Raw genomic sequence first — 288,358 nt, 5'->3', positions numbered from 1 at the left:
AACGAAGCCGACAGGAGCTTTGCCGAAATCAAGCGTAGATTATCCACGACCCCGGTTCTTGTACTTCTCAAATTCGACAAACTGTTTGAAGTCAAATGTGATACCTCATATGTCGGAATTGGGGAAGTTTTATCTCAAGAAGGTAGGCCGGTAGCCTTCTATAGTGAGAAACTTAGCGATGCATGCAAGAAGTGGTCTACATATGAGCTTGAGTTATACGCGGTGGTCCAGGCACTACGACACTGACGACATTATTTGATTCAAAGAGAATTCATACTTTACACGGACCATCAAGCTCTCAAATTCATTAATAGTCAAGCTAACATTAACCGTGTGCATGTTAGATGGATATCATTTTTGCAGGAATTCACGTTCATACTAAAACATAAGTCAGGGCAACAGAACAAAGTAATTAATGCACTGAGTCGCCGTGCAACTTTGTTAGTCACTATGAGCAATGAGGTTGTCGGGTTCAAACACCTTAAAGTCATATATGCCGATGACGACGACTTTAAAGACGCATGGGTTAAATGCCAAGAAGATCACCCCGGTGACTTACATATACAAGATGGGTTCCTTTTCAAGGAAAATCGACTGTGCATCCCAAACAGTTCGCTAAGAGAACAGATAATCTAAGAGCTACATGGAGGTGACCTCAGTGGACACCTTGGGCGAGACAAGACGCGAGCTCTTGTGGAAGAACGGTATTACTGGCCGCAATTGGTACATGATGTGGGAAAGACAGTCCAACGTTATTATATTTGTCAGACCTCCAATGGACAATCTTATAATATGGGCCTCTACACCCCGTTACCCGTGTCTGACGGCCCTTGGGAGGATTTATTTATGGACTTCGTGCTTGGTCTCCCACAAACACAACTCGGCATGAATTCGGTGTTCGTGGTAGTAGATCGTTTTTCAAAGATGGTGCACTTTATTTCATGCAAGAAGACTCTCGATGCATTACACGTGGCGAATCTATTCTTCAGAGAAATTGTGCGACTACACGGGGTTCCCAAGACTATTACTTCTGACTGTGACACGAAGTTCATAAGCCACTTTTGGCAGACTTTGTGGACTTGATTCGATACACAACTTCAGTTCAGCAATGCCTACCACCCACAGACTGACGGTCAAACTGAGGTTGTGAATCACACGTTGGGAAACCTCCTTCGATGTGTTTCAGGAGAAAAACCGAAGCAGTGTGATTTGGCTTTGTCTCAAGTGGAGTTTGCATTCAACAACATGGTAAAGCGTTCGACAGGAAAATCCCCGTTCCAGATTATTTATAGACGAGTAGCTCACCACACACTAGACTTGGTCCCTCTGCCCAAGCTCCCAGGCATGAGCATTGCAGTAGAACATATGGCTGACAAGATCATGAGCATTCATACGGAAGTACAAACCAAGCTACATGCCTCGAACGAAAAGTACAAGGAGCAAGTGGACAAGCATCGGCGACAAAAAGTGTTCGAGGTGGCGAACAAGTAATAGTCCATCTGCGCAAAGAACGATTTTCGACCCGAACATACAACAAGTTAAAGAATAAAAAGATTGGACCGGTACCAATCATCCAAAAGATCAATGACAACGCTTATGTTGTTGATCTTCCAGATGACATGGCGATCTCAAGGACTTTCAACGTCGCGAACCTGACCGAGTATCATGAACTAGCGCAGGATGAGAACTCGAGGACGAGTTCTTTTGAAGTGGAGGGGACAATTTCATGGCCAAGATGGATCAGAAAAGGCCCGCTCGACGACAGAAGTGATCCGGACCATTGGACCTTAGATCGGGCGTATTTCGCAATCCAAAAATAAGTTATCTGATGTAAAATATATGATTTTGGGGTAGAACGAGCTACTTTAGCCAACCAACCTCGCTACGCCGGGTTACGCAGCCCGGAATTACGAAAAACCCCTAGATCGACGGTCGTTTCCCTGTTTTAATTTCGTTTTTACTATAAATAGTAAGTTTTAGTTTGATTATAACTCTTCATCCATCGGGCTTCAGGAGTTGCGCCCAACGTGAAAAGAGCTTAGAATAATTAGGAGAACGGTTTAGTGAAGCCAAATAGGACACTTACTATTTTTGGCCGAAAGCCTTGCACACTAGCAGACATCACGACCATCTATAAATAGTTAATTTACTATTTATAGTAAGTCGCAAATTCTAGGAGTTTTAGTTGTAGTTTGATTCTGATTTCTTTCCCATTATTTGGTTCCCCTATTTAAAGGGTTGCAAACTTGTTTTTATTCATTCATTAATCAATTTCGAATTTATTAGAATTTATTTCTATTTTCTGCTTTATTTCCTCATGGATTTGAGAAGTCTCTATGAGGAGTCCAGGGAAGTTCCGTGGATTCGGAATAGTTATCCTCTTGAGGAAGACGGTGCTCGACCTCACATCCTCCCCTGCGTCAAATAAGGTTTTCTCACTGTAAAAATGTGGATGTCTCAAAAATCAGATGGATCCTACCGTGAAGATGAGATGCACCAATGGATGTGGTGTTCTTAAGGAGGTGGTTTATGATTTTCTATGATATGCCTTATGCGATAGTTGGATTGACCTGATTTTTGAGGTATTTCATTTTCATGATGGACAACCTTACTAAATTGGCGATATACCATTCAAACACCATGGTGGGCCCCAGACACCAATTAGTTGGCAGCATACCTAGTTGTGTGTGACCACTTTTCTTTAAATTGCACTTTATTGCATTGTTGGTAGAGATGACTCGACTTGCATAACTTGACTCAATCCGAATTGAATGGGTGAGTTGGTCTGAACCGATTATGCTTCGCCCAATCCAAACTCAAATTGAGTTGAGTTTGAATTACCTAGTAACTTGACATGAAACTCGATTCGGTCATCCTTGACTCAATCCAAAACCTACTCAACTGGCATTGGGGTATATATATAATTAAAAAAACCTTAAATTTTTAAGTATCTCTAACGGTATATGTTGTACCTGACTCCACCCTGATCCCAAACTATCTCTTCCTCCCTCATCCTCCTCTTCTAGACCTGGCAACCACCTACCACACACACACTCTCTCTCTCTCTCTCTCTCTCTCTCTCTCTCTCTCTCTCTCTCTCTCTATATATATATATATATATATATATATATATTAGAATTAGTGCCAACTTGAACTGACTCGGTACTTTTTACTAGGTCAGACTTGGTCGGATTAGTCCAAACCAAACCCAGATTCAATTTGATTCAGGCATGCTGGACTTGGTACCGAGACGAGTCGAGTTTGGGTCAAGCCTATTTCAAAACCGAATCAAGTCAGGTTAGCCCTAACTCGGTCGGACTCGACTCGCGATGCCCACCTCTAATTGTTGGTTGTAGTCATATGAGTAGCATTGAGACACATATGCCTAGACTGCATTGTTTAAACAGTTTTGACCATGTAATAATTTGAACGGTTCAGATTGTCGACAGAGAATTAATTTGATACTGTCCATTAGAAAAGCTCTAGATTGAATTTCTTGCCTTTAAAGTTCAACTTCCAGGAAAGGATCCTATCCATCCCATCTATAACCAGCTATAAGAAATCAGGGCCCACACTTTGACTGTTAGCACTGAATGCGACACAGGATCCTACATGATCTAGGGCTATCTCTCCATCTAAGATGGCCCCCACCATTTTGGAGGTTTGGAATTAGGTGCCTTTATGGCACGTGTAAAAGGTCATGGTGCATGTGGACGCACGCCTCTTGTACTCTGGCAACGTACCAAACGACGCGTCACAACACACACAGGGGATTAAGAAGAGAACAACGTGTCATTTCTCTTTCAACCCTAGCCGTGCTAGTGTACGTCGCGTAGTACTCGCGTGGCTCATCCTCGCCTACAGTTCGTCATGTACTTGGAATTTTAATCAGATCTAATCCGTCCATAATACACGATGACTAATTTAAACCCTAGAAATTAAATTTTGTAATGATCTAAGACTCAAGAGGGCACGAATTAACCCACTGTTATATTTATGTAGGGCTCACCGTAGTGCTTATCTTAGATCCAATCCATTCATCTGATGTTCCTCATTAGGATGAATGAATTACCTTATAAGAAAACCTTTCCAAGGCTCAAGTTGTCCATGCCACGAGAATTTAAATGGGTGGCCCACATAAGTCTTGAATCAATCTAATTTTAAGATCAACGTCAAGAAAAGAAATGATGTACCTAATGAACGGTTTAGATTTCATTTTTGTTTGATTATTTCCCCCCAAGATGGAGAAAAAGACCCCTATAGGTACATACGCGATGTACCCAAGCGTATTCCGTTCAAAGTAGCCCTCGTTCAAAGAGAAGGGTAGTTTGGTAATTTCGGTGGAGATTTTCGTCAACGTCGTCAACCTATTTTTATCATGCAAGTTGCTCGTTGATTCCACTCGTTTTGTAGCGGGGCAATTCCGTAATAATAACGAAAACTACTCTGTGCGTTTGCAAGCATTTATTAACCGGTGGTAACTCTTCGGCATGGCCCAGACGTGCACCAATATCTGCCCATCGAAATCTTGGATCCCATTTTGGATGAAGTACAACACCTTAGATCACATTGTCTGAGTGATCCTGATCGTTTATTTGGCGTTTAATAAATGGATGGATGAGAAGAAAATAGTCGGTGATCTGAATTCAATGGGAAAATTTTAGATAGAAGTGTCTGATTGATCTGATTTTTGGGCTGTGATCCTTTGGCAGTGTGGCCCACGTTTTGTGTGGTCTTGATTGGGTTTCACTTATGGAAGATGTACAGTGAAAGTTTTACAACCATTTAGTAAGCAGAAGAGAGCGAACAGCGTGTGGCTTCCCATCTTAAAAAGGGAAGCGTACGATACTCGGCAGAGATACTTGTGGTATCCTTGTGTTTTGAGTTCGTACAAAAGTTTACCTTTTTTCACTGATCCAGACCATTCATTTGGCTGGCCTAGCAGTGGATAGGCTATAAACCCAAAATCTCCTTCATCGAGTGATCCTAACCGTTTGATTTTCTGCCTACAAATAGATGGTTAAAAATAAGACAATGTTTCATCATTTCACGTCAAGCCTAACAAGCCAGAGAATGGAATATCCAATTCAATAGGATTGGATTTAGAAAAAAAAACAAGGAAAAAAGGACCAGAGATGGGAAGAATGGGATCTTCAATGCTAGAGGTTTCAAGGAAATAGCTTGTAGATAGTGGATTGCACATTATATCAAGGGCTTGGATCATTGACAAATGGTCCTTGGGGGTACTAAGGTACCACTTCTACAAGTGGGGTCACATGGTTTAATTTGTTTTGTGATCTAATCATAGGTTTGCGCCAGAGAGAACGGCTTAAATACTAGTGGTCCCAAAGCTTTTAAATGACATGTAAGATGCTCAACTATCAATTAGGATAGTTTATTTAATAGTATCATTAAAAGCAAGCCATGATGCAAATAGGTGATCCTAACTCTACGAATAGGGCTAATTTATTGCAAGCATCATATATTTATAAGTAGGGATGTACACGAACCGAGCTAGCTCGGTTAGCTTGCTCGACTCGACTCGACTAGCTCAAATCCAGCTCGAATTGAACTCAAATCGAGCCAGTTCAGTGACTTGGTTACTTTGCCATTGACGTTGCTTACAAAGTGTTTGATAAAATGACTCAATGAAGTACGGCCAGTGGCAAGGAAGGTATGTACATGAAACAAATACAATTTTTTTTTTAGTTTTTCTTGGTTTTTATGTTGCTTAGAAGGTGTTTGATAAAATACCTACAAAACTATTGCGTCTGTTTCACATACAAATGGATTTTGAAGGTGCAGTCTAGGTGTTTGTGGAAATGCCTCGATGACGAACTCGGCTCGATCTTGGCTCGAACTCGACCTGAGCTGGCTTGAGTTGCGGACCGAACCGAGTCGAGCTGGCCAGTCAGGCTCGAGGACTGAGCCAAGTCGAGTTTCAGCTGAGGTCAACCAGTAGCTGAGTTGAGTCGAGCTAAGGCCAGCTTGACTCGGTTCGATTCGATGTACACCCCTATTTATAAATTATAAATCGCATGGTTAGAATCATCAAACGAAAGTGTTATTTAAAGTCAAAAGCTGTTAATATATATATATATATATATATATATATATATATATATATATATATATATATATATATATATATATATATATATATATATATATATTCACAATGGCCCACTGAAATGTTTATTTGCTTACCATCCACACTATTCACGGGTCGTGAGGACCAGAGGGATGTTTAGGATTATTCAATTGATATAAAATTTACACCATGGTTATCTCATGGATGTTTAAGAGTGTTGGAAAAGTTATTAAAATGATTTCAAAGTTCTTGAAGAGGCTTGAAATTTAAAAAGAAGGCATAATAATTTTATCAAATAAGGCAGTTTTAATGGTTGGATTTTAGTTTAAAGTTAAACTTTTCTAATTTAATGACAATAAGTCTTCTAATGCTTTAATAGCAATATAACTTATAGTTCTTCTAGCTGGATTTAGCTCATTTGAATATTTTCGTTGATTAATGTAAATGATCTATTAGGCTTAGCACACATTTCTTATTCTCTCCCAAAATTTTATTGATTGAATGATCTAATTAATAATAGATATGGGACTATCTTATATAGCCATTCAATTCCCAAGTTATGGATGAAATGACTATGATCACATGGCAAAAGTGATTCTTTATGATCATATGTTAGCTGTGATAGATAGATCAATGTGAACAGTGCTAGATTTAGCACACATTTCTTAGTCTCTATAAAAATATCATTAATTTAATTATCTAATTAATTATTGATCTGCGACTATCTTACATAGCCATTCTATTCCTAAGTTATGGATGAAATGACTATGATCCCATGACAAAAGTGATTCTTTATAATCATAAGTCATTTGCGATAGCCGCGATAGCCCTAACAAATATATGGATTATAATGGTTACTAAACCTAATTTTTTATAAACAATCTTGACCATCCATATTAAAAACTATTGGTTAATGGTTAGGATTTAAAAATCAATATTGATTGATGAATTGGATTGAATTAGATTGTCCAAAGTAGACTAATACAACTGGGAATATTAGCAGCACCAAGGCATTTCTAAGCAATTATTTTCAAATTTATTGAGAACTTGTTTGTTCTACAAATTTATTTTGGCACCGTAAAGGAAATTTACCAAAATAAATGTCTACCAAGATATGTTGGAATTGTCGGTCAAATGTAAATATATTAAAGAGATAATTATTTTGTAATTATTGTACTTTTTATGTATTTATTGTTGGAATTTTGAATTCAAATACTAACGGCAATGTATTTTTGATAGCTACGTGACATAAAGTAATATAAAACACTCATCTTTATGAATTTAGGGCCTGCTTGGTTTTCTAGCCCAAGTGTAATTATGCTGTAAATGAGTAATCATTATTTATCAATGTATTTACCTTCATCTACCTTCATCTTTCCCAATGCTGACTTGACTGGTTACTTTTTAAGCACTCAAATCGAGGAATTTGTAAAATAAATATGGGGCTCACCATGATGTGTGTTCCTTATCCACACTGCCCATTCATTATGCCAAATGAATTTAAGGCATGAGCCCAAAAATTAGGCAAATCTAAAGGTCAAGTAGACCACACCACACGAAATTATGAGAATTAAATGTCTACCATTAAAAACATGTTGAGGCCCTTAGAAATTTTAGATCAAGCTTATATTTATATTTTTCACTTATTCATATCCATGTGACCCTATGAATGGGTTAGATGGTGAATAAACCTCAACGTGGGCCCAATAAAAGAATCAACTTTCAACGGTGGACAAATTAAGTCCATTATTTCCTTTCATGTGCCTTAAAATATTCCAATAAAAATATACATTATGGTGGGGCCCACGAATTTAAGTCAACATTTTTGGATCGATTTCTCAAGTGAAATTACTCACTCATTTTCAAACAGGTGAAAGAATGTAATAATTACTTTTATACAGTGATTTACAGTAATTTACATATATTAGGGAAAACCAAACAGGCCCTTACCATAAATGTGAGAATGTAGAGTTGATAAAAAGACAAGTAATTTACAATCATCAAACATTTTCTTTATATAATGCCAATAAAAAATCTTTTTATTTCTATTTTGAATTTGCTATTATTCAATCTCTTCAGGCTTTGAAGATTCTATGCTTATCTTAATACCTTCAATGAGTTAGATGGATTAGACGTGTTGTTTTTTTTATTAAGATTGCTATTTTTAGCAAGTATAGAACTATAAGCTTGTATAACTTTCTCTAACGGGGAACAACACTTAGGTGGGCTACACCAAAGAGGACTCTTGGGATGCTGCTGTTTTGTTTTTCATTTCATCATATGGAGACTCATCTCATGAACGGATTGGACTAACCTTATAAACTTCAAAGTGGGCCAGAAAGGTCGGCATGGTGGGCTGTCCCATGCCCACTGTTCTAAATGGTGTTGCCCAAATGAGTTTCGGATCAGCTAGATTTCTAAATGTGTAATCTAACATGAGCTGGCCTAACAAATGGACGGATCTGATGCCAGAAACACATTACAGTGGGCCCCACAGAGCTTTTCTGGCACGGGCTCTCTACAACACAGTTGTAGGTAAATCGCGTCCTTCCGAGTGATAACCCAAGGTAAAACAGTAAAGGGGTAACCCGCAGAAGCACCCCAAATTATACTTCGTTTCCTAACCCGAACCAGCACGACTCCCAAGAATCCAAAAATCAACGCTTGCAGTTCATTCCTCACCACTATGGCAAGTTGATGGTAGATAGCGTGATACCATCACTGTAATTCTTGCAACGGGGGGCCATCAATATCCATACTCCCGCGGACTACTAAACCATCACCAAAGAGTAAAAATGCCCAGCATGAAGGCATTGCAGGAAGTGAGATTGAAAATGCGATTTGCAGCTCCACTCATCAGGTGGGCCATATTTCTAGGTTGATCCCGCATCGAATATGCGACTACACAGAAAATCAGACTGCTCCACTCAACAGGTGGGCCTTATTTCTACGTTGATTTTAAACCGATGGTGATTTTTTGTAACAATTCATTGTTATGTAATCCACCCAAACTTATGAAAATGATCTCTATTCGTCAGATTATTATCATGAACGGTTTGGATGTCTTACACGTGAGTAGGTTCCCACACGCGCCGAGAATCGCGATTGGAATCTCTCTTCGTGCGAATCACCCATCCATTAATCCACCAAACCAACGCAACCGACACAAGTCAAATGCCATTAACTCCCCATAAACAAGAAACACTAAGTCATTTCCTAGATTTCCCAGGGGCAAATCCGTCATTCCATCTTCAAATAAGTATCCCCTGTTTCGCTTTCCAACACTACTAAGACCAGCGAACGCAGCTTCCAACACCTCTCCGCTCCGTTTCTCTCTTCCTTTCTCTATTCTCCATTTCTCCTCCCCATTTCATCGAACAGTTCGTCTGCGTCTGGTTTCCCGCCCCCTAAACACTCCGTCTTCCGCCATTTCCTTTTGATCTGATAGGAGAGGAGGAGGTAGGGAGGGTGGAAAATCTCTTTTTCTTGCTTTGATGGCTTGACTGGAAGGGTAAAGAAATGGTGGGGAAGGTGGCTTTTGGGCTCTCGGTGAGCTGCGCAGTCTTGTCTTGCACGATCGCTGCGATTCTGGTTAGCCGGCGGGCGAAGAGTCGGCGCAAGTGGAACCGCGTGGTGGACGTTTTGAGGGAATTCGAGGACGGGTGCTCGACATCGATAGGGAGGTTGAGGCAGGTGGTTGATGCGATGGCGGTGGAGATGCATGCTGGGCTGGCGTCGGAAGGCGGGAGCAAGCTCAAGATGCTGCTCACCTTTGTCGATAAACTCCCAAATGGGTATATAATGAAAATTTTCTTGCTTTTGTGATTTGTGATGTTCTCTTTTTGTTGTTTTTTTGTATTGTCTCTGATGATTGTTTAGTTTTGTATTGATTTCTGGGCTTTTGTTGTTTCTTCTCTGTGATTTTTGTGTTTCTTGAGAGAAAGTATTGCTGGGTTTTTGGGATTATTTTCTTTTGCTTGATGGATTGGATGACTGATATACGTATGTGTATGCACTTTCCTTTTGATTTTTCTTTTTTTCAAAATTTTAGATTTTGACTTTTCTGTTTGGTTTTATTGGATGCGGCGTTGTTGGTTTTTCTTTTTTATTTATTTTTATTTTATTTTTATAATCTTAAAGATGTGCTATTATGATCATTTTTAAGTCTTGTATTTGGTTTTGGTATGAAAAAGATGATGCAGAAACTGGGTTGGATGAACACATGAGGGATTTGGTTTCTTTAGTGTTGATGGTTAGGTCTGGTAGGTCTTACTTTATTTAATTTATATTTTTGGGATGGTGTGTTTGTTTCTTAATTTTATTTATTGATTTTGAAAATCTTATTTTGTGGTTTTTATTTCTTTTCAGAAAGCTTTGCACATTATTATTGTTATTGTTATTATTATTATTATGATTATTTTGTTGCTGTTTGTTTTTAAATGTACGGATTAAAATGATAAAGAAGCTATAGGGGGATGGTGGGTCTGTTGTGAGGTGAGTGGAGTTACTCACGAATTTATGTAGATTGGTCAGATTTGGAGATACATTCCTTTTCCTTTTTACCATCCTTTTCTTTTGGGTGCTTGACAGCTTATCTTGTGAGGTATAAAAGAGATTCCTTTGGGCCATTAATGAGGAGACATACAAATGAATGATTGAACATTTGCTTGGTCCAATTATCTTTACGTGTGACGACCACTTCTGGTGATCCAGTTTGTTCATTTGATGAGACCCATAGTGGATGGGAGTGGGTGTCGCAACAAAAATCTCCCTCGTTGGATGATCCTAACCTTTTGTCTGGGGCACTGTTAAATTTGAGCCATTGGTTGCAATTGACTGTTTTCTTTGGATGGCTAGGATCACCTAATAGGGGAGATATTAGGGCATGGCCCATTCCTTGATGGGGTCATTGGTTGTTGGTCAGCTTAGGTTACTAACCCAGGAACAACTGTATCAATGCCAGTCAATCACATATCATTTTGTTTGATTGAACCTCCCACAAGACCTCATTAGAGAAATTTACTGCACCTTGTGTTGGGTGATATCATGATAGTGATCTGTTGGTTTTTTGGGGTCAATTTTAGCTGTATCAATGCCAGTCAATCACGTGTCATTTTGTTTGATTGAATCTCCCATAAGACCTCGTTGGAGAAATGTACTGCACCTTGTGTTGGGTGATATCATGATAGTGATCAGTTGAAATTTTTTTTTTGGTCAATTTTAGTTGTATCAATGCCAGTCAATCACATATCCTGTTTGACCGAACCTCCCACAAGACCTCATTAGAGGAATTTACTGCACCTTGTGTTGGATGATATCATGATAGCAATCAGTTGGTTTTTTGGGTCAATTTTATGCAAATGCAATGTTTGACCTGCTTTTTTTTTTTTTTTTAAAAATAAAAATAAATTATTGTTTCTTGATATGGAAAAGACTAAAGAGAAGCTAAATATTTATGAATCCAAAACTTGCTTGTCCTGAAGGTTAATTGTAATTTGGGGTTGAGTATTATGCTGGTTTGTATTTGTTTTCGTTAAGGAGAGCTGGGTTTTGGATTTTGCTAGATGTGGGTGGCTACTTTTCTTGCCTCTCTTGGGTGTTAGAGTGGTGGTTGTGGCCAACTGTATTATTTTTGCATGATGGTAATGATCTGGAATGCTTGTCTATTTATTTTGGTGTTTCTGATGTGCTCTTAGGAATGAAAAGGGAATTTTTTATGCGCTCGATCTGGGAGGCACTAACTTCAGAGTCTTGCGTGTTCAACTTGGAGGTCAAAGTTCAACCATCTTGGGACACCAAGTTGAACACCAACCCATTCCCCAACATTTGATGACCAGCACAAGTGAGGTATCTGACCTGTTCTCTTTCTAGCTTTTGTTCTGCTTGGTTGACCTTATTTGATTAGGTCTTTCTTTTGGCGTCAGTAGCATATGCCACTTGGCGTTTGTGCTTACTTAGACTATTGCATTCTTTGCAATAGTTGATTTTTTTTTTCTATGATCTGTTTTCGTGCCTTTCAGATTTCGGAACAATTGCTGTTGACTTTCTTCTTCTTCTTCTTCTTCTTTTGTAGGAACTATTCGATTTCATTGCCTCGAAGTTAGAACAATTTGTGGAAGGAGAAGGCAATGGTTTTGAGCTCACACAAGACAAGAGGGAGCTTGGATTTACATTCTCTTTTCCTGTGAGACAAACATCTGTTTCATCAGGTAATCTTATCAAGTGGACGAAGGGATTTGCAATTGAAGACATGGTAAGTCATGAGTTAGGTTCTATTCATGAACAATCCATTAAAGTTGTACTTTTTCAAACGTCTTTTAAGCTCTTTAAAGGGCTCCCACAAAGTTTTTGGTGCTTATGCTTTTTGGTAATTTTGTCCATTGTTTGCTATATCACTAATAATAATATTTTGTATTTTATGGTGTAGAGTCTATTGTTTTTGAGAGGCTAATGGATATATTCCATTTCTAGAACTTAGTTACGGCCAATACTTATGTCATTATTTCTTTTCAATTTTTAAGTTACTTTGCAGAATTGTTTACTTCATGGTTTATCCAAAAGTTACCTCGGAGGCGGGTAGCTCTAGTATGTAGTACACTGGAGTTTGGCTTATTTGGGTCACTCCAATACAACTACTTAGTATGTATGAATCCTCTTACATACTTATTAAAACACATAAAATATTGTATCGAGCATGTTGTTTTTGTTATTTTTATCATTGCATGCACAATTATTTTATATGATTACTAGTGCATAATTCGAAGTATAAATGTGTAGATCATCATCATATGGTCTTGGCCTTCTCCAAGCTATTTGGATTTGGTTTTAAATATCTATATACTAATATGAGTATACGACCATAGTTTTGGTTCGCAAAAAATAGTTATAGGCATCATGAATGACCTATGAACTTGGTCAAAAGATTGGTATTGAAAAACATAGGTGTAGTAGTGATATGGGTGATATTTCGACAAGTGCTGGGAGGAGTGATATCAGAAATCCAATGAGCTTTTGTGGCAGGAAGGCAAATTCTAGACAGTGCCCTCATAGCACATGAGTGCATAGATTATAGATTTAAATAGATGGTTCTAGTGGTTGTTTGCAAGTTGGACGTTGAGAAGGCTTATAACCATGTGGAGCGGGAATTCCATGACTACATGCTGGGAAGACTAGGATGTGCTCTCAAGTGGAGAAGGTGGATCCAGTTACGTGTTAGGTCGCTTTCATTTTAAGTGCTTGTGAGCGGATCCCCGAAAGGGTTCTTTGGGCTGTCTAAAGGGCTTCGTCAAGGGGAACCGCTCTCTCCCTATCTTTTATTGGTGATAGTGAAAGCCTTCAGTTGAATGTTATCCAAAGGTCAAGAGGCTAATCGCGTCAGGGTATTCAGGGTTTATAACTTGTCTTTCTCGACATTGCATCTCCAGTTTGCTGACGACACGATAATATTATGCGATGCTAATCCCTTGGCAGTTTCTAATCTTCGCAAAATTGCACCGTGTTTCGAGGTGGTCTATAGGTTGAAGGTAAATGTGGGAAAGAGCGAGATGCCGGGGATTCATCTCACTGCTGAGGAGATTGGGAATCTTGCTTCTACATTTGGATGCAGGATTGAATCCTTTTTGATTGCTTATTTGGGGCTTCATTTATGCATCGGGAAGCCTCCTAACCATCCATCGGATAGGGTAATTGAACGTGTTGAAGGAAAGTTGTCCAAGTGGAAAAGTCGGAACCTCTCATTGGGCGGTCATTTGACACTTATAAAACTGCCTTCTCTAATATGCCAACGTATTTTGTCCTTATTCAAATGCCCTCAATCTATCTAGGAAAGATTAGACAAAGCTTAGAAGAAACTTTCTTTGGAAGGGTTTGGATGATAGAAACAAGTTTCATCGTTTGAGATGGGAGGAGGTTTGCAAGCCCCAATCTCAAGGTGGTGCAGGAATTCATAATTTGTCCATCATGAACTTGGCCCTTATCGACAAATTGTTATAGAGATGTGGGATGGAAGATGATCACTTATGGCGTAAGATCATAGCTAGTCAGTATGGTTTGAAAGAAGGGGGATGGGAGGTGAAGGCGTCTTTGTTGTATTGGGCCTCTCATATATGGAAATTAATTTCATCCTTGAAAATCAACTTTAAGGATGGTATTTCCTTTGCTATTGGGAATGGTACGCAAATCTGATTTTGGAAGGACTCTTGGTGCGGTGGACACCCTTTGGAACGAGATTTCCCTTGCCTGGCTAGCCTTGCAATTTTAGAGGATATGAAGATGGTTGATTGCTTTTCTTACATTGGATATACTACGATTTGGATGCCCCCTTGCAGGATTAATTTCTCAAATAGCAAAACTGAACATCTCCTCTCCTTCCTTGTGCGCATTGGTTTTGTGGTTCCTGTGGAAGAGTCTGACTCGATGGTGTGGTCTAATAATCACAACTCAGGTCGGTTTACAGTTTTCCCCTTTTACGAGATGCTCTGCCCTGCAACACCATCTATATTGGGGACTTATTGCTTTTCACTTTTGGTCATATGGAGCTCCTGCCAGGGTGACAACCTTTACTTGGTGGGGAGAATGAGTGTTGACGATTGATAATTTGCAAAAGCGAGGGATGCCCATTTCGAACATATGCTGCCTGTGTAATCGGGATGTTAAATCCATTGACCACCTCTTCATTTTTTGTCCTTTTAACCTATTATGTTTGGCAACACTTCTTGGCCTGATTTAGTATTTCTTGGGTTATGCTGGGATCAATGTGCGCTCTCTTATGGGCTTCGCATGGGGGAGATATGGTTAGGAAGGCTAGGTTTGTTTGACAGCTTTCCTTGCCAGCAATTTGGTGGGCTATTTGGGGAAAAGGACTAGACGTCGCTTTCGTAATACTTCCACCTCTTGTGAAGCAGTGATAGCCTTTGATGCATTTTCTATTTTCGAATGGGCATCAACCCTAAATGTTGAGCAGTATTTGATCAAATTAGTCCTAGGAATGTAATTCCTAGGGTTTCCCTTGTATTCTTTTCCCGTCTTGGTTCCAAGCGGGCCTTTAATAAAATCCCATTAATCTTCCAAAAAATACAAAAACCTCATTTAACTTGGTCTTTCATAAACAATTGAATTTGAGGACTTAAAGATGATTAGATTTAAATGCGGTGATGTCTTCGAAAGGTGAAGATTTACCTTGTTTACTTTTGAGTGGTCAACAAAATGAAGATGCTAGATGATGCGATGATATAGGTGAGGTTGAATATTTAGCAAATCATGGCTTTGAGCCGCCACATGATTCCCCAAGCCGTTCATCATCATCATCCAAGCCTCATCCCAATTCATTGTGGTTGGCTACATGAATCCAGTTTTGCCATTTCACTTTATTAAGGGCCATACCTTCAATTAGACCATAGGTCATCAAATATTTTCATACTACCTCCATACATGTCCTTTTAAGCCTTCTCTTATGGTCTTAGAGCCTTCAACTTGTACCATCTTACTCCTAACCGGCGTAATTCTTGGTCTTTGTTTCACATGACCACATCATCTAAGTCGAATTTTTATGAATGCATTCATTTCTAATTCTATCCTTCCTCGTTTGGCTGAATGCATTCATTTCTAATTCTATCCTTCCTCGTCTGGCTTAATGCATTCATTTCTAATTCCATCCTCATCTGACTGCTCATCCATCTCAACGTCCCCATTTCAGCGACACTCATCTTATGGGCATGCTGTTGCGTAGTTATCTTATGAAATTTCCCTTTCGGTTTGAGTGGTACACAATAATCACATAACACTCCAGAGGCACAACTCCAATTTATTCCACCCAGCTTGAATTTTATGGGAAACATTTTTGTTAATCTCTCCATTCTCATGAATTATTGACCAAGGTATCGAAAGTTGGCCATTTTGGTAAAAAAATTCAGTCTCCATTCTCCTCAAGCTTTCCTTTCGAAAAGGGGGAAAAAAGACTACTCAAGCCTCACTAGCTGTTTCGTAGGCAAATTTCACACGTAAGAACCTAGCTAATGGGATTTCTCTATCTATTAACATTTAGTTTTATCATCAAACAATTATAGTATTGGCTCAAAGCTAGTAAGGTTAGGGTTTACGAAGAAGAAGAAGAATAGACGAATAGTGGAGATGGATCATACCTCTGATGCAGGACAATTAACGACTTTCTCTAAAAGCTCGAATTGATAGAGCATGGCAAATTAATCCCTGTATCTCATAGCCCAGGCCACGAATCCATCGGTTAGGTCATCGGACGAATCCTCCTCGTGGGCCCCAAATCCATGGGCTCCGCCTCACATGAGCTACTCGCCTCACATGGGCTCCAAATCCATGGGTTCTGCGAGCCACCCACCTCGAGTGTGCCCCTACGCCCAATAGGCCACCCCACTCGAGCCCGGTGTGAAAATGCCCCTGCATTAATCACCCTCAGTGAGGAGTCTTGAACACGAGACCTCCTGCTCTGATACCAATTCGATGCAGGACAATTAACCACTTTCTTTAAAAGCTCGAACTGATAGAGCATGTCGAATTAATCCCTATATCTCATTGCGCAGGCCCCAAATTCATGGGTTAGGTCAGGTTATTGGCCGAACCCTCCTCGTGGGCCCCAAATCCATGGGCTTCACCTCACACCAGCCACCCGCCTCACACGGCCCCCAAATCCATGGGTTCTGCGGGCTGCCCACCTCAAGTGTGCCCTTGCATCCCACGGGCCACCTCACTCGAGCCCAGTGTGAAAATGCCCCCACATTAACCTCATAATGCCAGATAGTGTTAAAGGAGACCTCGTTGGCAAGATCCTCAACAAATTAAAAAAGAATGGGTTCTTCTCAAAGGTTTCCAGCATGAGGATGAAGCGATTTTTTTAATTTATAAAGTAAGTATTGTAAAGATTTGTCCTCAAAGATTGTTGAATTGGTTGATTACATTATATTAGGTCTCGTGGTCGCTATGTTATGGGAATGTAAGAATGTTGTTGGGATGGGTTGCAAGATCATCAGAACCAACAATTTGTTGGGTTTTGTGCTTGAAGCTGTTTGTGGAGGTTTTGCAGTTGAGATTTGGAGGAGTGTCATTCGCAGGAGCAATTTTAATGCAACTATAAGAGCAGAGAAACCAATTACAATAATATGAATGCACGTACTAATATTTGAAGCTCCAAAAGTCTCAAGAAAATCACATGTTGCAATTTATTTTATTTTTATTTACAGTGGACAACCCCCTTAACCCACTTATCACTTAATGAGGTTACAATTAGGAAAACCACACCATTGATGTGGCTTACTAGCTTAGAATCATTCTTTTTGAGTGCACCTTTTTATAATGTGAGTCTTTATTTGTTCCTCTTCCTTGACCTCGGAGTTTATACAATTAGTAATAACAAAGGTGTTCCATAACGGTAATCGTGGTCGTAATGGCCACTGCCGTTACCATTATGATACGGATCGTTATGGCCATTTTTATTTTTTGAAAAACCTGTTTTGAGATCGTTACGGGGCCATTACAGTCCTTTATGGGTCCGTTACGAGGCCGTTAAATGCAGGTTTTTCTATAACAACTGTTATGGCCGTTTACGCCCCGTAACGCGTAATGGTTATGACCGTTATGTAATTGTTTTTGTTTATGGTAATAACCTTTGATAGTTTACGCCTTCGTGTTATAAGATCACAAGCTTAGAATCACACCATTGTGACACAAAGCTTTTTGGAATTGAACTAACCGTTGACTGCTCTTCCTTGACCTCAAATTCATCATCGTTGATCACAATCACATTTAACATGCTGAACGAAGCCAACAAATCTTCCACTTTGTCTTTCAAATTCTCTCTAAGGATAATGTTCAGAGATAGGTTGCCCTTGGTGTAACTTGTATACTCCACCATAATGTGTCTTTCTTTCACCAACCTTTATTGTCTTACGAAATCTGACTGTGAGGGGATAGTTATCAAGCTATACATCTTCCCCCAAAAGGGTGGATTGTCTTCAGAGAAAACTCGAAGCCTTCTATTAGAATATTCCCCCATGGTTTTAAGCAATCTCCTATCCCTACTACATCCTCCCATATCTTGGACGCTTGAGTTCTTTACAAAATACATGGGTCCCACCACCCCCTATTTGCTATACCATATTTCTCAAAAATAACTTTATGCCACAAGGCATCTCTTTCCTTACCAGAGTGCCATCACCACTTACTCTGCAAACTTTTGTTCTCTACCTTGATTATGCCACTGCCTAAAGCCCTTGCTTCCTTAGTTTTTGAATTTCCTCTCATTTCACCAAATGGAGGATCTTCTCCTTCATCTTGCTCAGTGTTCGAAATATCGGTATTGCACTATGTATCGCACCCTTGGGATACAGATACGTATCGGTTATCGCATGGGATATATCGTTTGTATCGCATAATTTATCGCACTTTTTGGGAAAAATGGGGAAACATTGGGAAAATGGTTGAATTTTTTAATGAAACTTTGGGGATTGTTAAAAAAGCCCTTAATACACACTTTTAAATCATAACATCGCAAAAAAAAAAATGCATATAATAAGTTTCCTTTGTATAGGGTCCCAAGCTATGCGATGTATAACTGAACTAATGCAACTAAAATAATATTTTATCTATCCGTCGAGATTGGATGGAGCCAAAATCAGATAGATCCACCACTCAGATGGGCCACACCACATGGAACAATGGGAATTGATGCCAACAATAGGTTTGTAATTAGGGGCCACCATGATGTGGACCTTCAATCAAAGCCGTTAATTAGGTGTAACTCACTAAAATAAAGAGAATGTACAAAATTCATCCCGATAAAAAGAAACTCTGGTGGGCCTCACAGTGTGAATTTATCAATTTGAAGCAGTTTTACATTCCTCCCATTGGTGTGGCCTACAAAAGTTTTTTAATCAGGCAGCTTTTGTATGTACGGATCACCGGATGAACGGTGGATTTTACATTTACAGCATGTCGGATGGAAAATAAATGACAAGGTGGACCTTGAAGTGATGTCACCAAGTTCTGTAGGGCCCACCATGATGTGTGTTGTATCCACACCGTCCATCCATTTGGAGATATCATTTTAGGCCATGAGAAAAAGAATGCGTCAGATCCAAAGCTCTAGTGGACCCCACCACAGAAAATAGTGGAGAGAGTGACGCCCACCATTAAAAAATTCTAAGGGCTACAAAAGTTTTCGATCAAGCTGAAATTTGTTTTTTTTCCCTTCTTTCATGTCTGTCTTAACTTATAAACAAGTTGGATCTCAGATAAACATCATAGTGGACCTTAGGAAGGTTTCAATGGTGGGCGTCCCTCTCCCCACTGTTTTCTGTGGTGGTGTGCATTCTAGATTTGAATTTGACTCATTCTTTGTCTCATGCCTTAAAATGATATAGCCAAATGTATGGACAGTGTAGATACAACACATACATCATAGTGGGCTCCACAGAACTTGGTGCGTCACTTCAGTAGCTAGTTTGGCTATGCAACCTGTCTATATCTTCCGCGTCCTATGGCGCAGGGAGACGGATTGGCTACTCCCCCTGACACCGGCCCCATGACTGGTGGTCGGTGCTCTATGGGCCCCACCATAATGTATTTGTTTCATCCATTCCGTTCATCCATTTTTAGGGATCATTTTAGGATTGATACAAAAAATTATAGGGATATAAATCGCAGGTGGACCACACCACAGGAAAACAATAATGATTGGATATCCACCATTAAAATCCTCCTAAGGCCCACTGTACTGTTTATTTGACATCCAATCTGTTGATTTGGTCCTAAAGACTCAAATGAAGGGAAAAAATAAATATCAGGTTGATCCAAAGCCTTTATGGCTCCCAAAACGTTTTTAATGGTCAACGTTCATTCAACACTGTTTCGTGTAATGTGGTCCACTTGAGTTGTGGATGTGGTTCAATTTTGGGCTCAACACCTAAAATGATCAGTAAAAACGGATGGACGACGTGGATAAACCACGTGCAATCACAGTGGGCCCAACAGAGTTTACTCAGTATGATAAGAGCATAGTGAGTAACTCAGTACGCAATCCCATACAGAACGCCCGTCATTGACGGGGCACAAGCGACGTCACCAAGTCATGTGGGTCCCACCATGATGTATTTTTTGTATCCACACCGTCCATACATTTGAAGAGATCATTTTATGGCATGAGCCTAAAATGGGTTAGATCGAGAGCTCGAGTGGGGACCCCACCACAGAAAACAGTGGAGAGAGTGACGCCCACCGTGATTTATGTATTTTATTCGATCCGTCCATCTATGATTTATGTATGGTGGTTGACTCTCAGGAGTTTCAACACCGGGTCAAGGGTTCGAGTACCCATAGGTGGTGAAATTCCACTACGGTGTGAGTGTGTGCGTGCGTGCGTAAAAAATAAAAAAAAATGATTTATGTAGGGTCCACCATGATTTATGTATTTTATCCGATCTGTCGATCCATTTGACCAGATAATTTTAGGGCTTTAGCCAAAAAATAAAGCATATACAATGTTCAAATGGGCCACATCGTAGAAAACAGTTTAATTGAACATCTACCGTTGAAAATTTCTTGAGGGCCACGGAAGTCTTAGATGAATGGATCAAGCTTATATTTGTATTTTCCCTTCATCCACGTCTGTATGATCTTATTAACGGTTTGGATGACCAATAAACATCACTGCAGGGCTGAGAAAGGTTTCAACGGTGGAAATCAGTATCACCACTGTTTCCTGTGGTATGATAATAGATTTTTCTAAAATTTGGGATCAACCCCGTAAATTAGATGGGAAAATGGATGGACGGCGTGGATAGACCACATACATTAAAGGTGGGCCCAAGTGAGTTTACTAAGTATGATAAGAGCATACTGAGTAACGCACTATGCAACCGATCCGTTTTTTACCCCCATCCGTGCCCTCTCTTTCACTTTTCCTCTCCTTCACGCACGCAAGGGTTACGTCCCCTTAAATCTCGTTCCGGAAGGAAGGGTTCCTCGATCCGGCTTGATTCCTCGTCGGAATCTCTGAGAAATCCCCACAGACACGCTCCAATCAGCGAAGAAAGAGGGAAGTTGAAGAAAATGGCGAGAAAAATCATCTAAGAAAGAGGGAAAATTGTACTTACCTGTCGAATGGCCCACCTCCGATCACCGCTATAGCCAGGTACTCTATGATTTCTGTTCTTTTTTTGTTCTAATTCATTTTTTTTTTTTGATTCTCCACAACCCGGATCTTATTTTGAGTGCGTTTGTCAATGTCCGACAATAATCGAGGAGGAAATCGCGCGATATCGACGATATATTGTGTGATATCGACGATATATCGGCCGATATCTAGATTTTGGGTTTTTTTTTTTTTTTTTTTTTGGTGTATCTTCTGGGAGTTATCGCGAGGTTTCGTCTCGCAGGGGTGCGATAACGATAATATCGGCCGATAGGATCGATATTTCGAACACTGATCTTGCTCGCGTTTTTTGGCCGTTTATACTTGATTAAATTTTGAGAGATGCTTCCCGCGCCCACACTCGAATATGTTACCTCTTTGCTTCATATTTCATGCAACTATACCCTTTTTCTATTAGGTCTTTTTAGAAAGGGATCTTTTGGATGCCTGCAAAATCACTAGTTTAAAGGGTCTATAGGTAAACGCTTTACTGGTAGGTGTGTGAGTGACAATATTTGTCTGTAAAGTGTTTAGAAGTTCTAAACACTTTATAGTTAAACTCCCTCTTTCCTCAGTTGTTTTTCTTTCTTTCTTTCATTTTATTTATTTATTTATTTATTTTTTATATATAAAAAAAGGGAAAAAAAATCTATGTTTTAGATTGTAAGAAGTCTTTACACCCAAGAAGACATTCTACATATTGAAGCACAATAATAGCTGATACACAAGCATGGTGTGTGGGGCCCATTTTGTTTATCCATTGATACTCTCCTATGAGCCAAAAAAATAGGCCAATTGATCATTGGGTGGGCCACATGATGGGTAATAGTTGGGATGGGACGCCTTCCATTAAAAACCTTTCAAATTTTATGTGGTGCCCATTGTGATAGGCGAAGGGCATACAGTGTTCAGAGTATCTGCATTGTTACATGTAGAGCTGGGCGCATCTGACCCGATCCGGTGGATTCGACCCAATCAGACCCGATCCGATCCGTTCCGATCCGAACCGACGGCCTGGATCGGTGCGAATCGAGTAGGGGCCCTTTAGATCCGACCGTTTTCAGATCAAGATCGGGTCGTGGTTAATCCGGACCGACCTGATCCAAAAATCCGATCTGAATGGAACCGGACCGATTCGATCCGGCTCGATCCGGAGTGGTTCATATCGATATTTCTACTTTTTCCTATGGTATGGTCCACTTGAGCTTTGGATATTCATCAATTTTGGGTTCAACCACTAAAATAATATGGAAAAACGAATGGACGGCGTGGATAAACCACATGCATTCAAGGTGGGCCCCAACAGAGTTTACTCACTACGGTAAGAGGATTTGCCCGTGTAGTACCACACAAAACTAGCAGTAGCTAGCTGTAGGCACGTGTCGTGCGAAGACGAGCAATGACACTCCTCGAGCTCCGAGTTGTACGAATGGTGAGATCAAAGTTATATGGCTCCACGGTGATGTATTTATCATATCTACACTATTCATATATTTTTAGAGATTATAATAGAGCATATCTAAAAAATGAATCATATCCAAAGATCATCTGGACCACACCGCAAATAACAGTTGAGAATGATTTTCACCGTTAAACAATTCGTAGGGCCCACTATAACGTTTATTTTCCATCCAATCTGTTCATAAGGTAACAGAGGCCTGTATTAAGAGGAAAAACAAATTTCAAATTAATCCAAAAAGGGTTTCAATGGTAGACGTTCAATCACCACAGCTTTTTTAAGTGTGGTTCACTTGATAGTTAGATCTGTCTTATTTTTCATCTCAAGCCTTAAAACGAGCTCGTCAAATGGATGGGCGGTTTGGATATAACCCATACCCCATTATGAGACCCACAGAACTTGCTAACATTACACCATGCACGAGACTTTCGTGCACAACACGTAACAACTGCTAGCGTGCTGTGCACGTCAACACAGCTGTACTCCTCGAGCTCCGAGTTGTATGAACGGCTCAAATCAGATCGACATTACGTGGGCCCCACAATGATGTATTTATTATATCCATACCGTTTATCAAATTTTTCGTGATCATTTTAAAGCATTTGGAAAAAAAATGAATCATATCTAAAGCTCAAATGGACCACACCGAAAATAGACCGTTAAAAAAATCGATTCATACCCAATCTGATCTGACTCGGTTTCCCTGATCGAGTCGGACTTGGTTTGGGTCAGGCCAATCATGCAACAGATTGGTTCAGGTCAGATGTCTCGAACTCGGTGCCGGATCGGGTTCGGATCCGGCCACGTAGGTTTTGGACCGAATCGGGTTGGATCGAATCTGGTCCGACTCGGTCCGATGCCCAGCTCTAGTTACATGAAAGGTTAAGCATCTTTATTAGGGCCAAATAACAAAACAAAAGAAAAACAAAACCCAAAGAAAACAAAATAGAACAACAAATAGGAAAACCAAAAAAAAGAAAGAAAGAAAAATAGAACCAAAACCAACTCAGGAAAAAAACCCAAAAACACTAAAAAAGGTGCTCAACCGCCCCCCCAAAATATGCAAAAAGGACTTGATTTAGATCTCTACCCTCTGAACCCCTCTAGTTATGAGAACACTGATTGTTTCTTTTTAGCCAGATTGATTGTAACAAAGCAAGCAAGGCTAGCCTTTTTACCTCCTTAAAAAAAACCGTCAATCGAACTCAACATCACCCAAAAAACACTTGAAGATTGGAAGATTCCGGACCACACCACCTCGGAGAAGGAGCAATGAATGAAGGGATGGCCCATGGATTCAACACACACACATTAGACAAACATTTGGAAGAATTAAGCTTCTAAAGATTATCTGTGGTAAGAATCCTATTTCTCCCTGCAAGCCTAGTAAATGTAGAAATTTTAGGCGGGGCCCCATACGACTAAATGAATGAAGTATGGTGACAATCTTCCCCTTGTCCAGAATGGGATGAACATTGATATATCGAACAGATTGAGAATCTATTGGAGCTCCCAAAGCGCAAAACTAGCAAATCTTCAACTCCTGGAGATGTCGAGATCCCTTGCAAATGAAAGAGAAGGCACAACTAGTTAACGAATTCATAGTTCTTAAGATCCCTCCTACAAATGGGGATCTAGATACCTTTAGAATCCAAAGAAGAAAAGCAACTTGTACTGAAATGTTTGCCACAGGGCATAGACTAGCCAAAGCAGGGAAGGATGATCTAAGAGTGGAATTGCTATACCAAATATCATTTCGGATCCTCACCCTAAAGCCCTCCCCGACAACAAAACTATAGCCAAGAAACACCTTTGGGGCTACCTGCGCAACCTTCTAAATGAAGAAGGCATGGTAAGGGGAGGATTCTCTAATCCTCCTATCAAAGGGAGACGAACCATACTTAGCCTCAACAATTTGCTTCCACAAACCAAAAGTTTCCACCCTAAAATGCCAGACTCACTTACCCAACAGAGTTGAATTAACAACCTCCAAACACCTAATGCTATTGTCAATGCTTAGAAAAATATCTTTGTTTGAGGGAAATATTGGGGAAACGTTGGGAAAAATGTGGAATTTTTCAGTGAACCTTTAGGAGACGTTAAAAGACACTTGTTTACACATGTGGGAATTGAAATATTGCAAAAAACAACTATACATAATAAGTCTCCATTCTCTAGGGGTTTAATGTGTGTTGTCAAAAAATAAAAAATAAAAATAAAGGGTTGTTTACCGCAAAATGCCTCTTGGATTAGGATTTTACCAGTGCTGTCATGTGCGATAGCACAAGTCATTATGAGGATGCATGATCGCATACATTGGCTTAGATAGCATATGCCATGGTGTACTAAAAGTATGTGATGGTCATGTGATGGCATAATGACCAACGGTCAAATTTATTGTATATTTGTAATAAGTTGTAAGTTGTAATTTGTATTGTATGCATCAACTCATCAAGATTCAAGTTATCAATACAATTTCTATGTTTGTAGATTTCAATAATTAATTATTTCTTGGTGTAACTTGTGGATTGTTTAAATTTGTTTTGTTATATATAGTATAATATAACTCAACTCATAGATATTCTAATAGTCAAACTACAACGAAATAGGTAAATAAACCCAATCCAATCACTTGTAGTAATTAGACAGCTTTTCTTAAAATTTTTTAAAGATTTTTTTAGAATTTTCCATTTAAAAAAAAATAATTTTACAAAAGGAAAAAAAGAAGCCATGAGCCTGATTGATCGCCTATGCGATTGCATTGGCATAAGCGATTAGCCTAGGCTGATGGCTTATGCGATTATATGTGATTTGTCAACATTGGATTTTACCAAATAGTGCGTCCAGGAACTGGATACTCATGGAGAGTGTTTTTTCAGATGGAAAATTATGATGCTACCCTCGTTTGTTTTTAATTTTTTTCTTTATAAAGTGGAGAATCTAGAATTTTCGGGCCCACTCAGTATGTGCCTGACAGCTAACCCGTCCAATAGATGCACACCAACACAATTATTGATAATCTCACCAAGTATTGCTGATATTATTGAAAGTATCAGCAATATTTGGAATTTTTTACACTTGCAGTAGTTTCAGAATTGTTGGCCTGGTGATACCTGATAATATCGGTGATATTTTCGATAGAGAAATGTTGGTGGAATATTGATAGATAAATGGGAGACAAAAGGCAGATCATGGTTTCCTAGGCTTTCAGTAGAATTGGTTTGCAAGTGGTGTGGTCATCAACAATGTGACCTAAATTGCCAAACCTTCAATGTTTGTTGTTCCAAATCGCGTGATTTTGATAATGGGTCATTTTAATGTTGATCAAGTTGCGACGCAAATTTATATGTACAATGTTGAGATTTATGCTTTGTTTATTTCAGTACCATTCATATAGTATAATACATGCAACTATAATAATAATGTTCAACATGCAATATATATTGACCTGCTTGGTCCTACCCGTGTATGTTGGAGGAAGTAGCTACTATGTACCCAAACCTTGTACTGAAGCGATCCGTCATCAAGGTAACCCTGGCCGCGGGCTTTCAAACGCTTCTTAATAAAGCGGAGTTTGAGGATTTTGTCCGCTCTATGCAATTCCTATATAATTGCAACCCAAAAACTGGGGAAAAAAAATCAAATGTCAGTTGAACATCAAGAGAAGGGAGAAGTTTTCTATTCAGTTGTTCTATTCATAATTCATTAAATGTCAGGGGATAAGGGGAGACGATTGAGCTTTGCCAGTGCACATTTGGACTTATTTGGGTCCTGAGGGTGATTGCTTTTAGTTGGTTTGTGGGAAGGGATAAGGTCCATGCTGTTACACATTTCAGTAGAAGATTTATGGTTATTTCCAATGTTTTTAATTCTTTGCCTTTGAAATGAGGAGTCTGTAGATAACTTTCTTCATTGCGATTTTATTAGGGATATTTGGTGAAGGTTATTAGTGCTCTTCACGATTGATTGGGTTATGCCAAAGTTGATTCAGGTCTTTTTCCAAATATGTCAATGGGAAGGGTTTGGTAAAAGCAAAAGGACGCCACGTCACCTTTCTCTTTGAGGGGGATTATTGTTGATATGAAAGGAATGAAGCAATAGACTCTTTTGCTATTTAGCAGAATTGAAAGTGGTTAAATTCCTGATCGTCTTTTTTTTTTGGTTCTATTGGCTTCTTTAATCCCCTTTGTTTCGCTTCTTTTTTTAATAAAATCTGCTTCCATTCCAAATGAACAATTAATATTTATTGAAACTGATACAAAATTTAATATTTTACTAAATAATTTTTAGGATTAGAATTAATGAATTGTCAGGGTTAGATTTGGTTGTGAATGGTTTTGGATTAGATTAGGGTTTCGTTTTCCTTGGGAAATCATATATACATGTAAAGACTCTTTTATGGTGAATGGTGAATGAGAAGAAAAAGTTCTTTTTGTTTTTCTTAATCTCTTTTTAAAATGATTTTATAGGCATGATGCTTTTATTGGTGGAGTGATTCAACTGGAAGTTACATACTTTTAGATTTGACGTGACTTCAACTCACCTGTAAAGACTCTATTATAATGAATTGTGAATGAGAAGAAAAAGTTTTCTTTGTGTGGTGAATGAGAAGAAAAAGTCCTTTTTGTTTTTCTTAATCTCTTTTTAAAATGATTTTATAGGCATGATGCTTTTATTGGAGTGATTCAACTTGAAGTTACATACTTTTAGGTTTGACGTGACTTCAACTCACCTGTAAAGACTCTATTATAATGAATTGTGAATGAGAAGAAAAAGTTTTCTTTGTTTTTTCTTGATCTCTGGTTAAATTAATTTTGTGTGCATGATGCTTTTATGCGTGGACTGATTCAACTGGAGGTTAGAGACTTCTAGGTTTGATGCGACTTCAACTCGAAAGTTTGGATTAGGTATTAAGATGTGTTGCTTTCTTTCATTTGTCCTACACTCCTACATCAACTTCTCTCAACTATTCTGGCCTCGTCTTCAACTATGTCTTGCTGGGCATTTGTGATCTTTTGGAGGATGTTCAAATGGGAGCTTTCTTCAGTTGCCATTTGTGGAATCCTTTGCACATGTTTTGTCAACCGGTATATTGTTTAGGATCTCTGAAAATCTTGTTATCCTTCTTTGGATCAATAGCGTTCGATGTTGGATCCCCTGAATCACCGTCTTCTGATCATTCCATCTTCAAAATATGAAGACTGTCTGTAGAGTTCTTCTCGTGAACAATGCTCAATAAAATGTCCTTTTCAAGCACCCGACATCTCTTACAGAACCTTCTGTATTTCATCTTCTGCAAATTATCCTTAATATTAATGGCCAAAAGATCGGTTAATAAAGATTCAGAAGTCTTACATTCGTTTGTGTAACCTGTTGTACTCAGATATTGTTAGAAGAATATAAGTTAATCAAATTGAAATATCCACAGATTTCCCATGATCAAATTGTATAAAAGAAAGTCTTATATTTTTTTTATCGTATAATTGTAATTAAATGAATATAATTACAGTTCTTTGACTGTTATTTTCCCAAAATAGACAGCAGCTGGTTGTTCTCTGTGTTGAAAGGTTTGCGCTTGGTCAGATTGTATTATTTTTATGTCATCCACGTGTAAATTTGCACAGGCACCACCTAATATTTATTTTGCTCTTCAGATTGGAGTAGATGTGGCTGAGTGTTTACAACAGGCAATGACCAGAAGAGGACTGGATATGCGGGTAGCAGCATTGGTATGATTAGAGTTCCACCACTTCGTTTTCAAACTTTAAAGTAATTATTCACTCATGACACCATTCATTGCTTATGTAATACCATCAGCTTGCATGGCAACACATGCACCAGCATGCACTTGATCAAAGCACATGCTAATTAATAAAGATGGTCAGCATGCACTTGATCGAAGCACATGTTAATTAATAAAGATGGTCAGCATGCACTTGATCAAAGCACATGTTAACTAATAGAGCCTTCATCCTGGGGTGAGCGGGGAGAGAGAGAGAGAGCCTTCATCCTGGGGTGAGCGGAATAGGCAGTGGTTCTGGGATTCCGCGGGATCTATGGTTGCTGACCATTAAAGTTTTCATCTTGGAATGGTCAGCCTCTTTGGATGTAGATCCTGATCTTGTAAAGATGGTCCTTAGGATGTGAATCTTTTTCTCCTTTATATTCTTTTCTTGCTCAGCTTTGCTAGCAGGCCTTTAGTAAAGCTTCCATTAACCCTAAAAAAATTACTAAGAATTCATCGACATAAAAAGTGTCCTCGCTTGCATTGGTGAGTCAAGGGTTTCTTACTAAGAAATGATTTGCAAAAGATGGTTGAGCACAAATCAAATATGGACAAATATGCGAGCATACGTTTCATGCTTGTTTGAGTAATAGCAAAGAGATTTCCCAAAATCATGCTAAGAATAGGATTTCTAGAAGTAGATTCCATTTCTGTATCCATCAGATACGTCAACCAATTGTCATTGGGGTTCATCATGTATATAAAATGGGTTGGATTGATTTTAGTTGGGATACGGAAAATCATTCTATAGATCTGATGTAATTATTGGATCTAGTATGTACCTTGTGTCATAATTGAGAAATTCTCAATTCTCAAAAAAAGAAAAAAAGAAAAAAAAAAGAAAGAAAGAAAAAAGAATTGAGAAATTCTATGGCTTGAATCTTTATGCAGAGTGAATCCAAAATCCAAAGGAGTTACGTCCAAGGTTAAATATATTAGAGGAATAGTTATTTTGTAATGTACCAGTTATGTCTGAAACCAAGAGAAACCATGAACCAGAATAGAAGAGCTTGCCCCACCCATGATTAAATATTTTATAGTAGCTCATTAGACTGATTGTACTTCTCTCTTGGTATATCTAGATAATAGGTAAGAGCATAACCTGAATCATTTTGGACTTACAGAGACAATTATTAAATCGTTAGCACGGCAAATAAAATAAGAGATCATTTAGTTTGTAAGACCTAATCACTATTTTGATGAGCTGGGGCACCATGAGACGAGTGACTTGGAAAAGATAATCGAGAAAGGAAATCAAAGAGGTGGATATTTTGCATGCCCAAGGCCGAACGAGGTTTCGATGGGTGTGCTTGAAAGCATTTAAGTGGATAATTCTTATCTTTGAATTTCTTACATGTAGTACATGGATAATATTGTTATCTTTGGCAATGGTGAAGTTAGGGAAGCATGATAGTCATAACAGACATACTTTCTTGCTATGAGGTGATGTCAGGACTAAAGTGAAAAGGGGAAAAGTACACCGTGGTCATTGATCGAGGAAGATAAGATTTAAGTTATTGTGGATGTGTTCAAATGCAAGACAGGCTTGCTTCCCGTTTCCTTGATCCTTCACATTGCTTGAGGAAGCTAGCTAGTATCTATGGGGCATGGTGGTGGAAAGAATGGAAAGAAAGCTTCAATTGTGGAATATTCTAATTTGTGATGTTTTGTTCAAATGCCCATGTAATGCGGGCATGCTGGTGGAAAGAATGGAAAGAAAGCTTCAATTGTGGAATATTCTAATTTGTGATGTTTTGTTCAAATGCCCATGTAATGTTATAAGCAGCACCAAACATCTGCAACACAAATTTCATTGGATTGGAGGAGGTGGTCATAAGAATGATCTGATTAGATGGAAAAAGCTTTGCATACTAAAAGTAGAGGGAGGTTTGGCTTGAGGCATAGAGCGTTGAACAAGGTCCCTTGGGCAAATGGTGGTGGAGAATTCGATAAGGTCTGTCTACATCATTGCATGAAATATGGTGGCAAGTCAGTGAGTTGAAGATTTGCAGAGTGAATAGAAGAAAGTTCAGGTCTGTGGAGAGCTGTCAAACATGTTGTGGTTTCTTTCAACCGGGTATAAGAATGAGTCAGGAAAGGTGACAACTTGAAAAGGACATCCGTTGCGAGGAATGGCCTCTCAGTAATGGTTTTAGTGGCCTATTCAAGATGGCTTCTAATGAAGATGCTATGGTTGCAAGTTGAAACTGAATACATAATATGTTAATTATTGACCTTGCACTAAGAAGGGATGCAAGATTCTTTTTTATCCTCTCCATCAATCCCAATGTCCACTAGCGGAATAATTCACTTCCTTTGTTCATACAAGCATCACTTGCTTCCCTGAATAGCTGATCTCCACTCTCTGTCTAGCCCTACCTTTGAGCTCGCTTACGTGTGTTCTAGAAAACCCAGTCAATGCCGGGCATGTGATTCTTTTGAAGACAACACTACCTGGTAAGGATTTGGAAAACAAAACTCGGCAAGAACTAATGTGTTTGAGTCCTGGTACACAGTGCTTCATCTAGTCAATTGATATTCTTGAATATTGTCAGAAAATATGTTATGAAAATTTTTTAATATTGAAAGGGTATGAAGTGGGTCAAAGCACAAGGGACTTAGTTGCCTGATTCTTCTAACTAGGTGCCATGCTCCTGCTTTGCATTGCGCTTCAGATCTGTGCTCTTGATGCTGTATCCTACCTGTTTATACTCAAAAACATTTTGAGATAGATGCTTTCCTGCTCCTGCACCTAAATCAATTGCAGCTTCGATTCATGCTTCGTGCAACTATAACAAGGGGTCTTTATAATAAGATGTCAATGATGTGCCTGACTTCTTCTGAGATTACAACAAAGGTCATTGGCTGTATTAATAGTTAGGACAAATACAAGGATATTTGCGTCTTCTAAGAACATCTTCAAATTTATTAATATTCATGTTGATAAGATCATTTAGGGCCTTTTTGGATTGTAAGTTACTTAAGATAAGCTACTTATGTCTCTAAGTAACTTATCTTGGTTTGTACTTATTTAGTAGAGAAGTATGTTTGGTAAACAACATACTTATCTGCCAAAAAGTAGAAAAGCATGTTTGGTTCCCAACATCACACAAGTACTAATCCATAAGTTTGTTTGGTCCATTCTAAACTTCAACCACCATTTATCACATGGGGCTAACCTTTAATGTGGACTGTTTATTATGCTGGGCCCGCCTTGGCCTGTCTTCACTGTAAACTATATATCATGTGAGGCCTACCTTCAACGTGGACTATCCACCTTGTGAGGCTCACCTTCGATGTGGGCTATACATTGCACAGGCCCACCTTGGATGTGGGCCGTCCATCATGCAGGGCCCCCTTGGATGTGCATCATTCATCTTTAGGAGCTTAACTTACCTTCATGTGTGCCCACTGTTGCCCATGAGGACATGTTGCCGGACTCAATTCAACGGCTGGCGACGGCTGCTGGTATGGACATCGATGCCAGATTAACGGCTAGATTTGAAAATGATGTTGGTGCATCAAATGTGTTTAGTATGCTTCAGGTAAATGGAGAGGATACTGCCATGTGGTCAACACAACACAGCTTCAGATGTTGGCGGGCCCATCACAGCTAAACCAATGGCTGGATCTGCAGAAGTACCAGAAAGTATGGGGAACAATCCCCTAAATCTGATTGCTTGAACAATCCTAACTGTTGGAGGATCATTGGATGATTTTCAATTTTAACCGTCCAATAAAATGTCTACCAATTTGATAGTTTTTGGTTCATGATACATCTGTACCGAGATCCATAATTTGGACAGTTCAATATGAGTTATCTGAATGCCATGTATGCAATTCCCAAGTAATTTCTAAGCTGTGTGTCTATCATCATGCTCTGCCGGATTATTAAAGTTTCTCTTGTTCAATAATGTCTGGTTCATTTTAGAATTGGGATCTGGTCCTTCCAAAATGTGGGCCCCAAATTTGAACTGTACACACTTGCACCATCTTCCACCATTTGATCTGATGGGTCCACCAGAGATGGAGAATAGGCCTAACATCTTCCATACTGTAAGATTAGCTGTCCAATATGCATAACCAGACCACCGATGAAAGGGTTTGGGTCTCCCAGCCTGGTAGATCATGGGGCCCCCAAAACTAAGCATAATAAGGTCCATGGTTCAGATCACTAAGCCATGGGCTAATAAGGTCAATGGTCCAGGTCACTGTGGGCCCTAAATGCATAGACGAGGAGCACCTAGCACTGCACACATATCATGGCACATTATGACAATATAGGATGCTCTGGCTATGCTCCGCCTAACCAGGGTCAGTTGCCTAATGCCTCTCGTCAGTATCTTTTTCATCAGTATATATATAAAAAAACTGATTGGAATAAGTTACTTTTCGGAAATAAGTTAAATAATGGTATTAACAAACTAAATTTAAAAAAAGTAACTTATCTACTGATATAAGTTAAAACCCTACTTTTTGTTACATCCAAAGATGCCCTTATTGAGGTAAAAGACATGAATAATCGTCATTGTTAAAAAAATTGTTCTTCAGATCCTGTTTCACTCTTGACTAGAAATGCTGGACCATATTTCAGATATTTTTTTGGTGAAATGTATTAAGTCATACTTAGTCATATCTGCTGTGCCATTCCCTAGTAATTAAAGCCTTTATATTCATTATGATCAGGAACAACAATGACAAATGCTGATGAAGTAATTAGGTTTTGCATGCTTAATTTCTGGTCTATGTAAGCAGGTCAATGATACTGTGGGAACATTAGCTCTTGGACATTATCATGATGAGGACACTGTGGCTGCAGTTATTATTGGAACTGGCACAAATGCGTGCTATTTGGAGCGCACGGATGCCATAATCAAATGTCAAGGCCTTCTTACAAATTCGGGAGAGATGGTATCGTTTTTTTTTTCTTTTTTTCATCTCAGTCATCATATATTCTCATGTCTTACATGAAGTACACATATGCGCACACAGCAGAATCTTTACCTGTGCTGTTTTGATTTTTGTATTGCCTGCATGCACTTGTGGCATGTGGAACATCCAGACCATGCACTTGGTGGACTCCATTATGTAGGTGACTGACCAATAATTGGGCAGATACTGATCAGGTGGGCCACATGTATATGTTGAATATGGACTGTCCATTATTCTCATAGATTTGGGTCACACATCATAAGTTGACCAGCCTGATCCTTAGGCGGAAATGCATGGCCGGTCATCACAATCTGGGCTGTCATGCATGGCCTGCTTCTCTTGCATTCATGACATGTTGGCATGTCTGGCCACATATAGAAGTGTACATGGGATTTGCAGAACTCCTGTTGTTTTTACGTCTGATTAAACCCTGTTGTTATTTAGGCTGTTAACATGGAATGGGGAAATTTTTGGTCGTCTCATCTGCCAAGAACTCCTTATGATATTGATCTAGATGCTGAGAGCCTTAACCCAAATGATCAGGCAAGTCTTAGTTGTTGTGGTGAATTCTCATTAATTTTGGCTTTTGTCCTTGGATAAACTATGGATAAGTATAACCTTGTGACTCTTGCTTCAGGGTTTTGAGAAGATGATTTCTGGGATGTATCTAGGTGATATTGTAAGAAGAGTAATTTTTCGGATGGCACAGGACTCGGATCTTTTTGGTGATGTTGCTCCTAGCCTGTCTGTGCCCTTTATCTTGAGGTCGGTCCATGTTTGGTATTAATTTTTTATTTTCCTTCTTTCATTTCTTTTAGAAATTTTATGGAAGGACAACCCCCCGCAATCCTCATTAGCATTGATTCTTGTCTTTGTTTAATTTCGAGTCACCTATTTTACAATAACAGCACAAACATAATCATGTAGTATTCATGGGTTCAAAATGTTAATGTGTTACCCAAGTATGAGTATGGGAAGCGAGTATCACAATGATTGGCTGCAACAGGATCCCTCAAATCTTAATTCTCAAGATATGAGCCTGACTAGGATTGTTTGCGAATCATCGGCATAGCCATGTTAAATCTTTTTCTCAACAGTATTGGCAGTTGGGTTTGTAACACATTTGGTATGATTCATCATAAAATCTAAATAACTAATAGGTCTGGCTCTTGAAATCCCCATAGACCGTAGGTTCAATCAATGGGGAAGAGGGATCCCATATCCTCACATTCATCTGACAATGTGACCATTCATCTTGCATACTTCAGTTTTTCTAATGACCGAGTGTCATTCTATGTCAGTGATTAGTGTAATCTTTGTACTCGAAGTTGTTTGGTGAAAGTTGAGCCCAGATGATCTTTCAAAAAAAAAAAAAAGTTGAGCCCAGATGATCTTTTGCATGTTTGGAGTTGATTTGTTCTTTTATGCTTCAATTCTTCTCACCTGAATAAAGTTTTCTCCAGCTGTAAACTTCCATTATTAAATTACACTACTTCTGCTAAGGTTGATTGTTTTGTCACTATTCTTTTGCATTTGCTGTTTCTTGTCTTGGTTTCTGCATTCTCCTCAAAGCTTCTTTTTCTTTCTGGTTGTTGCCATTCAAAATATTCTGCTACATTTGATGCCTGTGCTTTACAGTGCTTGTTTTTTTTTCTTTTTCTTTTTCTTTAGTAGGGTTCTAGTTAACTAGATGGCCAACTGCATTCTTCTTATGCTCTTGACAGATCACAGAGGGCCCATGGTGAGTGAACTGCTTCACCTCTTAGGGGAAAGGGTTGTGTGGAGCCCCACTTTCTGGTGGAAAATTAGAGACTGAAATCTTGAGCCTTGTTCAGTTGATGGATTTTTGGATGCTGGGTACACCCCTTTATCTGGCAAGGATAGGAGGATTATGGCTTTGGAGCCAGATGGTAGATTGTTGGTGAAGTTGTTGGCCCTTTTGCTTTGGGTGGTGCTGGTGGCATCATGTTGGTTTTTTTTTGCAAGATTTGCTCTGCTTAGGTGCCTATGAAGATCTGACCCTTCGTCTGGTCAGCGAGTCGCGACAAAATTCTGACAATTGACCACTTTAAGAATCATGAGATTGTGATGCCTAATAGGTGCTTGCTTTGTTGTGATAACAAGTCAGCCTTCCTTCTAAAGATGGATGGGGCAGGTCTTCTCTGGACAATCTGGAGTTCGATCAGATTTCTTCTGGGGAGGCTGAGGTAAAACAAGCTGTTATGCATCTTGGAAGAGACAAGGCCTTGGGACTGGATGGTTTCCACGTTGCTTTCTTCCAAGTTTTTTGGGAAATTATTAAGGGTGATGTTCTCAGTTTCTTATCAGAGTTTCTAGAGTCTGGGAGGTTGCTTTGGAAAATGAGCAACTTCTTCATTGTGCCTTTCCCTAAATTAAGGGTGTCTCCACTTTTAAATACTTCCACTCTATCAACCTAATTAACAGCTCTTGTAAAATTGTTGCTAAAGTCCTTGCTCATAGATTCAAGCCTGTCCTTCACAAGGTCATCTCCTCCTCTCAAGGTGTGTTCATTGCAAATAGGCAAATCTTAGATAGTTGTTGTGTTCATTGCAAATAGGCAAATCTTAGATAGTTGTTTACTTGCTCATGAATGTATCCATTTGTGTGTCAAGGCGGGTTCGAAAGACGTAGTTTTTAAGCATGATCTTGAAAAAGCTTGTGATTGTGTGGATTGGGAGTTTCTTGATTACATGTTGGGGCGTCTTGAGTTTGGGGATAAATGGAGAGGGTGGATGTGGGCCCTTGTGTCTTCTGGTCATTTTTCTGTGTTGATTAATGGGAGCATTGCTAACGGCTTAAAGTCCATGATAGTTGGTAATGGAGCATAGTTCATTATATCTCATGTCGGCGTTGGAGGTGACTGTAACTGAGCATGTTGATGGGAGGTTTGATCTGTCCAACAAGCATTGCTATAGGAATTGGTCCGATAACCCAAGGGTGAGCATGGACTTTGGTATGTTGGAGGAATCACATGGGCAAGTTGGATCTTTGTATTGCCGGAGGGGATGAATGGTTGGGGTGCTTAAGAGGGGAGACTCTATGGGTTCATACTGAGGCATTCAAGCTAAGGGTGGTAATGGGCTAGGTATCCCACTTGACCAGACGAGCCCAACCCACCTGATGCCCGGGTTGAACATACTTGCTTGGCCTGTGGGTTGGGCATGGGCCTTATTAATTTTCGGGTTAGGCTTGGGCTCAAGTCAAAGAAACCCGACCAGGCCCAGCCTGGACGGACCTGATTTTACATGTACATGTTTTATATCCCAAATATGGCATTCTAATCCCTACTGTTGGTTTTGTTTTTCCAGAATGTCTATTACTTTGTGCAAATGTGGCCCACTTGATCAATGTATAGGAACATTCAAGTGGGAAATAGAGATTTTATCAATTTTCTGATTAGGCTTAGGCCCGGCCAATCCTTTTCAGGCTCAGGCTTGGGTCTGGTATGCTGGCCCCATGTCGGGGTTTGGGTTCGGGTCTTAAGTGTTGGGCTGTGTGGGGAGTATAGTGGAAGCACTTAAAGGCACGAATTGTGACCCAAATTATTGAGACTTGTAGTGATAGGAAAGGAGATTGAGGAGCCATGTAACATAGTTTCCATCTTAGAGAAGGTTGTCGCAAACAATGGGTCTACTCCAACCAGTGTTTGAAGTTTTGGTATCGCTACAAGTATCACTGGCCGAGGATGCGGAAATAATATAGATATCGTTGATGATATTGCCAACGATTAGAAATGTGGGGAAACATGGGGAAATGGTGGAAATTTTCAATGAAACTTTAGGTACACATTTGCGTATTTAAGATTCAAAAATTTTCAATAAGAACGCATACACACTAAGTTCCCATTTAATGGGGGTCTAAAACCATGTGTTGTTGTGAGAAATCAAACCATGTGTTGTTGTGAGAAATCAATCCAACCATCCGATCCATCCTATCTATCCATTCAACCATCTCTCCAACCATCCGATCCATCCTATCTATCCATTCAACCATCTATCCAACCATCCAAACACCCATCGATATTTCAAAATGTTGTCAACACATGATAGTTCTCCTAGAAATCATCGACAACTGGAAAGGAAACGAGAGATCGTGGTGACGATACCACCTATGATGTGATAATGATAGTGCTATGATATTATTGTCGACAAATTGAACACTGCATACAACCATGTTTCCACAAAATATGTTGAAATGGAATTTTTTTCGATAAACAAATTTTTGGTGATATCAATACGTTGGAGATATTATCAAAATATTGCTGATACATAGCGATACATCGCCGATGCCTGGAATTTCTGATACTACCAGTTTTATTGCTATCGTTACCAGTGTTAACGTTATCGCCAAGCTGGAGATACAGATAATACCGGGGATACTTCAATGAGGCTAGGGACGCCAAGGAGCTGGAGAATTTTCTTTGGCAAATGGAGTAGTGCTATCGGGATTCTAAGTTGGAAGTTGAAGAGGTCAAAGTACGTATGCCAATCATGTACGTCAACGATGCGGCGATGCTTTGGTGGCACAAGAGACATGATGACATTGAGAAGGGCCTCTGCGCCTTCCACACATGGGAAGTGGTCAAGGAGTTGAAGCTGCAATTCCTTCCTGAGAATGTAGAATGCTTGGCAAGGAAGAGTTTCAAGTGACTCTGACACACTGGATCGATTAGGGAATATGTTAGGCAATTCATTATGTTGTTGTTGGGCATCACAGACATGACAAAGAAAGTCAATTTCTTCTTCTTCATGGATGGTCTATGGCCATGGGCAGAGCAAGTGTTGCAACGACAAGGCTTTCATGACCTTGCATCAACAATGACAGTGGCTGAGTGACTCCAGAGTTCACCAAAAATGGTGAAGGTGCTTCAAATTTCAGGCAGTCCGATCACTCCACTAAGGGAAAAGATGGGGAAGAAAAGAGTCCAATGATGCGATGGGCTTCAGGAAGCCACAAGACAAAAGGAAGTCCCAAACCCCCTTGAAGAGTTCTGGATGTGCTTCATCTGTGATGAGGACCACCGGGCAAGAGAGTGCCCACAATGGAAGGTGATGCTGTCCAAACTGATAATGGTGGTAGGAACAAAGGATGGTGGCAATCCAATTGTTGAATGCCTTAAAAGTCAAGTGGTGAAGGAAGACGAGCCACTTAGATGTGTATGAAAGCATGCATCATTTGTCATAACACGTGGCAATTGTGTGTGTTGTATTTATATGTTGTCAAAATATTGGTAAAAAAAATTCTATATAAACTTTTATTGTAAAACCACCAGGAATGGATAGTTTCAATAATTTAGCGAGCCCAATCGACTGAAAATTATACTAAAAGTCTAAAACTAAAATTAAGAGCATTTGTAAAAATTTCCAAAGTACAAGAAAATAAAAAACCAAAGTATGTTCAGCCTCTTATGAATGCCATACTATGTTGTGGGCAGCTATATCATAATTCTCTGCAGTTGTGTCTGGAACTTAATGGTAGTATCTTACTAACTAGGTGCTATTCCTGCTTGGGATCCCCTCTTCGGACTCCCTCTCTTGCTCCTGCTACCTGCCTATTTATACTTGTTTCCATTTTGAAAGAGATGTTTCTCTGCTCCTGCGTCCAATTTTTTTGCTGCTTTGCTTCACGCTTCATGCAACTAAAGTCTGAAGTACCAGCATCTGTATCTGGGCATCATACCTGACTACTTGTGAGCCAAACAGGTGGCTGGTTTCACCATGGGATCATTTGAATTGCCATGCAAGAGCCCTTCCGGGGTTTTCTTCATCTTAAGATGATTCAAATGAATCAGTACAAGTGGGTTGATATATCGTAGCATTTCCTGCAATTTTCATGTGTTAAGGTGCCCTTTAGCCCTTCATTTAGCTGCATTGAGGATTCCTTGTGTCCATGGAGAACTTGTTGGGGGTCCCATTTAGGCCATTGGGTAGCAATTTTCTGAGGCATGCAATGTTCTTCATTTTGTAGGAGGATCCATTTTGTAGGTGCCGGCAACTCCTGAGGCCCGCAATGTCCTTCATTGTATTCTTAGTTTCTTACTTCTCACTCTGTAGATACTGGAATATAATCCGAGGCAGAACTGCGTTACTAATGCATCACAATGTCTCTAGCTCTGATTAGTTAGAAACTTTCACTGGGTTCATTATTTAATGTAGAATATTTAAATAATTTCTGTTTAAATGATTAGGAACAATGCATGCATGCAACATCCTTTTTGTTGGATCTCCATCACACCATAAACTCTTACTCTGAATGCTTCATTTGATTAGGCTGGCATTACTGATGTATAATACTCATAAGAATTTCAAGTGTTGTGACGTGTTTTACACCTTTCTAACAAAATCCAGGACGCCATTGATGTCTGCCATGCATGAAGATGATTCCCCCAACTTGAGAGAAGTTGCAAAGATCTTGCAAGAGGTTCTGCAGGTATATGCTCCTTTTACATTCTTTGTCAAGTGGGTGCTGCATTTGTGTGTTGCCCTTGCTAAAAGACATGCGAAATCGATGGGGTTCTTCGTGTCAATTTTGCTGAGTTGGGGGCTGTTAATCAGGTGAGGCCCACTGTGAACATGTGCTGGTTTTGGACTAGGCTGGTTCACACTTCTCATGGGCTACATGTGTATGAGAAAATGAATGTTTAGAAAAGATGACTAGGCTTCCGTACTCTGCCTGGGAGTGGTGGACCAGCCCGATTTGGGCCGGGGCACCACAGTCACCCTCACCTGATAGATATCCTGGATCTCAATAGCACATGCTCTGGTAAGAAACCCTCCATCTCAAGGGTGCATTGTGTTTGTCGAGCTGACTATCATTTCCTTTCAGATACCGGAGGTCCCTCTCAAGGTCCGAAGACTCGTTGTCAGAGTATGCGATGTGGTTACACGGAGGGCTGCACGGCTAGCAGCAGCTGGCATTGTGGGTATCTTGAAGAAAATAGGAAGAGATGGGAGTGGTGGCATTGCAAGCGGAAGAACAAAGGGCGAGTCGTCCAGCAGGCCAAGGAGAACGGTTGTGGCGATTGAAGGGGGTCTATATTCTAGTTATACCATGTTCAGGGAATACTTGAATGAAGCGGTGGCCGAAATCTTAGGCGAAGAGATGGCCAGATATGTTGTTCTCAGGGTATCAGAAGATGGGTCTGGCACTGGAGCTGCTCTTCTTGCGGCTTCTTATCATCAGCCACCGTCGATTGAGTAAGGTCATCATAATAAATACAGTCCCTTTGTAAATGTAGAAATTGTCATTATATTCATATAGATAAAAGCTGGTGTTGTGCAGTAGTCTTGTTGTTCTCTGCATTCTCTCCCCACCCCCCCTTATTTTCTGCATTTCTGTTGTAAATCATGGACCTAAACTACCCATTTTTTCCCGTGGATTCACGCTTTCTAACTGTGCTGCCTCTCTTTCTAGAAGATGGGAATGACGAGCATACGATATGCACTCTTATGGTGGGCCACTGTCCAAAATTTGCATCTGTTGGGCAATCTGATCAGTAGACTGCCAGTCGAATGTGCAATGGTAGCACTGTTCTTTCTTACCTGTTAGGTGCTAGAATCATCTCATATTCTTTTACCTCAGACTTTAGGGCTGTCAACAGGTTGGCTTCTTAAGATCTCAAGACATGGGTTGATCGGGCTCGTTTTATTTTTTGGTCGGGTATGGGACCCTTTTTTAAGGACCCAGACCCAGACTCGGATCTGATTGGTTCAAGTGCCAGGTGTTTGGAACTTGGGTTCAAGAGAGGTTTGGGTCCACATTAAGGGCATTTACATGGTTGGGCCTATTTGAATGGATGGATTAGATCACACACGTTTGCCACTTTGACAGGTTGTGTGGTATAAGTTGGCTTTCTTACATGCATTGACAGAATAGTTAATATAATATCCAATACATGATGTGGGCTTGGCTATGCCCTCATGCATGTAGAAGACATCTCATGTAATATTGTTATTAAAGATTAATTTTTCTTAACCTGGACCAAACCTAACTGATTTTAACTGGTCTGAGGGGGTGTAACTGATCCGAACCCAACTGGACAGGTTTCTTAACTGGGTCCAAATTTATGAACTCGAACCCGGCTTGATTTGTACATGGGTCTTGGAAATTGGGTGGAAACCGTTCAAAATCGAGTGGGCCTTGCTGTGCTAAGTGTTTATAGGGGATGGAACACCATTTGTTTCTGATTTATATTATATCACAGCACCTCTGTAGAGGGTGAGATCCTGCCCACTCATCACTTGGGAATAAGATTTCGTGAGGAATAGATGCTGCAAAACGTGGGAATAAGATTTTGTGAGGAAAAGATGGGGCATTCATTGCACGTGTTTACACCCACTTTTCGGCAGCCGGATCAATGAAAGGCTACCATGTGCTGACACTACGGGGTTAATACCAACAGAAATCCTATTCTTGCCCAAGAGTTTTTCTGTTTGATCTTCCGTCGATGTCACACATTCTGTTATTAATGCAAAGGCACCGATTCGATGTCACACATTTTGTTATTAATGCAAAGGCACCTATTCTTATAACTGCTGTATGCCTAATGGTCATGATTATCATGCCAATTAATGAGGCAGTATGCCTATCACAAACTATAAAAGGCAGGTATCCTTATAACCATGGAGAATGAATTTTATCACATATCTAGCAATAACACCCTTATTGAAGACATATCCCAAAATCCTCCTAAAATGAAAGATCTTCTTAAAGATGTTCGAAGACTCTTATAATATTTCAGTTTGGGCCTAAATCAGGAGAGACAGACACATGAGTCAGATAATTGATTCAACCAAGGATCATGACCGATTGTATCTACATACGATGGGCCACACAGTTCTCCAACTCCGCATACTTGGTTATTTCTCCCAAAACAGCATCTGAGAATTTCGGAAAAGGTAGACCATCATCCAGTAAAATGAGGCACTTTTGTAAAAATCCTTTTAAATATGGGACAGAGGAGCACTAGAAGTAATTGTGCCCCTAGTTGGAACTGTCGATAAATCTGAACCGTCCATTAAGTACAGAACTCTTTTCATGGGCTACTAAGAAAAAATAGCATTGATTGAATGATCCAATCAATCCTTGATTTCATCTCATTTTCTTTATCCATCCTTTTTTCCAAGGCATGGATTGAATGGTTATGATTGACTAACAAAAGTGATTCTTTAGTATCATAAGCAATCGATGATGCTCCCTAACAAATATATATTAGAATCAGGCCTATTTTAATGAAGATGATATTGATCGTCCATATTAAAGACGATTGCTCCAATGGTTATTATTCGTCAAATCGTGTAATGCTTGCTCTTTAGCCCATAAGGAGTGGGTTGGACCTGATGAACCGTCTCGATTAATGAATCGGACTCTGTAAGTGTCCCACTATAACTAGAGCACTAGCACTTATAGTGCTCCGAGAGCACTGGAGCACATCCTCTTGTGGAAGTTGTAAAACTCGGGGAGGGGATTCGGTCCGTTTATTTGGATTTTTTGAATACCATACGTGTACGGTTTACCTGTGCCTGAGTATCATCCATCACACTCCACCCGAGTGTGAAGTTTTCCTCCTTGAATACAAAATCCCTCATATTTACATGACTGCCATTCCTCCCTCCAACCACAAATATTACCGAATTGCCATCCCTTCTCAATATAAGACATCTTCAGCTCTCTCTCTCTCTCTCCGAGAAGCCAAAACCATGGGTGCTGAAAACAAATCCAACTCCAACTCTAACAACAGGAATAACAAGAAGAGGAAGCAGAGATACCTTCCTCACAACGTAAGTTTCTCAATCCCAACACTATTTAAATGCTATTTTATTTTCTTCCTTTGCCTTTTTCTACTAAAGTGGAAGCGAATATATTAGATGGTAGCGAGCTATTGTGGGGCCCACGTGGTGAGTGTGTGGAATCCAACCCATCGAACGGGTTTGCCCCACCATGATGTGCACCCAATGTAAAAACCAGGCAAGTCCAGTCATTGGGTGTGCCACACCAATGGGAACAGTTAAAAACCGCCCAGAAATCTCCAAATTCAAGTGATGGGGTCCCCGTGGTGTGTCTATGGTGTCCAACTTGTCGAAACCACCATTATCATCAGGACAATTCAATCATCAGATGGGTCCCACAACTTGAATTGGGACGTTTTTCTTTTGGGTGATTTTGCATTGTTACCTGATGGTTAGATTGGACTGATTTTTGGGGTGTCTGATTCTGAGTGGGGTGCACCTGTTGGACAGCCTGGATGTCGTATATGCACCACATAGGCCCCTCAATAGCTAAGATTTGTGAACACCCCTAAGATTAACAAAAAAAAATCCTTTATTCTTTGGTTTAAAGAGAGTAGAATCCTACACTGATTGGTCTTCATTCTGAAATGGGTTTTTTAAATTTATAACTTCAGAGATCGGTGAAGAAAGGTTCGTACCCTTTACGGCCCGGGGTTGAAGGCTTCTTCATCACTTGTGATGGAGGAAGGGAAAGGCAAGCAACCCATGAAGCAATTAATCTGCTCGATACTGTATGTTCTTTCTTTTCTTTTCTTGATATATGTATGTGTGTACATAGGCTGATTTTTGGAAATCGGTAACCTTGCAAGAAAACCCCAATTTATGCTAAAAGAGAAGCAATAGAAAAGGAAACACTATGAGAAAAGGAGTAATTTACCTCGATAATTTGATAATTACACAAATAAAGAATCACCTGCATAAAAATAGGGTGTTGGGTTAAACCTTTGTTCTCACAGTCTTATCCCAACCAACTGGGTATATTGCACAAATTCTATTATGCCTTTACATTCTATTATGGACCATATCCTAAGTTAAACCATAATAATCAATTACTACCTCCACCCATGTCCTTTTGGGTATTTCCTTTTCCCTTTTATGGCCTTAAACTTAAACCATCTCCTCCTAGCTATCGCAGTTCTTGTTCTCCGGTATGCATGACCAAACCATCAAAGTCTACTTTCCCTCGTCTTATTACCGATTGGGATTACTCTTAAATTCCCTCGAATTTGTTTATTTATAATTCCATCCTTCCTTGCTGCTCTCTCTACTCATCCATCTCAAAATCCTCATTTAAGCTATAGTCATTCTATGAGCATATTGTTCCTTGATTGCCCAACATTCTATTCCATAAAGCGAGATTGGTCTTATAGCTGTCCTATTAAATCTCCCACTCAATTTGATAGGTCTACGGAAATCACATAAAACTTTAGAGGCACATCTTCACGTCATCAACCTAGCTCTAATTCTATGAGCAACATCCTTTTTATGGTGGTTTGTTGGACTTTGTGGGGAGCCTGAAATGGGCGATACTTTTGGAATGAAACAGGGGGTATAGAAGAGGTCATTTGTAAAGTTAAGAATCTTGTGTTGAGACTCTTTTTTCTGAGTCTTGCGGCTAGGGTTGTATTCTTTGTTTGCTTTGCGGCTTTTTAATAAAGGTTGTTGAATCTCAAAAAAAGAAGAAAAAGAATTATCGATCAAAGTCATTTTGGGGTACTTTTTTTTTTTGAAAGTTGATGCAATATTTTATAAGAAGGCCGAGGCAGCAAAGAAAGCAAACAAAAGACAAATGAAAAAGAAAACAAACAAAAGACAAATGAAAAGGAAAACAAAACAAAGAAACAACAAAAAACAAAAGCTAAAAAAAAAAAAAAAACAGAAGGAAAAAGGAAAAACAAAGGAAAACAAAAATACAATAGGGGCTAAGCCCCACCAACCCAAACCATAAGAACAACTCAGGGAGCTCACTCCCTTATATACAAATCAATCTGATTGCGAACCCCAACTGCAGAACCTTTGAGATTGCAGAAGCATCAATTGTTTTTTCAGTCCAAATAGACCATATAAGGGTGAGCAAAGCTATTCTCCATCTAGAGGAACCAAGTGAGCTCCCACCTCCACCATGATGCCAAGGTCGAAATAATCCTTCAATCGAACTTGGCATAACTTGGCTCACATTCGCAAATCTGAGGATGCTTGACCAAACCACCTGGGAGGAGTGATGGATGAAGAGGTGGTCAATTGTCTCCTTAGAACCCTGACAAGGGGGGCAAGCATTGGGGAGCACCATTGATCTTTTCCGCAAGTTATCAATTGTGAGGATCCTTTTTCTCCCTGTTAGCCAAGGAAAAGTTGCCACTTTTGGAGGCGCTTTATAGGACCAAAGGAACGCCACATGGGTCTTGACACCTATGAGCTCAGGCTGGTACAACACTAGATAAAAGGAGTGCACCGAGAAAACTCTAGCTTTGTGAAGCGCCACACGAGGGAATCCTTCATTCCTGAAGTAGGAAAAATCCCTTCAAAGCAAGATAAGAGACACAGCAGATCAACGAATTTAGAATTGCTCAGATCCCGACAGTAAGGAGGGAGCCAGATACCTCTGGAGACTTGAGCAGAAAAGCAACTAATAATAGTAACATTGGCTACAGGACAAAGGTTAGCCAAGGCAGGGAAGGACAATCAAAGAGGAGAATCACTATACTTCACATCCTCTCAAAGCCTTACCTTAGACCTTTCCCCAATAGCAAAACTAAGACCCCCTCGAAAGTAGAGGGGCAACCTGAGCCACCAGCTTCCACAAAAAGGAAGATCTATACAGGGACAAGTCATTAATCCACCAACTTCTACATGAGGTGCCATACTTGGTAGGAATAATTTGCCTCCACAGGCTGGACTCCTCAACTCCAAAGTGCCACACCCATTTGCCCAAAAGGGTTGAATTAACCACATCAAGGTGCTTGATTCAACACACCTATTTCTAATTAAGCAAATGGAATTTTCTGGTGGTAGCATGCCATTGTCAAAGGAAATTCATTCCGAGTTTGTCAATATGAGCTAACACGAACTTAGGGCACTGGAATAGATATAAGAAACAAATAGGAAGATTGGAGAGGGAAGCCTTGATGAGGGTACTCGTACCACCAAGGGATAGAAACTTGCTTTTCCCATAAGATAGTTTCCTCTCCATTCTCTTTACCACTCTGTCCCATAGATGTAGAGTCGGCTTACCCAAATACAAAGGAAGACCCAGATAGGTATATGGAAAGCATCCATCCTGACAACCAAAGACCTTGGCTAACTTATAAACCTCATCCTAAGAAATGTTGATACCCAAGAGCTCACTCTTAACAAGATTAATTTTAAGTCCTGAAACCACCTCGGGAGATAAGCCATCATGATGATTAATAGCTAGAGGGAAGTTATCGTTCAAAAACAAAAAACTTGAGGGAAGTTAGCAACACAGAAATCATAAAAAAAGATCCACAGTTTGAGCCTTAGATAACATTTTATTGAGGGCTTCAACCACCACAACAAATAGGAAGGGAGAGAGAGGGGGCCTCTGGCTTTAAAAAAACTGAAGGGGAAACCATTTATCAGCCATCAATCTTAACTAATTCCTTGTTTTCACTCATATTGTTACTAAAATTGAATTTCATGTACTCTGTTTTTATCTAGCTAATTTTAAAACCTTTTGATTCTATAGCATCCCTCCACAGTTCTAGCTTTGCATTTACCACATCCCTTGTCTCATCAATCAAAATTATGGTATTAATAAACAACATACCCACGGGAGCTCTTCCTACAAATGTAGTTAACTTGTCCATAACTGGAGTGTAAATTCCATTTTAATTAGGTAGTTTTTTGTTCCCCCCCTTTTTAAAATGCCATTAGTTGATACTTGATAGGTGATGGGATTTATGGGTGAGAAACCAAATGGAAAAATGTAAAAAAGAAAAAGAAAAAGAAAAGATACAATTGTGCACATGAGCATTTATGTGTTTTTCCTTTAGGCTGTGTTTGGATGCACAAGGGAATTAAACTGTAAAAAATTAGTTCAAACAAGAGGAAAAGACAAGCCTGTTATGATGTGTCTGAATATTCGTAAAACGTAGATACATTTAACGTAAATATGATGTGGGCTCTGCTGTTCAATATAATGCTAACAAAGGTGGTTACAATTTGGTATTCCTCCATGTATCAGACTAGGGTGTGTTTGGTTGCACCAAATATCATGAAATTCATGATATTTTGCATCAAATTAGATTGATTAATCATGAAATTTTGTGATTTTTGGTGCAACCAAATGCACCCTTAACAATTGTAATTCAATTGAATAGTGCATCCAAATGCAGAATTCCATCATGAATCTTCTCACTACCTGAATTTGACAAGCAAACAATTAGTTGACATGAGGTGCATATTCATACTCCAATCTGCGCCACCCTTTTATTTGATGTGCAGTTTTATGAAGAGCTGCATGGAAAAGATTCAGGTCCGAAGCATGTGACGGCATCCAGCAAACCCTTGAACAAAATAACGAAATTCACTGATTCTGATTCTGATTCTTCTGGCAGTGATGATGAGTCGTATCCTAATAAAGAAGATACAGACCATGAAAATAAGGCAGATGAATTTGAGGACACTCCAGCAAAGAAACAAAGTCCAGAGAAGGAGGAAGAAAATCAAGCAGATGAAAATGAGTTTGCTCCAGTAAAGGAACAAAGACTGGAGACAGACCATGAAAATCAAGCCGTTGAAACTGAGGACATACCAGCAAAGAAGCAAGGTCTAGAAACTGACCATGAAAATCAATCAGAAGAAACTGTGGACCCTCCAGCAAAGAAACAAAGACTGGAGACAGACGGTGAAAATGAAGCAGATGAAACGGAGGGCAAGGCATTGAAGAAGCAACATCTGGAGAGCGGTACAGTGAAATGTGAAAATGCAGGCTCTGAAAAAACCGAAGAGAAGTCCATTGATCAGCTAATCGAAGCTGAACTCGAAGAGTTGGGAGATCGGAACAAGGTGAGTTTAATAAAGTAGTGGGCATTTAGTGGCCCATCTAATGGCCGAGTAGTTTTGGTTCTTCATGTATTTTGAATGATGCAGACTTGATGTAGGTACTCACTGTTATCTAGCATATGCTGCCCGTCTCTTTTACCTAATTTTTTGTCTGGAGTGGGAGTGCACTGCAGTGGTACCAGTACTGCAGTGGTGCCCAGCAGATATGGCACCGACATGATGCATGCATACAATCCAACCCATCCATCATATGAGTTAATCCATGTTACCTCCAGGGCCCTAAAATTAGGCTGATTTGTGAATCTGGTGGGCCACACCACATGGAGCAAATTTGGAGGGAATGTCCACCTTTGATTCGTGTGGAGGCCTTGCTGTGTTGTACAGATGAAATCTGGGCCATTCCAACCCTTCATCTTCTCTAGATGAAGGGTCAAGCAAAAAATCAGGCAGGTTTGAAGTTCAGGTGGGTTTGTGTAAAACAAGGGCACCCCTCCCCCCCCCCCCCCTTCTCACATTGTTCTCAATGTTGTGGCCCACCTGAGTGTTGGGTCAGGCTGATTTTTTGCACTTGGAGGTAATAGAATGTGGAACATATGATGGACAGTTGGATGGCCTTCATACATCACGTTGGCCCTCTGCCCAGTACCACTATAAGCTTACAGTGGTATCACCTCGGTACCACTTGACTGTGCCCCTTTTGTACATCAAATTGGTAACTTATCGCTGTCGCACCCATGTCCTGAGTCTCAATATCAGGCAAGTTCATAGATTTGCATTTCCGTGATGAAATGAATGACACCCTTTTGTGTTAATCTCTCAATTCGTCCTTTTAAGCTTTGTGATGTGCATTTTGCCAAGAAAGTGTTTGCTGTTTATGAGTTTTTTGAAGCACAATTTGCTGAGCAGTCATTATTTAAGTCTCTTATTTTCTGTTTTATTCAGAAGAGTCACTCATTGAACCCAATACTCTCATTGAACCCAATATTCGGAAGAGTCACTCATTGAACCCAATACTCCCATTCTGCTGCTACACTGAGTATATCCATGTCAGTTAGTTTCTATTTATTTATTTATTTGAAGTGGAGATGTTTTATTGAAGCCAAAGAGAAAAAAACCAAGAGACCGTATATCGAAAACTTAAAACAAGGACGAACCACATTTTAAAAGGGCAGAGGCGTCCAACAAGTACAATGTTTCCTGACTAGAAACCGATACAGGCCCCAAAAGTGACTTTCCACCATCTGATGTCCAAAATGTGCTCTAAGCAGTTACCTCCTTTGGCTAACGCATCTTCCCTGTCATTTTCTGACTGATCCACAAGAACACAGCTCCAGTTCGACTGCATTGAATTTTGAAAAAACACAGCTTCAATTATATTTATCTGGAGTTCAAATCTGCTTGGAATTTTGAAAAGTCAAACTTGATGTTGTATTCTATTTTTTTTTCCTTTTCTTTTATGTTTATATCATTATAAAGATGAGGAAGCATTAAGGGATACAAACAGGTCAAAACTAGCTTTAAGCATGAAAAAATCTATTGAAATTGCCACAATGGGTGGCAGCGATGTCCTGATTCCAATCCATCATCTTGGTCAGTCAATGTATTGAACATGCTCTTGATGTTCTCTTGCACATGTCCAAGCTTGATGAATGGAGGAATCTTTATGCAGCCCAATTGTAGCACCGCCTTTGCTTCAGAATGGCCTCATCACCTGCTTCTGAGCAGCCTGCTTGGTGAAGAATATGGATATCAAATCATTAAAAAAAATCCTACACTGTCCAATAAGATTGCAGTAGACCCTTTGAGTGTAGGTTTAACTCGTGCAACATGCAGAATGCCAGTATCCAATTTTTAGAAAACATGTATGGAACCCTTGCTCATTTTTGTCTGTGGGTCAGTCCAAACTGGTCCAACCAAGAATCTTTATATATAGCATAGTTTGCAAGCCAGGACTCAGCCCAGACTCAGTCAGTTACCGGGTCGAGTTGACCAGGTGAGTCTCAAGTTGACGAGGGGAGTTATTATTATTATTTTTTTAAATATTTTTGAACACATTTTTATATATATTTAGATCATTTGGATCTCATAATGTTCTGCTTCTCAAATCAAGAGTTTATTCATCTCAAATCTAGATTTTCGAGCACCATCTTCGGCATGGGTTTGCTGTTGTTGTTGTTTTTTATAGGATTTTGGGGTGTTTTTCTCGGTGTTTGTTGTCATCGTTATCATCACGACCACCTTCCTCTTATTCTTCTTATTCTCCACCGTCGCCATTATCAGCATCTTTTTTTTTTTTTTTGAAGATTATTAAGCGTCACTTTATTGAGAAACTCTTAAGACGAATGTCATAACAGCAAAAGAATACAACCCAAGAGTACAACCCGATTTACAATCCAAGCTTACAACCCAAGTAGAAATGAAATTTCATCAATGTTAACATCCTTAACCCCATATGCCCATTCTAAGACATCTCTCTTGGATTGCCACATTACTTCTTCCCAGGATTCCTGTTTGTTGAGGAAGCATCGACGATTTCGGCCTCCCCAAGTGTTCCAAAAGATGGCCAACAGAACGTACGTCATGCCACACCGATACCAAGATTTTCTTCTCTCTCTTCTTCTAAAATTATAAAAAATGCTCCCTTTCCAACTCAGCTGACTGTGAAACTAGGTTGAGTGACTTGAGTCGACCCATAAAAAACTGGTTCTGAGGCAATAACTGCCTGGTTTTCCCAACCCACTGACCAGGCCTATGACCTGGCCGGGTTGACTCGGATGACTTCCAGGTTGACCCACCCGGTTTGTAAACTAACACCTTCAAACATCCAAAACTTTTATCCATCATGTAAGAAATAAAAAAGGCTGACAGGTTCACATGTCTGATTGGGGATTAAAAAAGGTCTGACCCAGATGGTTGGACCGATAAAATCTGACTTGTTTTGCTAGCCGGTTTCATTCCAACTAAACCAGTCTGAACATTCAATCCATTCCGGGTTTTAAAATGGAGATTAATAGTCTGCAGGTGCAAACTAGAGATAACAAGAAATAAAGAATGGTCTGCAGGTGCGAAGCTGGTTATCATACTTGATGGATAGGGTTATTCTCTCTCTTTTGCGCCATTCTTATGCTGCATGTATCTTCAATATTTCATCTTCGTTTTCAGTTCATAGCATAGAGACTAGTTCTTGGCCTTTGCTACTTGACTTGGTTGGATTTTGAGCTGACAAGCCTTTTTAGTTGGGCACTTTTCTTATTTTTTAAAATCTATTTCAATTGAATAAAAAGGTCACCTCTTTTTTTTTTTCCTATTCAAAATGTAGGTGCACCTTTTATTTATTACTTTTGTAGTGTGCTATTTGATTGTGCACAAAAGCCTTTTTCCTAGTTTTGCCACATTCATATTTTAATTCATGAATTATATATTTTTGATATTTAATATTATTTTCATAACTAGATGAGCCTTTGAGATGACCAGACCAATCTTGACACGGTTGAATTAGGTTTTCGAGTTTGCAAACTGTGGTTCATAGTCTATAAAATCTTCAGTTCTTATTTTTTTTTTTAGTACAGATAAAAGGGTTTCCTTGTGATTTTTCAAAATAAAAAAAGGCTTTCCTTGCTGTTGAAAGTTTTTTATTTTTTATTTGCAAAGCAATGATATATAGGTTCAAAAAGCTAGGTGGGAAGGGAATTCCCAGTACAAAGATAAGGGCAGTTTGTTCACGATCTTGCTAGCTCAATCACCATAGAATTAGGATGACCGGTGGGACGTGTAAATAAAATGTTTAATCCTCCTTCCAGAAATCTAATCTCTTTAAAAATACGATCCATTTCTCCACAATATTTCTTAGCCCCTAACTAGAGCTGTACACGAGTCGAGTCGAGTCGAGTCGAGTATCGCCCTACTCGTACTCGGCTCTTAACGCCCGAGTGCTGCTCGTACTCGGCTCTACTCGGCCAACGAGCATGGACTCCCTGCTTGTACTCTACTCGCCCGAGTACGAGCCGAGTACGAGTAGTAAACGAGTCGAGTCGAGTCCGAGTTTTCGAGGCGAGTTCGAGTACGAGCAGAAATTGAGTTAAGTCGAGTGCGAGTTTTCAAGGCAAGTCCGAGTCTGAATTTGAGCCCAATTCGAGCAGGGTTTTTGAGTAACGAGTTCGAGCTTTGAGCCGAGTTCGAGTTATAAATTGCGATTAATTTGAATTTCAATTCGATTGTCAATTGGAATTTGAAGTTAAACGAAACAATAAAATATATAAAATGCACATAATTTATGATTAAAAAACTTCGATAATTACATTAACATATTTACATAATTACATTACATTGTTCAAAATGACAATTTATAACTAATAACCTCCATAAGAGGAGTGTCTTCCTGTATTGTCATCTGATCCATCGGAACTGCTATCTATTTTTTCATATACAAATTGGTTTACTTCCTCAGAAGGCGAAGAGATATTTCCTTCATGCTTTTTTACACTTTGAACCAGATTTTTCAAACTTGTTTTATGTGAAGAATTGTATGTAGTACCCAATGCCTTATAAAATTCACCGAGACGAGTCAGGAATTTGAATTTGTTACTCTTTTTCTTCTTCTTGTTTGTCGTACTCAAGTAACTCGACCCTGCTTCAACATCGTGTTGTCTTTGACTCGAATATCGCTGAAGTCTAGAAACATCTTCCATACTGCGTTTTAAGGCGAGTTGGAATTGTTCTTCCTCCAAAGCTTTTAATCTGGCTTCCTCCTCTGCATCTTTTGTGGATGTCATCCGTGTACTAGATCCAGAAGCAGCAGAAGTTTTGGATGGAGTGGAAGGTTTTCTATTCGAATCTAACAGGGCTTGAAAAAGAATTTGGACATCCTTAGGGGCATTGGGGCATGGTTTTGCATTACCACCTCGACATGACAAGTATAAGCGAAAGCGATTAGTCTTGTTCACAAACTTTGCGCCACACAAACCACACTTAATCTTTGTTTTTCCAGACTTTGGTGGTGATTCAACTAGGGAAGCATAGTCCCAAATATTTGTCGATGGGTCCGATGGCGATGACGACATATCTATACTCAATTTTTAATAAAAAAATCAGAATATTGATAAATAATTTGAACTTGATATAGGAACAAAAGAAAGCAATATAAATGTATCAAAATTCAAAAATAAAAGCAAATGAACAGGCATATCGCATATGTAAATAAATATCAAAGATTCAAAGTCTTCCAAACCACATTCCAAAAGGACCAACACTTTCATGTTTGCAGACTGCAGTTGCAGTGAAATAATATTACAGATCATTCAACATTCAACCAAAAAGAATTGAAAAACCGAAAATAATTACTGATCTGCAGGTAGAGACTCGTCACGAATCTCAATCTCCTCTTCTTCATCATCATCATTTATATCTCCTCCCCATATCGGGCGCAACCAATCTTGCGTACAAATCAATGCTTCAACTGCGTTTGACGAAAGTGAGCTTCGATACTTGCTCACATCCATGCTCCCTGTGCTGAATGCGGATTCTGATGCCACTGTTGAAATTGGTATTGATAATGTCCCATGCCATCATAGATAATGTAGGGTATTTTGATTCACTAACCCTCATCTTCCACCATTCCAACACATCAAATTCAGATCGCACTACGATTGGCTCCTTGAGGTACATTTCTAACTCTGATTCCTTAGTATCAACTCCCATTCGTGCTTGTGCCAAGTATGATATGTATTCATTTAGCACATCCGGATTACCAGGTACAGAAATATCCGCATCTCTACTTTCTTCAACACCCGCTGCAGGTAAAGTATTAACATACGATTTGTACAAATCTTCAAGGGCTTGACGAACCTTAGACGTCTCTGCTGCCGCTCTTTCAGTAGGATAAAGCTTCATGAAAATAAAGCTAACCAATCCCATATTACAACGGGGATCAAGAACAACTGCCAAGGACATCAACAGATGACATTCGTCCCAGTATTTATCGAACTTCGTCTTCATACCAACTGTCATCTGGCGTATGAAATCTGGACCCGCACTGACATTTTTCTGTAGAGCATCCTTAATCTTCCAAAGAGACGGAAGAAACAGATTCGCGGTTGGATACTGATTCCCAGAAAAAATCTTCGTGCAATCGTAGAAAACTTTGAGAAATGTGTGAACTTGTTGTGCTTTGGCCCAATCATCTGTGCTCGGCAACCAAGAATACGTTCTGTCACGCGCCGCGTATTCAGGAAATGCAAGCTGTAATTCCATTGCCGCATCTAACATTTCATAGGTCGAGTTCCAACGTGTACAGACATCCAACTTCAACGTTTTTTTAGATGGCACATTCAAACGTTGGATGATGTCATTCCATACACTCAGTCTCGATGGCGACCCCCTTATATATTTCACACTTTCTCTTATGTTCTCTATAGTGTCGTCGATTGCTTTCAGCCCTTCTTGTACAATCAAATTTACAATATGGGCACAACATCTGACCTGGAATATTTTTCCTTCAAAAAATAAATTTCCTGTAGCCCTGAACTGGTTACGTAAGCATGAAATGACACTGTCATTTGCTGAAACATTGTCTAAAGTTATTGCTGAAATTTTCTTCTCAATGCCCCAGCCTTCTAGACAACTGTAGATGCAATCTGAAATAAGTAAACCAGTATGTGGAGGAGGAAGGTTGCGGAAGTTCAAAATTCTCTTGCATAGTTTCCAATCTTTATCGACATAGTGAGCGGTTAATGAAATGTATCCTTTTCTTTGATTGGACGCCGTCCATAAATCAGAAGTCAAAGCTATTCTGGTCACTGAAGCCAAAACTTCTTTCAGTTTCATCTTCTCCTTAGCGTACATCTTCATGCACTCTCTCTGCACTGTGACGCGGGAGACATTCAGGAATTGACAGAAAGCCTTAAACCCTTTACTTTCTATCATTCTGAAAGGTTTTTCTTCCAGAATCACTAATCTAACATACCACTCATTCAACTTTTCCTTGTCAAACTTATGAGTGAACACTATGCTTTGGGAGTCGTTCCCTTCTGACTTCGTAAATGACAACATCTGTTGGCTGGGAGGAGGGAGCCTTGCTTTCTTAGGACACGTCTTCAAATGTCTAATTAGATGTGTCGTAGATCCTCCTGGAATCTTGCTGAATAACCCTTTGCAGTGATTACACTTTATCTTCTGTACACCGTTAACTGTCACATCTTCGAAATCACCCCACACTTCTGATCTCTCCTTCTTCCCTTTGTATACAGTTGACGTGTCTGTGTCCTTTACGGTTAGAGGAGATGTGGCCGATGCACCCATTCCAGGGGTATTTGGGCTTTCGTCTTGACTAGCCATCTATAAAATAAAGTTCTCGATATGTTATACGGCTATACCTAGGGTCCTAGATAGCTAGACCATTAGACGGGCATAATTACTTAACTGTCTAAATCAGTCACCCATTCAAAGTTAGATGGATTGTAATGCTTCATTTTTCAATTTAAATGCTACGCCGAAATTCCGGCAGTATCTCCCCTTATCTCTCCAGAATATATTAATCTTGTATTTGATTCCCATGTCAATCATCAACACAAAGTGTGGATATTTGACGACGGAAATAAATACATGAAATATATCTAGAGAGAAAAAGGAGAGACGAAACCAGAACAGGCATATGCATTTAAATTGGAATAAATGAAGACATTACAATCTATCTAACCCTGAACTGTCCAAAAAAGGGACAATTTGAACAATTTCTATGCATCCAAGAACACATTGAATCTATGTCTGGCAACATAGAAATCCTCAAATGGGCAACTGATTATCTTATACTACAAGTCTACAACTAGAACAATACAAATAATTCATATCTATATAAACAAAGGAGTATGCTGAAATTGACATTCATCATCTAGCTAACTAATAACAAAATGTCAAATGAAAAACCAAAGGCATCTTAAAGTGGTAGCATTCAACACTAACAAAGTAACAAGTAAACTGTCATTTATAAAGTAAATTAAGAAACATGGAAAACATAACTATTAGGGCATGAGACTTGAATAGTAGAGGACAATAATTAACATATTAATAATTTCTATATTAACATATTTCTATAGTAACATATTTCTATATTAACAATTTGTATTTAGGTTAATCTCAAAACTATATTAAACAATTTCTATATTTTAAAATCAGAAAGAAACTCGAGGATAATCAAAATCAGAAAGAAACTCGAGGAACTTTGTATTTCAATAACTTCTATACCTACCTGACTCTCATCCCAAAACTATATGCACACTAATTTGAGATATTAAAGTTGATTTGGTATTCAAATTCAAATTTCTGTAATTATAGGTGACATAAAATGACTAAAAAATGTGTTACTGATAAAGCTTTGAACCGTTAAATCTGACAGCACCATGCTTCTAAAAATCACTTTCTGATTTTTAATTTGAGATATTAAAGTTGATTTGTTATTCAAATTCAATTTTCTATAATTATGGGTGACATAAAATGACTAAAAAATGTGTTATTGATGAAGCTTTGAACCATTAAATCTGACAGCACCATGCTTCTAAAAATCACTTTCTGATTTTGAAATATTTAGGGAAATATTTAGGAAAAACATAAATATCAGGTTAATCCCAAGTCGTTCCTGCCCAGCTCGCCCGTCCTCGAGTTTCTTTCTGATTTTGAAATATTTAGGGAAAACACAAATATTAGGTTAATCCCAATTCCAAATATCAGGTTAATCCCAAGTCGTTCCTGCCCTGCTCGCCCGTCCTCGAGTTGCTTTCTGATTTTGAAATATTTAGGGAAAACACAAATATCAGGTTAATCCCTATTCCAAATATCAGGTTAATCCCCAGTCGTTCCTGCCCAGCTCTCCCGTCCTCGAGTTTCTTTCTGATTTTGACATATTTAGGGAAAACACAAATATCAGGTTAATCCCAAATCTATATTAAACAATTTCTATATTAACATATATTAAACAATTTCTGAAAATAAAAAATCAAAAATCAAAAATCAAAAATCAAACCCATACATTACCGGGCGAGCTGGGCAGGAACGACCGGCAGCTGCGTGCAGGGCAGGGCGATGACGGACGACTGGACGAGTGGCAGCCTGGCAGGGACGAGTGCGGCACTGGATGAGTGGCAGGGAGGAGCTCCGTCACCGGACAGGGGCACCGAACAGGCCGCAGGGACGAGTGTCAGGGTCTAGGCGTCTAGCACCGCCGGACAGGGGACAGGGGCGAGTGAGACAGAGAGAGATGGAAGAAGACGGACGGCCGAACGGCGTTGGGAGAGAGAGAGAGAGTGAGAGTGAGAGAGGGTTTTTTTTTTCAAACGATCGCTGGAGGGAAGAAGGGTTTCGAGCGGGTGCTGAAAATGACGGGCGACTGGGTGAGTGACTGAGTAGGGTTTTTTTTTTTTTGCTTATATATACGGGTACGAGTCGAGTACGAGTCGAGTACACGAGTCGAGTACCTCTAGACTCGTACTCTACTCGTAATCTAAACGAGTAGATGAAACCCGCTCGTACTCGGCTCTAACTCAGACGAGTCGAGTAGCGAGTCGAGTCGATCGAGTACTCGAGTTTAGCCTGCTCGTGTACAGCTCTACCCCTAACACCCAAGAGCACACTTCTATGTGCAGGATTTCTTTCGCCATAGGCAACTGGCAGAAATGGCGGTGGATAAAATGAGCTGCCTTCCTCACTGCTAAACAGAGGGCCATAATTCTAGAATTTGCTGTTATCGGGGCTGAAAATGCCAACAATGTGGACCCAACCTCATCTAAGAGTAACCAGCCGATCCCACAGGATTGATATACATTCACTAAAAATCTTCGCCCTTTGCCAATAAGAAGCACTCTTTTAGGGGAACTGGTGTTACTTTTGTACTCCACCAGCCATTTCGTTCAATTGCCCTGAAAATTTGAAAAGTTGACATTGACTAACAGCAGATGAACAGCTTCCCAAGATATGAGATTGCCCATAATTCACTGATGATTTTTCTTGATCGATGCTTGTAGACCTTTGGAATTTTGAGCATTCGCCCAAATCTCCCAGCATACTGAGAAAGGAGTCATCGACCACGGAATTTAACCCTTGTCTTTAAACTGCCAACCTTTCCAGCTGGATATCTCATCAAGCAACTTATCTTTCAAGCAGTGTTTTGTAGTGTCTGTAGCATAGCTATGACTCTGTGTAGCATTAGCAGCTATGACTCTGTGTAGCATTAGCAAAATAGCGTAAATCCCATGTAGCGTATGCGATAGGGGCGTATGTAGTGTATGCTATATATATTTATAAATGATAATTGTATTTTGTATTTTGTACTTAATACTCTCAACGTGTGGGGTTTTGATTTCTTTAATACTTATGACTTGTGGTTTCAATTAGACATTATTAGTTAAAGTGGTTTTCTTAGAAAGTTGTTGATGCGACAATGATTTGATTTGGTTTATATACGTGGATTGCTTTTTGATAAATGATAATTAATAACTTGTTTGAACATGCTTGAAAAAATGAATAATCTTTTAGGCATTTATATATGTTTTTTTTTCCTTATTATTTATCATATTTTTCTATTTTTAAATTAAAAAACAGAAGTATCGTGTAGCTACCTCTATTTAAAACACTGCTTTGATGACCCATGAAACTCCAAAGGATGATAGAATCATAAGACCAAACTGATATTGCAGAGGGACATTATAGGGAAAGATGAGATGCCGATTCTTCTTTCCACTTAGCATGCATTTTTCTTGGATTGCTGTCCACATGAATGCTGAAATTCTAAGCGGAAATGCTACCTTCCAAATAATGACCGGAAAGGAATTTGAGGGGATTTTTGAAACTTCTTAGAAGTAGGATTTAGCAGAAAATGATCCGGAGGCTGATCCCTTCCAGATTTTTGTGTCTTTGCATCATTTCAGTAAATTGGGCTATTTCACCATCCTTCAAATTTCTTCTTAATCTGATGCCCTAGACCACCTTTCTGTTATGAACCACTGCAAACTCTTTCATCACAGTCTGCCTCTGCGTTGATATTCTGTCAAGGTTGGGGAATTATATGGCGAGAGATTTGTCTCCAATCTATTCATCTTCCCATGGGCAAACATTGTCACCTTTATTCACCTGAAAACGAAGGCCTGCTTTGAGTGTTGCACCCCAAATCTTGCTACTGTCCCCCATACTGCAGACCCCCCTCTATACTTCAGAAGATGCTGCTGGATGATTCCATTTAGGCTCCCAGCCGATGTTTTCTGTCCCATATTTCTCCAACATTGTACCTCTCCAAAGAGGTTGCTTTTCAGTAGCGAATGTCCACCACCATTTGCAAAGGAGACTCCAGTTTCTTTCACTCGACACCTAGGTCTCCATACTTTTTACATCTTTGAACATTCTTCCAATTTATGAGATAAATTTTCATATTTTCCTGAAAATCATTCTGAAGGAAATTGCACTGGATTTTTTCTAGAGTTTTTGCCACCCCAATAGGGATTTTGAAGAGGGAAAGGTAGTAGATGGGCAGATTTACTAAGAAAACTTCATGTACTGATGTCTGCTTATCCTGTCTAACAGAGGCATTTTGTTAGCCTTGATTTGGGTTGCAATGGTGTCATCTTCATTCAAATGCATAAAAGAGCCGGGGAACCTGGACCTACTGAAATTGCACTGCACATGATGAAGTCAGCTGCTGCCACGAGGAAACACATGTCTAGGTCCTACTGTCATCTTCTCTCTCTCTAAATTATGTGAAAGCTTTCATTTCACTACACTTTATTTGTTCTCGAAAACAGATTTCTGTATTTTGTGCTAAAGTAAACATGGCTTCCATATTTAGATTCATCCTGAGGCTGTTACCAGTCGAAGTGACATGCTATGCATCAGAAGAGGAAATTTCAAAAGCAATCAAACCTCTTATTGATCGAAATTTTCCAACTGAAGCTCAGACACCTCAAAAGGTGCGTTCCTGTTGAATATTGTTTCTGTTATTGCAGTTCATATGTATGTATGTATGTATAGCATCATCATCATCATCATTTAAGCCTTAGCCCAACTAATTTGGGTCAGCTACACGTATCCTGTTTTGCCATTCCACTCTATTGAGGACCATGTCCTTGGTTAAACTATTGGTCATCAGATCTTTTCTTACCACCTCACCCACGTCCTCTTGGTTTTTTTCCTTGCCCTTATATCGGACACTGAATCTGTATAGCCACAGTAGCCCATATGGGCAGATTGTACAAACACCACAAAAGGAATTTATGGTTGATAAAATCATAAAGGTCACTTAGAAAATTACAGTTGGACTAGTGGGCCCCACAATCTAACTGGTCATCGATCAAGGCCATCTGATTGGTTATGTGGGTCCGATAAACCAATCAGACACATTGATCTGGTCCAAAATAGCTGTCAGAACCTTTAATCTGGTCCATATTGGTGATCAGGTCAATCTGGACCATTGTTGTGGTCAGATTGTCAATATGTCTGGTTCGATGGCCCAGATCTTCAATCTGGGTCCTTGGATGTTCCTGATCTGGGCCAATCTACAAAATATGCCTCCGAATCTGGATGTTTGGATAGGCTTAATCTATAGTTTGACCCTTGGATGAGCCTGATCGTGGTGTCATCCAAAATCATATGGGCCCAATCTTCAACCAACCGAGACCACAGCGTGGTTTCCCATTGGATGATCATACTGTCCTGCATCATAAAATGCGTTGGTAGTTAGTTCCCAAATTATTCAACAAAGTGATGAAATGATGTGAGAACAGTTTTCTGTGGAAGAGATCTCTTTTCTACAAGAGCAAGGGATGTTTCCATGTGTGAATAGCTTAGTCATTCCTTGGATCATATAGTCGTACCCTTTTTAAATGATTGCACCCCAAAATAAGAACCCTACTTCTCGCGGTAGGATTACTCTATGGTATCAGTTTGCTGTACCATTAGGAAGCAAAAAGCTCATAAGGAAGAATCTGATATCATCATCCAAAAGGCTACCGATTGATGTTTCTCTTTGGGTGGTGATGTTCCTTTTCTTTGGTGGTATAACTAAATTACTAGATATATTTGTTTCAGTGTATGTGCACTAAATGAAGGTTTTAAATCAGTCTATCGGGTATTGTATCATACTATCATTCACCACCGATACAGTCCTGTATCACCCCATATCGCCCCTGTTTTGAGCTGATACGGGCATATTGTTCATGGGTGATACTGGTCATACTGGTCTGATGGTACTTTTAAACCTTGCTCTAAATGGCTATTTAGTTACTTTTCAAGTTGAGATTGAAAGAAATATAAATGCAATTTTAGGGCTGATTTCTTAGTACAAAATTATGAATACTAGGAAACATCATTAGTTTTTGTCGTTCGCTCTTGATTAAACTAAATATTCACAATTCATTTCACCATCGCATCCAGACACAGGCTTATTTAGTTCCAATCACTTTTTGTTTCACTTGGAGAAGTTCAGTGACTTAGCTTGTGAAGGAACAATATCTAAATTCAGTTGCACATGCAGTTTGCAGTGTTATTTGAAGCCCGAGCAAACACTGGTATTGAAAGGATGAAAATCATAAATTCAGTTGCAAAATCTGTTCCCCCGCCACATAAAGTGGATCTTAGCAACCCAGATAAGACAATTATTGTTCAAGTTGCCAAGGTATGTATGGTTTTGAGTATTTGGTTGGCCTTTAAATATTTTTCTTATTTCTTGATAAAAAGAAGTTTGCAATATTATTTTCCGTATATATGTTTCAGGGATTGTGAGAATAAAAAGAGGCAACCATGGACACAAGTTTTGCAAAAATTTCAATTATCAAAATAGTCTTCCTTTAACTAATCTCCCATGCCAATTCCCTTTTATTCTTGAGCCACTAGCAAATAATTAGCAGGCCTTCTCTACTTCAAAAATCACAATATATTGTCATCAATCAACTCTTAGGCTATGTTTGGATATAAGGGATTCCATGCGAAACAATGGAAAAGGGAAAGGGTTTTCCTTCGATGTGACAATTTTTATTGTTTGGATAGCAAAGAAAAGGATGGACTCACCAAACAATGATTACACTTTTCCATAATTTGAATTCCTGGCATAAGAAACTAGGTGATGGTTGTGGGAGGAATATGGTATTTCCGGCTCTCCGCTCGCTCATCCAAACAAAGAAACTCTAAAATTGGAACCCATGTTCCAATAGTGCTCATGGAAGTCATCATTAGATAAATATCATTATTTTTTCCTTTCTTTCCTTGATGCCACGTATCCAAACATGCCCTTAGGAAATTAATAGTTTGGTTGAACATAAGGACGAAGGCATGCATTTGTTTGCTTCCTAGTGATGGATTTAGATCTCTAGATTTTAAAGCGATTCCCTTTTTAAAATCCAAAAGTGTGATGGCTAAAATATTTGGAAAAGCTCCAATGCAACTTTCTTTCTGAAGGGGAAGGCTGAAAGAAGAAACATCACTAAATCTAATGTAACAAGGTGCAAAGGCTAAGATGGTTAGGCATTGAGAATCTTACAGTAAGGAATCAGTCTGATTAAATGGGGGTGAAGGTTCAGAGAAGAGCCGATACATTATGGAGGGAGCTGTTTGCAAGTAATATTGATGTTGTAATGGAGTTTGATATCCGGGAAAAGTCACTTGGAGAAAGGATTCTTGTTGAAATCTGTTTGTTAGGTGGATGAGTTGAAGTGTGTGGGTGAGTGCTTTAACAGAGGTTTGGTGTAAGGTGGGTTCTGGACTTACTAAATTTGCATATGTGCCATATTGCTTCTTGTAAAATGTGTTGTTGTTATGTGTTTTTTGGGTGCGAGTTGCTCTTGAATATAAGCTTAGGCGAGATCTTAATGATCGGGAGATTGAGCCTTTTACTGAGTTGCTTTATGTCCTCAGGGAAGTTACTGTGGTCTGTGGATGTTTAGCGGGATTGCCGTATATGGTCTTCGAACTCTAATGGCTTCTCTTCAAGATTGTTTTCTATTGGCTTTATTGATTATTGTGCTGATGTCTCATTAAATTGATTCAGTTTGTGGTAAAGGTCTCTCTTTTTAGAGTGGAAGGTTTATGTTGGACAACAATGGCTAACAAGATCCTCATTGTCGATAATTCAAAGAGGATGAATGAAATGCCGTTTTTTGCTTTTTGTGTAAGAAGGGAGTTGTTGATCTCAGTTTCAACTCTTGATGATGGGAGATCCCTTACCGTTATCTAAGAATCTGGGTATATTTGACTTTGGTGCTCGATTTTGTTGAACGATTGGGGTATGGTAGCTGAAGCTTTAACTGTCATAGGTCCATAGATTTTAATCAAACACATCACATCTTGGAACTCTTGACCATAGATCTTAATATTCTCACTTGAGTTGCGTTCCAAATACTTCGTCTTGGTTTTGCTAATTTTAAGGACACACACCAAAGGACCTCATCTTGGATGCGTGTGGTTGATTCATCTATAACAATAAATGATAGAAAATGAAATTTTGAGCGAAAATATGAATGAAGGTCCCATCAACATCAATTCATCAAAAATCACGCCCCAAAGATCGTGCTGATAATATTTAGAATAGAAGTCCTCTTCAAGAAAGAACTAGTGTTTAGCATTTGGAATGGTACTTGGATTCGCACTTCTGGGAGGATGTTTGGTGCACTGATCAGCCTCTTTGCTTGGTCTTCCTTAGGCTAGCTTGTATTGGTCTTGTAGAGGTCCACCCATGGTCACTGATTTTGGGTGGCTGGTGGGTAAGAACAAAATGCTAACAGTTAATAACCTTCAGAAAAAAAGGCATATGATTGTCACTATTGTGTATATCATGTGTCGTAGGGAGTCGGTGGACCATTTATTTCTGCACTGTGACCTATATAGCATGATGTCAGATCACTTCTTTTGAAGTGTTGAACATGCAATATTTTTTTAAGTGTTTTGGAGTGTCGTGTGAGGCCATGGAGTGTCCCAAGTGTCAACATGGCCAAATCACGGAAAGCGGATGTGCCCCAGTAACACCTCTGACATCACTTTGCAAAACAACAGGTCATGCTCCCCATAATCAATATTCTGTGGCCAAAACACTCGGTTTCATTAGTTTTTTTTCTTTTTTTTTGCAAAATCCATGAAGAGTGATTCTCCACTTATAAACATTAAAGTTATAGTGGTCCTAGTTGCATTGTAACAGTTAAACAGTCCAACTGTTGATCTAGACTGTTCATTAGGTCCAGAGCACATTTCATGGGCCGCCATGAAAACATCACACCAATACGGCAAATATTAACCATTTGATCAATGGTATTTAATATGGACAGGCAAGAGCAAGATCATTTACACAAAAATAGGCCTATCAACAATTTGATCCATCTAATTGTTAGGGACCATCATGGATAGCTTATTATTCTAAAGAATAACTATTTTTAGGCAATTATAACCATCCCATCCATGGGTTGGGAACGGATGGCTGTAGAAAATAGTACCACATCAAGGATGGATTGAACCATCCAATCAGTACTATTTTTTCACGGTAGCCTATGAGTTCTAGAATTAATGGACAGTTCAGATTGATCGATTGGACTGTCCAAGTGAGCTAATGCACTTGAAGCACCGGTGCATTTCTTTTCTCTGAATTACAGTTTTTATTTACATGTCGTGATTATATATGTTCATTCTGTTATTTTGCAGACCATGTGCTTGGTGGGGGTGGTTGAAAAATACAAGGAGTTGTCGAAATTCAACCTGAGGCAGCTGACATCTCCAAAACCGTAGTCTGAACCCTCGAGAGCAAACACGGAGTTTTTCCGGAGGTATCCTTCACAGGCTTCTATATTTATGCTTGTAACAGTACATCTTTGAAGTACTTGACGTTGTTGCTGAAGACGAAAAGTCGTGGAAATAGACTTGAACTTGAGAGATGACCGCGCAACGACTTGATAAGAAAATTTTGTTAATTTTTCCATTAATAACTGATACTGTTTGATTAAATCAGAAATTTCTAGGGTTAACATATTCCCTCATGAGAAATAATTTGATGTTATCAGTGTTTTTGATGTTTTAATGGAATGGAAAATCGGAAAGAAATATTCTCATTGACAACTGATTGTTCTCAAGGAAAAATGCTCCTAGTTGCATTGGGACAGAGAGAATCCTATCCATTGATCTAGACTATTCATTGGGTCCAATGCATGCTTATAGGCTACCATGTAAACATTCTACAAAGCTGCAAATATTAACCAATTGAGCACTAGCCTTTAATATGAATGGTCAAGATTGTTTACTAAAAAACAGGTTCAATCAACAATTTGATTGCCTTTAATATGAATGGTCAAGATTGTTTACTAAAAAGCAGGCTCAATCAACAATTTGATCCATCTATTCGTTAGGGCCCATCACGGATTGGTTATTATTCTAAACAATCACTTTTGTTGGGAAATCGTAGCTATTCCATCCCATCCAAGGCTTGAAAAAAGGATGACTTAGACAATAAGGCCAAATCAAGGATGGATTTGATCATTTGATTAGCGCGATTTTTGCATGGTAGTCCATGAAATGTGTTTTGAACTTAATAGACAGTTCAGGTTAATTGATTGGACTGTCCAAGTGAACTGATGCAACTTGGAACACTATGCTCTGCAAGAACTGGAGCATCTCTTCTTAAATTTGCAAGAGTTACTTAATGGAAGACAATATTTTCATTGAAAGAGATTGATGAAGATGTGGGTCCCAAAGGTCCAAGTTAAGCAGCCTTTGGGCCAACTTGTGCGTCATGTGTATTCCAAGCAAGGTATTCCCTAATGATAACAATGGTCATAACAGCCACCACCATTTCCTTTACGATATGGGTCGTAACGGCTGTTATGGCTACCGTAACGGCCATTACGGTTTTCTTTATTTAAGGAAAAAATCTGAAAACTCTGTAATTGTTCGGTAATGTTGAAAAAAAATCCGTAAAACTTGTATGTCCCATAACAAACTATTGCGAAGCTGTTATGGCCTTTACAAAGGGTGTCATGGGCCGTTAATGGTGGTTAGAGGTTATTTTTTTCATAATAGCTGTTACGGCCATTACAACTTGGTAACATGTAACGCTTACCACCATTACCTTCACATAATGGCCTTTACGGCACACCATGATTACACGTATGTTTTTTTCCTGGTCAGTGATTGGATGGTTCGCAGAGCCAATGGCATGTCCACATGATGGCCCACCAAATCAATGCATTTAATCACTGTATACACAAGAGCCACATGTGCGCCATGTTGGCATATGTTCGGCACAGTGCCTCTTCGGCAGTGACCACAGAAGAGGGTCAAAGCGGGTCAGGTTGCTTTCTTGTTTTGCAGTGACAGGAGTCTTATATTGACAAAGTGCGCGAAAGTGCCAAAAAACATTGCTTTTTCTATGGACCACATTTTCGCTTTGGGTAGAAGATCCTAAAAAATTAGGATTAAGTGTAATCTTGATTTTGTTGGGCCCCATGCTGTCTAATTCACCGCTTTAAAGCGTGCTTTTCTCCGCCAATTATATTTTTTTAAGTTCTATAAGAAACCAAACACACCATTAGGCAGAAAAAGAAAAAGCGGGCTGCTTTAGTCCGGTGATTCTGATGCCGAGACCATGGGTCCCATCACCTGATTTTGCACATATCTAGCTGTGGTAGGCAGCCATTAAGAAGTTTTGGGTCCCACTTTAGATGGCTGGTAGACCGAAAATTACACTGATGTGATTCGGATGTATAAGCTTGGGAGACAAAAAATGTGTACTAATAACAAGAAGCAAAAGATTCAAATGCAAGGACATTTTCACATTGCACTTGAGTGGGGTTGCTTGTGGGATGCAGGGCATAGTCGGAGTGAGCGACTCGTGTGACGCAGGCTCCACCCATGTGAGGTGGGTGGTTCGTGTGAGGCAGTACTCATGTGATGTGGGGCCCACGAGGGGGTTCGATTGAAATCCTAACCCATACGATGTGAGTCCTAGGCTATTAGATAAATGAATTAATTCACCATGCTATATCCGTTTGAGCTTTTAGACAAGTGGTTAATTATCTTGCATCAGAATTAAATAGAGAAATTTCAGATTTTTAAGCATTTGGCAAGCTCAAATGGCCACTCATATTTGGAGGAATCATTTCTTCATACAAAAGAAAAGTGGACATTTCTTGGATTCAATAAAAATTATCAATTAATCGGAGTTGGGATTGTCCAATCAATCTGACTATTGGAACATGGCCCACAAACTGGACGGTTGAATTTAAGTTAATTTATCGTAATTTTCTCAGGGCGGTGTCATTTTTTTATTCTGCCCTCATTTTTCTATGATTGATCTGATTCTCTATATTTTATTGATTTGATTATCTTCTTAAAAGTTCCTTCTTTTGATGAATTCTTTATAATAATAAAAAAGAGAGAGAGCATTTTTTTTATAAGAGGGCTGAAATTGGTTGTATTGGGTCGCTACAATCCGCGTTTTCAGAAAAAGTGCATTGGTTGGTATCGCTTTTATATTTTATATTTTTTTTCCGAATGAGAGTAAATCTAGCCCGTATTGCAATGAATAGATCTTGATTCGTCGCTGTCCGAAACGACACATGGTGGTGTGATCGGTGAATCAAGACTGTCCAAGTGATGTGTCTTACAGCGGATGACTCTCCATCATGAAGAATCGTGCAGGAGAGGCAAGCATAGCCGTCCAATAAGCGATCTTAAAAATGGACTATCAAAAACTATAATTGGGCAATGGTCCCTATCCAACGACCATCTCTATATGGTCCACCAGATAGACAAATTAGATCCAGTGTCCGTATAACCATGTGTCCATGGAGTCGAAACGAACCAACGTTGATTAGTTGCGCAATGGACCAAGTCAGCTGCTTTGATGTGGTGTTGTGGCCCAGATAGGGGGCTGGTCTCGTAAGAGCAACAAGAAAAGAAAAGGCAGAAAGAAATGAGAAGACCAATCAAACTGTTCTCACCTAAGGGTCTATAGCCCACACGTGCTAACATTGCACGCGTGTAGGACATCTAAGCTGTATATCAGGTGAGACCCAACTTAACCAATTGGCGAAAAGAAATTCAGGCTGTTTGATGGTTCAACGGCCTGCATTTTGCCCAAATGCTCGACGCGGTGAATCGCACCTGATACACGGTTCAGATGTCCTACGCATGTGGCCACGTGTAGAGATGGGTGTGGAGTGAGCAAACATCTTAAGTTATCTGTGAATACTTTATTAACAGTTTGTCTATCGTTGCTGCCAATGAAGAAATTTTGAGTAGTTGGAAGAAGAAAAATTGGAAAGATGAAAAGGGTATTCCTGAACGCGATGTGTTGGGCCCATTATGATGTTTTCTTCACATCCAGGCCGTCCATCATGTGTACGTCCTCGTATTATCCTTGGCGCCCAAAAACCAGACGGATCCAAATCTCAGGTGGGCTACACCATTAAAATCATCCCTAAACTTTAAAATCACGTGGTGTGGTCCACCTTATTTTTTGATGCCCTGATTTTTTGGACTGTCCATTCATCCCGGTGGTTCTCATCCTCTGAATGGATTGGATGGCGTATAAAAATTCATTGGACTGCACACATTCAGCATTTTATTTTTTTTTAATGGTGGGTGTCCTCATCCGAAATGGGCCTCATGATGTGGCCCACTTAAATTTTGGATTGGCTTGATTTTTGGGTACCAAAAATAACATGAAGGGGTACACATGATGGAGAAATTTGATGTCATGCACACATCAGAGTGGGTCCCACACATTACGTTTTAGGTATGGGTGCAACTTGGATTGGTTTCAACCCAAACCCCACTTGGCCGGGTTGTGTTAATTGTATCATTAAGACTCTAATTAGGATTTTATTGACATGTTTGAATTTGAAGTACCCAAAAGAAAATTATTGGACTATATTGCATTTCTGTGTAGATGGGACATTCCTCAATCTCCTCGGTGGGACAATCTTGACCTTTTGATTTGTGGCCTACAATGAAGCATTCAAGAAGACAATACATCAACGGTAGCGTGAGTGTGTGGGGGTGTGTGTAAAAAAAAGAAAAGAAAAAAGAAGACAATACATCAACAGTACCCATTAAACTGAAAAAGTCCCCGGATTGGTACATGGGAGGATATTAAGAGAGAGAGAGACTTTGAAAATGGTCCACCCATAGTAGAATAGAGCTGATCAATGATATGGAACACTGAAGAATAGAGCTGCGCCGAACCCAGTCGAGCTTGGCATTGCTTGGATCGGTTGGGCCAGCTGCCTATCCAAACTTGAGTTCTAACTCAGCTTGGGTCAGTCAGCATCTCAGGCCAATTCGAGCGGAGTTCAAGCTAAGTTGGAGCTTCAGAGTTGCTTTCGAGTTGAGTGTTTTCTTTTTAATTTTTATATGAGCGGGTCTTTTTTTATATTATATATAATATATTAATTAAGTTATAAATAAAAATATAATATTATATAAATAAGTTATAACTCAAGCCAAGCTGAAACAAGTCAAGTTCAGGTTGAACAAACTCGGGCCAGCTCGGCTCGAAATTCTTTTGAGCAAAAAAATTAGCTCAGCTTGGCTTGAACCCAACTTTTGAGCTGAGCGGAATTGAGCTTATCCGAGCCAAGCAGAGCGTGCTAGCACGTACCCAGCTCTACTTAAGAATGAGACCCAATACCCAGAACTAAAAACCTGAAACTAGGTTTTCAATCTTGATCCTGTAATTCCTCAAATAAAAATCATATGAGATCAAAGAACTCAATTTTTTTAAAATTTTATCTTCTTCTTTTATATTTAACAAAATCCTATCTAGATCAATGAAAAACAAAGATTAAAACAGAGCCGATGAGTTTCGGATGATTAGTGACCTTTCTCATGAACTGCTAGGATCAATCTGGGGACTGTTGGATTAATGGCCATGAGGCCTTCTTGATCCTTGCCATTAGCGGTGGAGACCCAAGTATCTACAATGGTTTACTAATCTAGATCTTTAAATTATTTTGTAAAAAAATTCATTTTCAACTATTCAAATCAAAGGTTAATTTGGATTAGAGTTTCCAAAGCATGATGTTGGATCAGAGTCTATGTAAAGGGATTAGCAACCCCATTGCAAGATCCAACAAGAAACCAATTGACAAAATCACTAAAAAATCCCTATGATCTAGAAAAATCACACCACCCAAAGCGATTCCCCATCTCATGACACTCTTCCCCTTCCGATTCCGGCGATGATCAACGGTCTGTATTTGAAATTTCAGGGCCACCATGCAAGCAACAAAGGAGACAAGAAACTGAATGTGATCGATCTCCAAACTTACAAAATCACAACATATTTGAACAACAATTACACAAAAATCTGTATCACTTTAACTAAATTGAATTGAATCCCTTCCCACCCTTTATTATAAGATTTGTTATCACACATGTTCTTCCCTATATACCTACACCCAAACACTAAAAAATCTCTCAAAAAATCCACTCTTTACTCAGACGATACATAATTCCAAAAAAAAAAAAAAACCCAACTCTAACACAATATAATGCACTTGATTTTCTGTATACCATGCACTTAAGTGCTCCCCTCTTTCTCATCATAGCCCACCTTAGAGACCTATCAAAACCTCAGGCTCCTATCAAGGCCATGATACATGATCATTTCAAAAATCACTAACACAACATAATGCACTTGTTTTTATCTATACCAATCACTTGGGTGCTCCCTTCTTTCTCATCATGGCCCGCCTTTGGGACCCACCAAACCCTCAAGCTCCTATCAAGTCCCCCACTATAGAGCAAGTACCCACCTCCAACATTATAACATGAAGCTTGCAAGCACTTCACTGGCCCTTCATGTCCCTTTATAACTCTAACACTACAAAGCCCACCACCAGCTTCTCTCTTCCATATTCCAATGCTCTTATCAGCTGATCCACTACACACAAACTCCCCCATGAGGCACAAACAAAGCACAGCCATTCGATGGGTCTTCATCTCACACACCAACGTCCAATTTTCAAGACCCCCATCATCCCTTTTCCACCCCAAAACATACCCATCTGACCCACCTCCATAAACCAACATCCCATCATCACAAACATTCACTGAATTCAGTGAAACATCCTTGTGGCCCACCATCACCCCCTTCAAGCAATGCAGGCTCTTTCCCTGGCCCCACACCTTGATCTTCCCGTCTGCCGACGCAGAGTAGACTACTTCATTGTCGGCGACCAATCCGTTAATTGCATCGTCGTGGGCCTTTATCGATTCCAAGCACTTGAGATCAGAAATTCTCCACACCTTCAATGTCTTGTCCCATGATCCTGAATAGATCATGCCATTGCAGATTGCCAGGCATGAAATGCTGTCAGCGTGTTCGATCCACAGCCGCCTATGGTTCCGTCGCGTCTGAACGTAATTACTCTGTTTCATGAACTTACCCAAGTAGTCCTTTGCTGTTGGCAATGTAGCTACTAGCTTGAAGATGTTCTCCGAGCTCCTCGATACTTTCCAGACTCTGATTCGGCTGTCTTGGTGGGCTGTGAAGACTCTGTTACCAACGGTCACAAGGGCCTTCACCACGCCGTCTCCCTGACCGAATTTCGCAAACCGTCTTAGGTCCGGCTGCTGCCAGACTATGATGTCCTTACCTTGCGACGCGCTTAGGACGAACTCGCCACACAGAGCCAAGCAAGAGACCGATCCGACATGCCCGGAAAGGACGGCCAGCGATCGGCAGGACCCATTTACAGGTATGTCTGGGATGTGGTAATTGGAGAATTGGAGCGGCGATGTGGGGCCGCCATCGGAGTCGCTGGTGGCCGTGGATTTTGGGAGCAATGGGGTAGATAGTGTGGAATCTAGGCGATTGGATTGGATGGAGTGGACCATTTTAGGAGGTGGGCCTTTCGAGAATGATGGAAAGCAGGGATTTCTCATGTGGACTGTTGCAAGAGAGTGTGGGTTTTGTATTATGAATGAAAGAGAGAAGGAAGAAGAAGAGAAAGAAGGCCGTTGGAGAGAAGTGGGAAGGATTGCATTCATCAAATAGGCTCATCACATGTTTCTTGCTTGAAGGGTCCCTTTTATTTTTTAAACGGGGGTGGGACAACGGCTACTTTGAAAACAAGGCCTTCTGGTGGGCCCCACATGCTTTTTGGGTGGCTGGTATAAGCTGTCAAAGGTGGTGCGTTGAATTAGTATACAAAGCTCCTTTTGGGGAGAAAAGCTTTTATACTCTGGAAGAGTTGACGCTCCATGCTCAAGCACATTGAAACTATCCACGTGGAAGTCAAAATCATGGGGTCCATTGTTTTTGCGGTGTAATCCAAAAATCTATTTATATATGATCATGAGTGTCTGATTGTAGACATCGAATGAACAGTTACGTAGAAAATAATCAATGGTCCAAATTCAACAAGAAAAATTGCAATTCAAAGAGATTACTAATCGACCTGATTTTCGGTTTATGCCCCATCTATAGATGATCCCACTATTTGAGCAGTTTAATTTGGGGAGATACATTCCATTTTGATAATTTATATGTGCATGCGTATGGAATATCATGCACTTCAGGAGTATTAAATAACTGCTTTATTTATTTTGGGGTGTGGCCATTTTGCATCCTGCTTTTTTTCTTTCTTTCTTTTCTTTTTCAAGAGAACTGATCATATACAGGTGAGTACTACAACTTATGGTACAGTACCATCTTCCCGCCAGCATACTGGTTTTTTAAAAACGAGTAGCATTCAATCGGTATGGCCAACCATGGCGATAATTTGGCGCAAAAGTCATGCTGGTCCACTCATTGGGTGGGCCACACTGTTGGAATCAAAGGACAACCGACCTCAATATACAAACCACGTAGTAAGCATATTAGGTTGATTTTTGAGAATAGTGATTTTCATGTTGGGGCCTATTGTTTTAATGGTACTGATTTACTAATTAGGTAGCATGTTTGTAGGAAAGATATACAGCACCAGATGTTATGGTACAGTTGTCTGTACGTAACCAGTGCCCTTTTCCTAATGGAAATTAAAAAAAATAAACTACCAACTTAGGACACAGGTTTTCTGTAACCTACCTCATTCATCGAGGTAATCTTACTTTTGCAGAAATCGGATTGCGTACTGAGTTACTCAGCACGCTTTTACCGTACTGAGTAAACTCAGTTAGGCCTACTGTGAATGGGTATCGGTTATCCACGCCGTCCATCCGTATTTACAGCTTATTTTAGTGGTTGAGCCGAAGAATGATGCATGTCCAATGCTCAAGTGGACCACACCACAGGAAACAGTAGGAATAATGACTTCCACCGTTGAAACTTTTGTGGGGCCCAAAGTGATGTTTATTTGTCATCCAACCTGTTCATAAGATCACACAGACATGGATGAAGGGAAAAAAAAAAAAGACAGATTAATCCAAAATTACTGTGGTCCCCAAGAAATTTTCAACGGTGGAATTTCAATTACACTATTTCCCGTCGTGAGGTCCACTTGAGATTTAGATATACTTCGTTTTTTCCTAGAGCTCTCAAATTATCTGTTAAAATGGATGGACGGAATGGATAAAATATATAAATCATGGTGGACCCCACAGTGTTTTCTCAGTACGCTTAGCGCGCTGAGTTTCTCAGTACGCAATCCGCGTCCTATTTGTCATGGCGGTCCGCAGCTGGGGGACGCGGATTAGCTACTGACAGGTTGAGTAGCGAGACTCGCTACTTAAGTGACGTCACCAAGTTCTGTGGGCCACACTATGATGTATCTTTTGTATCTACACCGTCCATCCATTTGGAGAGATCATATTAGGACATGATCTAAAAAATTGAATCAGATCCAAAGCTCGAGAGGACCCACCACAGAAAACGGTGGGGAGAGTGACACCCACCATTAATAAGTTTTTAAGGGCCCCGAAAGTTTTCGATCAAGCTAATATTTATATTTTCCCTTCTTTCATGTCTGCTTTAACACATGAACAGGTGGTATCTCAAATAAACATCACGGTGGACCTTGGGAAGGTTTCAACGGTGAGCATCACTCTCATCACTGTTGTCTGTGGTGGACCCACCACAGCCTTGGATCTGCCTCGTTCTTTGGACCATGCCCTAAAATCATCTCTCCAAATGTATGGACGGTGTGGATACAACACATACATCATGGTGGGGCCCACAGAAGTTGGTGACGTCACTTCATAGCCAGTCTGGCTACTAAACTTGTCAGCATCCAATCCGCGTCCGCAGCTGGAATGGGCCACCGTGATGTTTACATGAAATCTACCCTGGCTCTCCCAAGTGAGTCAACCCATGTTAGTCCCAAGGTCTAAAAATCAGCCCATTTGATGATTTCGGACGTATAGCGCAATTCACGCTCTCCAAAGTTTAAATTTATTTTGGTGTGACATTTAATGGTGGGAGTGGATTTCATGTATTTATCACAGTGAGACCTGCAAAAATAAAAAATGTAACTCTTTCTCAATTGTTTCTTTTAGTGTGGCCTTAGTGAATCATAGGTTAGTTATTATTATTATTATTGTTTTTAGTTTTTATTTTTATTTTATCGTGAGCCTAATATGGTATTAGGCATCTAATAGTTAATTTGACGTAAATATTATATTGGACCTCATAAAAATAAAGGTGAGCACTATGAGCCATTTGTTGGATGAGAGCAATTGATTTTTGACAGGCTCATTTATGAGCATGTAAACTTTATTTTGTTCATTAGATATGTAATCACATGTTAGGCCAATATGAAAAATTAAAGGCTGATGAGCACCCTTTTTAAAAAAAATTATTTTTTATTTTATTTTTACACACACACACCCCCACACACTTAATCCTTAGTGGGATTTCACCGCCCATGGATACACAACCTTGACGGGGTGTTGAAACGCCTGAGAGTCTAACACTGGAGAAAGAGTAAGGATCCAGAGCACCCTCTGCGTACCAAGAAGGACATGCGGCGACATGACAGGATTTGATTGGTGTGCAAGCCACAATAATGGGCCATATGAGTACCAAATATATTTCAAATGTGCTTTAAGTGGCTCCTTATCTAATAAGAGCCTGCCACGCGATCAAATCCTGGCAGGCCGCTGGTACGGTAGGCAGTACCCAATTTGAGTTGCAGGGAGACATCCACCCTAAATTTTTAAGGGACCTATCATAATGATTATATGAAATTCATTTCAAACATTAAATGTTGCACTAAATTTTGAACTTGAGACCTGATTGGCGGGTGAGTGTTGCCATTTATACTATTTTTAATCATGTAGTTCACCTGAATCAGTGATAGACTTGAGTAATGGGCACTCAGCTAGCAGGAGATGATGCACTTGGTTTGAGTAATGGGCCCACCATAGCGTGTATCTGTCTTTGATCATCCAAAAATGCTCTACAAGATTACTTACTTTGATCACCATTATAAATGGGCCCCACTTTGGAAGCGCCAACCAGCTAAACGATCCTAAAGCAGTCCTACAGATGACACACACAGATGGCACGTGCTTAATATTCCGGACACAGATGAAATGATCCCCATCGTAGATTAATGGGCCATGCTGGGCCATCTTGCTTTTGGGCGTCTCTTTTATTGGGCCAGCATGTCAAGCCCAGGCCCATCCAAGGGCTAAGATCTAAGCCCAGTTATTAAATGGGCCCTAGAAGCCCATCATCCTAGCATGAAGCTGGCCCATTTCATATTTTGTTTCTTTTAAATGGGCCTACCATGTTTTGGATCATGATGATGTACCGCACAGAACGACTTGGATTCCACATAAACATCATGGACCCCACACAACTCCAACTTATGGTAGTTACCATACGTTTGAAGGTATGTGATCGTTTCCCATCTTGGTTTGATGGATGGTCTTGGACAGACCTCTGATGGGCCCAGATCTGCTGATGAAAGCTTGTGTGGCTCTTATTGCCTGATCAGGGGCCTGCAGATGGGACCATGAAAAATGATAATCAGGTGATCACACAAGATGTGTCAGTGCCATCCAACCAGTTTATCTGATGCCCGCTTCCATCCAATCGGTCTAATCCAAAACTCTGGTGGGCCCCAGCATAGCGAACGGTAGGGATCAATTGGGAGAGGGAAGCCCACCATAGAAAATTCCAGATTGTGTGTGGGATCCAACGGTTGAATGGCAATGCTGTATGTATGACATTCAACCAATCATCAGAAGCACGCGGATTAGCTACTGATAGGTTGAGTAGCGAGACTCGCTAATGAAGTGACGTCACCAGGTTCTGTGGGCTCCACCATGATGTATGTGTCGTATCCACACCGTCCATCCATTTGGAGAGATCATTTTAGGGCATAATCCAAAGAACGATGCAGATCAAAAGCTCGAGTGGACCTCACCGCAGTAAACAGTGGGGAGAGTGACGCCCACCGTTGAAACCTTCCTCGGTCCACCATGATTTTTATTTGAGATCCAACCTGTTAAGACATGAACGAATATCTCGAAAACTTACTAAGCCCCTAAAATTTTTTAATAGTGGACGTCACTCTCCCCACTGTTTTCTGTGGTGGGCTGTGGTGGGGTCCACTCGAGCTTTGGATCTGAATCGTTCTTTGGCTCATTGGCTAAAATGATCTCTCCAAATGGATGGACGGTGTGGATACAACACATACATCATGGTGGGCCCCACATAACTTGGTGACGTCACTTCAGTGGCGAGTCTCGCTAGGGATACCTCATTCATCAATCCATTTAATACTCAGGTGGTCCACACCACGTGAATTTATATCAGCCTGATTTTTCAGACTAAGCACCTGATGCACGGTTTAAATTACAGATACACATCACGGTGGGCCCACAGAAGCTGGACCCACACGGCAATGGTTTCCATTCATCCAATGAAGAAAAGCCACGTTAGCCTACATCTAGGATCTTCTAAACTGGTCCGTGATTCCAATCCAACCGTCAAAATCAGATATGAAGGCAGATTAGAATAATTTTTGTCAGGTTATGCTCCAGGTGGGCCCCATGATTGGGATTATAGAAGTCATCGAGCAAGTGCATGGCACTGATAGCGATCCCAAGCATCCTAAATAGGCCCATGATAACGACTCCAACCTTCTCCCAATTCATCAGTCAAAATCAGATGTTTACACTCACCCGATCAGTGCATTTCGAGGTTACTTGCCAAATGGGGCGAATGATTTGGATGGTCCAATTTTCTCTTCAAAGTGGGGCCCATGATAATGAGCCCAACCTTCCCAATTCAGATGTTCGCGCTCATGATGATGTAGATCGGGTTGTGGATAATTTCATGGCCAAGATGACCAAAAAAGGCCTGATCGGAGACGGAGGTGATCCGGACCTCAGAACCTAAAACGAAGGTATCTCGCAAACCGGAATGAGTTATCTACGTGCCATATATGATTTTGGGTAGGTAGGACAAACTACTTTAGCCACCCAACCCCGCTACACCTTGTGCACGCCGAGTTTGTGAAATATAATCAAATCGACGGTGGAGTTCCTGTTTTAATTTCATTTTTACTACTTAAATAACTCTTCATCCATTTGGCAAACATGAAAATTGGTTAGTTAGCTAATGTTATTATTTAAGAGATTGTAAGCTAGTTTTTCATCATCAATCAAATTATTACGAATTTTATTAGAATTATTTTCTATTTTCTATCTCTCCTCGAATTCGAGATATCTCTGTGAGGAATCTAGAGAAGTTATGTAGATTCGGAACAGTTATCCCCTATAAGGAAGACGGTGGTGCTCGACCTCTACACGTCCTCCCCTTCGTCATCTGATCAGTACATTTCAAGGCTACTCTCCAAATGAGGCCTGTGATTTGGATGGTCTTGTTGGATCCAAAGCGGAGGAGGGCCCACCCAACTGCACTGACCAAAATAAAATGGCTGGCGGCCTAAATTCGTTCGTGGTGTGGGGCCCACTTTATCATATAGCATTCAGCCGGTCTATAATAGGAACACCCCGTAATAAAAATGGGGTGGGGTTATTTTGTTCATTATGTTTTGATTTTGATTTTGATTTATTTTTATTTTTTGTGCGGTTCATATGATGATTGTATAAGCATAATTTTCTGATGGACAGCCAAGATCTAAAAAAATTAAGCCAGAAAGTTCAATCTAAGGTCTAACACAGACCATGAATCTCGAAAAACAGAGTAAAAAAACATGACTTAGTTTGACATAGACCGGTGTTTTAAAACTTAAAAAGAGTCTCGCGCTGCCCTGTATTGTCTCCCGACATAAGTGCGCTGACATGAGCGCTGCCCTGAATTATTCCTAAAAGCTCCTGATATGAGTGTGCTCGCTTTGGATTATTCCTAAAAGCTCTCTTGACATAGGGTGTGCTTGCTTTGGATTATTCCTAAAAGCTCTCTTGACGTAGGGTGTGCTTGCTTTGGATTATTCCTAAAAGCTCTTGACATGGGGCGTGCTTGCTTTGGATTATTCCTAAAAGCTCCTGACATGGGCGTGCTATCCTAAGGCCATTTGGGTATACGATTCAAATCTTTTTTCACTCAATAATATCAAAATTTATTTCCTATTTAGAGATTTCTTTACCTGGTGTGTTGGATGGATTGGATACGTATGGCTCCATGAGCAAACCAGCTGCACTTTTTTCATCTACAAGCTAGTTTTTGTGTAAGAGGACTTTCCATTATGACTAAAGGAGTGGACTTTCTTTACCTGGTGTGTTGGATGGATTGGATACGTATGGCTCCATGAGCAAACCAGCTGCACTTTTTTCATCTACAAGCTAGTTTTTGTGTAAGAGGACTTTCCATTATGACTAAAGGAGTGGACTAGGTGAGGTCACCTCCTTCCCATTATGACTAAGGATTAGGTGAGGTTGGGCCCTCACCCAACTGAGTAAGGATTTGATGTGGTAAGATTTGATCAAGTCATGCGTCGCTGTAAAATTTGATTTGGTCAGGGAAAGTATATGATTGAGAGAGGTTTATAAGCTCTACCTAATGGAAAGTCATTTGTGTAGATTGCTATGGCAAGAAACATATTTTAAATTATTTGAATGGGAATGCCTTTCATTCAGATATTCTTCTTTTCTTTCACATTCTTACTTTCTCATCTCCTATTTGGATAAAAGAATCTACACACACATATGGAGAGAGAGAGAGAGAGAGAGAGAGAGAGAGAGAGAGAGATGCAAAAACATAATCCTATATGGTATGGGACTTATAAAATGAATGATTAGCAAGCGTCTAATGCAACATTGCTTGATGAAGACATGATCATACACGACTAACTTTGGACCCCCCATTTAAAAAGGAAACCAAAAAAAGAAAAAGAAAAAAGAAAAAAAGACATCTCCCCACATGAAGAAAGACATGGGAAAAGAGGCAGACAAAACAAATATCCCCCCAACTTGCAATGTACACAGATATTGCTAACATGAGAACTGCTACTCTACTTAGGCAGGCTTGTAAATCTTTTCCACCATCTTCCTGAACTCTGCAAAAATGGATATAAAACCAAAAAACTTCATCAATATCTTCTTGTCAAATGAAACATCTTTCCTACTTTGCAGACTGTAAAATACATAACATGCGAGAGGTAGCTGCATGAGGCCACTCATCAGGTGGGGCCCAATTCTTGGATATGTCTTCAAAACCCTTTCCCATTGGCCAGATGGATATGTCTTCAAAACCCTTTCCCATTGGCCAGATGGATATATAGAGGTGCCTACAACATTCATCGAGTTGGGCCCGCTGCACATATCTCAATGGCCATTGGTCAATTTTTTTGCCATCGATTTCCAAATGTATATGGGGGTCCTGATTTCTGGGTGAGGCATCTCTGGTGGGCCCCACCAAATGGGATGGCTTAATCACAGAACGCGAGTGATTTTGTGCCACGGGAAAGGCCCCTTAATCTAAGATGAATGGGAGAACACTGCAAGGAGGGCCACCTTAAAACAATTATATATACCTTCTTGATTGCTCCAAAGCGCAGCTGCTTGAGTGTTGAGTGGAGAGTCATTGTTCGGTTCTGAAATCACCAAAAAAACAGAAGAATCATCAAATATAGCTCAGCTTAAAGAGTCGCAAAATCAAATGGATTTAACACGAAAAAAATACATCTTTATTAACATTATCAAACATTATCATTACCTCCTAAGAGACTCTGAATAGAAAGCAGTACAGATCTCACATCATACGCAGACGACCATTTGTCCTGAAATTTCAAAAAAGGAAATACATGTATAAAATCTCAACCATTCCTTGCCAGCAACTGCATTTTTATGATGAATTTACACCCTCTTAACCAATGTTGTGAAGGCCTAATTTGTCGAGGACAAAAATGTTCAAAGCTATCGCTTTATATCAGTCAAGCTACATCAGCTGAACATGTGACTTCTACTTCAAAATCAAATGCACTAGGTCAAAGCATTGTATTTTTATAAGTACAGATTAAGCCGAATTCCCTGGTCGAAATGGACTGTTTGGAAGGAACTGCCCACAGGAAAAAAGGCCAAGGGGTCCAATCCGGGTTTTAGTAAATTAGATTGCACTAACAGCTATAAACTTTGGTGCATGATAATGGCACGAAAAACAGTGACTACAGCGCATGAAATGGGTGCGTCTGACAGGTTGGAAGAAACTTTCCACAGATAAAAGGGCCAAGGTCTGATTCAGGTTTTAGTAAATTAGATTGTACTAACAACTATTAAACTTTGGCGCATGATAACGGCACGAAAAACAGCGACCATAAATGGGTGGTGGGTCTAATTGGTTGGTTGGAACTGTCCACAGAAAAAAGGGCCAAGGTCTGATCTGGGTTTAAGTAAATTAGATTCACTAACTACGGCATGAAAAACAGTCACTTCAGCACATGAAACTATGAGTAATAGCTCTGATGGCCATGCAGGAAAAAAGAAAAATACAAGTGAAAAGAAAGCCAACAAGACTCAATTAGATGGGAGAAAATCACTACCTGAAGGATATCCAAGCAAATGTTGCCATAGACATCGACGTTGGGATGGAAGCACATGGTCTCAAATTTCACCTTTGGAGGCTTGAATGGATAGTCAGATGGAAATGAAAGAGAGAGCTTGTAAATCATCCCTTCGTACACAGTATCCTTGCTCCCACTGATAGTACCTTTCCAACAGAAGATGTTATCTCCTTCGGGAAAAGCAGAAATTCCAGGATCTCCACACATCTGTGAAATAATCAAAGATCAATAAGAGTATATATCATTATTGCGGTTATGTTGGAAGTCAGAAATTAATTGTAGAAACAAGGATTTTTAAGGATATTGTAGGGAAAGATACTATAGTGGTTGTTTAAGTTCTTACCATTAAGGCCATCAGCTCTGATTGAAGCCTGTTTGGGTAGGTCAGAAGCGAAAGAAAGATTGATCAGGAACAAGAACAAAATAAAAAAGAAAAAGAATGATATCTAATTGAATGAAATGGTAAGTTTAAACTATACAAAACGTCAAAAGCCAGAGATATTCAATGGAAATCTCAACTGAGTTTCAGGAAAAAAAAAAAAAAAAACACTTAAGAGTTGTAACTCAACGAAAATTGAAGGAAAAAGAAGAAGAAGAAGCATAAGATCGAAACTTAAGTTGGAGGGCATGAATTTGTTCACATAGAAATCACAAACATCTGATTGAAATATAACGAGCTCAATAAGGATGGCGAAATTAGTAGCAATTGCAAAACTAGAACTAAGTTGAAAATCCGTCTAATGAAGATGCGATTTCGTTCCAGAGAAACCCAAAAACATATGGTTGAAAAATCCAATTCAATAGGATCCAAATTCCCCAGACTCTGAACAAACAAAATGGTCAGTTTAAGAGATGGAAATCTGATATTAAAAATAAAATTTTTTTTTTTTTAAAAAAAAACCGTTGAAATCAAGGGAATCCGAAAACTCCAAATAGAGAACCCAATTCAACGAAACCGCAAACAAAGAAAACCTAATTATAAGAAATCCAAAGGCAAAATGAATTCAAGCAAATGAAAAACCAGCTTCAAAAGCCTAAACAAAGAATCCACTTGCAACGAAAAGCACAACCCGCAGAGAATCAAATCTAAAAGAGAATTATTAAACCCTCGAAAGATTGAGAACAAAACAGAGAAATCAATCGGAGAAAAAACCATGCAGCTATATATTAAGCGGTGATTGCGGTCAGCAGTTCAATCCCAGCTTTACCCAATTGAAGAAAGACGGAAACACCAAACGAACCAAGGAATAAGAAGAAAAAAAAGGAATAAACGAAAGAATCCAAATACCATAATCAGCCAAAATCCAAAAGAAGGCCAGTTCAATGAAAGCCAAATCCAAAAGTCCCAAATAAAGAATCCAAAATCAACAAGAAAAAAACCAAAATTTTCGAAGATCACAATCCAATTAAAGAACCCAAATATCACACTCCATCCTAAGCGTCCAAACAAGCAACCCGCTCGGCGAAAATTCAAAAGCCGAAGTAACAAGAGAACCCAATTCATCTGAAATCGAAAAGACCAACCAAATTCAAAAATCATGATCCAAGTAAATATCAAATTAAAGGCAATCAAAACCTGATGCCGAAGAACCAAGATAGAAAGAACCCGAATATCAAAATCAATCTGAAACGTCAAACCAAAGAACTCATTTGATGAAAATCACCAACACTGAAAAGACCAAAACAGAGAACTGTATTCATCGAAAGATCATGATCTGATAAAAAACCTAAACATCCGATAATCAAAACCCAATACGAAACACCCAAAAGCAAAAGCACCCAAATGCCGAAATCAATCCAAAAAGCCAAACTATGACCAAAAAGGCCGAAACAGAAAACCCAATTCAAGATATACACAGAAAAGAAAGAAAGAGAACCCAATTCACAAAATCCGCCGTATATCAAACGGTTGAAAGAAAACGAAGGAATCAATCATACCTTTTAAGAACAGACTGGCTGTCGACAGTCTTAGCCATGGGAAGACGCTGTTTTGCAGAAGCGGCTGGGGTGGTAGTCCGCACAGGCGTGTTGTTGTCTTGGTATTCTTGGCTCTCTGAATTCAGAGTCATCTTCAGATTTAGAAAGAAAATACCGGAAAGAATAACAGGAGAAGGAGAAGATGATTGAGAAATCAAAATCAAAATCAATAGAGAGAGAAGAAAGTAGATGGAAGAATTGCAGAAGAATAAGAAGATGGTGATCTCCTTCTTTTATAGAAATAGAGAGAAGAAGATGATGATCTCCTTCTCGATGTAGAGAGAGAGAGAGTGGTCTTTTCTGTGGATTGAGGGGATGTGTTTTTAAACGACTTTTCCAGGAAGGAAAGCAACGAAGCGATGGGGCATACGTATTCGGATTGTTTTTCCGAACGTTAGGAATTGGACGGTCCAGATGGAGTTTAATCTCCCAACGGCTAGTTTGGGCTTTTTTTTAGAATGGAAAGATTCTTTTTCGCCTTTTCAGACCCGCTCTTGTAGTCCGCGGACTACTGAAAGTGAATGTGTAGTCTGCTGGTTGGACCATTTTGTAGGGAGCGGATTACGTGCCTGCCTGCCTGCCCTTACAGTGGGGACCATCTTGATGTATTTACTCTCTATCCACACCGTCCATCCGTTTTTTCAGATCATTTAAATATATGAAGTAAAAATTAAAACAGATCCAAATCTCAGGTGGACCATACTATAGGAAACAGTGATGAGTGAACGGTCCACCATTAAAAACTTCGTGGGGCCCACCTTAATGTTTCTGTAATGTTTGTTTCCCATCCAAACTGTTGATAGGGTCACATAAACCTGGATGAAGGAAAAAAAACAAATATTAGCTTGATCAAAAATTTTGATGGCCCACAACAAGTTATTAACGGTCACTTACCATTGTTTGCTACGGTATGGTCCACAGGATATTTGAATCCGCTTCATTTTTGGGTTCAAGCACTGAAATGATATGGGGAAACGGATGGATGGCGTGGATATCATAGTGGGCCCCACTGTCAGGGTCGCACCGTCTTGGGTGGGGCCGGGGCTGCACCTAATCCGTTCCCCATGTTGTGTGGATGATCTGAACCGTTCAAGAGGTAGGTCCCACTATGATTAGACGCCCAGAATCGTATGAACTAAATCCTTTTTTTTTTCCAACGGTTAAGATCATGTTTTGAGAACACGAAGACCGTCCCAACCCAAATGTAAATGGGCATGATTGAAAGAATGTCTTTAAACTAGACAACAATGTGCTGTGGCCCTAACTCTATGGGTCCCACCACGTTGTCTGTGAGACATCCACTCCGTTCATTAGTTTTGCCTGCTCACATGTTATGATATGAGGTCGAAAATGAGGCAGATCCAAAACAAGGCAGGTGCGGGCGCGGATTGCGTACTTCACTGCCCATCCCGAGATAGGGACAGGCTAGGGCTTTGAGAGCCATTGTGATGTACGGATTATATCCACACCGTCCATGCATTTTTCCGTGTCATTTTAGTATAGGGCCCAAAAAATGAGGCGTATATAAGTCAAGGTGCGCCACACCACAGTAAGCAGCGTAAGTGTTAATGAAATCCACCGTTAAACCCTTCTTAGGGCTCACCATAAAGTTTATTTTTCATCCAAGCTGTTCATAACGTCACAGAGACCTGGATGAAGGTAAAACACAAATATCACTTTGATCCAAAACTTCTATGGCGCCCAAGAAGTTTTCAACTATGAGCTCTTAATCCTCATTTCGTGGTCCACTCGAGCATTGAATCTGCCTAATATTTTCCTTATCAACCTAAAATGACATGGAGAAATGCATGGACGGTGTGGATAAAATCCATACATCACAGTGTCTTTCAGAGCCCTATCCTGTCCCTGTCTCGGGCAGGGGAAGTAGAAGTACCTATTCCGCGCCCATAGATCGATGGCTTAGATACCTGAGAAAGACTGCATTAATTTAACTCTCTTCATTATAGACCGTCCATGGAGAGGCCCACGGTTTGTATGGTTGAGATCAATGACAGTGGCCCCATGCAAGGGGAAAGCAAGAGGACTAAACAGTAGGAATGTGGAATGATCCATACCATTGGTATCTTGTGACTCAGCTTGGATGGAGTGAAATACAAATAAAATTCAAATATGGAATGATCCCGAAGGACATTCTTAGGACTTCTTAAATTGAATGTGGACGGTTCGTGTTTTTCTCTTCTAAACAGTTTAAAATTTAGCCATAATTTGAAAGGTTCAGATTGTTATATCGAGATTATATTTTTATTATTAATCTAATAAACGAGGACTACAACAGATTAATGGTCTGGATTATAAATCTACGGTTCACTTATTAGAAAAAAATAGCGCGTGTATACTGTCCAAAGATGCCACGTATTATATATTTCTTTTTTGAAAAGAGCGAGGGGTTTGACTAACATGCGCCAGAGGGGGACCCGCTAACCTGCGTGCGGCGCACGCTGTCTCCACGTTTTAGTCGAAAAGAAAATAAGGTAGTCCGCTGGAACACCAAATTTGTTGGTCCTCCGCTCTCCCTGCTTCTGTTGGTTCTGTATGATGCGTGGCCGCGTATTTGCACAGTAAACACGCTTTTATTTTGTAATATGTGGGGCTCTTTTCTGAAAATCTAGACCGTTGGTGTGTTTTTATATATTCTGGATGGACTATGAATTAAAAAGGTACTTCATGGAATAATCTTAGCCTTTCGATTTCTGGCCTATAAATTGACGGTTAGTCCAGATTCGACATGAAAATGTCCTAATATTGGCCGGTGAGATTATCGAATGTGGGAGATTTTAGGGAATTCTACATCCACGGTGGAGACTTGGATCTTTTTTTTCCCGGACCTCTGGTTAATTCATCAAGTGGACCAAGTTCAATCGACGGCTAGAAAAATTGGCCAATTTCCCACATTAAATTGACACACGTTGGCATGTGTGGCTTCAAGTGGACCAAAGGCACAGTAATCTACACGTGCGTAGAATTAGCAATCCCTCACGTGTATTCTATTGGGATAGAATATGGGCTGCACTGGCCTGACCCAGCCCACTTCTATCGGGTCTATGATAAGTTGATAACTGGATAGAACCGGGAGAGGATTAGGTGCGTCCCCCGCGTCACCAGACACGGTGCGGACCTGACTGTGGGGCCCATCTTGATGTATTTATTGTATATCCATGCCGTCCATCTGTTTTTGCAGCTCATTTTAGGGCACGAGTCCAAAAATAAAGCAGATTCAAATGTAACATGGACATACCATAGGAAATAGTGGTGAGTGAACAACTACCGTTAAAAAATTTCCTAGGGCCCGTCGTAATGTTTATTTTCCATCCAACCATTGATAAGGTTACACAAATCTTAATGATGGAATAAATAAATAAATAAATAAAAATCTGTTTGATCCAAAACTTTTTTGGGCCACAAGAAATTTTTAGCCGCCAATCACCACTTGTATGGTCCGCCTTAGAATTGAATATGCTTAATTTTTTTATCTTAACCTCCTAAAATGAGCTAGAGAAATGGATGGACGGTATGGATGTAGAATACATACATCAAGGTGGGCCCCACGTCCAGGGCCGCATCGTGTTTGGTGCGGCTGACCCGGACCTAATCCGCTTCCTTAGAACCGGTAAGTATGCACGGTCCGCACGACCCAACTTTAAGATTGATGCGTTGATCATGTGGACGGTGGATCCAGCCCGGATCCACTGGGACTGGGCTGTTCTGAGCTTGAACACGTGTCCCTAGATCATGGGATCAAGTTAAAAATGCTTTGGGAGTATCGGTCCGGCCCATTTACCAGCCCACGCTGGATAGAAATGACGGTCCGGCCCATTTACCAACCTACGCTGGATAGAACTGAGGGAGAACTGATCACATACGACGTTGTATATGAAGTTTTTCATACAACACCTATTTTTTAATAACAGATCAGTTATGTAGAAATTATGAGCCGTTCAAAAGATATTAAATAATGTAGAAATAGACAATTGTTATCTTGGCCACAATCATAAACTGATTCTCACCATTGGTTGTCCATTGATTTAAATGTTTAGCTCACCTCGTAAATTTACGGTCCTGATTGTTTCGACGGTATGTGTTGACCATTTTCACGGCTCGGATTTTTAACAAAGGCAACACGTTTGTTGGAAAAAAGCGTTGTATATGAAAGTTCTCATACAATAGTCTGTACGAACTAGGAGGGCCTAAATAGCTTGGTGATCCAGCGGATTAACACACCGACTTCTTTAATTGGGTTTTCAGTTGATGAGGAATTTCACCTGCACGCACACATCTACACGCGCTAAAATAAAATGCTATTGCACGTGCTGAATTGCATACGTATCCGAGATCCAGACCATTATACATGTAGATCCCAGTTGGATGAACCCTATATCGAAATCTGACCATCCAATATTTTGTTATCTGTACATATTCATTTAATTAGAACCGTTGGTTAAAGTTTCTTTCTGTACAATATTTTCCTGCAAGCGTATCTATTCTGATGATTTGACCAGAAACTTTCGGTCAGTGATAATTTCACCATGGGCCTCATCTGATGAATGGTCAGATCTTACACCCATTAACCAATTTGAGAAGTAGGGGCACTTTCGTTTTTGGCGCTTGCAAATGGAAATCAGCAAGTAGACTTCTTAATGGTCTCCGATTCTAAATAGGCGCTGTCGGTTGTCCTTTTCTAACCGTCCAATCTTTTGTACAAAAGGGGCCCACTGAATGGACCGACCTTATTTCTTCTCGCGTTTAGTTACGTTTTCAAAATTTTTGCGTTAGTGATTGTTTCAATTGGTGGGTCGGATTATATATTACTTAAAAGATGATCATTTGGTAGAACAAATCATAGAGGAAGTTACGATGGGACGTCTATGTGGGGCCCACTAGTATTTATATGCCATCCAATCCATTCATGTGATGTTCCTTAGTAGCATGAAAGGATTACCCAAAAATCACGTTTTTCAATACTCAGGTGGGCCAGAACAAGCGATTTAGAAGTTTTATTATTATTATTATTATTAATTTTAATCTGTGGAGTGTTAAATCAACTTAATTTTTCAGATAAGGTCGGACAAAGGGTGGTGTAGCTGATGGACGGTATGAATTTCATGTCCTTTATATCTTCCATGTTGAATGATCTTAACCATCCAATCTTTTAATTTTTTTTAATATTAAATATGGACCATTGATAATAAGGCCCATCGGGTTAACGGTCTGGATCACTAAACTACTTTTATAAATCTAAGAAAATGTGGACTTAGTGATATGATACTTGAGATAACGTTGCCTATCATTGGAGACAGGGTCATATCTAACCGTCTGGATTACCGACCTTTCTGTCTAGCAGGTAAAAATGTGAGGAAACAGGGTCATATCTAATTGGACAACCATGCGATGTGGACGGTCCAAACCATTTAACCCATTGAAATTGGACCGTTGTTCTTTTTTAATCCACTCTGTGTTGACCATCCATTTTTCGTATCCACCAATCGGACGGGTCCCATAGTCCGATCATCCTAATCTTTTTATATGGCCTACGGAACAATGGTCCTAATTACCATGTGGCACATGCACCGTAGTAATGTTTTGAGCGGCTCTTAATAATTCATGTTGAATTCTCACAGAAAGGTTGGACACTTTCATGGATGAGTTGATGGGCAGTAAGATTGATGTGGCCCAGAATCGCCTCCAAGATTATAAAACCTCTTGTACCCACGGTGTGAGATACCCTACTTCTGTAGGTCCCACCATGATGTATATGTCAAATCGACTCCGTTCATCAGGTGAGGTCCCGTATTTTCATTGTATACACAAAAGATCAGGCCTGTAAAAATCTCAAGTGGACCACACAGATGGAAAGATACACACCATGGTAACCCTGAGGTGTGGCCCACCTACGTTTTGGATCAGGATGGCTTTTGTATTCTCTCTTCGGTCACCTGATGAACGGGTTTGACGAAAGATACACACCATGGTGACCCTACACGCAAACCTATGGTTGGCGTCCCATCACATTGTTACCTGTGGTATGGCCCATCTAAGTTGATGATCCGGCTGATTTTTGGCCGTTGAACTTACCATCGAGGAGATTACCTGATGGACGGAGTAGATTCCACACAAACAACATGATGGGCCACATAGAGCTCGAGTGTTTTACACGCTGAGGAGAACAGGTGTTGCATTGCAGTTGTGAGGTATTAGTCGCCATCAATTGATGAGATGAAAACCTGACAAGGGGGGGCGTGGTTCTTCATACGCATGCAGCGTGGTACTTCGTACACATGCACCTCAAGGTTTGTGCAACTGCCATGTACACAAGTTTAAATTAAAACCGTCCAAATCGTGGGACAGACGTTGGATATGTCATAAATCCAATCGTTCACAGAAATGAACTTCTAGATAGCAGATATGGACCAGCTAGGAGGTTGGGCCCCACAAACGGTCAAGAGACAAACCATGGAAATGGGGCAGTTTGGTATTTCGTCCATACAAAGGTTATGCTACAGTGGACTTTTTAATCACATAATTTTCAAGAATAAGGACGCATCCAAGACTACTTTCTGCTGCAATTTTCAAGAATAAGGACGCATCCACGGTTGCCATGCCGTATATGCGAAGCGACTGGCCATCCAATTGTGCACTGAGCATAAGAAAAACACACCTTGATACATAGCTAGGTGGCAGACTGAGTTAAAGATACAGCACTGAGGTCTTGGTATCCATCCCTAGTGAGGTCAGCTGACGCTGAAGTGTGAACCGACAGTGGGTGTACTAACAAGCTGACCAAAAAAAAAAAAAGCATAAGAAAAACACTGATCAAACGATCCCACCATATCATCTTTCCTCACATCTGCTGTCCATCATATGGGGCCAACCTTTGATGTCGATGGTTCATTGTATGGGCCTCACCTTTGATGTGGGTTGTCCATCATGTAGGGCCCACCTTGGTTGTGAGCCATTCATCGTTAGGAAGGACCTTTAATGTGGACAGTTCATTACCTTTGATGTTAATCATCCATTATGTGAGGCCCACCAACAATGTTATTATCCATCGTGTAGAGCCCATCGTCAATATCCACTACCCATCATGTAGAGCTTACCTTTGATGTGGACCGTCCATCATGCGGGTCCACCTCCAATGTGGGCCATCCATCATCCAAGAACCACCCTAGATATGGGTCACTCATCATTTGGCCGACTTTTGATGTGGACTGCCCATCATGTGGGACCCATCTCTATGTAGATAATCTAACTGCCCATCATGTGGAGCCCACCTTCAATGTGGGTTGCCTATCACGCGGGGCTCACCTTCGAGGTGAGCCATTCATCATTAAGGGTGGACCTTTGATGTGTATTGTTCATTACATGGGGCCCACCATATCATCTTTCCATTCGGTAGATGATTTTCCAATCTCCTGAGCTTAGAAAGGGTTCATGACCGAGAGCATGTTTCCTCGGATAACTTCCAAAGTTGTTATGTTTACCATGAAGAAAATAAGTTACTTTTGAAAGTTGAGAAGCAATAAAAAATAATATATAAAAATAAGTTACTTTTTCTAAAAAGTTACTTATTTAAGTTTAATAACCAAATTTATAAACTTACGCAAGTAAAAAAAACAAAAAAAGCTACTTAATAAGTAGTTTTTTGGAACATGGTCAGGATTAAAAAGACAAGGCAGGTGACTTTCAAACCCCAGGTGAGCTCCACCTTTAACCAACAAAGTAACGACAAGTGCAGCAACCCAACCCGGCCAAACATTGAGCTGAGTCAAGTTTCTAAGTTTTTGAACTATGATTAAAACACAACACCAATGTTTGTAAACTTAACATCATACAAAAACGAACAAAAAAAAAGGAAAAAAAGAAGCAAGTTCTTTTCAAGACACCAAAGTGATTGAATTCAACCAGTGATTGAAAAGCTAATTACTAGATTACAACACGAAGCATGCCCCACAATGGAAAGGTATGTAGGTTCAGCAACAGCACTTGAGAATTGCCAGTACATCAGCAGTGAAGCCTGGTGACTTGCAACACCCTCTCAAAGAAAATGGCACACATGCTCATGCTGAATATCAGATCCTCCCTCATCCACTCAGGGGCCAGCCTCTCAAACGTCCCAAGTGAGACAACATGATACAGCAACTCCGGCTCCTCCCCAACTACGTTTTTCACCCATGTTAAGCTGAAAGAATAGCCTGCAACCAAACCACACGTATCAATATCATCTCTAATTTCTAATGCCATGTTCGATATCCATATGTATGCTAATAGATGTTGGTTGCTTAAATTTGCTATGCATGATATTCATATTTGTCGTATAGTGGACCTTCAATTTCAGTGATTTCTGCACAGGTTTATGTTATGAGTAATTATAGTATTACAAGATTCCATACATACAGGACCCATGTTTCAGTGATCGAAATCGTCAAACTGATGGGCCATACTGTGGATTGGGGATGTCCGCAAAACCTCCCGGATCAGAAGATCCTAGTGCAAGCTTTGCTTTCACTATGATCTGGCCTTGTCTGCTCTCTTTGCTTATTTGAAGCTGTACTGCTGTTGCCATGGGTTCGCAAGTCCCAGCCACCAAGTTTCAGATCACTTTGTGTTGTCACATCCCTTCCCCGCATGTGCATGACTGTAATAGACTGACGTTGGACATAGAACTTCACGGTCCTCTCATACAGTCATTCTAATAGATGTTCTAGTTAAATTCAAGTTAAACAGGCATTCACCTAAGCATACACTATATTTAACAGGGGAAATTTAATACCATTGAGCAAAACTAAAAGAGGATTTCTAACCCACTTTCATCTTTACATGGAGCAAAGGTACATTACATACCAACCTGGTGTGCGTAAGACATCTAAGCAGTGCCTAGGGTGGGCCCTGCATGAGGATGACCTGGCATGAAAATTGGGGTCCACAGTTCACTAATTAGGCAGGTAATTGGTAGCAAAGAGAATGGACAGTTCAATCAGAATTTGTTAATGGTCCACATTCAACGTAGCTAAGGATATCAAGATGGATGAGTGGGAAGACAAGGATAGAACTAGAAATGGATATTGGAGAATAGCACCAATAGGTAATAAGATGAGGGAAAGTAGACTTGGATGGTTTGGTCATATGCAACAGAGACCAAGAACTGACTAGTTAGGAGTGAATTGGTTCAAGTTGAAGGTTGGGCAAGGGGAGGGCCCAAAAGGACATGGGTGGAGGTAGAAAGAAAAAGACTTAACGGCATATGGTGTTTAACTGAGGATATGGTCCTTGATAGAGTTGAATGGGGGAACAGGATTCATGTAGCCAGCCCCCAATTAGTTGGGATAAGGCTTAAATGATGATGATGATGTCTCCTCGATGATGGGTGGCCTAGCCTGATCTTTGTGTCAGTTAATTTTCATGGTGGGTGCCACCTTATGCACTGCTCAGATCAACGGACCTGCCAGGTTGGAATGTAGTGTTTTTCGGAACTAACAAGCCTCAAACTGCATAGTATCCGCCATAACCGTTTTACTGGTTAAGAAGTTAACAATCTGTCAAAACTGAAAGAACTGAGAATGCCATCTGGGACTGGAGGGTTACCAATCGATTGGTGAAGTACAGAAACACAGTCCTTCTGTTTGATTAACCGTGGAAAACTTCATGCCAACTAAACACTCCACAAGCGTTTGGAAGTGGCAATCGCCATGGCAAACGTCATTTAAACCATCTCCTAGAAAATTTGGCAGAATCATCACAGTTAAACGTTTGCCAGAGAGTCAAAGTGAAAAGGTAGAGATTTATATGCTTGAGACATACCTGAACTGGCCATGGTTCTTCTACAGCTGCATGGCTGAAAATTAAAAAACCAGGGTCAAAGTAATGACCAGAAGGTCACAAAAATTTACTACTAAGAGGTTTGGTGCATTCCCCACCTGTGGAGAGATGGCAAGAAAATCCACGTGAAGGCGGATTGAAGAGGTGATTCACAACATTGCACATGTGTGAAATGCAGAGCGTGTTCATGGTGAACCCTGCCTAATGGATGGCCCAAAAATCACACAGGTGTGCCACCTCTGCATTTCTGATGCTATTCTTCTCTTAAATCTGGCTTCACATAACATCTGCTAAGGGTGGCAATGGGCGGGTCGCCCAGCCTGACAGGCCCAACCCAGCTTTGGACTGGGCTTGGAGCTATTAGCTTGGCCCATGGCCAGGCTTGGGCCTACCATGCATGGCCCAATCAATTCGGTCCAGGTTTTGGCCCAAGTCAATTTAGCCCAACCTGGCTCATCCCAACCCGACTTCATATGTGCACGTGATATACTTATATCCTACAAAGATGATATTCCCATCCTCGATTAAGCAACCCATGAGTCTTGAAGGTAGACTGTTGGTTTCATTCACGCGTCTATTTCTTTGTGCATGTATGACCCACTTGATCAATGGGCAGATTAGGAACATTCTAGTGGAGAAGATGAAATTTACCAATTTTTGGGCTGGGCTGAGTCGATCCCAGGCCTAACCAATTATTTCATATTCAGGCTCCAGGACTGCAATGCTAGGTCTCCGGGCTCAGGGCTTGGGCCTTAAGTATGAGACTGAGCTCAGGCCTAGCCTGACCCGGCCCAAACATGGCCTTACTCCTAAGGATTTTTCACAAATAAATCAGCCACATTCCCTGTGTATAAATTTTAAAAGGGTAAACCATGGTGATAGTTTTTTTTTTTTTGAAAGGCTTAAACCATGGTGATAGTTAACCACCATTTTAAAAGAGGTATTAAACAATGCTCATGTCAAAAGGTTGTACATATTATGTCCAAGTGGGGGCAAGTGGGCCCATGTTCAGTAATCCAAACAGTTTATGCCATGGGATTCACTTTCTATATGAGCCAAAAGTTTTTCAAAGTAGTCCTAATCCTCCCATAGGTGGCCTACAAATATTTGGTTGAGACGAGAGAGAGGACAACAACCATTGACATCCAACCAAGAAAAAAGGTGAAACATGCTGCCATCATGTAATCTGGGGGACATTTTGTACATGGGCCATCCACCATAAGACCCATCATATCAATTATTTGGATCTTTGAACTATAGGCCCCACTTGTACAAACTGAAAACCTGACAGTTCTGACCTGTTGGCACAAGCCCTGTGTAATACCTTAATTAAAAATGTAGTAAAAATCCACCTCACATGTGGCATGCATGTATGGAGATCCGTACTGTCCAAAACTGCTGGCCTCATTGTTGGTAGAGTATATAGCCAAACTGACACACTGACTGGACATCTTAACAATATGATCACAAGCATTCGCATACCATTTTATTTTTATCCATCCCATCCAATAAATACTAGATGGTTGTGATTGTCCACTTAGCAATTTTCAGGCTATGTTCCATCCACAATGAGTCCCTCTATTTGGACAATTAACCGTACGCCATATGTGCGGCAGATGAGTCACCACCATTTTTGCTGGTGAACAAACATAGGAGTTCAGACCCTTGAAAAATAATACCTGCTGACTGTTTCCAAGAGCATCGCTGTAGGGCATGCCTTTACCCGGACCTCTTTCTGGTTCTTTTACCATGACATGCTCCTCTTGACTACCGGCATTTGGAATAACCATAACTTCTTCAGTTTGAACCCCAGAACATGGCCTTAGTGTCTTCAATCCAGCTGAGCCTTCAGATAGATCTCTTGATCTAAGTTGAGAACCTCCATAAGGGGATTTCAGCTGCCCATCAATGCTGTCGTCATTCTTATCAATAGAATCAGATTTCTCCTGTAGCAGGTTGCGAAGCCTCTCAACTTCTTCAGAAAGTTCTTTGGCTGCCAAACATAAAACAGACAAATGAGAGTATTGTATGATCAAGACATGCAAATGAGACTTAAGAAAAAGTTCTATAACATAGCTATTCAACCATCTATTCCAGATGGGATAGAATGTCCGTCAACTACAATGCGACTGCACAAAGATGAGCTTTGCAGGGATGAAGATGTTAAGATGGATGGGTGGAAAGGCTGAGGAGGATAGAACCAAGAGTGAGGAGAAGTCTAAGAGTGGATCCAATAGGAAATAAAATGGACAGCCGATTGAGATGGTTAGCCCATGTGCTATGAAAGCTGTAAATGGCCTTGACGAGGTGGGGAACTTTGATTAGGGCTGAGGGGCCAGTAAAGAGACTTGACTTGAGGTGGTGAGAAAGAGGAGGTTCGCACACTAAGGATAGGGCCTTCAATGGGACTTATTGGTGAAACAGGATTCATAAAGCAACTCCAAATGAATTGGAGATAGCTAAGATGCTGATTTTTTAGGGCAAAAAAAAAAACCTTCAATGGGACTGATTGGCGAAACACGATTCATAGAGCCAACTCCAAATGAATTGGAGATAGCTAAGATGCTGATTTTTTACAGCAAAAAATAAATAAATAAATAAATAAATCAAACTAACACTACAAATACAATATCAATTCAGCTAAAACCCATGGCAATTGAAACTGAAACATACATCAACCACAGATGAAACATGACCAATGTACACATATTTTATAGAAATGGCATTCTATACAAGTCCCACAAGAGGAATAAATAAGGCAGGTAAACCAAGGATGGTTCCCAGGATTAGCATGTTAGAATATTGGAAACACTGCATGGTCAAATGGAACATGACCAATGTACACATATTGCATGGAAATATTCAAATGGAACAATAATTCCTCACTCTTTTGCCTCTCTTCAATCAAAAGCTTTTGGTATTCGGCATACTGGTACTCCTCAGCAGACCTGTAACCAGACAGCTTATGCTTTAGAAATCCAAGATTTTCAGCAGCACTAAAACTTGGAGCAGTTAATGTACTTGAAAAGAGCGTGCCTATCTGGAATTATTTTATCTGTCAACTCATTTATCTTTGCTTGCAGACTCTCATTTGCAGTTTTCAGGTGTTCTATCATTTCCTCTGCAGCTGCATGTGCAATACACATAACATTCAACCATTATAGTATGCAAAATGCTAAATATCTTAAGAGATTTTTATTTTTATTTTCTTTGTATTATGCTCGATAATCTCATACTATCAAGGCCTAGGTGTTCAAGAGAAAAAAGGGTTTCTTTTCCTATTTCCTTTTTCATTTCCCAGCAATGGTACAGGTAGGTCTAATCTTAACAATAACCTATGCTGTTGTTCTGGTGTGCCCCCATCTGGTATGGGACATCCTCCAACATTCTCCCTATCAGATGATAGACATTCGGTAAAAATAGACAACTGGAACTAACAGTCCACATTCAACTGGGACCCAATTGGATGGTTAGCATTCTCTGATGGGAGAAACATTTGGAACATCTCAATCCACCAAGTCCCACCCATCTGAAACATCTGGATGGCCAAAAGCTGAGCGCCACATTTACAGTTTGTTGAACAAGCAAATGCTCAATTGAAGATTGTATATTTCCTCTAATCTAACATGACTTGTGATGCTGTTTTCATATATTAAGAAATTGTTTCATGAAGAGGCCATATGCTACCACGAAAAAGTCAAGGCGGATTGGTTTTCAAGAAATGAGGCTGTCCATGTAGTAGGATCTGAAGAAAAGAATATAAGAGGAAAAAAAATGTAGATTATCAACAGCATAATACAGTTCAATAGAGATATGGACTGACGAAATAGGTGGTGCTGACAATTTTGAAGCATGATGAAAATGCAATAAAACCAAATGAAGTAAATGAAAGATAAGAAATATGATGAGGAAAAAAAGTACCAGATATGTAATTCATAAACTTTGATTTCTGTTCACGGTTGTACTGCTCAATCTCAGATTCCTTTCTCATCTAAACATGCCGAGCCCAGAAGTAATGAAAAAAAGAAAAGAAAAAACGAAAAGAAAAAAAGAAGGCACTTCTCAATAATTCTTGTAAAATTAGACTAGTGTCAAAAGCCATGCAAACCTTCAGCTCTGTATACTTATCATGAAGCTTGGAGTACAGCAACTGCATCTCCATCTGCATCAGAAATTAGAAGAACTTTGTAAAAAATAAAAATCAAGCGGGTGAATGCTGTCACAAGAATGCATGTAGCATGCAACTGATATGATACCTAGACACTTGTACAGATCAAGAGCAGTTATACCCAAAAGATACAGTATGAGTAGGAATACAGAATATGGCATGGTTATGGCTTTAGCCACATCCTGCTATTTTTTAAATTGTGTAGTCTCCATATCCACATCCATGTCAAGGTACCATAGCGCATCCATATGGTATGTCATTCAGAAAGGAAAAGGAGAAAACAGGCTGCCAAGAACAGTCACAATCATACTTTCCAGAACAGATCCCAGCCCTAGAGCCCGTCCCAGTTCTCAACCTAGGAGCCACCCAACTGTGCACACTACCTGTCAAAAACAGCCTTCAGAATCTGCATACTCTGAAACAACCTTAAACACCCATCTCTGTCCAAAGTACAAACTACAGCCCCATTCCTTCCCCAACTTCAATCCTATTACATACCCAACCTCAAAATCTGTCCCAAAACAGACCCTCAATCAGTTCTTAAATTAGCCAACTTCCAACCTATAACCTGCAGTGCAATTACCATCACCTTTTGAGTTTAAAATGGCCCTGTCCAATTGCAACCCAAAAACAACCCACCAAAATTCCAAAATCTATCCATATTCCAGTCAAATCTTTGCCCCCATCTAGTTCCAAAATTAAATGTGCACATATAGCTGGACATCTTTTAGTCCTAGGATGTAAGGGGAAGATCAAAACAAGCTTTTGAAGAAGACAATGCAACAGATGCAAGTGGTAACAGAACAGATAGGTGCTATGAATAGTCTGACAGATCCTATGACAAGTTGAGTGGATGATCTGACAGAACAGATGATTGTTATGAAGGATGGTAAGAAAGGAAACTCCAATCCATGTATAATGGAGTATCTAAGAAACATCTCAATCTAGAGGGACATGTTGAAATAAGTAGTGTATCTTCTAGACAGCCTGTACTTCACATGCCAGGTAGAGAGAAGGGAGCATGCTACTGTGCATACAATCCCCAATCTGGATACCAGCCACCACGATAACCTTGGAAAGGACCAGGGTCATGATGCCACATCAGCCTCATTATCCATATCAGTCCCACTATCATGGGCCTAGTTATTGCAATCACATTGAAGATCAAATGAGACATATTCGTAGATATCGCAGACTTCTCCAGCAAGCCAGATCAGGTGCCATGACTAGCTATGATCTTTGGAAGACTATTTCAGATAGTAAACTATGAAAAATGAGCTGAAGATATGGTTACATACAATGAGATTAAAGTGTTCAACTTGAAATTGATGATATCATGTTGAGGTGCAGTTGCAGCCTCCTTCTGATACCATCTTTTGATGATTTCCTGGCCCAAGTTATACCAAAAGAAGCACATTGTGTAGTGCCTCTTTAAGGTATTGACAAAACACGAACAGCACTCACAAGTATATGCGAATGAGATCCAGGCCATCCATCATGTGGGCAATTCAATTTAGATGCCCCAGGCCAAAACCAGGCAGATCCATTCATCAACTGGACAGTGCATGTATGAAATCAAATTCCAGTTTAAAGGCGGCCCACAATTGATGCAACCAAATGGTCACACATGCCAATTGATCAAGATTTGAAGAAAAGGCCCACATCTTACGCGAGCACGCTCCACACGTGTGTACAAGAAAAGGACCACCTTCCTTTTCTAGCCCATCACCACTTCCCATTTCTTTCAAATCTCTATATTAGGAAATCTGCTCCTTCTTTCATATCTTTATTTTAGGCAGGGAATAATTTTAAATATTTTCTTATCTATATATCTTCTTATTTTAGGCATTTTCTTAATTAGAATGCTTTTTTATTTAGGTGCTTCCCTATTTTTGTAGTTTTCATATCCTTTATTACAAATTGTAAGGTTGATTATAAATAGGACCTATGGCATATGGAATAAGACAAGCTGATCAATATTCTCTTTATGAAATTTTCTTATTTTCCTAACGGTGGCTATTGGAGGGAGAGTGGTCTCTAGTTCTATACTAGAGGATTGTTGAGCTTGCTCACAGTCTTGCATTTGTGATTTCTAGCATTCCGCTAGAGGATTGTTGGGCGTTTCCCCACAATCTCTTTCTTTTCTTATTGATTTATTAGCTTTTCCTTTTGGGTTTGCATCAACAATGGTATTAAAAAATCGTTACTTCACAGCTGTATCAGCGGCTATAGAAAGGAAATGGTCACCCTGGTTATGCAATAGGGAGGTGTATCGGTCCGCTATGAAAAAATGGGATGTATCGGCTTGTATTGGCACCATTAAGGGGCTGATACTGCTGTTACAGGCCGATATGCCAGCCGATACTGTTACATAATACCTGGCGGCCAATACTAGAGTTCAACCAACACCATGGCCCGCACGGCAAATGCACCGGCCTGATTTTTTGCTACAGGCATCTACATGATGGGGAACACATGATGAACGATCTGGATCTCACGACTACATGTATATGTGACCCAAACCCCCATTTGCATTAATCAATTGGAAATATGGATTCATTCATGGGTATGTTTTTCAGCGTTGAAGACAAAAGCAAGTAGGGTTTCGGCAATTCTCCCAAAGAGCACAGGAAATTGAATTGGGAAAACAAAACCAAAATTTAAAAAAATACAGAAAATTAAAAGAAAATGAAATTGGGAAAAGATTCATACCTTCTTCTCCTTTTCGTTTTCTCGTTTCAGGAGCGGAATCTGAGGGCAGTGAAAAAGATCAGAAAATGGAGAGAGAGAGAGAGAGAGAGAGAGAGAGAGAGGATTAATGAAACTATATATTTCTGAATCTTACCCTTGATTTTTACTAAAAATCCCTTGATGCGATGGCTTTGGAAGCTAAACCCCTTGCTGAGACCGAGAGAGAGGGACGAAGCGGGAAGAGCGTTTTTTGAAGGAAGCGGATTGCCTGTTGGCACGATTCTGTGGGCCCCGCTGTGATGTACGTGTTTTTATCCTCGCCGTCCATCCGTTTTTCCAGCTCAATTTTTTAGCCCAAATTGAGGCAGATCCAAAGCTCAAGTGGGCCACAGCATAGGAAATAGAGGGAATTGAACGCCTACCGTTGAAAACTCCAGGAGTTTTCGATCAAGCTGATATCTGTGTTTTCCCTTCATCGTCGATGGCCCTAGGAAGTTTTCAACGGTGGATATCATTATCTCCACTGTGTGGTCCACCTGAGAGTTGGATCTGATTCATCATGTTTCGGCTCATGCCCTAAAATGAGCTGGCAAAACGGATGTACGGCGTGGATAAAATACATGCATACCGCTTCTTTTTTAATGGGATAATAAAAGGTACCTCCCTATAATTTCTGACAATTGTAAAAACTTCCCTCTTGTTTAGATTATTGCAAGTATCCCCTTGAATTACACAATCATATCTCCAGCATGAATAGCCACATGAGTGGAATTTTCATGAGATCAGCACCGCGTATCAGGCACTTTATCTTACCTTCACCTTAATTCCAAAAATCATCAAGAGCATCCAGAACTCCAGTGGGCCACACACTAAGGGAAAAGTTGGGATGAGATGACCACCGTTAGTTTTGTGTAGGGTCCTCCACCGTGTTTACATTCCATCCAATCCATTTATTTGATGGGATTAAATAATTAGCCAGAAATAAATAATAGTAGTCATAAACTCAGGTAAACCATACCACGTGAAATAGAGAGGCTTTAAGGAATGATTTTATGAGTTGGCCCACTTGAGTTTTGAGTCAATCTATTTTCTGGATCAAAGCTGATCAAAGAGTGGTGAGCCTGATTACTAGGGTGGATTTTATGCACATTAAGCCATTTCATTCACTTAGGAATTTAAGTAGCAGAGTGAGTAAGCTCTTTAAATTGAGCATGGAGTACTGCATAACTAGCAGAGTGAGTAAACTCTTTAAGGCCCACCTGTGATGCGTGTATCTTATCCATACCGTCCATCCATTTCACTAGCTCATTTTAGGGCATCACTCTAAAATTGATGCATATCCACAGTTCTAGTGAACCACACCACAGGAAATAAAGGGGATAATGATATCCACCCTTTAAACCTTCTTAGGGTCTACAGTGATGTTTATTTGCCATCCAACCAGTTCATAAGGTCAAACATGGATGAAGGGAAAAATCGAATATCATCGTAGAATTAAAACTTTTGTGTTTCCAGGGAAGATCTCAGTAACACGCATTTAATTCTCATTGTTTCCTTTAGCGTCATCCACTTCAGCTCTGTATATGCATTAATTTTAAGATAGTTACATAAACTGAGCTATAAAATTGATGGACAGCTTGAATAAGGCACATACATCATGGTGGGCCTTATAGAGTTCACTCAACATGCAATTTATGCTCATCAGTGACTCAGCTAGTAACTATAAAAGATTAACAAGCTTTTTCATAACGTATTGATTACGGATTTTACACACGTCTGCTCTAATACTATGTCAAAGAACCAATTTCTCTAAAAGCTCATGTTATTAAGGAATGACATAACAATGTATATAAAGTAAAGATATATTTTGTCAATTTTCCACGGTGGGAAACACTTTCTATTATTAATATGATGTCATAGAGTTGTACATATGTTTTTAAAAGAACAAAATGTCGAATGACATATAGCCCTCATACGTATGGCACGAGATCGAGGCAATGTATCAATCATGTCTATAAAACACCAGGTAAGAATTCTATCATATCTAGATATGCTCAATAAAGCCATCTCTCATAATTCTTCTAAAATGAAAGATATTCCAAAAACATTTGGAGCTCTCACAATGATTATGAAGATTCTAAAATTTTTAAAATCGAATTAACATATGAGCTAATAGAAACTGATGAAATGAAGCCTGATCAAGATATGGTGGATCCAATTCCACAAATTCAACAAACCATGATGCAAGCATCAATGTGAATTTGGAAATATTTTGGCAGCCTTTACTAGTTTTTCAAGTGGTGGGCCTACATAATTTTTATATACCCAGCTTTTAGGCATCCCATCATCTATATGAAATTCACGCAGATTGGTTAGCATATGCGCAACACAGGACACACATAGGTAATAATGTAAAAGTAGGTGAACACGCAGATGAACCTGTTTGGCTTGAAAGGGGCTCAACCAAATCTTTTTAGTTTGGCTTCGGTCTGCTCTGGTAGGCCGATGCTGGGTATCAAGACCTTGAAAGAAAGCTTTCCCAATTTTCTAAAAGAACAGAGGTTGGAAGCCATGTGGTCCAGAAGCTTTAATTATAGGGGTAGATAAAAGAATAGAGGTTGGAAGCCATGTGGTCCAGAAGCTTTGTAGGGGTAGATTGAGTCTCATCAACAGTAGGACATTTAAAATTTTTAGGTCATCGGTTTTATCGACTAAGTTCATCCACAAGGCCCAGAACATGCCTGCTTATGACTTTAATGGGTGGGACCTGATAGCTAACCTACTCTAGTACCTGACTTGTAAGTCCAATTAGCAAGTGGGTTGGGCTCGGGCAAACCTCAACCTAGTCATTGCAGCCATTCTAACTAGGGGTAGGAATGGGTTAGGCACCCTAGCTTTGAAGACTTGGACCTTGCATGCATGGCCCGATCAATTGTCAAGTTGGGTTTGTGCTAGAGCCATTTTAGCTAGTCCTGACCCGACCTGACTTCCTATGTACATGTGTTATATCCCACGAATATGTCACTCCAATACTGGCTAGGCAACACATGCATCTTGACCACATGCATACATGTGTGGCCCACCTGATTAACGGATGAACTAGGAACATTCGAGTGAGAAATTTATCAAATTGTTAGGTGCCCAACCGAAATTTCCAGGCTCAGGCCTTGGGCCTTTAGTGTCGGGACGTGGGCTTAAATCCAGCCCATGGAGATGACTTCTGAAAGTTTGTGCATCGCAAGCAAGATAGTTTCAGCATTTCAAGTTATAAAAGGGCTTGCACTTTTATCCTGCAATGTCCTTTACCCTCGGTAATGGGGCCCACCTTTTCGGGTGCGTGGCATGCTGATTGAAATTGGAATTTTCATATTGTGGGAGAAACCAATCACATAAAGCTTGGTAGGAGCCCAATGGCATTTTGGTCGATACTTTAAACCTTCCCAATGATCAATGGAAGGTTAATCGGCGGGAATCCAATAGCATATCAAGTTTTAAAATTTCAAAAATCTATTTTTTAATATATGTTGGGATTCCCACCCAAGTATAATAAACCTTTTCTTATTGATGGAGGAATGGATCTTTGGTGCACTGGTTAAAAAGGAATTACTTCCTTGCAGCATCTTGTCTTACGTTGATCACATGTTATTCTTAGTGACGAGTTCAACTTTGGAAGAAGAACCTCAACCAACGGATGCTGTGAAAACCTCTTTCCAAAGCATCAGTTGGTTCAAGTGGGGCCCATGGGTCATTACACCAGTCATTGATCAAATGGGTTTTCGTTGAGGATGATTGGCCATGCCCCTACCCAGATTACCAACACTTGAGTTGGATGGGGACCATTTCCACTGTCCTTTTCTTAACCGTCCATCCCTTGGAATCCAAAAAAGGGTTCAGAAAATCTGATGGTGGATTTTCTTGTGGGCATGGTTTATCCATTATGGAAGACATGAGATCAACAGTCCGGATTGTTCAAGCCATGGGCCACACTTGTGAAAGCTAAGAATATATACATATGGTTGCGTAGAGATGATATTATTCCATTCCTTAATTGGAAGAAGTAATTAAAGTTGGAAGTGGAGGGAAGGTTTTGTATCAATCTTGGAATCAAGAGTAGACCAAACAACACTTTTTTTTAATTTTTAAAATCAAACATTTGCTATAAAATGTGCATTCATTTTTACCAATAACTGCATAACAACATTTGCATCTCTCTCTCTCTCTCTCTCTCTCTCTCTCTCTCAATTCCATTTCCCCCCCAAAAAAAAAAAAAAAAACATGGTTGATTCGCTAGTCTCGATTGCTGTGGAGAAGTTGAACACCATCCTCCAGGTGTCACCAACGAGATTGAAAAGCTTTCCAGTACATTCACCTCCACTCAAGCTGTGCTTGAAGATGCTGAGTCTCGGCGTGTGAAGGACGGAGCAATGAAGACATGGTTAGTGAAGGTCAAAGATGTAGCCTACGATGTGGATGATATACTAGATGAATGGACGACAGAAACTCTCATATCAAAAGCAGCCAATGAAGGTGATGGATCCTGTTTCAGTAAGAAGAAGGTAAGAAGCTTCCTCTTGCCTGTTACTTGCTTCAATCGTGTCATGTTACGCCACAAAATTGGGAGAAGGATAAAGGAGGTGAGGTGTAGATTAGATGATATCACCAAAGAGATGAGCCAATTTCATTTTATTATGATAAACAGTGGAGTGAGTGAGAGGGTGTCTACCGAAGTGAGGTGGGGTGGGATCAGAAAGCGAGAGACAGGCTCTCTCCTCGAACCACAGTCAATTATAGGCAGAGAAAAATGAAATCCTGTACTCGCTGCTGCAGGAAGTAAATGAGGTGCCCTTTGTCATTTCTATTGTTGGGATGGGGGGCATGGGCAAAACCACCCTTGCCCAGCTCACCTACAATGATGAGAAAGTTAAGGGGCATTTCGACAAGAGAATGTGGGTGTGTGTTTCTGAAGATTTCGATGTGAAACGTATTACGAAATCAATCATAGAATCTGCAGATGAGTCTGGTTGTGAGGATCTAGGCCTGGACCTGTTGCAAAGTCGTCTCAGCCAAAAGTTGCAAGCAAAGCGATTCTTGCTTGTGCTTGATGACATTTGGAGTGAAGATAGAGAGAAGTGGGACAAACTGAGACTTCCCTTTCAAGCTGGTGCATTAGGGAGTCGAATTGTCATCACCACTCACAGTGAAAAGGTTGCATGGGCGATGCGAAGCGCTCACATACACAAATTGGTGGCCTTATCCAAAGACGAATGCTGCTTATTGTTCAGCCGTGGAGCATTCGAACATCGGAATGCTGAAGAGCATTCAGAGTTGGAAGAGATTGGAAGGGAAATTGTAAACAAGTGTGGAGGGTTGCCTCTCGCAGCAAAGACAATAGGGTGTGCCATGTGGTGGAGAAGGACGAAAAGGGAGTGGGAGCTTGTGTTGGAAAGCAAGATATGGAACTCAGGTGATATCTTGGGAGGTATTTTACCGGCTTTGTTACTAAGCTACCATGATTTACCTCCAGCTCTGAAGCAGTGCTTTGCGTATTGCTCTATTTACCCAAAAGATTGGAGGATAGAGAAGGATATGATAGTCAAGCTATGGGTGGCACAAGGTTTCATCTGCTCCAAGGGAAGTCAAGACATGGAGGAAATTGGTGGGCAATATTTTGATGATTTACTAAGACGCTCGTTGCTCCAAGATGCAGTACTCGATGATGATGATGACGACGATGATGATCAGAAATAGTCAGTTACAAGATGCATGATTTAGTTCATGATCTTGCACATTCTGTTGCAGGAAGTGAGTGTTCAGTGGTGCAGATCGGAAAGCAAGCTTCGTTAAACTTTGACAATGTCCGCCATTCTTTATTTGCCAGTGATGAAGCTGTTGATGAAGCTGATGCAGTGGCTTTCATGTCTGACACCTTGTACAAGGCCTCTAAGTTGCGAACGTTGCTACTTGACACAAGAATCTCCATGGTGCCACAAATTTTATTTAATCATTGGAGATGCCTTAGGGCATTGGACTTGAGTGGCACCGGCATTGAGAAATTGCCTCGAACAGTGGGACGGTTGAAACACTTGAGATTTCTTGATTTGTCTGGCACAGGCGTAGAAGAGTTGACAGAGGAGGTTTGTAATTGCCTAAATTTACGAACATTGAGTCTCAATTTGTGTGAGAAGCTAAAAAAGGGGCCTAGAGGGATGAAGAAAATGATTAACCTGAGACACCTAGAATTAGAAGGCACCTGTATGCTGCAGTACTTACCGCAGGTTATAGGGAAACTAACTAGCCTTCCGACGGTTTCAAAGTTCATTGTTGGGGGTGGCAACGAAGGATGTAAATGTGGAGAACTGAAACACCTCAATCATCTTCAGGGAAGTCTTCTAATTACCGGCTTGGACAAAAACAGCAGGGATGAAGCTAGAGAGGCAGAACTGAATAAGAAGCAGCACCTTCATACTCTATCCTTCAATGTTCAATGGCGTAGGATCATAGATCGAGGTCTAAATTTTGTATGATTTCATAGTCATGTGAGGCCAATGTATGATCGAAGTTTGAGTTTTGATGAACGACAGGAAGTGATTAGATCTGAAGATCTATATTTATAAAGAGTTGATAAGCCTCGAATGGATAACTTGCACCTAAGAAAAGCCTACAAAAGTGGAGTTTTCATATTTCACACTTGATCCATATAATGGGCAACTATGACTATCCCCGAGGTTTCTTCACTTGATAGACTCCAAAATCAATAGTTAAGGGGTTGATCTCTCAATTTGGGCCACTTATATGATGATCTAAGGGCTAAAATTTGATATGTATGGTTAATTTATGATACATTGGCATGGTATAAAATTTCTCATTAAACAGATCGTGGAAATCATGTGATTTAGAATTCAGAAGTCTATGTTAGTGGCATTTTTGTAATTATTGCTGATGCAAGAGTTTTATGAAATGTAACGGTTCTACATGGTCATAGGCACATTTTTAAACAATTCTTACAAAAGAATGTATATCTAAACCATTATGAACAAGGAGTTATTCGTTATGTCCTTCATGGGAAAGTACTTACGTCTAATTACGTGATGGATGGTCCGATCTTGAAATCAACGGTTAGATGGTTGGATCTATTGAATGGAGTTAGTTTCCAACCGTTAGATTTGTGTCAGGACGAGGATGTAAGACTATGATAATTGGATTGATATCGTACACACGTATATATTACGTTGAATCTTATGGTAACGCTCAAGTTTTGAAAAGTTCAAGGCGTTACAGTTTGAATTTGAGTCTAATTCGAACTCGGCTTGAAAATTTTTCGAGCTCAAAAAATCAACTGGACTCAGTTCGAACCCAGTTTCAAGCTAAGTTGAGTTAAGCTTTTTCGAGTCGAGTTTACCGAGCTAACTCGGTTTGTGTACAACTCTAGGTAGGCGGCTAAGGAATGGAATTATATGGAATATAAAACTAACCTAGTGGATGCATGGTAAAAGAGGAAGGAGAAGTTTGATTTTTCATCTACCATAGATCCTTGAAAATACAAGGGAAAAAGGAAAAAAAACAAACTTCTAAAAAGATATTAAAAATAATAGTAATGGATGAAATCTGTTTATGATAAGGTCAAGTTAGGCCACGAAATTGGGAGTAGGATAAAGGAGGTGAGGGGTAGATTAGATGATATTGAAAAAGAGAGCAGCCAACTGAGTCTTAGAGTAGGTAGTGGAGAGAAGGAGAGAGTGGATAGTCAAGTTAGGAGGGGTGAGATAAGAGACCGAGAGACAAGCTCCTTACTTGACCAGCCGTTTATTGTCGGGAGGGAAGATGTAAAAAAAAAAAAAAAAAAGGTCGTAGAATTGTTGCTGGGGGTAGTAGAGAGGTAAATGAGGTGCCCTTCATCATTTCTATAGTTGGAATGCCCTCGAAACAGTGGGAATAATAATTTCCACCGTTGAAACCTTCCCATTGCATGCAGTGATGTTTATTTGTCATCCAACCTGTTCATGAGATCACAAAGACATGGATGAAAGGAAAACACAAATATCAGCTTGATCCAAAACCTCTGTGGCCTGTAAGAATTTTTCAATGGTAGACATTCAATTCATATTGTTTCCTTTCATGTGGTCCACTTGATCTTTGTAAATACTTCACTTTTGAGCTCATGCAATGAAATTAACTGTTAAAATGGATGGACGGAGCGGATAAAATACATAAATCACGGTGGGCCCCACAGATTTTAGTCAGTACGCAATCCGCTTCCTCTCTTAACAAGCACATCGATGGTGGGCCATCAGTGTGAATGCGTGAAGTTGATTTTTGAATCTTGAGTGGTCTGTGAGTCACGAGATTCCATGCGCCGGATGACTTTGAAAAAAAACGTATGTTTGGATGCCTCTTTTATCACATCATATACGCATCTTTCTCCATTTGTGGGTCCCCTTACATTTTACCACTTTACTGGCAGCTCTTGGATGAGTGTACTGTGATATGTTGAATTGGGATATTTGGAGATTCCAATATATCAATCTGAACCGTTCACTAGATCTGGAACATAGTTTTAAGGGCTGTAATTAAAATTGACACTGAGCGGATGGTTGAGGCATTCCATAAGTATTCCTTCTCTTTCAAAGCTGTTTATTTTCTAAGCCGTGGATGGAATGGATGGGATTGACTTATAAAAGGAGTGCTTTAGAATAATAAGCCATACATCATGGTCTCTAACAAATAGATGGTTCAGATTGTTAGTTAGACTTATTTATGTGCAAACAATCTGAACCGTTAATTTTATAAGGTACTGATTGGATGCGTGGATTTGCCTGATTTTTGGTTGGTAAGCCATAGCATGCCTTCCAGAGCTAACCTCATTCTCTGCAGTTGCATCTTTAACTCTCCTCTTCTTTTCTTCTCTACATTTGCATCTTTCACTACTCTCTCCCTCTCCCTCTCCCTCTCCCTCTCTCTCTTCCATATCTTCAGACCTTCCCATCTCCTATATTTATAACCATTTGAACTCAAATTCCACCCTTCATCCCATCTACATACCAAAACAACTCTCTCCCTCTCTCTCTTCCATATCTTCAGAGTCCTTCCCATTTCCTACTTCAATACCTCTTTGAACTCAAATTCCTCCCTTCTTCCCATCTACATACCAAAACAACTCTCTCCCTCTGTCTCTCTTCCATATCTTCATAGTCCTTCTCATTTCCTATTTCTATACCTATTTGAAGTCAAATTCCTCCCTTCTTTCCATCACTGCCCAAAACAGAAGACATAGTCGATTCACTGGTCACGCTTGCCATAGAAAAATTGGCCAAAGTTCTTGAAGATGAGGTGGTTTTGTTGGTGGGTGTCACAAACGAGATCAAAAAGCTTTCCAGTACGTTCACCTTGATCCAAGCTGTGCTTAAAGATGCTGAAACTCGGCGAGTGAAGGACGAAGCGGTGAAGAAGTGGTTAGATAAGCTCAAAGACGTGGCCTATGATGTGGATGACATACTAGATGAATGGATGACGGAAGCTCTCAAATCCCAAGCACCTGATGAAGACGGTGGGTCCTGTTTCAGCAAGAAGAATGTAAGAAGCTTCCTGTCGCCTGTTAACTGCTTCAATCATGTCGTGTTACGCCCAAAAATTGGGAGTAGGATAAAGGAAGTGAGGGGTAGATTAGATGATATCGCCGAAGAGATGAACCAATTTAAATTTATTATGAGTGAGAGAGTGTATACTGAAGTGAGGCAGGGTGGGATGAGAGAGCGAGAGATAGGCTCTCTCCTCGACCCAAAGTCAATTATAGGCAGAGAACGTGAAAAAAATGAAGTCATAGACTTGCTGCTGCAGGAGGTAAATGAGGTGCCCTATGTCATTTCTATTGTTGGGATGGGGGGCATGGGCAAAACCACCCTTGCCCAGCTCACCTACAATGATGAGAAAGTCGGGGGGCATTTCCACAAGAGAATGTGGGTGTGTGTTTCAGACGATTTTGATGTGAAACGGGTTACAAAATCAATCGTAGAATCTGCAGATGGGTCTGGTTGTGAGGATCTAGACCTGGACACGTTGCAAAGGCGTCTCAGCGAAAAGTTGCAAGCACAGCGATTCTTGCTTGTGCTTGATGACATTTGGAGTGAAGATAGAGAGAAGTGGGACAAACTGAGACTTCCCTTTCAAGCCGGTGCATTAGGGAGTCGAATTGTCATAACCACTCGCAGTGAAAAGGTTGCACAGGCGATGCGAAGCACTCAAATACGCAAACTGGCGGCCTTATCCGAAGACGAATGCTGGTTATTGTTCAGTGGTGGAGCATTCGAACATCGGAATGCTGACGAGCGTTCAGAGTTGGAAGAGATTGGAAGGGAAATTGTAAACAGGTGTGGAGGGTTGCCTCTCGCAGCAAAGACAATAGGGTGTGCCATGTGGTGGAGAAGGACGAGAAGGGAGTGGGAGCTTGTGTTGGAAAGCGAGATATGGAACTCAGCTGATATCTTGGGAGGTATTTTACCGGCTTTGTTACTAAGCTACCATGATTTGCCTCCCGCTCTGAAGCAGTGCTTTGCGTATTGCTCTATTTTTCCGAAAGATTGGGAGATAAAGAAGGATACGATAGTCAAGCTATGGGTGGCACAAGGTTTCATCTGCTCCAAGGGAAGTCAAGACATGGTGGAAATTGGTGGGCAAAATTTTGAAGATTTACTAAGACGCTCGTTGCTCCAAGATGCAAAACTCGACCGTGACAAGAACATAGTCAGTTGCAAGATGCATGATTTAGTTCATGATCTTGCACAATCTGTTGCAGGAAGTGAGTTTTCAGTGGCGCAGATCGGAAAGCAAGCTTCGTTAAACTTCGACAATGTCCGCCATTCTAATTTATTTGCTAGTGATGAAGCTGTTAATGAAGCTGATGAAGTGGCTTACATTTTGGCCACCTTGTATAAGGCCCACAAGCTGCGGACGTTGTTCCTTGACTCAAGAATCTCCATGGTGCCAAGAATGTCATTCCATCATTGGAGACGCCTTAGGGCATTGGACTTGAGTTATACCAGCATTACGAAATTGTCTCCAACGGTGGGACATTTGAAACACTTGAGATTTCTTGATTTGTCAGGCACAGACGTAGAAGAGTTGCCAGAGGAGGTGTGTAATTGCCTAAATTTACAAACATTGAGACTCAATGATTGTGGGGAGCTAAAAAAACTGCCTGGAGGGATGAAGAAAATGATTAACCTGAGACATCTAGAAATTGAAAATTCAGATGATCTGAGGTACTTACCGCAGGGTATAGGGAGTGTAACTGGCCTTTGGACGTTAACAACCTTCATTGTAGGGGGTGGGGACGAAGGATGGAAATGTGGAGAACTGAAACACCTCAATCATCTTCAAGGAAGTCTTAAAATTACCGGCTTGGACAAAAACAGGAGCGGGGACGAAGCTAGAGAGGCAGAACTGAATAAGAAGCAGCACCTTCATACTCTATCCTTCTACTATAAGTTTGAAGATGGTGAGCTGTTGGATGAAGAGGTGAAGAGAATGGAGGACGTGCTTGAAATTCTCCGGCCCCACACAAACTTGAAAGAGTTGGCAATACGTTATTACAGAGGTTCGAAGCTTCCCAAGTGGATAGAGGATCCGGTGTTCTCCAATCTAGTCAGGATGACACTCTCGTCTTGTTGGGAGTGTAAACAATTGCCAGGTTTTGGGAAACTGCCGTCCCTTAAATACCTTTCTATTTCGTACAATGAAGTGGTAAGAAAGGTGGGTGTTGAGTTTAGTGGGGTTGATAACAATGACGGAAGTGGATGTGTTGTCTCATTCCCCAAGTTGGAGACCCTCATCTTCTGGGACATGATAAATTGGGGGGAGTGGGAATTGAGAGGTGGAGATGGAGAGGTTATGCCATCACTCCTTGAATTAGAAATACGTGGTTGCCTAAAGCTGAGGGAGTTGCCAACCAACCTTCCACCGCTCCTCCAGAAGCTGAGTTTACAAATAAGTAACGAAGGGATGTTGTCATCGGGAGGGACCTTACCCGTCCTCCCCAGCCTCAAACATTTGATTATTAGCTGGAGTGATGAGCTGAAATCGTTCCCTTGTGGTTGGTTGGGACAATTCAAAGCCCTCAAGACTCTGGAAATCGACAACTGTCCGGAGTTGGAGTCTCTACCAGATGAGGAGTTTCAACAGCTCACCCTGCTTCAAGAATTGATCATCTTCTATTGTCCACTCTTAAGAAGGCGCTACGGAGATGGAGGAGAAGATCGGGACAAGATTGCTCAAATCCCCAGTATATCAATTACTGGGTAAAAGGTGCATAGGATTTTCTCTTCTTTTTTGTTGGTTTTTTTAATTTTAAGCTGTTTATCAGATGTTGAATGTATTTTAGTTGGTTCAACGTGTGACCTTGTTCTCTGTTTCGGAGGTCAGGTTTTATGCCCCCCTCCCCTCTATCTTATCTACCTTTTTCTTTCGTTTTTTTTTATTAATCAAGCTTATGATGGTCCCATCAACCTTCACACACGCACACACGCACACATGTATACAGGATAGTCGGTCAAACGTGTGACAATTTCATTCCAGACATGTACACATGCAGGGGCCACCTAGTGAGCGGCTTTAATGTATTACTCGAGAGAGATTTTAATTATCTGGCAGTGTATTGCAGGAAGTGACTTTTCACTGGTGGAGATCGGAAAGCAAGCTTCATTAAACTTCAACAGCGTCTGTCATTCTTTATTTGCCAGTGATGGAGCTGTTGATGAAGCTGATGAAGTGGCTTACATTTTGGCCACCTTGTATAAGGCCCACAAGCTGCGGACGTTGTTCCTTGGCTCACGAATCTCCATGGTGCCAACAATGTCATTCCATCATTGGAGACGCCTTCGGGCATTGGACTTTGAGTTATACCAGCATTCAGAAATTGTCTCCAACGGTGGGACATTTTTATGCTTAATATAATAGTATACATCCAAACTTAAATTTTTAATGGATTTGGGGTAATCTTTCAATTATCTGAGCCATTTGTTTGATTCAAATTCCCTTAAATGGGTGATAGTCAATTAAATATCTTCAATTTGTGGAACGTGGCATATGTGCTTGAGATCTAAGCTGTACATAGATGTTGCTCACCGTGTATTACACGTGCGAAAATGAAGCCATTCTCGACCACAATAGTAGCCTAAAATGTCTTTCTTGCATGCATTTCTTTTTAATGCATTATAGCTCATTTTATATGTGAAAAAGCCAAAATTTTCCCCAAAAGCATTTAAACAGTGGACCCAATGTGATGGATTACTTGGATCTTACATATGTGTGCCATGTGGCATGAACTTATATAAGTGGAAGAGCCAATATTTTCCTCTCATGTGGCCCACTTGAGTTTTAGATCTGCCTAAGTTTTGGTCGCATGTTCTAAAATGGGATTGAAAAATAGCTGGATAGGGTTGGCTTTCTCATAAACATTACGGTGGGCCTCACCTCCCTTCCCAGCACAAGAACTTGCGAGAACTTCTTGCAAAATGCTTTGGCAAGAAATCCTCGTCCAGATAAATCACATATATACATCACTGAGGGCACCACAGCCAGAGGTCTCACCCACCTCGGTGGATCCGAGGTCTCACCTAACCAGCACCTTTTGGGGTGATAGTTGTGCCACACACTTATTAATGTGTTGACATCACCAAGTTTTGTGGGACACTATAATATATGTGTCATATCCACACTATCTATCCATTATATGAGATCATTTTAATGCATGGGCAGTGTTGTACATATTTCTAACCTTTCTAATAATTTTTAGGAAATTCAATTGAAAAGGACATGTTATAGTAATGAAAAGATATTGCTGGCTAATATTTTCCTGAGATGCTTGGAGTGCTTTTTTTTATGGAATCACAATTAAGAGAATGACAAGACAGTGAGAGAAATTCGAAAGCAAACCAAGCAACTGATAACCATCGGGAGATCGATTTAGCGGTCAATAGTCATCCAAGAAATCAATTTAATGACCAATAGTCATTCAAGAGATCGATCAAGCGACCAATAGTTATTTAGAAGGCAAACCAAGTAGTCAATGATTATTTAAAAGCTCGATCGAGCAGCCTAGCAGAATGCAGTTGAATCAGCAAAGAGGCCTAGAGTACTGGTTATTGGGACAAGTGGCAAGGAAGTCTCCAAAAGGTTGAATCATTTGAATGGTTACAACGACTGTTAGAATGTGGGAAGCATCCTGAAAGTCAAGTAGTACTGAAACGATTATAGCAACAGTCAGAACATGGAAAGAATCTAGATGACTAGTGTAAAGCTATAAATAAAAGAGGAATGCAAGAGGAAAATCTCATCTCGTACCAATCCAATCGAAACCAAATATTATCTTTTAATTATCCTTTTAATTATCCTGTAGCTTGCATTCTATAAGGAAATCACTTTACTTTTGTGCGAAGTAAGTTATTTACATTCCATAGTGAATTCACTTTACTTTTATGCAAAGTAAGTAATATTCCTTAGTGTATTTATTTACTTTCAGCTTGCCATTTACATTTTGTAGTGTAATCCATAGTGATTAATCAAGTAGCCGATGCTTTTAGCTATAATTGAAGTCTAGACTCACATGATGGTTTTTATCCTGTTTTAGGAAAGGTGTTTTGCAATTGTTCTTAATGACCGATGGCAAGAATCCCTTTCTCATTTCCTTTATTCTTTAATGAAAAGTCTTTTCAAATGGAACGTAAATGTATAACCAATCATCACATGATAAACCCCACTCTCTGTGGATTACCTGATCCCATTTACACATTGAGTGACTGAATAGGCAATCAACCTTATAAGATTGACGCACCTTGAGCTGCAATTTCAATTCTGCCATGCCTACATCCAAGAGCAGGAAACAAATAGCAATAGACAGGATGGCAGAACCTAGAGTACAGTGTATGTGGCGGTGGAAACTGCCGGACAAGTTGAATGAAATCCGATTGCAAGTTTCTCGGTATGCTGTTATGGTATTCAGTAAACTCTGCCTACCCCACTGTGAATGTGAGTGGTTGTCCATCTGTTGAGTTACACCTGAGTAACGAATTTGATGGAAAATACACACCATCAGAGCCCCACTTACCAAACTTATGGTTGGTATCCCATCCCCATGATTCCCTTTGGTGTGGCCCACCTGAGTTGTAGATCTGAGTAATATTTTTTCTACAGGCTTAGAATCGAGGATAGAACCTGATTGATGGAGTGGATGTTACAAACACATCATGGGCCCCATAGAGATTGGTGTTTTACTCGCTGCCTATTGCCATCCACAGTGGAGCCACTTCTGCACGGATATGATGTTGTAGGCATGTGATGAGGTGGACTAGATTCATCTTCAACACCTATTTTAGGTTCTGTTGAACCCATCATGTTGTAATAGTAAAATCCACTCCATCCATTAGGTGGGATGTTCACATCCTATCCCAAGGGTAACATAGGATGGCTGAAAATGGATGCACACGTTCCACACCTTTCTAATATGTGGCCTCATTTTGTTGTTTTGAAATTCATTTCCAGGCTTTCTTTATATATATATATATAATTTACGTAGGCAGCTAAGGAATGGAATTATATGGAATATAAAACTAATATAGTGGCTGCATGGTAGAAGAGGGAGGAGAAGATTGATTTTTCATCTACGATAAATCTTTAAATATACAAGGATAAAAGGGAAAAAAAATAATCTAAAAAGATATTAAATTAATAATAATGGATGAAATCTGCTTATAATGCACTTGATATTGCTTACATAAGACTTTTTATGACTTTATTAAAATAGTAAACTTTCTTAAAAATAATAAAAATGCCTAATATTACCCAAACTCTCATGAAAGACTCAAAACAGAGATTTCAAGAAACACCCTAGAAATAGCAAACGTATAACTTATTAAAAATAATACATTTCAACTCTAACTCAAAATTAACCTTCAAGGGGATAATTTCAACTGGACCCATGGATATCAATGCTCATTAACCACCGTTCAATTCATCTACTTCTTTATTTTTATTTTTATTTTTACACACCCCACACACTCACGCTAGTGGAATTTCACCACCTATGGATACTCGAACCCTTGACCGGGTGTTGAAACTCCGGAGAGTCTACCACCCGAGCAAGAGTAAGGATCTAGATCATCTTAATCATAGGGTGTGTGGTAATGAATCACATCTCTCTTATTTAATCAATGTTATTGTTTACTTCTACAGTTCACACTCTTAGACTCTACCTATGAATTCTTGAGTAATAGGTCCACAAAATCACACTTAAAAGAATCTGAACCACCCGACTCGCACCCATCCAATGTATTTTAGGTAATAGTGGTCAGTAATCCACATTCAGTTGAAGAAATTAGGCTGGAGTCATGTGCATGACCTTATAAATTTTGGGTTATGCTTAGGCTCAAGTCATATAAGCCTGACCTGATCCAACTTAACTTTATATATTCATGTTTTATGTTCTATGAATATGTTATTCTAATCTTTATTAAGGTAATCATCAGTCTTAAATTCTGACCTCTGGTTTTATTTCTCTAAAATATCTATTTATTTATTATGCATGTGTGATTCACTTAGATAGTGGATAGAATGAAAAATTCAAAGAAAAAAAAAAACACCCATAGGAATTTTATCAATTTTCAAGTTGGGTTTGGGTTTGAGCCATTTTGGCCAGTCTCGACTCGACTTGACTTTGTATGTGCATGTGTTACTCCAATGTTATATCCCACAAATATGTCACTCCAATACTGGCTAGGAAACACATCTATGTTGACAATAGGCATACATGTGTGGCCCACTTGATCAACGGATGAACTAAGAACATTCAAGTGAGAAATTTATCAATTTGTTAGGAGCCCAACCGAAATTTCCAGGCTCAGGCCTTGGGCCTTTAGTGTCAGGACGTGGGCTTTGATCCAGCCCATTGAGATGACTTCCGAAAGTTTGTGCATCGCAAGCAAGATATTTTCAGCATTTCAAGTTATAAAGAGCTTGTACTTTTATCCTGCAATGTCCTTTACCCTCGGTAAGCCCACCTTTCCGGGTGCGTGGGCATGCTGATTGAAATTAGAATTTTCATTTTGTGGGAGAAACTAATCACACAAAGCCAGGTAGGAGCCCAATAGCATTTTGGTCGATACTTTAAACTTTCCCAATGATCAATGGAAGGTTAATTGGCGGGAATCCAATAGCATATCAAGTTTTAAATTTTCTAAAATCTATTTTGAAATATATGTTGGGATTCCCACCCAAGTATAACAAACCATTTCTTATTGATGGAGGAATGGATCTTTGGTGCACTGGTTAAAAGGAATTCCTTCCTTGCAGCATCTTGTCTTACCTTGATCACATGTTATTCTTTGTGACGTGTTCTACTTTGGAAGAAGAACCTCAACCAACGGATGCTGTGAAAACCTCTTTCCAAAGCATCAGTTGGTTCAAGTGGGGCCCATGGGTCATTACACCAGCCATTGATCAAATGGGTTTTCATTGAGGATGATTGGCCATGCCCCTACCCACATTACCAACACTTAGAGTTGGATGGGCACCATTTCCACTGTCCTTTTCTTAACCGTCCGTCCCTTGGAATCCAAAAAAGGGTTCAGAAAATCTGATGGTGGATTTTCTTGTGGGCATGGTGGAAGACATGAGATCAACAGTCCGGATTGTTCAAGCCATGGGCCACACTTGTGAAAGCTAAGAATATATGCATATGGTTGCGTAGAGATAATATTATTCCATTCCTTAATTGGAAGAAGTAATCAAAGTTGGAAGTGGAGGGAAGGTTTTGTATCAATCTTGGAATAAAGAGTAGACCAAACAACACTCTTTTTTATCAAACATTTGCTATAAAATGTGCATTCATTTTTACCAATAACTGCATAACAACATTTGCATCTCTCTCTCTCTCTCTCTCTCTCTCTCTCTCTCTCTCTCAATTCCATATCTTCAAAGTCCTTCCCATTTTCTATTTCTAAACCTCTTTGAACTTAAATTTTTTCTTTCTTCCCACCCCCCCCCCCCCCCCCCCCCCCAAAAAAAAAAAAAAAAAAAAAACATGGTTGATTCGCTAGTCTCGATGGCTGTGGAGAAATTGAACACCATCCTCCAGGGTGAGGTGGCTTTGTTGGTGGGTGTCACCAATGAGGTCGAAAAACTTTCCAGTACATTCACCTCCATTCAAGCTGTGCTTGAAGATGCTGAGTCTCGGCGTGTGAAGGACAGAGCAGTGAAGACATGGTTAGAGAAGGTGAAAGATGTAGCCTACGACGTGGATGATATACTGGATGAATGGATGACGGACGCTCTCATATCAAAAGCAGCCGATGAAGGTGATGGATCCTGTTTCAGCAAGAAGAATGTAAGAAGCTTCCTCTCGCCTGTTACTTGCTTCAATCGTGTCATGTTACGCCACAAAATTGGGAGTAGGATAAAGGAGGTGAGGGGTAGATTAGATGATATCGCCAAAGAGATGAGCCAATTTCGTTTTATTATGATAAATAGTGGAGTGAGTGAGAGGGTGTATACTGAAGTGAGGCAGGGTGGGATGAGAGAGCGAGAGATAGGCTCTCTCCTCGACCCAAAGTCAATTATAGGTAGAGAACGTGAAAAAAATGAAGTCATAGACTTGCTGCTGCAGGAGGTAAATGAGGTGCCCTTTGTCATTTCTATTGTTGGGATGGGGGGCATGGGCAAAACCACCCTTGCTCAGCTCACCTACAATGATGAGAAAGTCAAGGGGCATTTCCACAAGAGAATGTGGGTGTGTGTTTCAGACGATTTTGATGTGAAACGGGTTACAAAATCAATCATAGAATCTGCAGATGGGTCTGGTTGTGAGGATCTAGACCTGGACCTGTTGCAAATTCGTCTCAGTGAAAAGTTGCAAGCAAAGCGATTCTTGCTTGTGCTTGATGACATTTGGAGTGACGATAGAGAGAAGTGGGACAAACTGAGACTTCCCTTTCAAGCCGGTGCATTAGGGAGTCGAATTGTCATTACCACTCGCAGTGAAAAGGTTGCAGGGGCGATGCGAAGCACTCACATATACAAACTGGCGGCCTTATCCGAAGACGATTGCTGGTTATTGTTCAGCCGTGGAGCGTTCGAAAATCGGAATGCAGAAGAGCGTCCAGAGTTGGAAGAGATTGGAAGGGAAATTGTAAACAATTGTGAGGGGTTGCCTCTCTCCACAAAGACAATAGGCTGTGCCATGTGGTGGAGAAGGACGAGAAGGGAGTGGGAGCTTGTGTTGGAAAGCAAGATATGGAACTCGGGTGATATCTTGGGAGGTATTTTACCGGCTTTGTTACTAAGCTACCATGATTTACCTCCAGCTCTGAAGCAGTGCTTTGTGTATTGCTCTATTTTCCCAAAAGATAGTTGGATAGAGAAGGATAGGATAGTCAAGCTATGGGTGGCACAAGGTTTCATCTGCTCCAAGGGAAGTCAAGACATGGAGGAAATTGGTGGACTGTATTTTGAAGATTTACTAAGACGCTCGTTGCTCCAAGATGCAAAACTCGACCGTGACAAGAACATAGTCAGTTGCAAGATGCATGATTTAGTTCATGATCTTGCACATTCTGTTGCAGGAAGTGAGTGTTCAGTGGTGGAGAACAGAAAGCAAGCATTGGAGTTGAGTGAAGCTGATGCAATGTTGAAACTAAACAATGTGCGCCATTCTACAGTAACTGTCAGTGTTGAAGCTGATGCAGTGGCTTTCATGTCCGACACCTTGTACAAGGCCTCTAAGTTGCGAACGTTGCTACTTCACACAAGAATCTCCGTGGTGCCACAAATTTTATTTAATCATTGGAGATGCCTTAGGGCATTGGACTTGAGTAACACCAGCATTATGAAATTGTCTCCAATGGTGGGACAGTTGAAACACTTGAGATTTCTTGATTTGTCTCGCACATGCATAGAAGAGTTGCCAGAGGAGGTGACTAATTGCAGAAATTTACAGACCTTGAGAGTCAATGGCTGTTATAATCTAAGAAAACTGCCTAGAGGTCTGAGGAAACTGATCAGCCTGAGACATCTAGAATTGGAAAATTCATATGATCTGAGGTACTTACCGCAGGGTATAGGGAGACTAACTAGCCTTCGGACAGTTTCAAAGTTCATTGTTGGGGGTGGCAACGAAGGATGTAAATGTGGAGAACTGAAACACCTCAATCATCTTCAAGGAAGTCTTCGGATTACCGGCTTGGACAAAAACAGGAGCAGGGACGAAGCTAGAGAGGCAGAACTGAATAAGAAGCAGCACCTTCATACTCTATCCTTCAACTACAAGATTGAATCTCGTAATCTGTTGGATGAAGAGGTGAAGAGAATGGAGAACGTGCTTGAATTTCTCCAGCCCCACACTAACTTGAAAGAGTTGGCAATACTGTTTTACAGAGGTTCGAAGCTTCCCAAGTGGATAGAGGATCCAGTGTTCTCCAATCTAGTCAGCATCACACTCTTGTTTTGTGAGGAGTGTAAACAATTGCCAGGTCTTGGGAAACTGCCGTCCCTTAAATACCTTCAAATTGGAGGCACGAGAAAGGTGAGAAAGGTGGGTGTTGAGTTTAGTGGGGTTGATAACAATGACGGAAGTGGTGGTGTTGTCTCATTCCCCAAGTTGGAGACCCTCATCTTCTGGGACATGATAAATTGGGAGGAGTGGGAATTGAGAGGTGGAGATGGAGAGGTTATGCCATCTCTTCTCCAATTAGAAATATTTGATTGCCCAAAGCTGAAGGAGTTGCCCAGCAACCTTCCACCGCTTCAAGAATTGCAGATCCACAGTTGTCCACTCTTAGAAGAGCGCTACGGAGGTGGTGTAGAAGAACGGGATAAGATTGTTCAAATCTCCAATATATCAATTGATTTGTAAAAGGTGCATAGGATTTTCTTTTGCTTTTGTTTATAGGAAATGTATTGCTTCTCCCTGTAACTCCTCTTCTTTTTTATTCATTTTCTTTTTTGTTTGTTTTTTTAATTTTAAGCTGTTTATCAGATGTTGATTGTATTTTACTTAGTTCAACGTGTGATCTTGTTCTCTGTTTTGGAGGTCAAGTTCTATGCCCCCCTCCCCTCATCTTATGTATTTATTTTTTTTTCTTAATAAAGCTTATGATGGTCCCGTCTACCTTCACACACGCACACATGTATATTGGATAGTCGGTCACACGTGTGACAATTTCATTCCAGACATGTGCACATGCAGGGGCCACCTAGTGAGCGGCTTTAATGTTTTACACGAGAGAGATTTTGATTATCTGGCAGTGTTTTGACGGTTGACACACAAGCGGGTCTAACCAATTCCACTACAATACACAATTTATGGAACGTGGCATATGTGCTTGAGATGTAAGCTGTAGATAGATGTTGCTTACACATGCGAAAATGAAGCCATTCTGCACATTAGCTGACCACAATATTAGCCTAAAATGTCTTTCTTGCATGCATTTCTTTTTATACATTATTGGGTGGGGCCCACCTTAATGCTTCTGTAATGTTTGTTTTCCATCCAAACTGTTGATAGGGTCACATAAACCTGGATGAAGGGAAAGAAAAAAAACAAATATTAGGTATGGTCGATCACCATTGTTTGCTACGGTATGGTCCACAGGATATTTGAATCCGCTTCATTTTTGGGCTCAAGCCCTGAAATGATCTGGGAAAACGGATGTACGGCGTGAACATCATTGGGTGGGGCCGGGGCTGCACCTAAACCCGATTGATGGGCCCCATAGAGATTGGTGTTTTACTCCAAATGCAGAACTCGATGAAGACAATAACATATGCAAGTGCAAGATGCATGATTTAGTTCATGATCTTGCGCAATCTGTTGCCAGAAGTGCCTGTTCGGTGGTTGAGTTCAAAAAGGAGGCCTCATGAAACTTAAGCAATGTCCGACATTCTTTATTAATTGTCAGTGATGAAGCTGATGAAGTGACTTCCATTTCGGCCACCTTTCATAACGCCTACAAGTTGCGGACGTTGCTACTCAACTCAAGAATTTCGAAGGTGCCACAAAAATTTTTTCATCATTTGAGATGCCTTAGGGCATTGGGCTTGAGCCACACTCGCATTAAAGAACTGCCTCAAACAGTAGGAATGTTGAAACACTTGAGATATCTTGATTTGTCTGAGACAGACATAGAGGAGTTGCTAGAGGGGGTGAGTAATTGTGGAAACTTGCAGACCTTAAAACTCAATTACTGTTATAGACTAAGAAAACTGCCTAGAGGGATTAGGAAAATGATTAGCCTGAGACATCTAGAATTAGAAGGCACCCAAATGCTGAAGTTCTTACCACAGGGTATAGGGAGACTAACTGGCCTTTGCAGTTACAAAATTTCATTGTGGGGGGTGGTGGCGAAGGATGTAAATGTGGAGAACTGAAACACCTCAATCATCTTCAAGGATTTCTTTGGATTACCAGCTTGGAAAAAATCAGGAGCAGGGACGAAGCTAGGGAGGCAGAACTGTATAAGAAGCAGCACCTTCATTTTCTAATCTTGGATTACCACGAACGCGGTGAGCTGTTGGATGATGAGGTGAAGAGAATGGAGGATGTGCTTGAAATCCTCCAGCCCCATACAAACTTGGGGAGGCTTTACATATTTGAATACAAAGGTTCCAAGCTTCCCAAGTGGATAGAGGATCCGGCGTTCTCCAATCTAGTTGAGGTGATACTCAAGCTTCGTAGCAACTGTAAACAACTGCCGGGTCCTGGGAAACTACCATTCCTTAAATACCTTTATATTTGGGGAATGAAAGAGATGAAAAAGTGGTGACTTTACCAGGGATGATTACAATGACGGAAGTGGTGGTGGTTGTGTTTCATTCCCGAAGCTGGAGACCCTCATCTTCGAAGACATGCCAAATTGGGAGGAGTGGGAATTGAGAGGTGGAGGTGGAGAGGTTATGCCACCGCTCCTCAAGAAGCTGGGTTTAGTAAACATAAGTAATGAAGTGATGTCATCTGGACGGCCCTTACCTGTCCTTCCCAACCTTAACCACTTGAGGATTGATATGATTCATGAACTAACATCACTACCCAGTGGTTGGTTGGAACAACTCAAAGCCCTCCAAACTCTGGAAATCTTCTATTGTCCAAGGTTGGAGTCTCTACCAGAGGAGTTGAAACACCTCACCATGCTTCAAGAATTAAAGATCTGGTACTGTCCAGTCTTAGAAAGGTGCTACCAAGAAGGAAGAGAAGATCGGAACAAGATCACCCACATCCCCAATATCAACATTAGTTGAATGATTTGAAGAGGAAATCAACCCCAACTTTTCATTTGCTTTTGTTTGAAGAAATTGTGTTATTGTTGTAACTGTTCTACTTTCTAAGTCATTTTCTTTTTACATTTTTTTTCTTTCTTTTTCTTAATGATCCATCAATCCATGAAGATTAGTTTGTTTCACATAATCTAATTCCTTGTTTTGGAGGTCAGGTTCTTTGCCCCCCTCCAATCTTATGTAATTTTTTCTTTTTACTACTAAAGCTTATGGTGCCACTCGAGTGTCATGGCAGACAATCAGGGCTTCCTTGAAGTATTAACAGTCCTGATGTGCCCCAAAAAAATCTTGATCTTTTGGATTCAAAGATCACAGCCGATGATTTTCATGCCTTTTCCATGTAATGATACTTGAGTTGAAAGTACTTAAATTGTAAGGAGGTCCCACCTAAGAGTGTACTTATTAATTCTTTCCAAGGAATTATGATAAAATATTTTTGTGCTTGTTTTTCCAAACTCAATCTTTTAATGGATCTGGGGTTATCTTTCATTGATATGAGCCATTTGTTTGATGGGCCTCCCCTTAAATGGGAGGTAACTGAAATATCTTCAATTAGAATCTCTCAATCTTTTTCCCCCATTCCTTTAATTAGAATCCAATAATATTTCAGTTTTCATTCCATGTGCTTTCAGTCGTTGATTTTGATGGTGTCGCCAATGAATTGATCAGCCTAGCTTTGCACCGGCAGTCTTTACATTGGAATACACTTTTTTTACAGGGGCCACACATGTTGTGGATATCGTAAAAACGTTTGCATAGCTTTGATTTGTTCTGTAAATTGTGGCATGCATAATAAATGGACAACCTCTAACACCATTTTCACATGCAAAGCCCATAAGAGGCTTGTATATTAAGAACATCAATGAAAGTGGAATGTTAGAATTAGAAAGGACTCTACACTTGGAAAATGATTCTTTATCATTAACATCCTAGAAACTAACACACATAGGAGCAACTCATGTGACAACATAGCATATGTGCTTGAGATCCAAGCCTTGCATCAGGTGTTGCTCATAAATCAAGCTTAAAATGTCTTTCGTGCATACATTTCTTTTTATACACTATAGCTCATCTTATTAGTGGAAAAGCAAAAAAGAAAAAATCCCCAAAAGCATCTAAACAGTGGGCCTAATCCGATGGATGGCTTGGATCACACAAATGTTTGCCACGTGTGGCATGAACTTGTATAAAGGAAGTAATTTTTGAAAAGACCTGCAACTTACATGCCCATGTCAACACACGAATAGCAACTAGCAAGAGGTTAGTTTGGTGAGAGGCAGGCTCCTCCACAGTCCTTGAAGCATAAGCTTGTGTTGTGTGTCATGTACACTTGAGTGTGTTTGTGGCATCCAAGCTATCCAGCATGGTTTCCCACAAAAGAAGGATGGATGCCCCAAAATCAGGCTAATCCAACAACCATCAATGTGGGTCACTGTGAATTTCGGGCATTTTGGGTGGTGGTTCATCCATCATCACTTTCTACAGTGTGACCCACATAATTATTGTGCATAGACCGGTTTTTTGGGGCATCCCACCATCTTGATGGGGTCCGCTTAATGCACCAGTTCAATGGCATACATACAACACATTGGGCCCCACACAGGCAATATTAAGTAGGTGAAAAAAAGGATTAACAAAATTTACACATGGTGAATAAGTGTTTACAAGCATGTGAATAACTAGAACAGTGAAAGATTATTTTTGTTGAATTAGCTCATTCTACTAAAGTTGCGTGGTGGAGCCTACTGCGGTGTGTGTATGACATCCAACCTGTTCAACAGGATTTCCCTATGATGAAAGTTGAATGCCCTAAAAATCAAGCTGATTTACCCATCAATGTGGGCAGCAACCTAAATTTAGAGGTTCTTAGGCATCCATCATCTCCATGGAGTTCACCCATGTTGCTTGGCATATATGCAATACAGTGGCCCCACATAGGCAATAGTGTACAAGTATGTGAAAATGCAGAAGACCAAATTTATAGGTGAGGAGCTATTTACAAGTGAATAACTTGAAGAATAAGCCTGAATATCAAGGATATTTATTATCATGTAAAAGTCCATCCATTTACTTACAGGCATTGGCTTTCAGTTTCATCCATTTGGAATTAGTGCCTCCATCTCACTATGAACACATGGCCCACACTGATGGAACAAAACAGCTGACTACACATTTGGGACAATGGACAATGCATGGCCAAAAGATGCAATTTTTGGATGATTCTAGCCTTCGTATTTTATGCAGACAAATGCACACTAAAAGATAAAAATAAGCAACAACTAGCATTAAATGTGGAAAAGACGCATTTAATAGATATTTAAGATAGTATGGTCATAGGAAACTTGGTTAGGGATCAATTAGTGGCTGAGCACACACAATGCCTGGTTTGGAGCGTAAAAAGAAAGAGAAAAAAAAAAAACTGCCTACCTATTATAAAATTTACATTCCAGTACGCCTTTTTCAAAAAGGTTTTCAATAAGCTATCACATTAATTTTAAGTAATTGTCATTAGGCCCCAAGGTCAACCTAAGCCAGACCTGTTTACTTAACTGGGCAATGTTTTCTAAGCTGAGCCCAACCCAAAACCAGAAAAAAGTTAAAACTGAGCCTGTCATTTAAGGAGATTCGGTTGATCCACCCTGAGGCAACCTGACTCATTGCCAACCCTAATACGCGCAGATTTCCAATTCAAACTGCCACAAAGGCATCAGGACTCTGCCGTTTCCACCCCAGATATTGCACCAAATATTCGGACTCTATTTGCTCAACTGTACGAACTCTTGCTTTGCTCAACTGTTCACTCTCGCTTGCACCACATAATTTCAATTTAATTCAGAAATAATATCCAAAAAAATTTCTAAAGCACCTACAAATACATAGTTAAGAATAACTAAATCACTTAGGGCAAGAAGCTTCCAAGGCCATACCAGAGCTGGCCTTTGCTTATTCAAAATCATGAGCTTTTTAAAACTGAGAGGGCTTCCTTTGTGGTGGCAGATATAACAGCATCCGAAGCATTCGGCAAGTAGTAATATTTCCCTGTTGTACAAAAACAATGAGATTTTTTGAGTTCTTAGGAAACTTCGTATCAGCTTATGTGTACATTCAAACCCCTGCAAATGTGGGCACCCATCATGTAGATGCCCTGGCCCAACAAAAAATCATGCTGGTTCAGCCATCAGGTGGGCCATTGTAGGAAACAGAACCAGACAGTTAAACTGTCATTTTTAGCTGTCCATTTGTTTCAAAGGCTTCACCTGTTCATGAGCTGAATGCCTATAGACTGCTCAGTGTCCCACGTGTGTTATGTTAGCAAGTGTGGAGGGGTATGCAGAGGCCGTGAAATACATGCATGTGGTATAGCAAATTCTAGCCAGGGATATCGGTGGCTAAATAACTTTACCTTGGGCAACTCTAGCAATTTCCTTGGCAAATCCAGTTGATACAAACTTGTTTTCAGTGTCGATTACTAGAAGAGACATCCCTGCTTTGTATATTTTCCCAGCAACATCTAGAATCTCATCCTTGAGAGCCCAAAAAAAAATAAAAAATAAAAATCAAATGAACTTACCAGATAAGAAGATTAGTGTACCGCCTCATGAGGAAATAAATAGGGAGATGTATGACCAATAAAAAAAGAAAAAAGAAAAAAGGGAGGTATATGACAATATTCAACCAAGATTATCTACAGTACATTGATAAGGGACCCACCCCGGATGCCCCGTGAAAAAAGAACAAAAATAAAATAAAATCTCCCAGTAAGGGGAATCCTAATCCTTCAATTGGTCGCCAGAAAACAGATTGCTGGAAAAGAAAATACAACGACGAGGCCTGTAAAAAATTCCAATGCTAGGATATTTGCAAGGGGAATTCACTGCATGGCCCATAAAATAAATGATTTGGATCACCAAAACATGGGCCTCACTTGTACAAACTGAAACCCAAGCATAAGATAGATATGTTTAAGTCAGGCATCACATGGTATCTTGTAAATGGGGATGTCGAGTACAGAGCAGGAAGTTCATTGTTTTTCAAAGTTGACCTGCTTCTAGAACAATGACAGATCATGAACGAACAGCGCATTTCAAACAGGCCATTTTTTCTTTACATAAGTCAATGGCAATTGATGTTTGAAAGCATACCACAGAGAATTATGACAGCCAATGTTAACTACATAAATGCTCTATGGGTCAAATCAAATCTAATCGTAAATTGTAAGATTTGATCCGAATCTTCAGACAAGAAAAAATAAAAAATAAAATTATGAAATATTGTAGAAATATTAAAACTATAAGATATTAAGTGACCATTCCATTCCCATCTATATTCATCCAATTAAACATGCAATACTGTGAAGTTTAAACATGTCCCATAGCGTTGAATTGTTGATAAGTGGCTGGTATACATCGCTATATAGTTTTGGACATATTTACTAGCCTAAATTATCTTCTTCAATATAGTTATTATTATAATACATTAATGTAAATACGTGTTTTGTTTTTTCGATAGTTATTATTATAATACATTTATGTAAACACTTGTTTTGCTTTTTCATTGTTATATTACGTAATATGGAAATGTATCATTACATTGGTTTTGCTTCTCAGTTTTGTGAAAGGGTCATCATATCATGGGAAATATATTCACATTTTGAAGTTGTATTTAAGGCAGCATTACAAGAAGTGGTCATCTTTAGTTGCATAGACCTTCTACCAAGTGCCACTTCTGCTTCGAATCACTTCGGACTCCTGCTACCCCTTCCTAGCTATTTCTACTCACTAACATTTTGAAATAAATGCTTCCTCGCACCAAACCCAAATTTTCTGCTGCTTCCCTTCATGCTTTGTGCAACTAGGACTGCAACTTGGGCTCAAATCAACCTGAACCTGATGACCTGACCCAAATGCATGTCGGGTTGGGTTGGGTTGTCAAGGTCCTTGGCTTGGGTTCCAGTTGCAAAACGCCATCCCAATCTGAAATTGGGCTGGGTTCAGGTTGAGCAAGTTTAGTTGGGTTGGATTGGGCTGAGAATAATCACATGTATTTGGGTTGGTATGGGTCGGGTTGGGTTGCGTATGGTGGAATTCGGGTTGGGAATCACAGGTTGGAATTCGGGTAGGGTCAAGTTGCAGGTTGGGTACTCTTTAGGTTGGCTCGGGTTGACCCTCAACCCGACGTGCAACTATATGTTAGCTTGCTTTGGCTCCCAATATCAAAAACACTCTATGCTGTTTCGTTTCTTAAGCCATTAGGTGAAATCTGACAGCATATTGGTAGCAGGTCCAATAGGTTTTAGCATCAAACTGGCACAAAATTGCCATTATGCTTGTTTATGTTGTACCGACAAATGAGTCCCATTGCCAATTGGGTGCCTAAGCAATGTCCATTGGGAATTTAAGAATTCACAAAAAATCCCCAAACTATTTGAAAACGTACTGGAATTTCTGAATCATGTATAAAAAAGAGGATTACTTTGGTGCTTCATTGAAAAGGATGCTGTACATTGTTCATAAAATCCTACAAGATTTAAAATCTCAATCAATGTTCATCTCATACTTTCAGTGTTTAAATTTCGCCCAAAGTGATGTGATTACCTTTAATTCTTGTGCAGAAGGTTTAGGAGCATCAGGTGTAGCATTAGCTTCAGGATCTGTAGATCTTTTCAATGATATGTTGGCCCTTCCATCTGTTATTGCGACGATCATAATACGTCCAACGTCACCGCTCTTCTCGGCATTTAGCCCAACTCTAACAGCCTAAAATGTGAAGAAAAAAGGAAATTAAATAAAGAAGAATGACTATAATGAGTGCAGTTCTAGAACACGCAATGAATGGTCTTGATTTTATACCATGCTAAGGCCATGAGCTAAAGGAGAACCTCCACCACATGGAAGTCTCTCTAGACGTTTTCTCGCCATCGCAATGGATCTTGATGGAGGCAGAAGAACTTCTGCAGAATCTCCACGAAAAGGAATGATTGAGACCTGCTTGATGTTCACACTAAATTAGGAAACTATTTACATGAACAACTCTAATGCATCATCATCTTTTGAGAGAGAAGGAATGGTATGGAAATCTGGTAGAAGTACAACTTCCTTAGCAATGCATACTGATGGATAAGATAAGATACAATCCATATATGATGTATGCAGGGAGGTTGTAGATAATATCTTGAATTATTACACAAAATGCTTGGTCAGAGAGGGGGTGATCGATCACTGCTGTTGACAGGTAGACGGTTGGGAATCCTTCCGACCTGTCTCAGTTTCTTCATTTGTGTTGGTTCTACAATTTTCAGATTGATATTTGGGAGAAAAAAAGTGACCCAAATAAGCAGGCTGCATACCCATTTGCATCAGTGTTTTAAATAGCATGTAGTGTATCCTTCACCCATCTAAAGTGTGAAGCTTAAGCTACAGAGCGTGTAGCATAAGATAGACACTACTTCTAGATTCCCAATTAAGATTGGCTCAGTTGCACCAAATATCATGAAATTTTATGATATTTTGCACCAAATTAGTCTGATTAATAATGAAATTTAATGACATTTGGTGCAATCAAACACAACCTAAAATAATAGGAAAGAGCTACCTAATTGATTTAATACTATTACTTATAATATTTTACTAAAACCATTTACTAATTTTTATTAACAAAATGAAAAATACAATAAATCATTGAAAACATGAATCAATTTAAATGTTTTAGTGAAAAATATGTAAGCTATGTAGTGTGTACCATAGGCTATGCAGCATGTAGCAGATGCCAAATTAGCATGTAGCATATGTTACACATGACTTTAAGCTATTTTCATGAGCTATGTGGTGTTAAGGTTAATCTGCACTACGTAGCGTAAGCTACACACACTACTACATAGCATAAGCTACATGCTACATGCTACATAGCAAAGCTATTTAAAACACCGATTCGCATTAAAAACCCCACTGTCTCTCAAGATCTCAGAACTAAGTTTCATATATTAATATCCAAGACAAACCATCTTCAAGAGGGCAGGGAGAGAGCAGAGGTTCCAGTTCGATAGCACAGATCATCATCATCATAGCCTTCTCCCTCCTATCTGTGGTTGACTGGATGTATAAATTCCAACTTTAAAAAAGTTAGATCTTTCTAATTTTCGGGCATAAAAATCAGACCTAGGTCTGGTTTGCAGGCCTGGAAATGAGATTTAAGCCCAGACCATCATAGATTTATCATACAGATCATTTTCGTCTCAGCCTTTATATCTCAGATCTGAAACTCGGACTTAGACCTACTGCACAGGCATAGAAATGAAACACAGGCCCAGCTAATGACGGCCCAGGCCTGGAAGCATGATGGCCATCCTGTTCATTGACAAACCTATAGGCATCAATAGATAATTATGTACATACTTCAGGTGTTCTTGGGATTTTAATTTCACCTGATCTCTACTTGTATAACTCTCAGCAAGTAACTGCAGTGCTGCGCCTTTTGCATTCTGCATGCGGTTCAATGCCATGCTCCCACTAGCATCAACCACAAATATTACCTGCCACGACTCCATATTAGAGTTGGACACAAGAACTAAATACAAACCACAGATTGCTCAAGATTGCATGGGATTTCATATATCTAAGTCAGCAAGCACTCTTCCTAGGTGTGGTACACATACAAGAATCTAGACTGTTCATCATGAGACTTGCCATGGATAAACCACATCCCAGGAATCACATAGGCCCAACGATCCTATTGGAGAATTTGAACCATTGAGTGTCGGCCATTGGGATTTTTTTCCCTCAACCATTTGTAACATTGAATGTCATCCAATCAGAGGCTCGGATCACATGGCAGGTTGAAAGTTGAGTTTCGGGGTATACTGCCTCCTGGAAGGACCTATGTCTAATAGATGAATAATCCAGATCTCATACATGCAAGCAATGTTTTAAATATTGATGATATCAGCCGATATATCCTACGGCATATCTTGTATCCTACCTGTACATTACAAAACACACAAGTAGTGCCAATACATCCCACATGTTTGATCCGATGAGCATTTTCAATTTCCAATCTTTTTTTTTTTTTTTGAAATTATGTTAAATCAGTGTCAAATGATTACAAATCCATTGGTTTTTCATGTTTTGCATGAAAAATTATGGAGTTGGAGCTTCGATTTTGATATCCATTGGTTCTTCATGTTCTCCATGTTTTATATATATATATATCTTTCAACCAGCTATCAATTGAGACTAATTTCGAAGTATTTAGGAGTGTTTGATGAAATGATTATCATATACACTGTAAATGTTATGCATTCAATTTGAATATAGTTGCATTAGTTCAGTCAAACAGAGCATAGCTTAGGACCCTATACAAAGAAAACCTATTATTTGCGCTTCTTTTTTGAGATGTTATGATTTAAAAGTATGTATTAAGGTCTTTTTAACAATCCCTGAAGTTTCATTGAAAAATTCAACCATTTTCCCAATGTTTCCCAAAAAGTGCAATAAATTACCCAATACAAATGATATATCCCGTGTGATAATCGACACGTATCTGTATCCCAAGGGTGCAATATGTAACGCAATACCAATATTTCGAACACTACATGCAAGCCATGTGTATGGAGATACATTGCTTGATAGCTACTACAACATGATTGATAGTACCAGATCCTTTCTCCTAAAATAAAATCCCTAAAGGAAAAAGCAGAGCAGATGAACCTTGGAGAAACATTACCAGTGCTCCGGCTTTTCGAGCCATTCTTTTCACTCTCATATCTGTCTTTTCCACGAACACTCTCTTAGTTTTTTGAATGTCCTTCTCCCTACGTAACTTCTGATATGGCGCAGCTGCTCTGAGGGTCGCATCGACAGCTAGTCTCTTCACAGGACCCTGCTTATGATCATATTGGCAACCGATACAATAACAAAGGCAATATAATATGGAGAAAACAAAATAAAGTTTTCGGTGAAATACAAGCATAAGCTTCTATTTTCATTAACTCCTGATTTTCACAAAGCCAAAAAATGGAAGTATTCATAACACGTGTGGCAGAACATGCTAACCTAGCATGTGTTAGACATCCAACCCATGCATAGGTGGGCCTCACCATGTGCATGACCTTGCTTGAAATTTGGGCCAGTGAACATATCCAGTGGATGACACAAGTTCAAAAATAATGGACAGATCTGAAGTTATAACCAACAGTCCGCATTGAAATAACATGTGACATGAAAGGGCCAGGACATCTACAGGTTGGGGCCAAGTTGATATGTGCAGATGTCCTCAAACCAAAAGGCCATCAGTTTGAACCTCCGAGTGAAGTTATAAACTCCGTAAATTGAAAGAGATCCATCATAGGAAAAGAAAAACCTTTGGAAGCATAGGCTTTATATATCGCCCCCTATCTTCAGAAAATATAACATTCTTGGCTCTCCCAGCTTTCCCTCGCCGTCTCTGTGCTTGTTGTGCAAAGAAGAGTAGCTTTTCATCTACTATGCCACCTTCAGCATCAAAGATAAACTCTTCGGGTATTTGTTCCTCCTGTTGCTCATTCTCTTGGTCATTGTCTTCCTGTTGACAAACATAACCTTCATATTTCAGACTATGGCACATTGAATTCAGCTAAAAAAATGTCAAATAAGGACCATGGCAAGGGCCCACCAACTTTACCTGGATAAGTGTAAATAAAAAAGTAAAATGTTAAAGGAGATCAAAGTTTTAATGGATATCTATGTACCTCTTGATCTTCCTCTTCACTTTGGTCTTCTGCAGAATCTTGATTTTGTGGAGGGGGTGGTGGAGGTGGAGGTGGCTGGTTTTGCTGTTCTTGTGGGTTCTCATTGACAGTTGATCGAGGAAGGATAACAAGCTCTACCTGCATTGAACAAAATCTTAGAATGGGAATGTTTACCATTTTTTATATGCGCAGAATTATTGATGAAGTGGCTATGATGCATGAAATGGATTGGCATTGTTTTTCGGAAGCCCAATATGTTAAACAAATGGCTTCTGCATGCTCTGATGCCTTGATTCTTTTCTCTGATCTACAGTGCTATCTAACTATAGATTTGGGCAGAAATCAAGTGGCAATGTTTCAGTCAGATGCACAGACAACGATCTCTCCATGAAAAAAAAAAGGGTAAGGGAAAACAACAGTAAAAGATGTGTAATAGAAACCCGCAATATTAGTTTTTCAAAACAACCAACAATAGAACAAACCCATGGATAGGAGCCTAAGATAAAGACGTCAACTTTCACCTAAGAAAATTGTTGGGAATTTGACATGGATTGCTGAATGCACTTGTAATGGAGTGGAAGGCACAGATTGCATTGCTTTATTTCACATGGGCTAGACAACTATGTTAGTTTTGCACCATCTAAAAAAAATGGTGGAGACTCTTCACATATACACATGGAATAATTGTACGGCAATCCAGACCATTCAAATTGCCGACCCAACTGTGGATGGAGCATAACTGAAAATTTGCATTGAGAATAGAATATTTACTATCTAATTGTCATACTCAATTTCAGACCACTCACTATATTTCTTTTGCTATAAAAATTTCGGACCACTCACTATATTTCTTTTAACCATATATTTTATGGACATCAGATGGATGGTTCAGATTGCTTGATCATTGTGGTTTTGGACATTCTCCATAGTCCATACACAATGGGACCCACAATTTACATGGGCTCGGTTGTCGGACATCAATGCCACATCTGAGGATGATGAGTCACCACCATTTTTAATGGTGCAAAACTGACATGGGAGTGTACCCCTTCAAGATAGATATAACTTCTATACGGTAGTTCTTAGTGGATGCAAAGGAGGCACAAAATCATCTCCAGGATACTATCAGTAAAGGCATACCGAAATGCCTAAGAACAAAAGAACAGAATCTGTCTATCAAAAGAAATATAGAAACAAGAAGGAGAACATGGCCGGAGAGAGATGGCAACCAGAAAATATGGATGCAAGATTGTTGGGAATTGCAAAACTCATGTAGACCTTTTCCTGATAGACCTGTTCAAGCAGGCAATAGCGGTTGTTGATATGAAAGCTGTCCATTTGAATAGAAACCAAAGGGTGCCTATGTCCTACTCACCATCCTAACTAGCAAACTACTGACAGAAAGGGTGTTATCCTATATGTTTCACGACATTGGACCGTTACTCCCTAAGAGTTGGAAGTCTTGCACTAATTGATGGGCAGCATGATTAACTTGGGACTTCTGACTTACTTTCAAGATTGAGCCAACTCTGTAAACTCAAGAACCAATAATAAAGTACAGCTGAAGTGCCATTGCAGGCAAATGCGCACAATATGGTCAGAGTAGCAAGACAGAATAAACAAACAAAAATTTCAAGTTTCCTTAAGCATGTACATATATTTCAAATATCATGTTTCCCTCCTTTTTATGAATGTAGCAAAAGAAATGTGAAATAAACTAGGTATGAGGATGAAGAAATGACTTGAAATGAAGTTACCTCAGCCAGGTAAAATAAACAAAATGACTACACTGCCCCTACTAATCAAGCAAAACTTCTGTGAACAAGCTCATATTAATAATGATTGATAGCATGATGCAAAATATGGTTATAGATATTGTTCATTTCAAAGATTAAAACGGCTATAGATGTAAACTAAATATACAATAGAACTGGAGATTTCATGGTTGTAACAGGGTTCACTGATTCTTTTCAATATCTCATAAGCAAAGCAAAGAAACTACTCCAAGTCTGCTACTCTTTCTAAAAATCATAACAATATCATGCAATAGTAGGATGACCTTGAATTTTGTGGACAAAACCATACTACTTTTAAGAAGTTTCATCTACAGAGTATTCATGGTTGTAACAGAAAATGGGATATGAGCGTGTTTCCTGGATGAATCTCACAGCCGAAGCATTTACTTCAGTGAGCGTCATGAGGTAGAAAATACTTAACAGCTTTCTTGAGGTCATCGATGTTGACTTTTTCACGTCCGTCTAGAGCAGCTAAGCATTTCGCAACTCGGGCAGCATATAGCTCAGCTCTATGCCCCTGTAATTGAAGATAAATCTCAAGTGAGTTCTACTCAATCTCTACATTGACTAAGACTATCATTCATATTCTTATATATCATATGAAATTTGCAAAGACGATGCCAAATAGCTGGCACAAAAGGGCCACAACGATGATCATTTGAAATTAAATATGTATAAAGGCTTTTATGTTCCAATTTTAGAATGTAATTTAACTGAGAAACTCGGACTGAAACATTCTTGAACAGCTGGCTTTTCTCAAGACAAATGTTATTATACAGTGAGTGCCATTGTGTTCTGTGCAGTTCCATCCTCAATGTACATGTATAGCGACTGTGACTGTTTGATGGCCCGCCACTTGGACAAGAAATAGGCCAAAATGTGCCGTATTGGACTTTGGGCATCAAGCTGTTGTGGATATGACAATGTGCAAATTAGTAAAAGAGCCCTCCTTCTGCTAGGGTGTGGGAGAGTCATGTTCCTTAAAGAGTTGAAGTCTTTGCTTGAACAGTGACAGAGAACAAAATATTAATGGCAGATAATCTGCTGAAATGTAATGATGCCAATCCTAGCTTCTTCTGTTGGGAGAATGGAGAGACTGATGGCCCCCTTTTTCTGGAGAGAGAGAGAGAGAGAGAGAGAGAGAGAGAGAGAGAGAGAGATAAAGGCCATTATCGTTATTGAATCCCTACAGGGTCGTAAAGGCCATTATCGTTATTGAATCCCTTAAACCCAGCAAATCATAATGGTGATATTTTACATGTATTCAGCGCTTCAAGGTGATGTGCAGTCAAATGACTTGGAGACCAAGGTGGTTCGGAAGTGGGTTATATAAGGTAGCCTCCCATTTTGGGGACCTTGTCATCAAGGGTCACTATCGAATGACATGAAGTGGACTTCCTCTGGGCAGCTGGCCCTTGGAAATATGCTTTTGTATATCAGAAATTAGGTCCTTATTGACCAATAGGTATGTTGCTTTTTTCCTAGTATTCGGAGAGAGGCCAATGAAATAGCCAATTGGAAAAGAAAGAGTAAGAAAAGAAAAGAAAATTCACAGGTCAGATGATCCTAGCCACTGATTGGAAAACTGTTGCAGTTGAATGCTGACAATTAGTTGGTCACTTCCCAATAGACAAATTGTAATCCTAAAAAAATTGTCCACTCAGTGGCTACAATCATCCGATCGGTGTGATATCTAGGGTATCCCTAATCCATGGTAGTGCCAAACAGATTGATGGTCCAGATTTCATGCATGTGCCATACATACAGAAATTGGCCTCTTCATACCTAACAGATAAGACACTGAATGCCAGATTTGTTTCCTAGAGTTTAGGAGAATAATTATATCCATCAAATGAAATACTCTTCGACTGATTGAATTTGAAACAGAACAATTTAATCAAAGAGTTCCATAATATGAACCTGACAACCACCTCGTAGTGCTTCCATAACCAGGTATTTCAATTGCTCCCTGCTGATACTGACATCCTTCAAGTACTCCCTCGCCAAAATGATCTGCGGCAATGGAATCCATGTAAATAACCGAACACTAAAAATTCAATCAACAGGTTGAATTAAATATCCGATCACTGGACTAACTCGTGATCTTGGCCGTTTATGATTATGAAGAACATGATAGAAGGGTCATGAAAGATCATACCTTGCATGTTACAACTAAAATAGGAAACTCTTTGCAATTGCATTGAAGGGAAAAGTTGTGGTCAGCCAGTCAGACCTTACTAGCATCCTAAACTGCACCCACTGTACATATGGCATGGCATGCCTGTGTGGCAATCTGGACAACCAAAACTGTGGGTTCCATTGTGGACGGAGCATACACGAGAATCATACTGATCAATGTTCCTTACCATCCACTCGGTGACCACTAAATGGAATGTTAAAAAGATTTTTTTTGAGAGGTAATAAAGAATTTTATTAAGAAAGCCTGAAGGCAGAAAAAAAGAGACGCCACCAGTGTGATCCAAGGACCACCCCCTACAATCAGGGTGCCCACTCCCTGAGATACATTAGGGTCCTAAGGAGGGCATCCAGAAGGGACCCTACAATTTCTAAACCAGTGATTGTTCCTCTCAGCACAAAGAGTCCAGAGACCAGCGAGCAAAGCCAACTGCCAACTCGGCTTAACTTGTCTAACAAGGATGCCTTTTTGCCAAGCTGGGAGCAACACTTCAACGGAGCCCAGCATTAACAAAGGGATTTTAAAAACATCCAGAATGCCCTCTCACACACCCCTAGCAAAGGAACAAATGATGAAAAGGTGATCCATAGATTCCACATCTTTCATATATAAGAGACACACATTAGGAAGCACCATAGCCCGCTTTCTTAAATTATCAGTGGTGAGAACTCTTTTCCTCTCAACAAGCCAAGGAAAGCCACAAACTTAAGCAGCGCTCCATGGGACCAAATAGGGCCAGTGTGGCAGCACTGCACCTTGGCCAACGCCCTGGATAGTCAAGCTAAAAAAAAAAAAGAAAAAAAGATTTCACAGATAATCTGCCCAACTTATCCATCAACCAAACCAGCAAATCAGGTATCCCCGGAGAGTCAGACAGATGAACCCTTAAAGATGACCAAGAAAGCCGAAGCAGATCTGCAATCTCAGCATCAGAAAGATTAAGCCTACAAGGTGGGGTCCAAATTCCGCTAACACCTAAACCGGAGAAGATTACCTCGCCATCCACAAGGGGACCCACAAGTCGGAAGGTCCAAAATTAACATGCAAGTTGCATGTACAATGGAAGGGTTAACACACCCTAGATGTGTTTCACTAACCTGATAAGTAACACCTACACCATTCCATTATGTCAATGTTGGAGACTTAGCTCTGAAGATCCAAAAGCATTCATAGTTGCAAATAGTGATCTAGTTTGTGAGCCTATATAAGATGGTGCACAAAACGAAAATGGATTCATGCACAAGTTCTTGTGCTATTTCCAATACAGTTATATACAGATACGATTTCTTTCAATAATCATGCAATCTTAGCATGGGTGTGAAAGTGTACAACATGAGTAATCCCATAAAGCGTGAAAAATGTTGCATGGGTTCAGCACCCATTTTGAAAGGGGAAAAGCTTGTGTTCTCACAGGTTGAACTGAGAGTCAGAACGCATGTATCTCCCACCATCCTATAGTTTTTTTTTTTTTTTTTAGAAAGATGATGAATTTTATTAAGGACAAAGGGCAAAAGCAACAAAAGAGAAAAAGAACAGAAAAGAACAAAGAAAAAAACACCAAAGAAACCTTAAAAAAAACTATACCCTGCACAACCTAAAAGATAGGCGAAAACACCCTCAAGGACCCCCGGTCCCTTATACACAAACTGACCTGACTAAACACCCCAGAGACAGCTATTACTATTCCAGTAGCAGAGCCCATTTCTTTCCAGCTAGATGCACCAAAGAAGGGCTAACAAAGCTATCCTCATTCTGTTCAAGCCAGGGGCTCCCCTCTCTTTGAGATGCCAACAATGGAAAAGAACTTCAATACAGCACAGCATCACCCAGCTAATCTTTGCGATTCTGAAAATGCTGGACCAAACTATGCGGGAGAAGGAGCAATGAATAAACAGGTGATTGACCAACTCTTCTGCATTTAAGCACAAAAGGCAAGGATTGGGTAGAATGAGAGATCTCTTGCACTGGTTATTGATAGTAAGGATCCTATTCCTCCCGGCCAGCCAAGCAAAGGCGGAGACTTTTGAAGGAGCTCCATAAGACCACAGAAAAGCAATGTGGCCAACAGAGCAACTAAGATCAAGACGAGACAGCTCCAAATACAACAACGTGATTGAGAAAGTCCCCAACTTTCTATGACATTGATGCCAAACCAACGAATCCTTCTCCCCCGGACTCAGTGAAATATCCTGCAAACGAGAAAGAAGGGCCACTAAGTCTTTGCATTTCGAATCACCAAGCTCCCTATGGCAGGGAGGCAACCACACTCACCCAGAACCCTAGAAGTAGCAGTAACTGGCAACAAAAATATTTTCCATCGGACAAAGGGAAGCAATGGAACGGAGAGACTCCCGAAGAGAGCAATCCCAGCCAAAATCTTACCCCGGTGCCTTCCCCAAGGACAAAACTGAAACCCCTTGCCATAAGCAGAGCAATCCCAGCCAAAATCTTACCCCGGTGCCTTCCCCAAGGACAAAACTGAAACCCCTAGCCATAAGCAGAGCAATCTCAGCCACAGATTTCCAAAGGAAAGATGTATATAAGGACTCCACCCACTAGCCCAAGAGAGAAGTACCATATTTGTCTGCGATAACCCTCCACACCCATTTCCCCAACAAGCCCTGATTGACCACGTCCAGGCGCATGATTCCCATCCCCCCCTTCCTCATAGGGCTTGCAAACTTCATCCCAATTCAACAGTTCCTAGTGGCCTTGCCTCCTTGCCATAAAAAGTTTCTTCTAAGTGTGCCAGCACGGACCTAGGGCACAAGGTGCGGAGGATGAAGCATAAAGCATGAAGCGAAGTGGAAAACAATTTAGGAATAGAAGTAGAAAAGCTTCAGTTTTTTAAATGTTAGCAAGTAAACATCTTGAAAGTGGGAGCAAGAGGGGGCACAAGGCGTGATTAAAAGTGGGAACAACACCTGAGTTGTGCAACTAAGCACCATCGTAACAGGAAGACACCAATCTTAACATGCATTTCAAACAGGCTTTTGAAATTTCATATCCTGAAAACTTGCTAGCTTCTTGCCTACAGCTTTAAATGGTAGCAGATAGATGGACACGGCTTCCCAGTTTTCACTATGCATACTGAAGTTGGGCCCTTCTAAAATTCCAAATATATTGCATCTAAGAGGTTTAGTTGCAGTCTGTCTTTGGGATTATGTATATGCGGCCATTATCCAAGCTAAAGGATGTTCTTCATCTTAATGAATGCTCAAAAACATTCATGAAGGATTATGAACAGAGAGACGTCAATGTGAATATGTACTTCATAGAATCCCAATGGCAGTTTCAACACCCTGTTGAAGGAGAAAACAGCATCACTGCCCATAGGGACTGATTTCCATGGTTTTTTTTTTTTTTTTTGAAAAATGGACTGATTTCAATGTTAATATGTACTAAAATTCACCATGTGAAGGTGTAGAAAGAAAAAAAAAATTGTTTTTTTTTTCAAGGCTCAGTGGACACCAAAGCATACAACAGACTGCATCCCCAAGAAAGTTGTGCTACCCAAGCCAAATCTTGAAGAAGGGCATTCTCACATCAAATCTTTATTGTCCTCTTTCTATTTTTGGACAGGAAATATAGGAAACAGAATCGTTTGTTCTCAGCCGCATGAACAAATCACATTTAACAACGCCATCATGTTGCATGTTAGTTGGACATTGATGCCTTTCGGTTCTAGAGTTATTAAATTCTATTTTAATTTACTAACTTGAAGAACATTTGACATCATTTACTTCTTTTTTTTTGCATAGTTGAAGATAATCTTCTCCTTTTATGGAGGCTCTTCATATGGTACACCTAAGGTCCACATCATTTTTTTTGAAAGATGACGAAATTTTATTAAATAAATGAGGGGAAAAGATACAAATACAAAGGACGTCGCCGAGAAGGCGGCCCAAAACTACCCAAGGAAAGCCATATTACAATCCTTCAAATGAGGAACACAAGAAGCTCATTCAATAACCATCTTCCTAGCCCTCAAGGAAATGCTTTCTACCGGCTTGCTAAACTGTTGAAACACCTAGCGTTCCTTTCTTCTCAAATTGCCCACCACATAGTGAGGATTGCCATTCTCCAAAGCCCAGACCTAACTTTCCCTACGCCTACCCCAATCCAAGAGGCTAAAAGACAGCCTACCAAATCAGGGGCAACCCTCATCACCTGGAAGCGACTCAGCATATCAGCCAAAATCACCCTTAAGAAAGGACAATGCACAAAAAGATGGTCCACAATTTCCTCATCCCTCACGCAGATAATGCCAATATTTGGGATCATCATAGCTCTCTTCGGAAGGTTGTCAATAGTTAGAACTTTCTTTCTCCCTACCAACCACCCAAAAGCCACTATTTTTGGAGAAACATTAAAGAACCAAACAAGCCTCATGCTCTCTGCCTCGTTGTGATGCCTTGCTCCTTTGGCGAGGGCATAAAAAGATTTATTTGAGAAGACGCCCGATTTATTGGCCACCCACACCATCTAATCCGATTTGGAAGAAATCGAGGCATAGAAATGAATGCGCTCAAGAAGGGTTGCAAACTCGCTCACTTCATCATCTCGCAATAAGCGTTTACAAGGAGATTCACAAACAACCGCTCCCCCTATTGTAGAGAAGCAGTCCGCTACCTTGACATCACGATCCGGGGCCAATCGATAGATAACAGGAAAATTGTCTTTCAGGTAGGAAGAATCTGCCCAAATATCATCCCAAAATGTAATTGTTTCACCATTACCAACCGAGAAGCCCACACCCTCCAGTCCAAGAAAGCCGACTTAACAGATTGAACCCCTTTCCAAAGAGCCGAGGTCCTATATAAAGATGGCTCTCTAGTCCACCAATCCCCACCCTCCTCCGAAGAGCCCCCTCTTCATCCTCAAACCTCCAAAGCCACTTGCCAAGCAATGCTATGTTCATGGCCTTGAGATCTTTAATCCCTACACCACCCTCCTCGTATGTTTTGCAAACTTCATTCCAATTCACTAGGTGAATCTTCTCTCTCTGTTTTTTTTAAAATGAATCTTATTTTTCTCTTCCACACCTTTCCACAAGAAGTCACGCCTCAACTTTTCAAGTCTTGAGAGAACCAAGGCCAGACATACCAACCTAAGGTCCACATCATACAACGTACATCAATGGTTACACAAAGATGCCATATACAATATAGTGATATACATAATGTATACGTATTAATATAATGCATAGAAGAATGTGAAGCTTATCCTTATCATGAATAGGAGAACACTTAAAAGAGAGATGACTATATGAAAATATTCTGCATATGATGAGAAACAAATTTCAAGTTCCAGGTGCACCAAAAAAAAAAAAAATCCAATTTAAGGGCCTGCTTGAAATGTCAGTCAAATGTAGATAGGAGACTTTGGCACAACCTCCTGTTTGCATTTCCAAGATGCTTGAAGTGAGTCTTCTCCCACATAATGCACATGGGCCAATGCTCATTCTTAGCGGCGGCAATGGGTTGGGTTGGCCTGTGGGTCAACTGGTCTGCCCCACTTCTGAGATGAGTTCGGGCCAAGCTAAATGTGCAGTGGACTAGTGGGTCAGGGCCACAGTAGAAAAGTGGCAGCTCATTCAAGTAAACGGTTCGGGCTTGGGTGGAATCCCCAACCAGACCTGCCCATGTAGGTTAACAAAGGCTGTGCTAGATGATTTGACCAGACACAACACAAAACAAAATAATAGAAGATAACATATATGCACACATATGATGTATAAATTGGCTGTGCCATATGATTTGAACTGACACGACCCAAAACCCAAAACAGAATAATAGAAGAAAAGTATCGATGCATACATATGATGTATGTATCAACATAGATAACCACCAATTGGGCCAGGGTGGGAATACATTTAGCCCTATATACCATTCGCAAAACTGAGTTGGATCCCAGGGTAGGAATGCATTTAGCCCTATATTCTATTCGCAAAACTGAGTTGGATACCAGGGGGCTGGTCAGTTCAGTTGAGCCCAACATGATTGCAAGTAAATCGGTTGGATCAGGTCAGGCTATGGCTTGATGAATTTTTAGTGGGTTGGGCCACAAGGTAATGTTCTTCATCCATTAGCAAATGGGTTGGGTTCAGGCTGACCCCAACCTGATTAGAACCGTACACATTGCCACCCCCATTCATTTGGGTACATCCAAAAAGAACTTAAGATTCTGGCAGAAAAAAAATAATAATAAAAAATAAAAATTGCTTTTTAAATTTGGTGATAGCTTCATCAGAACAGTGTATATTCAATAGCTGCATATGATTTAAAGGATATTACTGAGAATGGTTTTAAGCTTTGTATGGTTGCAACATTGCAGTCCGGGCCCGATATGATCTAAAAAATGTTTCAAGGTAATATGTAAATCCAACATGGAGGAATGTTTATTTTTTCAGTAAAACAGAGTAATTCTGATCCTACATCTAATAGAGGTTGCAAACATACCAAACATGAGGAAATGTATGATTATTGGCCCAAGGACATGCATAGAATCCTCGGATCCTTAGTTTCATGTTTTTTGGCCTCATTTGGCTAGACCTAGTCCAAGCATCTCCTTGATGGGAGACAAATCCTTCCATTGGAAGCATGCGAATGATAGTTAAGAAAAGAAATACAGAAATGATCCACATTCAACTGAAAACAAGGCCAAAGATTGGACCACTAGGATCTTCATCTTTCAATTGAGGAACATTTTGCACATGGTCACTCCAGAGTTTACTATCAGATCAACAATTTGGATCACAGAAACATGGGCTCATCTTGTACAAACTGAAAACCTGAGGATAGAATGAACATCCTGAGAATTCATATCATTTCACTATAAATATAGCTCAAGAGAAATACCTGAGTCTTTGCGAATTCTGTATCTTCCTCGACCATTTTAAAAACTTCCTTGCTACATTCCTGAAACTGTGTTGCAATGCCAACTGCTGCAACACGGTCATCAAAACTCATTGGAAGATCTGCACTGCAGAGATAGTTTCCTTAGCTGTAAGAGTAAGACAAGACAAGTATCCATGACAAATTTCTGTATCTACAATTGAAACCTCTTTTTTGAATCTTCACAGTTGTATTCAGCAATGGGAATAATGGTATTGAGAGATGACATCTGAATATGAGCCCACTAACAAGACTTGCATGAGAGATGGAAGGGTTCTTCATGCCAAACCTGTCAACATGGAATGCACATGCAAGATCCAGGCCACTCTTCAGGTGGGTACACTGACCATGCCCTGGACAGAGTTAGGCTTGTCACTCATCAGGCACTCGCACACAAATGAGAAAAGTGGGTGGTAAAAGGAAAGAAATTGTCTATTTTCAACATACATGTTTGGTGGACCAGCAAGATATTTGGGTCAGGGAATATTTACAGTGGTCCCGCCTGATGAAGAGGATCTTGTACAGTTTTACTTTTGTGCAAGCTAATGAAATTTTTGTTAAAGAGAAAATGAACTACATGTCAGGGAAATTGGTCCCTGGATATTGCAATTGCCAAGCATGCTTTGTGGAATCCCTGCATCTCATGTGCACAATTCCCTATGTATTCCTATTTGACTACACTTTCACAGAAGGGAAAGCAACGAAGGCCATAAGCTTGTGTTGAAAAACTCAGAAAGCACCATAAAAGATGTGTGGAGGTTTTAACTACCTTAAATTGATCGCAATACGATCCAATAAATGTTCGCGAACGGAACCTTCCTCTGGGTTGTAAGTAGCAATGAGAAGTGGCTTGCATGGATGACGGAAGCTGATCCCCTCTCTTTCAACAATATTAACTCCATCTGTCAGGACATTCAATAGCAAATTGCTAATACTCTCATCTAAGAGGTTTATCTCATCAACATATAGGACACCTCTATGAGCTTCTGCAAGAAGTCCGGGTTGGAATACAGTTGTTCCTGTCTTCACAGATTCCTCAACATCAACAGATCCTATGAGCCTATCTTCTGTCACACCAAGTGGAATCTGCAGATTTTTTGTAATTACAACATTAAAGACAGAGGTACCAAGTGGGGCTTGACTGAAAAAAGAAAATTTTGCATTCTTTGTTCCTTCCAGCAACTTTACAGGTGAATTGAATTGTTCGTCAGGCATCCACCATCCATCGTGGGTTGGACCATGCCTCAATAACTTCCCCATCGGGTGATCCTAACCATCTATTTGTAGGTTGCAAATGGACAATAGCCACCAAACATCAGGTAAAAGATGCACCTACACAGTCAGGAATCTGATGGCGGCAATTTTGTGGCATCACCTATACACGATAGCACCCGCCATATGAACACTCTGGATCCCCAATAGGCCAAACAGTTGTTGGACTGTGAAACTTGCACAGTCAAATATGTATCTTTACTTATAAATAAAACAATAGAAATTGTGACTTGTAAGCTATCTTCTCAATGATGGTCACCTTATTGATCATTACCTGAACAAAAGGAGATCTGACAATCTCAGTCTTGAGGTTACCAGCAGCATCATACTGCACTTGATCAGCTAGGCCATCTTCCCACCTTTAAGAATTGGAAATGAAAACTTAAAACATGTAAGGCAATAAAGCTTCTGCAGTTGTTACATTAGTCGATGACAATAGTAGTTCAGACCAACTATTTTGTCTCAATAATTAAAATCCCCCTTGTTCTAAAAAGCTAAGGGCCTGTTTGGACTCTGGATGTGGGGTACCTCCAATTGAATTGGCTAGCTGTATCCATTTTGTTTTGGATGGAAGACGAATACAGATGAATTTTAAAGGGAAATCTTCTGATGTCATCTCCGCTCCCAGCCTTGATGTTTTGGAGAAACCAAATAGCAAACTTTTTTCAGGTTTAAAACCTTTTGAATAAAGGATCCAAAAGAAGTTGGTATTCACCACCCATCCAATAGGCCCTAAGAGTAACAAATCAACAATTGAAGAACAGATTTGTTAATGTGTCCACTTTTTTTGTCTTTTCTTTTCTTTTCTTTTGTTCTTCTTCATCTTCTTCTTTCTTTTCTTTTCTTTTCTTTTTTTATTTTTATTTTTTTCTTTGAGGTCTGTTGAAAAGAAAAGTTTGTTTATCCATCAAAGAAATTTGGCATACACAAAAAGAAAAAATAAGAGCCTACATGCTGAACAATTGTTTTCAGATCATATGTTAGCAAGTTTCTTACAGATACAGTATACTAAAAGATAATTAAATAATTAAATAAATAAATAATAATAATAATAATAATAAAAGAAGAAAGAAAGAAAGAAAGATATCCCTATGAACTTGATTCAGACTGAAATAAACCACCAAAAGATCTGCAATAAGAAATGCACTACAAGGGTTACGTATAAATCACAATACATCTTTAAAGGTGAAGCATAAAATATGCACTGAAAGTGCTACATAGGACCAAGATATTTTTTATTGGTGACAAATAAATTTCATTGAGCAGGCAAAAGCTTCCAATCATCCTATAAGGTAAGACTATGACCTTCCATCGTTGGAGAGTTTTGGAGCATCCCATCCACAGTGGGACCATCATATCAGTGGTTTGGATTCCCATTGGGTCCACTTGCATGGCTTGGATGCATAAGAATGATATTCATGGCTTCATGAATCAAGACACAATAATACCAATATCACAAATTTCTGGCAATTTTAAAACTAGACACAAAAAAATTACACATTTATATTTGAAAGGTACTAGAAAGCATTTGGTGACCTTACTCTTCAGGGCACATTGGATCAGCATTTGCCATTGAACCTGGAACTACTTCAATTGGAGGGAGTATAGCATGTAAACCACGTGCCATCACAGTCTTGGCTGTTCCCCGCTTACCAGAGATGGCAATCCCCCCAACTTCACGATCAATGGCCCCGAGTAATAAAGCTGTTTTGATTGCATCCTGTAATAAATCAGCATCTATAACATGTTAACTGACGACCTCAATAAAATTAGAATAAACTGATAACACAAATATAATCGCGGCTTGTATCGGTTAGCCAACAAGCATGATGCTTAATTGGTAATGGAAACATTTTCTTATGTTAGAGCTTACGATAATACCTGTGTGGCATTTTGAAAATCCATAAAATATCCAACTTTCCAACACCATCAAAAAAGTAATTCATTAAGAGAAATCCTCATTTCCTAAATAAATAAATAAAAAGCCTGCCAAAACCATCAAAATTCTAACACTAAAAATCAAAACCACTAAAACCCATCAAATTTCTGGCGTTAAAAACTCCAAACGCAAACTTACCGACATGAGGAGAAAAAACACAAATACCAAAAAAAAAAAAAAAAAAAAAAAAAAGAAAGAAAGAAAAAAGTGTGTGTCTATATATATATATATATATATATATATATATATATATATATATATATATAGACACACACATACACACATAAAAAACCATAAAAATAGCGGCTTTAAAAACTGCAAATCCAAACTCACCCAACACTAAAAATTTAAAAAGAAACAAACAATTCATTAAAAAGAAAACACATTCCTAATCAAGACCAGGAAAAAGACTCTAGAAGACTGAAACTTCAGAAAACCAATCCAAATACAGTAAACAAAACCACCAAAACCCATCACGAAGCATCTTTAACAAAGAATCATGGAAAATGCTAAAATTCTCAACCTGTCCGACAACAGCAGCCAATGGGAAGTACTGCCGGCCATATGAATCACTGTCCGTCTTCTTGGGATCGGCAACGACAACAGCGCCATTCGTGGATTCGATGGTCGGCGCTGCAGCAGCTGCCCGCGGCCGAAGCAATTGAATCCTGAGGTGATTGTGGGACCGGCATCTGGGGATCGAATAGGGAAATTGGTGTAATCTGAAAGAAGGAAAGATCGAGGATTGAGTGAGAGAGCTACAGAAGGGAGCTGTAGCTGAAGCGGTAGCCATTTCCAGAGAGAGGATTTTGAGTGGCAAATCCCTTATCCTGTTATCACTGTCCTCTTATATACATTATGGACGCGGATTGCGTCGTCCGGGCGGGCAGGGATCTGTGGGGCCCACACTGATGTAAGTGTTTTATCCACGCCGTTAATCGTTTTTCTCATATCATTCTAAATTATGAAAAAAAATATTAGGCTGGTACATATCTTAAATGGACCACAAAGTGGGGATTGAACGCCCACCATTAAAAAGTTCTTGGGAGCTGGAGAAGTTTCTGATCAAGATTATATTTGTGTTTTCACTTCATCCACGTTTACATGACCATATTAATAGGTTGGATGATAAAAAAACATCACAGTGGCCCTCATAAATGTCTCAACGGTGGGTGTCATTATCGCTGCAGCTTCCTTTGGTGTGGTCCTGCCTTGTTCTCTGAATCATAACTTAAAATGGTCTAATAAAAGCGATTAACATCGAGGATAAAATAATTACATCACTTTAAGGCTCCACAGAGCCCTGCCCGGGCGGATTACAGTCCGGGCGGGGTTAGGACGCAATCCGCGTCATGGATAGAAAGATTTCATGCTCTTGGGGAATGTGGAAATCCATACTCCTGCTCAAGCATATGAACACGTGGCTCGCGTGTGACCGTATCCAAATCGTATAGCACATAAATTGTAAATGGGTTATAGCACATAAGTGCGAGATGCAATCCATCCATCAGGTTGGCCCTACCTTATACATGCCTTTCTCAAAAATACATTTGATCCGCTCAACACGTGGGCGTAGCATTGCTAGCAGGAGGAATGAGAAAATTACCACTGTTAATGCTACGTTTTATCCAGCGTCTTTTATGAAAGTCGAAAACTTACCTTCCCAACTCAGACCTTGCACGTACGGATAAAGCATTTCAGAGGGTGAAAATACCCTGCTTTTCACGTGGCATTGCACGCAAGGACAGTGGTATTTTCGTCCTCAAATGATATGTCCGTACATACAAGGTATAAGTTGGAAAGGTAAGTTTTGCACTGTTTATAAAAGACGCTGGATAAAAGGTGGCATTTACGGTGACAGTCCTCGGGAGGGGAATATGATGGGGTAGAAAACTTCAGGGCGCGGCGCCACCGAGTTGGGTGGGACCCCTGACTTGTAGCTCACAGTGACGTAGGTAACTTAAATCCACACCGTCTACCCATTTTGACAACTCATTTTAGAGGATGATCCAATAAAAAAGAAGTAGGCCCAAGTCTTAGGTGGACCACACCACAGAAAACAGTCCTGATTGAATCCCACAATTCCATGAGAATGTTTATTTTCCATCCATCCTGTTGATAAGATAATAAAAAAATTACTTAGTTGAAGATACCACATAAATATCATCTTAATCCAAAGTTTTTGTAGCCCATGGTAAAATTTTAGTGGCCAGTTACCACTTCTTCCTATATCATGGCTTATATCTGAGACACGGATCTACTTCATATTTTATAGAATATCCTAAAATGAGCTTCCAACATCAATAATGAGTTTTCAATATCGAAGGACCTGATATTTGGATCACTAGTTTCATTTTTTTAATCACTCCTTGAAATGAGCTTTCAATATGAATGGATTATGTAGTCAAATGAGCTTCCAACACCAATAATGAGTTTTCAATATCGAAGGACCTGATATTTGGATATATATATATATATATTTTTAAATCACTACTTGAAATGAGCTTTCAATATGAATAGATTATGTAGTCACATACATCACGGTTGGCCCACAGTCAGGGGTCTCACCCACCTCAGTGGATGCGGGTGCCCACTGGAGCCGCACCCAAAACTTCTATTCAGAGCCATACATTTTTTGCTAACTGGGCCAACTTGACCAGTAGATTGTCCTATTGTTGCGCTAGGGCACCAATAGTGGTGCCCGTTCTGATGGATGGATTGATCTTGGACCCAAGGGGGGCCACCGTAATATCTCCCGTGACATATACTTTGTTCATTTGTATTTATAGCAAGACAGATTTTTAAAATGAGAAAGATCTAATTCTAGTAAGCCACAGCACAGAAGAAGTAGAAAAAAAGTAAGAGGTGAAAATACCCATGATTGAACTCCCATACGGTTGCAGAAGTTATAGATCACACTAATATTTATCTTTTTAGTTTAATTCGGGTGGAAATGAACTTATGAACCGTTGGGTACAAACATCACAGCAAGCTCCAAGAAGGTTTGGACCATGGGCGTTTCCATCCCCACTCTTTGGCCCACATGATCCGGAGAAACTGATGGATGAAGTGGATTTGTCACTGATGTTGGATCCTACTGGGCTTCCGGCTGGAGTTGTATGTGAGTTGAGTTAGTTCAGTCAGCTCACTTAACTTGACTCAGAAAAGCTAAGCTCATATTGGCTTAAAATTGGATTTGGACCAAGTCAAGTTAGTTTTTGGAACTTGAAAAAATTTCGAGCTCAGGTCAAGCTTGACTTGGATCGAACCTCAACTCGAATCAACTTGGTGACTCGGTTATTTTGATATTGATGTTGCTTGTCAAGTGCTTGATAAAATGACTGACGCAGGGGAGGATGTGAGGTCGAGCACCGTCTTCCTCAAGAGGATAACTATTCCGAATCCACGGAACTTCTCTGGACTCATCACAGATACTTCTCGAATCCACGAGGAAAGAAAGCAGAAAATAGAAATAAATTCTAATAAATTCGAAATTGATTAATGAATAATTAAAAACGAATTCACAACCCTTTAAATAAGGGTATCAAGCAATGGAAAAGAAATCATAATCAAACTACAACTCAAACTCCTAGAATCCGCGACTTACTATAAATAGTAAACTTACTATTTATAGACGGTCGTGATGTCTACTAGTGCGCAAGGTTGTCGGCCAAAAATAGTAAGTGTCCTATTTGGCTTCACCAAACCGTTCCCCTAATTATTCTAAGCTCTTTTCACGTTGGGCGCAACTCCTAAAGCCCGACGGATGAAGAGTTATAACCAAACTAAAACTTACTATTTATAGTAAAAACGAAATTAAAATAGGGAAACGACCATCGATCAAGGGGTTTTTCGCAATTCCGGGCTGCGTAACCCGACGTAGCGGGGTTGGTTGGCTAAAGTAGCTCGTTCTACCCCAAAATCATATATTTTACGTCAGATAACTCATTCCGGATTGCGAGATACGCCCGATCTAAGGTCCGATGGTCCGGATCACTTCTGTTGTCGACCGGGCCTTTTCTGATCCATCTTGGCCATGAAACTGTCTGCGACCCACTCTACATCAATGACTCAACGAAGTGTTGTTTTGGGTGCGTACACTCTCCATGTGGAACTCAACAAAATTTCAAGCTCAAGTCAAACTTGTCCAAACTCAACTTGACTTGGATTGAACCTCAACTTGAATCGACTTGCTGACTCAGTTATTTTGATATTAATGTTGTTTGCCAAGTGTTTAATGAAATGACTCAACAAAGTGTTGTTTTGGGTGCATACATTATCCGCGGGATCGGCTAGTGGCAAGAAACGAATGGATATGAAACAAATTATTATGTTTCCGATGCATACATTCTCCTCATATCTTGATTTCGATATTGATCATCAAATGTTCAATGAAAAACCCGTAAACTGTTGTTATTGTTTTGCAATCTCGTGAGAAATTGAAGATGCATTCTATGTATTTGAGAAAATGTCACGGAAGCTCAAACTCAGCCCCGAATTAGCCCGAGCTGCTGACCAAACCAAGCCAAGTTAAGTTCAAGTTAAGGTTAGCCATTGGCTGAGCTGAGTTGTACCAAGCTCAACTCATGTACAACTCTACTTCCGGCTAAGGGCTTCTCCGACCGATGGACTATCATAAGTATAACTGTTGATGGACAAATGGATAGCTGAGATGAAAAATAGCCAGAGATTCAGATTCCGTTAAGGCAATCATGTAATTAATATATAAATCCACTCCATCCATCATGTGAAAATTGTTATTTAAATCATACATACAAACCATGAGCCCAACATAGGACTCTCGCTTGTCACACATACGGGAACAATGTAGAATTGTTCCTAAGCCAATGAAGTTCATGCCCGTCATTGCCCGAGATTTGGGTGAGACTCTCACTTCATGTTAATGAGTTTGAAAAAGACATACACCATGGTGGCCCCACGCACAAACGTATGGTTGGCATCACATTGTCAGTGTTACTTCCTGTATAACCTGTCCTTGTTTCCAAAACTCCAACGAACAAAGTGAATTTTACTCATAGAATATGATGTCTTCTAAAGAACGGCCCAGAAACCTCCTGCGTTTTACACTCTACTTAATGGTGTTATAGAGGACTTTGGTCCATTAATGAGGCTCTAAACCCTAAAACCTAAACCTCTCACAGAAAGACAAATGATTTCGAAGTTTTGGGAAATGCATAAACGCTCTTGGAGTATTATAAATAATGGTGCTCTTAGCTGCATCAGGACACTTTATTCAGTTAGGCTATTCATTAGGTCCGAAGGATCATTTTTTGGCCTACCATGTAAGCATTACACGGATCGAACAAATTTTAACCATTTGATTAATGGCCTTTAATATAAAAAATTGTAATATTTGCTATGATTATTGTAATTTAACTAATTAGTTAAGATTTTTCTAGAGAAATTCTTTTATGACTAGAAAAGCTAGGTGAAAAAGGTTTATAAATCTATGAATATAAGAAAGCAATTTAGAAATTTTTATAGAATTCTACACCCAAAAAAGCTTTTTTTAAATATAGGGTAATTATGTCAAGATGGCCAATTCAAGAGAAGAAGAAAAGACAAGAAAAGGAGTAACTGCATGATCATTTACAGTTAATTTTAATTTCTTTTTTCTTTTTTTCTTGCATGCTAGATGTTCCTATTTAATTTAATTTAATTTAAATTTTTTTTTGGTTAGCTTGTTAGTACACCATTAGTTCACACTTCACTGTTAGCCACCCCCTCTATGGAGTCGATACCAAGACCTCAGTGGTATCTTTCACTCAGTCTACTACTTGAGCTATGGATCTAGGTGTGATGGTCCTATTTTAATTCGTTTGATTTATGTCATTTGCAAATGCTTTTATCCATATATTTAAATTTGATGATCACAACCATTGAATGAGGGGTCCCGAGTATCTTCCATCAAGCATAGGAACCATTTAACGAATGACTTGGATAAACTGAAAGGTGGGCCTTAAAAGTAAAATTCATTTGGCACCATTGAAATTTTCATCATGAAAGTGTCTACTCCACAACCATGATGATCAAATCTATATTGCTGTTAAACACCATTTAAAAACGACAGATACATTCCCATATGACACCAAACGTCATCAGAACCGTCCATGTTTATTCAATAAGTAAATTGCAGCTTCACTGTCCCATTTTCCCAACTTCATTCCTATGGAACTGTGTAACCTGAGATGAGAAAAACAAACCAAAAAAAGAATAAATTGTTAGAACACATGGGAAGAAGTTTGTGTGCGCATGGTGCGCATCGAGAGTCAGTGCGCACCCATTGGTTGTTACAAGGAATGTCTTAGACTGGGTGGGCCTGAATTTAGGGCCCAATAGATAAATGGTCTGATCCGAACCCAGTTTTTTTTTTTTTTCCACAGAGGACAACATACATTGTGTGAGCATGAGATCCATTCATTGGGTGGGCCACGCATGAATGTATTTTACCACGTGATCCCAACCTATCATGTAATCGGGCCTATTCCTTGATTGGACCTTTCCTCATATTTTAGCTCATCAGGGTCAAAGTCGGTCTGGGCCAGGTTGGGTCACTTATGATGCAGGAAAGGACATGGACATGATGAGGTCGGTCACTGTCTTCCTCAAGGGGATAATTATTCTAAATATAGGGGATAATTATTCCGAAACTATGGAGAAACTATGGAGAGTCATCCAATTCACTAAAGAAAAAAAGAAAACGAATTTAAAACCGTTTAAGTAGTATCAAACCTTAGAATAAATTTCAGAATCAAACTTCAGCTCAAACTTGCTAAAATTTGTGACTCACTATAAATAGTAAAATTATTATTTATAAACGATCATGATTCCTATTAGACTTTATAGTTTTCTGTAAAAAAAAAAAAATAGTAAGGTCGTATTTAGTTTAACCATATTATTCTCCTAATTTTTTTAAGAGCATTTTATGTTAGACACAACTTCTAAAGCTCAAAAGATGAAGAATTATAATCAAACTAAAACTTATTATAAATAATAATTTTTTAAAAATAAAAAGAAAATAAATTTTCCATAAATTTGACATGGGTAACCCGTATTAGGGTTGGGTGGCTAAATACATTCTCCTACTCTAAAATCATATATAGTAAGTTAAATAAGTTATTCCAATTTGCGAGATATGCTTGTTTTAAGGTTTTGATTGTCCAGATCACTTCTACTGATTGAGCCTTCTCTGATCCATCATAGACATGAAAGTGTCAGTGACCCACTCAACGTCAAATTATCAGGCTACAAAGAAACTCATGCCCAACCCAATTAATCGTAGGGCCTAAAATCAGGCAAGACTGGGCCAGATTGTAAGTTTAGAAAAATCAGGCCAGTCCAGTCACCATGTGGGCCATGTTGTATGCAACAAATGGACAGAAAGACATTTCTTTTCTTCTGTCCATTCGTTTCCTATAGTATGGACCACCTGAGGAATGGATCAGCTAGATTTTTCATGCCAGCCATGAACCCCACCTGATAGACAGCATGGACGGTGAGATTTAAAGGTCATCCTTACTTCCACATTTGGAACCGGAGGCGAGTGGACGGTGGCAATAGCTAGCGACGTAGACGACTTTCTCCATACTAATTGCTTTCTCAATGTCTTTGGTCACGTGCTGGCACACGCACGGTATGTTCACACGCTTGATGACATCGCAGCATGCCTGAGAAGGTGGGACCTCCGGGCCGGGATTCTGAACATATTTCAGGCATTGGGCGATCAAGTCGTTTATATCACCGTTGCAGTCATCGGCCGAGGTTCGCCTGCTGCCGGAAAGTAAGATTCCGGCCACAGCAATGGCCAGAAGGATGAAACGTATGTTGGAAACAGCCATCTTTTCTTTTTTTACTTCCTCTTCTTTGTATGGTGTGGATGAAGTGGGCTGTGGGGCCCATTTATATAGAGGTGAATGTGGGGCCCACCAGTTGCCACGTTGTGCTTTCGCCTCGATATTGGCTCCCATTGTTCTGAAGAATGCAGGGTGACAGGTTACGTTACGGTGGGGATTGCGTGGTGAAATGAACACCACCGAGCTACGTTGTGTAAGGACTCTGTGGGGCCCACCATTATGTATGTATTTAATCCATGCCGTCCATCCGTTTTTACAGATCATTTTAAGTTATTTTCTCAAATTTTAAGTATATCTAAAGATTAAGGGGACCACAATTTAAGAAATAGTGGGGATTGAATATCTGCCGTCGAAAACTTCTAGGGGGCACAGAAGTTTTGGATCAAGCTTATATTTTTGTGTTTTCCATTCATCCAGGTCTGTTTGGCCTTATTAACAAGTTGGATGACAAATCGATATCACCGTGGCCCTAAAAAGGTTTCAACGGTGGATGTCATTATTCCCACTGTTTCCTTTGGTGTGGTCTTCTTAAGCTATGGATATATTTAAATTTTGGCCTCATACCCTAAAATGAGCTCTAAAAATAGATGGACAGTATGGATAAAACACGTACATCACAGTGGGCCCCACAGAATTCTTACACTGCATGACTATATGGCATGGGGTTCACCACGCAATCCCGGTCCGTTACGTTACGGTTCGCATGCAATGCAATTTGCACGAGGAATACGAGGGAAACGGATTGGCTACTCCAGACATCAGCCAATGGTTGGTGGTCGGTACTCTGTGGGGGCTACCAAGATTTATGTGTTTTATCCATGCCGTTCATCTATTTTTACAGGTCATTTTACAGTATAAGACCAAAAATTAAATATATCCCAATCTCAATTGGATCACGTTACAGGAAAGAGTGTTGAATAAGCGTCGACCATTAAAAACATTTTGGGGGCCATAAAAGTTTTGGATCAAGCTGATTTTTGTTTCTTCCCTTTATCTGGGCCTGTATGACCTAATCAACAGATTGGATGTCAAATAAACAGTACAGTGGGCGTTAGGAGGATTTTAATGGTGGATATCCAATCACTATTGTTTTCATGCGGTGTGGTCCACCTGAGATTCAAGCCCTAAAATGATCTTTAAAAATGGATGAAACACATACATCATGGTGGGGCCCACAGAGCACCGACTACCAGCCCCGGGGCCGTGTCAGGGGGAGTAGCCAATCCGTTTCCGAATATGAGCGTTGGATGCTGTAGGACGCGAGTTTACTGTGACACCTGTCACGGGAGTTCCTGTAAAGCAACTCTCTGTGGGCCCCACCTCACCGTCTGTGTGAAATCTACTCCATTAGTCCATTTCGCCAGCTCTTGTTAGGATGATGGCCCCAAAATGAGGCAGACACAAGATTCAAGTGGGCCACTCCCCAGGAAATAGTGAGGATGAAAATTGCTAGCTTAAAGAAGACAGATCAAGCACTCAAGGGGGCCACATGTGGGATGGAAACACCAAAACCTCGCCGGGTCTCACCGAGATGTTTATATGTCATCCCACCCGTTCATAAAGTGATTTCCACCACCAGGAGGAAGGAAAAACACAAATATCAGCTTGGTCCACTCAACATTGGACAAATTCAATCTGGTCCGCTAGAGATTGATAAATTCCCGAATGGATTTCCCTATAACTCACCACCCATTGGTTCAAGTTTTTTTTTTTTTTAATGCGGATTCGACCGAGTCAAATGAAAATCTCAGTCGAGTTTGAAGGAAGATCAGACAATCAGACACTCATTTATGTTTCATTCTCTCTACTCTTAATTAGGGCTGTCAATGGGCCGGGTAGTCTCAACGGGCCTTCGGGCTTGGCCCGTATTGGGCTGGATTTGGGGTGGTGCATCGGGCCCAACAGTCCGGCTCAGGCTTAAATCAGGATTCTAATTGTAAATCGGGCCAGACTCAGGCTCAGCACCCCAAAAGCCCATAACTCAGGGCAGCCCAATAGGTCTTTTTCTAAACCTAATTTTCTCCCTTTTCTTTTATTCTCCCTCTCCCCCAGACATGAGGTATACAAAAATATCATTTATCCACATAGATATTCATGGCTCAGGCTGTGTAAATGTCTTGAGCTAGACTTGGGCTGTACTATTTCAGTCTGTCATGGGCCCGGGCTGGATTTGGGCTTAAGTTCAAAATTAGAGGCCAAGCTTGGACCAACTCTAACCCGTCCCATTGACAACCCTGCTCTTAATTGATACACTACAACAATTCAGACTTTTTGTAACAAGTAAAGTCATCACTAACAATGCTAAACTCATCGCAAAAGCCTTTTTGCGACTATTAATTAGTGACTATTCTACACTACTTGCATAATTAAAATGTAACATTCAACTTATCACTGAAGATGTGATTGGAGTTGCGGAAACATGAGGATACACCCCATCTCCTCTAATAGTTTAGATCATCAAACTACGGTCCCACTTTTACAAATAAAAAATCCTAACGTGCAGCGATTGGCGCATTCTATAACACCTGTATTACGACTACCACAAGGTAGGGTTGCAAATAGACCACACACGTGCATGTCCAGGTCCATCCCAGCACACTATCTAATAACGAATTTGGATGGGGCCTAATCATTAAATACTCAGCTCATCAGCGTCCAGTTAGTTGGGTTACACCACTTGCCGGGCTAGGAAGATACAAGCCCAGCTCAACTAGGTTTTAGGTCCAACCCAATTAGTCACTGGGTCTAAAACTCTAGCTAGTTTCAACCCCTGGTCTTCGTGGCTCAGTCAAAATCTGACCCAAAGCATTTTTGGGCTAACCAGGCTGGAGGTTTGCTATTCTCACACCATGATGTGTGATGAACATCCACGTCATGCATTTGGTAAGTTTCATCTAAGTTGTGGCATGTACCAAAAATTAATTGTATTCGAACCTCAGTAGGCCATAGCACCTAAAACTATGAAAAATCATACCTAAAACATTTAAAAACACTTTTGAGTTTTGAAATGGTTTAAAATTTGGTGTAACCCCTTATCAAAATGGGACACACAATGGATGCACTAAATGTCTAAACCACATCTCACCGGCCCTATATACACTTGGTGAGGTTTTAATAGGTGGGCATCCACTCTCAACTATTGTCTGTAGTGTAGTGTGGCCCATCTAAGTAATGGATTAGCTTGATTTTTAGGCTATGTCTCACCATAAAAGGATGCATTTGATTAGTGAGATGATGACCCCTCACGCATCATTGTGAGGCATAGATACCTCATATAAAGCAACAACTCATAGCAATAAATAAAGACTCCAAGAAGTAATGAAAAACAATCAACATCACTAGGGAACTTTAATTTGGTAAAACAATTGCAGCCAAGCTAGTCTCTTTCTTCTTCTTCTTCTTCTTTTTCTTTTTATTTTTTTAAGTTTACTAAAGGTGGGAGCACACCACCCATAACTTTGTTGATTTTAGCAAAATAGAATAATACAAACAAGAATGTTGTACAAATTATTAAAATATTTTTTTTTTTTTTTAAACACTCAAATTTTATTCATCACTCAGTACAAACAAAATAAATTAAATTAAATTAAAAGAAGGAAAAAAAAAAAGTACAGTAGTTACACACAGAAGCAACACGATTTATTGAAACAAACTCAAACGAAAAAGTGCCACTGATTTCCTCTTCACCTCATATTGGAGTCGATCATTCAAATCAACCAAGTGCTGAATACGAGGGATGACCAATGCTGAGATTCCGGACGCGGGCTATCTTGTCGTGATATTCTCCTCCGTTTTGGCAGCGCTTTTCCAAGAGTGGACAAAATGAGATCTTCAATTCTTGAAGCATGGTAAGGTGCTGCAGCTCCTCTGGTCGAGATAAAGACCTCAACCTTGGACACCTGTGGATTTCCAGTGTTTGGAGGGATTTGAGTTTCCCCAACCAACCACAAGGGAGCGATGTCAAATCAGGACTCCTCCGAATCACCAGATGTTTAAGCTCGTGGAGTAAAGGAAAGGGCCCTCCCGAAGACATCCCATCATTACTTATGTCTAAGGTCAGCTTCCGAATGAGAGGTGGAAGGTTGTAGGGCAATGCCTTCAGCTTTCCGCAGTCATTTATTTCTAATTCCAGTAATGATGGCATAACCTCTCCATCTCCACAGCTCAATTCCCACGCCTCCCAATTTGGCATGTTGGAGAAGATGAGGATCTGGAGCTTGGGGAATGAGACACCACCACCACTTCCGTCATTGTTATCAAACTCACTACCCACCGTTGTCACCTCTGTCATTCCCACAATTTTAAGGAATTTAAGGGATGGTAGCTTACCAAGACTCGGCAGTTGTTTACACTTACGACAATGCTGGAGTTCCACCTTGAGTAGATTGGAGAAGACCGGATCCTCTGTCCACTTGGGAAGCTTGAAACCTTGGTAACACCATATGTAAAGCACTTTCAAGTTTGTGTGGGGCTGGAGGCTTTCGAGCACGTCCTCTGTCGTCTTTACCTCATCATGGAACAGTTCGCCATGTCTGTAGTCGTACTGCAAGGATAGAGTATGAAGGTTCTGCTTCTTGTCCAGTTCTGCTTCCCTAGCTTCGTCCCTGCTAACATTTTCCAAGCCGATAATTTGAAGTCTTCCTCCAAGATGTTTGAAGTGTTTCAAGTCTCCACATTTATATCCTTTGTCGCCACCACTCACAATGAAATCTGTTAATGTCCGAAGGCCAGTTAGTGTCGTTATACGCTGCGGTAAGTAACTTATATGGTGAGCACTATCAACTGTTACATGACTTTGAAATTCTAGATGTCTTAGGCTAATCATTGTACTAATCCATTTAGGCAGTTTTCTTAGCCTTTGACAAAAATTGAGTCTCAAGGTCTGTAAATTGATGCAATTACTCAACCCATCTGGCAACACCTCTATGTCTGTGTAAGACAAATCAACATATCTCAAATGTTTCCACTTTTCTACTGTTCGAGGCAATATCTTCATGTCAGTGCGGCTCAAGTCCAACGCCCTAAGGAATCGAAAATGATCAAACAAATCTTGTGGCACCCTGGAGATTCTTGAGTCTCGTAGCAACGTCCGCAACTTGCGGGCCTGATACAAGGTGGCCCAAATAGGATCTACTTCACCAGCTTCATCACTGGCAATTAAAAAAGAATGGCGGTTATAGCTTGGGTAAAAGAAAGTTTGCATTCTGATCCCCACCAGTGAACAGTGCCTTCTAGCAACAGATTGCGCAAGATCATGAACTAAACCATGCATCTTGCACTTGCATATGTAATTGTCATAATCGAGTTCTACATCCTGAAGCAATGAGCGTCTTAGTAGATCATCAATATACAGCCCACCAATTTCCTCCACATCTCTACCTGTATCGGAGGGGATGAAACCTTGCGCTACCCATAACTTGACTATCGTATCCTTCTCAATCTCCAAATCTTTCGGAAAGATGGAGAAATATGCGAAGCATTGCTTCAAAGCAGGAGGCAAGTCATAGTAGCTGAGTAACAAAGCCGGTAAACCTTGTAAGGCATCAGGTGAATTCCATATGTCGTCTTGCAAGACGAGCTCCCACTCACTTCTTGTCCTTCTCGAGCACAAGACACTCCCTATTGTCTTTGCTGCGAGAGGCAACCCTCCGCACTTCTTTACAATTATCCTTCCAATCTCTTCCAGCTCTGAACGTTCTTCTGCACTCCGATGCTCGAGTGCTATATGACTGAACAACAACCAGCAATCATCATCGGATAAAACTGCCAGTTTGTGTATGTGAGCACTTCTCATCGCAGACGCAACATTTTCACTACGAGTGGTTATGACAATTCGACTCCCTAATGCACCATTTTGGAAGGGAAGTCTCAGTTTGTCCCATTTCTCGCGATCTTCACTCCAAACGTCGTCAAGCACAAGCAGGAACCTCTTTTCATGCAACATCTTCCCGAGGCAATCTTGCAACTGATCCAAGTCAAATGACTCGCAACCAGTCTCCGTTGCAGATTGGATGATTGATTTCGTAATTCGTTTTACATCGAAATCTTCAGAAACACGTACCCACATTCTCATCTCAAAATGCCCCTTGATTTTCTCATCGTTGTAGGCTAGCTGAGCAAGGGTGGTCTTCCCCAACCCCCCCATTCCAACGATAGAAATGACCAAGGGCACCTCATTCACCTCTCCACTACTTTCATTCAGCAACAAGTCTAGGACTTCGTTTTTGTCATCTTCTCTACCAACAACTAACGGTCGGTCGAGTCGGGAGCCTATCTCTCGCTCTCTGATCTCTCCCCACCTCACTTCACTCTCCACTCTCTCCCCCTCCCCACTATCTAGTACTCTAAGACCCATAATTTGGCTTCTCCCTCGGGCGATATCATCTAATCTACCCCTCACCTCCTTTATCCTACTCCCAATTTTGTGGCGTAACGCGACATGTTTGAAGCAGTTAACGGACGACAGGAACCTTCTTACCTTCTTCTTGCTGAAACAGTACCCACTATCTTCATCAGCTGCTTGTAATTTGAGAGCTTCCGTCCTCCGTTCATCTAGTATGTCATCCACATCGTAGGCCACGTCTTTGAGATCCTGCAACCACTGCTTCACAGCTTCGTCCTCCACTCGCCGAGTTTCAACATCTTCAATCACAGCTCGGATCGAGGAGAACGTACTGGAAAGCTTTTCGGTCTCGTTCGCGACATCCATCATCAACCAAGCCATCTCATCTTGGAGTATGGTGTTCAACTTCTCCACTCCGCTGGAGATCACTGCGGCGGTGACCACTTCCGCCATGATTTCTATATCCTTGTTTTGGTATTTAGATGGGAAGAATGGGAGGAATTTGAGTTCAAATAGGTTTAGAAATAGGAAATGAGAAGTACTCTGAAGATATGGAATAGAGAGAGAGATGCAAATGTAGAGAAGGAAAGAAGGGGAGAGGAAAGATGCAAATGTAGAGAATAAGGTTGGCTCTGAAAGGCATGCTACGGCTTACCAAGCAAAAATCAGACAAAACCAGGCATCCAATCAGTACCTTATAAAATTGACGGTTCAGATTGTTTGCACATAAATAAGTCCAACTAACCATCTGAACCATCCATTTGTTAGAGACCATGATGGATGGCTTATTATTTTAAAGCACTCCTTTTATCATCCAATCCATCCATTCCATCCGCAGCTTAGAAAACAAACAACTTTGTAAGAGAAGAAAAACTTATGGAATGCTTCGACCATCTTCTGAGTGTCAATTTTAACACAAGACCTTAAAAACTATGTTCCAGATCTAGTGAACGGTTCAGATTGATAGATTTGAATCTCAAAATATCCCAATTCTGACAATCATGAATAAATCATAGTACACTCATTCAAGAGCCGCCAGTAAAGTGATAAAATGTAACGGGACCCACCAGCGGAGAAATATGCGTATATGATGTGATAGAAGAGGCATTCGAAGCTACTTTTTTCCAAAGATATCCGAGACATGGAATCTCGTGACTCACATGGCACTCAAAAATCAACTTCAAGCGTTTACACGGGTAGGCCCACCATCGATGTGCTTGTCAAGAGAGTTTATACCTGATGTGTGATCATGTTGGCCCACCAAAGCCTGAAAACGGGGAAACGGATTGGCTACTCCCCCTGACACCTGCCAATGGCTGGTGGTCGGTGCCAGGTTGGCCCCACCATAATGTATGTGTTTCATCCATGCCATCCATCTGTTTTTACAGACCATTTTACATTTTAAGTCCAAAAATGATTTATATCCAAATCTCAAGTGGACCACATTACAGGAAATATTGTTAAATGAGGGTCGACCATTAAAAACATTTTGGGGCAAAAGTTTTGGATCAAGCTGATATTTGTTTTTTCTTTTCATCTGGGCCTGTATGACCTAATCAACAGCTTGGATGTCAAATAAACAGTATAGTGGGCCATAGGAGGATTTTAATGGTTGATATCCAATCACTATTGTTTTCATGTGGTGTGGTCCACCTGAGATTTATATCCCTCTCATTTTTGGTATCAAGCCCTAAAATGATCTGTAAAAATGGATGAACGAAATGGATGAAACACATACATCATGGTGGGGCCCACAGAGCACCGACCACCAGCCACGGGGCTGGTGTCGGGGGAGTAGCTAATCCGTTTCCGAAAACGGACGGTTGAAACTAAGATGTATAATCGGTCCACTAGATTTTCATACGTTACTTTCGTCATGTTGCATTTTCACAGCCTCGGTTAGATTAATGCCACCGGTTTGCTCAGACTAGTCTCAGTGGGCACCTTGTCAGTGTTTCATGGAGAATCAGACCTTTTCCCTATGCAACATTCGAAAATTATCAATCTGGACCGTCCATAAGGTCACAGCACCGTATATAGTCCTCTATAAAAATTCACAACCATCAAAGCAGCCTTCTCTTTCCTATCAATGACATGCAAAATGGACGATCATGATCATATAGAATAAAAGAAAGTCGAGCAATCAGTATGAAAAATCCATTCAACAGAATCTACTTCAGCTAAAGTCCAATGTTTCAAAGGTAGGGATCCACCAAGTATTATGGATCTGCCAGTAAATATCATATGGATCGGATGTCATGAAAAATATGATGTTGGGCCACACATCTTATTGTAGGTTAAGTCAGTATGGTTTATAATAGTAACGATTAAAATAATACAAAACATTGAATGCCCACCAAACTTCTAAAAGTGAAAACTTACAATTGAAACCAAGATGGATGATCGGTTCAATTCAATAGAATATTGTACGTACGTGTTACTTTGATCATGTTGCATTTGCACAGGTTCCATTAGTCGAATGCCCCCAGTTTTCACCATGAAGCATTCTAAGACCGTCCATCGGGTTCACAGCACTTTATATGGTCCACAGCCATGAAAATTCACGTCCATCAAAGCAGCCTCCTCTTCTGGCCAATGACATGCAAAATGGACGATTGGGATGATGTCCAATATGAATAATTAATTTCAAAGTGTCTACTTTAGCTAAATCGAATGTTTCAAAGTTAAAGATCCCCCAAAGTGATTAAGTGTGGCCCACTTGAGTTGTGAATCGGCCTATTTTACAGCTGGCACCAAAGTGAAGATGAGGGGATACACATGATAGTATGGATTGGATACCATGAAAATATTATGCGGGTCACACACATCTCATTGTAAGTTAACCTACAAAGATTTGGAGTTGGGTCTCAGGTTAACATGAAATCGGATCCGTAGAAATTCCTTGGGTATAACATGAGCTGGGTAGTACACTCACCAGGTGGGCCATGTGTACATTAAGTCAGTCATCCATCTGCCGTCGATTATTTTCTACCATTCTCTGTAACTTGGCCCTGATGAGTGGATAGGCATGATTTTTGCGGCTCATAAATTTTGAGGTAGACCCCACGGCTTTAGCAGCTCGAATTAGAGTTGGGCATCGAGTCCATTCAGACCGAGTTAGGGCTGACTCGACTCGATCCGGTTTTGAAATAGGCCTGATTCAAACTCGATTTGACTCGATACCGAGTCCAGCATGCCTGACTCAATCCGAGTTCGGTCTGGCCTGGACTGATCCGTACCGAGTTTGATCTGGTCAGAAGTATCAAGTCGGGCCAAGTTAGCACCGAGTCGGATTAAGAGATGAGGGAAGGAGGGAGTGGAGAGGAGAGAGAGGAGGAGGAGGAGGAGGAGGGTGATGGTGGTGGGTGGTTGCCAGGTTTAGAAGAGGAAGAGGAGGATGCGGGAAGGAGGGAGGGAGGGAGAGGAGGAGGAGGAGGAGGGTGATGGTGGTGGGTGGTTGCCAGGCTTGGAAGAGGAGGATGATTAGGGAGGGAGAGAGAGACGTTGGGATCGAGTCGGGCTAGGGTTAGAGAATCGGGTTGAGTCAGGTTTCGGATTGAGTCGAGTCTAACCGGATCGAGTTTCAGGTCGAGTCGAATTGAATTACTAGGTAACTCGACTCGGATTGAGTTCGGATTGGGTGAAGCTTGCTCGGTTCAGACTCACTCACCCATTCGGTTTGGGTCAAGTCGGATCAGACTCGAGTCAGACAAGTCGAGTTAGCCCCATCGGGTTGTCCCGTTCCCACCTCTAGCTCGGATGCCAAATTCACGTGATGTATTTGGCCCAAGTCTCGATTGTGGCTTGTTGCAACATGATTGGGCCACATTATCACAAGCTGCATCTTATGTAATAGTGTTAATAAAGCAAATGATGATGTAGATGAATCATAATGCATAAAAATAAAATAAAAAATCGCTACTTGTGAAAACAGAGGATCAAGATTCCTTTGGCCCATATGCAATTGAATCGGCATTAATCACACGGTCCATTGACATGAACATGGCCATTTTTCTTTTTAGAAGTTGGATGTGGATGTATAAATAAATAGTTAATTTTCATTTATTGTAACACCCTGAAAATCGGGGGTCGTGCATATGCTCGACTCCCGAGTTCCCGGGGTCACTTATAATCAGTTTTCATTAATATGCGATTAATTCAGGTTTAAAGACGCAGCATGGAATTACTTGAAACATGAAGCACGATCATAACTAGTCTGCTGAAATGAAAATAGATCCTTATATACAGGTCCAAAAGGATATAAAAAGGGTCGCATCAGGCGTTGCCCAACAAAATCACAAAAGGAATATCATGTCCAAAGAATAGGGCTGAGTCCACAACTCAGCGATCCAAATCCTGTCTACTAGGCCGACGGGGAACCATCCATCAGCTGAAAGTAAGAGAACTCGTCCTCCTCCTCGAGGCTCGCATCACCAGGCTCCACGAAATCTGTATCACCTGCATCTATGAATGGGTCTGGTTGGTGTTTTAAAACACCGTCCCAGAGTGGGAGTGAGTGATCAACTCAGTGGGTGCTATTAGTCTTAAGTTGCAACAAGCATCAATTATAATAAGAATTTAATGAAAAGCAATCAATCATAACATCTATCTAGTCTTGTTAATGCACATGCATGCAGGATGATATGATGTATGCCCTCGCCATAACACTCCCTCGTGCGACACCATCTAACGATCGCCAATGCCAACACTCCCTCAGTGTGACCTCGACTGCCGAGTCGCCAACCTAGCTAATGCCATGCAATGATGATGTTAACCGGGTTCTTAGTTAAGTCCATTCATCCAGCAGATTTGGGAATCTGATACACCCCACGTATCAAATGCCCTAAACTAGTTGCGAGGCCAAGACCCCCCAATGTGTGAGGCCGAGACCTCGCGATCCTTAACCCCGTCGGGTTTCCCCCATCCCCGACTTCAAGCACATGGGGGGTGCTGAAGGTAGGGGTAGCTCGCGATCACTATGGGGAGGCGCGTCACCCCAGTGTAGGCCGACAGCTCGGACACCGTGTCCCATTCCACCATGCCCGGCTCACGAGACTGTGGAGCAATATTCCATCCGGTATCGATGGGCTACAACGGTGGCAGGGTGTTTCAGTTTCCATACATATATGAGCAAACAAGGTTAATAACCAGGTGGGTCAGCCAGTGGACTAAACCGCATGAGCCCAGGCAAGTATGTGGCGGAACGACATCGGGTACAAGCGACCCATGTAGCCTAACTACTGCCGCCCACACGTACTCGCCCAAACCCATGGGTTTAGCCTCAAGGTGGTCCTATCAACGGAACCACCTTCGCTCTCCTCATGTTCCTGACCAACCCAAGGGTAGGAATAGTGATTCATAGCATGCCAACTATCAATATAACATCAAACATATTCAACACCATATTCTTATGTTGCCCAACATATAGTTCAAATTTTCCTACAAGTAAATCATTAATATTATAAATAAAGTGTATGTGTGTGGTGTGGATTATTGAGGAAGTTAACACTTCCTCCATGTTGAAAAATCATATACACAAGAGTAATGAAATCATACGAAATATGAAGCAACAACGTATACAAATCTACACGGCATGAGCATATGATCATCCATACATCAAATCATGTGAGAAACATAAACGACATCATGAGAGAGAGAGCCAAACATATAAATCCATACCATTTCAACCAACATACAATTCCTAAGATTTCCTAAGCTTTCAAAAATAACATCCAAGCAATCAAAATCATTAATCTCGTATTAAAATTGGTGTTAGGTCATCTAAGAGTAATAGTCCGTACCTATGGATCGTTGAGATCTTGGAAAACAACCTAGAAGCGCCAAACTCGATGTTGATCGGCCGGAATCCTAAGACAATGCACTTGCATGTTAGGATTTCATGCATTTCCTAACTCAAACCCAAATATTACCAAAAATGATAGGTGCTTACCTCCCCATTCGGATAGAAGTGGCTTGTAGTTGTGCATATGGGAAAGGAAAGATATTTCTCTAAGGCCCCAAGCTTCCTTGGGCCTTACCTCCTACCACACACCCCTTTCCTTTCTTCTTCCTCTCTCTTTCTCCTCCTTTCTCCTCTTCCTCTTCTCCCTTTCTCTCTTTTCTCTCTTCTCTCTTTCCTTTCTCTAGGGCAAATTCGTATGGGGAGAGAGGTGCCCCGAATGAGGCCCTTTTATAATGCCAGATTTGGTGCCAATGGCCCCAAGTGCTAGGTTTTTCCTATACTAGACCTATGAGAGGGTCTTTCTAAGCTCTAGGGCCCACTATGGGGTGTACAAGTCAATATACACCGTAGGATAGCTAGCCCTAATGATTATCTACGTATGGATATGATCGGCCCGCCATTTGGATGCGCCGATCGACAAATAAGATAAGAAGTCTGTTCAACGGTCACCGATAGTCGATCAAGGCCGCGGCTATACGGATATGAGTAGGGAAATATTTTTACTCCATGGATAAAGTTTGGTCGCAAACCGACGGTCCGAAATCCTCAACTTTGCATAAGAATGGACGACTCAATTCACTTAAGTTCCAACTCCTTCCTTTAGGGTATTTGCACTTTTCACGCACTCGTCTTTCAGCTCAAGTTGACCGGTTCTGGACCGTACCCAGGTCCGATTCCCGTGATGGACGTCAAGCCCAATGGGATGGACATTATTCTATAGTTTTGGAACTGGTGGCCCGCCAACGAGCGGTCTAGAGCTTGTTTGGAGAATCGTGGCAGTTCTGGTGGCCCTCTGGCCATAAAACTTATAGGATAGGTGCTCCATGTCCCGATGAAGGGCCATGTAAAATTTGGGGATGATTTGATATGGGGTTTGGCCGCACGGGTCTGATTTGCGATCAACGGTCACCGTGCCACGATCGGGAACCAGATTTTGTGGGCGGGTGTAGAAAAATACATTAGACCCTCATCGTAAATTATGAAGAAATCTGATGGCTGAAATGTCTTATATTTCAGTTTTATTTACACGTGCCAGATTCCAATTTTGACATTTGTGGGGCGCATCTAGCAAGTATCAGATTACACTTCTGGGTGTCCACTGGGTCCGTGGTCAGCGATGGTCCCCAAGCCCAGTGAGATCTATGCTTCCCTCAATTTTTATAATTTTCTGACCTTTCCATGTCGCGGTATAGCCCGTACGGGCTGCTGCCAAGTGTAAATGGCCATTTGGCTTGACGGCCCGCACTTGGCCCAATCACAACCTGACTGGTCTACTCTAATGGGCTAATCCTAACTTAATTTAGTTATGGCACCAAACCATGAGTAGTTTTAACGAACGGTCCTGCGGCAAATCCTACAAGGACGCCTCAGTACACTGTTCTGGTTGGACGGGACGTTACATGATTAACCGGACTTGTGCAGTTCTTCACTGGTACACCCTGTATAAACTGACATTGAGTGCTAATGGTCATTAAGTAATATTTAGGTTAATTAAATAAAATAAAAATAAAAATAAAAATTGATGGATTTTTGGAAATCCAAAACAGTGAAAATCAAGGATGTTACAATCTACCCCCCTTAAAAACAATTTCGTCCCCGAAATTGCCTAAGGGTAGTAAGTAAAGACTCCATTATTTCATTTGCCTAGGTTTGTTGATTTTAAGTTTATATGCATGGTAGGGTGTATACTATCTATGCTAGGCTGGCTCATTTTAGTCTACCCCCCTTAAAACTTTTTCACCCTGATGGTTTACTGAAATTTATTTATAAAGATTTAGATTCATGGCGACGGTTTTCTTCTATCTAGAGTAAAAATATTTGTTTTCAATAGTAGATCAATACGGAGAGACGGTTGTAGTAGGCTTGAACCCGATACGTCGATCATCTACCTGATCAGGGTAGAAGGCTCATCGTATCCCTTTTTTGTCCTGGTGGATCATGGTCTTCTGTTCGGCCAAAGCAGTAAGTCCATTGGTAGTCGCCCATGATTGAGAATTGAGTCAAGCCGCGAATGCTTCGCAGGCGTATACTTCCGTAATTCCGTAGTTCGATCAATCTAAATGTTTAGGAGACGGTCATTATTGGAATGTTTAAATCTCATATTTATAAGGTTGTCCTTTGGGTCTTGGTCCGAGAGAGTTCTCATTTTAATTCTTGTCTAACTTAGTGATTTAAATCTCTTACGATGCTTATGGTCAAATGATTATCTTAAAAAGGTTTCTAATAGTATAAAATCTTATATGTATATCACCATTTCGATCTCATGTCTAGTGGGTTAGGAGCAGACTACACTTTAGTTTCATAAATTTCAAGAATGAAGGAATAATCGAAAGTTTTAAAGTATTCTGGTGGTTTGAAGTGTTAATAACGTTAATAAGGACGCAGTAAGGCAATCATACATGGAAGCATTCACAAGGCAACAAGAAAATTTCAAGGCAATCCATACATTCATATTGGATTCAAAGTGCCATTAGTATGGCCAGTTACATCCTACAGTATGGATTTCAGCATAGATATTCCAAACGTAAGGAAAATACAACCTAGTTAAGGAAAGGTTCTAATTATCCTTCAATACATGAAAATAGTCCTAACTGACTCCAAATAAACTATTAATTATCCGTGTGTTAAGCTTCTATTCTTCTGGGTCAAACAAGGGTGGGGGTGCTTCTTCCTCATGAGGGAAAGAATTACCAGAATGGAGAAGAAGGAGACAACAGTTGTTAGGAATGCCACTTCCCTCGGCGAGGAAATGGATTGTTGATGAGAATGTTTTTGGAAAAATGAAATGGGTTTAGTGTTGGATTTGCGAAGGGAGTTTGAGATGAGTTTTTTTTTTGGAGATGGGTTTGAAGTAGATCTAGAATGAGAGAGTTCTCTCTAGGGTTTAGAAGGGATGGTGACCCTAGAAAGGCCGCAGGAATGAAAAGAGGAAGAACATTATCTCCTCAATGTGGTATGAATCTTGATTACATAAGAAAAAAAGAAAACTTACAATATATTTAGTGAAGTCTGCATCGAATATGAACTTAGAAAGAATTAAACAATCAAACTTAACCCTATTCAAGAGTCAAAGTTCAACAGTACTAGAAACTATTTGAAGTAGAAAAATATACTAAAAATAATCTAATTTAATCATACAAGACGATTTCTATCATGGTTAGAAGTAATTTCTAAAAAGAAACAAAATACTAAAACTCAAATCTGGAAAAAAAAAATACACTTGGTTCATTAGCAACCCACAGGGTATCAATCTTCATCTGTTAACTGTTGTTATGGATATACTAAAAATTTCAAGGAGGCTATTCCATGAAATTTGGCATTTTGGCACATTTTGTAGGTTAAGAGGTTCCTACGTATATAGAAAATTCTAGAATGGTACAAGAATGTATTGTAGAGACTACGTAGAATTATCTAGATGGTTTCTAAAGTTTTCTCAACCGCAAGATGACATCGTAAGCCTTATCTTAACTATCCATGTAAGGTAACTAAAAAGATCTTAGGTCTACATAAGGAAGACGGGTCCTCATTTGTAACTAACCAAATAAACCTCATTCTTCAGTTCTAGTATAACAAATTCGCTTTCCTTGAAGGCTCTCTTATGTTACTCTCCTCTCCAAAATAGCGTGATTACGCTATGATGGTAGGCTGACTCATTCGCAACGAGGGTGTGTGCGAATGCTTCATAGTTTACATTTAGGAAAGTACTTGAGATATGACACACTAGGATCCAGGAGCCGGCCATGGCGGTGCCTCAGATTGACTACCCTCACATCTTGACATGGTCTCATCAGTACTAAACCCAACACGACTATTACATGTACACCTCAAATGGTAAAGCCGAACAAGCAAATTAGGCGATAAAGTCAAACGAGCTATATCATGTATATACAAATATATACTTTAAATCTCATTTTCTTTACAATAGGCTTTAATCAATGAAGTATAACTAACCCCATTCGGCAAAATACCCTTCTCACTCACTAACAGCAAAATGTCTGATGCAACTTCCGTCTTACCCAACTCACACCATCCATCAATCAATGAATTACAAGTAACCACATTTTGGCTCAAACCCCTTATCTTCTACACCTGCAACAAACTCAGCTGGCCTATGCATCATCTCATTCTTAAAGCAAACATTCACCATCGTTGTAGAAGTGAAATGATCAGGCATGATCCCAACTCGAATTATCTGATCATAAACATGAATCGCTACACGGGCTTCATGGCTCCTAACCAAATTATTGAAGAGACTGCTATAAGATCTCAAAATAGGCCTCATCCACACCTCCCCATATTATGGAATATGTAGAGTGCATTCTTTAACATGTTATTTTCCACATATACCTCAAAAATGTTTTTAGTGGTGGGAGTTCAGTCCTCACTTTGTGGTTCACTTTAGCCGTCTATTTGTCTGGGTCATACCCTAAAATAATTCAGAAAAACTGAATGAACGGCATAGATACAATCCATATATGACATTGGCCCCACGAAGCCCTTGGATTTGAGAGAGATGAGTGGAATAGTGAGGAAATGGGTTGGGATTTGGAAGCCTAAGGGCTTGTTTGGTTAGTGGAATTGAATGGTGTTGAATTGTATTAGATGGGATTAACATCGTTATTTCACAATGATTGCATGTCTGGAAATACCATGGTATTGCAGCCATCTAATCCCATGTTTGGGATATAAAAAAAAAATTGCCACGAAAAACACCGGATTAAGCTAAATCATGTTTGGTGAACCATGAAATTTGTAATCAGCAAACCAAATTCACAACGGATGTCGTTCATTTGTACTCGTATATAATCAGAATGTCACATGTAAATGGTGCATATGGATGGCATGGCATGGTTTAACGCATGCCTCAATGTAGGGCCCATATGTGTAATAGATTTCAAAATCCATGGAATTCATGCATGGGATCAAATGCAATTTCATCCCACCTAATCCTATCAAATACCATGTGCTAAACACCCCTTAAGGGCCTGTTTGGTCAGTGGAATTAGAGCCCCCTGGATTTAGAACCCCCAGGATTCTCCCAATGTGTTTGGACAGTGGTATTAAGTAGTATCAAATGGGATTGCGTTACAAATCCCACTTTAAAATTGGAAATGACATGCTTGGAAGGAGTTTGAGATGAGATTAAAATTAACTTTCTAGGTTGTGGAAAGTGAGCCTTGTGTTAAAAAGTGTGAGATGGGATTACCAATCCCATGGATGATGGATTTTTGCTTCATCTAGTTCAATTCAAGTACTATTTGAAAGTAAATCCTTGCCATTTTAGCTACTAAATTATTATTATTATTTTATTTATTTTTTTTAATTTTTATAGTGATTTATTAATAATTTAAATTTTATTCTACAAAATTTTATTTTATTTCAAGCTTCATAAAAATCATGAAAATTTTAGAAGTATCAGTCATTCAATACCAATGATTTTCTATTTGTTTCTAAAATACCTCTATTTCTGGTAATATCTTTCATATTTACAGTAAGTAAACTAGTTTCTAAATTTTTATACTAAGTTATAAGTAAGTTTACTCTCATATTACAAAATTTCATCTCATTTTGAGTTATAGAAAACTTATTAAAACCTTAGAATTGACATTTGTCTAAAACTAACAAATTTTTTGTATGATTGCAACAATGTCTCTATTTCTTGTAATGTTTTTTTTTTGGTACTTTTGGTAACTAAATTATTTTTAAAATTTTTATAATGTTTCATCACTAAGTTTAAAGTCATTTCACATCATTTGGAGTTGAAAATAAATTATTAAAATTCCAGGAGCAATAGTTGTCCGAAATTAATAATTTTTAAATAGTTGGTAAAATATCTTAATTTTAACTATATTTTAATTTTTATTTTATTTTTTTCTTATTTTTATATAAAACTAAATCATCAAGCTTCAATATGGCTTTTGAATCACCTAAATCGGAGTTGTAACGAAGGAGATATGAATTTTTAAAGTTAACCTAAAATTGCAGAAAATTTTAGTGGGGCAACTCGGGCCGAGCAGGGTATTGCGCGGGCTGGGCGGGGTAACGCGGGCTGGGCGGGGTCACGCCGGCCCGCTGGAGAGTTGGGCGGGGTCACGCCCGCTCGGGCGAGGTCACGCCGGGCCTTTGAACCGTCGATCTTTCGACGTGTGTATCTCGCAAACCGGAATGAGTTATTTGACGTGCCATATATGAATTTGGGGTAGGAGAAGCCGATCTACGCAATGAGCCTAGTGGTTTCATGAGATTCTTCCTAGTTAGTAGTTAAAATCTAATTTTTTTACAGTTTTCTCCATTTTCAGTAAATTTTCATTCACCCTTAAGTCTTCGTCCCAGAGCAGATCGGAATTATCAAATTTGGTCCAGTATTCACTCATTTGGTCTAGAACAATGTTTCCGACTATCAAATCTTTCATTTTCCGACTCGTTCCTACCAATATACCCAGGAAATTCAAGAATAGGGTGATGTCAGGTGAATATTTAAAGAGATACGTTGGAAAGAGAGATTTCGACTTAGGCCTGTCTGGCTAAGGGCATTTAGTTGTACTAAATGGGATTGCAATGCTACTCCCAACTCAAAATTTGGAAATGGCATGTGTGGAATGGGTGTGGGACAGAATTTAAAACTTATTTCATAGGCTTTGTAGAATGAGTCTTGTGTTGGAAGGTGTGATATGGGATTTCCAAGTGTAGTTTGAAAGGAAATCCCACAATTTACCTTTAATTGCATGCATCACAAACCTGGTATTGGAAAACATGGGATACAGACAATCTAGGGACAATACCTTACACCTGCATTTATCTTTACTCTCACAATTCCCTTCACCCTAATCTCACTTATTTCAGTTGGCCCAATAGTCACTTAGGAATCAGGTGGACTGGAATAGCTAACTTTCCTAGTTAGTCGAATCGAGTCTTGCCTGCAAGTTCTCAAATTCTTATCTGAGAACAAGCCGAGGCACTATAAGACTCTCGGATCCCCTTCTCTAGCATTACTATTCCCTCTCACTACTGAACCCTAGCACCTTGGAAGTTTCACCCTATGTCTAAGACTGGTGGTTCAGGGACTGGGGTGGTTCCTAACATTTTGTGGTTCCTACTGCGTTCCCTCTCAAGTCAGCGGACGCATTAGTGAGTTCATGACCCATGGCCCAAGGGATTCCAAACTATTACTTTGATACCATCTTGTAACACCCTGAAAATCGGGGGTCGTGCATACGCTCGACTCCCGAGTTCCCGGGGTCACTTATAATCAGTTTTCATTAATATGCGATTAATCTAGGTTTAAAGACGTAGCATAGAATTACTTGAAACATGAAGCACGATCATAACTAGTCTGCTGAAATGAAAATAGATCCTTATATACAGGTCTAAAATGATATAAAAAGGGTCGCATCAGGTGTTGCCCAACAAAATCACAAAAGGAATATCATGTCCAAAGAATAGGGCTGAGTCTACAACTCAGCGATCTAAATCCTATCTACTAGGCCGACGGGGAACCATCCATCAGCTGGAAGTAAGAGAACTCGTCCTCCTCCTCGAGGCTCGCATCACCAGGCTCCACGAAATCTGTATCACTTGCATCTATGAACGGGTCTGGTTGGTGTTTTAAAACACCGTCCCAGAGTAGGAGTGAGTGATCAACTCAGTGGGTGCTATTAGTCTTAAGTTGCAACAAGCATCAATTATAATAAGAATTTAATGAAAAGCAATCAATCATAACATCTATCTAGTCTTGTTAATGCACATGCATGCAGGATGATATGATGTATGCCATCGCCACAACACTCCCTCGTGCGACACCATCTAACGATCGCCAATGCCAACACTCCCTCAGTGTGACCTCGACTGCCGAGTCGCCAACCTAGCTAATGCCATGCAATGATGATGTTAACCAGGTTCTTAGTTAAGTCCATTTATCCAGCAGATTTGGGAATCTGATACACCCCACGTATCAAATGCCATGAACTAGTTGCGAGACCAAGACCCCCCAATGTGTGAGGCCGAGACCTTGCGATCCTTGACCCCGTCGGGTTTCCCTCATCCCCGACTTCAAGCACATGGGGGGTGCTGAAGGTGGGGTCGCTCGCGGTCACTACGGGGAGGTGCGTCACCCCAGCATAGACCGACAGCTCGGACATCGTGTCCCATTCCACCATGCCCAGCTCACGAGACTGTGGATCAATATTCCATCCGGTATCGATGGGCTACAACGGTGGTAGGGTGTTTCAGTTTCCATACATATATCAGCAAACAAGGTTAACAACCAGGTGGGTCAGCCAGTGGACTAAACCGCACGAGCCTAGGCAAGTATGTGGTGGAACGACATCGGGTACAAGCGACCCATGTAGCCTAACTACTGCCGCCCACACGTACTCGCCCAAACCCATGGGTTTAGCCTCAAGGTGGTTCCACCAACGGAACCACCTTCGCTCTCTTCATGTTCCTGACCAACCCAAGGGTAGGAATAGTGATTCATAGCATGCCAACTATCAATATAACATCAAACATATTCAACACCATATTCTTATGTTGCCCAACATACAGTTCAAATTTCCCTACAAGTAAATCATTAATATTATAAATAAAGTGTATGTGTGTGGTGTGGGTTATTGAGGAAGTTAACACTTCCTCCATGTTGAAAAATCATATACACAAGAGTAATGAAATCATACGAAATATGAAGCAACAACGTATATAAATCTACACGGCATGAGCATATGATCATCCATACATCAAATCATGTGAGAAACATAAATGACATCATGAGAGAGAGAGAATCAAACATATAAATCCATACCATTTCAACCAACATACAATTTCTAGGATTTCCTAGGCTTTCAAAAATAACATCAAAGCAATCAAAATCATTAATCTTGTATTAAAATTGGTGTTAGGTCACCTAAGAGTAATAGTCCGCACCTATGGATCGTTGAGATCTTGGAAAACGACCTAGAAGCGCCAAACTCGATGTTGATCGGCCGGAATCCTAAGACAATGCACTTGCATGTTAGGATTTCATGCATTTCTTAACTCAAACCCAAAGATTACCAAAAATGATAGGTGCTTACCTCCCCATTCGGATAGAAGTGGCTTATAGTTGTGCATATGGAAAAGGAAAGATATTTCTCTAAGGCCCCAAGCTTCCTTGGGCCTTACCTCCTACCACACACCCCTTTCCTTTCTTCTTCCTCTCTCTTTCTCCTCCTTTCTCCTCTTCCTCTTCTCCCTTTCTCTCTTTTCTCTCTTCTCTCTTTCCTTTCTCTAGGGTAAATTCGTATGGGGAGAGGGGTGCCCCGAATGAGGCCCTTTTATAATGCCAGATTTGGTGCCAATGGCCCCAAGTGCTAGGTTTTTACTATACTAGACCTATGAGAGGGTCTTTCTAAGCTCTAGGGCCCACTATAGGGTGTACAAGTCAATATACACCGTAGGATAGCTAGCCCTAATGATTATCTACGTATGGATATGATCGGCCCGCCATTTGGATGCGCCGATCGACAGATATGATAAGAAGTCTGTTCAACGGTCACCGATAGTCGATCAAGGCCGCGGCTATACGGATATGAGTAGGAAAATATTTTTACTCCATGGATAAAGTTTGGTCGCAAACCGACGGTCCGAAATCCTCAACTTTGCATAAGAATGGACGACTCAATTTACTTAAGTTCCAACTCCTTCCTTTAGGGTATTTGCACTTTTCATACACTCGTCCTTCAGCTCAAGTTGACCGGTTCTGGACCGTACCCACGTCCGATTCCCGCGATGGACGTCAAGCCCAATGAGATGGACATTATTCTATACTTTTGGAACTAGTGGTCCGCCAACGAGCGGTCTAGAACTTGTTTGGAGAATCGGGGCAGTTCTGGTAGCCCTCTGGCCATAAAACTTATAGGATAGGTGCTCCATGTCCTGATGAAGGGCCATGCACAATTTGGGAATGATCGGATATGGGGTTTGGTCGTACGGGTCTGATTTGCGATCAACGGTCACCGTGCCACGATCGGGACCCGGATTTTGTGGGCGGGTGTAGAAAATACATTAGACCCTCATCGTAAATTATGAAGAAATCTGATGGCTGAAATGTCTTACATTTCAGTTTTATTTACACGTGTTAGATTCCAATTTTGGCATTGGTGGGGCGCATCTAGCAAGTGTCAGATTACACTTCTGGGTGTCCACTGGATCCGTGGTCCGTGATGGTCCCCAAGCCCAGTGAGATCTATGCTCCCCTCAATTTTTATAATTTTCTGACCTTCCCATGTCGCGGTATAGCCTGCACGAGCTGCTGCCAAGTGTAAATGGTCATTTGGCTTGACGGCCCGCACTTGGCCCAATCACAACCTGACTGGTCTACTCTAATGGGCTAATCCTAACTTAATTTAGTTATGGCACCAAACCATGAGTAGTTTTAACGAACGGTCCTGCTGCAAATCCTACGAGGACGCCTCAGTACACTGCTCTGGTTGGACAGGACGTTACATGATTAACCGGACTTGTGCAGTTCTTCACTGGTACACCCTGTATAAACTGACATTGAGTGCTAATGGTCATTAAGTAATATTTAGGTTAATTAAATAAAATAAAAATAAAAATAAAAATTGATGGATTTTTGGAAATCCAAAACAGTGAAAATTAAGGATGCTACATTTATTTATTTATTTATTTTCATGTAACTCCTAAACTTTTAAATAATTTTTTTTCATATGGTGTGGTCCAACTAATACTTAAATCTAATTTATTTTCAGGCTTATACCTGAAAATGATTTGGCAAAAAGGTTGGATGGCATGGATATACATAATATATACAATACATACAACAAGGTAGGCCCACCCCGCAACTAATCCGCTCCCCTATCCGCGGAGAGGTGTCTGAGTCGACACCTTGGTAGTGTTTCACGGAGAATGGGACCTTTCTTTTTTAATCTCATTTTTTATTTTTATACTTCGCTGGGAAGCATTCTAGAATTATCAATCTGGACCGTCTACCAGGTTCACATCACTGTGTAAAGCACGATCAATGGGGTGCCACGTGGTGCTTTTCAATGAACGGTTATGGGGATGACGCGCGTGATATGGTTTGCCTCTTCTTTTCGTTTTCTTTGATTTTTCCTGTCGTAGGTGGCGTGGAAAATTGTAGGTCTCATGCACCGAAAATCTCACACGTGCTGGGAAGTTCCGGCGGAGATTGAATTCGACTCTTTTCGTTGTTAGGGAGTTATTTATACTCTGTCACATGTGATGCTTGATACCCAGGCACTCACAAACGGCAGACGTGGCATACATTAACTTAAATTAAACCGCCTAAATTGTTAAACCCACTTCAACTGAGTTACAATCCCAAAATCACATTGGCCGAGCAATCGCAGCTTGATTGCTTCGGATATATAGACACTTATTTGATGAAATAGGGAGGTTGGAAATTTTCCATTTTAATTTTTTAACAGCCAGTAAATGTCCACCAATCCCTAATTAATTATATAATCAAATAAGTATTATTATTTTATTTATAATATATCTAAAATGGATTAAAGGGGATTCGGATAGCAGGGAGCCTAAGAGGGTATTTGGCATAAGGGATTAGCTGGTATTAAGTGGAATGAAATTGCATTTTCTCAATAAATGTACCTGTAGGTGGATTGTCTCTTAATGCTATGAGGTATGGCTTAAATACATGTTTTGATTCCATATTGTGTTTGGTTTTTACATGAAAAACAACTTTCAATATGGAAAACTGTATTTGAAAACCCACACAGTTGGCCCACTTTGATGTTTATGAGGAATCCATCTCGTCCATCCATTTTGCAAGATCATTTTAGGACATGCTACCAAAATTCAGGCAGATCCAAAACTCAAGCGGCTCATATGAGAAGAAATAGTGGGAAAGAAATTCCTACTGTTAAAACATTCCTAAGCTCCACCTTGATGTTTATGTCATCCCAACCGTTTATAAGGTCATTTCAGTCAGGATGAACTGACAATACAAAAAACCTTAGCATAATACAAAACATTTGTGGCCATATGAATGTTTCAACGGTGGTCACTCAATCCTCACTACTTTCTCTCGTGTAGCCCACTTGAGTTTTGAATCCACCTCATTTTTTATTGCATGCCCTAAGATAATCTCACAAACCTGATGGATGGGTTGTGGGCCTCACTTCCCTTCCCAGCACAAGAACTTCTTGCGTAAAAGCTTTACCAGGAAATCCGAAGGATTACGAAAATCCCTACTTACAGCAGAAGTAATGGTAGAAATCCTTCCTTACTCCATCATTTGAACCAGCACGAGACCATATGTTGTCAACCCTAAATTTAATACAACAAACCAAACAGGAATGATTTTTCTTACAAGGGATTTGAAGTTCCATCCCACTTAATACCCACTAATCCAAGCCCTAAAGCCCCCGCATGTTCAGGGTGGAAATCTGACGGGCTTGACTTCTTGGTTCCAGGATTCAACGGCTTGACCTTCTGGTCTCATATTATGTTAAATAACCACTTACTCTAAAAACTCAAGCCTTTAGAGGACAATGTATATTAAGGCCTTTAACAGGCTCGCACTTACATCAAATTACACTGCCAATAATGTCCAATGTCTGAAATGGTGACCAGGCTGCACTGCTAGTGTCATCCAATGCCTGAATTAGAACCTTTCTTAAAAACTAGAGGGAATAAAAGCCCATTGGATCTTGTTATAGTCATGGCATCTTTTCATCTTAATTGTCATTAGTTGTATTTGTAAGACTTCATTAGGTGGGCCACACATGATTAATAATTTAGATCTGGCCGTTGGATTACTTAGATTGAGCGATTCAGTAGGTCACACTACAATTGTGATTATTGAAAATAGATTTGGGGTGGTACACTTAAATTGTGGTCCCTATACACAATTATTATACTGGATATGAAAATTTACGGTGTGAAACCCTAGAGGAGAGAAGTGTGATGGCTAAGATTTTGTGGTCTTCTTTTCTATAAATACATGTCATTGAATCTAAATTTTAGTCTCTTAATCACCAAGAATTCTCTGCCAGCTATGTGGGCCCATGATCTTGAGCATTGTTCTAAAACTCACTGAGTCGACTCAAAACTCAGCCAATTTGAAATATTTATTAGTTTTCTTAATATCTTTTAGTTTATCATATTTAAATATTTAGTTGATTAGAGTCAAGGTCTTTTAGTCAACCCAACACAACTGAACATCGCCTTGAGTCGGGTTTTCAGGCTTTTGAAGCATGATTTTTGGTGTGTCCCATCAACAGTGGGGACCGTTTTACGAATGATCTGGATCATTGAAATGTGGGACCCATAATAAAATTTCATTGGGAACATTGCAACCCATAAATATGCATGCTAATATCCTTAATATCCTATTAAGGAAAGATACATTCTCATATCATACCAAGTATTCTTTTTATTCTTTTTCTTTTTTTTCACAGACGCACACGCACCCCCCACACACTCACGCTAGTGGAATTTCACCACCAATGGGTACTGGAACCCTTGACCGGGAGTTGAAACTCCCGAGAGTCTAACACCCGAGCAAGAGTAAGGACCCATACCAAGTATTCTAAACTTCAAATCCACCCAAGTTTATTCAACGAGGAAACTTCAGCTATTCCTTCCTTTCTCCCAACCTCATGCCTTTGTAACGGTATAACCTGACATTATTTTATTTTATTTTATTTTTATTTTTAAAGGAAGAGGATAAACGTGAAATAATCAGATACAACAGTTGGAGAGATGCTTTGATGCATCAACTGTGCTTGGATGTACCAATACTGCATACTGAGATTCTATGAAAGCTGGAATTGGGCTATCCCAGCATGCAACCCTTGTTTACAAGCAGGCCAGTCCAGACTCTGGCACCCCCATGCAAGATCATAGCAGTCCATCAGGTGGGGCCCACTGCATATATGCTGAGGTCTAGAAACCAGGCTGGTACACTCACCATGTGGGCTACATAAACGAATGGACTTCATATAGTGTGGTCCACCGGATGAATGGATTGCCTTTTAACGCCCCACATCTACAAGGTGGATCCCCACATGATGGACAACATCCAAGGTAGAGGCATGGACTAATGGTAACGGCCTCTCATAAAGACATTCTTTAACATTGCCGCTACACATGGATCACATCCCATTGGGAGGCTCTTCAGCACTGTAGGCAGCACCAAATAGGCACCAGCTTGGCATTTTGTGGTGGCATGTATAATACATGTGGAATTCACAATCCCTTTAAAATTTTCAATAAATCCAACATCAAAAGGTAGAGAACTATGGTGAGTAGAGGTAGACTCGGTACGACTTGACTCATCCGACTCGTTCAAATTCAATTCGACCTGAACCAAGAGGGTGAGTCAATCCGAACTGAGTAGACTTCATATAATCTCAACTCGTTCAGACCTAACTCGGCCAGAACCAAGAGGGTGAGTCGATCCAAACTGAGTAGACTTCAACCAATCCTAGCTCAAACCGAGTTGAGTCTGGGTCACCCAATAACTCAACTTGACCCAAAATCCAACTTGGTATTAACTTGACTCAATCTGAAACCCAACTCATACATATTAAAAAATAAAATAAAATCTAAATTTAACGTTTCAGATCTGAGATGCCGTGTAGCTGATAGAGAGGTTAATATTCCAGCAAGTACACTTGGATTTGATTCATTCTAGGGCTCATGCCCTAAAATGATCTCTCCAAATGGATGGGCGGTGTTGATACAAAACATACATCATGGTGGGACTTACATAACTAGGTACCGTAACTTTATAGCAAGTTTTGCCACTCAACCCGTGCACGGAATCCCCGGATGGAAGGAAGCGGACTGCGTAGCGAGTAACTCACTAGGTTAGCATATTTAGTAAACTCTGTGGGTCCACCATGATTGTCTATCAATTTTACCAGATAATTTTAGGGCTTGAGACAAAAAATGAAGCATATATAATATTCAAATGGACCACACCATAGGAAACAGTTGAATTTAACATTTACAATTTCCTGGGGGCTACAAAACTTTTGGATCAATCTTATATTTGTGTTTTCTCTTCATCCATGCCTGGATGATCTTATGAACAGGTTGGATGACAAATAAACATCACTGTGAGGCGTAGCAAGGTTTCAATGGTAGAAATCATTATACCCACTGTTTACCGTGTTATGATCCACTTGATATTTGGATATTCTTCAATTTTGGGCTCAACCCGTTAAATTAGATGGAAAAACGGATGGATGGCCTGTATAGAACAGATACATATAAGGTGGGCACAACTGAGTTTACTCAGTACGGTAAGAACAAGGGCGTACTGTAATCGGGCATGCAATCTGATTTTAAAAGGGCGTATAACGGCGTTAGAAAAACCGGTGATGTGGGCGCGGATTGGATACTGACGAGGTCAGTAGCCAAATCGCTACTGAAGTGACGTGTCCAAGCTCAGTGGAGCCCACCATGATGCATGTGTTGTATCCATACCGTCCAACCATGTGTAGGGATCATTTTATGGCATTACAAATAGAAAGAGATAGATCTAAATTTCAAGTGGACCCACCACAGAAAACTGTGGGAGCAGTCACACCCACCGTTGAAACATTTATAAGGCCCACCATGATGTATTTTTGAGATCCAACCTATTCATAAGTTAACATAGGGATAGATGAAGTGAAAACAAAAATATCAGCTTGACTGGAAACTACTGTGGCCCTAAGAAGTTTTGAACGGTGGATGTCACTATCCCCACTATTTTCTATGGTGGGGTACGTTTGAACTTTAGATCTATCTCATTCTCTTTGTGATGCCATAAAACGATCTCCAAAAATGGTTGGACGGTATGGATACAACACATGCATCATGGTGAGGTCCACAGAGTTTGGTGACGTGATTTCAGTAGCCATTTGGCTACTGACCTTGTCAGTATCCAATCTGCGCCCGGTTATGTGGCACCTAGAGTGCCGTGGACCAATAATAATATTGGATTCAGCTGCTCGCTGTTTGGACGAAACAGAGGATCTGCACTCGTTCTAAGATTGATGCAAAACCTTCCCTCTACTTCAAGCTTAATTACTTATTCCAAATTAAAGAATGGAATAATAATATCTCTAAGCAAGGATATGCATATATTTGTAGCTTTCACAAGTGTGGCCTATGGCTTAAACAATCTGGACTGTTGATCTCATCTCTTCCACAATGGATAAACCATGCCCACAAGAAAATCCACCATCAGATTTTCTGAACCCTTTGTTTGGACGCCAAGATATGGACGGTTAAGAAAAGGACAGTGGAAATGGTGCCCATCCAACTCAAGTGTTGGTAATCTGGGTAGGGGCATGGCCAATCTGCAATGAAACCCGTTTGATAAACGTTGGGGGTAATGACCCATGGGCCCCACTTGAACCAACTGATTCTTTGGAAAGAGGTTTTCATAGCATCCGTTGGTTGAGGTTCCTATTCCACGTAGATCACGTCACCAAGAATAACATGTGATCAAGGTAAGAGATGATGCATGCCACAAGGAAAGAATTGATCCTTTTAACCAGAGCACCAAAGATCCATTCCTCCAACAACAAGAAAATTAAGGTTTATACTTTGGTTGGAATCGCAACACATTTCAAACTACATTTTTATAATTTTAAATCTTGAAATGCTTTTGGACTCCTGCCAACCATCGATTGATCATTGAGAAGGTTAAAGTATCCATAGAGTTGAACGATATTAGTACACTTTGTTGTACCTTATTTTTTATCATTCCTAAGTTAATTTGGGTCATGGACACTTTCATGGCAAAGATGGACCAGACAAGGCCTGGTCAAAGTTGGACGTGATCAAGACTGTAGAACTTTAAAACAATCTTATGCCACAAACTAGAATGAGTTTTTGAACATATCTTATATGATTTTGGGGGAGTAGAAGCTACTTTAGTCAACCAACCCACTAATCCAGGTTGCCCACGTTGGATTTGTGAGATTCCATCATATCGATGGTTGAAAGTCCGTTTTATTTCTATTTTTACTATAAATGATAGGTTTAAGTTCCATCATAACTTTTGATCCTTTGAGTTTAAGAGTTGTGCCCAACAAAAAAAAAGGGCTTAGAAAAATTAGGAGAATAGGCTGGTTAAACAAAATTAGAGGCTTATTATTTTTTGCCAAAACCATGAATTCTAATAGGAATCATGTCTGTTTACAAATAATAAGTTTACTATTTATAGTAAGTCACATTTTTAGGTAGTTTGAATTGGAGTTTGAGTTTAAAACTCCATGTTAGGCTTGAGTTTACTATTTAAAGGATTGCGATTTGGTTTTTCATCATCAATCAATTTATTTTCGATTAATTTAGATATTATTTCTATTTTATCCTCGTGGATTTGATGAAACTTTGTGAGGAATTCAGAAAGCTCAATGGATTCGGAGTAGTTATCCTTGAGTAAGATGGTAATTGACCTCATCATGTTCCTCCCTGCATCAATTGGAATCAAAGCCAAGTATTCTTTTGGGCTAATGGCAGCTAATGATGAAATGGACCAAAATACTATAAACAGTAATTCTTGTATTTGTTATCTATTGGGAATAATGGAAGCTTTTCATTTGGAGATTCAATTGACCATGAAGTGCCATGTGTACATTAAGTCAATCATCCATGGGCCATCGATTTTTTCTACCATTTTCTATAAATTGGCCCCGATGAGTTGAGGTGGATCCTAGTACTACTTCAGTAGCTCAATGCCAAATGCACATGATGTCTTTACCCTGAGTCCAAATTCTAGTTTGTTGCAACATGATTAGGCCACATTATCACAACCTGCATTTCATGTAGTAGTATTGACAACGTCAGTGATGATGTGGACCGATAACAATGTAGGAAAATAGAAAATCCCTATTTAAGGAAGTAGAGGATCCGGATTCCTTTGGCCCTTATGCAATTGAATGGGCAATAAAAACATGGACCATTGACATGAACATGGCCATTATTCTTTTTAGAAGTTGGATGTCATGGATGTATAAATAAATTATTCATTTTTATTTATTTATTTATTTTTACTTAACTCCTAAACTCTTAAATATACATATAAAAAAAATTAAAAAAAAAAATCCTATTTTATGGTCCAACTAATATTTAGATTTGATTTATTTTTAGGCTCATGCCCTAAAATGATCTGTCAAAAAAGATGAACGGCATGGATATATATACAATACATACAAAATCGGATTGCATACTAATTTACTCCGTACACTCTTATCGTACTGAGTAAACTCAGTTGGGCCTTGAATGTATATGGTATATCCACGCCTTCCATCCATTTTTCCATCAAATATAAGGGGTTGATCCGAAAATTGAAGCATATCCAAAGATCAAGTGGATCATACCACAGGAAACAGTAGGGATAATGATTTCCACTGCTGAAACCTTGCTAGGCTCTACAGTAATGTTTATTTGTTGTCCAACCTGTTCATAAGATCATACAAACATGGATGAAGGAAAAACACAAATATAAGCTTGATCTAAAACTTTTGTGACCCCTAAGAAATTTTTAACGGTAGACGTTCAATTCAATTGTTTCCTATGGTGTGGTCCGTTTGAACATTGTATATGATTAATTTTTCAGCTCAAGCCCTAAAATTATCCGGTAAAATTGATGTACGTATTGGACAAGATACATAAATCATAGTGGACCTCACAGAGTTTACTCAGTACGCTAACAGTAGTGAGTTACTCGCTACGCAATTTGCTACCAGTACATACAACAAGGTAGGCCCCACCCCGCACCTAATCCGCTCCCCCATTTGCGGAGAGGTGTCTGAGTCAGCACTTTGCTAGTGTTTCATGGAGAATGGGGCATTTCTTTTTGAATCTCCTTTTTTCGTTTTTAGTCCTTCGCTACGAAGCATGCTAGAATAATCAATCTGGACCGTCTACTAGGTTCACATCACTGTATACAGCACGATCAATGGGGTGCCACGTGGTGCTTTTCGACTCATGCACCAAAAATCTCACACTTGCTGGGAAGGTCTGACGGAGATTGAATTCGACTCTTTTTCATTGTTAGGGAGTTATTTGATACTCTGGCGCATGTGATGCTTGATACCCAGGCACTCACAAACCGCGGACGTGGCATACGTTAACTTAAATTAAACCCCCTAAATTGTTAAACCGACTTCAACTGAGTTACAATCCCAAAATCACATTGGCCAAGCAATCCCAGACTAATTGCTTCTGATATATGGATACTTATTTGATGAAATAGGGAGGTTAGATATTTTCCATTTTAATTTTCAACCATCTAATAAATGTCCACCAATTCAATAATTATATAATCAAATAAGTGTTAATTTTTTTAATCTTTTTAATGATAAATCTAAAATGGAACCCATAATTTGGAGGATTTGGATCGCATAGAGCCTAAGCCCTCTGCACGTTCGGGGTGGAAATTTGCTGGGCTTGCCTTATTGGTTCCAAGATTCAAACACTTGACCTTCGTATCTCATATCATGTTAAATCACTACTTGCTCCAAAAACTAAGTTATTAGAGGACAATGTATGTCAATGGCCTTTAGCAACCTGGGATTACATCAGATTACACTGCCAGCGCCATCAATGTCTGAAATGGTGACCAAGCTGCATTGCCAGTGTCATCCAATACCTCAAACAGAACCTTTCTTAAAATTTAGAGAGAATAAAGTCCATTGGATCTTGTTATAGTCATTGCCTCTTTTTGTCTTAATTTTCATGAGTTGTATTTGTAAGACTTCACTAGATGGTCCGCATATGATCAATAGATTAATTTTAACCATTGGATTATTTAAATTGAGCAATTCATTGAGCCCCACTATAATTGCTATCATTGTAAATAGGTTTGACTCATTATAATTATAATTATATATATATATATATATATATATATATAGAGAGAGAGAGAGAGAGAGAGAGAGAGAGAGAGAGAGAGAGAGAGAGAGAGAGAGAGAGAGAGAGGCATGCTCCTACGCACCTACGCACGTGTGCACCTTTGTACACGTGTCATGGGTGTCAAATCTGAACGGTCCATAAGGTGCGGAATCCCATCAAACTTTAAAAGATGAATTTTCACCCTGATCTAAGATTCTGGTGGCCCATAGCAAAGAGAAATTCAAATCAAGGGAAGAAACTGTTTGTATTTTGCATGGCCCACTGAAGTTTTGTGTCAAAGTAAAAATTTGTATCAGGGGGTTTCACGAGGTTCTGCTTCATGTGGACCGTTCAAATTTTCGAGACTCATCAGACATGATGAGTTCTCAAAAAAGTCATACGAACTGGTTCGCAGGTGAGCATTTCCGCATGTATGTATGTGTGTGTATATATATATATATATATATATATATATATATATATATATATAGTTATTAAGCAAGATATAAAAATATTATGTAAGGACCTCATATGATAGAAGTGTAATGGGCAAACTTACATGACTTTCTTTCCTATAAATACATGTGTTTGTAGTGGCAGAATCTTATATATCCGAACATGCAGGTTGGCAAGTTACCCATGATCACAGGATGCCGTTTACCCAAATCAAACAGTGGCAATTAATAAAAAGAGCCACAGTCAGTTGATTTTTTTATGAGCATCCAATTTTTGTTTTCTGGACCGACACAGAAATCCCACGCCGTATATAATACTCTGCCAGCTATGTAGGCCCATGATCTTGAGCATTGTTCTAAAACTCACTGAATCGACTCAAAACTCAGCCATATTTGAAATGTTTATTAGCTTTCTTAATATCTTTTAGTTTATAATATTTAAATATTGAGGTGATTAGAGTCAACGTCTTTTAGTCAACCCAAACAACTGAACATTGAGTTGAGTCGGCTTTTCAGGCTTTTGAAGCGAGATTCTTGGTGTTTCCCATCAACAGTGGAGACCGTTTTATGAACGATCCGGATCATTGAAATGTAGGACCCGCAATAAAATTTCACTGGGAGTTAACATTGCAACACATAACATGCATGGTAATATCCCATCAAGAAAAGATACATTCCTATATCAAACCAAGAGTCTAAACTTCAAATCCATCCGAGTTTAACAAGGGAACTTCAGCTATATTTCTTACTTTCTCCCAACTTCATGCATTTGTAACGATACAACCTGACATTCAAAAAAAAAAAAAGAAAAAAAGAGGGGTAAACAGGAAAGAAATGATCAGATACAATAGTTGGAGAGATGTTTTGATACATCGACTGTGGTTGGATGTGCCAATACTACGTACTGACCCAAAGAAAGCTGGACTTGGGCCAGGTGGGCCAGCCCAGCCTAGTTGCAACCCTAGTTTAGAGAGGAGAGGTTTGCTACATATTCTCACACCTGTTTACAAGCATACCACTCCACACTCTGGCACATCCTTGCAAGATCATAGCAGTCCATCAGGTGGGTCCCACTGCATATATGCTGAGGTCCATGAACCAGGCCGGTACACTCGTGTGGGCTACATAAACAAATGGACTTCATATGGTGTACGTGGGCCACCTAATGAATGGATTACATCCAAGCTAGAGGCATGGACTCAGGGTAACGGCCTCTCATAAAGACATTCTTTAACACTGCCACTACACATGGATTGCATCCCGTTGAGAGGCTCTTCAGCACTGTAGGCAACACCAAATAGGCGCCAGCTTGGCATTTGTGGTGGCATGTATAATATATGTGGAATTCACAAACCCTTTAAAAAATTCAATAAATCCAACATCCATAGGTGGAGAACTATGGTGAGTAGAACTGGAACAAGTACAACTCGACTCGTCCAACTTGTTGAAATCCAATTCAACCTAAACCAAGAGGGTGAGTCCATCCGAACCAAGTAGATTTCATCCAACACAAACTCGACTCAATTCTACCTAACTCGACCTGAACCGAGTAGACTTCATCCAATCCTAACTCAAACCGAGTCAAGTTCGGGTCACCTAGTAACTCGACTCACAAATGTAGAGAATGAGCTTAGCTCTGAAAGGCATGCTATGGCGTACCAACCAAAAATCAGACAAATCCAGGCACCCAATCAGTACCTTATAAAATTAAGGGTTCAGATTGTTTGCACATAAATAAGTCCAACTAACCATCTGAACCATCCATTTGTTAGAGACCATGATGGATGGCTTATTATTTTAAAGCACTCCTTTTATTATCCAATCCCATCCATTCCATCCACAGCTTAGAAAACAAACAACTTTGTAAGGAATGCTTCAACCATCTTATTAGTGTCAATTTTAACAGTACACCTTAAAACTATGATCCAGATCTAGTGAACGGTTCAGATTGATAGATTTGAATATCAAAATATCCCAATTCTGACAATCATGAATAAATCATAGTACACTCATTTAAGAGCTGCCAGTAAAGTGATTAAATGTAATAGGAACCACTGGAGGAGAAAAGGCATCCAAAGCTACTTTTTTCCACAGATATCCGACACATGGAATCTCGTGACTCACGTAGCACTCAAAAATCAACTTCATGCACTTACACTCGGGACCACTGGAGGAGAAAGGGCATCCAAAGCTACTTTTCCCAAAGATATCCGACACATGGAATCTCGTGACTCACATAGCACTCAAAAATCAACTTCATGCATTTACACTGTAGGCCCACCATCGATGAGCTTGTCAAGAGAGTTTATACCTGATGTGTGATCATGTTGGCCCACCAAAGACTGAAAGCGGACGGTTGAAACTAAGATGTACAATCCGTCCACTAGATTTTCATATGTTACTTTCGTCATGCTACATTTGCACAGCCTCCATTAGATTAATGCCACCGGTTTGCCGAGACTAGCCTCAGTGGGCACCTGGTTAGTGTTTCACGGAGAATCGGGCCTTTTCCCTATGCAACATTTGAGAATTATCAATCTGGACGGTCCATAAGGTCACGGCACTGTCTATAGTCCTCTATAAAAATTCACAACCATCAAAGCAGCTTTCTCTTTCCTATCAATGACATGCAAAATGGACGATCATGATCATATAGAATAAAAGAAAGTCGAGCAATCAGGATGAAAAATCCATTCAACAGAGTCTACTTCAGCTGAAGTCCAATGTTTCAAAGGGAGGGATCTACCAAGTATTATGGATCTGCCAATAGATATTGTATGGATAGGATGTCATGAAAAATATTATGTTGGACCACACACATCTTATTAGAGTATCACAACATGGTTCATAATTATAACAATTAAAATAATACAATGCAATGAAAGCCTACCAAAACTTTGGAAAGTGAAAACTTACAATTGAAACTAATATGGATGATCAGTTCAGTTCAATAGAATATTGTACTTACATGTTACTTTGATCATGTTGCATTTGCACGGGCTCCATTAGTTGAATGCCCCCAGTTTTCACCATGAAGCATTCTAAGACCGTCAATCAGGTTCACAACACTTTATATAGTCCACCGCCATGAAAATTCACATCCATCAAAGCAGCCTCATGGTGGAGAGGAGAGAGAGGAGGAGGAGGGTGATGGTGGTAGGTGGTTGCCGGGCTTGGAAGAGGAGGAGGATTAGGGAGGGAGAGAGAGAAGTTGGGATCGGGTTGGGCTAGGGTTGGAGAATCGGGTCAAGTCGTGTTTCGGATCGAGTCAAGTCTAACCGGATCAAGTTTCGGGTCAAGTCGAATTGAGTTACTGGGTAACTCGAACTCGACTCAGTTTGAGCTCGGATTGGGCGAAGCTTACTCGGTTCGGACCGACTCACCCATTTGGTTTGGGTCAAGTCGGATCGGACTTGAGTTAGACGAGTCGAGTTAGCCAGATTGGGTTGTCCCATTCCCACCTCTAGCTTGGATGCCAAATTCATGTGATGCCAGATCGAGTTTTGAATCCACCTCATTTTTTATTGCATGCCCTAAGATAATCTCACAAACCAGATGGATGGGTTGTGGGCCCCACTTCCCTTCCTAGCACAAGAACTTCTTGCGTAAAAGCTTTACCCAAAAATCCGAAGGATTCCGAAAATCCCTACTTACAATAGAAGTAATTGTAGAAATCCTTCCTTACTCCATCATTTGAACCAACACGAGACCATATGTTGTAAACCCTAATTTTCATACGACAAACCAAACAAGGAATGATTTCTCTTACAAGGGATTTGAAGTTCCATCCCACTTAATACCCACTAATCCTAGCCCTAAAGCCCCCGCACGTTCAGGGTGGAATTCCGATGGGCTTGACTTCTTGGTCCTAGGATTCAACCACTTGACCTTCTGGTCTCATATTATGTTAAATAACCACTTACTCTAAAAACTCAAGCCATTACAGGACAATGTATATTAAGGCCTTTAACAGGCCCGAGATTTCATCAAATTACATTGCTAATAATGTCCAATGTCTAAAATGGTGACCGGGCTGCACTGCCAGTGTCATCCAGTGCCTGAATTAGAACCTTTCTTAAAAACTAGAGGGAATAAAAGCCCATTAGATCTTGTAATAGTCATGGCATCGTTTCATCTTAATTTTCATTGGTTGTATTTGTAAGACTTCATTAGGTGGGCCACACATCTGATCGTTGGATTACTTAGATTGAGCGATTCAGTAGGTCACACTACAATTGCGATCATCGTAAATAGATTTGAGGTGGTACACTTAAATCATGGTCCCTATACACAATGTACGGTGTGAAACCCTAGAGGAGAGAAGTGTGATGGCTAAGATTTTGTGGTCTTCTATTCTATGAATACATGTCATTGAATCTAAATTTTAGTCTCTTAATCACCATGAATTCTCCGCCAGCTATGTGGGCCCACGATCTTGAGCATTGTTGTAAAACTCACTGAGTCGACTCAAAACTCAGCCGAGTCACGTATTTGAAATATTTATTAGCTTTCTTAGTATCCTTTTGTTTATAATATTTAAATATTTAGCTGATTAGAGTCAAGGTCTTTTAGTCAACCCAACACAACTGAACATCGACTCGAGTCAGGTTTTCAGGCTTTTGAAGCATGATTTTTGGTGTGTCCCATCAACAGTGGGGGCCGTTTTATGAATGATCTGGATCATTGAAATGTGGGACCCATAATAAAATTTCATTGGGAACATTGCAACCCATAAATATGCATGCTAATATCCTTAATATCCTATCCAGGAAAGATACATTCTCATATCATACCAAGTATTCTAAACTTCAAATCCATCCGAGTTTATTCAACAAGGAAACTTCAGCCATTCCTTCCTTTCTCCCAACTTCATGCCTTTGTAACGATATAACCTGACACATCATTTTATTTTTTTTGAAAGGAAGAGGATAAAGGTGAAATAATCAGATACAACAGTTGGAGAGATGTTTTGATGCATCAACTGTGCTTGGATGTACCAATTCTGCATACTGACCATGATTCTATGAAAGCTGGAATTGGGTCATCCCAGCATGCAACCCTTGTTTATAAGCAGGCCACTCCACACTCTGGTACACCCATGCAATATCATAGCAGTCCATCAGGTGGGCCCCACTGCATATACGCTGAGGTCTAGACACCAGGCCGGTACACTCACCATGTGGGCTACATAAACGAATGGACTTCATATAGTGTGGTCCACCTGATGAATGGATTGCCTTTTAACGCCCCACATCTACAAGGTGGATCCCCAACTGATGGACAACATCCAAGGTAGAGGCATGGACTAAGGGTAACGGCCTCTCATAAAGGCATTCTTTAACATTGCCGCTACACATGGATTGTCCCATTGGGAGGCTCTTCAGCACTGTAGGCAGCACCAAATAGGCACCAGCTTGGCATTTTGTGGTGGCATGTATAATACATGTGGAATTCACAAACCCTTTAAAATTTTCAATAAATCCAGCATCGAAAGGTGGAGAACCATGGTGAATAGAGCTAGACACAGTACGACTTGACTCATCAAACTCATTCAGATCCAATTTGACCTGAAGCAAGAGGGTGAGTCGATCCGAACTGAGTAGACTTCATCCAATCTCAACTCGTTCGGACCTAACTTAACCCCAACCGAGAGGGTGAGTCGATCCAAACCGAGTAGACTTCATCCAATACTAACTCAGACCGAGTTGAGTTTGGGTCACCCAGTAACTCGACTTGACCCAAAATCCAACTCGGTACTAGCTTGACTCAATCGAAAACCTAACTTGTACATAAAAAATAATAATAATAATAATAAAATCTAAATTTTACATTTTAGATCTAAGATGTCGTGTAGCTGATAGAGAGGTTACACATCCAGCAGGTACACTTGGATCTGCTTCATTCTAGGGTTCATGCCCTAAAATGATCTCTCCAAATGAATGGACAATGTTGATACAAAACATACATCATGGTTGGACTCACATAACTAGGTGCCGTAACTTAATAGCTAGTCTTGCCACTCCACCCGTGCACTGATTCCCCAAATGGAAGGAAGCGGATTGCGTAGCGGGTAACTCGCTGGGTTAGCGTACTTAGTAAACTCTGTGGGCCCACCATGATTTATGTATTTTATCCACTCCGTCTATCAATTTTACCAGATAAATTTAGGGCTTGAGACCAAAAATGAAGCATATAATGTTCAAATGGACCACATCATAGGAAACAGTTGAATTGAACGTTTCCCATTGAAAATTTCTCAAGGGCTACAAAAGTTTTGGATCAATCTTATATTTTTGTTTTCTCTTCATCCATGCCTTTATGATCTTATGAACAGGGTGGATGACAAATAAACATCACTGTGAGGCCTAGCAAGGTTTCAATAGTGGAAATCATTATACCCACTGTTTACCGTGTTATGATCCACTTGATATTTGGATATACTTCAATTTTGGGTTCAACCTGTTAAATTAGATGGAAAAACAGATGGACGGCCTGGATAGACCACATACATATAAGGTGCGCCCAACTGAGTTTACTCAGTACGGTGAGATCAAGGGCGTACTGTAATCGGGCATGCAATCTGATTTCCAAAGGAAACCGTATAACGGCGTTAGGATTTTCTTGAAATGTAATTTTTTTTAATATATTAAAAAAACCGGTGATGTGGCACTTAGAGTGACGTGGACCAATAATAATACTGGACTCAGCTGCTCGTTGTTTGTACGAAACAGAGGATCCACACTCATTCCAAGATTGATGCAAAACCTTCCCTCTACTTCAAGCTTAATTACTTCTTCCAAATTAAAGAATGGAGTAATATTATCTCTAAGCAAGGATATGCATATATTTTTAGCTTTCACAAGTGCCCATGGTTTGAATAATCCAGACTGTTGATCTCATCTCTTCCACAATGGATAAACCATGCCCACAAGAAAACCCACCATTAGATTTTCTGAACCCTTTGTTTGGACGCCAAGATATGGACGGTTAAGAAAAGGACAGTGGAAATGGTGCCTATCCAACTCATGTGTTGGTAATCTGGGTAGGGGCATGGCCAATCTGCAATGAAACCCGTTTGATAAACGTCGGGGGTAATGACCCATGGACCCCACTTGAACCAATACTACGCCAAAATCGCCAATTTACGATGGACCAAATCCGTCGTAAAACCAAATATACGACGGATTTCGTCCGTCGCTTGGTCCGTCGCTGTTTACTGAGTCGTTTTTTTTCCGACGGGTAAAATCCGTCGTCTAATCTGTGACGGATAAGGTCCGTCGCATCATAGCGACGGATACGATCCGTCGCAAAAATTAAAAATCCGTCCCAAAAATTCGAAAAATCTGTCATCATTAAAATTATTGGCGACGAATAAGATCCGTCGCTAATATTGTAAGCGACGGACCTTAAATCCGTCGTTGATTTTTCGTTGCTAAAATCCGTCGTTTGATCTGCGACGGATTTAGTCCGTCGCTAAAATATCTGTACATTTAAAAAAAAATATCATGACATTTTTATTATTTTTTTCGAATCTTACACCTGATAGTCATTCAAAAAATAATTCAATACAATTGTTTAATAAGAATCCTATTCACAAAATAAATCCTATTCACATGATAGTTTAATAAGAATCCTATTCATCAGACTAGAAAGTTCGATCATACTGAAAATAAAAATTCCCTGCCAAAGCATTATATGATACCTCATATAACAACATATAGCCATTGACTTGCAAAAGCCTGCAACTCCCTAATGAAATCTAATATATATTTGCATACTTATTAAGAGACGGGAGCTTTTGATGGGACACTTCTTTCTTCCAAAGCACTTACAAAACACGACAAAATCAATAATTATCAGTGTTTCTAGAAGACGGAACATTAATTAATTAAATACAAATAGAAGAAAAGCCTCATTGAGAGTACATGAATGTTTGAAGTGGTTTTTGTATCGATAAAAGACTATTGTCCTCCACAGCAGCCTAAAACCAGGTCCAGCATTGATGATAAGCATTCGGCACAATGTCTGTACAAGAGCAAGTCCAATGTTATAGGCAAGCACTATCTAGATGCACATTTCCATTAACAACTCGAATTCCTATTTAATTTCTGGTCTGAACCAAATAATGATTACACCCCATCTCGTCCTTTTCAATCCCACACAAATCCATTTATGTCCCAGTTTCAGTCCCCAATTAGTCAGGTGACTCATTTCAGGTCAAATAAAAAAGGATAAAACCATGTTAACAGGTGGGTGATCTGAGGGAGTGTAGGGCTAGAAAAACTTTGTACATAAGAAAAATGAAAAGAGGAGCAGAAAATAAGAGGTAGAGCAGAATTGTGACATCAAACTTACATTTCAGCTTTTTAACAAGCTCAGCTCACCCATTATAGATGCAACCTCCCAAGGAAGTCTGAGAGCCTTGAAGAACCATGAATTTTGTAAGAAACAAATGCAAGCAGAAGGATATAGATGCACCAGATAGTGTGCTTGAATATCAAAAGAAAAATTGGAGAAAGTGATGCCAAAGCAAAGCCAAACCTGATATCTTTAGCTATCACAATGTTTCCATCTTCAGCGCCAAGATGGCGTAGTACCACTTCTACTAACCGGCCATCACAGTATGCATGCTGAAATAACAAAATGCATGAAATCAAGCCCTGGAAAATTGGCATGCTATAATGAAACAATTACCATAACAGGTATGCTGCAAGTGGAAGACACAAGACATGGAACCCATAGCATGCAATTAGCCGAGGAAAAGGCAATGATCCCTCCTGCCCTCTCAATCCCTTGAAAAGATTCACACAGGATACAAGGAAGCTAGCACTTACAAAACATGACAAAATCAATAAAAACAATTTCATGATGGAGTTCCACATTAACTAGAGATAATTTGATTTCACTACTAATAGACCATCGATGCCTCTAACCAAATGTTGGAGGGATGGATGTTTCATATGATAAACAGACCATTGATGCCACTAACCAATAGTTTGCACAGCGTATCCCTTCTCATAGATTACATTTGTTATCTATCATGAAACTTTATGAGGAAGCAACTGGCTCCTGCCATGGAATTTTCAATGGGATAAGCTTCATAATTCTTGGACAGAGATCTATCCTAACTTTCCATACAGTTTACAAAAACTTACAGGGAAAAAAAGGGATACATTAGCTTCTGGATTTAGGATGCTTAAATCTTCTTTTCATGTCAGTATCACATTAGCCTAAGCTTCACCACATTTGGTCCTAAATACAGATTTGACTTGGCTGCATTTTTCTGAATAGAACATCAACAGCAAGGCCAGATTGATGAAACATACACACAAAATGTGGTAATTCAGGAAATAAGCTCAATTACAATTTAACTATTTCTTTTAAGCGAATGGAACATTTACGATTCAATTTGGCTGTGCATGCAAGACAGTGTAGGTGAAAGATTGACTAACCAGAATTCATGCAGGGTCCATGCAAACTCTTCCAATTCCCATCATGAGCAACACATCAGTGTTGAAATTTCAGTCCGTAGGTAGATACATCAAGAGAAAAAGTACAATAGTGATCAAATAGATCTTTGATTTTTTATTTATTTTTAAACTCAAAAGTTGAATACTCTCATACTTCAATTGATAAAATATCAATTAATAATTTATATAATTGTTAAGTTGAGAAGACCAACTTCTATCTATGATTCCACAATGCTCTAAAATGGAATTTGATTTATTTGTGCAAAATCTCTGTAATGTACAATATTACCATAAATTTAGTCAAGTCCGTGACTTAGGCCCATGAGGATGAACTTCCTGTGACAACTTGGCGCCCATGAGAATGAACTTCCTGTGACAACATGGCACCATGTCAAAAGAATAGCAGCACACTAAAACCCTCATCCTATAATTTGAAAATGAAATCCAAATATATTCACATTACATCCATAATTTGAAGCATATACATGTATTAAAACTAGTCATGTATAAAACAGGACAAGAATTAAGTTCCTAGCACCCTTACATGCACATCCAAAAGCAATTTCTTCCGCTTTGAATATATTCACATTACATCCGAAATTTGATTCACTAAATACAAATCAAACACTATGGAAGCCATTTGTTATGTCAAAGTATTGAACAATTAGATAACATGATACCATATCAATATATTGGTCAAAAGAAAAAATAAAAAAATAAAAAAAATAAAAAAAAATAAGCAAAAATAAAAATAAAAATACACATCAATTCAAAAGCATCGTCCAAATATCTCACCTCATCTGGCTTCACAACATCAACCGACATCATGTGAAAAAGCGTAAAAAAGCTTAATTGCCTCACCAGATTCGCCATTCTTAGTATAGCCTGAGATCATGGCCATCCATGCTACCACCTCTCACAACCATCTGATCAAACAGGCACCTTGCACAACCATATTTAAGTGGTAAAATATGGGAAGCTGCTTTTTCAAAGGGAAATTGAATCTACTATATGCCTTTAGTATGAATATGGAAAGATAGAAAAGAATATGGACAACATGGACATAATTCTAGTACCTGAACTAGCCCTGCGTTTCTTCTCTGTCCAAGATGGAAGGATGGTCACATAATGCAATACCTGAGAGAAAGGGAATGAGAAAATCAAGATAACTCAAAGATAACTGTGCATGCTAGCATTTCAATTGAAGAGTTACAAGTTACCTCTCGAAAGAAGGTAATTGGCTGAAATAAATTACTTTTTCTTAAAAGATATTTAAGTTTGATATCCAAACAAATGGGGCATCTAACACGTAACTGGCATTCTCTTCATCTTTTTTTTTCTTTTCTTTTTTTTGTAAATCTGGGATCATTGCTCTATTGGGCCCCACTTGGATGGATAGCATTCACAATACAGGGGCTACTTTGGTTTTTGCATTCATAAACAATTTCCCAATGGTCCACATTCACACACACAAGTGACTCCCTGATGAGTGGTCCACCTGATTTCTGGACCAGGTCATCTACACAGTCAGTCACACCTTACAGTTAGCTTAGATGTCCCACATGTGCTAGGTGCAGCCACAAGTAGTGATGTTTGTGGAGTTTTCCTATTTAGTGTGCTTCCCTTGTGATTGGGTAAGCACTAAGCACCTTTTGTACATATTTTTCTCTAAGGCAATGTGCATAGACATTGAGAAAATACCTACAGGAGGCGTTGCAAATTCAGATGCATTTTGGAGAATCTTCTGTCATCCAGCATTTGCTTCTTCAGTGCAAAACCACCTGCATTTAAGGAAATTAGTTTGATGAGTAAGATTATTATTTCTTTATGATCCATCCAGGTATAGGCCCAGTCAGCATATTCCCAGTTAAATACCTAAATGGAGGGAAAAAAAGAAAAAGAAAAAGAAAAAGAAAGAAAGAAAGAAAATCCCCACTTCATTGTTATCAAGGGTAAGCATAGACTCAAAAAGCAAATTTTCATTTGATAATGTTAGACTAACATGAAATCCACTCTTGCAAGGCTTTCCAAGGAGCTTGGAATATCGCCAGTTAGGCTGTTAAAGCTGAGGTTTCTGCATGGAGAAAGCACAGTGATGGATAATGAGCCTGTAACAGAAATGTTTTTTTAATGAGTTTTTTCTAACATGAGTTTCTCTCTGTTTTGCTTCAAATCTGAGATGGGACAGTAACAATATTTGTTTAGAAGAAAAATTGAAAATAGAATACTAAGAGCAGGCAATGACTGATGCTCTAGTCACTCCAATCTTTAGCAAGGAAGTCCAATTGCAAATGGCTATAGGTAAATATTCTCACCATCTCCACTGCGGGACACCAGTAGCAAATCTTTAGCTTTTTTTTTTTCTTTTTTTGATGAATTATAATTTTATCAATGCAACGTTAAAAGCAAAGAGCTACTAAATGTTCAAAAAAAATTAATAAAAAGAAAAAAAAAGAAGCAAAGAGCTATTTCAATACAGCAAACTCCAGCTAAATTAACTAAAAGAGTAAATGCCCAAATCTGCAGCAATTAGCATTTGTCTGCAAATCTTTAGCATTTGATGCATATTTTCACCAAGCATTTGAGCCCATGTCCAAAGATTGAACGGAACATGAAACAAAACTACTGTGTTTTGAAAAGGATCATTTCCCACACCACTATTTGTATCAAAGAAATAACCTCTTAATAGTACCCAGCTACTTAGTGCAGCTGGTTATACTCATTATACACATTGGGATAGAATGCGTCCATCCACCACAAAGCCAAAACATTCAAACATACATATTTAGGACCACTATAAGTCACAAGTGCTTCTAATTCTATACTGTAACCTTGGCAATTCAATCTATTATCTGAACCTTCTAGTTGCATCTGCCCCTAATTCGAAGGTTGTCATGCAAAGTTCACCTTGATTAGACCATTGTAGCCATCCAGTCTATAGCTTATGGTTTGATGGTGGAGATTTTTTTGAAGAGTTTGTTCAGTCAACCACAAATTTCAGATGTAAACACATTTCAGCAAGCACTCATGTGCTGACATCCAACCAAAAGCCCAAAACCATATATCAGTAAAGAAATCATAGTTATCTATGGATACAACCAAAAACAAGAAGCATGACAGTTTCAGAGATCATAATAGAACATCAGAGATCATAACAAAACATCACTCAGCTTAACTTAGAGTCAGAAAACTGAAAATGTCAGTGTATAGTTTAAGTGCATCTGCAGTCAAGACAATGCTGACTGGCCAATCTACTTTGTAACCCAAAGTGATAAAATCAAAGGCATGGACACCTGCAATGATGACATAATAAAAGCTCAATTACAATGAGAGAAACACAAAGGACAATCAGTCAATAACCATACAACGCATTAAACTTATGCTTAAAAAACTGTCAAAAATGTGCTAGGAAATGTATCTCCAAGGTGCAAGGAGCTTTTGTATATAGCAGACAGATTATAGATGAAACTTTGATTGCCCACAAGTGCATCAATTCCCAGTATATGGAAGGCAAAAGGGGAAACAGATGAAAGTACAGCAGCTGCCATTGGCTTTTTTCTTTAAAAGGATAGATATAGATTCTTCAAAAAACAGAGAAGACGGGAGAAAAGAAAGGCACTTTCCTAGCAGCAGAAAAGCAAAAAACAAAAATAAAGAAAAAATCAATTGCAAAAAAACAATTTCATAATCCTAAAATCAGATTGGTTGATAATGAGAACCCTTAGCACATATGTAACTCAAATTAAATCACCTGAATCGTCAAACTCCGCTCTATATAATTCATAATCCTAAAATCAGATTGGTTGATAATGAGAACCTTTGACTGTGGACATTTGTTTGTTGAATTAGAGCAATTGATAATTTATTATTTATTTTTTCATTTCAAATGTCCTTTAGCTGTCTCTCAGTCGGCTAGTTAGGACATCAATCTAGTGTAATATTTGATGAAGGATCCATATAAAGTGGACCCCACAATTTCGATGGTTTGATTTGACTTCCATTTGTAGCATATGCATTATTTTTTATTGCATGTCTATGAACACTATCAGCATATGAAAATTCTGATTTGTCAAAAAATTCCAAGTTAATTTCAAGTCTCTAAATGACCTTCTTGAGAGGGTGAAATGACCCAAATACATTTCATCTGCTACGAGCTTCTTCTTCTTCTTCTTCTTTTTTATCCCACACTTAAAAATAAAATAAAAAAAAATAATTAAAAAAAAAAAAAAACACCAGCAAACTTGATTTCCTCGAATTTCCTTGAATTCATTTGGGCCAGTGATTTAGGGCTGTTGCTGTGTATGGTATTATGTGGATATATGACTCGTCCGACTCAACTTGGACTCAGTAGAGTCCAATCCAGTTTGGCACTGCTAGTCAATATTGAGAACAGCAACAATATCATAAAAGCAGATTGTTTGGCCTTTTTTCAATGTGAAGCATGAATTATTGATGTATTATCTTTCTTAACAGGGTCTTTGGTTGCACCAAATATCATCAAAAGCATCCTTAACCTATTGAAGGATCATGATTTCATCTTCCTATGTGAGAGATTTTAGGTGCATTGGCCACGGACAGTCGGCCAAACAATATCAATGGCTTGGATCACTGAACCATGGGCTAGCACAATCGTGCAAACTGAAAGCCTGCCATATGAAGTTTCTTTGTTCTAGACTTCTTTATCTTGAATCTCTCTCAATTCAAGCCAATTCAATCTGAGCTTTCAGGTTTCAACAACAACAATTGTTTATTTTCGGGTGCACTGTCCGGCAATGACATGCGCTTCACATTGTGTTTAGTTGTTTTATCGGATCCAAAGTTATTTGGTTCAATGGCAATCTATAATAGAATCATGGTTACCCAGATTATTAGTGATTGGAGCAGAACAGATGAAAGAAACAGAACACATCCCACAGTCAATGAGCTTATGATTCTCTGAAACACATAAGAAAAACCCACATCATGTATTATTCATATATCCACATACTACCACACACAACACATGAGAAAAACCCACATCATGCATTATTCATATATCCACATAATACCATACACAGCACATATAACTAGTAGCATTTTTATTAGAGAGATAACAATGTGATTTAGGGCCCAGGGTGTTGCTTGTGGAACTTGACTTTGGGCCAGTGATTTAGGGCTGTTTGGATGCATCAACTCAACAATGTGAAGTAATGCGCCCTAAAATCCCCAAATCCCAAAAATCCACAAATTGCTAAATCCCCAAATCGCTAAATCCCTAAATCCCTAAATCGGTATTGAGATTGGGAGAGATTGAGAGAGAATGAGAGGGAAAGAGAGATACTCACGGTTGTGAATGCTAGCCTTCAACCGAGCTTCAGAGAGAGAGAGAGGGCGTGCGTGGGTAGGGCGTTCGGCAACGCGCGGTAGGGTGGAGAGATCAAAGAGAGAGGAGGGACAGGTTGCGAGAGACGGGGTGGGAGAAATAGGGCGTCTCTCTGGACGCCCTAATACCGAAATCGGATTGCGTACTGAGTTACTCAGTACGCTCTTATCGTACGCTGTAAATTCAATTGGGCCCACCCTGAATGTATGTGGTCTATCTAAGCCGTCCATACATTTTTCCATCTAATTTAAGGGGTTGAGCCCAAAATTGAAGCATATCCAAAGATCAAGTAGATCATACCACGGGAAACAGTGGGGATAAAGATTTCTACCGTTGAAACTTTTCTAGGCCCCACGGTGATGTTTATTTATCATCCAACCTGTTCATAAGATCATAAAGACATGGATGAAGGGAAAACACAAATATAAGCTTGATCCAAATTTTCTGTGGCCCCCAAGATTTTTTCAACGGTAGACATTCAATTCAAATGTTTCCTGTGGTGTGGTCCATTTAAACATTATATATGCTTCATTTTTGGGATCGGGTACTAAAATTATCTGGTAAATGGATGAACGGAGTGGATCAGATACATAAATCATGGTGGACCTCACAGAGTTTACTCAGTTCGCTAAGCGTAGTGAGTTACTACACAATCCGCTTCCCCTAACATTGTACTCTAAGTTACGTCACCAAGTTCTGTGGGCCCCATTATGATGTAATTGTTATATCCACACCGTCCATCCATTTTGAGACATCATTTTAAGTCATGAGCCAAAGAATGGGGCAGATAAAAATCTGTAGTGGACCCCACCACAGAAAACAGTGGGGAGAGTGATTCCCACCGTTGAAACTATCCAAAGGCCCATCGTAATGTTTATTTGAAATCCAACCTATTCAAAAGTTTTTTAAAAAAATACATGAATCAAGGAAAATACAAATAACAGCTTGATCTAAAACTTTTGTGGCCAATAGAAGTTTTTAATGGTCGGCGTCACTCCCCATACACCAGCCGCGGGGTGGTTGGTGCTCTGTGGGCCCCACCATTATGTATGTATTTCATCCATTACGTTCATCCATTTTTAAAGATCATTTTAGAGATTTATTACAAAAATGAGAGGTATTTAAATCTCACGTGGACCACACCACATGAAAACAATAGTGATTGGATATCCATCATTAAAATCCTCCTAAGGCCCATTGTACTGTTTATTTGACATCCAATCTATTTATTAGGTCATACAGGCCTAGATGAAGGGGAAAAACAAAAATCATCTCGATCTAAAACTTTTATGGCCCCCAAAATGTTTTTAATGGTTGATGCTCATTCAACACTGTTTCCTGTAATGTGGTCCATTTCAGATTGGGATATACCTCATTTTTTGTCTCATGCTGTAAAATGATCTTAAAAATAGATGGATGGCAAGGATTAAACACATACATCATGGTGGGGCCCACGGGGCACCAACTACCAGCCATTGGCCAGTGTTAGGGGAAGTAGCCAATTTGTTTCTTCCCTTATTTGTAGTGCGGTCCATTTAATCTTTGGATATGATTTATATTTTGAATAAATCTCTAAAATGATCTCGAAAAATAGATGAACGATGTGGGTTGATCCCAAATTTTCGATAAATTCAAAACTCAAGTGGACCATGCCACATGAAACAATATGAAATAATGACTTACACTGTTAATACCTTCCTTGGGTCCACAGTAATGTTTATTTGTCATCCTACCTCTTCATAATATCAAAAAGATACGAGTGAAGAGAAAACACAGACATCAGCTTGATCCAAAACTTCTATGGCCTCCAAGAATTTTTCATTGGTAGAGGTTCAATCAGACTATTTCCTGTGGTGTGGTCCACTTGAGCTTTGGATATGCTTCCTTTTTGTTCTTTAGACCCCAAATCATCTGTTAACATGGATGAATGGAGTGGATAAAATAAATAAATAATGGTAGACCCCATAGAACGTTCTCAGGGTAATTAGTAAATCACCTAAATGGAGTGGAGAGGGGTTTCTTTGCATAATCATATATTGGGCTTGCCTGAATGTGATTCACATATCCAATCCACTCATTATGTGTGTCCCACTTAGATGAAGGGTCAGACCAAGTTTCAGCCACATGCAAAACTCATGTGGGCCTCACCAAGTGCTTATAATTTTTAGGATGTCTTCACATGGCTTTAGATGGTATGGCCCACCTGAGTTTCGTATACGGATGATTTTTGAGATATCTCATAACCTAAAGGGGACACATTAAATGCACGGTGTTAATGTTTGACACACATCATGATGGGCCCCACAGAATTTACTAACATTAATTCTTAGGTTCTTGCAAGGTAAATAAGTTGGGTCACAATTTTGACCAGAATATTTGGCTCATTTTATATGTTGGTCCATTTACTCTATTTTACGGATCAATACCCTCAATTTCACTATTTACTCGCCCTGATCGGGCTACATTTTTCTTTTTTCATAGATAAATTTCAATTTCCATTTAAAAATAACATTTTTTTTTTCAAAATGTATATTTTTTTAGGCGTAATTTTTCTATGAAAATTTTTAACAAAGTACTATTTTTATTATAAAATATTTCAAAAAAAATTAAAATACAAATTCTGATTTTTTTTTTTTAAATCTCAAAAAAGTTTCCTAATCTTTTAAATTTTTTTCTCAAAAATTCCAAAATGTCGATTTTTTTTCTTCAAAAGCATCATTTTGTTTTCAACTTTTCAATTTTTTTAAAAAAATTGATATATATATATATATATATATTCAAAATCTCAATGTTTTTATAAATAACTTTTTCTTTTAATTTCAAATTTTTAACATTTTCAATTTTTTTTTAAAATCACAAATTTTTTCAACTTCTTTATTTTTCATTTCAAAATGTTTGTTTTTAGTAAAAGTATCGATTCTTTAATATTGTTTAATTTTAAAATTTTCAATTCTTTCTAACTTCTCCATTAAAAAAAAGCATTTATTTTATTTTTCAAAATACAAACTCTCGTTTTTTTGCAAAATATTTTCATTTTTTAAAATCATCAAAATTTTTACATTTTTTTAAATCTTTTTAATTTTCTTCTTCAGGATATTATTTTTTTTCTCGAAATCAAATTCTTTGATATTAATTTTAAATTAAAAAATAAAAATAAAAATTCCACTCATTCGATATACAAACAAAATAAATTTTCTTTTTGCATTCAATCAATTGTTAAAAAATAATCTTAGATACAAAAATGTACAGTTAAACTACTGAAATTCTATTAAAAAACAATTATTATAGTACAAAAAAACTTAATTTTCCACCATATTCTAAAAAAATGAAAAAAAATTAATATCAGGGCACAAGTCCTTTTACGACGGACCATAGTCCGTCGCAAAAGCAACTGAAAAGCGCGCCAGTTGGTATTTTGGGCGGGAATTTGCATTTATTATATTCCGTCGTAAAATCAAATTTTGCGACGGATCTAGTCCGTCGCTTAATTACGACGGACAAAAATCCGTCGTAAATACGTCGTAAATCAGATTTTAGCGACGGACGTTCGGACCACGGATTTTCGACGGAGGCGAGCTTAGCGACGGACTTTTTCCGTTAGCGACGGATTAAATCCGTCGTTAAATCATGAGATTTTAGCGACGGACAAAGTCCGTCGCAAAAATACGTCGCAAATTAGGCATTTTGGCGTAGTGCAACTGATTCTTTGGAAAGAGGTTTTCATAGCATCCGTTGGTTGAGGTTCTTATTCCACGTAGATCACGTCACCAAGAATAACATGTGACCAAGGTAAGAGATGATGCATGCCACAAGGAAAGAATTGATCTTTTTACCAGAGCACCAAAGATCCATTCCTCCCACAATAAGAAAAGGTTTATACTTTGGTTGGAATCGCAACACATATTTCAAGCTAGATTTTTAAAATTTTAAATCTTGAAATGCTATTGGACTCCCGCCAACCATCGATTGATCATTGTGAAGGTTAAAGTATCCATAGAGTTGAACGATTTTAGTACACTTTGTTGTACCTTATTTTTCGTCATTCCTAAGTTAATTGGGTCATGGACACTTTCATGGCAAAGATGGAGCAGACAAGGCTCGGTCAAAGTTGGACGTGATCAGGACCGTAAAACTTTAAAACAATCCTATGCCACAAACTAGAATGAGTTTTTCAAAGTATCTTATATGATTTTGGGGGAGTAGAAGCTACTTTAGTCAACCAACCCACTTATCCAGATTGCCCACACTGGATTTGTAAGATTCCACCATATCAACAGTTGAAAGTCCATTTTATTTCTATTTTTACTAGAAATGATAAGTTTTAGTTCCATCGTAATTGTTAATCCTTTGAGTTGTAAGAGTTGTGCCTAACATGAAAAAAGGCTTAGAAAAATTAGAAAATAGGTTGGTTAGGCAAAATTAGACACTTATTAATTTTGGCCAAAACCATGAATTCTAATAGGAATCATGTTTGTTTATAAATAATAAGTTAACTATTTATAGTAAGTCACATTTTTAGGCGGTTTGAATTGGAGTTTGGGTCTAAAACCCCATGTTAGGTTTGAGTTTACTATTTAAATGATTGTGATTTGGTTTTACATCATCAATCAATTTACTTTCAATTAATTTAGAAATTATTTCTATTTTATCCTCGTGGATTTGAGGAAACTTTGTGAGGAATTAGAAAGCTCCATGGATTTGGAGTAGTCATCCTTGAGGAAGACGGTGATTGACCTCATTATGTTCCTCCCTGCATCAATTGATATCAAAGCCAAGAATTCTTTCAGGCTAATGGCAACTAACTATGAAATGGACCAAAATACTATAAACAGTAATTCTTGTATTTGTTATTTATTGGGAATAATGGAAGCTTTTCATTTAGAGATTCAATTGACCATGAAGTGCCATGTGTACATTAAGTCAATCATCCATGGGCCATCGATTTTTTCTACCATTTTCTATAAATTGGCCCCGATGAGTTGAGGTGGACCCTAGTACTGCTTCAGTAGCCCAATGCCAAATGCACATGATGTCTTTAGCCTGAGTCCAAATTCTAGTTTGTTGCAACATGATTAGGCCACATTATCACAACCTGCATTTCATGTAGTGGTGTTGACAAAGTCAGTGATGATGTGGACCGATAACAATGTAGGAAAATAGAAAATCCCTGCTTAAGGAAATAGAGGATCCGGATTCCTTTGGCCCTTATGCAATTGAATGGGCATTAAAAACACGGACCATTGACATGAACATGGCCATTTTTCTTTTTAGAAGGTGGATGTCATGGATGTATAAATAAATTATTTATTTTATTTTTACTTAACTCCTAAACTCTTATATATATATATATATGGGAAAAGGTACTATGCGCTCGACCTCACGATAAGCTCCCGTGAGGTCGAGCTGTGTGGCCCCAACCGTGATGCGTGTCGACCATCAAAAACGTGCATTTGATGGGTCCCCTCTAAATTATGGGATATCCCAAAAATCAGCCGTATACGGAACTCAGGTGGGCCATACCATCTAAAATCATGTAAAGACATCGTTAAAACATATAAAAGCACTTGGTGGGGCCCACCTGAGTTTTGAATGCTGCTGAAACTTAGTCTGAACCCTCATCCAAGTGGGACACACATAATGGATGGGCTGGATTTGCAAACCACATCTCAGTGGGCCCAAAAAATGATTATGAATGTTTTAATGGTGCACGGCCCATCCCCACTTCTGTATGTGGTGTGGTCCACACAAGTCATGGATTGACTTGATTTTTGAGACTTAGGCCTACAATGGAATGGTGCATCTGACTGATGGGGTAGATGTTCGAAACGCATCATGGTGGGGCCCACACAGCTCGACCTCATGGGACAGACTCGTGAGGTCGATCGCATAGTGTGTGTGTGTGTGTGTGTGTGTATCCTATTTTATGGTCCACCTAATATTTAGATTTGATTTAGGCTCATGCCCTAAAATAATCCGGCAAAAAAGATGGGAAGCATGGATATATATACAATACATACGAAGTCGGATTGGGTATGAGTTACTCAGTATGCTCTTATCATATCGAGGAAACTCAGTTGGGCCACCTTGAATGTATATGGTCTATCCACACCTTCCATTTGTTTTTTCATCAAATTTAAGGGGTTGATCCCAAAATTGAAGCATATCCAAAGATCAAGTGGATCATACCACAGGAAAAGTGGGGATAATGATCTCTACCGTTGAAACCTTGCTATGCTCAATAGTAATGTTTATCTGTCATCCAACCTGTTCATAAGATCATACAAACATGGATGAAGGGAAAACACAAATATAAGCTTGATCCAAAATTTTTGTGGCCCCAAGAAATTTTTAACGGTAGACGTTCAATTCAATTGTTTCCTATGGTGTTGTCCATTAAACATTATATATGATTCATTTTTCAGCCCAATCCTAAAATCATCTGGTAAAATTGATATACGTATTGGCTAAGATACATAAATCATGGTGGACCTCACTGAGTTTACTCAGTACGCTAAGCATGGTGAGTTACACACTGCGCAATTCGCTTCCAATACATACAACAAGGTAGGCCCCACCCCGCACCTAATCCGCTCCCCCATTTGCGGAGAGGTGTCTGAGTCAGCACCTTGCCAGTGTTTGACGGAGAATGGGACCTTTCTTTTTTAATCTCCTTTTTTTTCTTTTTCGTCCTTCGCGAGGAAGCATTCTAGAATAATTAATCTGGACCGTCTACCAGGTTCACATCACTGTATACAGCGCGATCAATGGGGTGCCACGTGGTGCTTTTCGACTCATGCACCAAAAATCTCACACTTGCTGGGAAGGCCTGGCGGAGATTGAATTGGACTCTTTTTCGTTGTTAGGGAGTTATTTGATACTCTGGCGCATGTGATGCTTGATACCCGGGCACGAACGCGGATTAGATACTGACAGGTTGAGTAGCGAGTCGGCTAGTGAAGTGACGTCACCAAGTTCGGTGGGCCCTACTATGATGTATGTGTTGTATCCACACCATTCATCCATTTTGAGATATTATTTTAGGGCATGAGCCAAAGAATGAGACAAATAAAAAGCTGTAGTGGACCCACCATAGAAAACAGTGGAGAGAGTGATTCCCACCGTTGAAACTATCCTAAGGCCCACCATAATGTTTATTTGAAATCCAACCTGTTCAAAAGTTTAAACATTTGTGAAATAAGGGAAAACACAAATATCAGCTTGATCTAAAACTTTTGTAGCCTTTAAAAGTTTTTAATGGTGGGCATCACTGTCCCCACTGTTTTCTGTGCTGGGGTCCAATGGAGATTTAGATTTAACTCATTCTTTGGATATTGCCCTAAAATGATCTCTCCAAATGGATGGAAGGTGTGGATACAAAACATACATCATGGTAGGGGCCCACAGAACTTGGTGACGTCACTTCAGTGGTGAGTCTCGCTACTCAACCTTTCAGTAGCTAATCCGCGCCCCCGAGGGACTCACAAACCGCAGACGTGGCATACATTAACTTAAATTAAACCCCCTAAATGGTGAAACCGACTTCAACTGAGTTACAATCCCAAAATCACATTGGCCAAGCAATCCTAGACTAATTGCTTCTGATATATGGACACTTATTTGATGAAATAGGGAGGTTGGATATTTTCCATTTTAATTTTCAACCATCCAGTAAATGTCCAATCCTATAATTATATAATCAAATAAATGTTAATTTTTTTAAATTTTTTTAATGATATATCTAAAATGGAACCCATAATTTGGAGGATTTGGATCACATAGAACCTAAGACCCCGGCACGTTTGGGGTGGAAATTCGCCGGGCTTGACTTCTTGGTTCCAAGATTCAAACACTTGACCTTCAGATCTCATATCATGTTAAATCACCGCTTACTCTAAAAACTTGAGTTGTTAGAGGACAATGCATGTCACTGGCCTTTAACAACCTGAGATTACAACAGATTACACTGCCAACGCCATCCAATGTCTGAAATGGTGACCAAGCTGCATTGCCAGTGTCATCCAATACCTCAAACAGAACCTTTCTTAAAATTTAGAGAGAATAAAGTCCATCCGATCTTGTTATAGTCATTGCCTCTTTTTGTCTTAATTTTCATCAGTAGTATTTGTAAGACTCCACTAGATGGTCTGCATATGGTCAATAGATTAATTTTAACCATTGGATTATTTAAATTGAGCAATTTATCGAGCCCTACTATAATTGCTATCATTGTAAATAGGTTTGACTCATTATATATATATATATATATATATATATATATATATATATATATATAGAGAGAGAGAGAGAGAGAGAGAGAGAGAGAGAGAGAGAGAGAGAGAGAGAGAGAGAGAGAGAGAGAGGCATGCTCCTACGCACCTATGCACGTCCACACCTTTGTACACGTGTCATGGGTGTCGAATCTGAACGGTCCATAAGATGCGGAATCCCATCAAACTTTAAAACATGAATTTTCACCCTGATCTAAGATTCTGGTGGCCCATATCAAAGAGAAATTCAAATCAAGGGAAGAAACTGTTTGTATTTTGCATGGCCCACCGAAGTTTTGTATCAAAGTAAAAATTCATACCAGGAGGTTTCACGAGATTCTACTTCATGTGGACCGTTCAGATTTTCGAGACTCATCAGACATGATGAGTTCTCAAAAAAGTCATATGTGTGTGTGTGTGTATATATATATATATATATATATATAGTTATTAAGCAAAGTATAAAAATATGATGTAGGGACCTCATATGATAGAAGTGTAATGGGTAAACTTATATGACTTTCTTTTCTATAAATACATGTGTTTGTAGTGGCAGAATCTTATATATCCGAATGGGTTGGCATGTTACACATAATCACCGGATGTCATTTACCCAAATCAAACAGTGGCAATTAATAAAAAGAGCCACAGTCAGTTGATTTTTTTATGAGCATCCAATTTTTGTTTTCTGGACCGACCCAGAAATTCCACGCCGTATATAATACTCTGCCAGATATGTAGGCCCATGATCTTGAGCATTGTTCTAAAACTCATTGAATCGACTCAAAACTCAGCCATATTTGAAATGTTTATTAGCTTTCTTAATATCTTTTAGTTTATAATATTTAAATATTGAGGTGATTAGAGTCAACTTCTTTTAGTCAACCCAACACAACTGAACATCGACTTGAGTCCGGTTTTCAGGCTTTTGAAGCGTGATTCTTGGTGTTTCCCATCAATGGTGGGGACCATTTTATGAATGATCTGGATCATTGAAATGTGGGACCTGCAATAAAATTTAATTGGTAGTTAACATTGCAACACATAACATGCATGGTAATATCCCATCAAGAAAAGATACATTCCCATATCAAACCAAGTATTCTAAACTTCAAATCCATCCGAGTTTAACAAGGGAACTTCAGCTATATTTCTTACTTTCTCCCAACTTCATGCCTTTGTAACGATATAACCTGAAATTTCAAATAAAAAAGAAAAAAAAAGAAAGAAAAGAGGGGTAAACGGGAAAGAAATGATCAGATACAATAGTTGGAGAGATGTTTTGATACATCGACTGTGGTTGGATGTACCAATACTACGTACTGACCCTGATCCTCAAGGCTCAGCCCAAGCAGGCCCAAAGAAAGCTGGACTTGGGCCAGGTGGGCCAGCCCAGCCTAGTTGCAACCCCAGTTTAGAGGGAAGAGAGGTTTGCTATATATTCTCATACCTGTTTACAAGCATACCACTCCACACTCTGGCACATCCTTGTAAGATCATAGCAGTCCATCAGGTGGGTCCCACTGCATATATGCTGAGGTCCATGAACCATGCCAGTACACTCACCATGTGGGCTACATAAACAAATGGACTTCATATGGTGTATGTGGGCCACCTGATGAATGGATTGCCTTTGAACGCCCCACATATACATGGTGGATCCCCAAATGATGGACAACATCCAAGCTAGAGGCATGGACTCAGGGTAACGGCCTCTCATAAAGACATTATTTAACATTGCCGCTACACATGGATTGCATCCCATTGAGAGGCTCTTCAGCAATGTAGGCAACACTAATAGGTGCCAGCTTGGCATTTGTGGTGGCATGTATAATACATGTGGAATTCACAAACCCTTTAAAAAATTCAATAAATCCAACATCCAAAGGTGGAGAACTATGGTGAGTAGAACTGGACACAGTTTGATTCAACTCGTCTGACTTGTTCAGATCCAATTCAACCTGAACTGAGAGGTGACCTAACTCGACCTGAACCGAGTAGACTTTACCCAATCCTAACTCAAACCGAGTCAAGTTCGGGTCACCCAGTAACTTGACCCAAAATCCAACTCGATACTAACTCAATTCGAAACCCAACTCACATACGTTAAAAAATAATAATAAATAAATAAATAAAAATCTAGATTTGACATTTTAGATCTAAGATGCCGTGTATATGATGGAGAGGTTACAATTCCAGCAGGTGCACTTAGATTTTGAGCCACACCTGACCCGACTCGATGCTGACTTGACCCTACTTGGTACCGGTGACATTGATAGGTGACCGAAACACCTGAAATGGGGACTACCCGTGTTAATTAATGATAGAGGCAAGAACACTTTCCGGCCAGATCCCATTGATTGATCATAACGATATCGTGCAAATGTTATGTAGGGCTTCCATTCACGCAGACTACAAGTGCTCTCCGAACCATGATGGATAGTCACCCATCACACGGCTCTCGAACCAAAACTATGGTTCAGTCAAACATGCTAGATTCGGTACCGAGTCGGGTTGAGTTCAGGTCAGGTCTATTTCAAAACTGGATCGATTCAAGTCAGCCCTAAGTCAGTCTAACTCAAGTCGACGCCTAGTTCTAATGGTGAGAGAGCTTCCTTACTTTCACATTTGGTGCCAGGTTTGAGCGGACGTTTACAATATTTTGCAATGTAGACGACTTTCTCCATGCTAATTATTTTCTCGACTTCCTTAGTCACGTACTTGCACACACATGGCAGGTCGACGCGGCGCACCACAACACAACATTCTTGAGAAGGTGGAACTGGTGGGCCTGATTTTTTAACGTAGTCGCTGCATTCTTGAATAAGGTCACTCAAATCACCTTTGCAGTCGACATCATCGGCTAAGGCTCGCTTGTAGCCGGAAAGTAAGATTCCGGCGACGAGAAAGACCAGAAGAGATAGATGTATGTTGGAAACAGCCATCTTTTTACTTCTTTTTCCTTAAATCTTATTTTATGGTGTGGATGCAATTTATTAAGAGCTGATTGTGGGGCCCACCTCCTTATTAGCTCCCATGATCATGAAAATTGCATGGTTGGATTACGTTTTGATTCACATGCAATGCAAATTGCATGAGAAATGTGAGGTGGATAGTTTAGAGGTTTGATAATTCTGCACGTGTGTGGGAGCCGAGCGTGTCTACACGCAAGCTCACTTGAGAATATGGAATGAGTGTGCGAGATCTGAGCTGTCCATAGAGTTGAAAATGATGCTTAGATCTTCTTGTCTCGAAAATCAGGTATTTTTACAACTCAGGTTGTAGACTGAAGGGTTAAAACATTTTTCAAGCCGTCAATCTGTTTCATATGTTGTGGGCCACACCAAGGTGTAGAATGGCCTGATTTTTATGTCAGAAGATCTAAAGAGTCCAGTCAACCTTATAAAAAAGATCAAATCTCACGCACGTGTTTCAACGGGACATGTGTGCTTGTGTGTGGATATGAAGGGGTCTTGCACTGGTGTGGAATAGCTAACTTAACGGTTAAATCGATGTGTGGGGCCCATCATGATGTTTTAAAGATATACAATCCGTCCATCATGTAGGCCCTCTAATAATCTCCTTTGGTGCCCAAACATCTGGCCAATCAAAAAATGAGGTGGGCCACGACAGAGGAAATAGTTTGGCTGGGGACGAGCACCGTTAAAAAAATTCCAAGTTTATGTGGGACCTACCGTTTTCTTTTTATGCATCTAATTCATTCGGAAGAAGCATCTAACCAAAACGAACGGATAGAAAGAAAATCCAGGAAATTTCGAAACTCTTGTGGATCACAAGAAGTGATTTTAGAAGTTTTAGGAATGGTTTTAAGTGGTGTGGCCCAACTGAGAATTGGACCGTCCGGATTTTTGGGATCCAAGGAGACTAGGAGGGGGCGCACACGATGGGGTGTGAATTGCCTACGAAAGCCTTGTGTAGGGATTTTCTGTAATGGGAAGGGTGGGGCCATGGTCTGTTTGCAAGCAATCCATATCCTAGTGGATGGTCCACATTGAAAGTGGGCCCCACACAATGGATGATTCACGTCAAAGGTCGGGCCATACGATGGACAGCCCACATCAAAAGTTAGCCTATGGTAGGAATAGCCCACATGATGGATGGTCCACACCAAAGGTGGGCCCCATAATGGACAACTCACATCGAAGGTGGGCTGAACTAACCTTCTAGTTGCCTATCTCTCTATATTACATGATTTTACCTATATGATCAATATTTAAAAGAACCACGGGCCCACATTGTTTGTAATATATATTGAAATTTGTGCCGCGGAATTACTTTGATATGGATCTAGGATAGCAATGTAAGAGTACTAAGCAATCACAAGAGAACACAAAAATTTAACATGGAAAACCTTTTTGGAAAAAAAACCACGGTACAAAGCGACAGAAATCCACTATGAAAATATAATTTACAAAGAGAAAAGACTCATCCAAATAACCTCGAATCTCACCCTTACTGCACCCTTTGATACTCCTATAACCCTTTTAGAAACTCTCGGAATACCTTTAGGATCTTTGCTCTTGCTCGGGTGGTATACTCTTGGAAGTTTCAACACTCAGTCAAGGGTTCGAATATCCATAGGTGGTGAAATCCCACTACAGCGTGAGTGTACGAAAGTGTGTGCGTGTGTGAAAAAAAAAAAAAAAAAAAAAGCCTTAGAATATTTTAGAATGCCCTAGAAACCCCTATTTATAGTTTAAAAAGCTTTACTTATGCACTAACTTTGTAAAAGTCTGAAAACCGCCTCATCGACTAGCCAGTTGAAAAGACTTTCGAACCTCGCACCATATTTTCAGACATCTGTTTTAACAACAATATGTGTCAAGACATGAATTTGAATCGTCCATAAAGTGGAGTCCACTTCTGTTTGTCATCTTTTAAATAAGGACTAAATATATAAAAGAGGAGATCTGATCCTTCAAGACTAATTTAAATTAATAATATTGCGTTATGCCATAAAATCATTTTTTTCCGTGATGAAAAATACACACAATGGAGGCCATACATACCTATGGTAGGCATCCACTCTCCCCGTTGTTCCCTATGATGTGTCCCATCTAACCTGTGGATCTGGCTATTTTTGGCCTAAGGCCCAAGAATCAAGGTGATCATCTGATGGAGGGAGCGGATTTCAAATATACAAAATGGTGGGCCCCAAAGAACTTGCGCGTCTTCCGCAGTGAAATGCAGTGGACAGCGCCGTACCTTGCCCGATCGCCGTTGATCTAATTTCTTGAAAAAATCTTCGCATCGCGACCGTCAGCTGCTAGATTCGATGTTGCTGGCATCGAAAGCAAAGCACGAAGGATCTAATTCCAATCCAACGGCAACGACGGCTTCGATCCCACCAACACCGAATCCAGCACCACACGATCATTCTCAGGTTTTTTCTTCTTTCTAAATTCTAATTCACACTCAGTAGGGATTTATACATAAAGAGAGTAAAGGAGCTGTTAAAAAAAGAGTAGTTGTATAATACTCTGGCTGCATATAACCTTTGATACGCAGGCATTAAGACAATGTACACATTACAAATATAAACTCAAATAAAGCCGACTAGATTGCGCAGCACACCGTTGTAAAGTTGCAATCTAAATATCAGATTGGTTAAACAATCCTAACATCTGATTTGTGGACACTTGTCTGTGGAAATAGGACCGTTGGCTATTTTTCATTTTTGACCGTGCAATAGATGGTCGCTGATCCGATGGTCAGATAATGAAATAAGCTTACTATCTATACCGGGTACCATAATTTTAGTACTAGCATGTCAAGTGTGCTAATTTATTACTGACTGTGTATCATCCATCACACACTATCAGAGTATCCACATTTTTGTCGCTAAAAAACGTACTACTAGTTGTACTGCTTGTACTGCTGTTACTCATGATAGTACGCGCTCTTGGCTGCAGGGATTTCTACATTTAAGAAAAAGAGTAGGACATAACTCCATGCTGATGTGGGGCCCACATCAACTGTGTATCCCATCCACTCCATGTATTAGATTCACCCTTCAAAGTTGAGTCACTGGGACCAAAATTCAGTCCGAACTGAAAATCAGATGGACCACAACATAGGGAACAGTTGGGAAGGGATGCTCCACCATTCATCAGACGCCCTACTAGGATGAAGGGATTCACCAAAAGTCAAGTCACTCCAAAACCTACTTGGGCCGCACAATGAGAATTTCCCTATGTCATGGCTGACCTAAGTTTTGGATCTTGCCCGATTTTTTATTTGTAACTTAGGCATCATGGGGCTGAAGACAATGGACGGGTGGATCGACGCACACTTGATGTGGACCCTCATACGTGGAGATGGAATCCATCTAGGTACTCAGCACCATACTAAGAAACTAGGAAACTTATCAAAGGGACCTGCAAATATAGGTTAAATTTTTTTACCGTTGAACCATTTTTTTTTTTTTTTCACCACCCAGTTTTTAACATACAAGTTTGACCTATTTGATTAGTGGACCAAAATTATTTTTTATCTTTACATTGCCTGATGCATGTGTCCTGTACACAGAGATCAGTGAATTCAGCCCCGTCAGATGAGGGGCCTCACCTTTGGTGTGGATCGTCCATTGGGTGGGGCCCGCTTCATGTAGAACGTCCGTCATTTGGGGCTCACCTTTGTACATTATGTGGCCCACTGGAGCCCTACCTTCAATGTGGATTACTCATCATGTGGGCTCACCTTAGAGAGATTGTAAACAGAGGAAAGGAGATCGAAATGAAAATTACACACAAAGTTTAACAAACTTGTCCAAAAATGACTATCAGCTTAAGCCAAATAAGCTTTTAAATAAAAAAACGACTTCTCTACTGCTCTTTTTTTTTCCTAATGAACTTTTTCACTAGTTTCTAAAAAAAAATGATAAAATTAAAGCTTTATCAAATAACCTATTTTGAAAATAAGAACTTATTTTTTAAAACAAAATAAGTAAATAAACTCTTATTAATAGAGATGTCAAACGAGCACTTACAAATTGCATGCTTATTATATAAGAATTCAATCTAAATTACCCAAATTAGAGGTCACAATTTGAATGTACCATGAACAAAAATTACACTTATTTGAGTACCTGACCATCGGAATGGTGGACATTTATTGGACGGTTAAAAATGAAAATTATCCAATTATCCTACTTCAACAACTAGCGTCCACAAGTCAGAGATTAGGATTGTTCAACAAATCTGGTTTTGGGACTGTTTGGCGACAACCAATTTCACAATTTAGTTGTTTGATTTAAGTTATAATACCACATGTCAAGCTTCATAGTCTGCCACCCAAGTATGGTATAACTCCCCACCAGCAAAAGGGAGGCTTAAGTTTCTACCAAGCAGCTTTGGAAGCTACAAAAGATCAGTCTAAATCCAATTAAAGATGTAGGCCATTCGGGGATCATTATCAACAAACACCTCAAGAGCATGATTCCTTGGAATGGCTTTCTGTGGTGAACAAAATTAAAAGATTGATGTCCTTGTATTTTAACTTCTTTTAATCTCCTTTCCTAGAAGTGCAAATCCATGGCTGATTGTTTAGCCAACAATGAAGTGGCCTCCTTGTATGCAGGCCACAGCTATCTATTGCCTTAATGGATTAAGGTCAGGTTTTCTTTTTGCTAATGAAAATTCACATTACTTGTAAAAGAAAGTAATTGTGATTTAATCATTTCCGCTTCCCTGAACTAATTAATGCAACAATTCAATTCTGAATCAAAGCTCAAGCTTACAAATCAAGAGGTTTGCTGGGACTCTAGCAGTTGGATAATTTATAGGGCTCTCCTTGGAGAGGTTTCTAGTTGAATAATTCAACCCTTGGATTTTATGATGGTTATGGTGACGGTTAACTTACAAAACAAAGTAACCAAATTCTCAAAGGGTTAAAATAATCTAATTGAGAGCTTTAATTTGTTGACTTTCCACCATACAAATGGTTTATATCATCAGAAGATTACCCAAATTTGATGCAGGCCTTGAACACCAAGAAGCACTATATCATACTCAAGTCTTCCCTTATATATATATATATATATATATATATATATATATAGGTCATTTCATGAGAGGGACATTCTAGAGTTGGTTTCCATAAGTTTTGTATTTGAGAATGGAGTGATTCCCAATCTTTTGGATGAGTGAGTCCCTAAGCTATCCCTTGTTGGGTCAGTGATTCTCCAACCCCTTGGGTGAGTGAGTCCCTAAGCCATCTCATTTTCCTTATTCTCATTCGGCCAACGTGCTCTTGATCTAAATTATAGCAACAAAGTTCTCCTTTCTTTTTCTTTATAACATTTCTGTGGATCGTACATTAAGTGGTATCATAGATGCATCAAAATTCAAAGGCTAAAATCCCAACGTATCATGTTGCAATATGTCATGTGAATTCTGCACAAATAAAATACAAGGATAAATCTTAACAAATAGTTCTTTCATGTTACAATATGAAGCTCACCATACATAACTAATTAGGAAATAAGAAAGAAGTCATCAGATGAATGATCCATGGCAGTCTATTGATCATATTATATACATGGTGAATTTCTTGTAGGCTACCATGGCCGGTATGGATCATGAGAACGTACAACATATAAAAACTAAAATGTCTCATTTTTTTATTTTTAAAGATTTGTACATGAGTAATGCTTGCACCTTTCACTAAAATTAAGAGGTTTTTCAAATAAAACATTGAAAACCTCTTGAGCGTATCTCAAATAACCGGAAGATGACACGAGGACAACAACAACAATGATAATGATGATGATCACAATGACGAGGATGGGAAGGCTCCTTGAGCACTTACATAGCAGCACAGCTTGGCTGCAACACGGAAGCAGCAATGCAGGTGGGACCCCGATGGTAAGGCCCACCTCAATGTATGCAATGTGTCTCCATGCCTTCCATCTGTTTTGCCAGCTTATTTTAGGGCATGGTCCCAAAAATGAAGTAGACGAAAATTTCAGTTGGACCACACCACATGAAACAGTGGGTATTGACTAGGGCTGTCAACTGGTCGGGCCTGGGGTAGGTCTCGGCCTGGAATTTGAACAGTTTTTGGCCGGGCCATTGGGATGGGCCTATTCAAATTTCCGATTTTTCAGGCCCGAGCCTAGCCCATTGAGACCCCCGGTATTGACCATTTAAAACCTTTTGTGGTCCACAAGTTTTGGATCAAGTTGATATTAGTTTTTTTTCCTTTCTATGCGACCTTATAAACAGGTTGGATGGTCAATAAACATTACGGTGGACCCTGGGAAGTTTTTAATGGTGGGCGTTCAATGAACATTGTTTCCTATGGTGTGGTCCACCAAAAATTTGTATCTGCTTCATTTTTTGGACCATGCCCTAAAATAAGCTAGCAAAACATACTGATGGCATCAACATACAATGCATGCATCGAGGCAGGCCCTATGATCAGGGTCCCACCCACAGCACTGGTTCCGGGGTCACAGCCAAGTCACACTCCTTACATAGCCTAAGAGGCACATTTATAGGGGGTGAAAAATGAATATAACATTATTTGCATTTCTTTTAATATTACCAATAGTCTCGGCAAGAACACATCCCTCCTACAAAATGATGAAAACGGTTGCTATCTCTTAAGACTATCTCTCTCTTCTCTATCTTTGAGATAAGCTTCACAACAGAATGACAATCGTCACAAACTCGAAGGTTTTTCACAATTCTAATGGAACTTCCTTTTGGGGTGCTGATTAACCCAAAGGCAATTGCTATTTTCTCGCTATGAAAATACATGGATCGCTCCTTCTCTTCTTCCTCTACACTGAAAACCACAGAATTAGTGTTAGGCAAATAGCCCTCGTGCTCTAATTGCTTTGCAAGCTCATCTAACTTTGAATAAATCCTATCATTTTGGGGATGTGATGTATCTCCTGCAAAGAATTGATGGACAACATCATTCACTTCCATCCAACTTTTCGCAGGCATTTTCTTCGTCCTTGAAATCCCCATCATCTGTTTCACGTTTCTAATGCCATCCTTGTCACCAACTCTAGCATACACATTGGATAGAAACACCAGACTCCCACAATGTCGTGGATCCAACTCTAGAATCCGATGAGCAGCATGCTCACCAAGTTCAAACTCATGGTGAATCCTGCACGCACCGAGCAGAGCTCCCCAAACAACAACATCTGGCTCAATGGGCATCACCATAATAAAAAGGTAGGCATCACCAAGATGGCCCGCTCGTCCAAGAAGATCGACCATACAAGCATAGTGTTGAAGCTTGGGAAGTAACGAGTATTCTCGATTTATAAGGTGGAAATAGTGATATCCTTTCTCAACCAAACCAGCATGACAACAAGCACACAACACACCAATGAAGGTAATATCATTGGGTACCATACCTCGCATTCTCATTTCTTCAAAGATTGCCAGAGCCTCCGTAGCCCTCCCATTCATGGCTAATCCCATGATCATGGCACTGCAGGCAACCACATTGCGCTCACGCATTCTATGAAAAATGTGGAGGGCATCTCCGACCATACCACACTTAGAGTACATGTCTATAAGAGCACTACCAACAAACAGATTCAAGCCAAAACCATTGTCTTCCAAGAAAGAATGTATCCGTCTACCAAGACCAAGAGCACCCAAATTCGCACAAGCGGATAGAACACTCACCATAGTTACATCATTGGGCTTCACCCCTGCTGAGCGCATGTCCTCGAACATCGATAGCGTCTCATAGAAGTACCCGTTTTGTGCATAGCCCGAGATCAAGCTCGTCCAAGAAACCACATTCCTCTCAGGCATTTCCTCGAACAGTCTCCGTGCAGAAACCAAGTCTCCACACTTGGCCAGTCCAGACACGATGGAATTCCAAGACACGACATTTCTCACAGACATTTCGTCGAACACTCGGAGTGCGGATCCCGCGTCGCCGTGCTTCGAGTAGGAATCCATCAAGGCGGTCCCAACGTAGACGTCGGCGTGGGTCCCGAATTTCACAACATGAGTGTGGATTCCTTGGGTGGGCCCCACCGAAGAAGGGAAGGCTAATGTGCAGGCTTTGAGTAATGGCGGGAAGGTGAAACGATTGGGCCGTGTTGTATGTGTTGGATCGACGGTTCCCACCTTGCGCATGTGGAGGAGATAAAGGAAGAAGGCAAGGGGTTGGAGGGGTGACGTGTCAGCGAGTGATTGGAGGATAGAGTTAGTGGAGTGGATGGGAATGGGGTAGGGGAAATGGGCGTAGATGGAGAAGGCATGATCGACGGCTAGGAAGCGGAGAAAGAAGGAAGAGATGAGATGGGTGGTGATGATGTAGTGGCTTTGAAGGCCGAGAAGGAGAATGCGGGAATGGATTTGGTTGAGATGATGGAGTGTGGAAGACAGGCGAAGGAGAGTGGAAATGGTTGAAATGGCTGCTTCATCCACCAGCATTGCATGCATGAGAGGAATGGGGGCACCTACAACCGGTTGTAGGCGCGTAGTCATGTGGGGGTAGTGACTATTCGCTGACGTGGATGAGATCCATCCCGTCCATCATGCGCCACCTCATGTTAGGCTTCGATCACGAACATCGAACTTATCCAAACCTCAAGTGGGCCTCACCAGAGGAACAGTGTAAAACCTGCCAAAAACCGGAAACGGATTGGCTACTTCCACTGCCACCAGCCAATGGCTGGTGGTCGGTGCTATGTGGGCCCGACCATGATGTATGGTTTTCATCCATGCCGTCCATCTATTTTTATAGATCATTTTATGATATAAGAACAAAAATTAGGTATATCCCAATCTCAACCGGACCACATTACAGGGAATATTGTTGAATGAGCGTCAACCATTAAAAACCTTTTGAGGGCCATAAAAGTTTTGGATCAAGCTGATAATTGTTTTTTTCCCTTCATCTGGGCCTGTATGACCTAATCAACAGATTGGATGTCAAATAAACAGTACATTGGGCCTTAGGAGGATTTTAATGATGCATATCCAATCACTATTGTTATCCTGTGGTGTGGTCCACTGAGATTTATATCTCTCTGATTTGTGGTATCAAGCCCTAAAATGATCTTTAAAAATGGATGAACGGAATGGATGAAACACATACATCATGGTGGGGCCCACAGAGCACCTTCAGCCACCAGGCTGGTGGCAGGGGGGAGTAGCCAATCCGTTTCCCCAAAAACCTATAGAATCACGTGGTGTGGTCCACCGGAGTTTCAAAATGGGGAAAATTTTGGATGGTGCCTTCATCTCGGTGAGAAGGATCACCTAGCGCGGTCATGATCACGTGGTGTGCATTCACCTTCTTTTCCACCATTACGCAATTTTCTAAAACCTGTTGTAAGAAAATTTTTAAGTCGTTTAAAAGATAAGTCAATAAACTTTCAAATAACTTTAGAATTATCTCATTTAAGTAATATTTAACCATGCACATGATCCCATGAAATTAGTCATAACTATCTCATTACAGGTGCAATGAGATAATCTAGTGCTTGTCAGAAATATAGTTTAATAAACTTTTGAACGGCTTTAAGATCATTTCATTGGAACATGATTTAACTATTCAAAAGTAGGTTTAAAGTTTATGATAGTACTTAATCGTGTTTGTTCATGTTTCCAACATCACGTGATCTCACGAAACTAGTCATAATTCCCTCGTTACAAGTTGGATTAGGGCAATTTTGCATTCGTTGAAGAGATAATTCAATGAACTTTCAAATAAATTTAAAATAATCTCATTTAACCACCGTTTGACCATTCAAAAATGTGTTTAACGTCCATGATGATGTTTGGTCACATTCGCTTTCATTTCCAACTTCATACAATCCTACAAAAATAGTCATAATTTTCTCATTATAAATTAGAGTAGGGTGAAAACATGTTCATTAAAAAGATAATTCGATGAACTTTCAAATAACTTTGAAATCTTCTTGTTTGGAAATCATTTGGTCTTTCAAAAGCGATGTCAAAGTCCAGTTCACGTTCGTTCTCGTTTCCAAGAGCCATTTACAATCTCATGGGGCCACCAGTGCATGAACCTCGTAGCAAAAACAGCTCTTAGATGCAATTTCACTGTCCTAACAATGGATGAACTGACTGGTAGTTTTATTTTAGCCACCCATTTACGGGTACCAACCAGTGCGAAGAAGCAAAGTGGCCCATCCACTTTGGAGCAGATTGTAAAAATCTCGGTGCAGGCCATGTACAGTAGACCTGGCCAGGGGGAGTCTGCCAAAATAAACATTTAAATAAAATTTCTTGTTCTTTTCTTCTTTGCTTGGGGCAGCTCACCACCTATAACTTTATTAATGAAAAAACAAGTACAAACTTTGGGCAGAACAAAAAGGAATGAGCCAATCCTATCATATACCTCAACAAAGCAACCTATACGGTAAAACCATACAGAAAGCCCACTCTAAATACACAGAAGTAAATAAAAATCACAGCAGAACAGCCCCACACCATACTGGAAGCAAGCTTTACCCTGCGCAGAACAACGGGGCCGAAGCAAGCTAGCGAACCTGCAGCGAGACAATCTCCCTAGCCTCCACACCAAATCAGCCACCATCCTCTGCCCCCATGCAAAACACCAGAGCTTCCCCAGGAACCAAAAACACAAGATGAACCCCAGCAAATTTCCTGCTGCCATAACAGGAGCAAGAACCACCTCCCTGTACAACTCAGAACACTTTCACAGCTATCCACATCCTTACACGTTTGGCAGGTAGAAAAGAAAGGAAAAAAAAAAAAAAACGAGTGGATGGCCACAATCTTAGATCTGGGCGTCCTCTCTAAATAACCGCTGGCCTCTTATGAATGACCATATCATCTCATGACAACTACAAACCAATGCATGGAAAAATATTTTAGGAAAAAAAAAAATCATTCCATCGATTTAACATCTTATGGGCATCATATCATTGAACAGTGGAAAGCACAGTGAGGTTTGCTCAGATACATCCCAGTGTATTGCAATTCAATGAGTCGGAACTTTAGTTGTATGGTGGAAAGTCGACAAAATAAAAGTTCTCAATTGAATCATTTCAACTGTTCGAAAATTTTGCTCTTTTACTTTGAACATGAACAGTTGACTTGAAACTCACCAGGTTGACTCAACAAGATTTTGAGCCAATTCTTTAGGAACGCAGTTCTGGCAGTGACTCACCCTGAATTGAAGAGATATATCATGTCGACTTCTTAACTCAGTCAACTCGACACGACTCGCAATGATTTGTGCTGCATCAATCACCATGTGAAGGGTGTCTTTCATAAATATAAAATGTGACAGTAAGGAACCTGCAAACTTAAATCTAATTGCATAGAGAGACCCAACCAGCAAGGCACACACGACATGGTTATTTTTTTTTTTAATTGCTTTAAATACTTAATAGTAATGTAATTGTTTTATTTTATTCATCAAGTCTTTGAGTTGAGTTGCAACTTGCCCCAGATGACATTGAGTGGAGTCAATTTTTTGGGTTTTTAAACTATGGTACAATCAAAGGGTTGAAATATAGAATCTGAGAGTTTTTTTTTACCCTCTACATATCATCAAATATTAAAATTTTGATATGGTAATTTGGTGGTTAAAAAGAGACCATCCCTCGACCTGGAAGAGGAGCTTTGCTGATGGAACAGACCATCCATCAACCTGGAAAAGACCCTATCATACAGGTGGTAGATTCTCATGCACCACCCAAATAAGATACAGCTCGTTTTACAATCGAACGGTTGTCATGACTCCTTTTAAAAGGCCTACAAAAACAATGAGAAATCAGAATGTGAACCGAAAGGAAAAGAGTTATGCTCGGTCCAACCATATAGATAAAAACAAGTCCATGATTCAACATTTCATCACGAGTTACAAACCAACCTCAACTAACATGGACCCCAGAAGCCCTCAATGTCCTAATGTATTTACAAAGGTAATGATGTCCCAGTGATTTTTCAAAGCTTAGGGAAGCTAAAATGTGCACACAATGACTGTCGGAAAAGTAGCCAAATGTGAGTAAGACACCATCTTCAATACCTGAAATATGAGCAGTTATCGAAAAATCTGTGACTTCAGAGGAAAATATTATATCCCTAAGCTAGTTGAAACAAAAAGTTGGCAAGGATTGCATTATTAAAGACTTCCGAACCAAAAGGGAACTAACAATTCCCAAGCCCCATGTTCAAATGGAATGTCACCATCGCTGCGACAGCGATGACAACAATGATGTTTTGCGTTTGAACAGTGGAACATTTGAAATTGTTAGTACCCCTTTAAAGTCTTTAGTTGTGTCCCCAACTTTTTGCTTTAACCAGCTTAGGGATTCAATGATTTCGACAATGGCAATGTGTTTGCATTAGACTGTGGGGTTCCTGGAAGTGTTAGTGCCCTTTCACAGTTGCAAAGCTTGCCAACTTTTTGTAATCCTTGCTGCCATTGTCAGTGTCATCAAAGCCTCATCCCAACTGACGTCAACTACACAAATCATGTTCCACCATTCCACTCCATCAAATATCAGATCCTCTAGCAAGCCATCAGTCATCAAATATTTTTGTACAAACTCCATCCACACCCTTTTGGACCTTCCCCTTGCCCTTTTATATACTTCAACTTGATCCAGCTCACTCCTAACCAGTGCAGTTCCAGATTTCCAATTCCCTGGACTGAACCATCTAATGGCCCGTTTGGAAGTACTTGCACAAGAGGGGTTGCCAGAGATTGGGGCTTCAAGCCTGCTTTTCAGATCGACTCAATCAGTATTTTTGTGGAGCAGGATAGTAATGGGGGTTTGCAGCATCCAAATGCAAACAAAAAATCTTTGGCTCAAAACGGGGTTTACACCTCAAACAAACCTTCGGAGGGCCCTAAGTCTAACTTTTCTCATCTTATAACCTATTAGGGCTACTCCTAAGTTCCCTCAAGTGCATTCGCTTCCAATTCTATCCTTGTCCTGCCACTCATCCATCTCGATATCTTCATTCCTTTTTTTGAAGATGATGGCACCAACTCCTCGAACCTTTGGCTTGAGGTTAAGAAACCGTCACATGGCACAGCCTTGCAAAGAAGAGGAATGGTTGGTATTTTGTGAACATTCTGTCCAACATGCCTCATTCTTTGAACATGCCTTAATGTCGCACAAAGCATGGTTGGTATTTTAAAGTCCTACAAAATCTATCTTCAATCTGATCGTATGAAGTGATTACATAAAAGTACAAAGGCTCATATTTCATCCACCCAGCTCTGCTTCTGCCAGCAGCGTCCTTCTCGATCCCTCTGCTTTCATGAATTATCAACCTGGGATATTGGAAATAGTCATTTTGGGGTACTTCTTAGCCATCAATCATAACTAGCTCCTCCGCTTACCATTCCCCTTGTTACAAAATTTGCATTCTGAATGTCAAGAAATCGGTGGAAGCCATCTCCCAAAGAAATAGACTGATGGTTATCGAATGGGCTTCTTCTGTCTCCAAGCTTTGGGGTTGTAATATTGTGTTCCTTGAGGTGTAATTGAGTCGGTGACTCAGCGCCTCTTTTTTTTTTTGCTGTTTTTTTGCTCTGTGTGGTCTTTGCTTTGGCTTTGGCTTTAATAAAATTTGTCATCTTAATAAAAACAATTGCGATCTGAATACTCTCAGTTTGTTAGTTATAGCTTTGCATTTACCTGTTCCCATGACTCGTGAATCAAAACTATGATATCTACAGACAGCGTACACCATACACCACGAGACCTTATCTGTACAAATACTACCCACCCACCGCTGCCCCCCCCAAGGTTTTGAGAGGCATGCTGAACCCTACTTTAGGCCAACTAGAATTGAAAATCTCACTTGTCTATCCACTAGTGGTCCTCGCGTTAGTAACTTCATGCATGTCCTTAATCATCTCAGTATATTCGCTTGCGGCTCCTTTCTTTCCCAACATTAAGAACCAGATAGGAATATTAAAATTATAAAAACAGACACTGAAAGGAACAGAGGCAAGTGGAAAATGTAAAAATTAAATTGTAAATCAACATATATTCACATAAAATGATGCTTGACATTTTCTACTACAGCCAGGATACCAAAGCATTTGTTAGAGACACCCCACATGTTTGGATTTTGAATAACTTGTAAAGACAACTGATTCCTGTCACAAATGACTAGATTCAAGTGCTGACATGCTGTTTCTTTTCTTGTTCAACTCGCGGGGTAAAACGAATGAAATCATACCCGGCTCCACTATTCTTTTGACAAGAGATTACTGCATTTGTTAAAGACAGGCATACGTAAAATCTGTGGTGTTTTCCTGCTTCTGGTGGATTTACATCAGCTACAGAAAAATCATAAGATCCCTGATTCATACCAAACCAAACCCACCATCACGACGTGCTTTTGGTACCTACAAGGGAACAAAAGAAAATGGTATCAGAATCTTACTGGATTTCAAGTACCCAAATCGAAGAAGAGGTATGATGCACAAGGAATGTAAGTTATGAAACAGCATATTGCGGTTCATCCTAGCCACTGTGTAGGTTGGACCCAAATTCATTTAATCCACAACATTGATCCACAATAGCTTGGCCATAACCCAAAACTCCCCTCCATATGATGATCTTAACTGCCTGATAGATGGCCTGTGAATTGATAGTTTGGTGAGCTATCCATATTCCATGAGGAAATTGCCAATCATATGGGTAGTCCTATTTGGTGGCTTACTTGCGGCTTGACTTGTTTAGTATAGGTTGCCACCCGATGAAAGGTGGACACAAGCATGGTTTGTTGGTTGAACAAAGATATACTTTCATTGGGGTCCTTACTCATGCTTCAATGGTAGACTCACAAGAATTTCAACACAAGATCATGGGTTCGAGTATACATTGTGGTGAAATCCCACTATGGTGTGAGTGCATGAGTGTGTGCATGTAAAGAGAGAGAGAGAGAGAGAGAGAGAGAGAGAGAGAGAGAGAGAGAGAGAGAGACTTTCATTGAGTCTTTAGCATAGAATATTTCCTCTACAGCAGAAACATCAAGTGAGTTCCAGGATACTATAATGACAATAAACAATTAAGTTCATTCAAAGGGCATTTTGAGCATCAATCATAACGTGAATATGAGATGCTGAACACCTAATGATTCTTGAGGTACTGAATCCTGTTCATAACCATTGTGAATGAAGAGTACTGGTAAATGATCAAGTTATCTGATTAAAAAGGTCAGTTGGTGACTCAACTTCTAAGTATGAAAAGTATCAGCATAATAAATTCTTCCTTGAACGAATAAAAGATTCAGTTTCCTTCCCTGGAGGAATTATATGAACCTCAAGATAAGTATTTTTCCAAAATTTTCAAGATTTATTTTTAGTACAGAGTGTAACCCATTTTTAATAGGATTATGGTTAAGCATATCTGAAAAGGTGGCTCTTGCTTGTACTACCACACTTCTACATAGTGAAAATTTTCAGCTTGTCTTCTCCATCATGGACCTCAATACTGCAATTTTGTGTTTTCTTATGTATTCATCTTTCCCTTATTGCTTCTCAATGTGCGATTTGGGTCATGTTGATTGTACATATTGGAAACCTGGTACATGGTATGGGTACATGATTGCATCTTCTTGATTGCTAGACTAGGTGAATCAACAACCCATGATTGAAAGATCCATCAATTCATGACTATCACGCATGCATGGAGTAATTCTGCCACCCACCCTTTTTCATATGAGAAATCACAAATTGAGGTCTCCCACCCACACGACACATTTCATTCTGCTTCATGATCACACTAGTATGTTCCTCACAAACCCGACTCATTACATTCGGGTTGACCCCAACCCAACCCAAGTTGCAACCCTATTGGTGGAGTCCATTATACTTACAATTCAAATCACTGACTCGTGGGCCCCACTTGTCCAAACCCCAAACTCAGCTCAAGGATAAAATGGATATTCCCTCGTACCCTCTAGAGTTCTTCCAACCATTTAACCATGAAATTGATTTAGCCCCAACCCCAAATTACAGAGAGATCAACTTCAATTTACCCCCAACCCCACTCCATGAGGCTCACTGCGACTTTTGAAATTTGAAAATGACAGAGAGCTAGTATTATTTCCCATCGCCATCTGTTGCATCAGGACCCAGCTACCACGTACCTGCAAGTTTCCGTTAGGATTCATTGATTCGCACTCCATTAGAGAAAGACTTGAATTTTGAAAATGACGGACAGCTAATATCTTTCCCATTGCCATCTGTTGCATCACTACCCGGCTACGACGTACCCACAAGTTTCCATTAGGATTCATTAATCTACACTCCACCAGAGAAAGTGGTCCTCCACAGCACTACACCTTTCCATGTCATCTACCCCTCCCAATGATTCCAGAGGAGCACAACATCCCCCTTGCCTCCCATCACAGAACCTATCTCTTCCATTCTCCACCTTGTCATCATACTCTCCACCCCCATTTCTCGGACAACAACCAATTGGCTGGTAGACCAAGCATCATTCCTCCAAAGTACTCTGCAACATTGTTGATGATGCTACAAACCCTTCTCATTGCTTGATTTCAGCCTTGACAAAGAAGCTAAGATCACAAATCATAACTGCATGCTTTAACCAAATCCAAAAATTTGTAATGAGTTGGGGCAGGTCAACCCTAGGTCGGAGTTGTTTGGGTAATACGAAAATGGGTCAGCTCAGGCTGACAAGGTTGGGGTTCAGGTTGACCCCAACCCAACCCAAGTTGCATCCCTAACAGTGGAGTCCATTATACTCACATTTTGAATCACTTACTCGGGGCTCCACTTGTCCAAACTCAAGGTTTGAGGATGATTTCCCCTCATACCCTCTAGAGTTCTTCCAATCATTAACCATGAAACTGATTTACCCAACCCCAGATTAGGGAGCAATCAACTTCCATTTGCATCCTAGACCTAGTGTTACCTAGACATCCTAGAGTGGCATGTTGTCTTGGAGTGTCCAAGTGTTGGCATGCCAAAATACTAAAAAGTAGAAGTGTCCTGGTAACACTACAAACAACTGGGTAAAATCTCAAACATTTGGTATAGAATTACAAACAAAAGAAGGTAGTTGTCTATGCTTTAATACCTTGGTGAAACCTACACTTTCTTCTTTTCTTTTTTTGGAATTGGATATCTCCACCCAAGCTGATTGGTTTAAATACAAACTTTTCCTTTTTCTTTTTCTTTTTTTTTTTTTTCCTTTTTTCTTTTTTTGGAATTGAAATAGTGTGGTCTGTTAGAATAACTCTCATATCAAGAAATGATAATATGTAGATTAATCAAGGTGGGTGTAATCAAGGGCTACCTTTTCTTTATAAGTAGGCACCTACATGAACTACAAATATCAATACTATATATAACGAGAGTAGAGTTTAGACATTTTTACCCTCACAATTAGTTTTTGGAGGATACCAAACATTGAAAATTCAAAGGACATGAGAGGCCTTTAATTAAATTTAAGGGTATTTCGGGAACTTAAAAATGTGGCCGGTGTCCCCTGGATGGCTCAGATTTCTTTCTTTCTTTATTTATTTTTATTTTTTTGAACAATGACGATAGAATATAAAAAGGCCGAAGCCAAAACCCACAAATATACAAAAGTACAACAAACCCCCAGACAAAGTCCCCTCAAAAGCCAAAAGGGAAGATTGAAAGATCTAAACTGCCCCCCAATCCTTCATATTAAGAATTTCCCTATTGAACACTTGCACTAGTCCACTCATTTTGCTGTTGAAGCAGCGCTGATTTTTTTCCCACCTTATCGCCCAAAGGGAAGCTAAAAAACTTAAATGCCACTCCCTTTTCCCTTCTTTGCCTATCCTCCGGCCTCCGCAGATTTCACCTGCAATAGCCAGCCAATGGGTTGTATTCTTACGCACAAAAAGCTTGTCAAATACCAACTTTTCTCCTGAGAAATACTTTCATACTTAGGTAGAGTGTGATGGATGATACTCAGGCAGTTAGAAATTACTGAGAAATTGCATACGTGGCATACAATTAATTCAAAATGAACCGTACAAACTATGCGTGCCAGCTTAGATGTATCATGAATCCAAACCTACTTTTATCTGGTTGTAATAATTAAATTTATTGGCATTTATTGGACGGTCAAAAACGAAAAATATCCAATGATCTTATTTCAAAAAACAAGTGTCCTTGAATCAGAGGTTAGGACTATCCAAAAAATATGCTTTTCAGACCCTTAGTGAAAGTGGTTTCCACAATATAGTCTGTTTAATTTGAGTTAATATATTTCAAGTGCCTATCTATCAAGTGTTCACACACAACTAGAGTAGCATATGACTCCTTTCTCTCCTGAAACTATCTAGGCCCCAACTCCCCTCTCCCGGATTTCTCTGCTTCATCCTCTCTGTGCATTGCATGTGCCACACCCCCTAGTACTCATGATTGGTCAAAATAGTCTGGAGAAACACCCATTTCATGCAGCTACAAACATGAGAAGCGCACGATGAAGAATGTAATCATATGTACAACCCCATAGGTAGCTATGTAATTGTCTGGCACCACAGTAGAAAATCCTTGGGCTATGTCAAATAGTAAATCAAATTCTTTTTTTATTTTTCTTTTGTTGAATGGTGTGTATGGTGTATGAGATATCCATGACGCTAACACAGGTGTACAACAAAACTGAGCACCTCCTACGGAATTACAGATAACTATTGAGACCACGAGAACAGTTCCCTGAGATTTCAGATCCAGAAAAGGGATGGAAAAATGAGTAAATCATAGACTGCATCACATTCACAAGATCGAATGCTAACATAGACCATGTCTTTGTAGACTTGTGATTATTGAAGTTTTCAAACAACCCCAAAATTGTGTAATATGAATAATTGCAAGCATTGATGATGTTTCATGCAAACAAGGAAGCACATCAAAATGGTGGAATACTGAAAGAAAGGAAAATAAATAATAATAATAACGTACTTACTCATGTTTAAGATGATCCTAACAATCTTTCGGAATTGAATGACCCATCTCCAGAATCCCAATCAACCGCAGAACCCAAAGCCTTCTAATTCGTCCTTGGTGGATACAATCATTTTGAATTATTAGTAGCAGGCACACATCCAATTTGGGAGTTAAAGAATGCCAGGTTGAGGCATGGATATTGTGTATGAAATATATGCATTTTACACCCCTTTGTACATATAAACAGCCCGTTTTAGTTTTCAGAAAACAGTGCGTGGAACCAATGAAATCTCATCGCAACTCCCCTACACTAACTCCAACCATCACTGAGTGCACTAAAATCAGAAGAAAGATGCCATAAACCACATTGGTTCTTTTCCCTATGTCTTCTGGAACTCTTCCTATAAATGAGACCCATCACCTTTCGGAAGGAAAAATCATTTTAAAGTATTAGAAATCCACGAAATGGTTGGAGCATATGTTTCAAGTTGCTGTGAGTTATCAAGATAAATGTATATTTTGTCACTCACAGACTATCTAACAATCACGTCTATGATTGGATTGTCTGCAGAGTGCAGACGCAACTCAGTAGAGTTAGTAAACATCATCACAACATCAAGCGACCTTGGGATTGTGGAGTTATCTTTTGAACCGCCTTCTTCCTCGTGTTCCAACAATTCTGTAATCATTTGTATGCTGTCCTTCCCATCATATTCTGGTTCATGAGATCCAACAGTAATAGGCTATTCTTCCAACATGACGACCTTATTAGAATCTGGAACAGTATCTATCCGTTGCTTCTTACATACAGGTCCTTCACTATCATATGAACCCAAATAATCATCTTTTGATGGTGATCTATCTCCATTTATCTGGCATGGATGCTTGTCATCTTCAGATAAATCTTTAATGGATTCAATCCTTGCTTCATCATGTTTCTCATTATGCAATTGAGCATCCCTCAAATGTGGACACACAGGAGGGCTCCTCTTGAGGCAATTGTGACACTTGAACCCAAGCAGGTTATTGGTGTTCTTCATAGTAAGCCCAAAGGCATCTCCATGAAACCACTCTGCATGTTAGGAAAAAAAAAAGTGTTAAAGAAGGAAACATATTAGGATAGACACAATGGAAACTCTGAAATTCTGCGTGCCAAAGCTGTTATCACAACAGTTAATGTCCGAAGAAAGTTTTGCACTTAGTCACAATGAGATCTAAGCCCACACACACCATGAAAAGCATATGGTGCGGTCCACCAGGCGTGCAGGCCAAAATGGGATGGTTCCCTCATGAGGTGGGCCGTGTGTGTGCACTCCACATAGAAAACTATCCATCATTTCCATACATGTGCCAACAGAAGACTTGGTCGATGACTTGTAGGGCTGTCAGTGGGTCAGGTTCTGGTCAGGTCCTATGGTGAACATACCCGAGCATACCCGTGTTCGGGTATTGCTGGGCCTGGGTCCTTTCAGGACAGGGTCTAGATCTTGGAGACCTGGACCTGGATCTGATTGAGTACCCATCTGGTCTATGGATCTAGGTTTTGAGTTGGGTTCAGAACAATTAAGAGCATTTACATGGTTGGGCCTACATGGTGGATGGATTAGACTGCATACACATGTGCCGCTTTGACACACCATGGTGTGTAAACAGACTCGTTTACATGTGTGTGTGGCTTAGGAAACCTCATTTTTTTACTGGAATAATTAATGCATCATAAGTATATATAATTTTACTATTAAAACTATTTGGACCCAATCCGGATCCAACCCTGACCTGAATTTAACCTGGTCCATCACATGGACCCAACCCGAACCCGACCTGACTTCCTAACAGGTCCAATAAAAAGGACCAGACCTGTTAAAATCGGGTCAAGCTCGTCAGGTACTCGCGGGTCCAGGCACCCATTGACAGTCCTAATGACTTGGTCAGCATCAGCATGATTTCAGCCAGGCATAGGTGGCTCCATCATGATGAACAACCCAAATGCCCCATATGCATACCATGTACACGTGTGACCATCCATGGAGACACATGTGGGCTTAGCAAAGCTCTTATTGAAGAAGAAAACAACCACTGTACTGTTAATTTTCGCTATCGGTTTTCAGAACAACAAAATATCCGGCAGGAAATACATGAGAGATTCAAATACCTTCACAGATTTCACAAGCAATGTAGGTAAATCTCAAATCATATCCTTCATGACAAAGACCACATGCAGGTTGCTGAAAAGTATCTTTTGATTGTTGTGATGGTAGAAGAACTTTGCTTTCTCTGAATTGAATTCCGCGTTCATCACATGACTTTCGTGTCCACAGAACTCCTTTGAGCCAGTAAGCATGAAAAGCCCTTGTTCTCTTCCCCTTGCAGCGACCAATGCCATTCTTAGATTTCTTAGACGTTTTTCTTTTAATCTGAACCTTCTTGCCTTTCTTGGGTCCAGCACGCTTTGTACTTTGCATCGGATCTAGCATGTAGCTTACTTTCTTTACTGAACGTTGCGATCGTCGAACTTCTGGGATTTTGATCATTTCTAGTCGCACTTTGTTGTTTTTGGTTGTTTCTTTGGAGCTACTGCATGTGATTTTAGTCCTTTCCACTTGCACTCTGCAGCTGTTGGTTGTGATCTTCAACCTTCCTGATTGTGCTCTGGAATTTTTATCCATAATTTTGCTCCTTTTCAATTGTTTTTTGTGGCTTTTGGTCGTAATTTTCCTGCTTTCTGCCTGAACTTCAAGGCTTTCAGTCGTGACTTCATTCCCTCCCAACTTTACTTTAAGGCTTTTGGTTGTGACGTTACTCCCATCTGCCTGTAGTACCTTAAGGCTTCTTGCTGCGACTTTACTCCCTTCTGTTTTTACCTTAGGGCTTTTGGTTTTTATCTTCAGATTTTTCTTATCCTGACATTTGTAACATGCATATGTACGATTGGAATTGGTAGCGCCTTTACACAACCTGGTATGCTTTTTGTGGAAAAACCCTGAAAGGGAAATACATTTCAAATACGAGATCAGGCTAGCTCTTGCATCAAAAATGCTAAAATCCACACTTCAAGCTACCCAATTTAATGTGACCACTGTGAATAAAGATGCATCTGCTCCATTCTGTTATTCAAGAAAATATTCTCAATATATATATATATATATATATATATATATATATATATATAAAGAGATCTGCTCCTGTGGCACCGTACCAGTACCACCGTAAGTTTACAGTGTACTGGCAAGATATGGGGCCCAAGTGGTCACAAAACAGGGAACAAGGTGCAGGGGATGTCCACACTTTTGTCACTGGGCCTGCGTTGAAGAACAGCCTGGTTTTTGTCCTGACCCCTCGACCGGGACAGATGAAGGATCTGGAAAGCCCATATTCCATATACACAACATGGTGGGTCCCCCATGGAAATCGAGGGTGGGCGTCCCCTCTCAACTTAGTCTCCTGAGCTGTCTCCCACCTGAGTTTCAGTTTAAGTGGTCACATCCAACCCATCCATTGGACATTCCCCCCTCAGGTTACCCCCAGGACCTCAAATAATCTCGATGCAAAACTATGGTGGGCCACAAAACAAGGAACAAGGTGCAGGGGATGTCCACACTTTTGTCACTGGGCCTGAGTTGAAGAACAGCCTGGTTTTTGTCCTGACCCCTCAACCGGGACAGATGAAGAATCTGGAAAGCCCAGATTCCATATACACAACATGGTGGGTCCCCCATGGAAATCGAGGGTGGGCGTCCCCTCTCAACTTAGTCTCCTGAGCTGTCTCCCACCTGAGTTTCAGTTTAAGCTGATTTTTGGATACTGGGGTAACTTGAGACGACACATCTGATGGACAGTTTGGATGTTGTGAATAAATCACATGACCTCACTTCTACCCAGTACGACCATAGCTTAAGGTGTATGGGTACCACAGGTATCCAGAGTGACCCCAAATAAAAACTGGATAAATTGTTCAATAATCCCTTGGCAAAAAAAATGATAAAGAAATTATTAGTTGTGATACCCAATCACATCCATACAATAAAAACATTCATAGATATGAGTGTATCAATCTGTCAAAAGAAGACATTCGCACAATGTTGTTGCTTTCAAGATTACAGAAAATCAATATTCAAAAGGGAAAGAGAGTATAAAAACAAAAAACAAAACAAAAAAAAACAGAGTTGACATGAAAAAGAATTGAAGAGAACTCTACGAAAGCATTGCCCTTGTCAAACTCTTCAATGTCACTGGATCTTTTGATGGCCACAGACGGGAGATCTCTAATCGAAGATGTCCAAAGAGGTCCAACCTCACCATGGAAGCACCTAATTTTCCTCAAGTTTTTATCAAGTCCTAGTTTAGATTCTTTAAAAAAAGACAAAAAAAAAATAAAAAAAAATACACCTTTTGAATAACCATGTCCATATTTAACTCACTGCATTAATCACAACTCCAATAATCCACGCGAGGCAACAGTTTCTAAACCATTCATTCTCTGGACACCAAGCAGCTCATTGCCTACTCTGGTCAAAGGATTTGGCAACTAATGTCCCCTTATGACTCAAGAGTACAATGTGGAAGTGTGCTGATACACAAATACAAACACCAGTACAATCATATGCAAATAATAAACTCTGGTACCCAGAGACTTTAAACTAGATAATCTACCTGTATTGTGTCAATTTCAGTTTTCAATTCAAGTAAAAAATTAGTTCTCACACTCTACCCGTGGTGCAATGGCGTATCTTTGCAGTGTCCAGGTACTGTAACAAATAACAATGTGCATGAGTTCATCGTGTTAATGTTGTAAATTCAACATAGACTTCTCTTAGCTACAATGATGATGATAAGATCACAAATGATTTTTCTCTTCTTTCTTTTCTTTTTTTCTTTTTCCCCCCCTCGAGGGATGATGAACATCACGGACGACTGCAATCAGTTGGGATAAGGGTTAGACGATGATGGTGACAATAACATCACAAATGAATAACTTAGTCCCCCAAGTAAAAACCAATAAACACAAATGACAATATATATATATATATATATATATAACAATAATGATAAACAAAAAGCATATGGATGACAGAGTAGCATGCTAGAAGACGCTTCCTGGGATTTGCACCAAGAAAAGAATCCAGTCACACCAAATTCCATGTTTCTAAGCTATTAATCACTATTATTTAAGTTTGATCATAGAAAAAACAAATGTAATCAAAAAAGTAAATTTCGAATAACAAACACTAATCAGACGATGGAAAATCAAGTAACTTAATTACCTTTACAGAACTGGCAGTTCACAGCCTCCCTGCGAAATACAAAAAGAAACCAACTTAAAGAAAGCCCTCAACAAAATGACCAAGTAATGGGAAGCGAAAAAGAAAAAGAAAAAGAAAAAATGGAATTGTTTTAACAGGATGTAAATGATCATAACAAGACGTATCATCAAGTTCACTGGTAAGGGTTGTGCTCTAGTGGTACCGGGCCGATGAAGGGCCCACCTGATGCATGCATAAAATCCAACTGCCCATCATATGCATAAAATCTGCCTGATACATGAATCCAGTGGACCACACCACAGGGACAAGTTGGTAGCGACAAGCACATTTGAATTTCATGGACGGCCTACCATGTTTCATATATAAAATCCAGGCTGTTTCAAAATTCAGCTGTGCCCATGTAAATCAAGGGTGGGCATCCCCTCTCACATCATTCCCTATGTTGTGGGCCACTTGAGTGTCGCACCAGGTTGATTTTTCCTGGGGTTAATATGAGGTGAAACATCTGATGGATGAGCTGGATGGCCTTCATACATCACGTGGGCCCAACTGGTACCGCCATAAGCTTATAGTGGTACCGGTAGCACTTGAGCAGACCCCTATTAGAAAAGGTAACAACAATTGCACTCTAACCAAAAGAATCTAGTGGGAAGATATATATATATATATATATATATAGAGAGAGAGAGAGAGAGAGAGAGAGAGAGAGAGAGAGAGATCCTATAAAATTAAGTATGATGCTACCAGGAAAGGATAATAAATGTCATAAGTTTCAGGCCTACTAGAATAGGATACACATCCAAAGATTCAGATGTCAATAAGAAAAAGTAACTCTACCCGTATAAACAAATTTTCAAGTTATAGGAAATTAGGGTATCAGGTCCTACAAGTTTGAGGCCTGCATTAAGTATTCCCAGTGTGCATTTGTTGCAGGGAGAAATCTAGAGATGGGCTCTTCATTGCCCATGAGTTGGTGGACAAGTTGAAGAAAAATGGCAGGAACGGTTTCTGCCTTAAAAGTCATGGGGATAAAGCCTATGATTGTGTGAATTGGCACTTTCTCAATTACATGCTTGGTAGATTGGGTTTCATAATTAGGGTGTGTTAGACACCTCACATACCTTGTATATCTTGTTACCTTGTATATCTTATTTCTATAGGTAGGAGATACTGCGTTTACTTCTTTCCTTGTATAGATGGTTGTAATCTCTATATATTCAACCCCATTGGGTTGTCTCAAATACACAAAAAATCTTCTGCATCTCTCAGTTTTCATGGTATCAGATCCAAGTTTATCCGAAACCGTCCTTGCGTCGTTCGTTCATCTCCTCTGCTGCGTCTGGCAAGTGCCTCTGCTCATCCGACCGCCCCTGCGTCGTCCGGCCTCCTAAACCACGCCGTCCGACCGCCCCTGCTGCATCGTCCGGCCATCCTTGCTGCGTTCAGACATTGTTCCTGCTCATCCGACCTCCCCTGCGTCGTCCGGCTGTCCCTGTTGCGTCATCTTGCGACCCTTCTGCTTCAGATCTGCTCGTCCGACCCTGCTGCGTCGTCCGATCGTCCCCACTCGCCTCTGCTCACCTCTGCGCCTCCATCCCTCTGCTCCTCTGCTCATCCCTGCTCGTCCGACCAACCCTTGCTCGTCCGGCAGCCCCTGCTCGGCCTCTGCTCGTCCAAATCCAGGTTCAAATCCAACGCACTCTGCTCGTCCAGATCCTGTTCAGCCAGATTCAACCTCTGCTCATCCAGATCCAGATCTAGATCCCTTGCTGTACGGTACATCCAAGATTCAACCTCTGCTCATCCAGATCCAGATCCCTTGCTGTACGGTACATCTGAAACTTGTGTATTCCATTACTTCAGATCAATCAATGGATAAGGACTCATCACGTACAGAAGCTCCACGTTGTAGTTTTGATGGTACCAACTATTCTCTATGGGCCATTCATTTTAAGAACTTCCTCAAGGGTCGTGGTTTGTGGGGACTACTGGATGGATCTGTTACTATCCCCACAGATGCCGCCAAATTAGATGATTGGGAAATAAACAATGGACGGATTATTACCTGGATTCTTGATTCGGTCGATCAGTCCATTGCTGTTGGACTCACGCCTCATCGCACTGCTAAGGCGATGTGAGAACATCTCCAGTCGATTTATCAACAGAGTAATGCGGCCCGGTTATACCGTCTGGAACAGGATCTTGTTACCCTTACTCAAGGTAATGACAGTATTCAATCATTTTACTCCAAAATTGTCACAATTTGGACAGAGATGACTATGATGGATCCAACATTTCCTCATGACTTTAAAATATTCCAAACTATGCGCGAGAGTGCGCAAGTTCGTCAATTTCTTATGAAGCTACGTCCGGAATTTGAGCATTGTCGGACTGCTCTCTTGAACCGTAGCCCTACTCCCTCATTGAATTCGGTTATTAATGATTTATTGGCTGAGGAACAACGACTTAAAGTTCTCTCAACTCCGGGCTCATCTGATATGGTGCTTGCTGTGTCCACAACTCCACCAACACGTGGTTCTGGTGCCTCTCCCTTGACTTGTCGCAGGTGCAACAAGGTGGGACATGTTGTCGCTCAATGCAAGGAATGGTGTGCTTATTGTCGACGGACTGGTCATGGTATTCAGGACTGCTGTACACGAGCTTATGCATCTTCTTTCGGCCATGGACGTGGTGGCCGTGGTCATGGCCATGGTCGTGCTCTTTCTGCTACGGCTGCCACTATTTCTTCCGAGACATCTGTTAGTGAGTCTGCATCTATTACTTCTGCTGAAGGTCTTTCATCTCCATTGACTCCTGCGATGCTCCAACAAATTGTTCAGGCCCTTTCTGCCGCCGGTATGTCAGGTAAATCCCCATCTTTTACATGGTTCTTCAATTCGGGTGCTTCCAATCATATAACCGGTGATGTATCCCATCTTCGTGACATTCGTCCCTATACCGGCAATCAGGCTATTTCTACTGCGGATGGCACTAGACTACCTATTCAGTCCGTTGGATCATTGACCTTCTCTCCTTCTGCCCATCGCCAGTTCACTCTTCATGATGTGTTTCATGTCCCTAACTTCTCCTCCAATTTAATTTCAGTTGATCAACTCACTTCCAATAACTGCTTAGTCATATTTCTTCCCAACTGCTGTTTTGTGCAGGATCTGGCAACAGGGAAGGTACTTGGGAAGGGTAGGCGGCATGGTCGTCTGTACGTGCTTGATTTTGATCAATCTGTCACCCCGGCTCGTTGTTTCTTTTCTCCATCTTCATCAGATATTACTTCAACAAATAAAATGTGGAAACTGTGGGACTTTCGCCTGGGTCATCCACATTCGGATCGGTTACTTCAGTTAATTTCATCTGGCATGTTAGGGAATATTTCTCTTAATAAAAATGATTTGGATTATTCTTGTTCTTCCTGTTGTCTTTCAAAAAGTAAGTGTATTCCCTTTTCTTTAAGTACTACAAAAACATCTTCTATGTTTGAACTTGTGCATACAGATGTCTGGGGTCCATCACCAATTATGTCCCTCTCTGGGTTACGATACTATGTTATATTCATTGATGATTTCACACGGTACACTTGGATTTACTTTCTGCAATCAAAGTCACAGGTTTTTGAAAAATTCAAGTTAATTCACTCTATGGTAGAGACTCAGTTTCGGGTTCCAGTTCAAACTCTCAACCGAATTTCGTACCTTTCTTCAAGGTCATGGGATTATTCATCAGACCACATGTTCTGATACTCCACAACAAAATGGGGTGGCTGAATGGAAAAATCGTCATATTGTTGAAACTGCCAACACTCTGATGACAGCTATGAGTGTTCCTCGTTCTTTCTGGGCGGAAGCCATGTTACATTCAATCTACTTGATTAACCGGATGCCAACCAAAGTTCTGAATGGTAAATCTCCCTACTTTGTTCTCACTGGCTTACCTCCTGCATATTCCACACTCCGTGTGTTTGGTTGTATTTGTTATGTTCACCTGGCTTCACGTGAACGTAATAAACTATCTCCAAAATCGATCAAATGTATGTACTTGGGATTTGGGGAAACTCAAAAAGGTTTTCGATGTTATGATCCTGTTTCTCGTCGTGTTCGGGTTTCACGACATGTTTTTCTTGAACATATTGCCTTTCATTCATCTCTTCCTCCTCCGCACACTCCAAACTCTCCTGGTCTAACTACCTTTCCTGAAATTCTGTTTGCCTCGAGTACTCTCCCTCGTCCATTGCAGGTATACTCACGTCAACCACATACAGATCCACCACCTATTACTCAACCCGAACCTACTGTACCTGTTGCGGATCCTAAACCTACATCGATACGTCGTTCTGCTCGTGAACATCGAGCGCTTGATCGCTTGATATGCTCTATGTCTGCAATGAATGCTACTCTGGATACTGTCTCTATTCCTACTTCATATTCTCAGGCAGCCACTCATGATTGTTGGAAGAAGGCTATGGCAGAAGAACTTGCGGCATTGGATGATAACCATACGTGGGAGATTGTCCCTCGACCCACTGACCAACAGCTAATTGGTAGCAAATGGATTTATTCTGTAAAGCTCAAGTCTGATGGATCGTTGGATCGATACAACGCTCGACTTGTCGCTCAGGGATACAAACAGGAATACGGAATTGATTACGATGAGACTTTCGCTCCTGTGGCCAAGATGAAAACTGTTCGTACTCTTCTGGCTATATCTTCTGTTCGCTCATGGCCACTCTCTCAGATGGATGTGAAAAATGCCTTTCTTCATGGAGACCTCCAAGAAACCGTATATTTGAAACCTCCTCCTGGCTCTTTAATTCCTGACAATAAGGTATGCCGCCTAAAGAAAGCCCTGTATGGCCTCAAACAGGCACCGCGGGCATGGTTCCAACGCTTTCACGATGTGATTACGGGTGCTGGCTTCACTCAAAGTGGTCATGACCCATCCTTATTTTTGCGCACCACTGCTCATGGCATTGTTATTGTTCTGGTTTATGTTGATGACCTCCTACTGACTGGTAGCGATGCTGCTGGCATTTCGGCTTTAAAGGAAGTTCTGCAATCATCATTCAAGATGAAAGACCTCGGCCATCTTACATATTTTCTTGGACTTGAATTTTCACGTTCCAACCGTGGGATTCTGGTCAGCCAGCATAAATATACTAAAGATCTTCTCACCTTAGCATCACTGACGGATCAGAAGATGGTTCAGACTCCTTTAGAACTTAACGTTCATTATGGTCGTGATGATGGTGATCTACTTGCACAGCCCGATTTATACCGCCGTCTGGTTGGGAGTCTGATTTACTTAACTATGACTCGCCCTGATATTGCCTACGCTGTCCAAGTCGTCAGTCAGTTTGTTTCTGCTCCTCGGACTCTTCATATGACTGCGGTGTTGCGCATCCTACGGTACCTTCGTGGAACTCTAGATCGATCTCTGTTCTTCTCCTCCACGGCGACTCTAGACCTTCGTGCTTATTCGGATGCTGATTGGGCCGGATGCGCTCTCACGCGAAGATCTACCACTGGCTACTGTGTTTTTCTCGGCACTTCTCTCATCTCTTGGAAGTGTAAGAAGCAGGCCACTGTTTCCAAATCGAGTACAGAAGCCGAGTATCGGGCGATGTCCGCTGCGTGTAGTGAGCTTGTCTGGTTACGTGGACTTATTTCAGACTTGAGCATTCCTCTACCGAATCCTACTCCACTCCATGTCGATAATCTCAGTGCCATTCAGATCGCCTCTAACCCAGTTTTTCATGAACGAACGAAGCATATTGAAGTTGACTGTCACTTTATTCGTGAGAAATTTCAGTCTGGGCTCATTTCTCTTCCACATGTGGCATCCCATGATCAGATTGCTGACATTCTCACCAAATCCCTTACGTCTGCACGTCACTCGTTTCTTGTTGGCAAACTATTACTTGTTGATGACCAGCATTAGTTTGAGGGGGGATGTTAGACACCTCACATACCTTGTATATCTTGTTACCTTGTATATCTTATTTCTATAGGTAGGAGATACTGCGTTTACTTCTTTCCTTGTATAGATGGTTGTAATCTCTATATATTCAACCCCATTGGGTTGTCTCAAATACACAGAAAATCTTCTGCATCTCTCAGTTTTCAGGGTGTGTCCCATCAGCTTGGTTGGTTCTCCATTGATCAAAGGGTCGTCCTTTCAGGTTATTTGGTTGGTCCAGGAAGAATCTACCAGGGGGACCCCCTATTGTGCTAGTTGTTCTTATTGTGGCAGAGGCCTCAGCAAACTATTGGAGAAGGCAGTCTGGTTGAGTATCATCCCCTGGATGCCGTTAAGGAACATCCCCCCTCCCTACATGCATATCCAGTTCATGCATGATACATTGTTGTTTGATGATGAATCTCACGGCAAAGCTCTGAATCTAAGGGTCATCCTGCAGTGCTATAATTTGGTCTCCAGCCTCAAGATAAATGATGCCAGGGCATCTTGGTGCGACTCCAAGGATGCACCGTATCTCCAAACTAGGGGTGGGGTGGCCCACGAGATGGGGCTTGTGAGATGCAGGATGGCCATGCGGTGGACCCATTGTGGGACCGTGAGATTGAGGAACCCATGCAACACGGGGGTTGCCCACGGGGAGGACTCGACTGGGTTTGCTTGGGAGAGCCAAAATATAGGGATAAATCAGTGCTCCCCCGACAACTCTAGAGCTTTTGGTGTGTTGGTCGATTGTCCACTATCAATTAACATGTCTAAAAGTATCATTGCTGGAATTAATATGGAAGACTCTAAAATCAATAAAATTGCAGACGTCGTGGGATGCAGGTTCACTCATTTCCTGTCCAGCTCCTGTTTATGCCTCAAAGGGTGGGCAGATCCATGACTGACACCTGCGATGAGGTGATTGAGAGGTTTTCTTGTGAGTTGGCCTCCTGGAAGGGGAAATGGGTATCGTTGGAGGGAGGATTGGCCCTGATCAAAGCAACCTCACCAAGACTCCAACATACCTCATGCCGTCATTCAAATGCCCCCATGAAGAGCTTCCTCCAGAATAACCAGGAGGATAGCCAGAAACTCCATCTCATCTCATGGCTTGGTCAGACATCTGCAAGCCTATCAAAGTTTTGGGATTAAGCATCAAATCAATCAAGAAGTTCAATTTGGATTTGCCCACAAAATGGTGGTAGAATTAAGAGCATGGTATTCAAAAACAGTTATGTAATGGTAATGATGGGATCTATTATGCAGGGTTGTAATGTCTGTTCTGAAAAAAATGGCCTGTCACAATCCTGTAACAGCCATTATGGCTGTTATGGGCCTGTAACGGTCCGATACGGGTCCTTTACAGTTTCTTCCTTTAAAAAAATGACCATTAGATAACCATAACGGCCATTACAGCATATCATTACGGCCATAAGGCTTCCAGTTACAGCATCTATTAACGTTATTAAATGGTGGAGCCCATAAGGCTGGCAGTTACAGCGTCTAGTAGCGTTATTGAATGGTCGGACATCTTCCAACCTGGGGGGGTTTTGGCTCATGGGCCATCTATGGTGGTGCCCATAATATTAGCCATTAAGATCACCAAACTGTGTGGGCCCCACTTGCTCCAACTTGTACAAACTGTAAACCCAAGTTTACAACATTCTGGCCTGAGAATTGTATAAAGCCTCATATGTTGACTGTTATTTAATAAAATCATCCGCTATTGTTAGCATTAGAAACATTTTGCAGTCTTTCTTTCATAAGGATTAACAGTCAGTTGCATTTTTCCTAATTTAGCATCATCATCATCTAAGCCTTATCCCAATTAATTGCCACATGAATCTTGTTCTGCCATTACTCCTATCAAGGGCCATACCTTCAATTAGAGCATGAGTCATCAAGTCTTTTCTTACTACATCCATTTACATCCTTTCAGGCCTTCTCCTTGCCCCTTTTAGAGCCTTCAACTTGTACCAACTCACTCTTAACTGCGTGGTTCTTGGTCTTCATTGCACGTCATCAAACCATCTAAGTCTACTTTCCCTCAAATCACTACCTATGGGTGCTACTCCAAACTCCTAAGTTGCCTCAGATGCATTGATTTCTAATTCTATCATTCCTTGTCTTGCACTCATCCATCTCAACATCCTCATTTCAGCCACACATCCTATGAACATGTAGTTCCTCAATTGCCCAACATCCTATCCCATAAAGCATGGCTAGTCTTATAGCTAGCTCCTATAAAATTTCCATTTCATTTTGAGTGGTACACAACGATCACATAAAACTCTAGAGGCACATCTCAATTTCTTTCACCCAGCTTGTATCGTATGGGCAGCATCTTTCTCAACCTCTCCATTCCTAATTTAACATCAGGATTTTTTTAATTTCCTAATTTAACATCATGTTTGGGAAAAATATATATATATATATATATATATATATTTTAAAAATCACATCAAACTCACAATAAAGTATATAAATGTCATAATGGGGAAAATCTACCAACATGTATTCAAATAGAAGTTCATGATGCGAGAGGATCATGCCATACCTGACGATCACATCTTTGTTACAGTGCCCACAACGATATTCCTCAACTTTTTCTGCTCTGGAAAATAGGTGTGAGAGTCCTTTCTGCCGAGGAGGCTTCTTTATTTTGCTTCCCTCGTCGGGAAGTAGCGTGGGGCTTTCTTTACTGATTATGCGGGCCTGCTTTTTCTCTTCGTACGCCTTCAAGAGCTTTAAAGGAACATAAGACTCACTCAGCCAAAATTTCTTCTTCTCACTCGACGGTTCCTCAAGCATTACTCCATGTTTAGTGACAGTATTGGGGATGGTTTTCCTCTTGCCAAAATCAAGTAAATACTTCACCTCCGTTCCCTCAATGCACTTCCTTCGGATAGTCACCTTCTTCAATGGCCTCGCCAATTTTTTAGATTCCTTGGCCAACTGAGGGAAAAGTTGAGTGTTGACCAGATCATTCCACTTAATATTCAACTCAAGATCTCTAACCTGAAAAAACAAAATAATAATAATACTAAGGAAACGCATTTTAAGGCCTCCAATGTAGACTAGTGATAAACAGGGACCATGATAACACAGAGATGCAAGGTCTAGAATCCCAAACATGAGAAAAAGTAGCAGGAGCACTCCAGTGGTAACCTGAAGATGTGTGATCCACATGATGTATATATCACATGCAACCCACCCCATCAGATGTGTCACCTTTATAAACCCCTGAGGCTCAAAAATCAGCTCAATCAAAAACTCAGGTGGGCCACAGAACAGGAAACAAGGTGGGAGAGGACACCCACCCTTGATTTTCAATGGGGCGCACCTGAGTTGCAAAACAACCTGATATTTGGTCAGACCCTTCATCCAAGCTAGATGAAGGGTCAGAACAGCTTGTATTCCATATGCACAACACAGTGGACCCCCCCACGCAAACCAAGGGTGTGAGTGACATCCTAGCTTGTTCCATGTGCCACGGCCCACCTGAGTGATGATCAGCCCAAGTTTTGGGCCCTAGGAGCATTTTTGGGTGGCGCATCTAATGAAAGAGTTGGATGTCGTAAACACATCACATGGACACCACATCTGCCTGGCACCACCGTAGCTCATGGTGGTACCAGGACAACTGGAGGCACCCCAAAAAGTATGGCAATGGAATATATATGATCCAGGTTGGCGTTAACTCGAGCCCAGCCTGTTTATCTATTAGGCCCAGCCCATTTATTAGAGGGCCCTGAAATTCTGGCCTGGTTCCAGTCCATGAAAAAACATAAAGAGGGCCCTGGTATTGACTCAGTCCTGGCTTCAGTAGAAAAATTTGTCAAATTGAGCCCAGTCACAAAGAACCAAAGATCTTGAAAAAAACTAAAAATAAAAACGAAAAACGAAAGTCCAAGCCCCAAAGGCGAGGCTGGTCCATTTCCAGCCCTGATCAAAAGTGAGGAGATCAGGTCATTGTTACCTGGTAAGCAAGCTGCGCCACACATATCGACCTCTCAACAGCTGCTCGCCAAGCAATGCATTTGCACCTCTTGGAGAACTCTGAGCCATCAGGATACAATACGCCAGGTATCTTTCTACATCCAGCTGCATAATTTCAAACTTGAAACAAACTCAGCACAATCATACAGGTGATCAAGATGCAAATATTTCTAAAGAACATCAAATACATAACAGAAGATGCAGACCTTGTCGGCCACCCTTGAAAGCCAACGATTGTGGCAACACCTTCCAATGAAATACTTGGCGAGATAGCCTTCCACCCCTCCACCAGTAGATACCTACCACAGTAGAAGTAAGATTCGATGTAGTAACCGAATTATTCTTTCTTGCCAACTTTCTACCACCACCATGCTTTGATAATACAGGATCTGAAATGGTCAAAACATAAGATGCCGATCCCACCGTAACCGCAGAATCCACTTGTTTCAACCATTCTGTTGAAAGTGCAACACGCCGCAAATTCAACTCTAACTGCAGAAGCATAATTGTCATGTATTAATTGCATGAGCTATTATTTACATGATGCTTGATCGAAAGAATTGGCAGTTTTTTGCTAGAAGCTGCTTGGTACATGTGGAGCTGCATTTTGGGTGCTGAAATGGTGGGCCCAACATGGATAGGCTGTAGACCAATATCTCCCCCATAAGAAGATCCTAGATATCTGATAAAATGGACAATTGTGACAAATGGTCCATGAGAGGAGATATTTGGGGTATTCCGTCCGCCTTGGGGCCCACCATATAAACAATTTCTACCATACAATTTATTGGGCAAATCGAACATTGCAATGTCCTCTAAACAAATTGGAAGTACTGTGGAGAACTAGAAAAAGCTAGGAAAACACAAATAAAAATAACTAACATCTCCAGATTGGTAATGAATATCCAAAACTACTTACTGTAAGCAGAAGAGGTTTCACAGACGCGACATCCGGTGCCTTGAGAATGTTTTTCCGCCACTGCTTACTGTGATGTGGTTTCTCCCATGGACCTGATAGAAGCCCCCGCAGACGATCTTCAATGGAGAGAATATGATGCTTGACAGAAATCAGATGGCTCTTCCAATTCCTTTTAGAACGGAGGCCAACTGCCCCAACTTTCGGACCATCTGAAACCTTTGTCTCAGTAGTGTTAAACAAACAATCTCGGTCACTGGGATTTTTACAAGAGAAGCACCACCCACATTTTTCCTTTTCTGCTTCCAAATGCAGCTTATGGATGCTCGACCATGAAAAGTTTGTGGACTTCTTCGATATGGCCTTAAGTTGTGCTGAGATTATCTCTTCAGCAGGCTTCTTCGAATCATCCTTTATGCAATTGGATGATTTGCTGGTCAGTTCTTCAGCAACAGACGAAGCCATCTGACCAAAACTGTAATAGTTAATGTAGCAAACGGGTTCCAGTTGCGTTTGAGAAGTTGACCCTTTACTCGGGTTGATTACCAATGCTGTAGGGGCAGGATGTATTTCTTCTGGGCCCTTAATCTCAATTGAGTTAGCAATGTTGGATTTCAGGGACTGTTCTGCCCCAGTTTCTCGAGCCAATACAGGAATGCATGCGGTCGCTTGTGACATCTCTGCAGACCCTTCAGAGCTTGCAAATGGGCTTGCAATCTCCATTAACTGAATTGCGGAGACTGAATCAAGCCTCCGTATGGGCTCTGAAGCCTTACAGTTTTGAAGGTCCAAATCTTCACATGTAACAGAAATTTCCTTAGATTTTCTTTCATCAACAACCTCCCCTCCTTTGACCATCTCCTGCTTTGAATGTGGTGGGGATGGAGATAACAGATTGGTTATACAGGTTTCACTGTCCATTTCCAAGCCTGTAGGTACGGTTTGAGGTCCGCTGTCAGAATGACCTTTTGCTTCAGTGCAGTGGACGGGAGGGCCCCAATGCGTGGAGATTGCGGTTATTATGCTACCATAAGAAGTATCAGATGACTTTAATGCTTCAATGACTATGCTCAAATCATTCCTATTGTAATAGTAATATGACGACTCTGCATCACCTGAACCTGACCTGCAAATATGGAAACAAGAGAAATCGTGGGACTCTTTTAAATCAAGCGAATTGGGTCCCAATGCCAATCAAGGAAGAGAAGAAAGAAGTTACGCTGCATGATTATGCAATCACTCCCAGGGAAATGCTAATATCTCAAGTACAGGTATAAGAAAAGCTGCCCGCATCAACTTTGATTGGTTCAGATAGGTGGTGGGACCCACACAATACAGTAAATTGCCCTTCATCCACTCAAGCTGACAGCCCATGTTACCAATCAAAGTCCAAGTCAGCACTTCTCCTCACATGCATGACATTGGCTGGGCTCACCTTTCTGAGTCAGTTCATTCACAGCAAGAAGTAATTGAGAGGTCCAGGTCAAAAAGATGGACCCAAGAAATATAAGTAACTATGAGATAATAATCTGTGATGAAATATGGTTCTAATAGAATATACATAAGATGGCACTGCAGTAATGGGTATCATGATAATGGCATTACTGTACATATCTGTGAATGCATGATGCAAATCCAAGATTGGACCTCATGATCCATTCAATCAATGAGCATGTCTCATCATCTCTCTGTTCAATGGATCAAACCGTTCTATAACCTATCCGTTCAACAAGGTGTCCTTGTCCAATCATCTGTGAACCCACAATCCAACCGATCATTTTATGAGAACAATTGCCCACATGTTTCTGAGTTGTTTGATGTCATCATTTCATTACTTGGCCAACATCATAGTGCTCTACAGGTCCCTAGGGCCACATGTTCATACATCATTTTAGGTTTCCAATTGATAGCAGTCAATTAGTTAGTGGCATTAATTGTAAGTCTTAGTTCTACCTAATTTAGCTAGGCTTGAAGTTAGTTATTTTCATCAGTTATTTTGTCGGCTACTTTTTGGGTACTAAATGATGTATGCATGACATGAAACTTTCAAACAAGCCCAAGATCATGCGATTTAGATATCATTGGTGTGGTTATGGTCGAGTTACAGGAGGCATGTACGCTTCTGATGGAATGTAAGGTTATTTCAGTCCTATTTACGATTTTATTAAATTTGATTATTAGGATCACACTTAATAAAGTGCTAGGATTAGGTCAGGGTTTCTTTTGCTTTGGAAAGAGTATTCTCATACCTGTGAGACTCTTTATGAATAGTTCAATGAAAATTAAAGTTTTCATGCATTGTAGGAGATTCTCTTGATTTAGGGAACAATTCCTCAAAATCTATTGGGTTGTTACGCTCCAGAGTCCAAACAAGCATGGTGTGATGAAATGTTTATGCTAACCCTATCAAGGTGAACAAAAATCCGTATTGCTGACCTTAACAGTGTTCTTTTATTTGTTGACATGATATAAAGGTCCTCCATCATCAACTTCGATCGAAGACTACAGTGACATGATATAAAGGCGGGTTGTGCCTATGGACAAATACAGAGATCTAAACTCAAAGGCAAGTTCCTCCCAACAAGAGGGGTTGATGTAGATCCAATGGCCATCTTGATCCAACACAATTGATGAGAAGGTCATGTCATCTGTCCATTCAATGGATCATATTGTTCCATTATATTTCTGCTTAACAAAGCAACCCATGACGAGATTGTTCAATTGTTTATGGGCATACCTTCTAACTGATCGTTTTATGGGGCCATAAGCCTATATGTTTGGGTTTCTTAAGTTATGTTGCTTGAACTAAATATTCCTCAATAAAAGATTGATAGGCGACAAAACACTGCCTGACAAACCCACTCTCTATCCAAACATCTTCCAAATCCCCCATCCCACCAATATATATATATATATATATATATATATATATATATATATATATATATATATATATATATATATATATATCTTGCTTCTCTAAAATCCTCCTTTCCTCGTTTAGACCCCTTCTCCCCATCCCCACTCTTTTTCTGCTTCTTTTTCTTTTCTTTTTTTCCTTTTTTTTAAAAAATGGTAAGCTCCATAATCTCACATTTCATCCCATCATGCTCCTCCACAGCTCTTTTTGCTCGCCCCCATACCCCACCATTTATAAAGAAGGGCCTACTTTCTCTCCTTCATCTTTCGATAGCTAAACCACCGGTAGTCCTTCACACCACTTCACTTAAGTGATAATGCTTAAGTAACTCTCTCCCTCCCTACCGGAAAATCTCTTTGGACTTTTTTTTTTTTTTAAGAGAGAACGCCGAGGATTGTATTAATGAAAAAGAGCAGAAAAAAGTACAAAAGGATCACTGATCTGCTAAGATAGCAGAACAGTTAGGCATCTAAAAACGCAAAGTTACAGACAAGAGGTTTAACGGAATAAGTGGTCCACCCGACCAGACAATGAATCGCCCTAAAGAAAGTGACGTCCACAGAGTTGGCTCTATCATTAAACATATGTTATTCCGTTCAACCCAAACAGCCCACCAAACAGCAAGGAGAGCCATCCGCCATAAGGGAATACACTGCTTCCCACAGTTGACCCCATGTCAAGAATCAAGGAGGCTGGAAGTTGAGACCGGAAAGCACCGGGAGACGTTGAACCGGGACAGCATTTCCGACCAAATCTGGTGGGTATATGGATAGTGGATGAAAAAATGATTCACCGTTTCTTCGTTGGCCATGCAACAAACACAAATATTAGTTATCATCATACCCCGCTTTCTCAAATTGTCAACAGTGAGGACCTTCTTTTTACCGACTAGCCAACCGAATATCGCAATTTTAGGGGGGAACTGTGTACTTCCAGCCGTAGTAGTGCAAAAGCCCAGCGGGGCGAGAGAGTCTGCCGATCAGAAAGTCGTAAAAGGACTTGACTGAGAACGTGCCTTGTTTATCCAGGCTCCAGATGAGACGGTCCGGACCATTGGGGAAGGGCGGAAGGCTGTAGATGCGGGAGAGGAGAGCAGCGAGCTCCTCGATCTCCCAGTCACGAAGATTTCTCCTGCATTCAATGTTCCAGACCGTAGCTCCTCTAACTGTGGAGTAGCAATCGGTAACCAAAATGGAGGGGATTTTTGCAATGCGAAATAAGTTCGGGTAGGCAGTAGAGAGAATTTCGTTCCCCAACTAGGGATCTAACCAAAACCGGGTACGAGTGCCCGTTCCTACAAAAATAGAGATGCCGCTAAGGACTTCGAGCCCGATGGATTGAATATCTTTCCAGATGGCGGACGCTTTGTGTTTGTTGCAATTTTTAGACCACCAGCCCCCTTCAGAATTCCCATATTTGCTTTTTATCAGTTTGTTCCATAGGGCCCCGTCTTCATTCCCGAGCCTCCATATCCATTTTCCCAGTAAAGCATGGTTCATGAGTTTAAGATCCCTAACACCAGCCCCACCGTCTTGCATTTGACTACAGACCACCTTCCAGTTGACAGGGTGAAATTTTTCCTTCTCAGACTTCTCGTGCCACAGAAAGTTCCTTCTAAGCTTTTCCTGAGTGTTCACAACCAACGCCGAGCACTTAAACAATGACATGAAGTATGTAGGAAGATTAGATAATGCAAACTTGATGAGGGTTAAGCGTCCCCCAAAGGATAGGTACCTGCTTTTCCAATTAGCAAGGTAAGATCTGACCCTCTCTGTGAACTTATCCCAGGCCTTCTTAGGTGGCTTCCCAATGCACAGCGGAAGACCCACAAAAGAGGTAGGAAAATGACCCACCGAACAATGGAAGAAATCAGCGTACTCTTTGATTTCAGCTTCCTCCATGTTCACCCCCAGCATTATGGATTTGGACATGTTGACAGACCCGACACCGCTTCAAAGCACCGAATAATAGTGCAGAGATTGCTGACTTTGTCCCACTCTGCCTCGCTAAACAAAAGGGTATCGTCGGCGAACTGGATATGGGAGATCGGGCAGGACATCCCCTCCACTTTGAACCCGCTGGTAATACCAGCTTCCTGGCCCTTACTGAGCATTCTGGAGAGGGCCTCGCCCACAATCAGAAAGAGAAAGGGGGAGAGCAGGTCGCCTTGGCGCAACCCCCTAGAGCTAGGGAAAAACCCTTTCAGCGAGCCATTGATAAGAACTGAGAAAACAGCCGATCCGACGCATTCTTTGATCCACTTTCTCCACTTCTCGCCGAAGCCCATCCTCTGAAGCATAAACAAGAGGAAGTCTCAGTCCACATGATCGTACGCCTTCTGGATATCCAACTTGCATAATAGGCCCTTTAACTTGGATTTGTATCTAGAGTGGAGACATTTGTTAGCAATGAGGGCATTGTCGATGATTTGCCTACCAGGAATGAAAGCACTTTGATGATGAGAAATGACGGATCTAATCACCCCTAACAGGCGGGAAGCCAAGACTTTGGCAAGAATCTTATAAGGGCCCCCGATCAGACTTATCGGCCTAAAATCAACCAAAGAATTAGCCCGCGAGCATTTCGGGATAAGGGAGATGAACGATGCCCCTAACCCTTTGGACAATCTGCCTCTCGCGTGGAATTCGAAGAAGAAATCCATTACATCGCTTTGAAGAAACTCCCAGAACCGTTAAAAAAATGCGATTGGGAATCCATCGGGTCTAGACGCCCTGTCTCCCTCCAACTCGTCAATGGCCCTCTTCACCTCAAGGGGAGAAAAAGGGGCTTCAAGGGTAGCAACATCCTCATCCGAAATACAGTCAAAGTGAAGATCATCAAGTGATGGCCTAGCCCACCCTTCACTTCTCAGCAACTCACTGTAAAACCGAACAGCCTCTTCAGCAATGAGGTCCTTGTCTTCCGTGCGGGTCTCCCCAATCATCAAACAACTTATCGAGTTCAATCTGTAGCGCTCACTGGCCATGCAGTGGAAGAATTTGGTGTTCTTATTACCTTCACGGATCCATTTGCAACGTGATTTCTGGCGCCATGATATTTCTTCTTCCTTCAGCCGAGCAGCGAGGGATTGAATCAGTTGGATCCTCCTGAGAAAAAAAATGAGACAAATTCTGGCCCTCTTCAATGTCTCGATCCATTTTCTGCAGCTCAGCAAGAATAGCAGCAGATTCGGCTTCACTTTTCCGCACCTCCTCCCCTCGCCACTCCTTAAGTTTGCGTTTTATCATTTGCAGTTTGCTACATAACTTGTACCCAGCGAAGCCAAAAATCGAAGAGTCTGCCCACCATTCTTCAATCATCTGACGAAAGCCTTCTAGCTGGAACCAAGCGATATCAAATCTAAATGGTTTAGGGCCCCGGTTGCGATTGTCGACAGCCAACAGGATGGGAGTGTGGTCGGAAGTAGGCCTGGGAAGCGCAGATTGAGTAATTTGGGGGAAGTGTTCCAACCAATCAGCCGAGACTAAGAAACGATCGATCCTGGATAAGGTGGGAGACGCCCTACCATTTGTTCAACTGAATTTCGCTCCCAACAGAGGAAGATCGACGAGCTCTTCTTCTTCAATCCAATGGGAGAACTTGCGCATTCCTGCCGACACTCTACCTCCCTGAGATTTATCATCAGCCCTCCGAGTAATGTTAAAATCACCCCCAATGCACCAAGGTCCATCGAATTTCACCCTAGCAGCGTGTAATTCCTCCCAGAAAGCTTGCCTATGAGAATCCTGGTTTGGACCGTAAACAGAGGAAATTAAATAAGTAAAATCAGAAGATATATCTTTCAAAATAACCGACAGAGAAAAAGGACCACTCCAAGAATCGATCAGCTTCCAAGAAGAGGCCTGCCACGCCACAATGATCCCGCCTGAGGACCCAACTGTGTCCAGCATCACCCATTGCACGTTTGGATTGGGCCAGATCGAGGCCAGAAGCTTTTCACTTAACTTCTGGACTTTAGTTTCTTGAAGGCATATCACGTCAACCTTGCATCTACCGCAGATGTTTTTGATGAGTCTTCGCTTCCACTTGGACCCCACCCCTCGAACATTCCAAGATAAAACTCTCATTTAGGAACCGAGCTACCCCGAATAGAGAAGGCCCGGGAAGAGGCAGTGAATTGATTTGAGGGAGTGGGACTGAGGGCCAGGCTTTGAAGCTTCCTATTGCTGTGCGACTTGGGGGGAGCTTTCCTGGGAGATCTAACTTGAGCCAGCAGCCGACCACGTTCTTCGATGCAGTGGAACAGAGAGATGAAATCTTCCGGGTGGTCGCCAAAGGATACTCCAATAACACATCCAACGTGGCCCATCGCATCTCTGATCTATCTTTTCCTCTGGATCTTGCGGATTAGGTCGGATCTCTGATCGACCGAGTCTTTCAGAAGCAGCATTACCGGGGGCGTCTCCCCTTCTGAAGGGGCTCAACCTCCAGCACAGCCTTGCTGTTATCTTCCCGGAACGTCTCCACCAAGGCTTGCCCTGGGAGATGATCGGAGTCTACCATAGATCTAGGGGAGGGAGCTGACGAGGGGTACTCCTGTTCTGAGCTCCAGGGTGTGTGATCATCATCGAAGCCAGGGAGAGACTCCCCGCTGAATGACGTAGGAATATCCTGCTGAGAAGAGAAGTGTTGGAGCAGAGGAAGGACCAGGGTCTTGGATCTCAACGCACGACTTCTTGCGATCGAGGACCTAAGCTGGAAACATCCAGCAACACATGGAGGGTGCGCAGGTAGCAGGAGACCAGGATGAGGCCACGTGGAGCTGGGATCGTCCGAAGATACTACGTTTGGGCAGATATTTACCTCCGAAGCTAAGGCTGGGAGCGAGGCTTTGCAATTGAGATCAAAAGAGCGCCTGGGTCCGCCATCTGTCTCGAAAGGGAGGAGATAACAGCATGCGTCTCGCTCGAGGGACCAGATATGACGTGTAAGGCACGCGTCATGCTTTGTTGCCGCCAACGTGGAGCCGTCTGCAGGGAGAAGAGGGTTCGCATTAATGACCACCTGATGTGTGGAGCGGCTTCGGCCGCACGAGTGTTGATCTGGGGTCGTCCGCATGGCGGGGCCATCAGTTGGATCGAGGCACGTGTCCTCACTTTCCGCTCCTCGAGGACGTGCTGCGCACGCCTTCCTGTGCCTTACGAAAACTCTGCCCAAGCCGGTTAGCCTTGGACACGTCACAACTTCCGGGTTTGGTACTCCTCGCGACACCGAAGGAGGTGCTCCTTCTGCAGCGACGGGTGCTCTACGTGGCACCGGAGGGACTGCACCTTCACTTACAACTGGCGTCTTGGAAAAGGGGTTCTTTCCCGTCCCAGCGGTCACCGGCACGTGATGTCTGGCTCACCAAATGTCGCCCCAGTGTGGGGTGAGGACGATCGGATCTTCTCTTTGGACAGGAAGAGATCTCTACCGTCAGCCCTAACTTGAATGTGAGGTGGGAGAGGATCCCCCTTCTTCCTTCTAACTCTGGCCCGAACGACCCCCATTTCTTCTCCTCTTAGAGTTTTCAAATCGATTTCAACCAGATTACCGACTCGAGATGCAACCATGTTAAAGAAGTCTGCGTACCAGAGCTCAAGAGGAATCAACCAAATCAACACCCAAATCTCCTCCATCCCGAAGCATGAGAATTCATCCCACTTCATCATCTTAGCTACCATACCATTTTTATGAATAGCACTCACTACGATCAGCATGTCCGGGTTAACATCAGGTTTAACGTCAATCCACAGCTCATTAAACCTAATGGGTTTGATATCATATAACTCTGGTGGATACCGGCAGCATTCATCCAGCCACGTCTTAACAGCTTCAATGGTAGCGCCGGATTTCGTTATTGCCACCACCGACCTCCTGAGAAAGTTACCGTATGTGGCCAGCTTCTCAGCGTTGATAACTATCCAGGGGTCATTCAATACAGGCTCCTTATCTGCAATGGTTCCCCTTCCGGCTGCAACCTCCGCACCAGCTGAGGCCTCCTGATGATTCCCTAGAAGATGCTTTAGGAGGGCCTCCTTAAAGGATGCACCGGCTGAGGAGGACGTGGTAGATTTTTCCTTCCGACCTAGGGATGAAGACAAAGGCTGGGAGGGTTTATCTTTCCTGCAATTGTGAGATCTCCCGCCTTTGCTTTGTCTGTTAAGCTCAAGTCCATACATGGCCCGTTGGACCAACAATTTCTGCCCTCTGAAGCCTTCCCCGTGGAGCATCTGCACAGCCCTACTCAGTTCCTCTTCCGAGCTCAAATGCACTAAGGCGAAACCTCTATATGATCCATCCCCTCTGTTTCTGGAGAGCACCACATCCATTACAGCTCCTACTCTACCGAAAATCCTTGCAAGTTTATTGGCATCCACCCTGTCGGGAAACCTTTTACATATAAGGTAGGGAGATTCGAAGTGTTTGGCCTGCGCTGCGGGCCAGGGTGTTAAGTCTCTATGGTTACAAGAGACCTTTCTCCAAGAATTGCTATCATCCCCATCCTCCTGGACGATCTGGGAATCAGACCGCATGTCGACATCCGAGCCCTTCTCTAGGTTATCCGCGTCCTCCATTGACGGGGGCCTCAGAAGAGGAGACCACTATACGCAAATGTTTCTCACGATACCGTTGTTATCAGCGTCGTTCATGCACGTTTCGGCTCATCGAACACCACCGTCGTCACCGTCTTTCACCGTCGTCACCGTCACAAATGCCCCTTCCAATCCAAACCTACTCTTTTAAGGCTTGTTTGGCTTGTGATTAGACATCTCTTGGTGTGATTCCAAGGTAGTGTGAAGCCACAAGCTATGCTTTTGTCCATTTTTCTTCAACAACAAGGTATTGACCCTCTCTTTGGACTTTCTCCAATCTTTTTGAAACTTTCCATGAAGCTCGAAAAGTGACATCTAATAACACAGTAGGTTAGCAACAGCTGATTTAATCAAGGCTATGCGACTCTGAATGAAAGATAAATTCTTTTAGAAGTATAAAGGAGCTTTTCTACCTTCGTGATAATAGGGTCCCAAATGGACAAGGACCAAGGATCAGCCCCAACCAGAAGGCTGAACAACGTAATAGGTAATGAAGAATATTTAGTTATTTACACCAAAAGGCAAGGCCAGAATATTTATAATGCTTTTCTCAAGACCTAAGAAAATTTATAATGCTTTCCTCAAGCCCTAAGAATATTTATAAGGCTTTCCTCAAGCCCTATAACAGTAGGAAGAAGAGAAAGAAAGAGAAAGGAGAGGGAAGAGAGAGGAGAGAAAAGCTGAAGGGAGAAGAATGAGGAAATGAGGAAGACAGTTTGGGGCAAGAAGTTAAGCATTAGACCAAACCACATAGATATATTAGCATGAGACAAACATATAGTGCTACACAGGACTACATGGACAACATACACACACAATTAAATATATTTTCCCACAATACCAGCAACACAAATTAAGACCCCAAACTGCCTTAAAACGCCTCAAGGTCCCATTAATATAGGTGTAGTTTTGATCCTAGCAGATCAAGGCAAGAACATCCTCCCCCAATATGGAGCAATGGTCTGATAAATTGCTAGTGCAAGCCATTCTCTCACACCCACCGTACATAACTATTGACAGTAATCCATAATATTAGCATAGATATTGTTGTCATTAATCTTTCATTTGCTTATGTATTTATTTCATAAGATATGAAAGTTAATTTATATTCCTCGAGCTTAGCTGCCCTCTGCCAAATGAGTTTTGTCCTGAGGTGCCTGTCGTCATTAGTCCATTGAACCATACCTCCGTCAAGCCGTCTCCCATTTAATGCGTAGGACAGATGTCTTTCTCTCTTTGAGGAGGCCTGAGGTATTTTGCCAGCTATCGCCGCAACTCTAGATGTGGAGGTCTCGAGGGCAGTAGAGGATGGTGTATCATTTATTTGCCCTTGGGATGTGGACGATGCAAATTCGGGGTTAACCTTTTAATGCAGGGGCATTTTCACACTAGACTCGAGTGGGGTCGCCTGTTGGATGCAGAGGCACACTCGGGGTGGGTGACCCATGCGATTTGGGGTCCACGGGGGAGGTCTCATATTCGACTCCTTACCAGGGGTGAGTAATGCGCATTTCACACCGGGCTCGAGTGGAGTAGCCCGTGGGATGTGGGGACACACTCGAGGTGGGCAACCCATGTGATTTGGGGCCCACGAAGGGGGTTCGGCCGAGGTCCTAACCTATGAGATATGGGGCCTGGGTTATGGGATAAAGGGATTAATTCGCCATACTCTAACAGTTCGAGCTTTTAGAGCAAGTGGTTAATTGTACTGCATCAAATTGGTATCAGAGCGGGAGGTCTCGTGTTCGAGACTCCTCACCAGGGGTGATTAATGCAGGGGCATTTTCACACTGGGCTCGAATGGGGTCGCCTGTTGGATGCAGAGGCACACTCGGGGTGGGTGACCCATGCGATTTGGGGTCCACGGGGGAGGTCTCATGTTTGAGACTCCTTACCAGGGGTGAATAATGCGCATTTCACACCGGGCTCAAGTGGAGTAGCCCGTGGGATGCAGGGACACACTCGGGGTGGGCAGCCCATGTGATTTGGGGCCCACGAAGGAGATTCGGCCGAGGTCCTAACCTATGAGATATGGGGCTGGGTTATGGGATAAAGGGATTAATTCGCCATACTCTAACAGTTCGAGCTTTTAGAGCAAGTGGTTAATTGTCCTGCATCACCTTTGGATCTGACACATGTACCTTTGACTCTTTGATCGACTCTCTTGAAAAATTTTCTGATGAGGACAACGTGTTAAATCCTTCCTCCCTTCTTAATGAGTCCTCGCCTGTTGGGTCTTTCAACTAGGAGCTTGAGCTCTCCCCCTTCGAATGAGCTTCCCCCCTCCTCTCTAATCCTATCCTTCCCTCTTCCCCTCTCTCCTCTCCAAAGCCTTTCCATAACCCTCCATCTTCCCATTCATCAAAACCCATTTAGCCTCTAGTGGTTCTGTTGAGTTTGGTAGTAGCTTGGAGTCGACTGGGATTAGCTCGTTGGGTCTCAGTCGTGTCCTGTTGATGAGGACATCCAAGCAACATACCAAAGGAGGAGGTCCGAGCCAGTCTCCTTATGACTAGAGGTCCATTACATGGGGCCCACTTGGCCCAATTCACATTTCTAGCCACGTTGAAGACTCCACGTGCATGTTCGTTCATTTTTTAAGACCCCCACACTGGGAAGATGTACATGGGCTGCATATAAGAGCTTGATGGACACATCGAACTGTTGAAATGAGTGGACACGATAATCGAACCGTTGGATCATCATCATTGGACATCATGATCGTGGACCACGATGGGCTATGAAATAGTTTAGTTGTTTTTTTTGTTTACATATTTCGTTATTTTTGGTACAACTCATATTTGTATTGAGATTAGCGAGTTAGGAACAACTTTTAATTCATTAAGCGTCTTTATGTTGAGAATATTATCCCTTTTTTTCTTTTTTAACTGAATAAAATTAAACAAAACAGAAACTTACAAGGGAAAAGACTGAACCGCTGAGAATCCTATTTGAGAGCGCCTCTTTGTAAAAGGTCTTTTCTAAGACTATAAAAGGTTGGACATCCCAACCCTAGATGATATGCATGTTATGAATGAAAGAGATTCTCTCCTTTTGCTTTAAGATTGAGCAAAATTTCATCATGTGATTGAATTGGTGGTGCGAAACCACGGGGAGTGATTCCCTAGTTATCTTTTCTACTTTTCTCTCTTCTCAGCAAGGTATCATCTTTTCTCGTCTTCTTCTTTTCTTCACTTTTCATTTCTTTCTTTCTTTTTTCCTTTGTTACCATCCAAAACCTAAATTGACCAATCTTAAGCCCAAACCGACCACAACCGACCATCCTTTGCTATCCGTACTAACGCATGTACGGACAACCTTGTACAGTGGCCCCCTTGTTTTATCACGATTGCTCTTCCCTTCCCTTAGCTTTCCTCTTCAAAACCCCTAAAATAATTTCACCAAACCCTAACCCTAAAATTCCCAAATTCTAAAATCTCCAATTTTTCCAAACCCAGATCCCAAAAATCTTAAAATCCCTTGACCAAATCATAAATCCCTAATTCCCATAGCCTAAAACCCATATTCTCATTTCTAGAAATCCTAAATCATAAATCCCTTAAACCCAAAATTTGAAATCCTAACCCGAAACCTCCCAAAACCTTAACCCTAATGTTCCAAACCTTACTCTAAGCCTAGATACCCCAAAACCATTTCCTACTTTCCCTAGTCTTTAAACAACCCTAGCACGTCAAAACTCTTACAACACACATAATTTCCATTGAATTTAGATTTAATCCTATGCTAGGATGGGGGTTCTATCTCCCATAGATCTCAGTTAATCAGTAATTTATGAGATTTGCGTTGCAGGACTGTCGTAGCTTGGATTTGGACATGTCATGAATCTGACATTTCTGAATTTAGGGTGAATTAGCTTTATTATATCATTCCATTGCTCTAGTTAATCTGTCTTTTAATTTCATGACATTATGTTAAGTTAGATCATTCCATCCTACATCACCTGTATCTTCTGACTGTCTTGATCAATATCTTATGGAAAATGCCCTCAATGTTCCCCCGATTAGAGCCTCTTTTGGATCAAGTCCTCTTGGGGACCTATTGGTTCGTGCTCTCCCTCTGGCCTCCCGCGAGTTTTGTTTAGAAGGTTTAGTATCGATGATAAAAAAGAGGTAGTGGGTTGAAGTTGTCTGTCATGTGGGTAAGTTAGTGGGCATGGTGTTTGGTAATCGAGACGACTATATTGCCATCTTTTAGTCACTTGCTAAAAGGGGTATTTGGGTCCCTACATCTTTTTCCCCTTGTATGTCTCCCAGATCTAGGACAGGCTACAAAGAGTCAAAAAGCCTTAGGCTCCTCTCAAATGCTCAGATGGAGGCCATCCCTCGTAATGAGAAGAAGGGTACAGGGGTAAGATTAGTTCCCTATGAAGATCCTTTCTTGGAACGCCAGGGGCTTGGGCTGCCCCCATCAGCATGCCTAAGTTAAAGAAATGTGCTCCCTGTTCAAAAACAGGTTTGATTGTTATCCAAGAGTCTAAGCTTCAAGCTACTAACGAGAGTCTGGTCAGATCTATTTGGATCCATAAAGGTAAGGGGTGTGTGGCCCTCAACTCTATTGGCTCTGCTGGAGGAATCTTGGTCCTTTAAGACTCCGTACTTTGGCACAAAGAGGTAAGGTAGGTGGATCTATACTCTGTGAACATTGTTTTTTAGGAGATTTCTTTTAGTTTTAAATGGTTGTTCAAAGTGTACAACCCGAACTGTCCTTCTCTTAGGAATGCTTTCTAGGAGGGGTTATCTTCTGTTTGGGACAGATGGCCCCCCCTTGGTTTGTGGGTGGAGATTTTAAAGTTGTTCGGTTTGCGTACAAGAAACCGTCAGGGGGATCGCATCACCTCTAGCATGAGCTCCTTCTCTAACTAGGTAAGGAGACATTACTTAGTGGATCTTCCCATGGAGGCTGTCAAATATACTTGATCGAATGGTCGATGTCCCCCGAAAATGTCTCTCTTGGATAGATTTCTCATCTCCCCCAGTTGGATCCTTCATTTTCCCCTTGCTCATCAAAGAGGTCTACCCGGACCTGTATCAAACCATTTCCCCATCCTTTTGGTAGTGGACAAGATTAATTGGTGCCATAAAGCCTTCAAATTCAAGCTCACCTAGCTCGAAATGGAGGGTTTTCATAATTTGGTCTCTGTTTGATGGCCCTCTTTTGCGATTGAGGGTAGATCAGGTTTCATTCTTTTTTAAAAGATGCAGATGTTGAAGTCCAAGCTCAGACCATGTCATCAGGAGATTTTGGTCAAAGGGATCTAGCTATGGTTGCTTTGCCGAGTGAGATCCAATCGCTAGACTTGAAGGAAGAGGGCGGACTTCTATTGGATGGAAAAAAGCTCAAATAGATAAGTTACCCCCAGATTATTGCTCTTGCCTCAAAGAAAAGGAGATATAATGGAGACAACAATCTTAGGCTGTCTAGTTAAAACAAGGTGACTGCAACACTAGATACTTTTATCGTATAACCAGTGCCCGAGCATGCTCTAACTCCATTTCTTCCCTTTCTAATGATGGTGAGATGGTCTTTGATAAAGATCATATACGTGAGTCCACCGTTCAATTCTAATCTCTCCTCCATTCGAATAAGGGCATGGAGCATCCTAGAAGAGATGATCTTCATTTCGACTATATCTCCTAGAAGGATGCTAATTCTCTCAAAAATCATATCCTATTAGATGAGATCAAGGCAAACATCTCAGATTTGGGTAAGGACAAATCCCCTGGCCCAAACGGCTTCCCCATGGCCTTTTTTCAATCCTTTTGGGATGTGGTTAAAACAAATTTGTTGGCCTCTGTAGAAGATTTTTTTTTTTACAATCTGAGAGGTTACCTTCTAAAATGGGTCATACCTTGAACATTTATTGCCCCCATCCCTAAGTTAGTCAATTAGTCTCGTTAGTAGTCCTTAAAAATTTGTCGCTACAATTGTCAATCAAAGAATCAGGTTGGTCCCAAAATCATTACCCCTCTTCAAAATGCCTTCATTTTTAGAGACAAATCTTGGATAACGTGCTATGTGCGCATGAATGCCACAGGTCTTGTCATAAGTCGGGAGATCAGGAGTCCTCTGCAAGCTTGACCTTGAAAATGCCTACGATCATTGCTTATTGTTCTTTTTTAGATTATATGCTTATGACGACGGGTTTTGGGGTCAAGTGGAGAACCTAGATACGCTCGTGTATCCTTGAGTCAAGTTTTTTGTACCAATTAATGATTCGCCATTTGGCTTTTTTAAGGTCACTCATGGGGGGATCCCTTATCCCCTTCTCTTTATCCTTGCGATGGAAGCAGTTAGTAGGACGCTTTCCAGAGGGCAGGAGGTAGCCTATTTCCAGGTTTTCTAGCGGATAACTTTCCCCGTCGTATTAATCACTTGCAACTTGTTGACGACACTATTGTTTTGTGAGGCCAATGACTATGTGTGGATTTTTATTATATAGTTGTTTGTTGGTTTGAAGTTGTTTCTGGTCAAAAGATAAATCTAAAACTAAACTTTTCAGTATTCATCTGCATAAGGAAGAGACCTCTCGCTTGGTCGAATCCTTCAGATGTCGGGTTGGATCTCTCCCCCACCTCCAATCTAGGCCTTCCTTAAATGTAAAGGAAAAAATGCCCTATACATGTGGGACAGAGTCATCAAGAGAATTGAGTGTAAGCTCTCCCCTTGGAAGAGTAAACTTCATTCGGATAACCCTTATTATGGCTTCCTTGTCAAACATGCCTCTACTTTATATCTCTCTTCCATTACCCCAAATCGGTCATTCTTCGTATAGATGAGGAGAGATTTCCTCAAGTAGGGAGCTCCTCTTCTAGGAAAATTCCTTTACTTAATTGGAAAGAGGTTTGCTCCCGTCTCGGAAGGGGGTGTTGAGATTAAGTGCCTCGACCTTGTTAATGAGGCCTTGTTGGGCAACTAGGCTTGGTGTTTTGTTGTGGAGGGATCCAACTTATGGAGGTCAATCCTTGCCGCTAAGAATGGATTGACCTCGATGAGCTGGTGGATGAAATCTTCCTCCCTTTATCGTTCCTCTTTCCTTTGGAAAGCCATTGCCCGAGTTGCTTTTAAAGTTTTCCCAATTGTGGGTTTTTTATTGGAGATGAATCTAGAGTGAGATTTTGAGATGATACCTAGTGTGGCAATTCCTCCCTAAGGGACTCTTTTCCTTCCTTGGTTTCCCTTTGCTCTGTGGTGGATATATCGATGGCTGACTGTTCTCTAGTTCTGTAGAGGGAGGGGTATGGCTTCCTCCTTTTAGGCGTAACCTGATTGACCTTGAAATAGGTGGTTTGGTGATGCAGGACAATTAACCAATTGCTCTAAAAGATCGAACTGCTAGAGCATGGCGAATTAATCCATTTATCTCATAGCCCAAGCCCCACATCCCATGGGTTAGGACCACGGCCGAACCCCCCTCGTGAGCCCCATTTCACATGGGTTCCACTTCCACTTCACACGAGCCACACGCCTCACACGGGCCGCCCACCCCGAGTGTGCCCTTACATCCCACAGGCCACCCCACTCGAGCCCAATGTGAAAATGTCCCTGGATTAATTGGTTAGCCTTATGTCCCTATTGTAAGGGTTCATGCCTAATTCAGGTGATAGTGGTGAGCTACTTTGGAGGTTGGAAGTTTGGGTGCATTCCCTGTCTGTTCCTTCTACCTTCATCTTGTTCGGTCAGAATCTCCCAATAACAGTAGCTATCCCATGGGCCTAATCTGGTGCTATGGAGCCCCTGCGAAGGCCATTGCCTTTGCTTGGTTGGCTGGAAGAAACCGCATCTTAACGGTAGACAATCTCCAAAAAAGGGGCCTCATCATCCCCGATGTTTTGCCTATTTTATGTCTTAGTGATGCAGAATCCATCGACCATCTCTTCCTTCACTACCCTTTCTCCTTGTCTATCTAGATTCTAGTTTGACATGTGCTTTGGCAAACTATTCATGGGTTATGCCTTCTTCCATCGTTGGTCATTTTTGCTCCCGGCATGACCGTGATGGTGGGAAGCTCAGCAGGAAAAAGTGGAGATTAGTTCTCCTTTAGGGGTGCACACGTTTTGGATCCGGTTTCAAAAGGGATGAGAACTAAAGGTGGCCCCTTCACATGAATGGTCCATATCAATAGCTGGCAGTGACCAATTCATCTATCTCCTTAACTATTCAGTTCCAGTTTCGAAACCGCAACCGAACCGTGTGCACCCCTATTCTCCTTACTGCTCTGTGAGCCATTTTGGGAGAAAGGAATAACAGGTGCTTTTGTAACAAATGGTTACCTTCGTTAGGGGTTTTCAATCGTGTAAGGCTTGGTTGAGGGATCAGGGAACTGAGGGTTTTTCTCCTAGGTTCTCCAGTTGTTTGGCTGTTGAATTTGTTGACCTTTTTTTTCTTTTTTTCTTTTTTTTTCTCTCTCTTGTTTGTTACTATTTTTCCTTTTCTTGTTTAGTTTGTTTTTCTTTTGGCTCTACCTAATAAATTGCTTCATCTTTCAACCAATATATATATATATATTCCTCTAGTGATAGTCATGATGTGACAAGAATGCTTATAATAATGAAATAGAACATCCAATTTATGTCAAGCTACCAGGGAGCAAAAAAAAAAAAATCCAGAAATCCCAAGCCATGAAAATGGCTTGGTGAGGAAACAAACTTTTATGAATAGGTCATAGATTGCAGTGGTTACCAAAACCAAATGGCCCGTAAGCAAAACCAACAAGTAAATATGTGACTTGTTGAGCTAGGAGTTACGTGGTTCACTATCTAGGAAAACCAAACCAATTTGGTTTCTGAGAGTTTTGGTTTCTTGTGAGGAATGTGGGATGCTTCGTAGCATCTTAATCATGAATTTGGGGGGGGGAACTTCCACAATACATTCAGATGAAGGCGTCAACTTTTCGCTCAACTGCTTACATCTCTATCTATACTTTACCTCAATGAATATTATTATTCACTTGATCAGGAAAAAAGAGAGAAAATTAGTTTAAAAAGGCTTAGTTAAAAGATTGAAAATTAATCTTCAAGAGGTTCCTTAACAACAGTAACAAAAGATTCGGTCTTCCTTCCGCCACATGGAAATAGTACCTCTGATGATGATGATGATGATGATGATGATAACAGCAACAGCAATAGCAGCAGCAACAATAATAAATAGGGGATGGAGCAGGTGCGATGCATGTGTAGAGAGTGTTGAGGTCTGAAAAAAAAAAAAAAGGAGAGAGAGAGAGAGAGGGAGGAATGGAAAGGGGAAGGGGCCTCCCAACTTTTCAAATCCGTGGCCCACCCGAGCTTTAGTCTCCATCATTTTTGGGCTGACATGCTAGCATGATCTGATCCAACAGATGTACAGAGTGGATTTCACACAGTCGTCATAGTGAGCCCACAGAGCCTCTGTCGTGCAAGCTCCTTAACGGTACATCTAATGTGCAAGCTACATGCAAGAGAAGAAGTGGTGTGGGGTACTCCAGGAAGGATAGAAAAAACAAAACTGCCATCAGGTTCAAGTGCTACATGAATGAAGAAAGCAAAGGTTTCGTCCCTCCACAACTAATTGGAGGCATAAGATTGCCAAAACACTGTTTCTGTCATATAGGGTATTAGATAGTAAAAACAACAACAGAATCAAGTAACAAAATTAATGATGAACAGATATGCAAAGACACGTGCATAGGACTAAGAGATAAATTTACACGATAGTAAAGACTTACACCAAAAGATAGCCACCGGTAGCAAAATATAGGCGTCCATGGGGATCAATTCCCAAAAGCTCTGCTCCTTGGAGAGGCTTTGATGACTTTATCCATCCATCATGTTTATCCACCATGCACTCAGGACAATACCAATCACCTTCTGGCAAAAGATCCTTGGCCATCCCCACACACCTTGAATGATATGCAGCAGGGCAACCATCACAGCAGATTAAGCTTCCATCCATCTTACAAAGGCAGCATTCATCACTATTTGGGTCAACCGAGCCATCAACAACCTCTTGGGTCAAACAAGAACTGCCCAAATCGTCCACAGAATCCATTCTTTTGGAGTAATTCTCAATGTTCACGTTTCGATCAGTGTCTGTCTCCAATTCAGATGACAACGTTCTTCTGTTAAGCTCTAACCTTATGGCTTCCACTTCAACAACATCATCACATAGACACCGAAGTATCTCAAGCTTTACTGATGGCAACTGTTTATAGTATTCGCCATTCAAGAGCTTCAAATGACGAAGCTCGAAACCCGACTTCAATCCCGAACCACGAAAAATTAGATACTCAACCAAATAAACAGGCCATGTAATCAAGTCCAATAAACCCCAATTGATACTCCTACAAAAAGAAATTTCACGCAAAAGGCAATAAATCCCAACATCCAAATTGCAAAAATCCCAACAAAGGATCAAAGGCAAGGAATTAAAAGAAGGAAATGGTATACCTTAGGCAATCAGAAGCAGACTCAGAGCCCTCATTAGAAAGGAAATCCAGATGCAGTTTCAGAGTTTGTAAGATAGACATATGTATGGAATCTATTAAGGAATTAGCAAAGTTGCATTTCAGCGCTGCCACAAAAGCTTCCAAACTAAAGGGACTTAAAAATAGCACAGTACTGAATGACCTCAAACAAGCATAAACAGAGAAAAAATCGAGTATAGGAAGCTCATCTATAGTCAAATTCTTGGATGAAGGGGGCAATTCCAGCTTTGAAGGAGGGTTGTTCAGCTCTTCAGTTTTAATCTGATCCAAACCAACACATATCCCAGCTGACACAGTGTTACCTGCAGGTAATTCCTCCACGCCCAAAATGGGATCTGGAGAAGACGACAACGTAGCTGTCGCTCTGCGAGCACTTCTCCTCAATGCCATCTCAGGTGTGGATTTCAATTGCTCCGACAGTCTCCTTTTTTTCCTTCGGCCATGTCCTTCCATATCCAGGCTTTGAATATTACTTTCCTTCGTTTGAAATTCATCAAAACTACTATCCTTCGTTTGGGTATCTTCCACAAATCCAGAAGAAACATCCCCCTTCAAATCTCCATCAGAACCACTACCTTTTTCTTGCATGTCTTCCACAGCTCCTAAAGGAGCACTTTTCTTCAGGCCTCCACCGAAACCACTACCCTCCGATTGGGTTTTTTCAACAAACCCAGAGAAAGCCTTTTCCTTCAAATTTCCAATGAGACCGCCACCCTTCATTTCAGGGCCTTCAACCGATCTAAATGAAGTATTATCCTTCAAATCTTCACTAAAACCATGACACCTTGTTTCAGTTTTTTCAACAACCCCAGAAAAAGTATTGCCTTTCAAATCCCCACCTAAACCACCACTTTTGACTTCAGCATCTTCAACAGCCCCTGAAGAAGCATTTTCCTTCAAATCTTTGCTAAAGCAAATACTATCCATGCGGGTTCCTCCGTCGACCCCAGAAATATCACTTTCCTTCAATTTTCCATCAAAACTGCCACCTATCATTTCAGTGTCTCCAACAGCTCCAAATAAAGCATTCCCAGACTCTTTAATTTGAATTTGTTCAACACCCCTAGAAGCATTTTCCTTCAAATCCCAGCTGATCCCACTGCCTTCTATTCGGTTTTTCTCAACACCCCCAAACAAAGTATTTCCCCTAAAACCTCCCTCCAAAACAGATACCTTCATTTGGGGTTCATCAACAGCCACACGTGCAGCCTTTTCCACCGAATTCCCAGACTCTTCAATTTGAATTTGTTCAACACCCCTAGAAGCATTTTCCTTCGAATCCCAGCTGATCCCACTGCCTTCTATTCGGATTTTCTTGATGCCCCCAAACGAAGAATTTCCCCTAAAGCCTCCCTCTAAATCAGATACCTTCATTTGGGGTTCATGAACAGCCGCAGGTGAAGCATTTTCCACCAAATTCCCATCGAAACCATCAGCTCTCATCCGGGTTTCTTCAACCACCGAAGAAGCATTCCCCTTCATATTCCCGTCAGCTGACGCACTTTCCTCCGAATTCCCAAAATACCCACTGCCCTTCTCCACAATTTCCGAAACCTCCCTCCCAACACTACCTTCTTCCAACCGTGATAAACCCTCCGCCCCTTCCGCAGCCTCAACAGAACCGTTCCCCTTCAAATTCCCAAAACAACCCCCGCCCTTCTCCAGAATTCCCGAGCACCAGCTATCAGAACTACCATTTCCCAACTGGGTTTCTCCCCGGCCACTCTCTCTCATTTCAGTGTCTGGGGGATTACCTGAATAAGCGCTCCGCACTGCACCCCGCCGCCGTTTCTTTGGCCCCCGCCCGCGCCGCTGCTTCTGGATCTGCACCGGGAACAATTCCTCGGGTCCTTGCAAGATCGATTTGACGCCAGCGGTGTCCATCTCCTCCGACTCTCCGTCTTCGTAGAGGATTGTGTAGAAGCCGGAAGATGAGTTGTAGGAATCGACGATGCCGGAGAAGGTCCCAAGGCCATGGAAGGTTTTCTCCACAGCTCTGCCCACAAGCTCCATGAAATTGAAAGGACTCTTGGATAGAGATGAAAAGAGAAGGACAATGGGGTTTTGGGGATTTGTGTGCAGATTGCAGAGAGAGAGAGAGAGAGAGAGAGAGAGATTTCTACTTCGGTGAGAAAACTGAAAATGGGCTGAAGGCAACAAATGGGAAATGGTTTTTTTTGGTGCAGAGAGCGATTTGATACTCCGGCAGTCTATGATCCTCGATACTCCGGCACTCAAATGCCACGTGGCATATTTTACTCGAACGGAACGGCTAAGTTGATTTTTTAATTTTTATTTTTAACTTTCTGGTGTGGGGGTTATTTGATACTCTTGCAGCTTATTACGACTGATACGCAGGAACTCAGGAAATGTACACGTGGCTAATATTAACGAGAATTAAACGTCCAAGATCTAGAACCTTCTGTCGTTAACTTGCAATCCCAAAATGAGACTGGTTAAACAATTCTAAATTCTGATTCGCGTTGAATTAAGAGCGTTAGATGTTTTCTATTTTTAACCGTCCAATAAATATCCACCAATCTAATAGATAAATCATCAAATTTTCTTGATATTTTTTTCATGGTACATCTGTACTGTGATCCTTGATTTGGACGGTTTAAATCGAAAAAAAATTGTGTGTCCTGTATGCAATTCATAAGTAATTTTTAAGTGCCTGCGTGCCATCCAGTATACTCTGCCAGAGTATCAAAGTGTTAATCATCTGGCGTGGGTGCGCAGGATAGATGAAAACAGGTTTGATTTTTCGAGGACCAACTACAGACTACAGGAATCTAATGCATCGGGACGGGAAGTAATGGAAGCGGATTGGCTGGTGTACCGATATAGTTGATGTGGGTACTTTTCGTGTGAAGACCAGCACTTAGACTCCTCTAGCTCTGTGTTGTACGGTTTAAGGGCGTGTTTGCGCGGTGGGATTAAAAGAGATTAGCTGGGATGGGATTCCAAAAACATAATTACTACCCATGGCAGGGATTGTCCCCTATTGACATGGAATAAAATTAATGCCATGCTTTATTGGTAATACAGTGGTACATTCCATGGATATACCCACCATCATTTGAAATTATTGAGAATAACACATGTGGTATATCTAAACTGTTCATTTGTTTTGTAACCTCATTTTATGGAATGGGCCTAAAAATGAGGTAGATTCAAAACTTATATGGTTCCAAAAAAATTTTCAACAGTAAGTATTTAATCCCCATTGCTTTTTATGGTGGGGTCCACTTGAGCTTTAGATTTACCTGATTTTTTGGGTCATGCTCTAAAATAATCTCAAAAAATGGGTGGACGGTGTGGATATAGACCACACATTATAATGGGACCTACACAACTTGCTAACATTGAGTGAAATTGGCACGTCCCAGTGCAATTCCATCTGATCTAATTCGGAGTTTTTCCATTCTTACCAAACATGGAGGGAAATTGGCACAGGACCAAATGAATCCCATCCCACCTAATCCCTTCTAATCCGACGGCCCAAACATGCACTAAAGGTGGTCAAAGTTTTGTAGCAATGTATTTATTATATCCAACCTGTTCATCCATCCATATCATTTGAGAGCATGAGCCAAAAAAAAAAAAAAAATTTAACATAGTTACACCACAAATATTGGTGGTATAATGAATTTTACAATTAAAACATTTGTGGGGCATCCTAATGTTTATTTTCTATTTAATCTGTTTATAATATTACAAAGACTTGAATGAATAGGAAAAACAAACATGACACATAGATGAAGAGGTAAAAGTAAATCGTATTGATACAACTTTTGTGACTAGGGTTTCAATGATAAATGTTCAATCCCTAGCTTCTTTTTGAAGTGTGGTTCACTTGATATATAGATCTGTGGTCCACTTGATATATAGATTTGTCTTATTTTTCAGCTCAAGCCCAATGACAAGTACACCAAATGTATGGACTGTTGGGACATAACACATACCTCGTGATAGGAACCACATAACTTGCCGACGTGGACACACCAGCTAGATTGTTGGTGTGTTGTACATCAGCCTATCTGGTTCCGGAAGCAATGGGGCCATTGTATTGAAAATCCAGACTGTTGATTTGATGGGAACGAATTTTTGCAGTGGATGCTTAAAAATGAGAGGGAGTCTGATACTCTGGCAGAATGTGATGGATGATAGGGAGGCATATAACTTGCATACGTAAGGTACAATTAATTCAAACTAGACTGTCCAAATTATGGCCCCAAGTTTAGATATATGGTAAGCCAAAAATTACACTTATTTGATCATTAACTATCGGATTGATGGACGTTATTGGAACGTTAAAAATGAAAAAAATCGGACGGTCTTGAAAAATCAGAGGTTAATATTGTTAAACCAAATCTGATTTTCTGGTCTTTGACTTCATGACTGTGGGCCCCACAATTTAGTGGGTTTAGTTTGAGACGCCCTATGCCCTGTATCCCATTTCTGAGTGCCTGTGCATTAAGCACCATGTGCTGCCAGATCATCAAATAACTACCCGCCCCAAAAATATCAGAATGGTTTTTTAAAGGGGTAATTTTTTACTTTAGGCACCACCATTTACCTACCTTATCGGCCCGACTGACCACAAACATAGATAACCAAAGTAGATTCCTATTTGTACAGATAACCTATTTCGGATGAAATTAATCCTCCTTTTTCACCTGCTTTTTACCTGAACCCGAGGGGTATATCCATCCGTCTGTATCCTAAAAATCCTCTTCCGTGGCAATGTTTCTCACCGGCGAGAAAAATAATTACCCTAAAAGGCAGTGTCTATTTTAATAATTTTTTCTTTTTACAGACAAAATTCTGATGGACTGTGATAGATGATACACAGGCACTTAGAAATTACTCAGTAATGATGTATCTAATCCAAATTGGCTGTTCAAATGATGGGTCCTAATTTAGACGTTTCATCAAGAAATAGCTATATTATCGATCATCTAACTAATGTTCATTGGACAGTTAAAGAAACAAAATGGTCCTATTTCTAAGAAAGTGTCTGCAATCAGAGGATGGGATTACTTAATTAACCCATTTGATTTTCAAACTTTGATCCACAAATATTGGACTCCTCAATTTATCCTTTCATTTAAATTTATGTATGCTAGGTAAAGAATCTATAATTGGCCGTGTATCAAGTCTCATGCCTAGTCAGAGTATCAGATAACTTGCTTCCATTATGAACTACAATCGTAATGCACCATAAAAATGTAATAATCATAAATTACAATACTTATTAGATGAAAATGAAATAATTGGTAATCCAAACAGGCCTTTGTAATTTGGACAGTGGAATAGATGGTTGGTAAATTATCACTCTTCAAAGACTGCCAACCTGAAAAGAAAAAGGACACAATAAATAAAATTATTTAAAAAAAAAAAAAAAGTAACAGTGAAAAATAGAGCCAAAGTTTGGATGGTGATATTTCCTTCCATCACATGGCCGAGCCGGGCCAGTGGCTCATGGGCCCACTTGTACTAAAATGTGTCAATGCATGCATGGGCATATTACAAAATTCAGCCATTCATTTGATGGGCCCCAGGACCTAGAATCAGTTATGTAACGGCACACATAAACAGTCATGTAAATCTATTTGAAAGGAACGATTTATGATTTCTACCATGGCATGGATGGTGAAAAAAAGAGAGAGATACGAGAGAGATACTTCGCAACTCTTGCAAAGTGTGATGGATGATACATGGGCACTTAGAAATTATTTAGAAATTGCATACATAGGTTACAATTAATTCAAAGTTGACTGACCAAATTATGGATGCGGGCGCTTAGGATTTACTTAAAACTTGCGTATGCAGGTACCTAGAAATTGCTTAGAACTTGAATGATGGACACCATACAGCCATTTAGTTAGTCATGCAAGTACTTAGGAATTGCTTAAATCTTGCATACACGGGACTGTCCAAATTATTGATAAGAGGTAAAGGGACTATCGAATTGAAAATCTAGACTGTTGATTTGATGGGAACAATTTTCTATAGTGGGTGCTCGAAAAGAGAGAACCTCTAATACTCTGGCAAAGTGTGATGAATGATACACAGGTGGAGCTTATATACATTGGATATATTTTATTGAAACTAGATAATCAGGAAATACTTAGAACTCACATACGCAGGCACTTGGAAATTACATAAAACTTGCATGATGGATGATACACAAGGCACTTAGGAATTACTTGCTCACATAGGGGGCCATTAAATCTAACTAGCCTCTTCAAATTATGGATAGGAAGTAGTGCGAGCATTGTATTGAAAATCCATACCATTGATTTGATAGGAACAATTTTCTCGGGTGAAAGTGACAAAAAAAAAAAAAAAAAAAAAAGTTTAATACTCTAATAGAGTATGATGGATGATATGCATGTGCTTAAGAATTACTTAGAACTTGCATATGCAGGCAATTGGGAATTACATAAAACTTGCATAATCGATGATGCACAAGACACATGGGAATTACTTAGAACACTTGAGAATTACATAAAACTTGCATGATGGATGATGCACAAGGCACTTAGGAATTACTTAGAACTTGCACACATAGGCTGCCATTAATTCAAAAGAGACTCCAAATTACGGACAGGAAGTTGTAAGACCATTGTATTGAAAATCCATATCATTGATTTGATAGAAACAATTTTCTATAGTGAACGATTAAAAAATGGTAGAAACTTTTATACTTTGATAGAGAATGATGGATGATACACATGCACTTAAGAATTACTTGGAACTTACACATGCAGTCACTTGGGAATTACTTAAAACTTGCATGTTGGATGACACACAAGGCACTTAGGAATTACTTAGAACTTGCACACATAGGGTGCCATTATTTCAAACTGGACTCTCCAAAATATGGACAGACAGTAGTGGGACCATTGTATTGAAAACTCATACATTGATATGATAGGAACAATTTTCTATGTTGGGCGTAAAAAAAAAAAAATGTAGAAACTTTAATACTCTGACAAAGCATGATGGATGATACACGGGCACTTAAGAATTACTTGGAACTTGCATACAAAGGTACTTGGGAATTACATAAAACTTGCATGATGGATGATGCACAAGGCACTTGATAGGGTGCCATTAATTCAAACTAGCCTCTTCAAATTATAGACAGTATGTGGTGGGACCATTGTATTGGAAAAAGTAGGAACTTTAATACTCTAATAGAGTGCCTTAGATGATACGCGGGCACTTAAGAATTACTTAGAACTAACACAAATTGGGTACAATTAATTCAATCTAGACTGTCCAAATTATGGATGATATGTAGATAATCAGGAATTACTTAAAAACTTGCATGCGTGGATATCATAAGAAGGTTAAAATGGAAAAATCCAATGGAATTAGTTCAATGAATAAGTTAAGATTGTTGAACCAATCTGAATTTTTGGTCTGTGATTTCATGACAGTGGGCCCCACAATTTAGACTGTTTAATTTGAGAAACCTCATGCTCTATATGCAATTTCTGAGTGTCTATTTATTAAGGGTCATGGGCTGCTAGATTATCAAATAACTTCCCGCCCAAAAATATCCTAGAGTGGTTTTTTATGGACAAAAACTTTGATACTCTTGCAGAGTGTGATGGATGATACACAGGCACTTCAAATTACTCAGAAACCGCATTGATGAATGCAACTAATTTAAGCTGGATGTTCAAATTATGGGCCCAATTTAGATGTATCATGAACCAATTTGATTGTCTGACCATCGGATTGATAGACTTTCATTGGACGGTTAAAAAAGCACACACAATGCTCCTATTTTCAACAAACAATCCACAATCAAAGGATAGGATTGCTCAACCACTTTGATTTTGAATCTTTGATTTAGAAACAGTGGACTCCATAGACAATCCTTTAATTTGAATTAATGTATGCCACGTGTACAATTTCTGATTTCCTGTGTATCAAGTATCATACCCTGCCAGAGTATCAAATAGCTTCCCTCTTTCTTCATAGTTTGGACAGTGGCTCATTTATTGACGGTTAGTCCATCCAGCTTGGCATCCCAGTTGGTAATTTACCACTTTCCGGACGCTGCCAACCAAAAATGAAAGATAAAAGCATGGATGATGAAGAACATGACATCTATCCAGTAAAAAAAGGCCAAAGATTGGATGGTGATCTTCTCATCCCAATTTACAGTGTGGACCATCGTATCAACGAGCCGAATCAGCCCATTAAATGTCTTAAATTTGTGAGTAACTGGGTCCGTTGATGCTATCAACAGATTACTTGCTCTTATTGATAGCCTACTCAATGTCATCATGATCTTTTTATTTTTTTTTGCCTTTGCTTGTGAGACAACTTTTTAGTACAAGTCGATCGGATTAAAGGTGACTTCGATTCCATTCATGAGTTGTTAATGTCACTTGATACGATCAAAACTCTTATCAACTGGCTTGTACGGTTTTGCAAATTTGTAGAATTTATTACCTATTTCGACTTGAATCATTTTTAAAGATTTATAATTTAAAATTAGAATATAGAAAATATGCTAAGGCTCTTTGTGAGCAAAAGAAATTTAAAATTAGAGTTTTTTGTGGCATTTGAGATATATTCTCGAAACATTAAGTTATTCTATATCCTGTAACATTAATTATTATAGTGAATTCATTGTTATTTTATGCAATTATTTTTTCTTGCAAAGTTCTTTCGTGTAAAAACTTTTATGTTTTTTGTATGTTTGTTTGTTTAATTCTAATTCCAATGTACCTTTCACGGTAACTATTGAATGATCTAAGTTTCTCATACGTGCATATTCATTATTCTTTATAAAAAAAAAAAAAACAACTATCACATCAGGTCCAGAATTATCGGCCAGTTAACCTTCCCTCTTAAAAAATTATTTTTCTTAGATAGTTCCAGGGAATAAGAAAATGGATGGTCCATATCAATCTATTGTAAACAATTTAATCATTGACCTAAAGCCATCCATCGGTTGAGTCCCACTCTTATGCCGACCTCTAGCAAGAGTCACTTCCAGCTGCTGATTTTAACCGTCCATTCAATGGTTGCAGAAATCGGACCCAACATATAAGGCATGGTCGCTCCACTGTATATAAAAATCGACCAACCCAGGTGGACCACAAAATGGGCAACCAGCCAAAAACCTCCCAAGTAGTGGATCACTTGTAGACGTTGATGCCTCCAAAATCTCCTTAATTGGACGATCCTAACCTTTCAATTTACAGCCTGCAGATAGACAGTCGACTCACAGTCTGCTTAAAGACCAAAGATCAGGTGGCTAGGATCTTCCAATATGGGAGTGTTTTGACGCATGGTACATCCACGGTGTGGCCCATCAGGTCAACTACTCTCGGCCCAAAGGAGATTGAAGAGGTGCTTCGCAGCACACGTGCCAACATAGTGCAAATGTGGGAGATCCATGCCACTTATTCAAGAATCTCCACTTATGATGAGAGCGACACGTGTACGTTGGTCATCTTGTTTCTAACCGTCCATTTTCTCCAACGCATTTGAGCCGCAGATGGGTGTACTACTGGCCTGATAGTTTACATCAAGGCATGTTCATGGTGGGCCATGCCTGATAAGTGAACGGATTTTAAACACGTGTGCCTGAATGGTCTCTTGAATCTTTCCTTGTATGAGTCAGCTTTGGTGTTTGGGCTGAAAGTGGGCCTATTTGGGCTGGATCCAACTCATGTAAATCACCTTTTAGGGTAGACAGCCCATCCCTACTGGGCCAATAGTGTGTATGGATGGCCACAGGCCATACAAACCGTTTGGGCCAAGACTTAGGAACCGTTGGATCAGTTCAGGTCAGAAATTCAGGCCCATTTTAGCATCGGGGTAGGTCCGCCCTGGCATGGGGCCCACCTTGATGTATGTATTCTGTATGTATTCTATATCCATACCATTCATTTGTTTTTTAGTATCATTTTAGGGCATGATCCCAAAAATGAAGCAAATTCAAATCTCAGGTGGACCATTCTATAGGAAAGAGTGGTGTTTTTCTAAGGCCCGTATCCTAGTTTGTACTGTTCCGTCAACTTCTGCGGTCCTCTCGGTTGAATTCTGGCAACTTTCGACCTTTATCCGACGTTTGCGCACGATCCTAAGTCGAGTCCTACAAACCTAAGTTGACTCGATCCGAGACTTTTACCATTGTGACCGCACCGTCGCCGCGGTTCCAACACCGCGTCTTACACACCGATCTGATACCCTGTCCAGGAGATGTGGGCCCGTGTTCAGTTCGAGAAAAACACCGCGCGTTGCAAAACCCATGAGAATCTCTACGACTTGTCACCTCAATCCATCAATCAATCCCATCAAGGGTCAAGTACATGTCAAGTACACATCACCTCACACCCATCCCCAAGCAACCCCATAAGTCAATAAAGCCTTATACACGCCATACATTTCTTACACAAATTACCTCAAAAGTCAAAAAAGCTCTTACACACCCATCACTCACCACATCTATCACCCATCTCTCTCTCCCTCTCTTTACAACCCTCTCTCTCTCATTCTCAAACCATTTTTCCCAAGCAACCCCAAAAGATCACACGTCCAAGCATTTTCTAATCTCTAAGAGAACTTTGTGTGTGACCCACTTTCCCACTCTCTCATCTCCCATTTCAACCATCAAAATTTTATCTCCTCCGTTAGGGTCGAAGCTAAGGAGCAAAGGAAGCCAAGAGAGCAAGAAGAAGACGGTGGGTGATCTTAGATTTTGTCTTTCATTCATTTCTTTTGAGTTAAGGGTCCATATATGTGGACCCACTTTGATGTATGATTGTATGCAAGAGGGGCCCGTAGTGGCGGGGCCCCTCCGTTATCCCCGATTTCTCTCTCTCTCTCTCTCTCTCTCTCTCTCTCTCTCTCTCTCTCTCTCTCTCTCTCTCCATGATCATGGCCCACTTAAGATGAGCGTATTTTACTCATGCCATCCAACTGTTTGGCCACCTTAATCCCTATTGGGGGCCTGCATGACCGGACGGTCACATAGGCCCGGATGAAAGGAAACACAAATATTAGTTGGATCCAAACGTCCATGTGGGACCCACCATGATGCCTGTGTGCAATCCACACTATCCAGCGTACATAGGCTGGCTATCAGTGAAGTGTAGACTGACGTGGGGTGTACTGACAGTGTAGTGTAGCTGAGAGTGGGAGTAGCTAACAGTGGAGTGTGCATGGACAGTGAGGTCCATGGGACCCATCCTCGCCCTCCACCCCACGTGTGGGGCCACACCATGGCAGATGTGTTCTATCCAAACCGTCCACCGTATCTGGGCAGTGGGACCAGGTCCGTGTGGGCCCCTCCTTGGTGCGCGTGCACACCCAGCCCCATGGCTCAACTGGCAGACTGAGTGGAGATACCTCGTTTCAACACTTGAGGTCTTGGTATTGATCCCTGCAGGGGTGACTAACATGGAGTATGTGTACTGGCACGGGCGTGTGCTGACGGTGGGGTCCAGGGGACCCACCCACGTCATCCATCTATTCCGGTGGGCCCCACTAGTGTACATGTTTTATCCAGCCGTCCATCATCCTTGGGCGTGGGACCCACGTTCGTATGGGGCCCCCTTCGATGTATGTGCATGTCCAGGCCATCCCGGGCCTGGGCGTTGCATCTTATTAATATAATATTAATATATTATATTATAATATTACCTAGTATCATATGCTAGCTAGGAAGGGTGGGCCCTACCTGGGGCCACCTTTACTCCCCTCTTTAATGCAATAAAGCTGCACTACTGCAGCTACTTTATTGCATATGATATATACATTATGAGTCCGGATCCTCTGTTATCAGGTCAACAGAGAATTCCCGATACCCTAATTCTCATTGGCCCACGTCACCACTCACTAAAAACATTAAAAAAAAAAAAAAACAGCTTCGGACGCCAGACCATTAGGATAACAGGAATTTCCTGTTGACATGATAACAGAGGATCCCGACTCATACATTATATATATACTTAAGGGTGGGCCCTACGTGGGACCACCTCTGTTTCTTTTAAAGGCAGCAAAAAGGTTGTATGCTCGTACTTAATATAATATTAATATATTATATTTTATATTTGTTGGGGTGGGCCCTACGTGGACCCACCACTGCCTTCTTTAACTGCAGAAATGCTGCATGTTTAGCAGCTACGTAGCTACTCTTCCTTTGAACATCTCAGGCTCTGCAGGTCCCACGTGATGTACGTGTACATCCCAACTGTTCTGATGGTGGGACCCACTCTGGATGCATGAGATCCATCCCTATAGCGTGGGCCCCAATGTTGTATGTGCTTTATCTACACAGTCCACTGTTTGGACGGTGGGGCCCACCATGATACATGTGTTGTATCCAAACTGTCCAACCATTTGAGATGTTATATCATGACATGGGATAAATGAGTGAGATCCAAAATTCAAGTGGACCCCACCATTTGCAATAATAATGGGGTATAGTGACATCCACCGTTTAAAACTTTTTTAGAGCCACAGTGATCCCCACCCAAGCGGATAATTGGTTTTCACTTCATCTATCTCTATGCTAATTATGAATAGATCAGATCTCAAAATACATAAGGGTAGGCCCGATTTGAAATACATTTGGCCCATTTGACCTTGCCTATTTGACTCGGTCCATTTAAAGCAGCCCATTTGGCTTGGCCCATTTGAGCGGCCCACTCAATTGACCTAATGCAATATATGTGAGGCCCCTGAGCGAGGCCCAATGTGATGTATGTGTGGCCGTTATGTTGTGTATGAATTCCTTATGTAGGCCACTCCTTGGGAGTAATGTTGGTTTGATGTCCACATTGATGGGCAATGATGGTTGGATGTCCACATTGTGACCTTCCCTTAGGCCTTGTTAGGCCCTTTCTCATCATTTTCTTAGTGGGTTAACCCAAATAAGTGGGCGCCATTCGCCGTAGACGGATGGCTCCATGCTATCTAATTGATATAACCATGGCTGAGTGCCGATCTTTATAATATGGCTGATCGATTGATCACCTATGGACCCCACTTTGTTTATCTACTGATTATCAAGCCAGATTGTCGTGACCGATTTACCGATTTCGATCGTCGTGACCGATTGCCGATTCCGATTGACTTGACCGATTGCCGATTAGCGATCGAGGCCGTTTATCATGACCGATTGACGTGACCGATTTGTCGATTCTGATTTTTGACCGATTCCGATTGTCGTGGCCGATTGTTGATTAGGGATCGAGGCCGATTATCGTGACCGATTTCCAATTGACGTGACCGATTTGTCAATTCCGATTATCGATCGATTCCGATTGTCGTGACCGATTTGCTGATTTCGATTGTCGAGGCCATTTGTCGAGGCTGCCCACTTATTGTATATTGAGGCCCATTGGTCGTAGCCCATTGTGATGTATATGGGCCCATGGGACTGGCCCATTGTGATATATTTCGAGGCCTATGAGTGAGGCCCACTGTGATGTATATTGGCCCATGAGTGAGGCCCATTGTAATGTCCGTATTAAGGCTCTTAGTGAGGCTCCATGGGCAATGTTGGTAATATGGCCCATGGTGTCGAGGCCATGATGTCCATCTGTATTGTTACCGCTTATTGGGTCATTACCTTGGGCAAATGTCATGGATTAAATGTCCAGCATCATTCGAGGTTGTTGCGATGCTTGTATTGATATCCGCATTGGAGAGTTATGTAGACCGCTATAAGCGAGGTCATGATACATGCCCATACGCATCATCTGCGCATGTTTGTATGAGGATGTGTTGACTCATTGCATCATGTCATTGGGCGGATGTTATGAGACTCCTTATACGGCGGAGGTTATCTCACATGAGCGCACGGTACTGCGCAGGCATTGGTGATGACTGGATTGTATGATTCAAATGCTTGCTGTGGCCATTATGTGCTTGTAAGATTCTAATCGCCCTAGCGACATCGAGGACGCCTCCACGTCGCATATCAGTGGATAGTACATGATGGGACCCATCAGAATCGTTTGCCCGTTCCCCGGTCATGGTCGGTTGCCGAGGTAGATGGCCTTATGCCAGGAGTAAAAATTCCTAAGATCGCCTTTTACATTTGCAAAACGCCCAACGTCGAGACCGAGTGTATGTACATGAGGGCCCGAGTGCCGAATACCAGAAGGCCCCGTCTCCCACTGTGTCATGAGTCGGTTGGGAGGGTGTGGCCTTACTCGCCCTGAGTCCGAGTAGGCATAGCTAAGTGATTTTGACCACCGAGGAATGGTCGATCGACGAGCGTAGTATTGCGCCGCGGATAGTGATGTCTCTTCCACTTACCCAGTTGTGCACTTGATGAGGCGGCAGGTGGTGATGAGTGTACTAGACCTCAGTGATGATCCCAAAGAGGAATCGTACTGATATGTGGACTTATTGAGCAGGAATTGCATATTCATTCATTCATTCACTATCCACTTGGATTGGTAGTGCGTAACTATTTGTTACGTGTACTTTCGCATGGCCAGGATTTCGGTTAGACGCGCGACTAACCTGATATCAGGAGTTCACCACATTGAGTCTGACTATCCAAATTTAGGTATAGGACTGGTTTAGATAAAAGTCCCTTGTGATGGACCCCATAGCCTGCGATACTACATACTATCATCCCGACTTCACTCCAACTTGGTCATTTCATTCGCACCGCATATTACATTGCATCCGCAACATTTAACATTTTGGGTTGCCATGTTTCTGCATTGATATAGCCATTAATATTCATGCCTTACATCACATAGCCTTGGTACGGGTGATGACACTCATAAACTTATCAGTATATTTTCACTTATTTCGATATTGCATGATTTATGGCATTATATCTTCGGCATCTAATATTTGGCTCGCTTTGACTCTTCATTTGTGTAACTGATTTGCATTGTATACTCTGATATTGTATGACTCATGGACTTGTCAATACTTCCGCTGACTCTGATATTGCTTACTTGGCACTTACCTTGTGCACACACTTTCACCACTCACTAAGCTTTCTATAAGCTTATGCACGATAGATGCGTGCAGGTGGCGTCAGGTTGCAACAACATTGAGCTTGGAGCGTATAACGGACTTATAAAGTTTTGAATTTTGACATGTGTATTTCCTTTTCAGCACTGTATTCAATTGTTTATATTAGTGGATATGTGATGATGATGTTGCCTTTGTGACTTGGGTAAACTTGTGGTTATGCTTATTATGAGTTAAATGTACATTGGAAAATCCTCCTTGTAGGATCCCAGGATCGGAATCTGGCGTATGAACGCTGGGAGCCGAGAATGGGGTACTACAGAGGCTGTCGTCACCGGATTTGGCGATCGAAAATTTTGTGAGTCCGGTTTCCGAGTTTGGGGTGTGACAGTTTCCTCAATGATTATATTGGATTCCACGCACGTGTGCTACTTTGTGAGTAGCAAGTAGGGGTGTACATGAACCAAGCTAGCTCGGTTAGCTGGCTCGACTCAACTTGACTCGAAAAAGCTCTATTCAACTTGGTTTGAAGTTGAGTTCGAGCCATGTCAAACTGATTTTTTGAGCTCGAAAATGAGTTCGAGTCGAGTTCAAGTAGGCCCAGCTCGACTCGACTCTACTCGAATCGAATTCGGATCAAACCAATCAGTGACTCGATTACTTTGCCATTGATGTTGTTCACCAAGTATTTGATAAAATGACTCAACGAAGTGTGGCTGGTAGCAATGAAAGTATGTACATGAAACAAATATTTTTTTTCTTAGTTTTTATGTTGCTTAGAAGGTGTTTGATAAAATACATGTAAAACCATTGCTTCTGTTTCACATACAAAATGATTTTGAAGGTGCAGTCCAGGTGTTTGTGAAAATGCGTCAATGGCAAACTCGGCTTGATCTTGGCTCGAACACAGCTCGAGCTGGCCCGATCTGCTGACTAAACCGAGTGGAGGTGGCCAGTCAAGCTCAAGGACTGAGCCGAGCCGAGTTCAAGCTGAGGTCCGCCAGTGGTCGAGGCGAGTCAAGCTGAGGCCAACTCGACTCGGTTTGACTCAATGTACACCCCCAATAGCAAGTACATGGAAAATTCACTTGCCCAGGTAGAGTACTCTCAAAGGGGGCACTAGGAATTTAGAGCTATGCATTGAGTCGAGTAAGACCCACTTAGGGCTAACCCAACTCTACCCAATTTTGAAATAGACTTAATATAAACTTGACCTGACTTGGTACCGAATCCGGTATGCCTGACCCAATCCAAGTCTAGGTCTACCTGGATTAACCTGGACTGAGTCCAACCCGATCATAGGTACTGAGTCAGGTTAAGTCGGCACCAACTCAGGTTGAGTGGGCTGAACCACAACTTAGACCTTAATTGCACTGCTGGAATTGTAGTATTTTCATCGGTTACATGACATCTTATATCTAAAACATTTTATATCCACAGTCATGTTTCCGATTGAATCAGTTCAGTATTAAGTCAGATTTTGAGTCGAGTCATGGCATGATCTGCATTTGACTTGGTTTGTAATCAGATATGAAAAAGTCTACGTGATATGAATCAACTCACCCAATCAATTCAGATCAATTTAGGTTTAAACAAGCTTTGAGAGTAGAGTATGTCGAGTTGAATTGTCATGTGCCCAACTATAACAGTAGGTGGGTGGATTCCTGTACGGAGACCACTTTAATGTATTTTACTTACATTTAAGTCATCAATCATGATCTCAAAACTAAAGCATATCTAAATTTTCGAGGAACAACACTTAAAGAAGATAGTGATGATTGAACACTAAAATTTTCCTACGGGCTACGAAAGTCTTAAGCTAAGATGATATTTGTGCAGTCCCTTCATCCACGTTTTTGTGACATTATCAATACGTTTGATGGAAAAACAAACATTTTGGTGGCCCAAGATGTTTTTAATGGTAGGTATTTAATCACCGTTGTTTTCCATGATATGGTCCACTTAAGATTTGGATCTGTTTCATTCTTAATATAATGCCCTAAAACGATCCGCCAAAGAACGGATGGACAGAAGTCCGAAGCCCTGCCCCTACAAGTTGCATGTACACGTGGCGTACATGCGTATGATCTTCTCCAATATCCACTGGTTGAGAATTACACATTGCGAGATCTGGCCGATAATAATCACCATGTAGGAGATCCTGACCCTTGATCAGGCAAGCCACTGTTGAACATCCCCCGCCTTAAAATCACCAGTTCTGCTGATCACGTGGGATTGGGTACCGTAATTCAATTTATTCAAACCGTCGATTTTTGTTGCACATGCATGGCCCACCTGATGATTCGACCGGATTAATTTTCATGGTGCCGCATTGTCACTGTTGGAAAACAGATGAACGGACCGGATCTCACAGATCTTGTGCCAGTTTCATGAGTTAGCTGTAAGTGTACCATTATCTAATAACATTGTACAACACATATAATGAGACTTTCATTAATTAAGGAAAACAACATCGAACTTGAGATGACACGTGGCAAAAGATGATCCAATCCGCACGTGGGAGGACTGATGATGATTGGCTGGAATTACGGGCACTTGGGCCCACCTCTCTTGGTCTTCCAGTTATTGTAGCAAGGGCAGAACTGCTTGTTCCCGTACGTGCCGGGTGGCACACACAAGCATTTGGCGCAGCACTTCTGGCAGTAGAACATGCACGGCTTCTTATATGCAGTGGCCGAGCATCTAGCCGTGCACCGCGGTGAACATTCTGCACGTAAACCACAAATATGAGGATATATTTACAAGATCAGAGCCGTTCGTCAAGTGGACCACACCTTGATAGGTATATATGCTAGAAATTTGGCTATTCCGGACATTGAACAGGCCTCACATATGTAAAAAGCATGGACGGTTAAGAATGATTATCAGTGGTCCACATTGATCGTACTCTCGTGGGCCATCTGATTACCGCACCACCTTGATTTTCAGGCCATGGAGCATAAACGGCTGGGTCCACTTGATGAATGGTCTTTTTCTTCAACCCAAATGCCACATTGGCAGATGTGGCATGCGCGGACCACCAGACCAAGTTACGACCGTGGTGGACCACCATGTTGCGTATGTAAAATCAGCACCGAACATTCTCCAGATAATCCACATTAAAAAACCATATGGTCCCCATTGATGGAATAATGTAAAAATGCAATCACAACCGCTAATTTCACACGGTGTGGCCTATCTAAGTTGTGAATCTAGCTGAATTTTGGCCTTAGGATGTAAGGTTGAGGATGGAATCTGATGGACCGAGTAGATTTTACAGATATCAAAAGTGGACCCCACAGACTTGGCTGTTTCAGAGGATTCCAGTCCACCGACATTTAAATTGGTAGAGTACCACATCTATGTCACATGGTCGGTACTCATGTGTCCACCACCGGATCAAAGATCAACGGCTGTTAATACTCGTCAATTAGCATTAGCTTCTCACCTTGAGGATGTAGGCTTCCTTGAGTGGTTCCATACTACATAATCCAAGCATGTTAATGTCAGCCAAACATACATATCCAACGGTTGGAAAAATCAAAAGTAAATGCATGACTACAGTAATCTCGTACTCACCATAGGAAGGTTGGTAGGCTGCGCCTCTGGTGTCTCCGCGCCAGTCTAGAAAGATTAATGGTCAAATGGTCAGAGGGAGAGATTGAAGAATTGTGAGGGGCAGGATAGATTAGTGGCTGTGATGTTTGAATCACAGTCCATCTATGGTAGGGCCAGCTAGATGGATGGACCCGATCGACACATAACCTAAAAGACCTTTAATAGTGGGACCCACTTATAGGAACAGTTGAAATTTTTGCATGGTCGATGGGATAGACTCATGTAATAGTTCACCCATGATTTGAAAATGGTGGTGACTCATTCTCCTCACATGTAGAGAAACTAGTTGATGGACCATCTCTCTAAAATGGAAGTAATCAAGCAATCCAAACCATCCAATTGATGGCCAACTAAAATATTGAGTGGTCTGAATTCCAAGCACAAAATCAGATGGTTACTATCATCTTATCCATCCAAATTTTTGGGTTATCATCCATCCATAGTGGCCCACGGTTCCAACGGTCTGGATTGTGGTATAACTATGCCATATCAACGGTTGGATTAATGTTGGCTAATGATATGGGCATTATTAATCATCAGCATTAGAATAATGACGAACCATGATAGTAATCATTGATTATGTGGGCTCCCAGTTTTTAGATTGTCTGAAAACCGTACAACAATACCACAAAGTGAAATGACGAAAATAACCCTAGAGAGAGAGAGAGGGAGAGAGAGAACCTCGTCTTGCTTCGAGAGTACAAACATCATTGCAATACAGAGGAATGCAATGGACAGACTCCTCGCCATAGCTGAATTTCAAAAGGAGAAAGAAAAAGCAAAGGAATGGAAGAGCTTCCGATGAGAATGAGGGAGTTTGGATGGCCACTTTGGGCTTTTATAGGCCGTTGATTTTGGGTGTTTTCCTCCTTTCATGCTTGGATTAATCACCCCACAATGATGCAACGCTATAGTTCTGCAACAATGACAATGACATAAAGTGCAACCGGATTTCACAAATTACCAAACTACCCCTACCCAGGATGCACCTGAAGCACTGTCGTCTCATCTGAAAATGACGGATGTGCCCTCATAGTGGTGTACGGAATCACTTTTGCCAGCATGGCAAACTAGTGTGATATCGAAGCCGTCCATCAGGATGTG

The 288,358-nt window shown here is 40.5% G+C and overlaps 16 protein-coding genes across 32 annotated transcripts; 5 read left to right on the top strand and 11 right to left on the bottom strand.

The window, feature by feature from the left end:
- Positions 1-9,364: 9,364 nt before the first annotated feature.
- On the top strand, positions 9,365-40,835 carry LOC131250837 (hexokinase-3-like). 2 transcript variants are annotated; one of them, XM_058251183.1, is made up of 9 exons: positions 9,366-9,885; positions 11,788-11,938; positions 12,165-12,344; positions 28,362-28,436; positions 33,248-33,403; positions 33,869-33,967; positions 34,062-34,189; positions 39,793-39,874; positions 40,271-40,835. In XM_058251183.1, exons 1-9 carry the CDS (start codon positions 9,611-9,613, stop codon positions 40,643-40,645), a joined length of 1,521 nt encoding a protein of 506 aa, XP_058107166.1. In that variant the 5' UTR covers positions 9,366-9,610; the 3' UTR covers positions 40,646-40,835. The 2 variants fall into 2 exon arrangements, with proteins under 2 accessions (XP_058107167.1, XP_058107166.1); XM_058251184.1 differs by lacking the exons at positions 39,793-39,874; positions 40,271-40,835 and adding an exon at positions 35,149-35,188 and having other exon boundaries at positions 9,365-9,885.
- Positions 40,836-43,023: 2,188 nt separating this feature from the next.
- On the top strand, positions 43,024-65,261 carry LOC131250836 (uncharacterized). 2 transcript variants are annotated; one of them, XM_058251180.1, is made up of 7 exons: positions 43,024-43,224; positions 43,848-43,964; positions 47,698-48,261; positions 59,821-59,960; positions 60,083-60,203; positions 61,766-61,906; positions 64,915-65,261. In XM_058251180.1, exons 1-7 carry the CDS (start codon positions 43,039-43,041, stop codon positions 64,996-64,998), a joined length of 1,353 nt encoding a protein of 450 aa, XP_058107163.1. In that variant the 5' UTR covers positions 43,024-43,038; the 3' UTR covers positions 64,999-65,261. The 2 variants fall into 2 exon arrangements, with proteins under 2 accessions (XP_058107163.1, XP_058107164.1); XM_058251181.1 differs by lacking the exon at positions 43,848-43,964.
- Positions 65,262-70,497: 5,236 nt separating this feature from the next.
- On the bottom strand, positions 70,498-72,442 carry LOC131250835 (protein JINGUBANG). Its single transcript, XM_058251179.1, has one exon. It carries the CDS (start codon positions 72,256-72,258, stop codon positions 70,885-70,887), a length of 1,374 nt encoding a protein of 457 aa, XP_058107162.1. The 5' UTR covers positions 72,259-72,442; the 3' UTR covers positions 70,498-70,884.
- A 6,930-nt stretch (positions 72,443-79,372) lies between these two features.
- Positions 79,373-83,490, bottom strand: LOC131250834 (ubiquitin-conjugating enzyme E2 19-like). Its single transcript, XM_058251178.1, has 6 exons — positions 83,121-83,490; positions 81,526-81,553; positions 81,162-81,389; positions 80,339-80,402; positions 80,157-80,216; positions 79,373-79,679 (listed from the first exon to the last, which is right to left on the bottom strand). The coding sequence occupies exons 1-6, from the start codon at positions 83,249-83,251 to the stop codon at positions 79,639-79,641; spliced, it is 552 nt and encodes a 183-aa protein (XP_058107161.1). The 5' UTR covers positions 83,252-83,490; the 3' UTR covers positions 79,373-79,638.
- Positions 83,491-90,929: 7,439 nt separating this feature from the next.
- Positions 90,930-100,120, bottom strand: LOC131250832 (uncharacterized). Of its 5 annotated transcripts, XM_058251173.1 has the most exons (10): positions 100,004-100,120; positions 99,871-99,909; positions 97,099-97,152; positions 96,912-96,981; positions 96,027-96,117; positions 95,877-95,938; positions 94,670-94,983; positions 92,973-93,006; positions 92,757-92,886; positions 90,930-91,366 (listed from the first exon to the last, which is right to left on the bottom strand). In XM_058251173.1, exons 3-10 carry the CDS (start codon positions 97,150-97,152, stop codon positions 91,279-91,281), a joined length of 843 nt encoding a protein of 280 aa, XP_058107156.1. In that variant the 5' UTR covers positions 99,871-99,909; positions 100,004-100,120; the 3' UTR covers positions 90,930-91,278. The 5 variants fall into 5 exon arrangements, with proteins under 5 accessions (XP_058107156.1, XP_058107158.1, XP_058107157.1 ...); XM_058251175.1 differs by lacking the exon at positions 92,757-92,886 and having other exon boundaries at positions 100,004-100,080; XM_058251174.1 differs by lacking the exons at positions 99,871-99,909; positions 100,004-100,120 and adding an exon at positions 97,542-97,613.
- Positions 100,121-104,273: 4,153 nt separating this feature from the next.
- On the top strand, positions 104,274-106,073 carry LOC131251876 (putative disease resistance protein RGA3). The gene is made up of 2 exons (XM_058252869.1): positions 104,274-104,483; positions 104,677-106,073. Exons 1-2 carry the CDS (start codon positions 104,274-104,276, stop codon positions 105,595-105,597), a joined length of 1,131 nt encoding a protein of 376 aa, XP_058108852.1. The 3' UTR covers positions 105,598-106,073.
- Positions 106,074-108,744: 2,671 nt separating this feature from the next.
- LOC131250831 (putative disease resistance protein RGA3) lies at positions 108,745-120,853 on the top strand. The gene is made up of 2 exons (XM_058251172.1): positions 108,745-112,146; positions 120,746-120,853. Exon 1 carries the CDS (start codon positions 109,354-109,356, stop codon positions 112,141-112,143), a length of 2,790 nt encoding a protein of 929 aa, XP_058107155.1. The 5' UTR covers positions 108,745-109,353; the 3' UTR covers positions 112,144-112,146; positions 120,746-120,853.
- Positions 117,900-120,853, top strand: LOC131250830 (putative disease resistance protein RGA3). Its single transcript, XM_058251171.1, has one exon. It carries the CDS (start codon positions 117,917-117,919, stop codon positions 120,740-120,742), a length of 2,826 nt encoding a protein of 941 aa, XP_058107154.1. The 5' UTR covers positions 117,900-117,916; the 3' UTR covers positions 120,743-120,853.
- A 4,712-nt stretch (positions 120,854-125,565) lies between these two features.
- LOC131250828 (magnesium-chelatase subunit ChlD, chloroplastic) lies at positions 125,566-147,808 on the bottom strand. Of its 2 annotated transcripts, XM_058251169.1 has the most exons (15): positions 147,504-147,808; positions 146,583-146,761; positions 145,316-145,400; positions 144,539-144,855; positions 143,734-143,857; positions 136,597-136,689; positions 135,098-135,193; positions 132,881-133,018; positions 132,514-132,714; positions 131,878-132,033; positions 130,580-130,687; positions 129,009-129,143; positions 128,754-128,915; positions 126,563-126,683; positions 125,566-126,198 (listed from the first exon to the last, which is right to left on the bottom strand). In XM_058251169.1, exons 1-15 carry the CDS (start codon positions 147,771-147,773, stop codon positions 126,113-126,115), a joined length of 2,271 nt encoding a protein of 756 aa, XP_058107152.1. In that variant the 5' UTR covers positions 147,774-147,808; the 3' UTR covers positions 125,566-126,112. The 2 variants fall into 2 exon arrangements, with proteins under 2 accessions (XP_058107152.1, XP_058107153.1); XM_058251170.1 differs by lacking the exons at positions 125,566-126,198; positions 126,563-126,683 and having other exon boundaries at positions 128,777-128,915; positions 129,009-129,159.
- Positions 147,809-154,503: 6,695 nt separating this feature from the next.
- On the bottom strand, positions 154,504-154,948 carry LOC131251875 (protein LIM1-like). The gene has a single exon (XM_058252868.1). The coding sequence runs from the start codon at positions 154,837-154,839 to the stop codon at positions 154,504-154,506; it is 336 nt and encodes a 111-aa protein (XP_058108851.1). The 5' UTR covers positions 154,840-154,948.
- Positions 154,949-158,566: 3,618 nt separating this feature from the next.
- On the bottom strand, positions 158,567-161,650 carry LOC131251874 (putative disease resistance protein RGA3). Its single transcript, XM_058252867.1, has one exon. It carries the CDS (start codon positions 161,648-161,650, stop codon positions 158,567-158,569), a length of 3,084 nt encoding a protein of 1,027 aa, XP_058108850.1.
- Positions 161,651-163,025: 1,375 nt separating this feature from the next.
- LOC131250827 (uncharacterized) lies at positions 163,026-217,290 on the bottom strand. 9 transcript variants are annotated; one of them, XR_009173465.1, is made up of 3 exons: positions 215,619-216,020; positions 163,632-163,785; positions 163,094-163,280 (listed from the first exon to the last, which is right to left on the bottom strand). XR_009173465.1 is itself a non-coding variant. In XM_058251168.1 (2 exons), the coding sequence occupies exons 1-2, from the start codon at positions 213,531-213,533 to the stop codon at positions 211,759-211,761; spliced, it is 348 nt and encodes a 115-aa protein (XP_058107151.1). In that variant the 5' UTR covers positions 213,534-214,902; the 3' UTR covers positions 211,530-211,758. The 9 variants fall into 9 exon arrangements, 1 of the variants encoding a protein (XP_058107151.1); XR_009173471.1 differs by lacking the exons at positions 163,632-163,785; positions 215,619-216,020 and adding an exon at positions 190,458-190,600 and having other exon boundaries at positions 163,026-163,280; XR_009173464.1 differs by lacking the exon at positions 163,094-163,280 and having other exon boundaries at positions 163,564-163,785; positions 215,619-217,290.
- A 2,506-nt stretch (positions 217,291-219,796) lies between these two features.
- On the bottom strand, positions 219,797-222,210 carry LOC131250826 (pentatricopeptide repeat-containing protein At4g21065-like). Its single transcript, XM_058251167.1, has one exon. It carries the CDS (start codon positions 222,075-222,077, stop codon positions 220,152-220,154), a length of 1,926 nt encoding a protein of 641 aa, XP_058107150.1. The 5' UTR covers positions 222,078-222,210; the 3' UTR covers positions 219,797-220,151.
- A 5,349-nt stretch (positions 222,211-227,559) lies between these two features.
- Positions 227,560-270,807, bottom strand: LOC131250823 (DDT domain-containing protein PTM). Of its 2 annotated transcripts, none has more exons than XM_058251163.1 (10): positions 268,614-270,807; positions 267,893-268,507; positions 248,659-249,781; positions 247,946-248,231; positions 247,720-247,844; positions 246,298-246,758; positions 237,771-237,799; positions 234,662-235,489; positions 232,529-233,581; positions 227,560-227,958 (listed from the first exon to the last, which is right to left on the bottom strand). In XM_058251163.1, exons 1-9 carry the CDS (start codon positions 270,662-270,664, stop codon positions 233,253-233,255), a joined length of 5,847 nt encoding a protein of 1,948 aa, XP_058107146.1. In that variant the 5' UTR covers positions 270,665-270,807; the 3' UTR covers positions 227,560-227,958; positions 232,529-233,252. The 2 variants fall into 2 exon arrangements, with proteins under 2 accessions (XP_058107146.1, XP_058107147.1); XM_058251164.1 differs by having other exon boundaries at positions 227,870-231,418.
- Positions 256,012-266,222, bottom strand: LOC131250825 (uncharacterized). Its single transcript, XM_058251166.1, has 2 exons — positions 260,292-266,222; positions 256,012-259,534 (listed from the first exon to the last, which is right to left on the bottom strand). Exon 2 carries the CDS (start codon positions 258,151-258,153, stop codon positions 256,918-256,920), a length of 1,236 nt encoding a protein of 411 aa, XP_058107149.1. The 5' UTR covers positions 258,154-259,534; positions 260,292-266,222; the 3' UTR covers positions 256,012-256,917.
- Positions 270,808-286,065: 15,258 nt separating the features above from the next.
- Positions 286,066-288,092, bottom strand: LOC131250822 (protein GAST1). The gene is made up of 4 exons (XM_058251162.1): positions 287,936-288,092; positions 287,216-287,260; positions 287,085-287,118; positions 286,066-286,364 (listed from the first exon to the last, which is right to left on the bottom strand). Exons 1-4 carry the CDS (start codon positions 288,002-288,004, stop codon positions 286,183-286,185), a joined length of 330 nt encoding a protein of 109 aa, XP_058107145.1. The 5' UTR covers positions 288,005-288,092; the 3' UTR covers positions 286,066-286,182.
- Between the last annotated feature and the right edge of the window lie 266 nt (positions 288,093-288,358).

Source organism: Magnolia sinica, chromosome 7, assembly GCF_029962835.1.
Source record: "Magnolia sinica isolate HGM2019 chromosome 7, MsV1, whole genome shotgun sequence".
Taxonomy (NCBI): domain Eukaryota; kingdom Viridiplantae; phylum Streptophyta; class Magnoliopsida; order Magnoliales; family Magnoliaceae; genus Magnolia; species Magnolia sinica.
This window is presented reverse-complemented; position numbering and strand designations above follow the sequence as displayed.

What these genes read in the sequence shown, in the direction of transcription:
- LOC131250831 (XM_058251172.1), top strand. Translation starts at nt 109,354, where the DNA reads ATGACGGAAGCTCTCAAATCCCAAGCACCTGATGAAGACGGTGGGTCC.
- LOC131250822 (XM_058251162.1), bottom strand. Translation starts at nt 288,004, where the DNA reads ATGGCGAGGAGTCTGTCCATTGCATTCCTCTGTATTGCAATGATGTTT. An exon ending in TACTCTCGAAGCAAGACGAG is followed by an intron (nt 287,261 to 287,935) that starts GTTCTCTCTCTC and finishes TAATCTTTCTAG; the next exon opens with ACTGGCGCGGAGACACCAGA. An exon ending in AGCCTACCAACCTTCCTATG is followed by an intron (nt 287,119 to 287,215) that starts GTGAGTACGAGA and finishes TGGATTATGTAG; the next exon opens with TATGGAACCACTCAAGGAAG.
- LOC131251874 (XM_058252867.1), bottom strand. Translation starts at nt 161,650, where the DNA reads ATGGCGGAAGTGGTCACCGCCGCAGTGATCTCCAGCGGAGTGGAGAAG.
- LOC131250834 (XM_058251178.1), bottom strand. Translation starts at nt 83,251, where the DNA reads ATGACTCTGAATTCAGAGAGCCAAGAATACCAAGACAACAACACGCCT. An exon ending in AGCCAGTCTGTTCTTAAAAG is followed by an intron (nt 81,554 to 83,120) that starts GTATGATTGATT and finishes CTACCCAAACAG; the next exon opens with GCTTCAATCAGAGCTGATGG. An exon ending in CAGAGCTGATGGCCTTAATG is followed by an intron (nt 81,390 to 81,525) that starts GTAAGAACTTAA and finishes ATTATTTCACAG; the next exon opens with ATGTGTGGAGATCCTGGAAT.
- LOC131250827 (XM_058251168.1), bottom strand. Translation starts at nt 213,533, where the DNA reads ATGGCTGTTTCCAACATACATCTATCTCTTCTGGTCTTTCTCGTCGCC. An exon ending in ACCTGGCACCAAATGTGAAA is followed by an intron (nt 211,782 to 213,208) that starts GTAAGGAAGCTC and finishes TTGAAATTTCAG; the next exon opens with GTTATATCGTTACAAAGGCA.
- LOC131251876 (XM_058252869.1), top strand. Translation starts at nt 104,274, where the DNA reads ATGAAGACATGGTTAGTGAAGGTCAAAGATGTAGCCTACGATGTGGAT. An exon ending in TTGGGAGAAGGATAAAGGAG is followed by an intron (nt 104,484 to 104,676) that starts GTGAGGTGTAGA and finishes TCGCTGCTGCAG; the next exon opens with GAAGTAAATGAGGTGCCCTT.
- LOC131250835 (XM_058251179.1), bottom strand. Translation starts at nt 72,258, where the DNA reads ATGAATGCAATCCTTCCCACTTCTCTCCAACGGCCTTCTTTCTCTTCT.
- LOC131250832 (XM_058251173.1), bottom strand. Translation starts at nt 97,152, where the DNA reads ATGGAGATGCAGTTGCTGTACTCCAAGCTTCATGATAAGTATACAGAG. An exon ending in GTTTATGAATTACATATCTG is followed by an intron (nt 96,118 to 96,911) that starts GTACTTTTTTTC and finishes TTGCACATGCAG; the next exon opens with CTGCAGAGGAAATGATAGAA. An exon ending in CTCTTGGAAACAGTCAGCAG is followed by an intron (nt 93,007 to 94,669) that starts GTATTATTTTTC and finishes TTTAATTTTCAG; the next exon opens with CCATGCAGCTGTAGAAGAAC.
- LOC131250828 (XM_058251169.1), bottom strand. Translation starts at nt 147,773, where the DNA reads ATGGCTACCGCTTCAGCTACAGCTCCCTTCTGTAGCTCTCTCACTCAA. An exon ending in GATCCAATGTGCCCTGAAGA is followed by an intron (nt 145,401 to 146,582) that starts GTAAGGTCACCA and finishes CAATTCTTAAAG; the next exon opens with GTGGGAAGATGGCCTAGCTG. An exon ending in TCAGATCTCCTTTTGTTCAG is followed by an intron (nt 144,856 to 145,315) that starts GTAATGATCAAT and finishes AAAAATCTGCAG; the next exon opens with ATTCCACTTGGTGTGACAGA.
- LOC131250826 (XM_058251167.1), bottom strand. Translation starts at nt 222,077, where the DNA reads ATGACTACGCGCCTACAACCGGTTGTAGGTGCCCCCATTCCTCTCATG.
- LOC131250837 (XM_058251183.1), top strand. Translation starts at nt 9,611, where the DNA reads ATGGTGGGGAAGGTGGCTTTTGGGCTCTCGGTGAGCTGCGCAGTCTTG. An exon ending in TTACAAATTCGGGAGAGATG is followed by an intron (nt 33,404 to 33,868) that starts GTATCGTTTTTT and finishes GTTGTTATTTAG; the next exon opens with GCTGTTAACATGGAATGGGG. An exon ending in GCCTTAACCCAAATGATCAG is followed by an intron (nt 33,968 to 34,061) that starts GCAAGTCTTAGT and finishes CTCTTGCTTCAG; the next exon opens with GGTTTTGAGAAGATGATTTC.
- LOC131250823 (XM_058251163.1), bottom strand. Translation starts at nt 270,664, where the DNA reads ATGGAGCTTGTGGGCAGAGCTGTGGAGAAAACCTTCCATGGCCTTGGG. An exon ending in TGGCGCAGCTTGCTTACCAG is followed by an intron (nt 246,759 to 247,719) that starts GTAACAATGACC and finishes TTGTTTTTTCAG; the next exon opens with GTTAGAGATCTTGAGTTGAA. An exon ending in GAACTGCCAGTTCTGTAAAG is followed by an intron (nt 235,490 to 237,770) that starts GTAATTAAGTTA and finishes TTTCCCTTTCAG; the next exon opens with GGTTTTTCCACAAAAAGCAT.
- LOC131250830 (XM_058251171.1), top strand. Translation starts at nt 117,917, where the DNA reads ATGGTTGATTCGCTAGTCTCGATGGCTGTGGAGAAATTGAACACCATC.
- LOC131250825 (XM_058251166.1), bottom strand. Translation starts at nt 258,153, where the DNA reads ATGGAGGACGCGGATAACCTAGAGAAGGGCTCGGATGTCGACATGCGG.
- LOC131251875 (XM_058252868.1), bottom strand. Translation starts at nt 154,839, where the DNA reads ATGGCTGTTTCCAACATACGTTTCATCCTTCTGGCCATTGCTGTGGCC.
- LOC131250836 (XM_058251180.1), top strand. Translation starts at nt 43,039, where the DNA reads ATGACTGCCATTCCTCCCTCCAACCACAAATATTACCGAATTGCCATC. An exon ending in AGAGATACCTTCCTCACAAC is followed by an intron (nt 43,225 to 43,847) that starts GTAAGTTTCTCA and finishes TTATAACTTCAG; the next exon opens with AGATCGGTGAAGAAAGGTTC. An exon ending in ACGAGGAAACACATGTCTAG is followed by an intron (nt 59,961 to 60,082) that starts GTCCTACTGTCA and finishes TTCCATATTTAG; the next exon opens with ATTCATCCTGAGGCTGTTAC.